This window comes from Lates calcarifer, linkage group LG6 (genome assembly GCF_001640805.2).
Source record: "Lates calcarifer isolate ASB-BC8 linkage group LG6, TLL_Latcal_v3, whole genome shotgun sequence".
In the NCBI taxonomy this organism is placed as follows: Eukaryota; Metazoa; Chordata; class Actinopteri; family Centropomidae; genus Lates; species Lates calcarifer.
The window spans coordinates 19,474,174-19,745,665 of NC_066838.1; the positions used below are offsets into that span (position 1 = coordinate 19,474,174).

At 40.4% G+C, this 271,492-nt stretch overlaps 18 protein-coding genes, 3 long non-coding RNA genes and 2 other non-coding genes across 35 annotated transcripts; 10 read left to right on the forward strand and 13 right to left on the reverse strand.

Annotated features, from left to right (window-relative positions):
• The first annotated feature begins 1,138 nt into the window (after nt 1-1,138).
• rbm38 (RNA binding motif protein 38) lies at nt 1,139-17,481 on the forward strand. The gene is made up of 4 exons (XM_018701173.2): nt 1,139-1,635; nt 3,236-3,359; nt 6,075-6,129; nt 16,952-17,481. Exons 1-4 carry the CDS (start codon nt 1,414-1,416, stop codon nt 17,301-17,303), a joined length of 753 nt encoding a protein of 250 aa, XP_018556689.1. The 5' UTR covers nt 1,139-1,413; the 3' UTR covers nt 17,304-17,481.
• A 335-nt stretch (nt 17,482-17,816) lies between these two features.
• On the reverse strand, nt 17,817-26,351 carry mipb (major intrinsic protein of lens fiber b). Its single transcript, XM_018701172.2, has 6 exons — nt 24,251-26,351; nt 23,866-24,030; nt 23,688-23,768; nt 21,211-23,558; nt 20,517-20,739; nt 17,817-20,141 (listed from the first exon to the last, which is right to left on the reverse strand). Exons 1-4 carry the CDS (start codon nt 24,608-24,610, stop codon nt 23,373-23,375), a joined length of 792 nt encoding a protein of 263 aa, XP_018556688.1. The 5' UTR covers nt 24,611-26,351; the 3' UTR covers nt 17,817-20,141; nt 20,517-20,739; nt 21,211-23,372.
• Nucleotides 26,352-26,382: 31 nt separating this feature from the next.
• On the reverse strand, nt 26,383-31,948 carry LOC108900219 (aquaporin AQPAe.a). The gene is made up of 6 exons (XM_018701171.2): nt 31,695-31,948; nt 30,835-31,026; nt 30,494-30,655; nt 30,199-30,363; nt 29,404-29,484; nt 26,383-28,924 (listed from the first exon to the last, which is right to left on the reverse strand). Exons 1-6 carry the CDS (start codon nt 31,707-31,709, stop codon nt 28,709-28,711), a joined length of 831 nt encoding a protein of 276 aa, XP_018556687.1. The 5' UTR covers nt 31,710-31,948; the 3' UTR covers nt 26,383-28,708.
• Nucleotides 31,949-35,921: 3,973 nt separating this feature from the next.
• baz2a (bromodomain adjacent to zinc finger domain, 2A) lies at nt 35,922-52,285 on the reverse strand. Its single transcript, XM_018701175.2, is given in 31 exon segments — nt 35,922-37,856; nt 38,568-38,711; nt 38,877-39,109; nt 39,239-39,385; nt 39,505-39,640; nt 39,727-40,010; nt 40,144-40,209; nt 40,434-40,594; nt 40,711-40,866; nt 41,114-41,474; nt 41,579-42,198; nt 42,291-42,435; nt 42,521-42,583; nt 42,676-42,850; nt 42,970-43,044; nt 43,150-43,364; nt 43,532-43,786; nt 43,892-44,284; nt 44,393-44,458; nt 44,542-44,603; nt 44,707-44,929; nt 45,027-45,128; nt 45,294-45,402; nt 45,544-45,604; nt 45,729-46,106; nt 46,208-46,483; nt 46,728-48,163; nt 48,165-48,858; nt 49,890-50,771; nt 50,950-51,073; nt 52,034-52,285. Coding segments are annotated over 30 exon segments (8,202 nt in total). The 5' UTR covers nt 52,034-52,285; the 3' UTR covers nt 35,922-37,696.
• Nucleotides 52,286-54,868: 2,583 nt separating this feature from the next.
• ptges3b (prostaglandin E synthase 3b (cytosolic)) lies at nt 54,869-60,121 on the reverse strand. Its single transcript, XM_018701180.2, has 8 exons — nt 59,953-60,121; nt 58,203-58,316; nt 57,514-57,583; nt 57,306-57,404; nt 57,052-57,141; nt 56,247-56,303; nt 56,029-56,056; nt 54,869-55,928 (listed from the first exon to the last, which is right to left on the reverse strand). Coding segments are annotated over exons 1-8 (480 nt in total). The 5' UTR covers nt 59,955-60,121; the 3' UTR covers nt 54,869-55,908.
• On the forward strand, nt 59,118-62,800 carry LOC108900226 (uncharacterized). The gene is made up of 2 exons (XR_001963680.2): nt 59,118-59,582; nt 61,660-62,800. It is a non-coding gene; the product is annotated as an uncharacterized LOC108900226 (long non-coding RNA).
• Nucleotides 62,742-70,857, reverse strand: naca (nascent polypeptide associated complex subunit alpha). 5 transcript variants are annotated; one of them, XM_051071320.1, is made up of 10 exons: nt 70,751-70,857; nt 69,499-69,573; nt 65,631-66,505; nt 64,889-65,513; nt 64,271-64,356; nt 63,950-64,027; nt 63,690-63,836; nt 63,342-63,470; nt 63,120-63,242; nt 62,742-62,862 (listed from the first exon to the last, which is right to left on the reverse strand). In XM_051071320.1, exons 2-10 carry the CDS (start codon nt 69,566-69,568, stop codon nt 62,848-62,850), a joined length of 2,148 nt encoding a protein of 715 aa, XP_050927277.1. In that variant the 5' UTR covers nt 69,569-69,573; nt 70,751-70,857; the 3' UTR covers nt 62,742-62,847. The 5 variants fall into 5 exon arrangements, with proteins under 5 accessions (XP_050927277.1, XP_050927276.1, XP_018556692.1 ...); XM_051071319.1 differs by having other exon boundaries at nt 64,889-65,555; XM_018701176.2 differs by having other exon boundaries at nt 64,889-66,505.
• LOC127142622 (small nucleolar RNA SNORD59) lies at nt 62,934-63,007 on the reverse strand. Its single transcript, XR_007813525.1, has one exon. It is a non-coding gene; the product is annotated as a small nucleolar RNA SNORD59 (small nucleolar RNA).
• Nucleotides 64,116-64,189, reverse strand: LOC127142615 (small nucleolar RNA SNORD59). The gene has a single exon (XR_007813518.1). It is a non-coding gene; the product is annotated as a small nucleolar RNA SNORD59 (small nucleolar RNA).
• Nucleotides 70,858-71,582: 725 nt separating the features above from the next.
• On the reverse strand, nt 71,583-76,183 carry prim1 (DNA primase subunit 1). The gene is made up of 13 exons (XM_051071321.1): nt 75,701-76,183; nt 74,903-75,060; nt 74,681-74,787; nt 74,473-74,546; nt 74,246-74,382; nt 73,502-73,560; nt 73,250-73,361; nt 73,055-73,144; nt 72,833-72,965; nt 72,678-72,747; nt 72,487-72,593; nt 71,858-71,956; nt 71,583-71,768 (listed from the first exon to the last, which is right to left on the reverse strand). Exons 1-13 carry the CDS (start codon nt 75,807-75,809, stop codon nt 71,749-71,751), a joined length of 1,275 nt encoding a protein of 424 aa, XP_050927278.1. The 5' UTR covers nt 75,810-76,183; the 3' UTR covers nt 71,583-71,748.
• Nucleotides 76,184-81,577: 5,394 nt separating this feature from the next.
• LOC108900237 (rho-related GTP-binding protein Rho6) lies at nt 81,578-91,002 on the forward strand. The gene is made up of 5 exons (XM_018701209.2): nt 81,578-81,834; nt 82,425-82,512; nt 86,865-86,974; nt 87,085-87,219; nt 87,346-91,002. The coding sequence occupies exons 1-5, from the start codon at nt 81,715-81,717 to the stop codon at nt 87,589-87,591; spliced, it is 699 nt and encodes a 232-aa protein (XP_018556725.1). The 5' UTR covers nt 81,578-81,714; the 3' UTR covers nt 87,592-91,002.
• Nucleotides 91,003-99,515: 8,513 nt separating this feature from the next.
• On the forward strand, nt 99,516-105,829 carry ddx23 (DEAD (Asp-Glu-Ala-Asp) box polypeptide 23). Its single transcript, XM_018701139.2, has 17 exons — nt 99,516-99,618; nt 100,530-100,687; nt 100,869-100,988; nt 101,162-101,255; nt 101,347-101,412; nt 101,504-101,642; nt 101,737-101,870; nt 102,107-102,219; nt 102,345-102,488; nt 102,615-102,840; nt 103,017-103,162; nt 103,268-103,445; nt 103,751-103,993; nt 104,098-104,249; nt 104,345-104,453; nt 104,607-104,781; nt 104,976-105,829. The coding sequence occupies exons 2-17, from the start codon at nt 100,530-100,532 to the stop codon at nt 105,197-105,199; spliced, it is 2,421 nt and encodes an 806-aa protein (XP_018556655.1). The 5' UTR covers nt 99,516-99,618; the 3' UTR covers nt 105,200-105,829.
• Nucleotides 105,830-106,026: 197 nt separating this feature from the next.
• cacnb3a (calcium channel, voltage-dependent, beta 3a) lies at nt 106,027-125,649 on the reverse strand. Of its 3 annotated transcripts, XM_018701143.2 has the most exons (15): nt 125,289-125,649; nt 123,941-124,033; nt 115,587-115,706; nt 114,182-114,304; nt 113,969-114,084; nt 113,804-113,883; nt 113,683-113,702; nt 113,024-113,101; nt 112,486-112,544; nt 112,299-112,399; nt 112,068-112,219; nt 111,878-111,973; nt 111,021-111,191; nt 110,743-110,788; nt 108,884-108,971 (listed from the first exon to the last, which is right to left on the reverse strand). In XM_018701143.2, the coding sequence occupies exons 1-14, from the start codon at nt 125,367-125,369 to the stop codon at nt 110,759-110,761; spliced, it is 1,320 nt and encodes a 439-aa protein (XP_018556659.1). In that variant the 5' UTR covers nt 125,370-125,649; the 3' UTR covers nt 108,884-108,971; nt 110,743-110,758. The 3 variants fall into 3 exon arrangements, with proteins under 3 accessions (XP_050927280.1, XP_018556658.1, XP_018556659.1); XM_051071323.1 differs by lacking the exon at nt 110,743-110,788 and having other exon boundaries at nt 106,027-108,971; nt 125,289-125,648; XM_018701142.2 differs by lacking the exons at nt 110,743-110,788; nt 123,941-124,033; nt 125,289-125,649 and adding an exon at nt 117,910-118,230 and having other exon boundaries at nt 106,027-108,971.
• Nucleotides 111,107-129,121, forward strand: LOC127138998 (uncharacterized). 3 transcript variants are annotated; one of them, XR_007813430.1, is made up of 7 exons: nt 111,107-111,125; nt 111,880-111,984; nt 115,024-115,183; nt 122,592-122,647; nt 123,091-123,266; nt 126,380-126,519; nt 128,818-129,121. It is a non-coding gene; the product is annotated as an uncharacterized LOC127138998 (long non-coding RNA). The 3 variants fall into 3 exon arrangements; XR_007813429.1 differs by having other exon boundaries at nt 122,592-123,266; XR_007813431.1 differs by lacking the exons at nt 126,380-126,519; nt 128,818-129,121 and adding an exon at nt 123,515-123,934 and having other exon boundaries at nt 122,592-123,266.
• Nucleotides 129,122-131,539: 2,418 nt separating this feature from the next.
• LOC108900204 (adenylate cyclase type 6) lies at nt 131,540-168,047 on the forward strand. 2 transcript variants are annotated; one of them, XM_051071322.1, is made up of 24 exons: nt 131,540-131,833; nt 135,220-135,504; nt 135,630-136,572; nt 154,839-154,988; nt 156,526-156,647; nt 157,982-158,093; nt 158,543-158,670; nt 158,766-158,924; nt 159,235-159,376; nt 159,710-159,838; nt 159,939-159,967; nt 160,073-160,220; nt 160,343-160,440; nt 161,055-161,142; nt 161,247-161,363; nt 161,546-161,704; nt 161,905-162,026; nt 162,429-162,455; nt 162,564-162,593; nt 163,231-163,363; nt 163,551-163,814; nt 163,915-164,119; nt 164,214-164,338; nt 165,029-168,047. In XM_051071322.1, exons 2-24 carry the CDS (start codon nt 135,485-135,487, stop codon nt 165,155-165,157), a joined length of 3,579 nt encoding a protein of 1,192 aa, XP_050927279.1. In that variant the 5' UTR covers nt 131,540-131,833; nt 135,220-135,484; the 3' UTR covers nt 165,158-168,047. The 2 variants fall into 2 exon arrangements, with proteins under 2 accessions (XP_050927279.1, XP_018556654.1); XM_018701138.2 differs by having other exon boundaries at nt 131,541-131,833; nt 161,851-162,026.
• On the reverse strand, nt 167,212-173,321 carry LOC127142573 (testis-expressed protein 49). The gene is made up of 6 exons (XM_051071324.1): nt 173,205-173,321; nt 172,062-172,137; nt 171,474-171,599; nt 170,235-170,411; nt 169,999-170,122; nt 167,212-169,912 (listed from the first exon to the last, which is right to left on the reverse strand). Exons 3-6 carry the CDS (start codon nt 171,562-171,564, stop codon nt 169,864-169,866), a joined length of 441 nt encoding a protein of 146 aa, XP_050927281.1. The 5' UTR covers nt 171,565-171,599; nt 172,062-172,137; nt 173,205-173,321; the 3' UTR covers nt 167,212-169,863.
• LOC108900207 (polypeptide N-acetylgalactosaminyltransferase 6) lies at nt 172,197-178,302 on the forward strand. Its single transcript, XM_018701145.2, has 11 exons — nt 172,197-172,485; nt 173,047-173,457; nt 173,586-173,758; nt 174,012-174,161; nt 174,406-174,640; nt 175,452-175,569; nt 175,650-175,850; nt 175,963-176,094; nt 176,485-176,586; nt 176,974-177,132; nt 177,328-178,302. Exons 2-11 carry the CDS (start codon nt 173,081-173,083, stop codon nt 177,439-177,441), a joined length of 1,761 nt encoding a protein of 586 aa, XP_018556661.1. The 5' UTR covers nt 172,197-172,485; nt 173,047-173,080; the 3' UTR covers nt 177,442-178,302.
• LOC108900208 (glucose-6-phosphate 1-dehydrogenase) lies at nt 177,598-190,087 on the forward strand. Of its 4 annotated transcripts, XM_018701146.2 has the most exons (14): nt 177,598-177,742; nt 179,578-179,671; nt 181,940-182,061; nt 183,921-183,958; nt 184,050-184,158; nt 184,819-185,036; nt 185,220-185,378; nt 186,291-186,416; nt 186,655-186,748; nt 187,699-187,885; nt 188,018-188,253; nt 188,418-188,494; nt 188,747-188,839; nt 188,933-190,087. In XM_018701146.2, exons 2-14 carry the CDS (start codon nt 179,650-179,652, stop codon nt 189,021-189,023), a joined length of 1,572 nt encoding a protein of 523 aa, XP_018556662.1. In that variant the 5' UTR covers nt 177,598-177,742; nt 179,578-179,649; the 3' UTR covers nt 189,024-190,087. The 4 variants fall into 4 exon arrangements, with proteins under 4 accessions (XP_018556662.1, XP_018556663.1, XP_018556664.1 ...); XM_018701147.2 differs by lacking the exons at nt 177,598-177,742; nt 179,578-179,671 and adding an exon at nt 179,681-179,849; XM_018701148.2 differs by lacking the exons at nt 177,598-177,742; nt 179,578-179,671 and adding an exon at nt 179,704-179,853.
• Nucleotides 190,088-191,928: 1,841 nt separating this feature from the next.
• Nucleotides 191,929-198,389, reverse strand: LOC108900215 (glycerol-3-phosphate dehydrogenase [NAD(+)], cytoplasmic). Its single transcript, XM_018701165.2, has 8 exons — nt 198,222-198,389; nt 196,695-196,872; nt 196,274-196,414; nt 195,962-196,100; nt 195,312-195,424; nt 193,512-193,748; nt 193,073-193,179; nt 191,929-192,964 (listed from the first exon to the last, which is right to left on the reverse strand). The coding sequence occupies exons 1-8, from the start codon at nt 198,263-198,265 to the stop codon at nt 192,868-192,870; spliced, it is 1,056 nt and encodes a 351-aa protein (XP_018556681.1). The 5' UTR covers nt 198,266-198,389; the 3' UTR covers nt 191,929-192,867.
• A 74-nt stretch (nt 198,390-198,463) lies between these two features.
• On the forward strand, nt 198,464-207,731 carry LOC127142574 (uncharacterized). The gene is made up of 3 exons (XR_007813432.1): nt 198,464-198,667; nt 207,254-207,456; nt 207,605-207,731. It is a non-coding gene; the product is annotated as an uncharacterized LOC127142574 (long non-coding RNA).
• Nucleotides 201,423-251,679, reverse strand: LOC108900214 (acid-sensing ion channel 1). The gene is made up of 11 exons (XM_018701164.2): nt 251,101-251,679; nt 245,673-246,900; nt 240,848-241,043; nt 207,583-207,733; nt 207,238-207,365; nt 206,320-206,470; nt 206,127-206,183; nt 205,821-205,974; nt 205,419-205,510; nt 205,231-205,310; nt 201,423-204,823 (listed from the first exon to the last, which is right to left on the reverse strand). Exons 2-11 carry the CDS (start codon nt 246,032-246,034, stop codon nt 204,710-204,712), a joined length of 1,485 nt encoding a protein of 494 aa, XP_018556680.1. The 5' UTR covers nt 246,035-246,900; nt 251,101-251,679; the 3' UTR covers nt 201,423-204,709.
• spryd4 (SPRY domain containing 4) lies at nt 249,608-252,677 on the forward strand. Its single transcript, XM_018701168.2, has 2 exons — nt 249,608-249,795; nt 251,686-252,677. Exons 1-2 carry the CDS (start codon nt 249,663-249,665, stop codon nt 252,225-252,227), a joined length of 675 nt encoding a protein of 224 aa, XP_018556684.1. The 5' UTR covers nt 249,608-249,662; the 3' UTR covers nt 252,228-252,677.
• Nucleotide 252,678: 1 nt separating this feature from the next.
• On the reverse strand, nt 252,679-265,030 carry gls2a (glutaminase 2a (liver, mitochondrial)). The gene is given in 19 exon segments (XM_018701158.2): nt 252,679-253,838; nt 253,964-254,027; nt 254,214-254,238; nt 254,240-254,291; nt 254,657-254,718; nt 254,866-254,958; nt 255,074-255,205; nt 255,320-255,496; nt 255,673-255,723; nt 255,829-255,895; nt 255,973-256,031; nt 256,122-256,154; nt 257,649-257,707; nt 258,173-258,336; nt 258,475-258,554; nt 258,636-258,765; nt 260,513-260,634; nt 262,961-263,048; nt 264,694-265,030. Coding segments are annotated over 19 exon segments (1,827 nt in total). The 5' UTR covers nt 264,906-265,030; the 3' UTR covers nt 252,679-253,681.
• Nucleotides 265,031-271,492: the final 6,462 nt, after the last annotated feature.

Below are 271,492 nucleotides of genomic sequence, written 5' to 3' on the forward strand. Positions count from 1 at the left end.
GTCTGACTCACTCAATCAGATAATCCAATACCAAATACAGATAAGGTGCAATTTTTTGTTTCACTTTTGTTTTAATGTTATATAATTTTATGCAGTCTTTGGCTTTTGATAAACATTTCATCATTATTACATGGATTCCCGTGAAATTTTGCACAGATATCAAAACATTTAGCCCATCATCACATCAGAATTTTAATTTATCAGATACTTTTTGGTTTGATGGCAATTTCCTGCCTGCCTTGGTTGAAGATGGTAAAGTTTATATCTGCTAAACATCAACGTTAGCACTGGCACTGTGAGCATGTTAGCATGGTGAAATTAGTATTTAGCTCAAGCAGCCTTGTTTAAAAAAAAAACACAAAAAAACAGTTGTAGTAAAAGTGGTGGTAAACCCCCTATAAACCCCCATGTTTGCCAAACACTGACTCTAACTATCACTTTCATTTTACAGTGTGTCTTCTGTAATGGACTGATCTCCATTATTCTTGACAACCCTTGAAACATTACAGATTGGACAAAAAGTTATATTTAATGTGCTTTATGGTTAAATATACAGTAGCAGACATCTGCAGAGCCACACAGATAAAGGTTTTATTGTTCCTAAGGCAGCAGTTTTAGTAGTTAAAAGGGAGAAATAAATATATAACTAAAAACTAAATAATGCTTTCATGAGATCATAAATTAAAAATGAGACGCCTGGTGTCTAATTTTAACTGGTGAGCTCAGCACAAAAATGCTCGAACTGAGTGTGGGAATTAAAGAAAATTCCAGTGTTTTCTGTGATTTTATTGGCTTGCTATCAGCTGACTGTTTTGATCAGCGGTATCAGCGCCTCCTTCCTTCCCATCCACTGAAACAAACAGTGAACCTCACAAAGCTTTTCAAATAATCCTCACAAACGTGGTTCCTTTCACTTTCACTGAATCTTCCCTGCTCTTCTCTACAGTCAATTTCAAATAATTCATCTGTTTCTCCATTTCACTGGCAGTTAAATATTTTAGCTGCCATGTGGGGGTTTCCTGTGTGTGTGTGTGTGTGTGTGTGTGTGCAGTTGGGTGGAGCAGGAGGCGGGATGCGCCAATGGAAAAGACGCACCGCTCGTCTATTGGACCAGACACGAAGTGGGCGCACGCAAGACTCGCCTACCGAGGCTTAAAGACTTTGCCTTTTTTTTCCGGGGCAGGAGACAAGAGGGTCCGAGACACCTGTCAGGAAGACTATACGTCCAAAAAGCTGTACGTGAGGCATCTGGAGGCTTCGTGTTCTTGGCCATGGACGAGCTGTTATCGTTGTTATAGCCCTCTCGGTGACCGGGGAGCGTAAAGTTATTCTGCTGCTTTCTTTGTGTCATCATCTTCTTCTTCTTCTTTTTTTTTTTTTTTTTTTTAAATCCCCTCTTCCCCCCCGAGCCGCATGAGTTCGCCACTGTTTTTAGGTCAGCTGGTTGGGGTTCCGTTAGAAATAATGCACCCCACCATGGAGAAAGACACAACTTACACCAAGATCTTTGTCGGCGGGCTGCCTTATCACACCAACGACGCTTCACTTCGGAAATATTTCGAGACTTTCGGGGACATCGACGAGGCGGTGGTGATCACGGACAAGCAGACGGGAAAATCCAGAGGATACGGCTTTGTAAGTTCAACAACTGTTTTTTCTGAGTGGAATAAACGAAGAACTGAACACACGAAGAGAGAAATGTGGGTTTTAATTAAGGTTTTATCAGCCTCTCTGACTTAATTGGGACAGTCAGAGGGGGTAAAAAACACACTAGATCATGTCTGTTGCAGCGAGTAATGAGTTTAAAGCCACCTTATCATGATGGTTAATTGTTTTGTTTTTTCATCGCCTGCTTATTATCACAGGATTATTTCTCTTTTCTGGGCCTTGGAGGCTGTACACACTGCCACTTTGTTCCAGCAGCAGCAGCCATGTGCAGTGTGTCTGGTGGTGGCAGTCACATGCTTGGAGCATGAGTAGCAGGTTATTTCTTATAAGTGTGTCATCAATTATCTCTGCAGTCCCAAAGTACCAATCAGCACACAGACAGACACACAGTGTAAGGGCACACTGTGTGGGTTTGTGTGCAGCAACGGACACAGACACACACAAAAACAGAGATACACTTGAGTTGGTTGCTGCAGCTGTGGACAGATGTCTCTCTTTTTGCTGTTTGTGTGACAAAGAGAGAGGGAAGGGGGGGGGGTTCTTTGGTCACAGAGGTGTGACATGTCAGTTGGCTCTGCAAGATAAGGCTGCAGTAGTTTCATTTTGACTTCCTCCCTCACAGCTCTTCCCCACCCCCGCCCCTTGCCAACCAGCCCACCCCCCCACCCCGCTCAGATGGTTTTGGTTGTTTGTATGAGTGATTGTGAGTTTGTGTTTTAAAAAGAGAAAGAGACCAAGCGATGAGAGGAGAGGAGAGGAGAGGAGAGGGGTTTGTGTGTTGTGGCCTGACCTCGAGCAGTTCAAATTATCTCTGCCTCTGCACGGCCAGTGAGCCAATCAGCTGAGGTGACCAGTGTGCGTCGAGTTGTTTTCTCCCGCTTTGGGACGGCGGTGCTCATTTCATCCCTGACTTCCCCCCTCAGTGGTCTTAATTCCCAGCAGCAGCTTCTTGAGCCCCAGCGATTTCAAACCATCCACTCGTCTCTGTTTGCATAAGAGAGTCAAGAGTCTGATGCTGTGAAATGAAAGCAAGCGTGGCAGTTTCATTTCCAGTGGCCCATTTATTGGTGGTGTAGTTGTCTGCAGACTGTGTGTGTGGCTGCGCTCTGTGTGTCTTAACCTTCACTACCCTCTTCCCACTGTTATCTGCCCACTCCTCAACTCACTCCCTTAAGGTAGATTCCAGTATCTCATCCTTGGCAGCCCTGTCTAAAAAAATAAAAAAGGAAAAAAAGAAAATCAGCCTCCTACATATCAGCCCACACCAGACCTTACACAGAGCCGACGCTCCACTGGAAGCATTAAAACACACTGATTGCTCACTTCATGCAGCGGAGTCAATGTCTCCTCACGCATTCAGCTAAAAGATTGAATCATTTGAGGAGAGACAAGGACAGCAGCTCCCTCAGGGCCGCCCCGCTCTGGGTCTTGTTGCTTCATCAGAGTGCTCGTGTTGGGATCACTCCCTCCATGCTGGTTAGAGAAGCTCTCGCATAATGCAATTAATGTCGCCTAAAGTGTCTCACCAGAGTGATGTTAATCAGAAATGCTGTGACATTGTCAACAGGTGACCATGGTGGACAGGGGGGCAGCGGAGCGGGCGTGCAAAGACGCAAATCCCATCATCGATGGCAGGAAGGCCAACGTGAACCTGGCGTACCTGGGAGCAAAGCCTCGCAGCTCGCAAACAAGTAAGTGTGTCAGGTCACTGCTAAACACACAGGATCTACAGGGTCATGACAGAAGGTTTTATGCCATGTTTCTGACTTCTCTACTCTGTCAAGAATATACAGTTTCACTTTTAAAAAAGCTATGGGTTTCAGGAAACCTTACACCAACAGGAGTAAATATTGTCTTTGTCAAGGACTGTTTTGCACATATGTAGGATCAACTATCAAACTGCAGTTCATATAGTCATAGAAATGCAGGGACATGTCGCTCAGTGCAATAGTGACGCTGACTTAATGGCTTTTGGACAAAAATGAAACAAGATAGATCAGCCTACACAGACTATACTCTTTAACTTGTAGTCATAGGGTCAATTCCTTATTGGCATTGGTCTTTTAAAGTGAGTGTTTGATAGGGGACTATAGACCAGGTGCCCATTTCACATGTACTGATTCACGAGCACAGCTCACACACAGATCATAAATGTTACGATGCCTCCCATACCAAGAATTATTGTGACATGCAAGTTGCAGCTTAAGTTTGTGAGTCATACAAACCTCTTGAATCCTCATGCATGGGTAGCAGTTATGGTGTGTGTTTCGATTTCTTAAATGTGTGAGAGGTGAGAGGAAATTAACGGTTGCAAGTGAGACTCGTGACCTGCCATGGTAAATATTTAGTCTTCTGTGTTTGATTCAAAGTTGTGATGCTAACACAGGGTCATGAATTCAAAAAAAGAGACAGTTTAAGATGATTTTTTGGCATTTTTGCCTTCATTGGAGAGTTCATGCTATCGCTGCAGATAGAAAAGACGGAAGGAGACGGGGGGCATGTCATGCAACAATGGTCCCCAGCAGAAAGCAAACCTTGGACACTGAATTTGCATCGTATGTGTCATTAACCATGAGGTCACCAAGACATTTTTTAATACTCCTACTCGACGCTGAGATCTGAAACTTCAGCTCCAGCAATGCACAACATTCACAAACTGCTGCGTGTTCTGGCGAGATTAAACCTCAAGGACAGACAACACAGATGTCATGAAAAAAATTTATTTACATGTCTGTAAAAAGGTTAGTTTCCAGGAGCTGGGATGTTACAGCATCCCACAAATTGCAGGCAGGAACACACCAACAGGGAAATCATAATATTCCTTGCAACAACACTGACTGTGTTTACATTTGCACCAATGTCCTGGTATGATCATGTTTTTTAATGTTCTGCTTTATGGAAAAGATACTGTGGCGTGTAAACACCTCATCCAGGTTTCTGTTCTTTTTCTGCTATGACCGCAGCTGTGTCATTGGCTCAAGTTACATAGTAGTCAGTTAGTCCATCAAAAAATATGATGGTAAATGATGTAAAGATGATCAACACGCTAAAACAAAAGGCAAGGAGAGGTTGAGATGTTGTGGAGTCAATTCACACCTGCAGGTAGACAGTAAAAAATCTGGGTATTGTTACAGTCATTCATACAGGGATATGAGTAATCAGGTTTCCCATGTTCCATGTAAACACCATATCCTGAATACTGTCAAAACAAAGATAAGACTAAAAATCCAGAGCACTAATGTGCATGGAAACATTCATCTTATCATAAGAAGAAAATAAGAAAGGCAGCTAAATGGCCGCTGAGATGGATCTCAGATAGGTTTGAAGTCTCTCCTTGTTGCTTCACTGAGATGAATGGAAACCCACAGCTGCCTTGACGATACGAAATCAATCTAAAAACCAATAAATAAATGCACAAATTTTGAGGTTGGTGGGATAAAACATGCAAAACCACTGGTATGCTCATCACCCGGATAACTGTCTCTGCTCGTTCCCACCATACATTCATTCCTTGTGTTACTCAAGTTAATGCACAGCTTTCACGCCGCCGGGCTTTTTCAGTGCACCACCAGCGCTTGTGTTTTTCATGCTTCCCCCCTCCGACGTTTCAGCGCACACCAGACATTGACAGTAGCTCTCCCTTGCCACTTCATTTAAAGCTCGCTGGCTGAAATACTGTCGAGTGTAGGTGTGATTGACAAACAGTGGCGCCAACAACAACTGACTGTGTGTCCCTATTCCTGGGGCCAGCGCTGCGACGCAACTCCCCAAGCATGCGGCTGATGGGAGATGGCAGCGCTTGGTATTTTGTTATTGTGTTTGAGAGAGCAGCGAGAGAATGGGAGAGGCAGAGAATAAGAAGAGCGAGAGGGAATGGGACTGTTAAGAGCAAGGAATAACAGAGCGTCTGTCTCCTCTTTGTCCTGGCAGAAAAAGAAAATGTGCATTTAGATATACGTTCGAACAAAGGAGGAGGGTTGATGAAGTCATGGCAGTACAGTAAAAGGAGAAATAACAAGAGGAGTGAATTGCTGGAGGAATGAAGAAATGAAGTCAGAGGAGGGGCAGAGAGGAGGAGGATAAGTTTCTCCTTTCTTAGTCAGCCTCAGCTGATTCCTGGTGAACTCTGAAGGCAGCGAGGTCACAGATGTTTGTGAGCAATAGAGTGCATCATTATTTTTGTGAGTCTTTTGAGCATGTGTGCATTCGGAGGGAATAGCAGTCGGTCTCTGATACCCTCGTATACATGCTAACATCTGAGACAAACAAGCAGAGACAGAGAGGGAGTGAATCGGCTCTGTCCTTGTCTGCCCGTCTCTTTTTTGTTGTGTGTGCTGCCGATAGCTAAAATATCCTCATATTCTCTCTCTCTCTCTCTCTCTGTCTCTCTTTGTCTTTGTCTGCAGGTCTCTCTGTTGGAGTTCAGCAAGTCCATCCTACGTGGGCTCAGAGGCAATATGGGTAAGACTGAGAAGAATCAATACCTCTATTTCCACCTCTCTCCCTCACCTGCCTCCTCCTCCTCAACACAATACATTTCACTCCTCCGTCCTTGACATTTGTGAGCACTCGCTCCTGCTCTCCACTCAGGTTGTGGTAGTTAGTGCCACTCTGCAGCGTTGAGAGAAAGGGAAAAAAAAAAAATCCCCAGTGGTTGTCACAGCACAAGTGATGCTTGTTTAAACTCTGCAGTGCTTCAAACGCACATTTCTTTATCTGTATCTGTACATTGTGTTTTGATTTGTCTTCTGTTGTCTCTCTGGTCCATTAAACACATGAGAAGCTCAATTCTGAATTTCACTCACGCATGAATTGGGCTTCACTGAGGCAACGAACCATTTAGTCAAACTTCCTCGCATCCCCTCTCTTTATCCTCTCCACACACACACTCAAAAACACACTGCTGCCATTACCTCTCATATTAGTGCACATAGACACTGTTGCATCAACATTGTGCCCAATAATTTGATGTAAGGTTGTGTGATTTGATAATATAAACCGCGATGTGACATAAATTTGTGTCATAGTTTAAGCTGTAGTTGAAGTGTACCTCCTCAATGTTACTGCACATCAGGGCCACATTAGCTTCAGTGATAGAGCACTGCGTGGGGAACACAAGAATGCTGATAGTGAGACCAAGGTTGAAGAAGTTGAGGAAAGACTTTGCCATCTTGTCCTTTTCAATAACACACATCTAGCAAAGTCATCTCCGCTGTCTGCAAACCTTTTGTTCATTGTGATCACCACTTTCTGTCACAGTGAATGAAGGAACATAAACATGGCGACTGCAGGGCAGTAGTCTCCTGTTCACTAATGAGACAAGAAGCTATGTGGACATAGTGGACATACTCAGTCGACTTAGTGTATACTCAGCCTACCATCACTCTGTGGTATATCACGTAGTATGACGAGAGAATGTAAACAGACTGTGGGCAATTTAATTAAAGTACGACACAGCCTGATCATATTCTATATCAGCCTCAGTTTGTGCCTCTCATATATTAGCATGCATCCAAGTCACAGTAGTAAATTTCCCCATTGTGGGACTGATAAAGGATTATCTTATCTTATCTTAGTAACGCCTCAGTTTCTCTAAAAGATAATGAACTGGCGATATTATGTAGTATTTTCGCTGATTCTGACTTTTTCTCAGGTGTTTTTCACCACTTTCTAACATTGTATAGACAAAACGATTAATGTATAATTTTCCTGTTTTGGTTATTTAATCCAAAATTAGAGTCTTCTCAGAAAACGTCCTACATCAGTATCACAGTATAAAATAGCATCCACAGTGATAAAGGATTTTGAATGGCAGCAGCGGGTGCATCATGAGAGCAGCTGGTTCCTTCTCAGGAACTGGATCTGCTTGGAAACTCACGGTAATCCACATGTGAAGGGCGTTCTTCCTCTTCATCCAGTTTCCCAGAGTTTCAGTGTGAACACAGAAGGAAACCTTAATGACTCAGTTCCTGAGTGCAGCATGAAGGGTGATTCACTCCCAGGGCTGTTAGAGACAGCAGAGAGACACCGCAGGTCGCAGCTTCTTGTTGTGTAAGTCGAGCACGGCTGGCTTCTCTGACAACACTTACTCAGGCTTGACTCAGATATTTTGTGTATCACTGTTGCTTAGGTGATCTTAGACAAGGATATTGTTCAACAGTATCGCTGTTGGTTACATGTATGTGGGTGTGCTGCCGACTTTGCAGGTGACATTTCATATTGAAATATCAGCTATTTTGGGAAGAGAGCGCTTGGTTTCTGTGATGCAAACAGATTCTGTAAGCTTTCAGACTGAATCTTCTGTATTTTAAAGGAACATACAGAATGTAGTGGTTTGGAAAAGAACTGACTTTCTGCAGGATGACAAGTTCTCATCCTTGCGGCTACAGAAAAGTCCATTAAAAACCTCAACTGTTCTGAGTGCTATTAATATTGCAGTCCTCAATTTCTGAATGAGTGATGAGGGAATTGAGGCTGACCCAGATGAGTCTATGAATGAGTGATGATGGGCTGATTGAAAGTCTCCCACAGTGAGGGCAGACATTAGAAGCAGAGGGAGTTGCGCTTTTAATCTCTGCTTCCGGGAAGAATCACGGCTTTGACACCTCACTGAAGTGAAAGAGGTGAAAACATCACCTGGCACACCAGCACAAACTAACACACCTGAAAGGCAAACACGCACACGGGGTGGCACTTTGTTTATTAGTGTATAAACACCTGCATATTTACGCCTTAAGATGGTTCTAACAGTTACATGTTAAGCTGTTTTATCAAGGATCTGCTGCTTTTTGTGCGTGTGTGATTGTAAAGTAAATATCTATGGGTTGTGGACTGTTGTTTGGACAAGACATTTCAAGTTATACAAGTGACATTTTAACAATTAATCAATACATTTAGAAGATAATCTACAGATTAACTGATAAAAATAGAGGAGATACCAAAGACGTGAACTTCTCATTTCTCCAAAGGCTGCTGCTTTCTTACAACACGGCACACAAGTCATTTTATCAGTGGTTCAAAAGTAATTTATTACTGCTTCACTGCAGACCAGTAATAAGCTGTCATGAAGCATAAATAAATAAGTGTTTGGCCTGACAGGTTATGAACTGACTGCAGACTTCATGGCTTTATTTTTACAGTTGAGAGGACATTTTTTTAAACCATAAACCATCAAAGCTACAGATAAAAATTAATTAACATAATTCATTCTCTTTAACTATGGATAAAATCTTTTATTTTAAAGTAATACAGTTGATAACATTCAATGTATCTCTGTGATTAGTTTGGACAAATGCACATCACGGTTTTGCTGCAATGACTACACTGATTATTTTTCACTGTCAGGTAATCTGTTGATTACTATTTGATTAGCTGACAAATTGTTTATCATATATGAAATATCAGAAAACACCCATCATGGATGTTTAAGGTGCCAACCGTGAACCACAACATCCTCAGCTCAAAGGAGACGTTTGCTACACGTTGCTCCGCACCTCCCTCTCCACACAAATCCAGGCGACTCTCTGACAAAGGCCTAAATGGCCAAGAATACCTGTCATGATTTCTCAGAGTAAGAGGTGACATCTTCAGACTGTTTGTTTTGTCAGACCAACAGTCCAAAACACAAACATAATCCATTCATAGCAAGAAAGGGAGCAAATCATCACATTTGAGGAGCTGAAAGTCAGAAATGTTTGGCAATTCTTTTGTTTAATTAACAATATCGTCCATTAACTGTTGATCAGCTAACAGACAGAAAAGACAGCCCACAGATTTTAAGCTGTAATGTCATCTGTGGCTCTGAAGGGAAAAAGCCAGATGTTATCAAGATTATCTCAGATTTTAACGGAAAAAAGAGAGATCCTTTTTTTTTCTTCCAGTGTGTTGTTGAATCCTTACAGCACTGCACACATTTGCTTTCCTTTTCAACAAAACACACTTTGAGGGAGAAATTTAACCAAACAATGATGATGTTAATGATGTAAGTCTGGTTCAGTTTCATCATTTAATGGTGTATTTAGGGAAAACTCTGTTGTAGAAGAAGAAGCGATACTAACAACTTTAACCTCAGGAGATCTCAGTACAGCACAGCTGCAGGAGGTGTTGTACTTTGAGTGAATGGCAGATTCACTTCTTCACAACAGGAAACTCAAACTGCTATCACTGCCACCAACATTATTTGTCTACCCACCTACATGTAAAATGAGCTCATATCTCTGTGGTTTGTTGAAAGTCATTGTAGGAAATCAGTGAAGGCGTTCTGTATTCAGCACAGTGAAACAAGCTGATAAGAGGAGACATGACATAACACTGACTCTTTAAAAGAATCATGATGCCTTTAGATTCATTTACAACTTACGTTTGAACAAGGGATGAATAAACCTACAGCCTGTCAGGCTTTATGTTTTTCAGTTTTAGTACATGCAAAGGGCACATCTGTCCAGATCAGACCTCTCTGCTCCGAGGCTAGATGTGTCTCTGACATGATCAGTATGACTGCAGTCAGTTTAAAACATTTCTTGGCAAAGTAGAGGAGGGTTTTTTTTTTATTTTAGGAAACAACTAAAAGAAATAGCTCAAGGTTTAAACAGGGCTGTACAGTTGATACAGAAGAGGAGCCTTTTCAGTTACAATTCCAATTTTTTGTCTCACCATACTGATACCAGTGCTCTTTCCCTTGTTTAATCTTTATACTAATTTGCGTGGAACATATCGGTATCATTTTTATGAGAAGTATAAACTAATTCTACTGATTATATTAGTATATAATGGTGTATGAACCTAAAAACAATAGTTACACATTTTGGTCTTGCTTATTCCACTCATGTCTTTATGTTAAATATAAAGCTACTGGTTAATCAGCAGCAGGTTAGCTTAGCATACAGACTGGAAGGAATGGGAAACAGTTAGTCTGGTTCTGCACAAAGATAACAAAATCCACCTCACAGCGCCTTTGAAACTCACTAATTAACATATTATATCTTGTGTTTAATCTGTTTGTGTCGTGATTGTCATTTTAAACGAGATACAGTGTGTTAATTAGTGAGCTTTAGAGGTGCTTGGAGGCTGATTTTTTGTCACTTTCAGGCAGAGACATGCTAGCTGTTTTCCCCTTAAATTAAGCTATTCTGTCTTCTCCTCTAACTCACAAAAAGTTGATACTGAAACACGTTTTCTGAAATGTCAAACTATTCCTTTAAACATAAAATCTCTCTAAATGTGTCTGCAAGGTTTTTTTTTCTGTTGCTGTTGTTTCACCTCTGTTTTCACTGCTGTGAGGGTTCCCAGGGGGCCTCTGGCTCTGACACTCACACATGGCGCTGCCTCTCCACACACAGACAGTAAACAGCAAATAACAGAAGATAAACTCAAACAAAGCAGAGCTCTGTCTGCTGCTTTGGCGTATTTGCTTTAAGTTTTAAGATGACAGAGGACAGGCTGATGCCAAATGTAGCTTTGAGATACAGCTGAGTCGGGGTGGGGGTGGGGGTGGGATTCTCATTCGGGGGGGGGCATCTGTCGCTTGTAGCTGCCTGCTGTCTGCCTTTAGCACCCAGCATTGGCGTGGTTGCTTGGCAGAAGTGTGATTCTTTTTTGTTGTTGTTGTTGTTGTTGTTGTGATGTTCTAGTGTTTCTTTTTTGAGAGAAAGAAAGGAGAGGGAGGAGATGGATGTGTGGTGAGACAGTTTAAGGTGGAGGAGCTGCGGCAGGGGTAGCACTTCCTGTTGAGACAGTGGAACATAGACAGAGAGGAGGAGGGAGGGAGGTTATGGTGTATGTGTGTGTGTGTGTGTGTGTGTGTGTGTGTGTGTGTGTGTGTGTGTGTGCGCGCGCGCGCGGGGGAGGAGGGGATAGGGGGTGGAGGGACACACAGACTAACAGCACACCTGTGGCCTTGTGTAGTTGCGGATGGGTTCAGTGGAGCTTTAAGGCCGGTGGTAGATGTGACGCCGGTGCTAGTTTTTTTATTTTTTTTATTTTTTTCATGTGTGAAATGCATTTATGGTCGAGTGAAAAATGTTCCTCAGTGAAACATTAGTGAATCATAAAACAACCTCTGTGGGTGCCAACATGTCGACTCCTATAATACGTTCACATCCTCAACTGTTTTCTCTCTACAGTACGTCTCTAATTTTTTCACTCTTCCTGCGTTTCGTCTTTGTCTCCCTTCCTCCCCCTCTAAATTATTTTTCTCGCTCTTTTCTCCTCTCTCAAAGCCTGTAGTTATTACTCTGTCTGTCGGGGGGTTTAGGTAGATGGCGAACCCTCAGGTGTATATTCCTCTTACCCAGGGACCCAATTAGAAGAGGCACTTCTGTCGCATGAAAAACCTAATTTGAAAAAAAAAAGAAAAAAGATTACGTTAGAAGCTTTTCATAGCACAGAAAGCTGCCATTTTGTTCAGTTGTCTGTTAAAAGATGACACATTTTGATCTGCATTTGCATTTTTCAGTTCTTCAGTTTCTAGCTTTTGTTGTTTTTTTTTTTAATGTGCATTTCAACACTAAACTCAGCTCCTGCTCCTCCATTTTGCAGTGCTTTTTAGGAGCCATTGACTGATGCAGACAAAAAAGTGCATAAAGACTTCCAACTATAGATTGAGACCAACTTTTAACCAGCAGTGACTTGGCATTTTTGGCTATGGTAGAAGTCTTTTACTGTGACGCAGGTGCAGAAGCTTGATGTTTAACAGCTGCTTCCTCAAAACTGAATGAAAGTTGGTCTAAACCCAAGATTAGCAGATTGTTTTGTTTGAACCGATTGACTGGTAAATCACATGTAGGATCAGAGCTGGAGCTAACAGGTTACAATGAGTCACCATACAATCATCATAAAAATTGCAACTATTTTGAAAACTGATAAATTGTTTAAGTCGTTTATCAAGCAAAAATGCCAAATATTACCTGTGTGAGCTTTTCTCTGTCTTAAATCAGTGTGAATTGATTGTTTCTGGGTTGGTCAGACAAAGTAAGACGTGAAGGATGTCTTTCATTATTTTCTGTGATTTTTTTATAGACCAAAATGACAAATGGAGGAAAACCATTACTAATATTGGCCCTAATCAGAGGGGGAGGGGCCAATCAGGGGACAACAATGTCCCATATCATCTGCAGTCTTCATCTACATGTTATTCTGCAAAAATGTGTGCAGTTTTATTTTTCATTGTGTGAAACCCTTAATATCTCCAACAGCAATTAACGTGTAATATTTTATCAGTTGTTCAAATCAAGTGCAAATAGTGCACATGCTCAATGTAACATATTTGTTTACACTAATGTATTATTCATTCAAGAGCAACAAACATGCAACAAGTGAAAGTGAAACAGATATTATTTAGATTTTATTACACTGACAACAAAATCTGCACATTGGCAAGATTTACCCTTTTAAAACAAACATCTAAGACACACTGAAATTATCATGACCTTCACCGCCATGATAATATTCAGTAAAGTTCTTTTTCTCCGTACCACGCAGCCCTATTTGTATTAATCGAATGTAAATGTGTTTCTTGCTTGCTGACATGAGAGCTGAGTGTCCACTGCTGATGTTGGCCTTTCTATCTCTCACCCTCCCTCAAGCTGTGTGTGAGTGTGTGTGTGTGTGTTCATGGAGAGAGGACAGGGGGTGGGGGTGTGGGGGTCATCTGTGTGCATCTCCATGAGTGTGTGTTTGTCTCTTTGACTGACTCACCCTCCTCACATCCCTCATCTGAACTATTAAAAGCGTGGCTGTCCTAAGGCATGAGGGATATGATGGCTGATCCTTCACCTCTCAGCATCTCTCCCTTCTCTTCTCCTCCCTCGCTTACTCCTCGCTCAAGGAGTCCCGACCTCGACCCTTACCAAAAAAATGTGCGGATGTTTTCTTTTTTTCTTTTATTCTTTTTACTCAGTGCATCCTATCTCTTTTATCCTGCTGCCTGGTTCTGAGGAAGGACAGCGAGGGGGAGTGCAGCAGAGGAAGCTGACTGCGAGGGAGTAAACCCGTAGAGGGGAGGGAGAGGGGAGTCAGTGGAGGTTATTCTGCTCTCATGGGTCTGTTAGTGAGTGTACACCCATGCAGCTGCGCCAATTAGCCTTGCCATGCCTGAACCCCCCACTCGCTCTTATCCACATCCTCTTCTAAGCTGCTTAACACAACCTGTTAACTGCATATGTTTATTATACTCCTTTCATTCAGGCTTGCATGTTCATTTTTTCTGCCTGTGCACTTTGTAATTTACGTCGTGTGAGTGTGTTCGCGTGCATGTATGTATGTATGTATATATATATATATATATATATATATATATATATATATATATATATATATGCGTGCGTGCGTGTGTGTGTATATATGTATAAATGTGTGTTTGACAGCCAGCGATGATGCCAGGCATGGGGAGGAGAGAGGCGAGGCGCAGCTCCCTCTCGTACGATGCCACTGTCACATTGCATCAGTCAGGCCGCTGCAGGCAGGCAGCGGCACACAGCCGTGGGAATGACACTGCACTTCTGCTCTGGGAGAGACTAACGGAGTGAGCAAGGAGACACGGGATACGGAGGAGTTGGGGAAGGAGAGGGGGTGTTTTTAGCTTCAGCTTTGTTTTGACTTTGTATGTTGTTGTATGTCATCAGTCTGACGATTTTATCTTCGTCAGGGTGCTGCCTTTCTGCAGGACCTCCTTTAAAGTCCCTGAAAACATATTTTCTCAAAGAACTTTTTACTGTAAGCGATGGAGTCTTACGCAAAAGTGCTGCCACTTTTAGATAAGTTTTAATTATTTGACATGAGAGATTGCAGTTGTGTTTTTGTTGTGTTAAAGGCTCGGTTGAAAAGGTGATTTTGATATATTTCTGTGCTTTAGTCAATAGAGATGGACAGTAACTAGGTGCATTTACTCAATTGCTGCACTTAAGTACAATTTTGAGGTACCTGTACTTTACTCAACTAGAGTTATATAGTTATTTTTACTCCATTACATTTATTTGACAGCCATAGATGCTACTTTATTCAAGTTTCACAGACAAAACAGGTAACAAGCGTATAAACTGCATTATTAGATACTGAACCAGTGGTTTCTCACCTCTTTGGATCGTTCACTCTCACACAAAAGCAGATGTAGGGGCTTGGTAAAGATTAGAAAGAATGTCAAGACCCCTCACACTTATCTCACAACCCTTTGGAGGGGCCCATCCTGTGAGTTGGGAACCACCCTTGAGCAGCTACAAGAGTTAAATGCTGTTTACACATTGATGCACCAGTATTAATAATCTAATAATGTAATACACTTGCTTCTTGAAGTAGTTCATGATTCATTTTGAAGTCTGCCTTGTATCATTGGCCTGTTGTAGAAAGCAGCCATCCAGCCAATGCATTCTTCCCTTGATCTGTTCAGTGTTACTTCAGTGCAACACAGTCCCAAAGTAGTATATTTCCTGCCCCATGCTTAGTAGTTGGCAAATGCAGAAGTTTGAATGGAAAGCTATGGAGATTTGCTCATTCACTTTCTTGACAAGAGTTAGATGAAAAATGGATACTACTGTCATGTATAAATGTATAGCTACAGCCAGCGGCCAGTGAGCTTAGTGCAAAGATGTTACTGGTTTCATACTTAAATACACATAGTATTAAATATGATTCAGTATGGCTTAAATGAAACACAGAGATTGGCGAAATGTTTTCTCCAACTTCAGTCAGTGAAGGTGAAATTTCACAAGAAAATTTGGGACTTTGGGGTTAAACCAACATATGGGCATTGGAATACACTGACAGACAGACTGCTGACATACTGGTGTGTGGCTGTGTGTGTTGTGTATACAGCAGCGTGGGTGTGCACAGGCCCAGTCTCTGTGTTTGTTGTGTATGCACACCTGATCCCTGCCCTCACTCTGTTTAGGGGTAAGCAGCAGCCGCTTCTCGTTACTCTGATCACCTGTTCAGACTCGGTGACAAGGTTACTGTCAGGTTAATGGGTTTGACTGTAGGCGCTGATCATGGGAGTGTAAGTGTTAAGTACTGTCATGTTCTGTTGTTTTTACTTAAGCGCAGCAGTGTAACCTAGTTCCTGTGATATGATCACTGTTGCTGTTGCCAGATGTAACTGAGGCAGTTCAGGTTAAGTGGGCAGCCGCAGGCAAGGGCATGACTGAATACAGGAGGACAGTAGAGCGCTTTTTTCTCTCATTATTGCTGTGGCTCGGAGTACCAACGATCTCCTACACTGCATCTGTTTTGTCAGGTTGTGTGCGTGTGTGTATGTGAGCTCTTGGCCATTCAATTCACAGACTGCTTTTTTTATTTCAAAAACACAACCAATTGTGATGAAAAGTAATCTCTATTTAGTGTTTAATTTTTAACCGTATTGATAATTCATTTGGAACAAAGTGTTTCTTTTTGAACGATTCTAAGGCAGTGTGCTAATTAAGCTTAAACACAAGGGAGAAGGTCTATTTTAAGGCAACAGCAACAGTGCTGCTAATTGCTCTTAAAGGAGGATACCTTTATATTTGGGATATAAAGAAAGGGAGCAGTTGCTGTTTGTTTATGCTAAATGTGCAACATTTACTTACTGTTACTGTTGTTGTATAAATGACACCAAATAATCAGATCACATCTCACCAAGACACACCAAGTGGCAGCTCTGAACACACACAAATCAGATTTTTCTGACATTGCCATCGGATATTCAAACACAGATATGAATGAGGTCAGGCTGTGTGTGTGTGTGTGTGTGTGTCTATGTGCAATTTTTTAAAATGAAACACACTCCTCTATCACTCTTTTTCTTGGGTCTCAGTTAGATTGTCAGCTATCATCATTGATGATTAATCTGCAGAATTGTTTCTTGATTAATTGTTTAATTGTCTGGTCTGTTAATGACAGAAAATTATGAAACACTGTCAGAATTTGCTGTCCAAGCTGACATATATACATTTCCTGTCATGTCTAGCAGATATTCACTTTTGAGAAGCTGTACCATGAAAAATTCAAAATGCTTTCTAATAGAGCTGCAACAATTAGTTGAACTATTTGATAATCCTTCAATAGTTTGAGTCACTCTCCAGGCAAAAATGTCAAACACATTTGGTCTCGGGTTCTCAACTGTGGGAATTTGCTGTTTCCATATCTTGTATTGTGATAAATTGATTTTCTTTGAGTTTTTGATTGCTAGTCAGACAAAAAAAAGACATTTGACTACAACAAATTGATCGATAATGAAAATAAATGTTAGTTGCAGCTCTTTTTTTTACTCGGTTAATGTTCTCTGATCTTAACCCCGGTTCCTCTGTCTGTCCAGGCTCGCCCAGCAGTACGTCTATCCCCAGGCGTTCCTTCAGCCCAGCCTGGTGTTGCAGTCCCAGCTCAGCCCTACAGCAGCAGCACTCACCTCCCCTTACCTGGACTACAGCTCTGCCTACAGTCACTACGCCCCCACAGGACTGGAGCAGTACCCCTACACCCCCTCACCATCGCCCTCTGCTGGCTACCTCAGCTACAGCTTCTCCCCCGGGACGCCGGGGCCGGCTCTCACCGCTTCCCCGACCCCTCCGGCTGCCATCCATCCTCCTCTGGCTGCACTCACCGCCATGTCTGCCGCCCCGCAGGCCTTCCTCCACTACCCTCTGCACCAGCCTGACCGCATGCAGTGAGCATGCCGAAATGATGATTCAAAACAGCGTGACTGTTGAGCTGTGGCATCATCAGGATGAGACTGGTTAAACCAGGAAGAGAGTGTGATGTAATCAAAAGGGCTTTTAGAAAGCACTCTCATTCCTGTTTTTTTTTATATATATTATTGTTGTAATAAATGTTTTATTGCTATTGTCATCAGCATACGATCTGAATGTTTTTCATAAATGGCAGAAGTCAGGGACTGGAAAGAGATGGCTGGTAATTTTCTGGACGTTTCTCTCTTACTGTTGACCCTCAGTGCAGAGGTGCGAGGCAGTCTGACTGCTGAGGGAGTGCATGAGTAAAGAGACTATGAGAAATATGTCTGTTTGACATGATGCTGTGGCTGCAGTTTCCCCAAAGGTACTGAGCTGAATGCTGGATATTAGCCAAGCTGGGAGCCAGTTCCTCTTTCAGAAACGCAGGTCCAATTACCTCCTCGTCAAGGTTACGTTTCTGTCTATGGCCTTAGAGATCTCTCTCTCTCCATACCTGGTTCAGTTTGTCATTTTTATTAGTCTCTCATCTCAAATGAACAAAATGGTTATTGTATTCCCTTTTGTTCCGTTTATCTAGCGCTGTCAAGTTACTACAAGGTGATAATCACAGTTTATCAGAATATGCAATTATGATGATGAGGGATAAGCATGAGTAAGGTAGACAACACTGGTATATTGTTTTTATATTGCTACTGCTAGAACATTACTCAGAGACAGACTTTGTTAACACTTAAAACACAAGTCATCACATAACATTCCTGCAGTTGCTTCATTAGGATTTTTTCACCTGTAACTTTTGGAGCAAGAGTCTGGATTTGGTTTTATGATACTTAAATTACATAGCTGTCGATACATATCAAGTAAATGTATTTGGGTGTAGGTGTCAAGAAGTATATGTTGTTGCTGAATATGTGTGAGTGTATTTGGTGTCTGTTTCTGTGTGTGTGTGAGTGACAGAGAAATAGAGCGATGCAGTATACAGCCAGTGTAAGGACCAAGCTCCTTCTCTAACCCATTGTACTGGTCAGAGTTGTTTCTTTGTTTTCTTCCCCCACCCCACCCCCCGCTGCAGAATAGAGACAGATGCTTTAGCGATAATACTGGAGTCTCTCGGTGCTGTGGTGCCACCTTAGTAGTCATAAACCAAGCCATACATCACATTTAAAAGAAATATGCAAAATAAAATGAATATTTCTAAAAAAAAAAAAAAAAAAAAACAGAAAAAACATGCTATTGTTTTCTGATTGTCTTTGAATCATATATACAGTTTTTAATAATGTTATTCTTCAGTTTAGAGGTTGTGCGTTCACAATTGAATTTTGAAGTCAAAAACTTGGATACAGAGTTAAGGACAAATGCAAACAGTCAAAGCCTTGAAGAAATAGCCAGCAAACATCTGACTAAATAGCTAAGACTGATAAGATGTCTGCTTAGTAGTCTGGAGATTGTGGGTTCAATTCTTGCCTGGTGCAATGATTGTTTTTTAAGTCCTAGAACCAAATGCAACCACTCAAATGCTAGAAGAAAAAGCAACCAAGCATCTGACTGAATAGTTTAGGCTAATAGATGCTTGCTTGGTGATGTGAAGGTTGCAGGTTTGAGTCTTACCAAGTGCAGTAAATTTTGAAGTCCAAGACCAATTACAAACACTCAAAGGCTAGAAGGAAAAGTTATCAAGCATCAGACTGAATAGCTTAGGCTGATAGATGCTTGGTTAGGAATGTGAACGTTGCGGGTTCAAGCCTAACCAGGTGTAGTAAATTTTAATTTCCAAGAGCAATTTCAAACACTCAAAGGCTAGAAGAAAAAGCTAACAAGCATCTGACTGAATAGCTCAGGCTGATAGATGTTTGCCTAGCAATGTGAAGGTTGCAGGTTTGAATCCAACCAGGTGCAGTAATTATTTTGAAGTCAAACACCCAAAGTGAAGACTGAAAAGCACTCTGAAAGTTACTCCAAATGTGAGGTGGACTGGTGGTGCAGTGGGATTGGCAGAGACCGTAAGGTGGCTTACTGTGCAAAGTATAAGGGATCAAATCCTGTTTGTTGCCAGGACCTGGAGCAGTAAAGGGCCTCACAGTGATTGTGGCGGTAGGGGTCTGTCAGAGAGTCAGGAGCAAGGGGTATAATAAAAAAGTGTAATTTAATTAAATCTAATATCCAAATATATTAGACTACTAAAGATGTATCATTTCAGCCTCTCATGAACATAAAAATACAAAAAGTGTGTAATCTTAACAAAAGAGTAAAATATTGAATACTGGATGTTTTTCAGAATTTTTCAAAGCAGTTATGCAAAAATGAAGATACAGTCATGAGTCACAAGTAATATAATGGCTCCTTACCAGACATGTTTCGACTGCCAAGCCGACAGTCTTCAGAGGTGCTGCTGAAGCTTCCTGTCGGCTGATTTATGTGGACATAGTTGTGCTACCTGTTACCACATAAATCAGCTGACAGGAAGCGTCAGCAATATTTCTGATGAAGACTGCAGGCTTGGCTGTTGGAACATATCAGTTAAAAAACAACACCTAATGGAGAAACCAGTGAACAAGTATGCAGGCTTTAAATGCTTTCTGTCTTTAAATTAAAGTGAAATTAAGAATTTATACACTGAGAATATTTTAGCTTGTTTTTAGTGAAGCTTAGGATATGTTTATCTCACACGTCTCGAGTGTCAATCCCATCAGACAAGATTCTTATTTATGGCCACCAGGAATGCAGGCAAGGACCACTTTGCACCCAGGGGAAGTCCTCATGCTCCAGACCCATCAGCTTCAGACTCATTCTCTCTGGCTTGTGCCTCATGTTTGCAAACTGTAAACAGTACACAGACACAATATGCAAAAGATTGAATCATTTTACCTTATAAGCCTAAGATGTTGATTGTGCTAGTCTTACACAAAATTTCACATCTGTCTTTTTTAATGAGTAATATAACAAGCTTTTACATACAACACATTATTAAGGATTAAACCTGGGGTTTTCAACCTTTTCGGTTTCTGACATCTTACAAAAAGCAGCGTGTAGGCAGGGTCACATTTCAGATATCAGATATCATCTTTTTTTTCTCAAAACTTCTCTCACGGTTTCATTTCAATAAATATTAAAATGATCCAGAATCTCAGCAAAAATCGGACATTAGAGAAAAAGTCCAAAAACTGGCTACACGTATTAATACAATTAATTTACCTTATATCACGTAAATTCTCAGTGATGTTCTCTGGCTCTGGGTTCTGGGCTGACTCATGGAGCTCCAGCAAGACCTCTGCACCATCTGTTTGTCTTTGTTGAATATCTCTGGACTTCATCCTCTCCTAGAAACAGTGTATCCGACATGAGCTGACCTCTCTGATAACCAAGGCTAATTGTAGGAGCCCAGTCAACAGACACAATGTTAAAGCACAGTGGCAGCCTAGAGAGAACAACAAATCACAATTAACATGAGTCACACAGGACTCAGGACAGAGAGGGAGGATGGTTTTAATTAGAGAGAACACAGGAACAGAAAAATAATTTGGCTGGTCTTCAGTGGTTTTACTGATACTGGGTGTAAATGCTAAATCAACTGGTTTGAACAAGGTGCAACATATGAGACAAGAACCACACTATTGAATCAAAAAACAAAGTATCACTAACAGTAATCTAAATGTAAATATCTGTTTAGCTATCAGAAGCCAAATAAACCTGAAATCGACAACATATTAGTACTCTATAAGTTCACTAACGATGAAAATGTCCAGTTAATTACCGACGTTACTGTTGTTGCTCAGTTACAGCGGCACAAACCCCAACACCACAAAGAAAAACAATATTTTAACGCTACATAGTGACCTAAGGAAACAGTTAGCGACAGAAACATAGCCACATTGGTTAGCTACATTACCTTTGAGGAGGTCATGACTGCATGGACGAGGCCTAACCGACTCCGCTTCTCACTTTCACCTGCGGTTGGAATCCATGTTTGAACGTCGTTTTTGTCGGTTTCTTGTCTGTCCTCCTTAACAACAACAACAACAACAACAACAACAGCTTTCGGTATTTAACAAAAGCCTCTCGTGATTTCTCGGTTTGATCGAGTTGAGCAATCGTAAACGATGCAAACCGCAGGCATGTTGAGGACCTGTGATTGCCCTCCATGGACGTACATACATGTTACACCGCTTACGTAGAGAATAATTTCCTGGGTCTCCAGCGGCCTTTCCCTAACATCACAGCAAACAATAAGTGTTGTCTTATTGTAACTATAACCTGAAATGTTTTTGTGAATTGTGAGATGATTTTGTATATCAGTTCTGCTGTGTTTATTTAGGCTAAATTGTGGTTTGAATTTCAAGGCCACCGTAGATGAGGTCGAGGTGGAGTCATGCTATAGTTATCAGCTGTGATGTACAAGAAGAGAACACAGTGGAAGATAAATGTATGTGTCAGTTTTAACCACGTTTCTTATCAAAGAGGAGCAATAGTCCTCGGTGGGGTGGACCCTGTCTTACCCAAACAACTCCTCCCTACAAACACCAAACTAATCTATTATAGCACTTTGCTACTGTGAACTACTGCCTTTTATGATTCATTCTTACCCAATAATCACAGAGGTTCCCTCAACTAATTCTAATTTTAGATGTGTCTGTAATGTGCTCTTTTCGCCATCTTCTGGTCAGAAACTATTTATTGCAGCTTACACTTACCTCCATGCCCTTAACAACTCCTCAAAAGTGCAAAGGTTAAAGGAACAAAAATGACCCGAACCTTGTATCAAGTTTTTATGTTTATTATCATTGAAATTTTATTGAAACGCCTTGTGCTCCCAGTAAGGATCAAATAATAAAAGGAGACTCAATGTAAAGCTTGCACAGCTGATCTGCAGTGAACAGACCTACTATCAAAGCCTGGGATACAACATTTCCTTTGGATTGCGCTGGTTCAGAACAAAAAAAAAAGAAGAAAAAAAAGCAGATGGTTTATGTAAAAATGAATATCATAGCAAATACCACAGTGAGGGGAGGAGAAATGATCGTGTCTTAAAAATTGATGACAAAATGAAAACAGTCAATGGTACGAAACAGGAGAGCGGTAATGAAAATAAAACGAAATAAAAAGTACTGTATCTGCAATCTTGATCACGCACATACACACATATACACACTCACTTGCAAACACACTCATACATACGAGCAGGCACACGCACATGCACGCGCTCACTCTCACGCACACACTTGCGCACACACATGTACTGCAGAGGTATCCACACACACACAAACACAAACCCACAGATAAAATGTAGTGATTGAAAGTAGTGAAACCCTGGTAAAATCTAATGGTATCATACATCCACGTCTTGTGTCTGAAGTGCAGAAAACAAAATGAACCTAAAAAAAATTTAAATGGAGATAAATCAGATGAATAATGTAAAGCATGCCCATCTTCACTGGTCTAACCCAACTTGAAACGACCACAAACCCAGAGTGTTGCCCTCTTTACCCTACCCAAACCCCAATCCCCACCCCTCTGCTCCACCCTCACCTGCCCCATGCCCTCTTACCCTTATACCCACATCCCTGCCTCACCCTCATTCTGCCCATGGCCTCCCCCTCTTTCTAGCACCCGCCTCCCCAAACCTCTATGCTTGAATTCATGTTTTCCACGCTCCTTCTTTGTATCGCAGATGAAGGCCTGGCTGGGAGGAGGAAGCAGGCGGGTGAGATGGTGGGAGGGGGAGATGAGGCAGCTGCTGGTTCAGGTTCTGGTCACCACTTATCAAAAACACAATGTCCAGTTCAGAATACAGAGTGAGGACTTGGGATAGAGGAGTCTTGTTGTGTGTTGAGGTTGAAGGTTGTGAACCTGTATGTGTATGTGTGTCGGTTTTTACAGTGGCACTGGGAGAATCATATTATGTGTTAGTCTAGATGTGAGTATTTGGGTTAGTCTTGTGTGATGGTGTGTGGAGACATGGGTGATGGGGGGGCAGTGGAGGTGGGGTTGGCGTAGCTCAGGGCCTTGTCCCTCATCCCTCAGCCCCAATTGGAGAAGGGGGCAGGGGCCGGTTTATAGGGCTTGCGTCTTGAGCTCAATGGGCTCCCCGCGGGTGTCCTGCTGGGTCTCGCTCTCGGGGGGCCGACTGCCCTTCAGTGTGGCCAGGCGCTCAGACAGACCTCTCATGCGTGGGAACAGCATGAAATCATACAGGAGGGCGCCCATGGCACCTCCTATCATAGGCCCAACCCAGTACACCTACCGGCAGCAAACATCAGCGTTAGCATTTATCAGCCCATACAGTGATCAGTCATTTATGACTCCTGCTGAGAGTGAAGTGAAAGCTGAGGGGGTGATTGATCCCCTCAGAGTGATTTGAGGTCTTACCCAGTGGTTGATGAAGTTCCTGAAGAGCACAGCAGGGGCAAAGGACCGAGCGGGGTTCATTCCAGCACCGGTGTAGTACATCTGAAACACAAAGCATTTGTTACTGTATTGTGTTTTAAAAATATTCACACTTAACCATGTGTATCTGTATCTGTCACTGTTTTTCCATGTGTCTCACCCCCATGAGATGTCCAATGGTGACAGAGAAGCCGATAGAGAGGGCAGCAGATCCCAGACGTCCGTTTCTCCTCTCATCGGTCACAGCAAAGATGCACACCACAAGCTGCATGGTGAGGAAAACCTCCACAGTGGTGGCCATTCCCAGGCTGATGCCAGGCTGCAGCTGAAGATAGATGACAGAAAAACATTAAAGAAAATTACTTGAGTTGAGAAAAGAGTTACATGAAATGACTGGCCTGGATGGATGGCCTGGTTGAACCTGAATTGATACCACTGGTGAAATCCTCTTTTACTAAATTCGACAAATTCCTAAACTCTAAAATAAATGCTGTGTCACCCCAAAAACTTCTATTTCTTTTCATCTGAAGCATCCATCTTCTTACCGTGTTCATCGCCATGTTGCCTCTCATGTTACCGGGTGTGACCCCATACAGCACAGCGGCCCCAGCTACAGCACCCAGGCACTGGGCGACCATGTAGAAAATGGCACGGAAAAGAGACATCTGAGAGCCAACAAGGTAGGCAAATGTGACGGCAGGGTTGATGTGGCCGCCACTGATGTGGCCAATGGACTGGATGAGGGTGGCAGCTGCCAGCCCGAAGCACAGGGCCACATGAAGGACATGGTGAGGCCCGGTGGTCCAGCGCAAGGCAGCGCCCATGCCGAAAAATACGAAGAACATGGTCCCAAAGAACTCTGCGAAGACTGCCCGCCAAAAATTCATGGACCGGAACTCCCACATGGTGACTGTTCACTTGAGGCTCTCCACCAGATGAAGAAAATATTAAATCAGGATGAGTCTAGAAAAGGTAAATGTGTACCTTTTCAGTCCTCTTCAAATGCCAAAAATAACAAAAAAAGGATCTTCCTTTTGTTGTCAGCTAACTCAGCTGACCAAAAACACTTAGAGAGTCTGTTCAAAGACAAAACAGAATTTCAGAACGTCAACAGACGAATCCACTCGAGTCTTTACCAAGCCGTGAACTGGGTTGTTAAAGTCAACTCAGCTGCGTTCGCTTGCCACCTCTGTCCACCTGTCGCAAAGACATAGGTGTAAGATAATGTGGGAGTGTTGGTGGAGATCTCAGGTGGGATGAGTTGTCAAGAGGAGGTGGGCATCAATGCTACAGGGGTATTTCTAAAGTAGAGACGGGGATAGACAGAGTGTCCGTTGGACCTTTTAGCCTCTCTGACGGAGGGGAGAGGGCCAGTCAGGGGCTTTATAATACCCCCCCAGGGGCCCCAGGTGACGCCATAATCCCCCTGTAGGGCCAAGGGCGGGGGGTAGCAGTGCGGGACATCCTAAATCAAACAAACTTAACCCCTCTGTCGCCCCCCCATAGCAAACCAAGGCCAAAAGAGGCAGTGTATCTGAGACAGATGAGAGAGAAAGAGTGAAATCCACGAGAGACATTTAACGGGAGGTAAAGAGAAAGAAACCACTGGAAAGGTTTGCATCTTATTTTCGGGGGGGGGGGGGGGGACTAGGAGGAACAGCCACGGCGAAGAGCAGCTGGAGCCGAGAGGAGAACATTTTCTTTGGGGCGTATGTCATCTGTTGACATATCATAACTGTCATAATCAGGGGACACAAATGCTGATGGACAAGGACAGAAAGTACACATGCATGCACAAAGACATGGACACAACACACACACGTACACACACACAGACACACAGACATACAGACACGCCTGCATATACACACATGCAGATAATACAGTTGGGGCCCCGGACGGAAGTGCCTAAAGCTAACAGCGCTGAACTGACCCATACACTGAAATGCCTGACCCTGTGAAACCATTGTCTGTAACAAGCATGTGGGCTATGTATGGACAGAGACAAGACAAAAATACATATTAAACTAAAGCACAGAAGCAACAGCTAGCAGAGAATTGTGTTAAATCTACGGTGTTAAATGCTATGCCTAAAAGCTAAAGCCATGGCTTGAGTTCAGGATCACATTTACTGCCTCTGTTTATTGCTCTGGAGAAAGTTACAACACCAAACACTGTTGATGATAATTAGTTATCTTTAAGAGGAGAAATGTCTATTTGTGGTGGCAGTGGTCATTGCTGAGGCCTGCAATTACAAACACTAAAACCTGAACTTGGCATTGCCTCAGAGCTCAGAGCCTTCACTGCCAACGCCATGTAGTGGGTGCATGAGAAAGGTGAAGAAGAAGAAGTAGTAAATCTGGCTGATGTGAGGAAAGGAGAAAGGCAACAATGCAAGGGGAAAACAATGAAAATGAAAGTGCGGGAAAAAACAGAGATCCACGAGCAGCGAACCAACAGTAATTTACATAATACAGCGGATTGTGTCAGGGGCTTCTAGGAGGTACTTGGCAGAGGTTTGCAATGTGTGAGAGTGTGTGTTTGCCTGTGTGTGTGTGTGTGTGTTGCAGGAGGATGTATACCCGAAGCCCTGAATGTTCCCCATGTGTGGAGAGCTGGATAAAGGCAGAGGTGCAGTAGTGCAGTAGCAGGGATGTGGAGGGTATAGGGGGGAGGGGGGAGGGAGGGGTGGATGATGGGGTTACTGAGGAGCACCAGGGCATCACGCTGACCAGTCGAGAGCCATCACTGTTGAGGGAGGTGAAGGGGGGGGGGTGATGAAAGCAGAGCGCTGAGCTTGCCGTTTTAACTCCCTTTTATACATGTTAGAAAGAACACACACAATGCAAAATGCTGGCGGCACCGTGGCAGTTATAGCTATTGTGTCTGTGTGTGTGTGTGTGTGTGTGTAAACAGTTTATTGCAGATCATTGTGTTCATGTTTGAGTATGTGTGCGCTGTGCATGCAATTATACTGCTACAGTGATACTGATCACTAACATGGTTTTATTTTATGAGTCCAGATAATATAACGTACAGTATTTTTGAACCCAAAATATTAATGTTGATACACAATAAATATAATGTTTAGAATGTTACATGTTGATTTTAAATGGTCAGTTCATCCAAATCACAAAAGAAAAACCAAAATTTTTTTCTCACTTACCACTAGGTGCACAGAGTGTACTGGGATAGAGGCATAATATTGTGAAACCACATCTGTCTGCATGACTGAATACCAGTTGAGCTGAGTGAAGTGACCCTTTAAAATATATTTTAGGACAAGACATGCAGCAATTTATGCCAAAAAAAATCATGAACATATGAATAAAGGTTTCAGGAAAGCAAAAAATATTGTCTCTCACACACCTAAACATGCATGTACACACACACATACACACACACACGAGTACGCTTGTTGTATGCATTTCAAATTACAAAGCTTATTTCCACTGACGGTGTTCTTTCTGCAGAGCCGTTACAGAGATATGAAGGTCCATTTGATTGTGAATAGGCGCCCCCGGAGAAGAGACAGACACTAACAGGCACAAACATGAGAGAGATGTTGGGCTGATTGAGAGCATCATTGAACCTGCAGTGCGGGGCAAGGACCTATTTAGCATTTCAAAGCATTCACAAACATGAGATGAAACTAAAAAATGGTGAACATAAGGGTGTTTTTCAGCAGGATTTCAATGAGCCTCCATTATATATTCTAATGATGTGCAAATGTGAAAGTAACAATACTGAATCTCACAATATTGGCTACACTTTTACATACACTAATGACAGGCAGCTAGGACCTCAAAGGTCACACTCAGCCCCTTTATAATGCAGCTTCACCATTGAGTTCTCTCCACATGGGCAGTAAAGAGCAACAGGGAAACAAACTCATTTGAGCCAGATTTTGTTTTTTGAACATTATGAGCCTGACAGTGTTTCAATGGACAGACACTGAAAGGATAAACAGTAAAACTGAGGCAGAATAAAAATGAGTTGAGACTCACTACAAAACTCTTTAAAGCTGCAGATTAAGGTGATCATTCTCTGCAGGTTTATCACTACATGAGACAAATTTCACATTGTCACATTGTTTTTATATTGTCACTTGATAGCCTACATTATTATCATAAAGAAGATAAAAGGTTAAAATATTAACTGTAGTCATGTTAAATGTCACTTGTGGCAACAATGATTGTGTTCATCTGAAGTTACCAGATTTGTTTTTACTCCCTGAAGTTACAGATCATTGGAGGTGGGAAGTAACAAACAAGTTTTGAAGTACTGGTGCTAAAGTTGATTATTTCCTTTTCTGTGCTACCTTGTATATGTTGTTTACGTTATACTTTTCCCTCAATCACATGTACATAGTTAGCCTACCAGTTACCAAAGGCTGTTTTAGGGTAGAAATCTTGTATTATGGAGCTTTTTCACAGCAGACATTTTGACTAGTCATAGTAGCAAAAGCAAAGGTGTTACTAGTAACATTAATGGTGACTCTGTTACAGTCATGCCAGCATGAACAATACCAGGACCTTGAAACCAAAGCAGCTACACTGAATTCAGCATCATTAATCTAATTATTTACACCTGCGCGTTCCTACTGGTACCACCAGGTCAAAATGTGTGAAGTGAAAAAAGCCTCCGAAACTCATTGGAAATTGGAATGTCAATACATTCATTCATGTTTTGAGTTGCTGGTACATTGATTGATTATCCTCTACTGTGGTTTGCCTACAATTTAAATATTTCTTCATCAAGACCTACAATTTATCAAGTGTTTTAAAATTCCTGTATGATAACCCACCTCATTGGCAGCCACTGTATTACTTTCTATATTGCAAGACATAATCAATCATGTATGGAGTTTTCATATGTCAGAAGTTTAACCTTATAGTATACACAGCTGAACTGTACACTATGCATCTTCATAAAAATCACTGTAGTATTGCAGAATGTGTGTCTGTGTGTGTTTCTATGTGTTTTTTTTAATGCATGTGTCCTCAGTTATTATCCTGTTTGTTGGCCTGTTTGGCTCGCATGGCATTCTGTGTGACCGTGGACAGTGATGATCCAGTCATACTGGCTGTCTCCACGATCTCAATATCCTTACAGGTCAGACAAGCCACCAGCTTCTGGCGAGAGGCACTCCGTGCAAAGAAGAACTCATGGGACACTCCACCCAGTACAGAGCCGAGCACTGGTCCGATCCAGTAAACCTGCAGGAGAGCAAAGGAAAAATAGGTTATGTTTAGATATAAGTTTATGGACGGAGAGACGCTTTTAGTTTATCTGAATGGCCCAAAACCATCCTTTAACTTGATTATCAGTTGGATTTTACATTTGAAGGAATTAAAAGGATAAGTCTGGTGATATTAAATATTTTTATTTCACTGTCAACAAATCCCATGAAGAGAGCAAAACTGACAATAAATTGATCCTTTTATCAGCTGTTACCTATGTAGCCAAAACCTGGTAACCTGCCATAGACCTCCATTGTCCTAAATCTATTTAAAACACATGAATGAACATCACTGTTTCACAGGATTACAAGGTTGTTTTTTCCAGGGCCATTAAGATTCTGGAAATACTGATATCATGAGCCATTCCAACCAAACTGTACAACATTTATAAGACAGTAGCACTAGACAATCAGAGGAGTGTTACTATGGAGACAGGTTTTGGATTTCTCTCTCACCCAGTGATTTTCCCAGAAACCAGTGATGATCGCGGGACCCAGAGCACGTGCAGGATTCATACACGCACCAGAGAACCTTGCCTGACAGAAGAACAACACATACACACATTTATCATGCAATACCATCAGGGAGTCATCAGATCAGCAAGGGATCAACAAAAGCAAGACATGTGTATCTGAAAATGAATTAACTTATAGAATTCACCCTAGAACATCTTGATAATGATCCAGCTAACTGTCAATAAACCCCAGGTTTGGCCTTCAGGACTTGTTGCAATGACAAATGTTAAATCAGCTTTTAAGAACCAAAAATATCTAATAAGATAAATCTCATAACAAATCAAACCATCATACAACGAATGGGGCCAGGAGTAGATTAACATCAGACTGTCAGATCAAAACCTGCCCACAGCCCAACTACTGACCAATCAGATCACGGGAAACACAGTCATCATCAATACAGGATCCTGGCAGGGACATAAGTTCTAACTTTCAAAATGAAGTAACAAGTAAAAAAGGACAATAGATATTTTTTATAGATCAGTGGAAACTGGAACTCAAGGAAAAACTGATTAGGATTTGGTAGTTAAAGGTCAAAGGTCAGGGTTACTGTGACCCCACAGGAAAGCTAATGGGCAGTGTTGGGGCACTGTTGTGCAAGGGGGAAGTGGGAGCAAATAATAAGCCCAACTGGAAATCAACAACTCGCAGCAGCAAAACTAAGCAGGAAATGAATTACTGAGTCAATTACATTTGCATGGAAGTAACATAAATCTGTATGAAAGCTAAGCTTACCCCTATTAACACTCCAGCGGTGTGTGCTAATCCAATGGCTAAGTTTCCTGGTTCTGGGCAGTCCCTCCGTCGCTGGTCCTCCACTGAGAACACAGTGAACACCATCTGGAAGGTGCACAAAACCTCTATGCCCAGAGCCTGAGCTGCATTCAGTTCTATAGGCACCTGAGTGATGTAAAAAAAAAAAAAGGCCCAAGGAGAGAGGAAGAGGAACAGGATAAGTGAGCAGAAATATTCAGTGAAGATGTCATGTCTCTCAAACTTTAAAAGGTGACACAATATTTTGAGAACTGACCCTGTTGACGAAGTGCTCTGCTGTGGTTTTCAGCGGCAGGGCCAGGTAGAGGGCTCCAGTTCCTAAAGAAGCCCCCAAACACTGTGCAGCAATGTAAACAAGGGCCCTGACAACGTCCACCCTCCGAGTGGCCAACAGAGACAGAGTCACTGCTGGGTTCACCTGATCAGAGAGCAGGTGAGAAAAAAAAAAGATTTATACTTAAGTGAGGACTCTTAGTACTTCTTTTACCACTGACAGCTGCTGTGTTACCACCAACAGAGAGTTTCCATCAAGTTCAAGTCAATCAGAAAAAAGAAAAATAACATTTTAAAATCAACATGTGACTGAAGGACGTTCACCTGTGCCCCGCTTATTTCTCCAAAACAGTGTGCCAGTGCAATAATCACCACCCCCACTGCAACAGCTGGGTACAGAGGTCCCCCAAGGGTCTCTCCCGGACCTGGCACAGAGGCACCCAGCACGGTGCTTACTAACACCAGGGTGCCAAGCAGCTCTGCTAACGTGGCTCTCCAGAACTGCCGACTCCGTAGCTCCTCGGAAAAAAGTGGTGTAAACAAAGATGGGCTATATTTAGTCAAGCAAACATTTTAAATGTGAGGTAAATTAAAACAGAAAAACTGGAATCAAAAATCAAATGATTCTTGGTTCCATGATTATAAATTTTAAATTGTGTGACTCAGTCATATACTTTCCTTAGTCACAGAGCCTAATAAAGGCTGTATATAATATGCTGATGATTATGTTTCTCTACCTACTTCCTAAGACAATCTTTCCACTGCCAACAGAGGCTAAAAAAACTTACAAGTGTGTTTATTTTGTAAATGCTGCTTATGTTGAAAATCTAACTTTAAAAAGCTATTTAAAAAAAGGAAAGTTATAAAAACGGTCAAGGGTAATAAAATGGTCTTAAAAACATGAAATGAGGCACAGACAACACTTACTGTATCGCTAACACAAGCGACATCACAAATGCAGTGATTATTACTGATAGGTTTTATATGCTTTTGGTTTTTGTGAAGTGATAACATTTCTAAATCCTCTGACCTAATTACCAACAAAGTGCTGTATTTACTGCAGGAGTTCAACCACCCATAAAATACACAGTACAGAAACACTTTTTTGTTTCAGGATATTTAAGAACTCGTGAGACAAAATCATTAGGGATTTTAACAGCAATACAATAAAATAAGATGCTTACCTCACGCCACGTCATTTCAGACTCAATGAGTATGTTGTCCTCAGTTCCTTTCTTTTTTTCTGTACCGCCGTCTGCCTGCCTGTCCCTCTGCCTGTGTATAGCTGTCAGGGTCTAAGGACTTAAGGGTCTCTGCTACATCCCTCATTAACTTGTAGAGTCTGAGAGGTCCTTTGATGAGAGCAGCCTCCTCCCCCTCTGTCTCTCTCTCCTCGTCCTCTCCTTACCCTACACCTCAGGCCCTATCAAGTCTTCCTGTGCAGAAACTTTGCCCAGTAACCTTGAAAAAATGCCTCCTGAAGCTTGTGCACGCAACACCATACTCTCACAATTTTCCTCCAACAGGTTCTACTGACCTTGAGCAATTTAATACATCTCCAATAAAACTAAATGGATCCTTTCACTTATCCTCAAACTGAAGTGATTGTGGCCACTTCAGAGGGTCACACGATGTCTGGATAAATCAAATACACTGCAGCGAGGACACAAAATAATACAACCACTTAATGGAAAGTGACTGAAATGACTTGATCACAAGTATAAGCACAGGGCCATTTACGGTTACAGTTAAATGCCACACAGTAGCATTTGTCAGCTTCAGATCAGGTAGGGTTTTTTTTTTTTGGGACAAATATGACATAGAAGTCATTGAACAAAAGAGGTGAAATCATCTTTCCAAATTCCAAAAAGGCAATCTAACAACTCAGCCATCAATTCTACCTTAACAAATATGACAATACTCAGTTTTGACTGTATTAAATTATTGTATACTACGTATTACTGTGGAGCTAGTTTGAAGTAGTGCTTAACTGGACTGTGCTATATTTTGTTCATCCCATTTACAGACAGGGGTGGGTAAGAATATTAAATTCAATATAAATACAAAGTCCAGTACAACACCACCACTAACTACAGCCTCTAAACTTTTTTTTTTTTTTTTAAATGCATGGCCTCTTGTTGCTTGTTCCTCTGTGCCACAGAGCTCCATTTGGTGTCCAAATACATTATATATAGATTGTGTTGCAGCTGTTGCCAGTTGTTTAAGGAAATCACTGAGCTTTTTTTTCAAAATGGCACTATGTATTTGTGACCAGTTTTCAGGTGCATCACTCTCTGAAGGCAATGGTCCACCACTTTGGTCCAGACTGAAATATCTCAACAATTATTGAATTGATGCATATGAAATCTGGTACAAACATTCATGTTGCCCTCGCGATTAGTTGGTGATCCCTGACTTTTCCTTTAATCATCAGGACAAAGCTGCTACAATGATTCTCAAGTCTTGTTAAATACATTTCTTCAATAAATATCTAAGGGTTTGGGACTAAGAGCCACGAGTATTGAGAAGCAGAGTAACCTGTTGTTGATTTTGCTCTTTTCATGAGATTTGTTGACAATAAGAATTTCAACTGCCTTAACATTTAAAAATATGAAATATGTACATACAAAAGTATTACATTAACACAACATAGAAATGTTGTGATGAATTGTTCTGTTGTCTCTTGTTGGGCTGAACTGCGTTGGCGTGTCCTGAGCACCTGGCACCCATTACTGCAGCTCAGCCTGATTTTCATATCATTCACAGGAGAGAGGGGCCATCAGTGAGCAGAGACAAGAACAGACCACATCACATTGTCTGCTTTGAAACGATCCAATGGGTCATATATTGTATTTCAGCAGCAGATAAATATGAGATAAACATGGCTTTTCCCTCTCTCCTCTAATGCTTCATCTACAGGAGGTAAATTAGGTCCTCAAAAGGTCCAGGTTTGCTGTGGGATCGACAGGCTTTGTACACTGTGGAACAGACAAGTATGGAGAAAATAGCAAGGTGAAAAGGTACAGTCGAATGTAAGACTTCCCTGCTGTGTTATGTTGACACTCTACCCAAAGAACTGGAATATATTGTCCTCCCACCCTCCACAAACTACTTGTGAGGTATCGCTCTGATCACCATGGGGACAAACTGTTTCATGATGCTGTTGCCATAGAGCCTATTGTGATGCTCCATCTGTTCATGCTTTTCATTTTCACTCTTTGACATCAAACAAGCACACACCTTTGTGAAGATGTTTCGCAAAAAAGGGACAGAATTCCTCTGATTAACGCAAAACTGGGGATATGAATTTGGAAATGTCAGAAGTGTAACAAGTTGGAGCTGCTTTGCATTATGACATTATTTTTTCAATTTACTGCAATATGCACATTTCAGCAGCAGGATGGAGGCAGCTGACATGATGCTCACAGTGATTATGGAGGTGTTTAGAGATCGGACTGATTCTCCTGGGCATCAGGGGCCCTCAGACCAAGTCCAGAATGAACTGGTTGGTTGGGGTGGGGGGAGCGGGATGGAAGGGTGGAGGGGGTAGTGTTGGTGTGCCCCATTATACCGTGGATTACCCCCTCCTCTCCACGGCAACTGTGTAACTGTTATCCCCCCTTTTGTGGGGCTAAGCCCAACTGTGTGGAGCGGGACGGGCGGGGGGCACGCTGGAACCCGCTGGCGTGGGGAGTTTTCAGCCCCCCTCTGCCCAGAGTGCTGACACAGACACAATTTCACTCACACACACACACACAAATATACACATACACTCACACAAAGTGCCAGCTAAGGGATTTGAGAGAGCGATAGAGGACAGAGGGAGAGATGCACTAAGAGACACAGTACGCACATTCTATCATTTTAAATTCTGAGTATATCCACATATTTTTGTGTTTTTTGATGCATGTAGATTTAAGTGTAGATTATAAGTGTGTGTGTGCTGTACTTGAGTCTACCACTGTAGAGCAGCTGGGAGTGATGGCAGGATGTTCCCAGCAGCATGTGCCTCAGACAGGACTCTCCAGGGAGCTGCAGAGCTCCTGCCAAACACTTCACCAGATCTCCATCGTTGCTGAGCTCTTTTTTTGCTCTGAAACGCAAAATACTGCAGCACTGTGGTAGTACATATAAATACATATAGTGTGGTATGGTAGAGGGAGGAGGGAAACAGACTGTATGTAAAAGTGTGTGGAACCAAAACCAATGGTGTCTTTGCAGTGTTACTTTTGTTTCACGTGTGCTGCTCTTTCAAATACTAATGTTTCATATCTGTTAATGGCTTTGAAATGTGACAGAAAAGTGGTTTAATCACTTAATTAAATTGGAGTCCACATCATAAACATACCACAAATTCCTAAAGATGATTTTTTTATTCTGATCACATATAATAAACTACATATATGCAGCTTGTTTAGATGTGTTTAACTGTGTCTGTTAAGTTATTTTCAGTCATTATTTGTTTTATTCAGGATTTTCCTTTGCCAGTTGTGCATCTATGCGTCCTCGCATGCGTATATCACTGGAGTCACTAATGTTCACAATATTGCTCATGATGCAGCAGTGAATATATATCAAATTATTGTGAATTATCTCAACCTTGCATACTCCATTCCAAAATAATGCTTTCAGAACTCATTTATATCCTTTTCCAGTGCTTAAACTAAGGATTAGTACTGACTAATCTACCTATTATTTTGTCAATTAACTGATCAATCTTTTTAATTTGTAAAATGTCAAAAGAAATTGTGAAAAATGCTGAACACCATTTGTCAGAGCCCATGGAGACATCTTCAAATGACTTGTTTTGTCTAACCATTAGTCCAAAGTCAGAGGGTATTTCATTTACAATTATATATGACAAAGAAAAGCTGCAGATTCTCATGTTCTGACAATTTTGCTTGAAAAATGTATGAACCAATTAATCGATGATCAAAACAGCTGCTGATTTAATTCAGACCAATTAATTGTTGCAGCTCTATCCAGATCCATTGCTTAACTGCAATAGTTGTATTCATTTTCTGTAAAAAAAAAAAAAAATGTATTTCACACCCTGTTAACATATACATATAACATACATTTATAAAAAATAATATATTCTTAACTTCTCAATGTCACTGGATTTGTATCTTGTAGCTATATACACTAAAATACATCAATCTACCTCTCCCAGCATGCATTGAGTAAGAGGTTGGACTCACTCTAACTCAAGTCTAACAACCACAGACACATACCTCCACAGGTGAGAGTATTTTTGAATCGCCAAATGCCTTTACAGGTCTTCAAACTGTGGGAGGAAACTGGAGCACCTGAAGAGAAACTCAACATCTGGGATAAAGAGGGAGAGGAAACATATACAGGATTCAGAAAAAACAGAAAGGGTAAAACAAAAGATGCGGCAACAAAACAAATACTCTCTACTAGATGTGGTTTTTATTCAACTCACAGTACATTCTACAGATGCACACGTGTTACATCACCTTAATACAACAGAGTCTTGTAATACCTCCTCTTAAAAATGATGAATTGGTCCTAAAAATATAAAGGAACAAATTTAAAGTCACCAAAACTGTACATTATTAAAAATTCACTTAACACCACATTTGGTTTTAATGTCTTTTTTTTTTCTTTTTTGAAAAAACGTCTTGTCCCTTTAAGTGTAATAAGGAACATCAAAGTTTATTTCTTATCAACGGATTTGAGTTCAGTGTAAGAAACAAGTTTAAATAAAACCCGGACTGTGGAGTCATCCTGTCGCCTTCATAGCACACCAACCATGCCGCGCAACATCGTACATTGGCCCTTGTACAGCGGGAAAAAAAAACAAAAACAAAACAAAATGAACAAACAATAAAAGGAATGTAAGACAGAAAACTAGGCAGCGATGAGCCCAGTGCTTCATTATCAGAACTCTGCATTTCTAGTCTTAAAAATGAGAGGATTTTAGCCTTGTATGTGACCACCTTTAGATATTTTCACCTGGTCAGACAAGCTACAAACATTTCATTCTGAACACAGATCGATTGCTCAGTTGCAGTTTTGAAGCTGCAGCTGAGGCAATTTTTTTAACATAGAAGAGCAAAACGTCAGTGTAAGTTGTGTTCTCTAATCAGACTACTTAGCATCCTCCCAGTTGTGACCGAGATCTGGTGTAACTACGCTGATTATTTACTCTTTAACAGGAGGGACAGTGAAATATTAAAGAGTCTAAGCCCTGACTGACTGACCAACATTAAAAAATCCTCCAGTTTCAGAAACCAGTGTCTTTCACACAGCAGCAGAAGGTGGGTATGTGTGTGAAATCATGTGCATGTTTGTGTGTATGCGTGTTGGTGAAAACTGTGTATGTGTGCGTGCAAGACTTTAAGTGGAGGTTATACAAAGTCTACTTGTGACAGTCCAAGAACAGATTCCTTTTAGTTTAACTGGCCTTTTCATAAATCGTCTAGACATCTCTATAAGGTAATCTGTACACATTCACTACAAGCTATTGCTATTAAATAATCCCAGCTATTGTAATCTTTATATATATTTATATATAGAATATATAATAAAAATATATTGAGCAAAAAAATTACTTCTAGGCATAAGACCACGTTACATTACATTTCCATTGAACAGGTAAGAAATGACCCAAGCTCTGTGAAGAGTTTTGATCCATTTTGTCGTTGAGCGGTGCTAAGCAGGTCCAGTATGCAGCGCTTAGGCTGCGATAGTGTAATCAGTCCCTGACCTTCAGTGTGAGTCTGAGAGCCAAAATACTCAGGGCCTGAGACCGTGTCATCACCCCACAACAGGGCTTGACCGAAGGCCTCGCTACGACATGGGGCTTTGTGAAAGGACATGACAGGGAAACGCAAACAGGAGATGAGGTGCTGAGGTGAAGATGAGGAGACACGAAAGGAGGGAGGAAAAGTGAGGAGAGACATGTTCCCACTCTCTGTGGTGGTGGGGAATGGGTTTAGGTTCAAGCCAGTTCAGCTGTGGGCCTCGAAAAGATTCGGCCAGGAGAGGAAACAATAACAGACAAATAGCCAAAATCTATACATATATACCTATACATGAGAGAATACACATGGCTGGAAGAACCTCCAGACAGTCTTAGCAGTAATGGAGAGAGTGTGACTGGGACGGTGAAAGCACCAACAGTCTACAGCCCCACCATCAGGGGGAACGTCGTAGGCTCCTATTTGTCCTTATCTGAGTAGAACTCCGCCCAGCGGCTCTCAAAGAAATGCCTCATGGAGTGTCCGGCCATTCCCACCTCTGACGTGTCTTCGTTGAACAGCTCACAGTTGTTGAAGACCAGCTGAGCATCTGCCGCAAACTCCTCACAGCTGCAGTACCTGAGGCAAGGAGACAGGACAGAGACAAGGCCGACGTTTAAATGTCTCAGAGAGGGAAAGATTATTCTGCATGGAGCTGGATAATAGAGTTAAGAGAAAACATACAGGATGGAACAGGACAGAAAAATATGCTCTGAAGTGGGTTTATGTTTATTTCTCGTATTAATGTGTAAGTGCAGAACAATCATCCAAATCATAAGGACCAAGTAATAAACAAAGCAAATAAAAAACAAAGGAAATAAAATGAATTATTAAGGTGAATTATAGCCCAAATTTATCCAATAAAACTTAAAAACAATTATCACTGGATAATAGGAAAAAGTGAGACTAACAAGATGCTTAAAAAACACAACTGATATACATTTTTCTTAAACTTGAAACTTTCTTGAAGTATTGACTCCCACATGTAAATATACAAATACATGTGGGAGTAATATTTTTTTCTTTTATTTCTAAGAAAAGCTCTTCATATTTTATACTTCAAACTCTTGTTTCTGCGTTTGGGTGGAGCAAAACGGAGAAGTTCTATTCCAAAATGAGCTGTATCTGTTTTTCTGATTTGTAGTATTGACGTTGTTAAAACTGAAAGTCCTAAAAAAAAAAAAAAAAAAAAAAAAAAAAAAAAAAAACACAAGATTTCCGCTTTTTTCAGGTGTTCCATGAGAGCAGGTAAAAAAAAGTAGTTAAATGCACAATATGATGTGTTCTTACCCTCCCTGTAGCAGTTTCTCTCTCATGGTGAGGAAGTCCATGGGGTTCTTAATGATGCGGCGGTAGCCTGGCACCAGTCGGGGGTTGACAGGTTCAAGGAATGGCCAGGCATCTGCATGAGCCTCCATCTCCATTAGAATGATCCTGGCAGGAAATAAAACAAAGTGATTAACATTAATCCAAATTACAAGATTAAATTAAAGTACTACCACAACAAATGGTGCCCAATAGACTTAATATCATGTTGCTTCATGTTAATAAGACCGTTCTACATGTGATCAGCTCATAGGTGATGAGGGTGGGGCTCACTCGCAGAAGGTGAGGTCAGGCTGGTTGCGGGTTGTCATGCGACGGCGTTTAGTGGTGCCGCCTCCTTCTCCAGAGTAACGCGAGGATGAGGAGGGTGCAGCAGCATCCTTGTTCCGTGTTGCCATGCCAGAACTACGCCGTGTTGTCGTCTCATCTTCAGAGCTGTCATCCTCATATCTTCTCTTCTTCATCCTGGTCCTCGTTTTTGACGCGCGCAGTGATTCACCTTCCTCCTGAGAGAAAAAACGAAGAAGGAAGCAGATTGAGCTAACGAGGGACAAATTTAACACAGAGCAAATTGCTTGGAAGGAAACAATTGCTGGAAAATGTTTTAGGTTCAAAATGACAGGGTTGGTTCTTACCTTAGCAACACAGGTAGGACAAAACCAGTCTCCCTCTGGCACCTGGGTGATTTTGGGCCTCAAGCAATACATGTGGCAGCCACGATCACAGCTGTCACACAGCAACAGGCACTCATCATTGTCTCCCTTCCGGCAAACCTGGCAAGTCTACAAAAAGAGATCACAGGAAAGAAATCCTTACTTTCTGAGTTACTGGGTGCAGTGTGCTCCCAAAAAACTAAGTACAACAGGGTCAAAGAACAACCCAGTGAGATAGAGTTACCCACCACTTTAGTTACAGATCTCTCCCAAGCAATGGCCTTCTCCAGTTGAAGTAAACACAGGCAGAGTTGGGGAGCGCTGCGACATCGATCCAGAGCTTGCCGCCACGTTCGTAGTCGAGAGGTGATTTCACTCTCCAGACTGGAACAGAGTAAAATGATTATACAAAAATATCTATAAATGTGAATGCAAAAGAACACATCCCAAACCCTTGCTGTTCTCCTCACCTAATGACGTCCATGGGATGCTCTTCTCCTGGGGTAGGGGTTAGAGGTGCGAGGCGCATGACTTCAGCTGGGTTCCACAGTGGCTCCTTCAGGTAGCGTCTCTCGATGTTTCGCTCAAGATTAGCCAGTCGCAGCACAGCCAGGTCCAGGGGGTGTGTGGCAATACGAGGCAGGCCGGACCACTCCTTCTTAGTTCTCACGATCCAGTCATCACGCGGGTCAGCGTCATGCTCGTAGTATTGGAGGTCATCCCGTGTGGAGTCTGGATCTGGGATTGTGTAGGGCTTAAAAAGAGGCAGAAAGGGAGAGGTTACGTATCAGTCAAAGCAATAACTATGCAGGAATTATTTATTTTTTTATTTATTATTTAGACTAATTATTGTGAGGAAGAGTTTTATCAAGAGTTTTAATAGCTACCTGAAATTCTGCCATTGGTGTCTCTGTGTTAGATTCAGTGTCATTCACTGCGCTCTGAGGCGGTGCCTGGAAGAAAAACAAATGGGAGAGGAGTTTGTATGATGGTAAATTACATATTGTTGTATACGAATAGTATATAGTATAGTATTAGTATAACAGTAGTATAGGAATAAGGGGAGAGAGATGGGTTATGAGATGCAAAAAAAATCCCCTACTGGCACACAATTTTTTTCAGCAATTTTCCTACTTTTTCTGTGATAACAAGATTTCTAAATGAGGTGCTTTCTCACTTTCAGATGGAGGTCAGCAGAAATGACTCGCTGCTCCAGGTCCTCCACCCACTGCAGGGCACTGATGTCAGTCTCCATGGCCTTTTCCTGCACTTGCCACGGCTGCTGCAAAGCCTCCATTAGCACATCTTTGTCCTCTACCTTCAACTCAAACAACGGGTCTATCCAGAAACAACATAAGAGCAGTTTTAAAAAGAACTCAGGGCAACACGGGAAAAATGCAGAAGGACAAAGTTAAAATCCTCAGTGACAAATTCCACAACACAACACCACTCACCGCTGACAGGCTTGGTGCACATCTCAGCTAAGCTCTCCATATGTTTGGCCAAATGCTTATGGAGCACTCTCTCCCTGATGCCTCTTGGATGGAGGGCCTGCAAGGTGTTATACAGTTCTTCTGGATCCTTGATCCACCACCAGCCACGCACCATTGCTGGAAAAGAAAGATACAAGTTACACATGATGTTAAAAATAATACAAAGACTACGTGTGTTTTGACTGACCATGATATATCTGCTTCCTGTACATTCTGGTAGACTAAAGGTCAGAAGTGGGGATTCATAGTCCCCAGGATCATCTCTGACCTGTTATATAGTTTAGGAATTGTTAAAGTGATGGCCATCAAAAACACCTCTCAGACTGCTTGCCTAATTTTGATGCTCTTTTTAACCACAACTTACATGCTGGAATGGGCTTGACCACCAGCTGTGTGAAGTACTGCTGCTCGAGCTCCTGGAACACAGAGTTGGGAGGGCGTCCGCGGCGTTTAGCTGCAGCCCCTCGTGGTCCTCTGCGGGCAGGACTACTACCTCTGCTGCCTCTCCTCCGCCTGCGAACTGGCCTGGCAGGGGTAGTAGGGGCAGTAGTAGGTGCGGCTAGAGCAGGAGAAATGGGGGCTGGAAGAAGCTGAGGGAGTGGTGGTGGTGGTGGTGGTGAGGCACCAACAGGAACAGCAGAAACAGGGGTTGTAGAGGGAATGTCCTGTGTTGTTGCTGGGGTCACGGGGTCAGCAGGAGCCAAGCCAGGCAGGAGTGGGTCCGGCTGAAGGGTGGGGAGAGATTATTAATTAATATGTTCTACATAACGCTTTAAGTGCATTTCTATAATATAATTAAATGTATTTGTATTGATTGTGGTGGGCAAACCTGCATGAGTGGAGCAGCGAGTGCAGGCAGAGTACTCGGGATCTGAGGGAGGAGTTTGGGGGGTGAGCTGGGTGAGGTGGGCATCTGAGGCTCAGTGAGAGAGTTATCGTCACATGGTTGTTTGGGGAGCAGGTTGAACCACTGCCCCTGCTTCTCTGCCATCTCCTTTACACTCTCCTCCGGTCGATTACCCTCTGGACCTTCCCCTGCTGCTGAGCATGTGCCGTTGGTCATTGCTTCCTGTGACTGGCTTAGCCAGTTCTGGAAAGCAGCCTGCGTGAGGTCTTGCGTGCCGCTGTTCGGTGACCCAGGCAAGTCCTCACTACAAGATCTGACGCTACTTCGACGCCGACGGCGGATCTTTGCTGTGCGGAGGTGAAGCTCCACCTCTGGTTTGATTTTTCGGGGGCGACCGCGTCCTCTTGGCCTGCTCATGAGGGATGCAGTGCCTGGAAGGGGGTCCTCCTCTGGAGACGAGGTCTGGGCCTGGGCAGGGGTGGCAGAGGAAGGAGAGGAAGGTAGAGTAGGAGGGGGAGTGGTAGGCATGGGGGTCTCCTCAACTTTGGGCTCCTTTTTGAGGAAGGTGACAGGCACCTCCGCTACAAGGACATCTCCTGAAGCTGCAAGATAGAAATGCAAAGAAAAAGTAGATAAAGATGGACAGGTCAAGGATGTGTAAAGTCTAAAAATTCAAATTTATTCTCAGACTCACTCAAGAGCTCTTCTGGCCCCTCAACTAGAACTCCTCCGAGGTGAGGCAAAGCCAAGTATCTGCGCCGGTAACGGTCCTGGCCCAGCAACGTGGCCCGCATGGAATGAGACGACTGTAGCAGCTTTTTACGGAAAAACGCTTGGCGCTGCGGAGATCCAAAGACAGAAGAATATTTAATATAAAACAACAAAAATGTACAAAGCTCTGTTTCTGCATAGCACCAGTCTTACCTTGGTTAGCTTATCTATCTGCCTTTCAAGCTCTGGAATGCTGGCATTGGTAGGACTTTCGCTCTGTAGCAGGAAAAAAAAATACATTTACATCAAATGCAGAAATGATCAGATTCTCATTCAAATAAAAACAGATTAGAATAGCAGAACCATACATCACTGAGTTTTGGCTCTTCTTTGCGTACACGACGGTTGCCTCTCTCCAGGACCACACCGCTCTCCTCCAGACTGAGGTTCTCTTCCTCGGCCACTCTGGCACTGCGCCTCCTCTCCTCAAAACACAGCTCTTCCTCTGACCGTCCTGTACGACGCGCTAGTGCCGCCTTCAGTCTAGTAGGCAGAAAACAATCAGGATCAATGTGATATATGGCTCTGTGTTTTAACTAATAAAGGATCTGTGTGATATATTTAATCATTCTGCATTTTAAGAGACAAAACCATGATCTTACTTGCGCAATTTCCCCTCAATGATCCACTTGTTCTTCCTGTAGGTTGCCATGTTCTCCAATGTGTTGTCAATGTCACTGAAATATAAAATGCATACATTAATAAAGCAACAGAAATGTGGAAGTAATACATTTTAAGGTTCACGAGTGGCCTTAGAATAAATGGTAACATCTTGTTCTAACCTTGTCACGATGTTACTGCTGTTAAGCTCTTCCACCAGGAAACCCAGAATGGCTGCCTTGGTGTCAGGAGGCAGGGCATGAAATGTTTTGGTCCTCAGTGTGTTGCACACCTCTGTCTCATAACCATGAGATTCCAAAAAGATGCGAAGTACTTCTGAAACCGTGCTGCGGGACAGCTCCAACTCAACCAGCTTGTCTCCAAGGATTTTTACAGACTGAAGGTTAGAGGAGAAAAATGGAGGAGACTAGATTAAAATCTACATCACACTCAAAACCCAAAGATTTACTATCACACACAGAGAGAAGTTGCAAATATGCAAAAAAAAAAAAAAAAAAGACTTATGCGATTCGTTGACTAATCATTTCAGCTCTAATCCCACACCTGATAATATGATGGCAGGCCTGGATCATGGAGTGCAGCCTCCACCAGCTTAATCAGTAGGTCCTGGATTTCTCCTTGGCTGTCGCCCAGACCTAGGAGGCCCTCCTGCAGGGTAGAAAGGCTGGGGATGTCCTTGGGTATATTGAGACCAATCACCTTTCCATAGCCATGCAGGAACTCAACCACAGCCAGGCAGTGCGCGAAAGCAGTGCCGGAAAGAACCAAACCAGGGATACGTGATAGCTCTGGCAAGGGCTGGTGGAGACAAAGTTTGAAGGCCATGATCACACTGCCAAAAACTCTGCAATCACAATTTTAACAGAGAAGATCTAAGCAGATTGGATTTAAATTAAAACTCACTTTGTGGTCAGTGAGACACATATCCTCTGTCGGCTTCTTCAGCTCCTCTGCGATCAACTGCTGTCTTTTTCGTTCCTCCAGACGTCTCTGGGCCTGCGCTCTTCTCTCTGCTGCCCTCTTGGCTGACAGAGCAGCCTGAGCTGCCGCCTCAGCCTCTGCCTGAGCTTTGGCCAGAGCCTTCGCTTTACTCCGAGCGCCCAGCACCCTCTTACCCTGGGCTATCCTCTCCTCGTCCGTCTGCCGCACCGGTGGAGCAGCCTCAACCTTGACTGACCTTCTGCGGCCGGGCTTCTTGAGCTCCGCGGCAGACTCTGATGCTGGCTGTGTGACCTGTGGGGCTGCCGGGTCAGTTGGTTCACCCTTCATCTCCAAGCCCTTTGCCTCTTGCTCAAGCTGTAACGACAAAGGAAAGAAAGAACAGGTGGAGGTTAAGAAGAGGTGGTGCTGAGGACACTGCTGATAAATTAGTTTATGTTTTTGAGTGTGGAGTTCTGTCTGTACCTTGGCTCTCTTTTTTTCCTCTTTCATCTTCTTGATCTTAGCATCCTCCTTTCTCTTCATTCTTGCCTAAAAAAATGAACAGCAGCAACACAATAAATATGAGATATGAATTTTATGGATCAAAATTACAAACAGCCTGGACTACATACCTTTCTCTTCATTTTCTTTTTGATTTTGGCAAGTTTCTCCTTTTCCTCCTCCGTAAGTGCTTCTATAAAACATGAGTAGAAACAATTACCCACATTACAAATTTATCTTCCAGATCTTCCAGACCATTTCTGAACTATGCCCATAATTCCTCAACATCCTCTTACCCTTGGCCTCAAGTCGCTTCAACAGCTTGGCGTCAACCTTGCTAAGGAGGTCAATCATCTTGGGTTTGGGAGGCCTGCCGGGGCGGCGGGCCTGCCCTCCCTTCACACCACGGACTCTGCGGGGTTTCTCTTTATCAGGGTTGGGAGGTCGACCTCGCCGGCCAGTTATGGCCATTATCATGGAAGGAACTTCCTCATTAGCCAAGAGGACCCACTTCATACCCTGTAACATATTGTGGAGAACAACAAATGAAGTTTGCTGTTATGTATACATAATGCTCAAATGAAGAAATGAGCTGTACTTGGCAAAATACACAGACCTCAGGAGTTTCTCTCTCTTCATAGAAATCTCCTACAGGCATGCGTGGGCTGAAACTGAAGTGTTCTCTGGTGACCACGCTGTCCGTGTGTCTCTTCAAGTACTAAACAAAGCAATTAGAAGATGGTAGGACAGGCAAGAAAGAAAGAAAATAATGGCAATTGTTTTAACAACCCAGACATCATCTGTGGTACATGTCATAAAATGCATAGACTGCCACAACTTAAAGAGATCATTTTGGTTCTGTTTTTTGGGCCACAATACTTACCTTGACTATTTCTGGGAACTGCTTCATTCTTCTTCCACAAGGTGTGTAATACCATGTTTCACCCTTCATGCGGTTCTCAGTTTTCTTCACTCGAATCTCCCTCCTCCACCTACGGTCAAGAGACAGTAGCTTTTTAGACACTTAACTATAGCAAACAAACTAGAGTTTGAATTATGTATAAACACTGCACACATTTGAAAACTAAACTAAAACTAAAGATCTTTGAGATGTCATATTAAGGAATAATTACCCGTGCAACAGAGGGAACTGGACCTGATCCTCCGTTGCAACCCTCCGTCTGTTAGATTCACCTGTTAAGAAAAATACACGCACCCAGACTTAGCAATAGACTGCAATAAACTGTGACATCATGTTTCTGCAAAATGTCATCATAAGATGTGTGACCCCCTCCCCAAAACTCTTAACATTTATTACCTGCAGTAGAGCTGTCGTCATCATTTTCATCAACATCATCAGCAGTTGTTTCGGCATCTTGTTTAGGTGTTTTTGCCACATTTCCTTCTTGGTCTTGCTTCTTGACCCTTTTCGCCTTCTTGGGTTTGTCGACTGCTGTGTTAAGAGATGAGGCATTGGCCAGAACAGCTTCAATTGTGGCTGTGATTGAATCGACCTCTACAGCAGGAGGCCCTGCCTCTCCAGAGGCACCTGATGTTTCTTTGACATCCACTTTGAGGGACTTCTTCCTCTTTCTGCCTGTAGCCAACTCCACTTTATTGCCTCCCTCTTCATCAGTCTTGACTTTCTCCACTTTAGGGGTTCGGACACGAGGCTTGCGCTGGGCCTCCTCAGGAACTTAAAATAAAAAGGGGAAAAAATACAAATATATATATATATATTAAGTAAAATCAAATATTTTTGACATAACATTTTGTTGAAATCATAAGGTTGAATACCTGGGGTTTTAATCCATATTGCCTTTGGAGTTCGAGGTTTGCGTTGTTTCCCTGGGGTTTTTAGATGTCCTCCTTCAGCTAATACGATTGGATCAGTTATTGGTTGAAGTGGATGTACAGCCGGGCTCTCTGCTGGGGTACTGAAGGCAATGAAGTTCTCGTCTCTCATATTGAAGCTCGGCAGAGTCATTGCCTCATTAACAGTGGTCTTAATGCTTATCCGTCCAGCTGAGTCTGGTGTATCATGTCCTTTGGGCTCCCACTCTGCTTCAGGTCCTGATTAAAGATGAAAAAATGACATTAAACTGTGTCAGCATAAATTACAATTATAGGATAATGACATAGAAAGACAGGAAGAGCTGTATAACTCAATATGGTGACAATGAGAGGAGAAAAAAGAAATCTAATTTTTATAGAGGGAAAGAAAGAGAATGTTACGATAAATTGTTCTACATATATTAACTAATATTTACTGCTTGTCAACCCATGCAATAATAGTTTCAATGATCATGAACTGTACCTTGATGAATAGGCTGAGATTGTACAAATGAGTGTGAGTTGGACACATCACTTGAGTCAACAGAGGGTTCTTCCATCTGAGAGGTGTTGTTAAGAGACTCCAGCATGGACTCCCCGGTGATTTGACAACTGCTCTTGGTCTCTTCTGCCTCAGAGGTTTCCCCTTCTCTGGTGGAGTCCAGCGTGTCATCCCTGGATTCTTCTGCAGAGAAGCTGCTGTCTCTAGTGGTGTCAAACACAATAGAAGATTCCCCTTCAGCATGGGAGGTGCTGTCAAACTGAGACGTGTCCTTCCTCAGGTGAAAGCTGTTATCAAAGTGAGTGGAGTCGTCTATGCATGAGCTGTCACAGTCTAAAAGAGAGCTCTTTCCAAAGACAGAGCTGACTTCCATCCTAGAGGGGGTGTCGCAGGTTGAATTGCCATCAAATTGAGAAGCAGCACGTGAAGAGTTGTCAAAACTTTCTTCATCAGTCAGATGTTCTACCCTCGTGCTGTGACGCTGTGGGGACTTTCTGATTGGACTTTGCTCCACCATGGAGTCATCTGCCTCACAGGTGTCACTGACAAAGTCCGTCTGTTTATTCTTGGCCTTTTGATCAGAAGCAACTGTGGTCTGCAAAGGTTTCCCAGGAAGATCAGTGAATGATTTATGAGTCTCAGTCACTTCCACCTTCTGTGGTGTCCTTACTGTGCCTGAAACAAGCTGAGGGGGGTGTTCCTCTTGGTTACCATTTCTTGTATTACTGAATGCTTTCATATCCTCGCTACGGCCATGGTGCTCTGGCTTGGGAGACGACTGCTTTAGTGCAGGAGCAGGAGTGGTGTTAGGTGGATGCTGCTCAGAGTCAGAACTTTGGACCACTCCAGAAGGCGTACCCATTGCAGGAGGCACAGACACCAAGGCAGGAGGGGTGGACACAGGTGCAGTCCTGGAGGCTTGAGTGGTTAAAAGAGGTAGGGTAGACAGAGGTTGGACTGTAGGACTTTCATGGGCTGCTAGAGAGGGTAAATTCAACCCTCCTGGTGATGATGATGCTGCAGAGGCAGATGAAAGACCAGTGTCAACAGCTGAGGGAGTGTGTGTCTGGTGCTGGGGCGTGGGTGCTGGTTCACAGGACTTACTGCCGACTGAAGGAGTAACTGACACAGACATGGGTGACACAGATGTTGATAAACAAGAGCCAGGTGGTGTTGAGGTCGGAGGTCCTGATATTGACATGAGAGACGGAACCAGACCAGCTGATGAGGAATTTGCACCCACAGGTGAAGTGGCAGACATTGGTTTTGGGGGTCCAGGCTTTTCAAGCTGAACTCCAGATGTATTGGGAAAGCAAGATCCCTTGGACCCTTGAACCATCTGCTGAAGAAATGCAATGGGTGCAGACACTGAGTTAGAAGATGTGGACACTATGGCAGGGGGGGGGGACAGTTGTATGAGGTCCAGAAGCTGTGGGAGGCAGTGCTGACTGATAAGCCACAGACTCCAATGAAGAAGAGACTGGAGGGACCAAAGAAGCTGCGGCCGGTCTAGACTCACTATTAGTTGAAGCTAGAGATGTAGACAACTTTAGAGGTGATGCTGGCAGGGAGGAGGGAGAAGACCCTGCTGGCAGATGCTTGGCTCCAACAGAGGATATCTCAGTTGCAGCAGAAGATGGAGGTCTGAGGCCATGCACCAGTAGGGGAGGTGAGGAAAGCCTGGAAGGAGCAGCTGGAGATGGAGTAGAGGACACACTGGAAGGTGTTGAGATTTGTGATGGAGTAGATTCTGCATCAGGGGCTGAAACAATTGGGGGCACAGGGGCAGATATGGGAGATCCAGACACAGCGGAAGCTGCAGAGGCCTTGGTTAGAGACGCTGACACTGGTGCAGATGATGGAGACGCAGAGAGCTGAGATGACACAAACGGGGGAGGTGGATTAACGGCTGCATCTCTGACAGGAGAAGCCATCTCTGGGCACTGAGCTGCTGGCTGGTCAGAGTGCTGTCGATAATCACTGGTAGATCCCACATGGGCCGCAGAGGGTTTGGTTTGGTAACTGTCAGCTTTGGGTAGCCTCTGGGCAACAGGTGCCCTTTCACTGCCATTATAGCTTGTGTCTACCTCCTTGACAGCTTCCCTTGTATGCCCTGAAAGACAATCAACAATATAGTCAATATTATGATAAATTGAGAGTCAGGGTGTTGTATACTGAAGCGCATGCTCGTCACTCTGATAACAAAAGAAATAATGATGTTTTATAGATAAAAATCTACAGTAGGCACTAGCTATCCCTGGCAAACAATGCCACTGACAGTTTATTTCCAAAGGTTTCACACACTGTAACACATAGTCAACAGTGGCATCTGCTGGTTAAATCTTGGCACTACCCCACTATTAAGCAGTGGATGTGAGGCTGACCCAGTACCACATACCCATGTGCAAGAGTGGTAGGGATGCAAATAGAGATTATTTTCTATAATAAATCCTCTGTCAATTATTTTCTTGATGTAACGTTTAATCAATAAAATGTCATAAAATAGTGAAGAGTGCCAATCGCAATTCCCAAAGACAAGAAGAGCCAAAACCAACACTTTCAAATATCTTGTTTTGCCTCACCGAAAGTGCAAAATGAAATCATATTCCGATGACTGTCAGGTTAGACAAAAACAGCAAATCTCTACATTAGAGAAGCTGGAACTAGCAAATGTGTATGAATACCAGTCAATTCACTGTCAATCAACTACTTGATAAATCAACTAACTAGCAGAGATGACCAACCTCTGAGCAAGAAAATATGCCCTGACATTGATTGTAATCACGTAGCTGTTTTTAGCTAAATAATACCTGTATTTCAACAATGTAATTTTCTACAAATGTCACATGAAACTGCAATGCAACCACAGAAAGCCCTGGTTGTTTAGCTATGTCAAGTATGGCCAAAGAGGAAGAAGACAGTTTGGATATTTGCCATTCAGCCGCAAGATTAAAACCAGTTATAAAACCAGTTATAAAACTGCTTTTAATGCCACTTAACTGGTGGCATTAGGGGAAAGAGCAAATGTAAGTATCAAAGACACAATCTGATTTAAGAGGAAATTAAAAGTAAGTAGACAGCCAACAGAAATGCAGTTCTGTCAAAATCATATAAGCCAAAAATATGTAAGCGTAAGGTGGTTACCTTGCATGACAGAGGACATTCCCACGCTGCTGTCCCTGTTGTGGCTCTTGGGTGATGCACTATCCTGCACTGTTGATGGTGACATCATTGATGCAGAGGTCATCCCCACAGGGAGAGGGCTGCCAGTGCTCCCTCTGCCTAAACTGTGGTGCTGTGGGCTGCCACGTGGAGGAGTAAAATTCTGGGCAGTGGGAGGCATCATCTGAGCCTGGGCTTGAGGCTGCGACTGCTGTGGCTGTGGCTGTGGCTGCTGCGAAGATGGCAGGGTTGGGTGCTGGGGCTGATGCTGGTAGTAGGGCATCCCATTAGGCATCATGCCATAATGTTGTGGTTGCTGGTGCTGCTGGTGGTGTTGGTGGTGAGGGTGGCGGTGGGATTGGAGGTGCTGCTGTGACGGTTGATGCGGGGGAGGCTGTAAGGACTGCTGCTGGTGATGTTGTGATGGTGAAATCCCAGGATGTGCCTGACTCTGGTAGGTCCCATACATACTGTGGGAATTATAACCTATCTGCTGTGGGCCAGGGTTACTCCTGTTCCAGTACTGACTCCCAGTAATAGGCATGTTTGGTGGGCCTGCCACAGGGGGCTGGTGGGAGCTTTCAATACTCCCATTCAGTTGGTACTGTCCATGACCCTGGAAGTGGTGCTGTGACTGAGGCTGCACCATCCCAGGTGTAGGCTGCTTCTGGTGCATCCCGTGCCCAGGAGAGGCGCCCATGGCTGGACCATACTGAGGGTGGCTGCCCCACAAGTAGTCATAGCCCATGTTGCTCTGGTGATGGTTGCTCATGTGAGGGTAAGGAGCTGTTGGTGGGTGGGAACCAGGCACACCGGACCCAAGTACAGTAGTGGCGCCATTCACATTCATTTCGCCATTCATATCTGTGAAACAAGATTAAGTTACAGCTTGCATTAGTAAAATTTTGTGTTTGTTTACTTTAATACAGAGCTAGGTTGAACTATCAAATCAAAGAATTAAGGAGTCAGGAGGAGAGAGTGTCTTTTCACAATAACATTCATTTTATTTTGTGTACTGATAGTGTGCTGTGAAAATACTTACTCTTCCCCTGCTGAGGAAAACTCATGGAGGACCCGTTAGTATAAAGAGAATCCCCTGAGGAGAGTTTCAGTCCTGAGTTTGCTGAGGAGTGGGTGCCATAGTTGAAATGATTATTTGACTCCATCTGAAAAACAACAGAACAGAAATAAATAAATAAACAAATCTACACTAATATTCAAAGACCTCCTCCTGCAAACATATAGGTTATGTGATTGCTTAAAATGGGTAAGAAGCATGTGAACGATATCGTCACTATATGAATCGCAAATGTATTATTTAATTCATTTTCGTTTATTTTCATGCAGTTTTGAAGACAGTCGACGCTACGCAATACGTACAATTTCCCCCGTGAAATGTCTATCTTAAATATTTTTGCCAACTGCAGCTTGTGACAGCACCATTTCGCTCCAACAACAACCGTCAAAATGTCGCAGCCAGCAACAGCAGATGCCAGGCCCTAGCGAGCCTTAATGGACAACCGGAATATTACGATAGAAGCTCATCATTACCGCTGATGAGGCGCTGCTAAAACATGAGCTCAGCCTCCTCAAATCTACCATGATAAACGTACGGCCCAGGCAAGACCCGGCGGCCTAACAATGGAGGGATTAGCGAGAATATTTTACAGCCACTCCGAGGCCTGAGGAACTGTTACCACACCGCTCGCTGTGTAACACTTCCATACCCTCCGTAACGCAAAGTAGCCATCTATGGATACTTGATTTCCTAATTCAACCAGGAAGGCCGTTGCAAAAAGCAGGCGCCTCGTTAGCTAAGTCGCGCTAGCTGTGCTCTCAAACAAACAATTCACTTTAAATCGCTGCTAGCTCGCTGTGCTAACAACCGATGTTGTTAACGTTAGATATATATCATTTAGAAGCTGAACGGTCGGTTTACTTTAACGTGAAACACCAGACATTAAATATTCCCCGCTTCAGTTCCAAGGTTATTTAGCTAAAGCATCACAATAGAACCTAGCTAACACACGCTAGCTAGATAGCTAACTGGTAGCATCCTTTACGTTTACCCGGAGTAAGTACGGTAGTTAAGCTGCGATGTTAGCTGATAGCCAGGCAGCAGGTACCGCAACCACGCTGGTCTGGATCCATGATGCCCATCAGCTATGGAGAGCGCCGCGGGTGAAAATAAATACCAGCCGGTTCAGACGAGAGTGACTTAACGTTAACTCAGACAGACTCGCTTGTTAACAGATGGAGGCGTGCTCCCCTTTTGTTCACGGGCTAACGTTAGCTAGCAGCCAGATGAAGTTACATTGTTTACGCTGCACGCACACAAGACAATTTTTTTGCAGAGCATCATCCTCCCACACTGCCACCATCAAAAGTTTTCGCTGATATTTCACTCAAAGCTATCCAACCTTTCAGTCCTTGGATTTCGAAGGCGCAGATGCTTCTAAACCTTCGTCTTAAACGGATATGCGGGTGAAGATGGCACAGCGATAAATAATAAACAACTATTCCCTAACCTTTGGGTTTTAAATTAGCAAACATGGCTGGTGTGGTCCAGTGCAGCCATGATCACAGAACAGAGCGAGGTGTGTAAACAGCCCAACAATAACTACAGACACATCCGGTCTTATTTCTTCAGAACACTTCACAAGAAAACACCCATTAATAATCATATTCATAATAATGGCGATAATCACAAACTTTTACTATTATTACTTTATGTTTAACGAAAAATGGCTCTACAGTACTTACTAGTACTTACTAGTATAAGTACTTCTTAAGTATCAAAAGTAAAATTATTAAGCAGGAAGAATGACCCGTCAGATGTGTATTATTATATTATTATATTGTTGTGTGCAAAAGCTTGGGCACCCCTCAACAAATTACATATTTTCTTGATTGAAGTGAAAGGACGTAAGTAATCCCCGCAGTAAACGTTAAATCACTGTTACTTTTTACTTTATAAACTATAATAAAATAAAATAAAAATATATTAAGAAACAGCAATTGTGGCATGTGTATAAGTTGATGTTCCCCATTAAGCCAGCTCTTAGTAAACCCTCCTTTGGCAGGAGTTATCCATGCTTATTCTTATTAGATTTTTTACATCTTAATCTGCAAATGAAGTAATTGTAGGTATGAAATTAAAACACTTAAGTTGGCTACAGTACCTCAGAACTGTACTGAAATACTTAGGTTGCACAGCAGGGGTGGAAAGTAAAATTTTGACATGCTTGTTCTTTACTTGAGAATTTCTATTTCATGCTACTTTATACTTCTACCCCATTACAATTGAGAGGGAAATACTGTAGTTTTTACTTCACTACATTGATTTGACAAATAGATTTGCTAGTAAATATCAAATTATTTATCTACAATATAACATATTAATAATACAAAATATAATCAACAAATAAATAATTGTGTCGTTACAACCTATATTAAGTAGTTAAAGTGGCCCCACCTTTACAAGCTGCAGTATTTGATTTAATGCATCAGTAATTACTATCTAATAATTAAAATGGATATCCCAAAATTGACTATTCTGCATAATTAGTTTTGGTTAAGTGTATTTTGATACTAATCATAGACAGTCTATGATACTAACAATAAAATATTTTTACCTGAGAAAAATATTGAATGCAACATTTTTACATTTAGCAGTTTACTTCTACACTGTGCAGAACTACTTTACAGGAGTGAAAACTTTTTCCACCACTGTTAAACTGTAATTAAACATAGCATTTCATATGCTGATTTTATAAATCAGGTGTGAGGGACTTTCCTCGTTGAATTCATTTCAAAATGAGTCAGTGTGACTAAGTTAGACAGTCGATAATGAAGCGGGTTTTAATAAAAGCTATCAGATTAATCCGAGCCAGAGTCACCCTCTTATAGATACATAACGACTGTCATCTCTACGCTTTTATTTTAATGTGCTTCAAGGTGACAACAGGAAACTGATGTTGCTGGTTACAGTCCCCTTCTCGGAAATGACAGTGAGGAAATCAGGCCTGAAGAGGAAGTATGCTAATATTCTGGGCCGCGGAGCCTGTAGGCTTCTGGGTCCTAACGCCGACAGATGCAGGATTGAAAGTTACATTACTACAAAATCTTACTCAAGTATAAATACTGCATTATTAGTATGATTACTTCTAGTAAATACAACACATTTTACTGTTTTACTTGCTCTCGAGCTTAGACAACACGAACTGGCTAATACTGGATCCTGAGAACCATTTCATTATGAAAGCAAACACACCAATATGATATCAATTCCTCTACAGCGCAGTGATGATCTCTGAAGGTCCTTGGGCTTAAGGGTTTCTTGAATATTACAAGAGAATGAAGTTCAAACTTACCATAAGTATAACACAAAACACACTTAACAGCCACTTTAATAGATACACCTGTGCAATCCGATGAAATCCAAAGCAGCTATTTACCATTGAGTCTTTTATGACATGGACAATGGGCCCTGTGTGCTTCACTGAAAGAGATGCTACACAACTTCAGAGAAACACAAAATGACCACAGAGACACTAAACAACCAGACAGCTGCAAAATGACAAGAAGAAGACACAATCTGGCCACAGAGAAATGCAAAATGACCACAGGGGAATGCAAAACAATTACAAGATGTAAAACCACACAAGAAGCAAAGCAACCACAGACACAAAAAATGAATCTAAAAAGATGCAAAAACAAATAGAAAAAAAATCCAGATGCTGGGATGGGGACCTGTATATTGACTTAAGTGCAAAATATGTTACTTCTCATCTGTCAGCAGGCACAAAGCAAAGTTAAGGGTGCAAGCCAAACTTGCTCCCTCAACTCCCTGAGTGATTTTGCATTCTGTCCCAAATTATCTTTTCCAATGATACTGGGGGTTAAACCTTACAAGAATAAAACACAAGTCAAATGCCATTTACAAAAAAAGGCATTTAAAATGATTCTTAAACAGTTTATTAGAAAGATGTAGACAATAAAAAAAGAATTTCCACTGTAATTCAACATTACTTGTCTCCCCTTACATTTTATTGACAGTGCAAATAGAATTTGGTCATTACATGTCACCATATCGTTCCTGACACTCCCTCGCCAACAGGGAAGGGTATATTCCGGATGAACAAACAGAAAGAACCTGGAGGATAGTAACAAACCACATGATGCTGAGGCCCAACCAAGCTTCAAGCCTCTGTATCAGCTGCAAAACATTTCACCTTGCTTCTGCAGTCTAACATGGGTGTACATGTTAGGTGGGTATGGAGAGAAGAACTGTTAAAGATACTTAATATGTGGAATTCATTCAGATTACCAAAGTAGGTGATCACTGGGAAGATGCAAATATTTCTGCAAAGATGTCAGAATATTCCAATTTTACAAACATTAAACAAGAAGTAAAGGGAAACATGTAAGCTGGAAGGTTAAGCTACGGAAACAAAGACTGGCTTCCTGGATATCTAATTCACGGCACATGGAAGGCTTTAGAGGAACCCAATCAATAAATGCATCTAATTCTTCTGATGTACATAGCTAGTGTTTTCATCAAATCATGAGATAAACTACACTGGTCAACTAACTTAAAACCACAACATTGGGAATGGGTGGGCCTAATCATTTTAAACCACAATTCATTTGAAAACAAATTTTAAATCTCTTAACACGTATTGCTCAGTTGAGGACAACTATACAGCTTTTTCCGACAAATAATGTGTGCTTAGTTGTAATATTTAACAGTAAAACAAGATACCCAAAAGGTGCAGTACAGCAAATGGAAGTGGAGATAGCTGCTCTGTACAATACCATGCATATCAACCTTCAGTGGACTGATCGGTCAAGAGTTTGGAGCTGAGGCTATGGATTTAAATATGACTACTGACTCATATGTACAGTTGTTTGTCACTGCCTTCAATTTTCAAGATATACATTTGTTAAGATTCCTCTTGCCCTCTGTTCTTCCATTTTCTTTCCAGAGTCTTACAGTCTTCTACTCCAAATCTGGCATTTCTGAAAGTAAAACAGAAGTAACATTTAGCCTTCCATCCAAACAAGCGTATACATGTACGGTTGTAATTTGTGTTTGTTCTAAAGGCTCATCAACACTTACTCTCATCATCGCTATCTGCAGACTCATCCTGCAAAGACAAAAAGTTACAAGATAAGGTTGAAAAATGTTACACAAGAGCATCTGGTGCAATGTTTCAACAAGAGTTCACTACAAGATTACGGACAATGACATATCAACTGCTTTATGGTTCGTTTTTATTCACAAATATAATTTTAATGCTTAGAAGTCCAAGAGGGAAAAAAGAAAAGGATTCTTACGTCATCTGCACCATCTAGATCGGGTAGGTCATCCTCTCCTCCCATGTTGTTCATCATCTGTCATACAACACCAACAGTGTTAAAGCCATGTTATCGCTTTTAATCTTTTACATCTTTCTCAGTTTAAGGTTCATGAGTCAATAGTCTCATTTGTCAAGCTGGTACTCAGTTACAGGCGGAATGACAGGACAGGTGTCTGCATTTGAGAAGCTGGCTGGTAGACAAACTTTGCAGAACTGTATAATTGAATTTTCCACATCACCTTAGTAGTAGATCTAGGCAATACTAGAGTGTAGGGACGCACTAATCTTATTTCCTGTTAGTGATTATTGGCCAATATCAAGTACCAACTCAATACCAGCTGCCATTTTTTTTACTCTGTCTTGGTAAAGTGATTATTTTGGAGGCATTTTTGACAGGAAATGAAGCGAGATGAGGAGCGACAATAGTTCCCGGTCTGATGCAAAATGATGCAAATAGATGCTGCCATTCATAGTCAACTGTGTTCTCCTTTTTTCATTCTCAGTATCTCAGTTGAACACAGATTAGGACTATTTCATGCCAAGTGTGCAATGATCAGTAATACTGGAAAATATACATATAAAATTAAGATTGGTATCATCAGGTTACATTAAAATGCAATGTTAAAAAACAGTCAAAAATGCTAATTTTACCATCTTCTTGGCCACATGCCAATTGTGGGTTTTTAGTGTGTGTAATTTTTACTGACTGTATTAAAGCTGATAAAACAATTCAGAAAAAGCTCTCAGTCATGTTTATAACTCATGTTAATCATAGCGCTTACATCTGAGAATTGATCGAAGTTGCCCATCTCCTCTTCTGAGTCATCCTCCCAGTCTTTCCAGTTGTTGAAGTCGACACTGAGCCAACTCAGCTATGAAAACACAAAATCAATGTCTCTTATTTGATGGATTTGATGCAATTAATCTAATTTTAATTATTCTAATGTTGTGCATCATCTTACCTTTAACTGTTAGTATTTCAAATGACACAATGTCCTTTAAATTTAATGATCGTGTTTGTCTGTGTATGACTGACCTTAGCCTTCTCTTTTGTTAGCCTTGGCCACGCCTTCCCCGGCTGTGCTTTTCGTAAATAGCACAACACTGAGCGATCTGTGCGTTTGTGTTTGGATTCCTGTGAACAGAAAACACAGCAGTGTATGATCAATTTCCAGCTACATTTTGTACAATCCCATCTGCAGTATTATATGAAAGCAATGACTCAGACAGCCAGTGTAGCTTACATTTTCGTCAATAGCTTCAAAAAGGTCTATTTCGTTCTCATGTTTGACATTGTCAGTTCCTCCAAGACAACTGTGAAGGGAAAAAAAACAAAAACAAAAACATATATGCCATATGTTAAGCCAAGTGCAGATTCAAACTCTGAAAATCTCAGAATTACCATGTTACTCAAGCCATAATTTTACTCCACCTGAAGAAATATACAAGAAAACTACAGAAAACACTTGGAGTGAAATAAAGCCATAACTGCACCTGCTCTTTTATTTCAATTTACATTGTGTTAAAGCATTTTTGCAGCAATTTCCTACTATGTCATCAATCCCCTTTTAATTAAGCCTGTTCCAAGCTTCCTGTATTATTATTAAAATAATTACGGGCTGTGACATGCCCTCTTTTTACTTGGATGTGTGTGTGTTTCTGCTGCCTTCCTCCCTCCCGGCATCCAGTTTCCTGTTACACTCCCAATTGGACACTACTTTTGTCCTTGTCTCAGACACATCCAAGGTGTTCCAACTTCAAACATATCCATATTTTGGCTATAATAAAATCAAACATGTTTGACAACAGTTTGAAGAACATCTCATGACAGGGTGAAGACAGATCTCAGAGTCACTTGAGCTAAAGGACCTGTTGTGATGGACAGGAGTGCAGTCTACTTTAAACTGTTTCAAAAGCCATGAGGCAAACATACCTGAAACCACACTTTGTTTTATCAAAATTGACTTTAACATCTTTGCTGTCTGCTACACAGAACTCTATAAAAACAGAGTCCCTCCTGTCGTACCACTTGGCAGTTGCTGGATGCCTGTGAAAAGACAGAAGACACAAAAACATGAACACATGTAATCAGTAATGGTTTTCAATGTAGAACTGATTTTTAAAAAAAGACAGCAGTGACATTAGAAACCTCTCTTTCCCACTTGCTGTAAAACAGTAGAGCTCATCAGATCTGCTATTTACGTAAAAAAAAATACATAATACATCAGTTCTGTTGCGAGGTGGGCAAGTCCTCAGGCGCAACAGCCTGCCATCAAAAAGCCCATGTATCAGGTTGCAACAGAGCATCCAGTTTCAGAGTGCTCCTGTATCAAGAAGCCTTGAAAGTGAAACATCTCTGCATACTAAAACGTGACAAGTCGAATTAACAATACGTTTTGGATGAGTTCAAGCTTTCCTATACATTACACATATTACTGAGTCAGAGACAATAAGTGGATTAATCAAATAGTCAACAGACAGTAAAATAAATAAATACACATATTGTACAAAAATACATGCATATTTATATAAAATTAATTAGAACTTTTTTACAATAATTGGTTAATGATTTAAATTCAGTTTTGCTTGCAATTACAAGCAAAAATGCAAAATATTCCTTGGGGAAAAGGAGCAGCTGGATGACATCACCTTAGACTACGCAATTAACTGACTGATGATCAACACTGACACTAATCATTTGTTACAGCCCTACTTTGCAACTGCAAATATTTGGCATTTTTGCTTTGAAGATGACTATTCGGTCAAAGTAGTTTCTTATTTATTTCATGTTGATCTGTTAATGGATGAACTGTAGCAGCTCTACCCACTGATATGGTAAGTTCAGTGATCAATCTTAACTTGACAGGTGCAGCAGCAACACATGACAGAAGAACAGGGAAGAATTTGTCTTTTTTACCCCACTAAAACCAAAGAAAACGTATTAAATGCTAATGTGATTGTTACACAAACTTACTGTTAACTCTATCACTGAGCAGTTAGACCTCCAGTAAACTAATCAATACCGACTCACTGATCTCTGCGAAGAGTTTGGATTTTTTTGGATGTAGTTAAGAGTGATTTAATCAACTGCATGTTTACGAATACTACACTCCTGTAAGTATTAAACTGATAGCCTCATTGGACAAATCCTCTTAATGATCGTGGACCAATATAAAGCTAGCGTTTAACACACGTTTGTTTCTCACTCTCTTCACAACTTTGTGATCAAGCTACTAATTACTGATAGTTCCAGCTTTGATGTTGACATTCCCTTTTCTCCTATTTAATGGGAATATCGTGACTTCTGACACAGGTATGATGTTAACCTAATGATCAATGAACACTCTGCTAGCGAAGCTAACAACGCTGACGTTAGCCGCTACGTTAGTTTTGCCATGCGGTGCACCTGACTCAATCCACAGGCAAAAGTAGCTGCCTTTTCAGCTAATGTGGGGTATCCGTGTCTGCAATAACACCTGCCGTGGTTAACGTGTTATTTATCCCTCTTAACTAGGTAGCGAGTTACCGCTAGCTTACAGTTCCCCTCGGCAAGGCCAACCTCCCGCCTTTGCGAAAGCATGTTGTCAGGCGGCTAACGTTAGCTAGCTACCTAGCTAGCTATGCATGTTGTACTATCGCACTTTCCCTCCGTTGTACGCTCTCGTTAATTTCCCACAACTTACATGTCTAGGCGTGAAGTGAGCCTCTTTTTCGCAGATAAAACAGTCTTGTGAGAAGAATGGTAATGCCTGCAAAAAAAGAAGGAATGCTGCCCACACACACTCACACACAACCAATGCAAACGCCTTTATCCTGTGGAGTGATTCCGGATCTTCTTGCGTATCTCGGGATAAGAATTTCAGTCTTGACGCAGCACGAGCGTACTAGACGTTTCTAGAGCTTTCAGCCACAGCTGCGGGTGATGTAAAGAAGGCAGCCACAAATTTAATGAGATTCTCCACGGTCCCCGGGCCACCCAGGATGAGCACCTCAAATAGCCTAATCCATCCATCGAATTGATGACAATACAATAAAATTCTATTAATTTTTAATGATTTTATTAAATTTTTGTTTGCTTTTAGAACTCTTGTCAGTATAGGTGCTTTTACCAAGTGTACCACAAACAGGTAAACATCTGAAATATATGACAGTAATCAAGATATATTCTGATAAGGCACCATTTATTAAGGGTGTAAAAACTGTCTTTATTACTGGCTAATAAGCCATTTACTCATGATTTATGAATCACTTAAAAGCCATAAGCACAACTTTTGGGTTGCCAGATTGGGGTAAATCCTCCTCCAACTTTTGTTTTTCTAGCAAGCTGTTTAATTTTCTAGGAAAGCAGTTTGATCACTCACCCTCTGGAGAAGAGCTGTAGAACATATGGCCCAACCTATTAACATTTTTAACTACAGACTTGTTGGACTATAGAACCCTTTATTAATAATTTATTGACATTTAAAGGCAACAGCCTGACTTCTGCTGAGGCTTGTTACGTTTACCATTACCCATTACGTTTGATTAATGCCGTACTAACATTTATATAACATACATGATAACTTAATAATTGATGGCATGGAGGGCTCTCCTCAATGTATTTAAGAGCTAACAAGGTGTCATGGTGAAGGAGGACTTTCGTTGTCATTATGTATGAAATTTATCTGATCTGTAAAGCATTAACAATATACTAACCATTAATAAAGCCATTAATTAAACCTCATCAAGTGTTTATCAGAGGGTGGTACCAATAATCATACTGGTCAAATTTTAAATGCACTGTTTAGTGTTTTCCACTTGTAAGGCTGCAAGACGATCAAGAAGTAGTTGCTGATTATTTTTCTGTCTGTTTGCTAAGTGGTTAAATAACTAATCATTTCAACTCTATCAACCTATACAGAAGTAATCATTAAAGGTTTCAGGTTGTAAAGTAATGTAATCTGAGTGATTCAATCATCAATGATGAATCATTTTTCTTTTTTTCCCACATGCTTCTAAGTATATGCTTTTAACTGTGATCTAAGGGGAGCACAAATAAACTTTCCTCCTTCAGCAGATGAATGTGAAAACAGCCTTCTAAAGTCAAACCGCACATAAATGATCCTGCACAGTCAAGGTCAAACATCCAGCTCAGGCAACAATAAGCAGTTTATACCTCCCACTCTGTCTCCAATCAACTGCAGGCCTTCACATTTTTGTCTGTTTCTCTTTACAAAGTTTCTGCTTCAATTCCATTATCAGTCTAAAACCACAAAGATGGCCACAATAATTTGACCTTGTTTCACTGGGGATATTATATTAAAAATGAAGCTGCATTTTTTTGGCTTCACTCCCCTGCCAACATTCATCTAATGAATCCAGGCTTACATACTTGTGCCATCTCCAAATAGGGCAGGTCTGCGGGGGTGTAGCATGGAGCAGTCACAGCTGGGTAGAAGGTGGGTGCAGCCATGCTGGAAGTTTGGGGGAGTTACCAGACTTCATATGAAGGTAATGAAACCTGATGTTATTAGTCTAAATATATATAATCTGTGTGGCTGTAGGATGGGTGTGTCGAGGTTCCTAAGTGTCTTTAACGGGTCCCTGCCAATTTTACACATCAAAGTCATTTTACCAGTCACAGCTGTGTGTTTATTGCAACTCAGAGAGGAAGTCTATCAAATAGCAGGAAATATTTGAAGTGTCACTCAGGTGTCTCAGTTTGGACTCTGGGACTGCAAATGTTAACAAATTAGCCTGTGTCACAAACTTACTAAACAGACATTAGCAGTAGTATAGCATCCTTTTCAGGTGAGAAAATGCAGTCTCCAGTTTGGGTTCCTTGTTGTTCTACCAGGTCAAACCTCACCCCTCAAAACTTACTATGTGACTCAACTTATCCAATATTTCACATAAAAAAAAAATTAAAAAGAGGATAAGAATTGACAAGTCACAGGCAAGTCAGTCTACCTACAGTAGCCTGCAGTAATATACTTTGGTATATGTAAATTCAGTTATATTTTTAATGTTTTAATTTTATTGTCTTTTAAAAGGCAATTTTAATGTTTTCTTCATGTCTTAATTTTCAGTGTATTTCTACTTCACTGTAAAGCACCTCGAATTTCCTTGTGTCTGAATGGAGCCATATAAATAAACTTGCCTTCTAAATTAATTATCCCAGCTGATTAAGACAAGTCTATTCTGCTCTGTTCAGCAATGTGTTGATGATCAAGTCATGTCTCTATCCTCATGCAGATGAACTGATTGTGGGTGACAGGGCAGATAATTCATAGTTTAAAACATATGTAGTTTTGACTGCAAAACAACAACAGGGTACATACATACATAGCATATACAAGAAGGAAGGAAAAATCCAAACTAGCATGTAGTCCCCCATCTAGTAATACCTGCCCAATCCCTGCCGACCAGGCCAAGCCAATAATCGCTCCACAACAAAAATTTTCACCACATTTCCCAATGAAAACTCAAAATCTAATTTCGTCAAGCCACAACTTTATTTCCATCTTGGGTATAAATTGTATAAACGAGCTTAGATTAAATCAGCAACCTTTCTTCAACTCCCCGTTGATAGGGTCCCATTACATTGTCAACTCCTGAAAAGGGAACAAGAAAAATTTGTTAGTGTACACTTTAATAAATATTTTTCCAGTTTGGAGAGTTTCTCTCTTCTCAGAACAGAAATGTTGGCTTCAGTAAACTCAGAAGAACGAAAGTCACTGTATTAATCATCACTGAAGAGTCCCCCATGCACATGTATCACTAGAGATCTGAATAAACCACTTAAAATGGCTTGTTGAGAATAATGACTCCAACATCTTTTCTAACATTAGGAAAGGTTTTAAAGTCTTACCATAATAGCATTGACAATGTCGTTGTTGTTGTTTTTCAGGGCGCGTACAGCCTTCGCCCGCGACACGTTGGCTTGTGACATGACGAGTTCAATGTCCTTGACCTCAACTCCGGTCTCATCAACCTATATAAATATGGGCAGAAATTTGTAACACCTCGTATCGTGAAACAAGAATACATAATCATTTGTGTCGGTCTTGACTTGAATAAAATGGTTTCTTACCTCTTCTTCTTCGCTCTCCTCCTGTACTGTTGGCGTCTGTGTGTTTTCCTGGATGTTTGATACAGCTTCTCCCTGTACCTTGAATTTTTCTGCGGCTGCCAGCTGGGCTTGCTGAGAAAGATCTTCAATCTGGGGTGCAAAAGAGACCGCAAAATGAGACACTAAATCATTTGGCAGTAACATTTCAGCATAGGACATTCTCTAACATTTTGACAGAATCTCTCAGTGATTCTGTTCTGCTGCCTTACAAAAGGCTAAGAACAGAATCACGGTAGGAAAAGTGTAATCACTGGACACCTCAAGAAGGGACACAGACTAATGTGGCTTGTATTGTTACTGACTACATACCTTAGCCTCACCAAAGACAATGTATGTATCTGATGCAGGGCTCTTGTAGACGTCTGGTTTGGTGATGACAAACAGGATGTTCTTTGACTTGCGAATCGTGACCCTGGTGACCCCTGTTACCTGCCTGAGACCAAGCTTTGACATTGCCTGCAAGAAAATAGAAATCATTTTACAAATGTGACCAATTTTGACCATTACAAAGAAATAAGAAAAAACATTTACATTAAAATAAACCATTGTGATTAAGTTAAGATTGTTACCTTCCGTGCCTTCTTTTCACTGCGGCTCTGTTTGGCTTTGCTGACAGGTTCCTCATCTATCTCTGCAGCGGCAGCAAGCTATAAGAGATTAATCCATATACAATGTTAATAAGCAAATGTAGACCTGATAAAAGTTGTGGTGCTGGTCACTGGTTTTAACAGTTTCTCTTCTCAGGACAGAAAGGCTGGCTTCAGTAGGCTCAGAAGAACGAAAGTCACTGTGCAAATCATCAAAGAAGAGTCACAGACCAAAAAAATTGGCTCAAAACCTTTGACTTTAACCAGTAGATGGTGTGATGGTCTTGTCTGTTTGTCTCTCACCTGAGCTTGCTGTGTCTGTGTCTGTGCAGAGTCCTGTTCCTCCAGGTCGGGGACTGAGTCATCGCTGTCTGACTCAGTGCCGGATCCTATAGAAACCACCAGCAAGAACCAAAATTTAGTCACAACATGGTGCCTTTTGCACAGGTGTACACTTGAAAATTATCCTGCAAACAAGCTGCATCATTCCTGGGGAATAAAAATTAATATATCAATGCATTGCCTAAACTTATAAATACTGGCAGAGTCACAGAGATTTTTAAACTCAAATCCAAACTACTGTGTGTGTTGAGAACATACCCTCAAATCCAATACCATTTATCAGACCAACACGAAAATTTCACTAATTAAATAAAAACTGTCATCAGAGATCATGTGTTCACATAAATGAAACTATACAAAATTATGACAGTATGCAACAACAGGACTGGCTTGTTTCCAAAAACAGGAGCATCTGTGTTGACAACCAGGTAGCATCTCAGTTTAAGATTTAAAACAAAGCTAATTTATAGTGCATGAGTAGGATGGAGAATGGTATATCTAAGCACCCGGGCAGTTCCCAGATTGCAGTGACAGTTGGAAAAACAGATGGCACAAAAGAGGAGAGAAAGGAGGAAATACCCTTGTCGTTCTTGATCACAGGCTCCACCTTGGCTGGTGTTTTAGCAGGTGTGGGGGCAGGTTTGGGTGTTGAGACAGGTTCAGAAGGAGTTGTGCTGAGTACCTCAACCTCAGGTTTAACAGGGGCAGGTTTTGCAACTGCCTCAGCAAATGTGAGTTTACGGGGAGCTGGGGCAGGCTCAACTGGGTTGGGTTTTAAGGGAACGGATGAAGGTTCAGCTGCTGGTTTGGCAGGCTTGGCAACCTCAACAGGTGCTGGCTTGGTAACCTCAGCAGCTGCTGGTTTAGGTTCAGCAGCTGGCTTGACAACCTCTGCATCTGGTTTTGCAATCTTAGAGGGAGCAGCTTTAGTTTCTTCAACTTGTTTGGGTGCCTTATCAGGGACAGATTTGGCCTCAACAGCCGGCTTAGCAGCCTCAACAGGGGCAGGTTTGGCCACAACAGCTGGCTTAGCAGCCTCAACAGGGGCAGGTTTGGCCACAACAGCCGGCTTAGCAGCCTCGACAGGGGCAGGTTTGGCCACAACAGCCGGCTTAGCAGCCTCGACAGGGGCAGGTTTGGCCACAACAGCTGGCTTAGCAGCCTCGACAGGGGCAGGTTTGGCCACAACAGCTGGCTTAGCAGCCTCGACAGGGGCAGGTTTGGCCACAACAGCTGGCTTAGCAGCCTCAACAGGGGCAGGTTTGGCCACAACAGCTGGCTTAGTAGCCTCAACAGGAGCCACAACAGCTGGCTTAGCAGCCACAACAGCTGGCTTAGCAGCCACAACAGCTGGCTTAGCAGCCTCAACAGGGGCAGGTTTGGCCTTTGCAATTGGCTTAGCAGCTTCAGCAGGAACAGGTTTAGCCTTGACAGCTGGCTTAGCAGCTTCAGCAGGAGCCAGTTTGTCCTGGGCTGGTGGTTTGGCAGCTTCAACAGGGGCAGGTTTTACACCCTCTTTCTCAACAGGGGGTACAATTACAGGCATTTTAATTGGCTTCTCAGGTGGGATAAGTGGAGGGAGATCATCATCAGCAGCAGAAATAACAGGGACAGCTTTTACTGGAGCTGCCTTACATTCAAATGATTTGGGAGGGCTAGAAGCAAGAGTATCTGAAAATGAAACTGGTGCTGCTACAGCAGGCTTTGAGGTAACTTTAAAAGCAGCTGGTGCTGCTACAGGCTTTGCAGCAGCTGGTGAGGGTTTATTTGTCTCAGCTGGGGCAGGTTTAGCTTCAACTACAGTTTGCTTGGGGATAGCCTCTACTGGTTTTTCTTTTGCTGCTGTGACCTTGCTCTCAGGGGCAGGAGCAGGAGTAAATGCCTCTCCTTTCTTAGGTTTTCCTTGTTTGCCTGCCTTGACAACTTTTGGGGCAGAGCGGTTAGCCTGATTAGCAGATGCACTAGCAGGCGAAGAGGCTAAGGGAGATGGCACAGGTGACAGAGGAGTAGAAGTGGGGGTAGATTTTGGTGAGGTAGGAGAGGAGGAAGAGGCAGACAAAGAGGAGCGTTTTCTTCTGCCAGGGACAGCCTTTGGGGCAGAGGAACCCTGTGCACTCTTGGCATCTTTGCCTTTAGGCTTAGCAGGGCCAGAAGCTGCCTGAGGTTGCTGGGAGGAAGCTGGGGCAGGAGGTGCAGCTGAATAGAAGAAGATTCTTTAAATATTTTTGATAGGAATGTGTAAGTCTTACTCATGCAGGTTAAATGATCACAAACCAAGACACAACCATCTTTCTTAGGGTTAGGAAAAGGACCTGCCCAACTTCAAAATCTGATGCAAACTGCCACGCAAAATGCACAGTACATACTACCCGCTCCCACACAGAAGACCACATTCTGTATTTGGTCAGGTTGCACTTAGGATGCAAAGGAAAATGCGTATTACACCACAACTCATGATGAAACATTTCATTTTATGAAACCCTGACAAAAACTGTAACAGAGGCAGAGGAAACACCACTGGCAGTATATGCTAGGTGGAAAACAAAATGAACTGGTACCAATTATGTTACTGCTGACAAAAAATATGCCCAGCTAGATCAAAAAGATGCATTCAGGTACAAGAGATGGCACAAAAAGTGGGGGAGGAAGTAAAGCCTACAGAAACCAACCTGACAGGTGGCGAGTGGAAACAGGTGGGCCTTCACATTTAGAGGTCCCCTTTGACTGAATGGCCTTGGAGAGAAGTATAACAGGCTCTTTCTTGTTAAGATTTTCATTTTGAGTAGCCACATTGATGTTCACTTCACTGGGCAGTACTTCATCTGTACCCTCTACTGTTATCTTCCCATCTTCACTATTTGCACTGATATCTTCAGGAGCAGATGGTTTTGGATCATCAAGAACTTTTTCTGCCGCTGTTCCCAGCTCTTCTCCAGAGGCCTTTGATTCCACAGAAATCTGCTTCACCTCTTTGCCAGTCATGTCTTCAGCAGCAACGACTGGCTCGTCACTTTGTACCTCTTTAGTTGGAACCTCGGCAGGAGGCACAGACTCTTCAGGAACCGGCAAACCAGCTGAAGCCCCTGCTGGGTCAGCAGTCACCCCTGGTGAAACAGGTGGTGCTTCCAACCTACCCTCTTCTGTTTGCTTGGTCATTTCTTGAGTTGCAGCAACACCATTTGGCTGATCAGAACTAGTCTGAATGCTAGTTTCTTCTGGGGAGCTGATCTCTTGAGCAGGAAGAGAGGTTTCTGGAGGAATCTCCAGTGGATTGCTTTGTTCACTGTGGGAACAGCCATCTCAGGAGGAGAAGAAGAATTCAATACTCCTGAAGCTGATGAAAGAGTCACAGGAGTAACAGGGGCTCGAATTGCACATTTTAAGAGCGTCATGAATACAATGACGTGAAAAAGAAATTGTGCTCCACACGTGAACAAAACAATGAGTTTGTGAGAATGTTCAGCGATGTGCAACTGGCTCTTGATTTGCCAGCATAAGAAAAGGCAGTGCAGGGTGCACTCAAAAAAAAAAAGAAAAAGTGCCCGTGTCCCAAACTCCATGCAGTGTCCAAATGTGAGGTCAACACTGCAAAACCTTCTATAGTCCAAAACAGCAGCCTGTGCATGAAAATAAGCTATGAATCCATGTTTTCTTTTTTTTTTTTTTTTTAAATCAATATTGGACTCTCTGAATTAGCTATGCAGCTCACTATATATTGTACCACTTCTTGGCAATGTCTAGGTGGAGTAATTACTTTAAAGTAATATCCAAAATAACCTTTACTCAAAGATGAAAGGATTGTGGTCAGAGTGCTTGCCGACATGGCAAGCAAATGCATCCCTGTGAAATAATGAAACCCTTGCCCTTATTTGTGTGCATCAGTATTAACCCCAACCACTTTCAACAATGGAATCAAAAAAACACTTCCAGTGAAATGAGATGACTTTCCCTCTTGAAAGTCATCTGAAACATTGTTGGTAACTGATGATGGCCATATGACAGGATCAGCCATCACTGTGAGGATCTGCTCCACAGTCTTGCAGTACCTTAAGTTTGTACTTCCACAGATAATGTAAAGCCAAACTAAGTGCATACAGTTACCACTGGTAGGATAATTCTTTTACCCAAGCCCTCACATGTGGCCATGTAAAATATTGGCCTGTGCATATTTTACCTGGTTTACAAGCATAACAAACATCTATGACTGTGCACAAAATCAGACCACTATTGAAAATGTGGATTTCACAGTGGTTTTAAACTGTAGTTTTGCTATAAATACCAGTTCACTATGAACAATGACAGGAAGAAAAAAAAAATCACACTTTAAGAATTCACAATTAAAACCAAGGACTACATATCAAGACAAATATGAGAAATTGGCCAAGATATTGGGAAAAGGGCTAATGAAGGTGTTAAAATGGCGGTATAGATTTTACTCTTCCCCACCCAGCTAGATATTCAGTTTGATTTAAACTTAACCAGTGACACTCCTGAGATCACAAGCTCAACTAAAATGTATATGGGTATTAGTTAAAATTAATGCTCTTCAGCACCAGCATAACAACACTTGTGTTACCTCATTCATTACTCTATAAACAACAAAAATTGGAGGCTAAAGAGAAACAACCAAAGTTTGTATCAATATAGCTAGTGGTTTAAAAACTGCTACAAAAGTATTTTAAGATTAGACTAGCATAAATATGCAACACAGAAATGATCTGTACCATTACCAACAAGGCTACTTCCAATCTATGCAAAGTGGGTTTTCAAGGCAGGAAAAACCACACTGAACACCATGCATTGTGTGCTAAATCCAGTTGTCAGTGCAAGTCACCACACTCCATTGTGAGTTTGTGTAAATAAAAAGAGGGGTCCTGAATTACTCTTTTCAAGGCAAGCCAAGCAATATTGCCATTGCAAATTCCTCAGTGAGCAAAACTACTGTTACAAATGTGCTAACGCGTGGTTGGTGACAGTCAAAATAACTGACACCTGTCACATCAACTCAGTGTCGAGCCAGCTGAGTCAACTCCATGAACCAAATAATGTTCCAATATTGATCCTTTACTCAACAAATAATCTTCCACATAGGGTTATTTGTTGACCAGTTCACAAGTTCTGTGAGTTCAAGGACCCCTCTATTTGTAAAGTATTGCATGCTTGTTCAAGAGTAGTTAAAATATACGAACCAGTCTCCACTTGAGGCTGCTGCATCTCCTGCTCAGTAACTGGGACCGTTTCTGTGGCTTCACCAGGCATGGTTGCTGGTGAGAAAAAAAGCATAGGAAAAAAAAGACAACTTATAAGCTCAACCAAACTTCAAGTTGTGATTTCTTGTTTTGTCCTTGTTGCCCCCCCCCCAAACTATACGTTTCATTATTACCCCTGACACTCTGAAAGCAACCTACAGCTATTGATTGTGTCATTTATAAGTAAATATGCCAGAGAAAGATTCTGGTAACAACTTTGCAAATGTATATATTTGCAGGTTTCCTGTAATAGTAGACTTAACATCTTGAATTTTTTCACTGTTGATCAGACAACAATACGTTCACATGGACTTCAGAGCATAATGGTAGCAGCCGTACAATACTTTTCTGATGAATTACTACCTTGATCAAAGTTGTCTGTGTACATACAGAACTCAAGTTTCAGATTTGTCTAAATAAAATCATGCTAAGAATTAAAAGGGTGATTTCACCGTCCTCCCCTGCTCATTTAAACCATGAGACCAGGTCTAGCTCGAAATCCACCATGCTTACCCTTGTCAAATCCCGACCACATTATTAACCCCCTCAAAAAGTTGCGGACGGTTAAAAACACAGGTTCTGTTAAGTGAAGTCCGCGTATCGGAAGCTAACTTCAGTGTCGTTGTAGATAAAGTAAATTGGTCTAGCTTTTTTGGCACAGAACGGAACACTACGGGACTGGTTAACCAACTCTGACCAACTGAGCTGCATTTGTCAGAACCGGTTGAACAGGTGACGGAGCCCATGCTTTAGCTTGTGAGCTCCGTCTGTAACATTACTCTCAATTGAAGCAACGGTTGGCTAACGTTAGCTCGGGTGAGCTAACTGAGCTCTGTCAGCCTCAACAGCTTAACGACAAATAATTACGACAGCCAACACGTTCTCCTCCGGTTTAACGTCTTTAAAGTGATCAGCTCGTTGTCGCACCACTAAACCTTACATCTCCTGCCACACACTTCACTGCGGCCCTGACAGGCTGCTAGTGTAAACTGGTAGACATCATGTTCCCCCATTTTGAGCCGGTAATCGGTGACACAACGACACATATATTACGGAACAGAAGCATGGTAACGGAGCAATAGCTGTACCGGCATGTTAAGAGAACTTTAATCAAACATCTGAAACCTTTAAACCAGACGATGATGTGTTAAAAACGGCTGGATGATGTTGGATTAGCAGCGGAGACACTTACCGACTCGGGACGCTATATCCAAGATGGCTGTGAGAGAGAACTTCTGACCCCCGCTTCACGGTAATATCCGCTTTACAGGCGTGTTTTCTTCTTCCGGGTTATTTAAAGACATAGTCGGTGTCCCCCCCCCCCCCCCCAATTATAGAGCGAGTCTGCTCCGTGAATTATCAGAATACTGTTTCTCAGCCATTTTACAAGCACTAATATAAAATACAAGTTTAAGTCATAAAACTAGATTTTGACACACCTGTTTGAGATTAAAAATAAATGCACTTTCAGGTGGAGAATACAATGTACTGTATAATGTTCTATCTTTTCTTTGTCACAGATGCCTGGGTTGGCCATTAATAATGTAATAATACTTAAAATAACACATTCAGGAAATTTGCAAAAGTGATTTCTAAAAAAAGACTTAATGAAATGCTACAAACAGGGGAGCTGGTAAAAGTGGGTCCACATGTATATTTGTAAATGAAAAATGTGGGCAAATTTTTAAAAACTAGTTCTGACAGTTAGGACTAGTTAAAGGGACACTGTTGTTCAAAATAAGTATCAGTTGAAATCTTATATTTCTTGTTAAAAAACTTTATTGTCTCTAAGTTATGTAGCCCTTTACTGCTACATCAAACTACTTGCTCCTCAGATAACTAGACTTGACTGTTAAAACTAAATCTGTAAAACCTCTTTTGCATTAAAAGTGGAACAAGAATACAAGATTTTGAAAGTAGGAATACCAAATTTATTTTCACAAATGACTGTACAGTATCAAAATATAAGAAACATTGTATTAGGAAAATCCTACACTAAGCAGAGGATTATCTAAATTATCAAATCTAAAAGTATAATAAAACAGATTTGGATTTAATAATTGGTCATCAGAAAAATAGTAATATTCAACCACAACATGAAGCCCCCAAAACAGGACAGTTATAGACAGAGAGGTATTAACAGTGCCACTTCAGTGTGTCTGTGTCTGACTTTCTGATCGTGGATCCAGTTCAGAATTCTTTCTGAAGATCTACAAGAAAAAAGGATAAAAGAAAATTAAGGTAGACAAAGCTGAAAAGTTGCTGTGTCATCATTGAATCTACCAAAACTACAACGTACCACTCTTTCTGAGAAGTTCTCCTTTCCATGAGCGAGCCATTCCATCCAGAAACCGATCAAAGCATTTCACGTACTTTGCCAGACTAGTTCTTTTGAAATCTGTGAAGAAAGGTCATCAGTGAGATAAAATGTTCAGTTGTACTGGACCTAAATTTATCAAACTATTGAAAGTGACATTTTGGACTTAAAAGTAAAAGCACTATACTTTTATTCTTACTTGCAAACTTAACAATAAATATGGCAGATGTTTTCTGATTGGCTATTCCTGCTGCGCTCATACATGTAATTAATCACATAATCCCTTGAGAACCGATCTTACACTACGCTGTAGGTAAGAGTAGGTTTCTTGATAAATGTGTCTTGTTGTTCACAAGAAAACTTATTCAGCAAAAACTAAAAAACTCATAGGTTCACAGCGATTCAGCAATTCCTATGATTTCTTATTATAGGAGGAATAAGCAGATAAGGCCCTCTGCATCTACTCAGTACCTGCAATACGTTTTGGGGATATTTTCATATCAAAGAAAAACAAATTTATGCAGGAGGAATGTACCAGATTACCTTGTATCAGCCTGCTTATAACTTTGACACAAGGACAGAGAAATCTAAAGCTTGCTTCAGAATTTCACCTCTGATCTTCCGTCTCTCTGCTGCATCCATCTCGTTTTCCTTCTCCTTCGTGTCCTCTAACTCCTCTTCTCCTGTTCTGGGCCGGTCCAGCTCCTCGCAGATCAGACTGGAAGAAAAAGTTACAACATCAGCTCTAACAAGCATCAAACACTGCACGCAAAAGAGCATGAGACATGAAATTATCACTTACCTGATTGTGGGCACAGCAAAAGGATCAAACGTGTCTAATTCTGTGAGGTCAATGGGAACAGAAATGCGTCCTGGCCAGAGTTAAAAGAGAGAGATCACAGTCAGTGCCATATTCATCATGTGGCCTTGATCAGATCTCATTAGATCTATGCTCACCTGTTTTGGGGTGGACACTGAAGGGGCTCTTCAGCAAATGGTTCACTCCTTTACTGACATTCACATCGAGCCGTGGGTAACAATACTGCAGCATGATTTCTTTCTCAAAGTGTTGGCCCTTCTTTGCAGTAGACTGGAAGAAGAAAGACGCATCACTGCCTCTGTCTTGATCATAAGCCCTCTTGTTGGAATGTGTAGAAAAACAATTAGAGAATTACCAACCTGCTTCCTGCTCGCTTCATCCAAGACGTGTTTCCATCGGCTCTCAGGTTTCTTCTCATTTTGGAAGCGCTGCTGCAATTCTTTTCTAACATGTAAGAACTGAGTTAAGGTCAAGAAAGAAAATGCAGTTTTTTCCATTAAACAACAGCTCTACTGCAGTTGTTCTTGAGATACATATGAAATTCTAGAAAGGATATCTTCAGGCACAAGTGCCAGCACTTTGTCTACAGACTCCTTGCGACTGAGTATCTCCTGTCCCTGTAGAGCGTACTGGGAAAAGTAATTCTCCACCACTGTCAGAGACTCTCTGTTGAAATACAGGCACAGACTCTTTAAACAGTCTATATCCAACAGAAGCAACAACCTCAAGAACAATCAGTGAAATTAGACACAAACGCAGTAACAGATTCAAACTAACCGTCACACAGAAAATGATCTCACTCTTACCTGATAAAAGGATGAATTGGATCAGTAAGCACTACTTTCTTCACTGTCTCCTCACCACCCTGTCAATCAGCAATGACACAGTACATCACATCTCAAAAAAAAAAAACCTTACTGATTCTTACATACAAGTACTTAACTGACTGACAGTCAAAGTCAGTTTTGAAATTCCAAGCTATACCCATTGATTAATTGAATAGTTATATATATGTATATAACATAATGCAAACTGATTACCTTGGATCAGGCACAGTAACACTAACAAAACATAACAGACCAAATAAGTTTTTTTTTGCAGGAGACTAAATGCTGCACAAAAAAAAGGAATCAATGGACGAGATAGGAAGGATTCCCGTGTTTACAGCTCACAGACATTTGTGATGCCAAAGTTGTTGTGATGCCATCAACTTTGGCTGATGTGAGGCATCCATGTTTGGTTTGCAGGCAATTACAGATTATTCAGCTTTTAGAAAAAAACAGTTTTTCCATTGTAATTATGACTTTGATGCTGATATTAATGTGATTTACAAGTCAAAAAATGTACTTGTGATAACTCCAATACGACACAAATGCAGCAAAAGTAATCTGTGGCATTGCAGATCCAAAATATTGTTACCCTGTTCCTAACGGCTTTGAAAAAATGACTCTCCTTCAATATGCTAAACTAAATATAACACATTTGATATACACAGTTATGAAGACGAAAGCCCAAGTCTGTCATAATCATCTAATAAAAGCTAAAATTACCTTCACCAGGCTCAGGTATTCTGCAACAGCAGAGCGAGCAGCTACAGAGAGCTTCCTGGCAGCTTCATCACACACCCAGCAATGCACTCCTCTTCTGCCAGAATAAACCCACAGCAGGTGCTGGAAGCCAAAGTCCTCTGGAATATCACATAAAACAAAAACAAGTTGTGCCAAAAATCAAGGATAACACGAACAGATGGCTTACACAGAATCTATGATAAACAAACCTCGCAGAGCTCTATCCAGGATACGAATAGCGATGGTCATCAGGGTCCAGCACTTGGAGCAAATGTCTGCAGCACTAAAATTAGAGTTTGTGTTATCTCAGTGATGTGGCTATCAGGATATGCGGAATTATGTGGCTGTTTACAGTCACTCCTCAGTGTACAATAAGACACTGACACATCAGCAAAATGAACCACATAATCCATTTACCTGCAGCAGCTTCTGACATCATCATAATCTGTCATATCAATATCAAACACCAGCTCCTTCTCCAGCGCCTGGAAGGTTCCTGACTTCACTGTGTTGTGTTGGTTCGGCTGTGGGTGACAAACAGAGAAAAACTTTCTCCGTATTTCTGCTCAAACAGCAAAGCAGCTGCAGTGACACAGTCAATCCTGTAAGAGTGCAACTAATAAGAGGATGCAGCCTTACCCTGTGACTGTATATCGCTCCAATGTCGATCTTGTAAGGGTTCATCTTCTGCATTTCCTTCTCCAGCTCGATCTGTGTGCTGAACGACTGGTAGCGGACGTAGATGTCATCTTTGAGCGTGAAGGAGAACTCTCGATTCTGGAAGTAGTTCTTCTGCACTGAGGTTGTAGAGGAAACAACACATTAGACTGCAATAGCATTAACTGCCTTTCAAACTCGTTCAGAGACAGACCAAATTCAGTTACCATCTTATTAGGTGCTAATACAACAGCCCTGTAATAAATCCCCTTAATGAAGGTTACAGTGCTAATTATGTAGACTACTCTCTGTTATGCAATAGTTAATCTCTTAGGGGGGGCCCGGGGTAAGGATTTGTTGCCAGGCACCTACTGACTTCGATAAAACAATAACCATTTTCATAAACTTTACATCAGCCAAAATAATAGAAACACCTGCCACCACAACGCATTACAATATCTACAGCACAACAAACTACACTCTCTACATAGAGTTGCATCAACGCCTCTCTTACAAAAATGATAACCTTCATGAAGGGGGGATTTATTACAGAACTGCTGTATTAGATTGCATTAGTTTTAGCTAGGTGTACCTAATAAACTGACAATTTAGTGCAATATGTCGCCAGCATGAAAACACAACAACCACGGTTGACACTGTGGAGATGGAGCATGCAACTGAGTCGCAAAACACTCAAGACTGTGCAAGAGCTCCAGTCAGTTAGCTTCCTAACATTATTTTTTGCTCTTCTTGCTAGCTTGTCTACCCACTGATACTCACCTCCTCCATAGTTTAGCCAGCGATAGTACTGGGAGAAGGGGAACAGCCGCCGGTAGTACAGCGGCAGTAAATCCGGCAGACAAGCCGGGTCATAATCTGAGGACGGCATCACCTGGTAATAAAGTAACGACTACCGGTACCGGTGTGAATCGATATTAAAGCTAGACACAACTTCAAGCTGACAGTTCCAATGTGTTGTTTTACAGCGCGGGAAAACTCTCAAGGAGAGAACAGAAGCAATGGCACAAGGTTCAGACAATGACGTCGCTGACACGGGTGGGAACTTCCTTTGCAAGAAGATATTTTCCGAAAATCATCTCTCTGGTAGACTGACCACGAAGGAAATATGAAGCAAAAATACCACAATTTAACTGAACTCGAAATACTTTCAAGATTATGAGATTATAAGGAGTCGGATTGTCTGTCTTTTCTTGACTCGAAGCTTGACTGAACCTTGTAATATTCGTCCTACAACGAGTGAAACGGCGGAAGTGTCGCCAGGCGAGGAGTGGCTCATGGGACGTGTAGTACTTTGACTCTGCTGTAAGTTTCCTTTTTAATTAATAAATTAAATAAATACAACAAATTAATATGAATGAGTTTTATGAGAATTATTGAATGAGTATTAACAGATGATGTAAATATGACCATAATAATAATAGCACGAAAAGAGAGAAAGAAAAATAATGATTTCATTCACATTATTGCATAAATAGATTACCATAACGACATAATCATACTGAAAATAAAGCTTTATATTCTTCTCCAGATGATCTGATGACATCAGGGGTGTAAAATAGCTGTCTTCCTTACGATATGTACATTTAATAGCTTTCCATTCATTCCACAGTGTAAATCATAGTGAATGCAGATTTTTGCTTTTCTAAAACTGAGAGTGAATAGTAACTAATAAATAATACAAATAATTAACGTAATAAATATAATAATAAATATGCATGATAAATATATTACAATGAAAGTATTTTTTCAAAGATGCAAGTTTCTTTGCAATGGTAAAATGCACTGAGTACATTTTGTGTTGTAAAAGAAATTTCATATATAATTTAGAAATCATTAAGATGTGCTATAAATTCAGGGGGATACTATCAAGACGCTTTATGTTGTAAATACTGGCAATACCATGAATCTTTGCCATAGATATCTGTTGCTTCGGTGTATTCAACTCCACCGAGAAAACAGGAGGAAAACGTAGCTGGACCCCTCATGTTCATTGTGTTCTGATTTTATGGCTCATTTGTGCTGCACTTTCTGTGACCACATCTTTAGGGGGCAGTACAGTACCATGACAATACTTACTGGTTGCCACATTGAACCCCATTTCAGTATCAATTGAAGATAACTGGTGCTGAAACGCTCACTGGTTGTCTAGTTTCTTAAGGCTGCAAAAAGACCATGAAACATTCAGCATTGAGATGTAATTCATATATCATATATATATGACAGGGATCATGATGTAGGATCCAGAGGACGACACAAGCACCCTCTTTTGTTTCTTTTTGCATACACAACTCTATATATACTCATTTTGATTTGGCTTATATCCAAAGCAACTTACATGTGAGTGACAACATTCAAGCTTCAATACAGTGGGAGACCATGAAGTAAGCACCAAGTACTAAATCTGTTCAGTAAGACAAAGTGCAAGTAGATCAGGTCAATTGGTTTAATTTATGCCAATTCTCCTTTTTGTCAGATGCAGTTGCAGGTACATACAGCGCACATGGACAACGCCTACTTTGACATTTGAAAAGGGCACTTTTGCTTTCAAGAAAAAAATTCAACCAATACTCTGGGCAGTTCACAAAGTCTAGTGGCAACATGGGTTGCTTAAAAATAATGATGTGGCTTTATTGTTGTATTTTCATGCAGCCGGTCTGAAACTCCATCTCACTGAAGTGGCACTGTTCACACTGAAGGTTGAGAGCTGTGCAGCATTAAGAGCTCTTGTCAGTTATTGTACTTTTGATATAAAATAACACTCACCCTTTGCACTGAGCATTAGATATGATTAGCTCTATAATTTTATTCATTCTGTCTCATCTCCTGACTTGTTCACTGTTGTCAATAGAACCACTCTCTATAATTTCCTTCTCTGCCTCTCTCATTTTGCCTGTATTTTGCAGTTCAGTGAAAATTTGACAGAATGCAAATGTCAAGACATTTTTCATACAAACCTTTTTAACTACACTGCTGCTGCTAGCAGATGTATTAAATCAAATGTAACCTTCCTTCACTGAGGGCACGCTCAACTTGTCGCTGGTGAAAGGTACATGTGAGGCTTTTAAGGGAAAAATAATCTTGTCAGCATATCAGTATTTTTTGTGCACAACTGACTAACCAAGGCACCTCCACTCATATGCACTCCATTTAATCCATTATTTTTTTTTCATAACTGTCAGACAGGTAGATGTTGAGACTGAGGAAAACCCTCCACTATTGCAATTACCCAGCTATTAGCATACCAGGCTACAGTATATGAAATACCTGCACACTAAATTAATGGTAATGAACTAGTTTCTTCTTTACAGCATCGGTGAACTGTGCCATGTTCAACAGCAATTAAGAGACAGGTATTACCAATACATTTCCACTTCATGATTGCACTTGTGTTTATGGTAATATTCTTTAATCATACCCTGATTTACATAATGCAAAAGCTCTCAACCACATCATACTTGAATTATGCAAATGATTTCGCTCCAAGGCAAAGGGGATGTGATGGGCTTTTCTTTTTTGGGTCCTTTCTTAGAAATGATTTGGAATGGACTTGGGATTAATCCCGACTGTCGACTCTGCTGATTCCGTACTAACATTCCCACTGTGTGTTAATATTTGTGGTGCATATTAATGCACATTACATACAGTAGCTCCTGACCTAAAGCATTGCTAGCCATTTTTAAACTGTTATACTTGAGCTTGATCCAGACATGTAAACAGATACCACTTTAACAGATATTTACTGCTTGCAAACATCCACACGCACACATTCCGCCCACTTCTGTCTTTGTTAGGACATCCAATGCATTTCCAAGCCTTTTACCATAACCTCAACCATCACAACTGAATGCCTAACCCCAACCCTAACCCAAACCTAATTCTAACCTGAACCCTAAAACCAAGTCTTAATCCTCAAACATCAATTTGTATTTGTGAGGACCAGAGGCTAAAATGTCCTCACTCCATAAAGTCTACAACTCAAGCTGGTCCTTACAAAGATAGAGGTACACACATGGCAGAAGTCCAGTCAGGCTAAAGTCCTCACCGGGATATAAGAACAAGGTACACACACACACACACACACACACACACACACACACCCATACACACAGCACTAAATGTCAGTGGGGCAACTTAGGTAAACAGAAGCACGGGGTGAAAATGTAACTTCCAGCCCTGTGTATGATAAATCTAGGTCAGACAGTCACCAGGTGCCCATGGAGCACGTCAGCCAGCGCTATAGGTCAACATGTTAGCTGTACAGGAAGAGTCATGCTTTGGGGATTATATAAAAGTCACTGCATCTTCAGGTGACCAAAGTGTGCCCCATCTCAGAGTGCTGTTGCCTCTCATCAGAAAAACACTGGCGACACACTCAGTAGAAAACCTCTCAAACATGTTCTGCAGTAGCGCTGAACACATTACCAAATACCATATATCACATTATGTGATGGTGTTGATGTTGATTCAAAAGCCCCAAAAATGGAAACCTTTCTAGACTCTAGTAATTCTATGCATTAACAAGGTCCAGTAATAGAGCCTGGAGGTGATTAGCTTAGCTTAGCATAAAGAGCGGAAGCAAGGGGAAACAGGAGCCTGGCTGAAAACTGCACCTACTAGTGTCCCTTGAGCTCACTTCTTGACATGTTACAGTATATTTTGTTTGTTTAATCTATACACAGAGTAAACAGGACAAACTGTTTTACAGTGCTGTAACTACTTCTTGGCAAACAGCGGCTGGGTGTGGTGACTGCCTGGAATCTCTGTTTTCCATGTATATATCATCGCCAGAGAGAGTGGTCACCTCTTTAATTCTCCCATTGTGTCACAGTTGAAATGTATCATTGTTAAAACCAAAAGAAAGATAAGGATTTCTCCACAGTGGAGCAAAGGAAAACAGGGATTCACTGAGACAGATTGAGTTATCAACTGAATGTAACTCAGTGTTTGGAAAGTCAAAGATACAGTATGTCAACAAAGAAGGAGAAATTGAGGGAATGAAGCATCAAGTGGAAGTAAGTAACTGTTTGCATTAGTGTACGTGTATCTTGCTTTCAGTGAAGCAAGACAGAGGGGCACAGTTTACCTTGCTTCTTTTTGCACTAGGCAGCAGGTGCAATTGACATCCCCATCCAGAGTTGCACATTATACATTAATGGCATCAAAGAGCCGTCTGTGACAGTTGAGCGGTTGTTTCCATTTACACGTGGCACAACACGCCATGCTCCACTTCCTCTCCAAATGGCTGACACTCTCGAATTCTCTGTTATACTTCAGATTGATGAAGCCATCTGTCATGTATTGGGGGGGTTGGCAGGCAGCATTTGGCCCTGTACGCTGCACGCTACTTATTGTATAAACATATGTAAAGTCACTCATATGTTTCATGTAAAAATAATTGCATGAATCCTCACGTGGCTGTACCGCACAGTTGGTTGGAAGGATAAACACATTAAAGCACATGAGAGAAACATTTAGAGCAAATTCTGATTAGCTGGATATTTGTGTAATGTCCTGCTTTGAACCTTTTCATGTCATTTTCAGCCAGTTCATTGTTTGACCTTTGAACTGAGATATTACAAGGCTTTGAGGTCATAAAACTCCCAAAACATGCAAAATAATACTACCACCACTAGTGGTGCCAGATGATTGATGAGGTTAACTTTCTGATTACTTAAGTTTTCACACAAAAAGCAATGCTAATAGCATGTACATTAATCAGATTTTCCTGTGAGGCTGTTGAAATATATTTGAGTATTTCTTTCTGTTTCAGCTGTGAATAAAATTAGATTTATGACTTCTTGCCAAAGACACATCATGTTTTCCATGAAGAGGATATGAGACAACAAAACCCCCCTGAAACTTTACCACATTCACACCATCTCTCAGTGTTTAGTTAAAGTAGTAGTTCAAAATTTTTGGAATAGCTATTGAAGATGAGAGTAGATGAAAAAATCAATATTCGCTCTCATACTTGTTCATTATATTGTGTTTGATGGGGACAATGGCATAAATTTTCAGCCTCTCTCTCTTGGAAAGCATTAGTGTTGAGGTTATAGAGCTCATGGGCTACTTTTTATACCTTAGGCCAGAGCCAGACTAGCTGTTCCACCCTGCTTCCAGTCTTTGTACTAAGCAAAGGTGTTGGCTGTAGTTTAATATTTAGTGCACAGATATCAGAGAACAATATTGAACTTCTAACACCTAACTTCTGACAAGAAAATGAATCATTTCCAAATTTCCCAAGAGGTCGAACTAAAGCCATGATCAAACTCCAGCACAGACTCACGTGCACCCTGGCATCTAATGTGTGTTTGAGGTCAGGTGTTTGTATGTGGATTTTGAGTTTATATTATTCAATTAAAAACCTTCACATTCTAGGAATCTCATGATCCCTACTACATCCCTACTTTTGACTGGAAAGTATAAACGATCCAAATGATACAAAAAAATAATCCCCCTATGTGTTTTCTGGACGCAAATTTACGGTTGATGTGTGAGGGTGGTGTAGGTGATACGTTGAGGGGACTCGGGATTTTAATTATTTGTAAAAAACCTGTCTACAGCCCTGCAGTGCTGCCCCTCCTCCTCCGGCTCGCTCATTGGTTGGCGCGACAATATAAAGTTCCGCAGTGACTCCCTCATTGACTGCTGCTCTGCCTGCCTCCCTCACTCACTGACTGACTGACTGTCTGCCCGAGCAGGAGGGACATACCTTGTTATTTCCACTCTTTTCCCTTTTCTGAAAGTCTCCCTGGTTTATTCATCCCCACACCATGAAGGAAAGAAGACTCACGCAGCCTTTTGTAGCGCGGTGTAAACTAGTGCTGGTTGGAGATGTCCAATGCGGGAAAACAGCGATGTTACAAGTGTTGGCCAAGGACTGCTATCCGGAGGTATGAGGTTTATCTACACATTTAACGTTTGCAGTTGTTGTAGCAACATTTTTATTTTATTTTATTTTATTTTATTTATTTATTTATTTGGTTAATTCTCGTACGTGAGAAAGAATAATTCCTTTAATACTTTTAATGGACCTAGATTATATTATACTTAATGGGATTTCCGACACTGTATAGGTCTGTGCTACTTAATCTGAATTTATTGATAATTTATTAATTATATATACTTTTCCCCTGTATATTTATATTACCAATAAATACTCCCGTGGTACCATTAATATTATGCAACGTATTGGAATGACATATGCTACATGTGTAGTTGAGATTATTTGACTGTTCAGCTTTGTGAACTAAAACTATTAAAAAATACCGTTGTGAAGTAGGTGATATACTGTAGGTCAAAATGTGTCAGCACTGCTGAATCTATGAATTGATTTAGTTATTGATTTATTGTGTCAGTGACTAAAATAACAATGCTTCATAAATTGTCTCTTATTTTCTATAATTGTTTATCATACTTTTTGCTGTTGGTCAGTCTCAGTAAATCCATCTCTTTCCTCTTTTCTTTAATTGTTCATTTCTAGACTTACGTTCCCACTGTGTTTGAGAACTACACAGCCTGTTTGGAGCTCGAAGACCAGCGTGTGGAGCTCAGCCTCTGGGACACATCAGGTGAGGATTGCTCTCTTTTTTTCTCTCTCTCTACTTGCCCGCTGTTTGATAAAACTGAATGTTTCACTCACGGACAGTTTAAAAGCCACGCAGCGTGTCATGGTTCAATGCTTTGCACTTGAGCAGTTAGTTAAGTAGTGAGTTTCAGTGCTGTATTCATAGGTTGATTTGTGGAACCTGTTTACCCTCCCAACAACACAGTCATCCTGGAGTAGGGTAACAACTCTAAATGCCCCCCTGTCCATTGTTTTGCTTAGTGTTGTTGCTGTTTACCCAGGCGGCACTATCTGTCAGGCCTGTTTTGATGCCGTTAAGCAGCTTTTCACTAGTGTGAAATCTGGTGAGAGATCTTCCCTGAAAACATGATGCAGACATTGAATGACAGGCCTGAGGAACAAACCCTGCCTGGATGAGTCAAAATACACAGTTTTATATGTGGGCTCCTCATAACCAAGCTATTATCAGGAATAACCTCTGTGGAAATAAATTACACACATACAAAGTACTAGTGCAAAACTTAATACAAAGTTTCATGTCCCCCCAGTATTATACTGGGGCCATGAGGTATGCAATAAGTTCTGTAAAATGTTGTAAAACTGGGGGCCTTTTTCAGTACATGGTAGTTTCTTTTTCTTTGTCTTGACTTGTTAATTTTGTTGCAGACAGATCAGGGAGCTCTTCTATTGAATGGGTCAACTGTTTTTTACAGTACAGATGATGTTGGCCTGATGCAGGTGACCTCTGACTTCTACATGGAAGACTGCAAATTAAAAATCACAATAGAGTCACGTACTATATTCAGGAAAGTTTTTTTTTTTTTTTTTTTTTTTTTACTGTACAAACAATCTCTACAACAAAGATGTAAACAAAAGTGGGTGAATAATTTGGGATTCTCAAAATCAGACACATTTCTCTGCCAGCTTTATGATAAATACATACTATAGACACTACTATACTTACTAGAGCTAAAACGATTAATTGATTAATGATTTAATTTACCCTCCAGGCAGAAATGCCATGAATTTAATGGTTACAGCTTCTTCAGTGTGAGGTTTTAATGCTTTTCAATGTTCATCTTTTCACAATTCACAAGCTGATTAATCAAGAAAATAATATGCAGGTTAATCTATAAGTAAAATAACCATTACCTACATACAGATCACAGAGCCAGTGTCTCTCCTACTTTTGGATTTTGGATCCAAAATGTCTAAAACGCTTGCAGCAGTTTTGAGTCTTGAAAATATGTTGCGAGCTGCGTGGAGAGGTTAATAGCAGTGGCCTACTGCCATAATGACCTCAAACATACAGTAAATTAATGTAAATAGGATCAATATGAAAAGCCGCCCGCAGTATAGATTTCTTTCATAACAGTACTGGCTGAGGCATTCTGCTCAGAGGAAGTTGAGCCGTGCCAGTTGGCCTGCAGAGGGGTTGTTTCACAGGGGAGAGGGGGATGCCTCGTCCAAGCAGGGGGTGGAAGTCTGTGGGCAAGCATGTGTGTTTGTGTGTGTCCTGCCTCACTATGTGTACAACTGTGTGTGTGAGTGTGTGTATGTTGCCCATACAGTCGCTGTGAACAGAAGGCACAAGTGAGGGATACTGAGAGAAAAGATATGCATGACCTCCCCACTGCCTTATGGTGTTTGCTGCCTAAAAAAAGGTCTTATGTAACTGAGACCAGCACTGAACTAATGTAGGTTTGTCTGTTTATCTCCCACGGAGTAAAAACTTTCTGGACAGTCACCCTTTCCAGAGGAAACATTGCATAAGACCTATTTACATCTGCAATGCACATAAACACACAGTTCCTGTCACTCTTTATTTTTCTTTTTCATTCTCTTTCATTATCTTTATTTATAACATTGCTCCAGGTGTCCTGCTCTGTTAGAGGATGATCTTGGGCTGCAATTCATGATTATTTTCATAATTTATTAATTTGTTAATCTATCTTCTTGTTGTATCAAACCTAAAGATATTTAATTTATAATTTAGAAAAAAAAAAAAAAAAAAAACCCTCACACTTGAAAAGCTGATCACAGAGAATGTCTGGCATTTTTGTTTGAAAAATTACTGAAATTATTAATCAATCATCAAAATAGTGGCTGATTTGTTTTCTTTTGAGCAACTAATCTTTAACATAAGATCAGAAGAGAAAAGGCTTAAAGTTTTAACATTTCATGTCAATTCTGAAGCTGAAGCGATGAGGCATTTGACAGAAAATTAACCAACGACTGTTTGACAATGAATAAATGAGTGAAATAATAATAGAATTACCACGTTCTGGCTTCTCAAATGAAACTCAAACTTTTTGCCATACGTAATGTTAAGTTGAACAATACAAACAATTTTTTACATTTTTTAGACCAAACAATTGATTGATAATAGTTGATTAATCGAAAATAATAGTTAGTTGCAGCCTAATCAGTTTGTGCCATCACAAGATTTTTCACAGTAAAAGACTCAGATGCATGTGTCTCAGTTATATCTGTCTTTCGGTTTATGAATAGGAGTCCAACTCCTTCCATTCGCTTTCTTTGTTTGACAGAAGAGAACATCAGCTAATGTTTGCTCAATTGAAAGGGCTGTGTGTGTGTGTGTGTGTGTGGTGTGTGTGTGTGTGTGTGTGTGTGTGTGTCCTGGCAGGGGGCTGCTAATGTGTGGGAGTTGCTAGGTGCTAGAAGTTGTCTCCTCTTTAAATCTCTCTGCCTCCTCTTTCTCAAGCCTTACATCACCCTGGATAGTTATGTGACCAGCACTTTGATTCCTACTATTAGAAATGTTATTGATAGATTGTAGTTGTGTAAGTTGTCCTACTTTGCAGAGTCAAGTCAAAGATTCAGAAAGACTCAATAAACCACAGGAGCTTTTTTTGAATGGTCATGCTTTTTGATGGTATTATTACAGGAAAAAAAAATCATAAATGTCTCAAGAGACCTCAAATTCATCAAGACAACACGGTTGTTAGTTAGTTCCGGTTAAAGCTTATTAGAAGTATCTATTCCTGGTATAATTATATCCTCTTATATTTGCAAGGAAAGCTTCTGGTGCACATTTGGCCCCCGAGGACAGGAGTAGGAAATTAAATCTTAGTGTTGGTGTGTGGGGAGTGATTAGGTGGCAGAGCGAGGACAATAGAGAGCGGACATCCTGCCAGTTTGTTTTTAGCACAGGAGCCTTCCTGAGATTCTACATATCCTACATATAGATGTGCTGTTTATGGAAATGGAAGCAAAGTATGTTTCCTTCACACCATAATTCACATTCTCATACCTAAGGTGTCATATTTATGTGACAACAATCAGGGTAGACTGCCTGAGTGAAGTGATGTGCAATGTCATCATGCAGAGGACTGGTTCAATAGTGCCTCTGTAGTAAAAGTGGTTGTTGAGAATGATGAAAAAGGAAAGTTACTACTGGTTATTAAGGGCATTGTCTGCAGTATCAGACTGCAGACAAGCTACTGGTTTTAATGTCAGAAACACAGTTTGCACATTGATCAGAAATCTGTAATCAGCCGATAAGCATCAATTTGGCAAGTTTAGATATTCTGTGCATAAGTGCAAAAGTTTGAGGTTATGTGTAACTGTGCAGCTTAGGATATGGTATAATCGTGTCTGGTCAAGTGACTGTCAGTATAAATAGCACATAGTAAAATGGTAAATTGTCATTGCAGACTATGTTATGTTTGGACGGAGAAGGCTAGCTGTTTCCACTGTGTCCAGCCTCTGTACTAAGCTAAGCTAACTGGCTGCCAATCTTTCCTCAAACTGTCACCAGAGTGAAGAAGCACATTCCCAAATGTAAACTTTTACTTCAAGAGAATGCTTCTCATTATATAATTTTACTGATACTGAGACTAATTAACAGACATGGATAAAGATTCTAATTCATCATCATGGAAAGAGTATCCTGTGATGATATTGTACTTCTCAGACATCTGTAGTTGTTTTACTCATTCAAAGTTGTAAATAAAGTTTAATATTGACTAATAATGGAAAGATGTGATAGGTACAGAGTTACACTGCCTGTGACTCAGTGAGTTAGTTTACTTTCCTGGAAAAAATCCTGTCAGTGGGAAGGCATCAAGCTTGGTTAAATTATTTGCTCTCATATCAGTTTGGCATGGGTGTATGTGTCTGTTTGTGTTTGTACTGTGTGAATTTGAGGAGGATGATTGTGAAAGAACATTATAATAGTGTCAGCTGGACTCAGACCATAGAAAGAGACACTTTGTTTCTATTTCTGCTTGCTGACAATAGGAAACTAAAGGTTTTCATTTTCAAAGTTGAGCGTCCACCTTCCTAAACTACATGTTCCTAAAATCCAAACTTAACTGTGTCTCTGTTCTGTAGGTTCTCCATACTACGATAACGTCAGGCCTCTCTGCTACAGTGACTCAGATGCAGTGCTCTTGTGCTTTGACATCAGCCGACCAGACACGGTAGACAGTGCACTGAAGAAGGTATGGACAGCTGCAATGTAAACATGGCAGGATGACAACACTGCAGTGTTACAGGCTTAATTTTAGACAAGTGACAGTCTGGTGACACCATTTTATTTTATTTTTTGTAGTGGAAAGCAGAGATCCAGGACTTCTGCCCCAGCACACGTATGCTGCTAATAGGCTGTAAGACAGACCTGCGCACTGATGTATGCACACGCATGGAGCTGTCCAATCAGAAACAGAGTCCCATCTCCTATGAACAGGTTTGTGACTACTCTTGTGACTGCTCTATATGACTACATGACTACTCTCTCCTCATTTGTGTGTATTTAATCTATTCTCGCTCACACTCAGTTTTACATTCATGTGTTTTTCCCCTCACGCTGTAGGGTTCATCCATGGCCAAGCAGGTTGGAGCAGAGGCTTACCTGGAGTGCTCAGCCTTCACATCAGAGAAGAGCATCCACAGTGTTTTCCGTACCGCAGCTCTGGCCTGCATGAACAAACTCCAGCCTGCCAACAAACCCAGCCCTGTCCGCCGCCTCTCCAAGAGACTCCTCCACCTGCCCAGCAAGACAGAGCTCCTCTCCTCCACCTTCAGCAAGGACAAGTCCAAGAGCTGCTCCATCATGTGAATACCGCTGGGATCATGCTGGAAAAAACACAACACAGAAAGCAAGGACAAATTAACTGTACTGTAGCTGGCTCAGCAGGGGTGCGGGTTTTGTGCAGGGGAGAGAGAGCTCCGATGTGGATTTCTACAAAGCCTCTCTCTCTCCTTTGCATCCCAAACTCCCTTAGCCCCTTCAAAAAGATCACTACACTCTCTATATTCGACTCTGACACTGAACGTTTGATCATGACTTGTCACCAGCACTCAGTGCAGAGACAGAGTGAAAAATGTTTGATGTTGATAATATTTCTGATCACTTAAATAATCCCGTACAAAGAGAGCATAACAGGCACTTTAAGGTGCAGACCTGTTTTCTGCTCACATAAAGGTTGCTGTGATAGCTTAAATAAGGTCAGTGCCTCCTCTCTTATATGAGGGAAGTGGTTGTAAACACTGCATTTGACTGCATTACTCTGATGAGACCTATTTGAAATTCTGATAGCGGTGCCCTTTTCCATCCATCTCTTGATTTGATCGTCCCTTTAAGGTCACAGTATGGGCTGAGTGACTAGATGAAATGTAAAATCTGAGCATGTACAGCTTGGGGAATTTTTTGAAACAGCGGCCCTTGAGGAAATTATTCCCCCAGCCGACCCCCTCACAGTATTTCGTTTGGGAATTAAAGCTGACAGTGGAGAAAAGGAGGGGAGAGAGGAAAGGGAGGGATTTGGCGAGCGGAGTTGTTCATTTGCAGAGGCAGTGGGAGGACGAGCTGAGAGCACATCTGAAGGAGCGCAATGTGACTCAGCACTCACATGAGCTGCAAAACGGTCTAGGGTGGACATGCTGTGACAAAAACAAACACAGAATCTGGGCCATGTAAACACCGTCCGAACATGTTTTTGTCAGGTCCCCTTTCATTACCCATCACCACAGCAGTCTTAATTGTTCAGTGTTATTAACCATAAGCCTTGATTTTTGTTGTGTTACGTTAATGATGCATCATCTAACTATTCCCTGCTACCTTAAGAGCTGCTTAATGGATGCCAGTTTTTAATACACATTTTGCCAAAAATAAGTTTTTTTTAGCCTTTAACTTATTTGTTTTTATACAAGCCAAACTAGATGGGGAGATGGATTTATTTTAATGTACCAGAAAAGGTCTTTGTTTTTGAAGCCTCTGCCTCATTGATATTTGAAAAGTATTTGTCCTCAACTGTGAACTCAGTGTCTCACGTGGGCCTGTTCACCATGCCACTGATTTAGCATTGCACTCCTACAAAATTGTCAAACTCATGATGGACAACAAAAAAAAAGGATAAAAATCAATGCAGCATGAGCAGAGGTATTGTCTTTTTTTATTCCACTCATTCATCCTTGTCAAAACTTGTGCATATATTACCCACAATTCAACTCAACAACTAAGAGTTCAGTGTGCTATGCCAGTAGTGGCTAATGGGCTGAAAGGTGATCAAAGGTGGCTACAGAGGTCTGGTAGACTCAATTTATAAAATTTTCTACCCAAAACTGTAAACAGATTTTGACGTGTAAAATTGTTGGAGTTCACTTTTAAGCAAAATTTTTCATTTTTAACATTTTTTCAAAATTGCTCCTCCTGCCACTTTATGCCTGGATATCTGCATGGTTGGTATTAGATTTCAAGGCTTGCAGACAATGCAGACTGGAGCACTCGTGATTGAGATCAGAAACCGAGCAAGGATGAATATAAGCATAAAATATTGTTTCAGAAATATCTTTCTAATGCTGGTGTTGTGTCAAAGACTGTTTCCCTATTGATATGTGTTTCCTTCCTTACCTACATCTGAACCAAACCTTATTTCTAACCCCAACCTGTTGTCTTATGAGATGTTTAACCGGACCCCAACCTTACTCTAACCTAAGCCATAAGCCCAACCACAGAAGGGGCTGCTGTGCTACAGGAAATCATATTTTAATGGGAGGGAAAGATTATCTGAAGGGGGAACAGACTTTTACACAAGTATGACTCTGCCATCGCTCCACAAGCACATAGAGTCCTGGGTACAACCAACCCTCTCCTGAGGTTTGGAATCTAAAACCAACCATATCTGCAACCAACAGGGGGTGGGGGGGTGGATGAACTGAATCACAGGCTGGTCCTGTCTGGAGAAAGAGCTTCTTTTTTTCATTTGATGCTCTAAAAATATTTTTATTTTATTTTTAAACTTCCCTGCAAAGTATTCTTGACATTTTCCACTTCTAAAATAGATCCCACCCCCCTGGATGTTTCTACTTGCTTGTGGCTGTCTCTGGTGTTTTTGTAGCTGTTGATATCGTTCCTGTATTCACTTGAGTCTTCTGGCATTAGCGGCTGTTGACAGCTCGGCTAATGGAGGACTTGATGATTTGTAGGTCTGCACCGAGAAGCCCCTGACTTCTCTGGATGTACAGAACACTGGAATTTAACGTGTTGCCTAGCAACAGTGTGAGCAGGACTCCTGTCTCCCAGAGAGAGGGAGGGATGGTTCTCAGAGAGGGCGCCTCACCTTTTATTTGTAGCATTAGATAGAAGCCACAACGAAGGTGATGGCTGGACATTTCAGGGAGCAGTGGACTGTTAAAGATCTCTCTGTGGGTTTTAAAGACTCCACGCCGGTAGCAACTACAAGTGGGTTGTTTGGAAACAGCATGCCATCTAAAACGTGTCTCTGCGGCTCTGCTGCAGTCATTATTTCACATGTCCTGTCTGGAGCATTGTGCTATCCTAAACAAAAGCTAAGTTTAGCTCAGTATACATTTCAGGGTTTCTGCAGGGTTCTGACTTTTTTTAATGCCACATAGACTTTAATGTAAAACAAAAATATGGAGGTATGATGGAAATGAAGACATGGACTAGAATTATTATAATTTAATACACTTCACATAAATATATATAATATATAACAGTAATTCATAATGATAGAATTAATAAAATAAATTTGACCTGGTAAGCAACTGAAAATTAAATGATGGATCCGTCAATGAGTTTGTCCAAGTTCACTAAAGTTTTTGTCAAAATGAAACAGTTTCTGCTACAGGTGTGATGGTGCTGACTGAAACTCTACAAAAAGGGACTGAGCACTTTCCTGCAGCTCAATCCATTATTATAACAATCCAATTTTTAGTTGAGATATTAAATTAAATGCTTTTCAAGGCTTTTTAAGACCTGCAGATACCTTGCATCTCACAGCTCTCTCTTGCTCGTTTTTGACAGACAGATTTGTTTTGTTGTACATATCCTTCCTCTTAAAATTGTTTATAAGAAATCCCCCAAAAGAATGTTACTGAAGCAAAACAAAATGTTTGTGTCAAGTTGCCGATTATGGCTTAAATTATTGACTGAATTCTGTATTTGTTATTGTCATATGCTATTTTCATCTTTAAATCTTTATTTAAATAAATATGTCTGAAGCTCTGTTACAAGTCAGTGTTTTTTTGTATGTGAAAGCCACTACAATGATTCTGAAAAAATGAACACTACTAAACTTTAAACACAAATATTATAAATGTATATAAATATACATATTAAACATACAGGCATTAAACATTTGGGAGTCCATTTAATTTTTTTCCCTTTATTTTAATTTCTGTATCTCTTCAGTCATGTCAAAGAGCACCAGATTGTACTTCTCAGTTTCAGGAGCCATATCAAATATGAACAAATGATTATTTGGGTGCTTTGAATCAAATTCAAGGCTCCTCGAGATAAACAAAGACTTGCAGTGCCTGGTCTATTTTGTCTCCAGAAAGAATGATAATATGTGCTTGTTCTCAGGCCATGGGCACAGTAGTTCACTACATTCTCTCACTAATAAAGCCAAGATACAGATAACATATTATTCCACTGTATGTCTGACTGAAAGGCCAAATGATTTACCCTGAACTCCTGAGGGTTCAAAATAAAACAGTTTTGGTTCAGTGTTATAATGAAGTGCAGTCATTTGTGTTAATTTGTATTTCTGGACATGAAGCTGGACTTTTTTTGTCTTCAGTCCCTAAGGACTGTGTGGCCTGCAATTAGATGATGGCAGGAGTTTTACAGTACACACAACCACATGTCCAATGCCACATTCACACACTGTGTTATATACATAATGATAAAACTTTCATACCATTCTTAACAGGCTATTTGTGAACATGTTTTAAATGCCACCAAATAATTAGCTTTTTACATTATCTGTTAATTATTAAATCACATACATGGTCAAAGGTTAAACTGGTGCTAATTATGAGGAAATTAGAGAGTCGTTTAAGAGCAGATGTTGATTTCCAGAGCATAATTTCTTGAAATAACTCCATTTAAATAAAAAAAATGAGAAAATATAAACAACCTCCTATAACCCAATGAATGAAATATAAAAAATCCAATTAATGAAAATAAAAATGGGCAATCTCTTCTTGGTGTCATGGGGAGGATATTTACCAGAGGCCCAGTATTTCTAAAATTGTGACTACAACCCTGGTTATAACAAAGTGTTTATGTTGCCTTTTTGGCCAACTTTTGCCTTGTACATTTAAAAGATTGCACAAGTGGATTCTCTATGTTTTAGAGATACTTAATGAGCAATTTCAGGTACTGTCTTTTTCACTGAAATAGACTTGTACAATTTTGGAATCAAACTTTAAAAATAAAAATAAATAAAGCTTTGCCGTTTCAGAAAATGCAGTGTCAAGCAAGGTCAGACTCACAAACACAGACAAAATATTTCTCTGAGCTAACACCTCATCACTGCACACATGCACTCAACACAGCAGAGATAGAAAATACTGCAGCAATAAGAAGATGCTCAGGATGTGATCTAATGTGTAGGATCTCTTTTGGTATTGATCCTACTTGGTGGTAGTGATACTTTAGGGATCAATCTACCCATCCATAGTTATACTAACCAGTAAGGGCTCATATTTGGTCAAGGCCATAACAGATTCAGTTGAGTAATTTCACAAAGAACAAAATATTCCATTGAGAATATTAAAAACTTGAGCATCTGTGTCAAAAGGTCATTCTACTGTTACTACAGTTTTTCTCTTTCCCTTTTCTTTCCTTTTCCCTTTTACTTTTTCCTTATGTAACTAACCATCCTCCCTGACCTTCATTATTATATTTGCTTAGTCTTTCACTTGACTGATAAAGGCTCTTATCGGGATCTCCCTGGCTACGTCCTGCTGTCACACTCTGCCCACTGATGATATGACCTGGATGAAATGGCTGAATATTTGTCATTCCTGAACTATCACATACAGGATGCAGCAGCAACTCCTGACCCCCTTTATCCATTACCTTTGTACAATAGAAGCAGAGGAAACTGTGAGAATATGCTCTGCATCACCGGTCTCAGATAAATTTAATCTCTCGTCGACTCCAACATTGATTTTCCGCAGCTGGAAATGGAAAAGTGGTTTGATTGTCTTTTGGATAAACTGTGCTGCCAGCCTCTACGTCTACAACTCTCCTCCCTCTTATCTTCTCTTACAGTTTCTCTGTCTCCATGTCTCTCTCACACAGATAGATGCACACATACACACATTTATCAAAAAAAATTGGCCCATGTACATTACATGTCTCTGCAAATCAGATAAACCTCTGATGAAGGCACATTGAGTCTGTCATCCACAGTGGGTTGCTCCAAGGCATGATTATACTGCACAACCACAGTGGATGTAGAATTCATGCTCTGCAGTCAATCTCCGACAAAGACTGCACCTTTTTCAGACTATTTGTGCTGGTATTTCTGCAGACTATGTTTAAAGGGACAGTTCAACATGTTCAGAGTTCACTACTTAACTTTCAGATACTGTAGATGTCTATATGGTAAACATGAATCTACAGTCAGCAGCCTCTTAACTTAGCTTAGCTTAGCGTAAAGAAAATATGATAATGCTGCCAATAATCCCTCAAATACTCAAAGCAGCGAAGATGGCAGTACAAACATGAGACCTTCCATAACTTGCTGCAGTGTTGGCAGTTTTGGGAAAGTTCTGGAGCACCACAATGGTCAAAGTACTGTTGGATGGGTAAATGAATGATGGGCTGGTGCCGGATAATTTGGGGTAACAGTTGTGTTGTTATGGGGGTGGCTGAAGACATGCTGACCTAACAGATAAGAGAGTGAAATCGATCCTATCATTTGTTTCCCAAAATGTCCAAATATTCCTTTAACTCAGCTCTACTATTTTATAGGGATGAGAGATATCTGTAGACTGATTTAGTTTTCCTTTCATCAGATGTTTATTTTATTGTTTTTGTACATAATTGTATTTTTTTACTTGGGGATGCATACAGAGGATAAAAAAATGGACTAAAAAAATAAATAAATAAATACACAGAAAAAAGAAGCAGGCAGCTGCACTGCTGATTTATTGGTAAAATTACCTCCATGTCCACGATAGTTTCTGAAAATCAATTTATGCTTGAAAATAGACGTACAGGCCAACAATGACACATGTATGGCACTGACATATTGGATGTAAACTAATGAACAGGTCAGCAGCAAGTGATCTATGCAGTCTAGACATTTGTCCCTTCCTCGGTGGATGGATGGTGCCTGCAGCAGAGACAGTGCGACTGTTGAGGATCAGGATCAGGAACCGGAGGAGGGATGATTTAGGGAAGAGAGCTGCCATCCGAAACCCTCTCGGGGAGTCAGGGAAAATGGTTGCAGTGCAGCGTGGCTCATTACCACATAAGCACATCATCTATCAGATGTGGTAGCACGCACACACACACATAAAAACATGCACACCATGTAGTCTCACACACACACACACACACATACACACATTTGTATGATCAACCTATCAGACCTCTCCACCATCGCAGCAGCAGCAGCAGCAGCAGAGACGGAGTCAAAGGGTTGATGAGAGGATGAAGCTACAGTATGCTGCCTGGTTACTGATGAGCTATCTGCAGATTGACATATAGGTTACATTCCCTCATATGCCTGGCTGCGCACACACACACACACACACACACACACACACACACACACACACACAAACACTATAACTGTGAGCTTTGCCACAGCTGCACTGACAGTGTGATAACTCTTGTCTATGGATGGAAAATGGGGTTGTATGTCAAAGGCTCAGCTGGGTGAGGAGTGTCCCATATGGCCATCTGCCTCTCTGTGGTTCCCTCCATCAGACATTGTCACTATGATGTTTTTCCACTTTATATATACTGTATATATCTTTCCCATCTACTGTATGTCTACATAAGCCATGTACTGTAAAGTCATTGTTTGACATTTTGGGAAACTGTCTTAATTGCTTATTTTCTTATTTCTTGCTGAGAGTCAGATGAGAAGATAAACACCACCCAAGGAAACAAAATCCACCAATCAGCACCTCCCTAATTAACACAGTGTATGGTTGCTACCTCCACCTAGGAGGTAATGTGTTGACCCTTGTCTGTTTTTTGTTTTTTTGTTTATTTGTCAGTAGGAAGTACTGAACTGACTTGCACCATACTTGGTGGAGGGATGGGGCATGGGTCAGGGAAGAACCCATTAGATTTTTGTGTGGATCCTGAATGATTTTTTGTTTGTTTTTACTTTCTTTAAGACAGACATAGTTATGGTGTATGTATTGTGTATTATACAAACTCTGTGAGTTTGTATAATTTGGTGTAGATCCAGATACATAATAATAATAATAATAATAATAATAATAATAATAATAATCCAGATCTGGTGGGGGGGGGGGGGGGGGGTATCACACTGTCGTCCCTCCTCTAAAGAAAGGATCAGATTAGCAGCCAACACTGGCTCAAATATAACAAAAAAATCAAAGCTGAATTTCTCTGATTGTACCGGACTTATCGCAGTGAAGTTTTGTTCAATCAGTCCGTCTCTCTCTGTCTGATTGCTCAGTCCAAAGTTGCACTGATGTGACAGGTTCAGGCAGCAGGGCAGCTCTCAGCCTGTGAACGTCTGTGTGCTTTGGGCTACTCAATGAGGCACACAAACATCACCAGACAGCACACACCACAGCCTTTCTATAGTGAACCCTGAGGACTGACTCACATTAATATTAACCACATTAAACTGTATTAGCATACTGTGCATAATGTGCCACAAACAAACAACAATAAAATTATCATTTTTTTCTAATTACATTTGCTGCTGTAAACACTGCGATTCAGCCAAGTTTCTTTGTCAGCTGTGCCAGTGCTGTCCCATTATCTCTACATGCGTGTGTCTGTGAGTACTGTATTTGCAGCTAACAGCATCCATGCGTGATGATGTACATGCGAATTGGTGTATGAATGTGTGCCATTGTGTGCTGTGTATACTAAGCAGTTTATCTCGTCTGCTCCGCATATTTTCTTGCTCCCAAGTGCAGCGAGGTGAGCCAGGTTCACACACCCTGGCGCTTGCTCAGCTCCAAGCTCAGGTCTGCCGGAATGATAAGACCCCTTGTGCCCCTTGCCAGAGGTAAATAGACTCCCTTGGTGCGACTAGCCTGTCGCCCCCTTTCCCCTCATTTGCCATATTATGGCACACCACTAGAAAACCCCTGTTTATGCACACTGTTCACCTTCACCAGATCTAACCCCCCCAACTTCATGCCCATGCGCCCCATTTGGCACACCCTGAGGGCATGTCAAGAGTGAGCGCTCTTCTAGCGGTTTAATTAGACAACCACGCCTGACATGGGGTGAATATGCAGGGAGGGGAGCCAAGGCTTGGGATGGGGGTCGACCAGAGTTGGGGGAGAGGGGTTATTGTTGTAGATGTAGTGTGTACATCTGGAGAACAACTAAACACAGTGATATCTGTGCCATCCAATCATGTGGCTCCAACAAAAACCTGTTTCTGGGGCTTTTTAAGTGGTAAATATTTGCTGATCAGTGGAGTCTTTTCCATGTTATATCTTAAAACCAGTCAGACCATAAGAATTGACTCTAAACAACATGACTTGTCAACCCCTAAATATTGATCTCTTTGCTTACACAAAGGCTAACTTTAACTGTTATCAATAGTCAGCTGTTTCCAAATTAGGTAATAGTCAACATTACACAATGGTGGCTTTTAATACTACATTTTCACCTCAAATGTGCTGAATTCACCTATGGATGAATAACAAGTAACTGAATGGACCTCTGTGGAGAGACATCTCCAGTTAATTGCGCCTGTGTGTTTATCTCATGTCATCCCATGTCTCTCCTCATCTTTCTGCCTCTTGTCACTGCCCCTTTGCTGTGTCTTCACTGTGGAAACACCAAAGATAAGGCAGCAGCACATAAAGATCATATCAGTGCAATGATAATAAGCACAATTCTGAGATTCAGCTGTTGTACTACGCATTACTCACTGGGGGCAAACTGTAGACATATTGTATAAGACAAGCTCCTAATGGCAAACGTAGGGTAGTCATGGCAACGGTGAAGCGCCAATGTATAAAGACAGTGTGTTTTTGTGTGTGAGTGATGTATGTCAGCACTTTGCAGAGGCACAAAATGTCACCAACGCTGAAAAGAAACAACACCCTGAGATGTTCATGGCATGAAGTGCAAATGTTTTCACCTAAAACTGGTGCCAGCAACATTCATACATCATACACATGAGTCAGTCTTTAATTATAATGAAGCATAACGTGTAGCTGTGAGAATAAAAGTATAACTCACTATGGATAGAAATTGTAGTGTGATAATATCTACACTGTATTTCTGAAGAATGTTTCTTTGTTATGCCGACACAATTACTGCTATTGTCACACATTATGTGACTTAAGCATTGCTGTATAAGCTGGTTATAACCATATATTTACTTAGCTTGTGACAACAGGAGTATAAGTGGCATTCACAACATATGATTGAAACCGCATTTACACATTATAATATCTCCCTCTCTCAGTGAAAAGTATAGACATGTGGTGCAGTTTCATTAAATAAAATCCAATATGAAAACTAACTCAATCAATTCAGCTAATCTTATGAGCAACATATTTTTTAAAATCTGGTTTCATGTGATAACAAATGGCTACAAATACATTTTAAAAATACTACAAGATTAGCACTATAGCTGACCACCTTGGAATAATGTGTGAACACCTCCAAGTTTGAATAAAGGGTGTTTTCCTGTTCTTCCCACACATTGCATGAATGCAGCAATGGTCAGAGCATAAAGATTAGTTAAGTAGTCCAGATCAGTGTTTCTCAAACCCTGGTCAGACACATCAGTGCTTTTCTATCTTGTTGTTAGGTAGTCCCTGGCTTATTGCCTGGTGTTATTAGGCCCTGAAAATAATCTAATTAAATATATCAGTCCCTTAAACAATAGAATACAATAGACCTTGTGTCAAACCAAGAAAAACACAGATTTAATTAATAACACTCATCATGTTTGCATGACATTTGGGTACTTAAGTTTCAGGGCTGTGGTATTATGCATGCTGGCTGACTGTCACGGCTTACTGGGACACCTAAATGGAACAACACTGTTGATGCTATTATTAACACCTGTGCTTTTACTGCTATCTGCTGTGAAAAAGGCCAATGAGACAAACTCTTTAGAACACACAGTCCTTAGCAGATTAGTAGTTACAGTGTGAGATAGAGGGAATTCATAATTAATTTCATGACCAGCTTTCATCCTTTTTATCCTTTCATTCAACCTTGTTTAGATTAGACAAAGAAAAAACAAATGATCACAGTCCAGTATATAAAATGCAACTCTGACATTTACTGTCTAACCAGTCCATTCTTCCCACTATCCTTCTTCTTTGTGTGTGTGGTTATTTATTTATTTTTTTAGATCAACTTTGATCTGTTCCTACTGAAACTGTTTCACCTTCAGAAGGGCTCCATAAATCTCTCTTGATCTTACTGTGGATGAGAGGGCAGGTCCAGAATACGAACCAGCACTGAGCCAATCTGGACTGTAGTTTCTTAGACTGTAGTCAAGCAGAGCAGCATCTAAAATGTCTTTTATCTGTCTGCAGAAGCATGTACACTCACATACACACCAGAGGATGATTTAGATTACAGGAAAAACATAGTCTGGTCTCTGCACTAACAGCACTTCTTGAATGTTAATATGCTTCAGATGTGTTCTTAAGTGGTACTGAGCAAACAGACCTATTTCATCACAGTTACAGTATATAGTCTGGGGTCAACAATAGACTGATAAGTCTGGCTCCTTCTACAGACCTTTTTGTCTTCTTTCCAGTAAACAGCAGACTAATAAGAGACAGCCCCACTGGATTAGATAGATACAGGAATTGGTCTTTCAGTTCCATCAATATGAAATGTCCTGGCAAATGGACTTAGACCGGCAGTTTCTCTGTGGTGATATCTCCTAAAAACTGTTTATTTTTAATTTTGACACCTTCTTGTTTATATAACTTCTTATCATTTTTTAAACGAATGTGTTTCACAAATTACACTGCATTAAACTTTTTGTTGTTTCTTAAAGCTTCCACACAAGTGCTATTAATCAAGGCCAGATTGCCAACCAGGAAAAAATTGATCACTGCTCTGGACCCCCCAGAAGCCAGATTTACTCTGTAATGTTAAGGTATACATAATTCTATTAATTGCGAATTTATATCACTGAAAGACAATGTCAGCTGGCAGGGACCCTGTGTAAGAATTTGTGGTCAAAATCTAGTTTTAAGACTTTAATTACTTCAGTTTATCTTTTCTATTTAAAATTGTAATGATAATAATAATAATAATAAAAAAACAATCAAACAGCTGTTAACGCAGAACCCGGAGCAGATCTATCTGATACCTACACCGTGCTAACTTGTAACACGGTTGCCACCTTGTGTTCGAGATGGAAAATGTTTCGAATTAGAATATTATTTTTGGTCAGGCATTTAGGTGTTCATGAGCCAAACAACTGTGGCCCTGAGAAAATTCACCTGCATTTCTGGGAAATGTAGTTTAAAAGCCGTTACCTCCACTCTGCATAGACCGCTAACTACTACCATTCCCACAATCCCGTGCGTGGTTCAGCTCGTGTGGGGCGACATGGCGTCTTCTTGAAGCGTAGCGAAATCGCAAGTGTTTTGTTGACAAGTGAGAAAGGTAAGTTTTAAATGTTGTAATCGACACAGTGCACTGCTGAGGTTTATTCCCCGCAAACGTCTGACTTAAGTGAGGTTTTAAATGTTGCAGGTTTTCGCAGTTTATTGAGGACGCTTAACCTTTTTGCTAAGTTGTTAGCTAACGGTAGGGGCTAGCTTGTTCACATTATCCACTGCATTCATTCCGCTGAGTTACTTCATTTGTTTTGTGAAGTTAATTACATCTTGTATGATTAGATTATTTTTCACAGAATAGACGGTGAGCCAACCTGAAAGTGCAATTATAAACATTAAAGTTAATCCTGCTTTTTCTTCTTGAAATAGCAAAGGAAAATACGGAGTAAAAGCTGATATGTATATGTACGAAACTGATTACCCAATCACTTTAAATGTTGTTTTCAGGATAGGTTATTGTTTTGTGTGTTGTAAAAAGCAGCATTAGATAATATTAAACCATAAACAGCATCTAACAAACATGGACATTTAGTTGTTGTAGAGCATTTATTTGCAACCTTTTACGCACACTTAAATCTTCTGCTCACATTGTGATTATTATTGCACTGATGGTCTGCTTTTTCAGCGGGATCAGGTCAATAAAGGTTGACAATTCAATAAGTTTTATGTCGCATTTTGGGAAACTTATAATGAACAATAGCGAATTTGATTAGTTTGCAACAAGTACTACAAAACATGATCACTAACCAAACAAAAACTGTCATCAGACATTATGCATGACCTGAATAGAGTCTGGTAACTACAGAAGAAAGTCTCAAATATTGTAGACTGTTCATTAATTAATGACATAGAAAAATACAGTGCAGTATTTTATCAAAAGTAAATTGACTGATTTTAAAACTATACCAAAAACTAAAAATTCAACAAAACCATCATCCATGTCATTTATGTTCTCAGATGGCAGCCGACTCCACAGACAAAAAGGATGCAGAATCCTCAGGGACCAAAGACAGAGAGAGGAGACGCAGCCGTTCACGAGACAGGGATCGCAAAGTTTCACCTTCACGCAAACGTCATCGGTCTCGTGAGAGAAATCGCTCCAAATCTGCAGAAAGGTAGCTGAAACACAAAGGCACAAACCCATCTTGTACACCAATTTAAAGTCTGAATTGTAACTTTTTCTGAATCCTTACTGACTTTACCTGCGTTTTTGTTTGTTTGTTTGTGTTGTGTTGTAGTTGCCTGTTGTTGAACCAAAGAACTAAATATTGTATCTGATATGTTGTGTAATCACAGAGACCGTCGCATGAAAGACAAGGACAGAGACAAGGACCGTGACAGAGATAAGGACAGAGAGAGAAGCCGCAAGGACAGAGATGGCCATCGACGTGATAAAGATCGCAGCAAGAGGTCCAGGTATGTGAATACTGAAATATGCAGCTTTGTGAGATGGAGACAGATCAGATGACATAGAAATACTGATCCACTTTTTTTGAACAAAGCAAAAAGAACTTCCTACAGCTTTAGTTTGTAATGTTTTGCCCAAACTCTGAAGACCTTTAAATACCTTCTGCCTCTCTCCCTTAAAGGAGTCTGTCACCGAAGTCGAAGGATGCCAAATTAAAGAGAGAGAAGGATATAAAAACAGAAGAGGAGGAAGATGAGAAAAAGAAGAAAGAGAAGGTATGAATCTGTTTTGGCTGAATTTTTCACGATGTTGCCTTTTTTCTTAGGTTGTTATTTTGTGTTTTTAACCTGTGTTACTTCTGTTCAGGTCCAGCCCCTATCTTTAGAAGAGCTTCTTGCCAAAAAAAAGGCAGAAGAGGAGGCAGAGGCAAAGGTGAGGAGATCCACACCATGTATATTTTCTTTTCCTTTCTAGACACAAGATTATTTTTTTCCTCCCTTAATTTTTAATTTGTCCTTTTCAGCCCAAGTTCTTGTCCAAAGAAGAGCGAGAAGCTGAGGCTCTGAAACGGAGGGCGCAGCAGACAGAGGAGAGGAGGCGGTTGTTGGAAGATGAGAGGAAGAAGAGAAGGATGTTCCAGGACATAGGGAGAAAAATGCTGGGTGTGTATCAGCCTCTGCTCTGTCCAGTTGTAGACAATCTGCATTTTGTTATACTCTTAAATGTATTGATAGTAACTGAAGTCATTTGTTACAGAGGATCCTCAGGAAAGGGAGCGACGAGAGCGCAGAGAACGAATGGAGCGAGAGAACAATGGGAATGAAGAAGATGATGGACGACAAAAGCTCAGGGAGGAGAAAGATAAAAGCAAAGAGCTCCAGGCTATCAAGGTTTGTTCAAGGAGAAAAAGTTTAGTTTGTATTTAATTTGTATATATGATCCAAGAAAAATAATCTTGGCAGATGGCACTTGAAAACACTAAATGTAATGTGTAACTGACCTGTCAACTTTTGTTATTCAAGCATTACAAACCTCAACTATTAAAATGTTGACCATCTGTGGTTAGAAAACATGATCTAACTGGATGGATGGATTATTTTCTTACATAAATATCAAATTTTCACAGGAGCGTTACCTGGGTGGGCTCAAGAAACGTCGGAGAACTCGTCACTTGAATGACAGGAAGTTTGTGTTTGAATGGGATGCTTCTGAAGACACATCAGTCGACTACAACCCAATGTGAGTCAGCATTAATGTAGTGTGTGATACATTAGTGTATCATTCGCACATGTATCTCTTGAATTGATGCAAGTTTTTCTTTGCTATAATCTGTGTCGGTCTAAACAATATGATCTGCCCCCCAGTTACAAAGAAAAGCATCAGGTGCAGCTGTATGGACGAGGCTTCATCGCAGGCATCGACTTGAAGCAGCAGAAAAGAGAGCAATCACGTTTCTATGGTGACCTGATGGAGAAACGGCGTACGCTGGAAGAGAAGGAGCAGGAAGAGTGAGTAGAACAACAAAGTGATCAGTTCTGTCTAAAGAATACACAGTTTGCACTGACTCCACAGCCTCACCCTCTGCCTCACCTCGACCCCCAAACTAACAAATTTTCATTCTCTACTCCTTCCAGGACGAGACTGAAGAAGATGCGGAAAAAGGAGGCCAAGCAGCGCTGGGATGATAGACACTGGTCCCAGAAGAAACTGGACGAGATGACTGACAGAGACTGGCGAATCTTCAGAGAGGACTACAGCATCACCACCAAGGGAGGAAAGATCCCGAACCCCATCAGGAACTGGAAGGAGTACCCACTGCCCGCACACATCCTGGAAGTCATTGACAAATGTGGCTACAAGGTCAGAACACTGCGTCATAGTGTTGTAGTTTTCATAAGAGGAATACAGTCACTGCTTTATGACATTTTTTCTTAAATCAGCTTGTTGGAAAAAGCAGATTGTAACTTGGTTGCTTAATGTCTGGGTGAAATTGAATGTAATTGCTAATGATCCCTTTTTCCTCTCTTCAAATCCAGGATCCAACACCAATTCAGAGGCAGGCCATTCCTATTGGCTTACAGAACCGTGACATCATTGGTGTGGCCGAGACAGGTAGCGGTAAAACGGCTGCTTTCCTGATTCCACTGCTTGTCTGGATTACCACCCTGCCAAAAATTGATAGGTAAAACCACCTGTTTTGATTCTAAGATTTTCCATTTTACTGGCCTGTATGTCTCTTTACTTGAATAACCACCTACTACATTCTTCTGCTTGGCTGTTGCTGCAGGATTGAGGACTCAGACCAGGGTCCTTATGCTGTCATCCTGGCTCCAACTCGTGAGTTGGCGCAGCAGATTGAAGAGGAGACCATAAAGTTCGGTAAACCGCTTGGAATCCGTACAGTGGCTGTGATTGGAGGAATCTCCAGAGAGGACCAGGGCTTCCGCCTCAGGATGGGCTGTGAGGTGAAACATTCAGCAATTATTCTGTGTTTGTTGGAAGAGTAGAAAAACCACAGAAACAGCAATTAGATAATTAAACTAAGATTGGCTAGGGGGAATGGAAATTAAGCAAAAATTGGCTTATTTTGATTTTTAAAAGTAAGTCTTATATCTGTGTCTTTAGCTTAGAGGCCATGGGAATGTAAAAAGAACATAAGTTCAGACACCATATACACAGATGTTTTTGTAATCTTGTACTTCACATTCATAAGGTAATAATGCTTTGTACATTAAAACATACCTGTACGTTTGTTTTCTTCATCTAACAGATTGTGATCGCCACCCCTGGTCGTCTGATTGATGTGCTGGAGAACCGCTACCTGGTCCTGGGCCGCTGTACCTATGTGGTACTTGACGAGGCCGATCGTATGATTGACATGGGTTTCGAGCCTGACGTCCAGAAAATTCTGGAGTACATCCCAGTGACCAATCAGAAACCAGACACAGATGAAGCCGAGGACCCTGAGAAAATGATGATGAACTTTGAATCAGGAAAACATAAATACAGACAAGTACGTTTATCTGTCAAATGTTTGCAAACATCTGTATGAATAAGACACTTTTGTAGGTGCCATCCAAGTTTTTTTCTTACTGTGTATTTGATTGCACCTTGCAGACGGTCATGTTCACAGCTACTATGCCTCCAGCTGTGGAGCGACTGGCCAGGAGCTACTTGAGACGTCCTGCTGTGGTGTACATTGGGTCTGCTGGCAAACCTCACGAGAGAGTCGAACAGAAGGTCCTGCTCATGTCAGAGGGAGAGAAGAGGTGAGACGAACACAAACACAAACTGTAAATGCCAAACATTCCACTTATTTCTTTTCTAAGTGTCATGGAGTGTTTTTGGATTTTGTGTGGTGCAGGAAGAAGCTGCTGGAGGTGTTGGCGCATGGCTTCGAGCCTCCTATCATCATCTTTGTCAACCAGAAGAAGGGTTGCGACGTGCTGGCCAAGTCTCTGGAGAAGATGGGGGTAAGTCACTGTAGACTAGAACACAACTTTCCCAAACCCAGCACTTAACTATATTCTCCGAAGTGCCTGTCAGTGAAATCAATTTGCTAAAACACTTTACAACACTATACAACAAAATATAACCTGACCTGTCTCTTTTTCTTCTTGCTACAGTACAATGCCTGCACGCTGCACGGTGGCAAAGGCCAGGAGCAGAGAGAGTTTGCCCTCTCCAATCTCAAAGCAGGAGCCAAAGATATCCTGGTGGCCACAGACGTTGCTGGTCGAGGTATTGATATCCAGGACGTGTCGATGGTCATTAACTACGACATGGCTAAGAACATTGAAGGTAAGAGGCCTCATTCATTGCACAGTCATTCCTCTGTATTTTTCTTTCACCTTAAATTGATTTTTATTTGTTGAGAACAGTCTTACACAGATGTATAACATACATTTCATATATTCTAAATAGAATTCTAAATAAAAATAATCCATCCTTGTGTTATTATCTCACTCTTCTTCTACTCTCCTCTTCTTCTGCAGACTATATCCATCGTATTGGTCGTACGGGTCGTGCCGGTAAGAGTGGTGTTGCCATGACTTTCCTCACCAAAGAGGACTCAGCGGTGTTCTACGACCTGAAGCAGGCCATCCTCGAGAGCCCTGTCTCCACCTGCCCTCCAGAGCTGGCCAACCACCCAGACGCTCAGCACAAACCTGGAACCATCCTGACCAAGAAGAGACGCGAGGAGACCATCTTTGCCTGATTTACTCCGGCTGTTTCAGACTGTTTTGTCATCTTGTATCTCTACATCTGTTCCTCTGTATCTGTTCCTCTGTTGAACATTCAAGATTTTATCTCCATGTCAATTATGCTCATTTCGTCAGTTGTTTTTCACCTTGTCTCCCATTCTGTCAGTTCATCTCTTTGTCCAGTCTGCAGGTAGAATCAGCCATATTAACTGGTGCAGAAATCATCACAGCATTGGTTTTGAGATGGTAAGGCTCAAATGTGGGCAGCTGTCATCAGTGTCTGTGAATTTGAGTATGTTTTCTCAGTTTAAGGATGTGTAAACATGGACTCAGAAGTAGATATTTGTTATGCTTCAGTGAAAAAGATGTCTGATGATATGCACTGTAAAGATGCTGCCCTTCAGTAATTATCATATGTGATAAATACCAGCCAGGATGTGAGTGTAGCTGAGTAGTAAATGATAGGTTTGCATTTTTAACAACCGTAACCATTCACAATAATTTTGAGTTTCCTGACTGTTTAAAAGACCAATGCCAGAAGTAATGGCCACTGTTTTCACTTCAAATGGGTCAGCTGGCTAAAATGCAGTTCATTGTTTTAAATATAAACATTTGTATGAAGTGAATACAGTAAATTTGAGTGATATGTGTTTCATAAGTGTCTAAATATTTTCACAGTAGTTTTTGGTAGTCCAAAAAGAAAGCGGTGTTATCACTGGGTAAATCTATGGATGTAGAAATAGGGTCAACATCTTTCGACCTATCAGTTACATTGCTTGTTTGTGAAATGGTGTACGGTGATGTACATTTAAGTGAATTAACATAATAACATCCCAGACAGTTAAAAGTACATAAAATGTCATGTTTATTTTTGTTTTAAGTCATATTTTACTCAGCATTGTAAATCTATTTTCAAATAGAAAGCATTCTATACAGCATCAGGCAGGAAATGTCTCACTTTTTACACATTTGCTGTCTCTTCTGATAAATAGAGGGAAGAGGCGTGTTGGGTCACGCTAGCACGCTGTGGTAGTCTGGTGGATACATTTGTTATATTTAGTGCAGTTATTGCATTACAAAGCAACCATCCCCCAAAAAAAGAAAAGTAGTGCAATTTTATCTTTTTTTTTCTCTACTCACACAAAAGAGGAAGTCCAGATGGTCTAAGGCGTTTAAAGTTTTTCAATGTTAGGCTTAGTATTGCATACAGAATAAGACAGAGGAAACTAAATTATAACCCTTGTAAAAATTGTGCTTCATAAATTGAAAAACCTCAACTGCTGTATCAGTTGCTAAATTGGTCCACTTTGAAAAACATACTCTGCCAAAATATAATGAAAATAGCTAATTGGTGAACTAAGACATGCAGGGCTTTAATAATTCACTCATTCCTTTTTTCTTTTTTTCAAATCACAAATTTAAAAAATCATAGGCCTGATCTGGGGTAAATTTTTAGTGAGTGACTTTTAAAAGTGCGTCAAACAGTTTCCATCCAATATTGTGGGAAAAATTTCCCCAATATTAAGGTTTGTGGAAAAATAAAACTGCTGTGTTCTGATTTTTTTTTTTTTAAGTAATCGTGTTGTTAGTGGTGTGAGGAGTGAGTAGCCCCAAAGACAAGACTATCACTACAAGACAACAAGGAGAATCAGAATCAATGCATTACTAAAATACTTAACTGTAAAAAGAAACAATCAGATTTCATGCAACACTTGCATAGATTTTTTTTCTTTTTTTTTTTCAAATCATGCTGATTTTTTTTCTCTTCAAAATATACAGAACACTAGATAGAGATACCTGTGAGACATGGAAGCAGTAAACCAGTAATTCCCTAAAGCCGGCGCTGACTTGTATCGACCCTGTTATGTGAACAGAAGCAGGTCGCTGCTCGTCAGCATCACATCCAAACTCAACGTCATCGGCTCATGGACTAAAAATGGTGCAGGAACAGAAATGACATTGTGTCACGGGGTGCTACGAGTCCTTCAGGAGCACGACACATTCGTTACGTTAAGTTGAGGAAGATGAGTGGTGTAGGACTTACAACCTGAGGATCTGCCTTGGTTTTGAAAAACCTAGCGGGAGAACTGCAGTACACAAAACATTAACGCAATGTTTGGCAGAGACGTAAAAGGATGGGTGGGTGGGCTGAGATTAAGTGTAGAAACAGTGGATGCTACAATCAATAACGTGCTACAATCGAATTACAGGGCAATCGGTTGGGAGTGGTGGGGGAGGGGGTCGGAGACACCAGGTGGTGGTGGAGGTGCAAAAGGCATGCAAGCTTACATTCTCTGAAGCCTGGATCTTGAAGAGGAGCTGCAGCTGCGCAGCGTGTGCTTGGAATATGTGAATGATTTGATGTAAACAAGCAGTTTGGCAAATAATTCATCCTTTAAAAGACTAAAATTCCCTTTTCTTAGTTGTGTTTACATTCTCTGTGCCCGTTTTTTAGAATTTTTTTTTTATACAAGTGTTAAGAGAGTGATTGTGCAACAGCAAAGACAAAGTGATGCCCAGAATGTACTGTACTGTAAGTGACACTGACACTGTACTGCAGCTTCATACTCAACACTGTGACCGTTTACAGAATGATAAACCGTGTGTGTGTCTCCCAAAACGCCAGTCACCTTCTTCAGAGTAAAAACTTGACAACACATGGATGGCAACATTTCTCTGAAACAAACAGCGAACAAGTCCGTATTAACAAAACCAAACAAATCAATAAATAAAGTAGCAATGAAACAAAACCAGGTGCCCATTCAGTATATACTATGTAATCAAATGCATTACTATTCCCCATAAATTGATTCAACAGTAGACATTCCTACATTAGTTTATCTGTAAAGATCATTCAGTTCCTGTTCTGACGTTAATGTGCAAATAGTCTTAAAATAATTATACTCAGACATGCAATAGTAAAGATAGTTAAAAGTCTTAGGAATTTTTAAGGCCAGTATATGAGACATCCTACAATAGAGAAACCTTAGGCAAAGCAGCTAAAGTTTGAGTTTGCGTACAGCTGGTAGCCTGAAACCTTTCCATTGCAGAGGAGAATAGCCCTGTTGACTTTAATCTGAATGAGTTGACCCTGGAGAGGTCATTACATCCCCTCACTTTAGATAAATTAAAACTGGGAATCTGGAAGAGAGAGATCGTAAATACTAAATGCCTACAGCTCTCTGCTTTATAAACTGGGCATCTGTGTCTATTTCTGATAGATGTTAAAGTTTGGAGCTGATTTTGGGAACTTTTTTTTTTTGTCTCTAAATGTTGTGTTTGGGACAGTTGGAGGGCTCAGGGTGATCTTGATGCTGATCTTGATGCTGAGGGGACAGGTGGGCGGGAGGGGGGCCTTGTTCCTCAGTAGGTGTCTCGGGGCCAGGGGCGGCTGCGCTGGCGGTTGTTCCTCTGGTTGTGACCTTGCTGAGCTTCACGTTGGAGCAGCCTGTCCTGTGACTCGTGCCCGTTGGCACTGTGGGCACTGCCTGTGTGCCCACGGTGAGGGGGGTACATGTCCCTGTATGTGTGAGCATGGCACGGGGAGGCATACTCATCCTCCTCCTCTTCCTCCTCCTCTTCTTCCTCTTCCTCCTCCTCCTCATCCTCCTCGCCCCCCCTGTGGCATGGGCTCCCCCTCCGGCCACGAGACAGGGAGTCGCTGGCCTCGTCGGACGGCATAAGACTGTCCTGCTCCAAGGGAGAGTGGGCCTCCTCGCCCGCCTCCTCCTCGTCACCCTCCAAACCCACCGCCTCACGAGGCTGTGGCTGGTTCTTGTTCTGGTTCTAGAGGATTTGAGTCACCATGGAGGAAAAAAAAAAAAAAACGAGTCAAAAGAAAACTCTGAAACCAGGACAACATCTCAAAGTAGCTTCACACTTTCTGCAAACGTTTTTTTCTCAGAGCACAGACAGTGTTTCTGCCACAGACACACCGGGTGGACAAAACAAAGCAAACACGACATCAAGAAGGATTTTGAAGGAAAGGTCCAAATCTATTTTAGAACAACACACATCCCCCTGACTATGCAGTGAAAAAGTTATTAGATGCTAAAATTGTTCCTCCTGTCAACCCTGGCCACAATGACACCCCTTTCTAACATATGTCCAATGTAAGGTACACTGTAGACAAAATGTACAATCTTTATTCTGTAGAAAAAGGCATTCAAACGTTTGTGTGAAGCTGATAATATATAAAGCCACAGCAGTCTGAAGTGGTAAAATCAATGGTTAGAATTTCTCTTTTTGTGTTTTGACAGACTTTCTGAGCTGCAGTGGAAGGATAGTTATACAAATATTTCATTTGTAATCAATTTCATGAATTTTTATATAGAACGAGGACTGTTGATTATGTCCATCATCTCTTACATCTGAATCACCACAGGAGGAACAATTACAGAAACCAGTAACTGTTTCAACCCACAGCAGATATGGGCATGTTGATATTAATTTTTAAAAATGTAAATACCTTTAACTCTTAAATAGCAGTGATAATTAAACACCAAAATGTCAGGTAAGTCAGGTCTGACAATCACCACTTGCTAATTAATCTGGTAATATCTGAAAGCAACTATGATAAAATTAAAGAAAGCTGTGATTCCACTGTGCGGATACTCCTTGTATTGCAATTTCAATGATTATTCTTATTTTAGTTTTTAAAATAGATATATTAGATAATTATTATATCTATTAATAGATTGATTATTTTACATATGTACAGATCTTATTTAACATTTACAAATCTCAGAACACATTTACAGATTCTTGCTCACGTTCACAAATCAGCACAGATTGAGATACAGTTTCACAATAATAATACACCCCATAGCTGACGGTGTTAATAACCGGCATGCAGCAGTACAGCAGTGTTTGCAGTGTTGTTCAAGCCTCTTCAAAGTCCTTTTTGGTGTTTACAGTGTTTTATCTGTGTGAACAGATTCATACTACAGACACTGAACAAAAGAAATGCAAGTGAAACACTTGAATGGATGGTCAGGGGGTTAGTCTTGGACATTAAATGTTACTGTACAGTTGTTATGGTCTCAGCTCATTATTGTGTAACTTTGCTGTTATTTCTGATGAATATATTATTTAAGCACTGATCATGTGCCTTTAATTAGCACTGTCATTCAAGATGCATTATGTTCCACTGTGAGTGGGACTGCCATTCACAAAGCATGCTAGGAAAAGGAAATAGAAAGAAAATAGAGAATTGTAAGACTTATTTATACATATTTCACACAAATATTTTAAAATTCCAAACTCTGTGTTCTCAATTGTGGTATTAAATTGAAGCCTGAACTAAACTGCTTTGTGAATTTTCTCCCAGAAAGCTTGTGGAGTAGCGTTGATTCACCTGAGACCATCAACTAAAAGGAAAGGAGGCAGGATGCAATAAAGAAACACACGCCATCTTTTCTAATGGTGAGATCTGAATGAATAAAATGCTGTTCATTCACTGTCTCAGCCGCTGAATCGCGTTCAGGTGCGTAAGAGGGGACTGTTGGGGTTGAGGGTGCAAATATAAATATATATGTATATAAACCCTACTACTCACCCCATTTTGTAAGCGATCATTCAATTAATTCCTGTGTTTCAGAAAACTGCAAAAATGTTAAGCATGGATGAGTGAGAGGACAGACAAGACAACCGGAGACAATCGAATAATAACACAGGAATGAGAATCTGAGATGTGAAGAGCTGGTAAGGACAGTGACAACATACAACATGTTCAAAACAACACTCCTACTTAGTCTTAAAACAGTATTAACACAGTATTAAAACATGCTCTCTTGCTTTAAAAAAAAAAAAAAAAATAGGTGAGGACAAACTCACCTGTAGGCTAGAGATGGCAGAAGGCGGGGTCATAAGACTCTGCTCCAATAAGGGATTAAGAGGGGTGTTTCCTGGCAGGTGAGTGGCACGCCAGTAAATCTCCAGGTACTCGGCCAGATGCTCGCAAGCATCCTCAAGCTGGTTCTCATCCAAAATGACATCAAACATATCCTGCAAGCGAACAAGAAGACACAAATAAACGAGACTGAGAGTCTACAGTCGTGCTAGCTTCTCTGCGAGACCGCACTTAAATGCTAAATGCTACCATTAGCATGCTGAAGTACTCGCAAACACGAGCTAAATGCTAACGTTAGCATGCTACCGTATTCGCAAACACGAGTTTGTGTTGATGTTAGCATGCTAGCACGCTGAGGAATGACAATGCCTACACGGTGACGGTGTAGAGCTGAAACGATCAAATAATTAACCAGATAGTTGTTCAACAGGCAAATTAATCTGTAACTATTTTGGTAAATAATTGATCATTTTAGTCATTTTTTGTACAAGTACATTTTTCATAGCCCTTTCGTACAAGAAGTACGTCTCCGTAGGTTGTGCTAAATTCTGACGGATTTTGTGACAATTTATAGCCCAAATGTTTAATTAAAGAAAATGTTCAGTATATTAACAAATTACTGACATTTCCAGGCCTGGTTTAATATTTACCCTGTTAATTTAGCATGTTAGCCTGCTAATATTGGCTAATTAGCTTAAGAGGTGAGGTTGATGGGTATGCCGTTAGTTTTGCAGGTTTGGTCATAAACCAAAGTACTGACAAATTAAAATTTTGACCTGATGATGATAATGTTTTGTGCTTTGTAACTGTGGAAAGAAATCAACCCGCTCTCTCCACTCACAGGGGGACACTGAGAGAGTTTGTCTGCAGCCATCATCTGCACATTCAGGTGCTTGCTCTGAGACTTCCCCCTGGATTTGATCAGCCTCTGGAGCACCTGAGAGAAAGGTAAAGAGATTGTGTTATAGATCAAGGATGGATGAGGCTACCTGACTGAGTCTGGTGTTCATGAGTGAGATAACCTGCTGTACCTTTGGTGAGGAAACTTTAACGTAGACAATGATGGGTGCGAGGGAGGTTTTGGCGAGCTGTGCAGGATGGTTGATGGTGTCTGCGTCCAGAACCACCAGCTGCAGGGTTTTGGCGAGCTCGAATATCCTCTCGATCTCACTCTGAACCTCCGCTGCACAGAGATGACATATTTCCTGAGTTCAAATTCATGTTCATGTTAACATTTAAGCTATTGATATTAGCACAGTTACCTAGGCTGGAGCGAGTGTTGGATCTCTCCATTATGGGTCTTTTGTTGAGGACAGATCTCTTGGCTAAGGATAGGTCGGCAGTTACACGGGTGATTGAGATTCTGCGAACAAAAATTGATCAGATTAATTAAAGGCCTGATTTCACAGAACTATAGAGGTTATTCTGTAAACTCTTCATTTTACTGACCTTCCCTCAAATCTGTGTTTCAGGAAGTCAAAAAGAGCTTTCTGCATCATATCCGTCACCTAGGTGGGAGAGTAAGAGAAAGATTGTTTTAAAATGACAGAACACCATTTAAATATACAGAACAAGAACAGTTTTTTTCTGCACTCATTTACTGTAAAATGTCCATAATATGTGTCAAAGGTCAATATAATGTATTACTATACACATGTACAGAGGTGGATAGAGTAGCCAAAATGTAAAGCAAAAGTATTGTTATTTCACAAAATCAAGTACTCAAGTAGTGAGTTTCTTGCATCTAATTGAAACGCTCATATCATCCTGGTTTCATGCAGATATTGCAGAAATATGATTCTAAGTGGAGGTCCCTGTAAACATACAGTAGTTTTCCAACAGAGCTGATTCTGATTCAAAGGATAAATTCAGGTGGGCGGCTGACAATGAATGCAGCAGTGCAGGGACAGTTTTAACAGAGAGGAGAGCGCAGTGTGAGGCAGTCATTCTCTGTTCTCTGCTAGAGGTGAAATAGCGAGAGGCTGACCTCATAGCCCTTCAACGATGGTCCCACGAGGACCACCGGCCTCATAGAGGGCACCACGTCGTAGGGAGGGACGTGTTCCTGCCGAAAATAGGGGAGGACGACATGAGAGGGATGAAGAACAGAGAGAACGGGTGTAAGAAATGATGGGGTTTAGGTTTGTTTGTTGTGAAAAGCCAAAAAAAAAAGGTTTCTGCAGAGTTCATCAAACAAATATCACAGGTACTTCCCAGCTGTATTTAACAAAACACTCTTAGTAGTAGAATTAGTCATTTAATAACTGAGATAAGTGGCAGAAAATTGATGGATGCAGGTAATTTAAGTTTTTGCTAAAACTGACACATGCCCATTACAAGGCAGTGACCTTCCTTGCTGCTGCAGCTTTAATTTTAACAATCTCCTACATGCACAATCTCTTGTTGCAATAGTCTAACTTGTAGTTTAAAGATGTTCGATGTATCCTTGTAAAAGTAATGACTTATGTTACTGTCTATAGCAGGCAAGAAGAAATATTCAGGAACTCCCTGATATTTTTTAAGTCCCTTTTCTCAAGGGAACTCAGTTCACTGGTAAGACTTTTCCTGCAGATACCCTGATAATGTCCCCTAAAGTCAAAGTCAAAATCTATGCATTATGAACAAATGCTGTGTCCAAAAACCTACCTGTTTTTGCTTCTGTTTGGCTTGTGAAAACAAGAAAATAACAATCAACGAAGAGAAAAAGATAGACGACAATAGAAGTAGGTTTCTGTTCTAGCGCAAAAGGCAGGTTTGTAATACTTACATTCGCCTGCAGATGGCGGTGTGGTCCTCCAGCTCCCAGTCACCATGTCCCCTAAACTAGAGGAATTACCCCCTGTTTTCCTGCAACAACACAACACAAATTTATCAAACTTATATCATGGAAACAAACCCTCTGAGAAGCTTGTGGTTAACTGTATTAACTGACCTCTGTTTCTGCTCCTGCTTGAGCCTCATGGCCTCCAGTCGCAGAGGGCTGGGGATGAAGGTGATGTCCGCTCCCTCCTTTACTAGCCGACCGATCCACCAGTCATTGTTGTACTTCTGTGGAGTTCAGTACAGCAACAGCACCATGTCACATAAAACTGTTTTGTTTTAATATAAGGGGCATTATCCTCATCAACAACAGATAATCGCTCACTTCTTTGATGTGCAGGAAGTCTTTGGCATCAAAATTGACTGCAGCTCCTTGGACAGGACAGTCCTCATCGAGAGCTCCACAGTAACTCACATTCGTCTTTACTGCAAATGCTACAGGTTTGGACTGTGGAAGCAGTAAACAAGAACCAAAAAAACACTTATTAATGATGGAAACAGTACAAACATAGAAGACACCAGAGTTGTGGACTCAATTAATCTGACTTTGACTTGTGTCTTTACTTGGACTTAAGCCTTTTGAGTTCTTCATTTTCCTGATAATGGAAACTCCAAATCATCTGACTTGAGCAGGAGGGAAAAGTGTGTTTGGCTGCAGCAGACTAGCGGACAGATGATTCCTCGTATTATCGCATTTGCATATAAAGACAATTCTGTGGACACCAACGTGAAGTCCCACAGGGAGAAACAACACCTTCCAACTTTGTTAAACATTTGAGGCCACACCAAGACTGTTAAGTTGAGGTTAGCATGAATCTTCTTCGGCTAGATGTGTTTAGACTGACATTAGATGATAGCTAACATTAATAACTTGAAATCAATGACCCCTTGACACAACTAGTGTAGTAACAAAACATTTGCATCCAAGATTTGGTGACCTGAATCTGCAATGTTTAACTCCAGCTATCTATCAAGTTAGCCTGCTGTTAAGGACTCAAAATACAAAGTTTAGGACTTGAACTTGACTTGGGACCTGCTGGTCTGAAGTTGGGACCAGGCTTTATAGCCATAACATGAGATTTATGCTCTCAGTCTTCATTAATGTTTACAAACTATATCATCCTGATTGTACAGAAATCTATTACACTGTTTGTGCTACTACTTCAGGGCAGTCTGGATGCTACAGTGAATTGCTCTTCAAAAGTGATGAGACGAGAAGGGACTGCCAGGCCAGGGCTAGCTGTAAGTGATTTGACTGAGGGAGGCAGCTCTTGGCGAGTCAAGGAATGAAGCTTGATGCTGTGAAGTCACAACATCTCTTCTACTGGTAAGTAAACAGCTATTAATGCTAATGTTGGCTCTGTAGATAGCCCCCTTAATGTATTCCTTATTTATTGATTATATTTTGTATTATTAAGCTGATCTGATCTTGATTATCTGCAAAGTAACTTGTAACTATGCCTAAAAGTTCCAGCTGTCATATGAATGTAGTGGAGTAAAAACTAGTTTATATTTGCTGCAGTATTGTAGTAGGGTGGAAGTATAAAGAAACAGAAAATGGAAATACTCAAGTAAAGTACATATACCTCAAAATTGTAGTACAATGCTTGAGTACATGTACTTAATTACTTTCCACCTAAACTTCTCCTGGATAAACACATGTGGCTCCAGATTCATGAGACGGTTGAAACTCCACAGTATGTAGCAGTGAGAGTCAGTGTATGACTTACCTTAGCTCTGTCGAGCTGCAGTTGTGCCTGGCGCTCGGCTTCACGCCGATACGCCTCGCGGTCCTCCTCCGCTGACAGGTCTGAATCCGACGGTCTACTGGTGTACGAATCAGCCGACCCCTGTCAGGAGAGAGCCGAGGGTGGATGTGGTTGGATTATTATTTGTTATATATGAATTGATAATGTCATTTCTTGCTCGATGTTATCACTGTGAGTTTAGGAACATAGATGTGCTGTTTCCCTTTATACTTCTGCTTGCATCTGCTTTTTCCTCTGCAGTCTGGTTGTGTGCAGGTGTGCATGCGAATATGTGTCTGTATTCATGAGCACATTCATGTGTGAGCCTGTGTGTATCTACAACACAATGCGCTTCTCTCCCACACCAGCCATCTTCTGGTAGACCAAATATAGCACAAAGGAGGCAACTGCTTCCTCTTCTCTCCTGTTTGGCCCCAATCCATTCCATCATCCCCCACAGTGCAGCACATATACATCCTTTCTTTCCCTGTTTATTCTCCAAGGACATCTCCTCATTAGCAAAATATATGCTGGCTATCATTTTTCATTGTAAGCGGTTTAAGGACATATCCTGGGGATGGCTAGCACATTATGCTGAAAGCGACAGATAAAGCAAACAAAGACTGAAGCGTTTTACACAAGGCAAAATGCTGAAAATCACTTGATAGGTGCTCCTGCTGGCCTTTATTCAGAACATGCAAGAAGACTCCTGTGATTATTTTCTTAAATGTCTGTGTTACATACTGTGTAACTGAAATGATTAGTCGAGTAATCAATTTGTCGACTGACCAAAAATTAATCAGCAACTATTTTTCTAAACATTTATATATTTCCAAAGCAAAAAAATCACTGGTTACAACTCTCAAATGCGAAGTGTTTCTGCTTCTCTTTGTCTTACATGAGAGTAAACTTTAAATCTTTGTGTTTTTAGACAGTTGGTTTCAAAATGACACCATGGACCCTGGAAAAATTTATAGCTGAACTTAATAATCAGTTGAGTTTAACCAATAATGAAAATAACTGATGCAGTTGCAGCCCCATCACACTATATGTTATGGTCACTGAAGCAGGAACCATGATGCTGATTTCCACAGAGAAAAACATGAAATGGAGAAGAAAATGTAGTGTTCTAGATGCAGTTTGGGCTCTGTGTATGTGTGTGTGTGTGTGTGTGGTGTGTGTGTGTGTGTGTGTGTGTTTGTGTGTGTGTAAGAGAGAGAGAGAGAGTGTGATTTCCTATATTTGGTATCTATTTGGCTTTGCTGAAGGAACTTAGCCCTGAATCTGTCAGTGAAGAGAACTGCTGCAGCAAAAACAAATCCAAGTCAGGCAGGAGAGAAAAGGCTAGACAGGAGACATAAATGAAATAAAAAGAAAAAGAAAGAAGTGACGAATGACAGACAAGAAAGCACTGAGATAAACTTCTCACAGGTAACTACAGTATTCATAATTACAGCAATATATACTGAGACGATCAAGCATATACTTGCAAATACAGCAAGCAACTAAAAAACAGCACATAATACAGTTTTCACTTTGGTTTTCCTCTCCTCCTAGAGTGCAGTGACTTAGTCCTGGTCATCCATCTTGCCAACATATACAAACAGATCCTCTGGAGGACCAATTAGCAGCAGCACAACAAAAGGAAATTCAGGCTCAAAATACAAAGAAAAAAGTGCCCAGACATGAAAAAACAACCACCACCTTTGCTTTCTCTGCACTTCAGAATGCATATGTATAATCCAAAATAAATTTTTATCTACAGTACCACTTCAAGCCCCAGAGAAGCAGCAAGCGAACAGCTCTTCTTGTTTCTTTTTGTGTGTGTATGTGTGTGTGTGTGTGTCTATGTTAGATAACTAGATCTGATTTTTTAGCAGCTCTGCAAAGCAACACTGCACCAGTGCCAGAGCAGCACGGAGAGAAAAAAGGGGGGTGAGGAGGAACAGGATAGATAGAGAGAGAGAGAGAGAGGGAGAGAAGAGGGGGTGAATATCGTTGACAAGATATCCAGAAAAGAGAAGGATGTTTACGAGGACAGAGAGTGACTGACGGATGGTTGGAGAGACGAGAGAGGTATAAACGATTTATATGACGAGATAAAGTGCGGCTATCTCAAGGGGAAGATGAGATTAGAACATAATAAAATGCTATGAAGGAGTGAAGTGAGACCCAGATATCTATCCACATCGTAGATAGAAGAAAAGAGGGGGAAACACAGCAGGGAGAGGGGGAGGTAGGGGGAAGGAAAAGGACCATGACCACGAGAGACAGAGACACAAAGATAGCAGAGAGAGTTGCATACCTGGCTGATTAGGAGGACAGCGCTAGAGCCTGATAAAGACATGAATCTGAATTTTCTCACTGCTCTGTCTTCACTGGGAACACACTCAAACACACACAGACATAAAAGTGGAATAAATATGGTGGTGGGCGCAGGGGAAAGGCGTTATGTCAGAGAGCTGTTTAATGATGTTAGAACACGGAGAGCTGCCTGGGCTGTGATTGTCATTCATTATTAATGTTTGGACACGAGGCTGTGGACCTCTGCTGCACACACTCTGCCCTGGCTACCTGTCAAATCCTTCAAAAAAACAAAACAAAACACTGATACCACCACAAAATAGCGTATTTTGCTGGTTCTGCAGTGCAGAGAGTAACAATCTCAGTACATCTTTATTGTCTGGTCTGGGGATATCTCGTTTTTTATTTATTTATTTATTGTTTTTTACAGCTAATGTCCCTGTCTCAGGGCTAAATTTAACTCTGTTCCTTCCTATTCTGCTTCTGTGATTATTCTTCACACACTGCAACACTGATGGCCTCAACTCCACAGGGAGGGGCTGACAGGGAAGTGTGTCATCCAGCTAGTCGATTCCTCAAGAGGGCCAAATCATCCCACAGTCTAGGGACAGAACAGCAGGGGATTTCTTCACTAATTTTACCATGATTTTACTGATATGTTGTTCAGTGGTTTAATAATTTAGATTCAAATGTTCTAATTTTCCTTTGGCAAGACATGTAGAGATTGTCTCCACCATTGACTCTGTTCTTAAATTGTAGGTTAATTAACTGATTAGCTATGGTAGAGTGTGCCAAAGAGCAACTTTAAAGCACTGATCCAAGAGTTGGCAAAAACCCTCACTGCTCTAAAATCTAAATGCAAGATTAGAATATGCCACTCTCAAATCAATTGACTGGTCTTTGAGCACTGGAATAACACTGGACAACAAATAAACACACACACACACATATATATATATATATATATATATATATAACCTTTTAAAGTTGATATGAGGTGCTTATTTAAGCATCCAGAAGATACAGAACGATATTAACATTCACTTAGGGTTGTGTTTGTGTCCGCCTGACAAATCCGAGTCAAGAAGTTTGAAAGCTGGATGTCAGAGAGGGGGCGATATGTAATTGTTTAAATACAGAAATAATAGTGCACATTTCTAGACTCTCTCAACCTGAAGACATTCATAGTGTGGCACTTGTTTATACACGAGGAACAGAAAATAGCTGTGTGAAGAATGAAAACAGGGAGCTTGAGAGAGAGGGTCGCATCCTGTTTACTTTCACACTTCCACACAACTGTCCAGCCACTGTGTGAAGTAGGCTGGAAAACAAACAACTGTCAGACCGGGGAGGGTATTTCTGAAGATGTTCGACCATCTGACAGGCACTTCTGTAGAGGCATACTGGCCCCTTTAGGCACAGCAGTGCTTTGAGTTAAATGCATATATGGTGTGGATGCTAACATGCTGATGTTTAGCAGGTGTAATGTTTACCATGTTCATCTTCTGAGTTTAGCTTGATAGCATGCTAACATTTGCACTAAATTAGCGCTAAATATAATGTGCAGCTAAGGCTAATGGGCATGTCATTAGTACTGCAGAGACTGATCGTAAAGTACTAGATGATGGCACTAAATAAACAATTACAGAATCACCAGTTTCTAAGATTCATCCTTTGAAAACGATGAAAGTCTGTACAAAATTTCATGGCAGTAGTTGTAGTAGTTGTTGAGAAATTTCAGTCTGAACCAAAGCAGTGACCAACCAACAAACTAACATTGCCATCCCTAAAGCCATGCTGCTAGCATGACCGAAAGCAGTGGGTGCCTAGACAGCAGAAAAAATACAACTCAAAAGTGCCTTAGTAATGGATTAAAAATGTAAAACACTCTACATTCCATTCAAGTGCAAGCTGATGGAAAAAGTCTAATTTCTCTGGCTTTATTTGCAGGAAGGAAATTCTGCACAACAGCAGAATGTATTATTCAGGAGGTTGAAACACCTTTCCCTCAGAGCAATAAAAAAAGAAACCCCAAAAAACTGCAAGCTCCAGCAATTTGAAAATCCAGTTGCCAAATATCCAATTTCAAAAAGTGTTTGATTAACTGTGCGGTCATAATTTAATGTCAGCAAGTTACACATACACAGAGCCCTCTCATACACACGATGCGATAAATCACTCACTAACAGCGTGGTTACATCAATATCAAAGTCAAGATCGGGCATACTGTATGTCAAATTGATCAATCACAAGACTAGGCGGGGAGGTGCGAAGAGCGCACACAGGATGACGCCAATCAGAAAGTAAAGCTGGTGAAGGAATGAGAGAAACAAAAGCATTGTTAGAGAGGGGTAGGAGAAGTGAGGGAGGAAGACAAAGGAAAACACGGAGAGGAGCGGCAATGATGAGACAGAACAAAGCGAGACAGGAGGAGAGGAATTTCAGACAGGGAGAAGGAGAAGCAGACCGTGGTTGGGAGTCATTTGTACTTACTCATTTAATGTGGTGATGCTGCTGCTGCCAGTCCCTCCCTCTCTATATGCTACATGCTGTAAAATGCAGACAAACTGTACCGTGTCCCATCCCCTAACCAGGGACGACCTGCACTGGAGCAGACAGCAGCAACACCTTCTTTTCTATTCTTAACCCCACCTCATTCCTTCACAACACACACACACACATAAACAACAACAACCAACGCCGCTTTTGCGTCACACTTGATCAAACCACCTTCCTGAATTTACATCACATTCTTTCATTCAAGTCTGATTCAACATGCACAGTTGGAGAAGAAACAGAGGAGGCTGCTGTATCTGTTATCATCACACACACACAGCTCAAGATTTCTCCTCGTGTTTCAAAGCCTCATGTCCTACATATAACACATACATCCACACTTATGGCAGCATACTGCTTATTGTATCCTGCTGCAGAAATGAGTCATACTCCACTGCTCCTCCATAGACACCCCACCCCTATCACAGACAAGAAACTATCTGCTCTGTTGGTGAAATTTACTGATTTTGCACAAAGCACTTTGTCATATCACCTATGGGGCGGGGGTGGGAGGTGGGGGATGCCTGTTGTTGCATGCAGAGAGAAGGTAATGACTGAAATGAAACTAAAGGTGCTCGTGTGAACAGTGAACCCACACATACCACATCGCTCGAGGCCTTCAAAATGAGCATCATGAATATTTTAAGCCATGCAATATTCTCAGGGAATCTGGAGATTGTCATTAAGCCCCCCGATCAGGATAACTAATGTCCCCTCCTGAAGAAGATGTCTGCTCAGCCCTTTTTTTTCTTCTCACCAACGCCTCTCACACTGCTCCACATTCCCTCACACTAATGGTGCTATGCACGAAACCGAGGTATTTTTCATGGTGTTTGAAAATTCATGTTTGCAGGTGTCAAACAAATGACTTATGACTAAGAAAGGAATATCATACAAATAGTCCTTAAAACCTTGTAAGTGAATTTAATGTGGAATTTAAGTTTGTTTTTCAGTGTTTCATCTACTTTCTTTTTAACTATGTAGTGCTGCAACGATTAGTTAATCAAAAGAACATTTTGATAGTTAATAGGTTGAGCTGTATCACATGATTTAAGATAATTGCAGATAAATTGGTATCGAAGACTGTGACTGATAAAATTTAGGTAAAGCCAACGATAAGTGTGAGCTATTTTATTAGTGTGTCAAGTAGTTTGTCCACCAGAGAGTGCTGTGACCCCACTGTTAGCGAAACAAAACCACTGTCGAGCAGACCACAGTCATCAAATTACTTAAATGCAAATAAGTCATGCCCTCTTTTGTTTAACGTAAATAAGCCTGAAAGCAGTCAGTCAGCTGCTGTAGCCAGTTGACAAACTTGATTTTATATTAATTTGTACAGCAGTCGGTAAAAGGAGCAGACCTATAATTTTCTCCCTTGTCAGTATAATGCTGACAGCTGCATTAGACCACAGACCTCCAGATTTTGCTACGTCAGTTAGCTGTGATGCTAGCTACTGCCATGGTTTGTTTGTGGAAGGCAGCTAATGAGCATATAGCATCATACTCAGTCTGCCCAAATGATGTAATGGTAAATACATCTGCGACAGCTACATTTTTAGAGTTTAGAATTTAGTTGAAGACAAAAGCTGATTTAAACACATTAGTTTAACAATTATTTTCATTATAGATTAATCTGCTGATCACTTTCTGTAATGTAGATTAATTGTTAGGTCCACAAAAATATCCATCAGAGTTTCCTAATGTCCATGGAAACATCTTTAAATTGCTTGTTTTGTCAGACCAACAGTACGTGCTTTGCTTAGGCTTGTGTTTGCTTGTTTCCATTTTCTGCTGCTTTATACTTCTGCTCCACTACAATTCAGAGGAAAATATTTTATTTTTTACTCCACTATTTTTAGTTGATAATTTTAGTTACTACTTATTTTGCAGATTCATAAAAATAGCACAAAGATAATTAATAAATAAATTGAGATGTATTGTTGTATATGACTTTATTGATCCCTTTATTGATTTACAAGCCACCCGGGAGAATGTAAAATAATTTATCAACTGCAAACAGGCCATTGTGCATTAAAGGTCGGTTTACTTTTGGTACTTTAAGTATATAATCTTTTGATGGAATTATTTATGTAAATTTTTGAATGCATTATTGTGTACTTTATACAGAGTATTTCTACGCTGTAGTGATTCACCCAACACTGTCTGCAACCCAAAGGTGTTCAGTGAGTTTACAATCATTTATCACAAAGAAAAGCTGCATTTGAGACATTTGGGAAGCTCAGGTACTTTTTACTTTTTTTTTTAACTTGGAAAATGACTTGAAAATGTAATAGTTTTCTGTCTCTAATCGTTAATCAGCTACTTCATGTTGTCAGTGTTGTGATGTGTGTGTGTTTGTGTATGTTTTTAATGTTTGAGCCAAAGACAATTTTCCACCTTGTTAAATGAAGTTGAATACTATTATGTCCATTCTGTCCTGTTCTACTCTGATTGTTTCAGCTCTAGATTAATAAGTCAGGATTGATACTGTTCTTCAAAAGGTGTTTAAGCCAGCAGGAATGTAGAGAGGGCCTAGTAGTTTCTGTCATTAGTACATGAGGCTTCTTTTTAGAGCGGATCTCTGATTCCTTCCCAACTCCTGACTTTCCCTCTTTGATGTATCGAGGCTCGTGAACCTCAGGGATCTGGTGGTTTGGGATGAGCTCGGTGAAACTTCACGACTCCTCACAACCTGATTCCAACCGGGATCAAGTTCTCCACCTGTGCTGGACTCTCCGAAACCACCTTTTGCTTTTGCACTGGCACCAGAATCAAATACATCTTAAGAAACAACACATGAAGGTAAGTTGAAATTGTCTTGATTATTAAACACCATCAGATTTAGATGAGAGGGTGTGATTCACAACGTCCACGTAGTGACAGCATGAGGGAAATCTCCTCTGCCTTTTTTCCATTTTTTCAGTCGCACAGATCGTCTTAAATAACACCAAGTCTCCATTTGAGTCTTTTGCACGTGCATGACCTAAAAACATTAATTAAAAAAACTGGGCTGTGTTGGGATTTTGATGTAACACACCTCTGCTTTCAAGCATTTTGCTGCCCTCTACTGTGCAAAGCACCAACTGCAGCTGAGAACACAGCTCTGTGGATGAAGATGTAGAGCAGAAATATTTTGAAGTGGATGCCAGGATAATAAAGAACTGCAAATGTATTTTTGAGCCCAAAAGAAGAACATGGATTCAAAAACTGATTGTGTATATCTGGAAAGAAAAGCTAGAGGTTTTGTACTGACGCCAAAGAACAATGCAGATGCCTCTTCTGATGAAAAAGCAACTTCAAACCACTACAGCTTCATTTAGACCTTAGAGCACAGTGTGGCCTACATTTTCCTCCCAATTCAAGTCAGTGAGATAACCTGCCTGTGACTGTGATGTACCAAAACATAATGCAGCCAACAATGCATGCATAAATAAGAAGAACGAGAAGGCAGAGACATGGCTCAGGGAGCTTTTTACCTGCCGTTTGATGAAGCTGGATGTTGTGTCAGAAGACGTGCTGCCATCTGAGCGTTTGAAGCGGCTCTTCCGTTTAGGCAACTTCCTGGGCAGCTGTGATAAAAGAGAAGCGCACCAGTCAGAGAAAAAATGAAGAGGAGGAAGATAGATGGATAGATGGATACGATCAGCTTTGATGGGTCCTCAGTCCTCAATTTCCTTGCAACCAACACTTATTTCCAATATTAATACATCTGACAAGTAATTTTCTTTTATGTATAGTGCATAAAATGTCTTAAACCAATTAAAATGGCCATCATTATTCCTAAGAATTACCATATTTATATTTCTTGCTTTTCACCTAAACAACCCAAAAGCTCCCAAAATTTTGAGTTTACAGTCACAGAAACCTGAGAAATGAGAAAATATTCACATTTGAGAGGCTGGAACAAGTGGTCATTTGGCAATTTGCTTAAAAATGACTTAATAATGATAAATCAGTCATAAAAACTCTTGCTGTTCATTTTCTGCAGTTGAGTAATGGATTAATTAAGTCATTTTACCATTTAGAGTACTGATTAGTTGTGCGAGGAATAATGAAACTGTCATATATAGTGGAGTTCAGATAGATAGATAGATAGTGCCTCATCCATAAAGACTTTGCTTTATAATTTTAACAAAATAAAAGCCTGAATTTAGGGAGAATGTGTGTAAAAGAGCTGCTGTGCGCCAGAGCAGCAAATACAATCAGCTGCAACTTTGCCAAAATCACAAATTATCTCCGAAATTCATCTAGCTGCACACACTGGTCAGAGTAACGCAGGAGACAGATTTCCTCAGGCCTCCTTTAACACCAGCCCGTTAATAAGAAAAGCTTGAATGTTGCGGTGTGAGAGCTGACAGGCCCTGTGGATTCAGGCTACAGGTGAGTTAGAGTCAAGCACCCATACAGTAATAAAAAAAACCAGCTCACAAGTCCCTTGAGGTTACTGGTTTGTGCTGGTTTCCTTGCATTAATGTGGATTCAGAGTTGCAGGAAATGCATTAGAAATAAATAATAATGCACAAAAGGCCTGATCTCAAACAGCAAATGTATCAAGACCTATGGAGGCTTTAACCTGTTTCTATGTGTGTGGGTTAAAGGCATAATAACCACTTTATACTGGCACTCAGTGCATTTTATTCACCGATTAAGCATCAATCTGCAGTTTCAGTGAGAGCGGATGCATTAAGATAATAATAAAAAGTAGCTTGCTGCCAAAACGCGACGCCTCAATTTTAAAACAACAAGTAGCAAACACCATTTTCCCCCACCACACTCTTCTCGGTGATAGATGTGTGAATAATGGGGTAATGTGAGCGGATTTACCTGGAAATAGTGCGACTGGGAGCCGGTTTCCACAGCAGACAGAGGGTCTACGGGCGATTTGGACATTTTGACTTGCACCATCTATTGAGAGCGCAGGGAGGCGGGATGCACACAGACATGGGTTACTGGAGGAAACAAGGGATACAAAATACATCTATATGCAGTGGAAAAGAAGAGACAGCGAGAGAAGCGGCATGCGAGCGCGAAAATACACAGAAAAGGTGATTAATATCCACATTCAGGCTGTAGCTTGTAAACAAAAAATGTGTGTTACATCGAGGTTGGAGAGGGAGGGGGGGATGTAAAAAGCGAGCAGGAAAAATACCGGAGCTAAAATAAAACCGTTAAGACTGAAGCGTCATCGCTCGAGCAACCGTACAGGTCCGTACTAACTGTGTGTCTGTGCCGGGGGTGTCAAGGTTGGATTAACCGGCACAAAAATCAATTCACACCAGTATACAGACAGTCAGTTAGCCTTTTTTTTAAAATAGGAAGTGCGTTGTTTTATGTACAAACGCTGTTTCTCCTCCGTGTTTGTTTTTATTTTTGAAGGAGGATTCAAACACTTGAAGCCACAGTCAAATTATACATGGATCTTTGAATTCATAATATACAGTAGGGGAGTTACTGATACTAAACATGGCCGGATAAATCTCCTAGAGGGCTCCGGGGCAAAAATTTGTTGGTGGGCCCCTATGGACCCCCACTCTACAAAAGTCAAGATTCAATTTAATTTTTATTTTCCAACGCAAGATTGTATGATGAAAATACAGATGCTGTCCCTTTATTGAATTAATAAAAAACAAACCCACATTAATAAATTAATAAATAATCAAATAATTAATAATCTGTACATTGCAGTTTTACATTTTTAATATTTTCCAATGTAACCGGAAGGCTCAAGAGCTGAAATCACTGCATAAAACTTCCCCTGTCAATATTTCCATTTCATTTTAACAATACTGGACTTCACAGTGTAAGAATTCAGAGATAGATTGACACAGTATTTTAATTTAAAGTTGGAACATGTGAATTTTACCTTTAAATGAATGCCCATTACACCAAGCCACATTCATCTTTGTGTTTTGCAGTTTTAAGTTTATGGTTTGCCAGAGCTGAAGAGGGGACGACCATACGATGGAGATGGAGTAGACCACAGCAACCAGGAATATGGTGGAGCCTATGGCAGAGAAAACCTTGGAGTGTCCAAGAAAAGTTTCTTACCCTTCAGGTAAAAAAGAAACTCTGCTTTCATAGGAAGGATTACAGTTTAAAGAGAAAGTGATTGACAAATGTGGATTGTAATAAGTCTCACTGCCAGAAGGCGGAGACAAAAGCTCCACACTGTAGATTTAATTTTTCTGAGACACTGCTGAAACTGCTGTGTTTTGATGCACAGAAGACTCACAGTATTTTTTGAGAATTTAAATTTTAAATGTATGGAAAGCTTGACTAACAGGTAGTGTGAGGACAATGTGGCAACTGAAAGGTGGATAGGCTAGGCTACATATACACAGAGGTCCAGGTGAACACGATAAAGTGGTGGAGGAAAAAACACAAAGGCAGGAAGGAAGTAAAACAACCTTGGACACATGAGGTAAGCTGCCAGCTTCTCTCTGTTTTTCTGCCTGCACCTCTCAACAAATCAGTGATGTGGGTGATGATTCAGAGGTTTGCAACCAGGCTACCTTTGTGCCTTCTTCCTGAGTAATCCCACCTGTTGCTTCAGGATCTGGGCAGACCCCCAAATAGTCCAGCCTCTCTGTCATTTCCCCCAAGCTGCCACTCCAGTTTTTAGTCTGCCCTTCCAGGCAGATAGTATCACCTCTCCAGTGCCATTGCAGGCTTCTCACCTCATCATCTTGTTACTTTTTTGGCAACAGGTTTGCCAGATGTTTATTTTGCCTTACTACCAAAGGAATGACAGTGTCGGTGTCTGTGTAGCAGGGCTACATTTGAGACTTATTTCAATTCTGATTGTATCTAGATTTGCCTCTGCGGTTTCCAAAACAGTAGACCTGCTTTATTCCTCTGACACAGGGCAGCTTGCTATTCAGACACAGAAAACCAAATACTGCAGTGAAAACCTTAATTGTCTCCAAAAGTCAAACCTTTTTTCCATATAAACAGCATATGAAAGGTTGTTATATGTAAGTTTTTACTGTCTGTTTTTACATGGCAAACATTATAAAAAATGTAACCTTACTGTTATGCACTAAAAAAAGTAGTGGTACACCTTTTTCCAATTGTAGCAGTGAAAAGACAATTAGGAAAGCAAGATCAATCAATCAATCAAACTTTATTTGTGTAGCACCTTTCATACAGGCTAGTGCATTTCAAAGTGTTTTATAGACTGACAAGCAAATAATAAAAACACTTACAAATGTAAATACTGAAACAATCTGAGACTAATGCTCACACAATACTGATATGATAAATCAAACAATAAAACCAATAAAAGAGATGATAAAAACAACTGTGAAATATGTCGTGTCAGCTTCATGCCTAAAGACCCAGAGACCAATCTGTGTCATCTGTGCTAGAACAGCACGTGTGTCAATCTGTGCCAGTTCCAACTGAAATTACTTTATGTAGGAACATGTGCCATGTAAGCACAATTTGAACTAAGATAGACTTAAACACGGTTTTGACATGGGTGATTTTACAGGACAGAATCACAAGATTGGGTAAAATGCAAAACCTGCTTCTGTTTACTTTATATTAAAGCAGTGCACATTCTCAAACAAAATCTTAATCAAATTTTCAAATCAAAATAATTCAATTAGAACAGCTGACATGCAGTGAGCCTCTGGATTGTGGGGCCCCGACAGGGCAGATTGCCTTTAGCTTTAGTAATCCAGCATTTTTAACAGAACCCTCTCTGATTTCACTGTGGCATTTGTACAGTATGAAGAGAGGAGAGAGGAGCTAGATGCTAAATGTGACCCAGTAACTTTAAAAAAAATGATTGTGTGCTTTACATCGTTTGAGTCATTATTCTACAGCTTAGAGCCTGTAGACTATTATCTATTTTTTAAAGTTGTGCTTGTCCACTGTAACCTGTTCATTTCTGTTTGTTTAACACTTACAGTTTTTGACACGGCCCTTATCACCTGTCACACTTTGTGAACAAGGCTTTATCATGTCTGATTTAGTGGACGGTGACAATAAATCAGTAGGTATTTCTTAGAAACCCAATCCTGTAATGAGTCTCGTTCATTTCCAAGAATTCAGTTATATAGTTTACCAGTGCTGATGGATTTATCACTACTGTATTTGAGACTTATAGCCCAGTAAATTGTAGAGGATGGGAATACAGTGATGTAGTTTACTATATATACAGACAAGGGCCATTTTTACAGTTTCAATTTGATTTGCTCGCTAAAATCTCGATTGTGAGCTTATAGCAATAAGGTCTACAAGCAGTAACAGGTGGTTTAACAGGTGGAGACTCTGTACTGCAGAAATACTGTGACATCCTGTGCACCTTTTTAGGGTTTTGTTAATCTATCTTTATATTTTTTTACAGCGTATATTCTAAGAAGATCCTTTTGAACACCAATTAAAAGCAGTGCAGTGAAGGACCTTGCCAGAGGTGAGTAGAGTGGCCAAAAAGTGTCCTCAAGTAAATGTATTGTTAGTTTATAAAAATTAGAAAAAATTATAAACTTGAGTAGTGGTAAAAGTAGTGATTGAATAAGAGGACTACAGTTTCTACTGGAAACATCTTGAGTGGTGTACAAATTCATGAGTAAGAGAAAAAAAGGAAAGAAAATGTTAAGAGATAAACATACACCTGTACTTGTAGTCATTGTAAATGTCCTATCCTCATTTTCTAATTAGGTAATTATATATTCTGCAGAACAGGATTTCTAACCTTCATCTCTGATGTGTGATCACAATTTTAGTCCACATTAATATCATGAATATGCATAATTCATAAAGAAATGCAGCAAATAAATGTAACAGAGTAGAGGTATTGAAACGTCTCCCAAAATGTCTTGAAGTAAGAGTAAGAAGTATGCTATATTAAAACTACTCCAACAAGTACAATTTACTCCAAAAAGATGCTTAAGTACAAAAACCTCAGGTGTAATCCATATAATTTTGGTCTACATAATTTGATTAATTGCAGATTAGATTTGCACCACTGTAGAAAGACCTTGTGTCAAACTCTCATTTTAACACCTGAACTCTTTATTTTTGTTTCTCATTTGTTGGAAAGTCTTTTATTAAACTGCTTCCATTTTTTGTGTGTGTCAAGTAATTAACACACAGAAAACCTCAGGAAAGGTGGTAAGAAGTGCTGTAATAATAATAATTTAATAATGATTGATTGTCCAGTAAAATGTATGTTATTGTTTTCTGAAGCTCAAGTGAATGTAATTTGAGAAGCTGAGAATTTTTGATACTTTTGCTTAAAAAATGAAACGATTCATCAGTTATCAAAACTTTCTATCATCCAATTAATCTATCAATCAACCGATAATTCCAGCTCTGAAGTACTGGCTGGTGTCTGAGTGTCATGTACAGTAGAGGTCAGTAAAGGGCCCCACAAGGATTTTTTGCTCCAGAGGTCCTCAGTAGATTAATGCAGCCATGCTTCAAAAAGGTTGATAAAACAAACAAACAAAAAAAGGATTTAAAACAATAGTACAGGTTGGCTTCACCTTCCACTACATCAGTGTTTTTACCTCGTGGGTTTTGTGCTAGGGATCACAGCTGGTGGTGTTTGACCGGCCCGGGCTAACTGCAGACACCGCTTCACCTCTAGAGGGAGTGCCGAGTTACTAAAAGTGGGAATGGGATAGAGTGGTGTGAGCAACGGCGCGCCTGGGCTGAGGAGAGCTGCGTCAACCCAGCTAAAGTTAGACGGCGTAACACCGGAACTGCGTGGAATTCCATTTCAAAGTAAAAGCTTAAAAAGTCAGCATAAAGGAGCCACACACTGTGCAACAAATTAGATTTACTTAGAGTTAGAAACAAGTTAGTTTTATTTATATAGAAATTCTAAACTTTGGGCTGTACAATCTGTACAGTATGCAACACCCTTTATCCTGAGACCCATGAATTGGATGTGGAAAAAACTCCTTGTAGAAAATGTTTTTATGAGAAATTTGGAAGAAACCTCAGACAGAGAAATAGGAGGGACCCCTCTGCTAGGATGGATAGCCATGCATATGTCATGTGAACAGAATAAATGAGCATAGTTAATTTCTAAAATAACAGAAATATAAAGGAGAGGAAGTTTTATCAAGTCATATGGAAAGTAAACTGAATGCTTAATTTAGTCTCATTTTAATCTGTGACATAGTGATGAAGACTAAAATACTTCTAATGTGAATCAGAGTTGTTTTAAGAAAATAAATGCATAAACTAATTTCTTGGTTTCTGAAAACAAAATTATCTTTCTATTTGACTGCAATCACTGGCTGCACATTTACAGGTAAGAGACTGAATCACATCTGTCAATACCTTCAATATTCAAAGTTAGATAAAACATTATTAAATAAATAATTCTATGAATAAAAGCAGACAGATACACTGTATAACCAATACATTTTAAAAGGATCCTATATATTTTAAAGGTGGCAGAATAATGATAAAGAGAGTATTAGTTGGCCACAGCTTTACAGTACTTCTGCAGTAGAATAACACTTGTCTTTCCGAGGTTTTCTGTGTGTTAATTAGAAGATACAGAAAAAAATAAAGCAAATTGTCAAAACAGAACTTTACAAATGGCCACAATATAAACTACTCAAGGATTTAAGACTAGAATTTAACACAAAGTTATCTATAAGACTGAATCAAATTATTCAGACAGAACTTATATGTAGTAAGCTTTTGGGACCCCTGGGCAGTTTTCCAGCATTGTTAATAATGTAATGTTGTAATTTACTGTTCAGTAGCCAAGTATAACAGGGGCATTTTTTACTGCATTAAATATTTTTACTTTTAATACTGTCAGTACATTTTCCTGATTATGCTTACTCACTGTACTGTCTCAAATAACATTCTCAACACACACTTTTACTCATATTTTTTACAGTATTAGTATTTTTACCTAAGCAAAGGACTTGAATACTGATGTAAAATGTTTATGGTGCTGATCTTTTCCTCTAACCTCTCCTTTAAGTACCATGATAAATGCATGATCTTACTTATAATGTCTTACGTTTATATGGAGGCATCACTGCTTTTACTCACCTATAATATTTCCCCACCACCACAGTTTGTTGGTTGCAGGGGTTTTAATTTGAAAGCAGCAACCGGAAGTGAGGCGTTTGTCTTTCCCTCACGTCTTGATAGTGGTGCTCGGAGCCGAGAGGGTCAGGGGGAGGAGAGGCAAGGGAGTGGAGCGAGAAGACGACAGGAGGAGATCCACCACAGGGGTGACCAATTTTAACCGGGACCATCCTCACGGAACAGCGAGGCTACAAATGGTCCTCCACCCTGGCCGACCAGTCCCTACGCCGAATCGGATTGTCCGCTGCGGTCCTGTCGGAGGAGGAGGGGGGAAGGAACAGAAACAGAAGATGATCACGGTGAGTCCGTCTTTTCTCACTGTTAACTGCTGCTCTAATACACACACACAGGCACACACACACACACGCACACGCACACCGCAGGGCCGACATGTAATGTATGCTCTCCTGTCACACAAACGTCTCAAACGCTGTTGCATTGAAGCGCCTCTGCCACTTGTCTGTCAATTCACCATTTCTGCCGCCGGAGTGAATGACATAGCTGGCGACAGTTGCTGTTAAGGCCTCCGCTTCACACTGGTGGTGGTGGTGGTGGCAAAAGGATACACGGTCAGTAAATGTTTTCCCACCAATAACAACATAACGTGTGTGTGAGGGGTCAGAAAAATAAAGCGATGAGCTGCATCCGAGTGCGTTTATGTTTATTATAACAGCTGACAGTCCTGAAGGGTGTTAATAATATGAGGCTACGTTCAGAGGCTTGCAGGTCGCATCAGCTGCTCATAATGATTCACATCAGCCGCAGATATGTTTTTCTAATAACAGAACTTTAAACGCCCCCCCCCCCCCCCCCTTTATACGCTGCTTACCATTATACATGCACACATAGGGGCTGTAAATGATGGGGTTTGGAGGCAGGCTATTATTCACCGCTAGTCCTCCATCCACTGACTGATGCTGAGGAATGTGCAGCAGCAGTAACATGTTTATATCTGTTTTAATATCCGTGTTTATCAGTGCACTAATCCTGCGCGCTGCCGCTTTGCTGCAGACTCAAGTACATTAGCTAATATATATATGTGTATATATATATATATATATACCTATCGATATAAATAAATAAAATGGATCGCTGACAGAGGCGTGTTTGTGTCTCAAGTTGAGCCACCGGACGAATGGTTTTTATGGTCCCCGCTATGGTTGTCACACAGGCCATGGTGTTATGTAACAAGAAGCCTACGCTGTTTGAATGCGGGCCCTCAACACACGGCCTGCCTGCCTGCCTGCCTGCCTGCCTGTGCATGGCATTTGCAGGCTTTACACCGGATCGCAAACATATCATCCGCACATGATGAGAACAGGGCGGCGGAAAATGCAAAACAGGGAAAATAAATAAATGCCTGTTCAATGCGCGTTGCATGCCTTTGATTCCCCCCCTAATTGCTTGATCTATTTTCGCATCTGTATCATCTGGATGAGCCACAGAGAGGGAGGGAGAGATAGAAAGATAGCCTCGGACATGTCTGACTGGAACAAGCCCACAATGAATGACTTTATGCTCGCTGTTTGTGGCTGTAACGCGGTTGTCCGGTTGAAAATCCCCTCCGCCCCCGAGGAATAGTCAGTCACCACCGCCTTCCCTTCTCGAGCTAACCCCGCTTCCCCTCCCCTCCGCGCTAGTGGGGGGGGGGGCGACCAGAGAGTGCAGCCAAGCACCATGCAAACACGCACCGAGGCGACTGCTGGCAACACCGCGACGTTTGCAAATGGGTACAAGCTGGTCGACCTTGTGCAGGGGAGTGAGGGACGCAGCCGGGGAGGTGGGAGGAGAGAGGAGGGGAGGTGTGTGAGAGAGGAGTGTATGTGTGGAGTGGTGGTGGTGGTGGGGTTCTCCTTAAATCTTGTCGATCCGCTGCCAACTGGGAGGAGGAGGAGGAGGGATACGGACGGATACGTGCCTGAGAAGGCGCATGCATGCAGGCAAGATATAGCGAGGAAATGCTATTTTTGCTTCAACAACACAGCATGCCTCTCCGGTGAAAATGCCGGGTCGAGGAGGCGGCGGCAGCAGCAGAAGAAGCAGCGTCTGCGTTGCGTTTGCGTGTCTCTCTGCACTGTGTGGAGCTCAGGGCGTCTGGAGGCCTGGTAAGATCAGCTGGTAGCAGTTACCCAGGCATATGTGGACGTTTTATAATTCAATCAGGACGAAAATGAACAGCACTTAGAATGAATGATCACTCTACCACACTATTATTATATTTGCTGTTATAAAAGTGCTGTAGGGATGTTACAGTGATATCACAGAAAATATAAATACCATAAAATGTGACCAGGTCAGCATAAACCCACAACCGAATATCACAGAAAGCCCCACTTTAAGACTCTAGGGACCATTAGGGTCATATTATAGATATTTTATGTCAAGACAGTAACCATATCTACAGTGTAGCCTCTTAATAGAGCTGCATCCATGTGACTTTTTCTCTGCCGATACCAATCACAGAGGCCTCTGCCTCCAAAATTTTAAATTGTCATACCTCTCTTCTTAGACTTAATTGTAATCATCTTGTGATATAGCATGAAGGCACTATAATGACTGACAGCAGCAAAAACAGGATATAACAACGCCACTCTGGTCCATACACAACACCCAAATTTTCCCAGCACACATGGGCGTCAAGACGCCACGACATGCAGCAGTGAGTAAAACACATCTATTCTGTCTGTGGTAAAACATCAGATGTGGAACATGACAAAGTTCAGTCGTTTTTTAGGAAAAGCTGAGCTTAAAAATTATGACAAAATGGGCAGAAAAATGTAAAATTGATTTCATCCACAGATGATATTTTCTGTCGTATCTTTAAATTTCATCCAGCAAGATGAGACACACACGTCTGTGAAACATGTGGTGTATAAAGCTAAAAGGGAAGTATTGGCAGCTTGATTTCTCTGTAACTTCTAAACAGCTTTTGGTTTAATCTAATGCTGCAAGGGCCACAGATCCTGTCATGCTGTATATATCGCTGCTTTCTCGATATTTGTCTTGACAGTATCCTGTTGTCCGGCGACATTTATTTGTATTTATTGCTCGTCTTTTATCATTGATTGAGATAATAAACAGAGCTACAGTACAGTAGAAGGGGTCCTTTATCTTCAGCCCAGCTGACTCCAAAATGCTGTTGTGTGTTTATACCAGAGGGTGTGTTTTTGCATGGGGGTCAAATTGAGCATGTTCTGGTTCACCTTAAAAAACCCAGACCTGCGAGCTATTTTGGTTCCTGTCCTCCCCCTTCCTCCCTTCCAACCCCCATAGATTTTGGAAGTAGCTCACTCCCCTCCTCAGATTCCGTGTGTTTTCATACAGTACATGAGACAAAATCTCGAGTGCGTCTGGTTGTCCAGGAAATTAGATTTGTGTGCATTTAGTAGAAAATTTGATGCCTTTTATTTCCCGTCAGATTTGGGATAAAGGAGCTCTTTGCTAACAAGTTATTGAAAGAGCTAAATGTGAGACAGCCCTGTTCGTTAAAATGAGTATTAGCATCATCGACAGACAGCACAAGACATCCACGTTATTGTCACGATTTGATGTGTCTCGTCTGATCTAAATCTGTGCCGTTTATTGCCATGACACCATCACAGATCTAATTGTGCATCGGCTTTTCTTGGTTTTCACTTGGCAATCTATCATGTGTGTTTGATTTTCCTTTTTTTTCTTCCTCAAGACCCAGCAGAAGCCGTGGAGATAGGCCTGGCAAGCAGAGACTGGTCTTCTCATTAACCTTGGTCTCTGATCACTGACTTTGGCACAAACATCTGGAGCTTTTTGAAGCGACTGGTGTGCCTTTTGACCCCTCCACTCCACCCTCCATCTAGTCACTCCCACCCTGCAGCCCTGCAGCGTGGCCTCTACAAACCCCTCCTTGCTTCTTCAAAATTTCGTCCACGGGGATAAATGAGTGAACCGGCTGCAAGGGAAAGGGCTGGGACATGTACCAGAACCCCAACAGGTAAAATGAACTCCCACGGGTGGATAGAGGAGGAAATGGTGTTTGGTCCTCCCACATGGTATCAGTAGCTGTTATCTGTCTTTGACCTGCTCCTGTATTGAACGTTCCTCTGTCTGCTCACACAGAATGTCCTGGTTCAGTGGTTTCCTAGTCGCCAGAGTGGACGACCGCAAGACTGCGTGGGGGGAGCGCAATGGCAAGAAGTCCAAACGGAAGGGAGGCTCATCTCTCTGCAACCCGCGTTACATGAGCTGTCTGCGGGACCCAGATGCTATGGAGCCCCCCTCTGGAGCCCCCCTCCATCAGCACCACCACCGCGGAGGGGTGGCGGGGGCTGTGGGCGGCGGGGGCAACTTCGGCGTCCGTTGCGGATGGCAGGAGGACCACTACGGCAAAAGGGGAGGGGCTCCCGGGGAAGGGGTGGGGCTGAAATCGGTCGACTTGGGCTTCGAGGACGGGGAGCTGAAAGGGAGGAAAGGCGGGTGTAACGGAGGAAGTGGGGACATGGGCGACGAGGGTCCCAACGGCGCAGCGGGGGTGGTGACGGCTGCGGACTGCTGGCTCAGAGTGGTGCGGGTGTTCCAGTCGAAAAAATTCCAGTCCCGCAAACTGGAGCGCCTGTACCAGCGTTACTTCTTTAGGCTGAACCAGAGCTCCCTGACCATGCTCATGGGGGTGCTTGTGATCGTGTGCGGCATCATGCTGACCTTCCACTGTGTCCACGCCGCCCCTCACGTGGCCTATTCGTCGGCACTGTCGGTGGCGATGGCGCTCTTCATGGCTCTTATGGTAGTTTGCAACCGCAACGGCTTCCACCAGGACTACATGTGGATGGTCAGTTACCTGGTGATCGGAGTCTTGGTGTCGGTGCAGGTGTTCGGGGTGCTCATGGTGGCACCCAGGAGCGCTTCAGAAGGCATCTGGTGGTCCGTGTTCTTCATCTACATCATCTACACTCTGCTGCCTGTGAGGATGAGAGCGGCGGTGCTGAGTGGAGCAGTGCTGTCTGTCATACACGTGGTCACCACCTGGCAGATCAACCAGGAAGACAAGTTCCTCTGGAAACAGGTGAGACTCTTGATGCCTGGCTGTTTGACTCTTTGTCATGGTTGACCTGAACTGACATTGATAGTGAGCAGGACAGAAACTACTCCGGCAGCTTTACTTTTGTTTTCTGTTCTATTATATCTCAGACGGTATTTGGGCATTTTTTCCTGCAGTTTTATGATTAATTAAGTTCAGTATAGTCTGATCATGTTGTATATTTCCTCACTTTAAACTCGCAGACCCTTTCGGTGGGTGGAACTGAGCATTGTTCAGGCCCACATAACTTAATTTGAAGGACCTGTAGTGATGAGGTCTAGAGCAGACAGTTATACTTGGAGCTTTAAGGTGCAGAAGCTAATGTTCCAACATGTCTTCATCAGGGCAAGAAGATACAGCGACAGCAGAGACTTTTAAATTACCTGTGTCCAGCTAATAGTCGTGTCTTAGACAGGGCAAGTTGTGGGCTCGGTTACATTCAGCCAACGCCATTTTGCCACAGCATATGTACATCATAGAGTTCATCTCTCTGTTTACTCCATGAGAATCAGTTATATTAAGTGGATGAACTTCAATGTATAAACCGGATTTATAGACTTTTGGCTGCTTTCACAGCCATGCAACAAGCTGTAAACACAACATTCACACATTTACACCTTGTAAATTGATATGGGGAACATTTTAGCAAATGGGTGCCTATTCGCAGATACAGGAGGAACATTATCATGTTTCTGGTCACCAGATATCTAGCTTTTTAGCTGCTTAATGTTCCACTATGTTTGCCAGCCAGTTTCTACCTGTCTGGTGCTGGTTAGTGCCATACAGTCTGGTATTTTAGAGCTGAAAACGGCCACCTGCTGCTGCTGCAGCTGGAAATGGGGTCGATTGTCGATGTTAACCACAAAACCAAGACAATGGTCTGAACAATGCTAAATGGTCACTAGGAGAGACACCTTTTACGTACATGTAGCAATTTAATATCTGCACTCCAGTTAGGATTTAGCTTCACTTTCCTACCAACCAAGATTCAAAGTTTTTTAAGATACAATACGTCATGAAAGAAATTATGCACAGGATGGCAAAACATGATGATAAGTTATCACCATAATTTGGCTTAACTTGACACATTATTAGGTCTCATGGTGTCTGGCTGCATTTACAACGTCTACTTTGGCGTGATATTTATGACTCTGTGATACCATGTGAACTGGCATCACACAGCTGATGCAGTGTACACTCTCTCACTGCTCTACTGTGTTTTGTCACCATGTTGTATCTGCGTATTTACATTTACTTTGAAGCGTATGCGTCTTGCTGTACAGTGTGTTGTTTGTGCGTCATGCCAAGGACCAAGGGGCTCGCTGAAGGTCAGTGGGCTGAATGAACCGCCCCGGCTGGACGGCTCTGACTGTGTCTATGTGTGTGTTGTTGTGTGACAGTGGGAGAATACCATGATATAAAGCAGTATCACTCAGGTCTCTGTGCTCTCACACAAGGGACGCTTTGTACTTTTCTCCAAGGGTGGGGTGATGGGGGTGAGGCCGAGAGGAGGGGGGGGGTGCACAGTATGGTGGCTGCTTTCTGTACTGCCATAGCGGTTTTACAACTGTTAGTCTCTTATGGGAAAAGTTATAATGGGAAGACCATTACATGAAAACAATAGAGGGATATAGAACTTAATGATGAATCGCTGATTGTCTGTCACCGTAATGTCTTTGTCACTGCCATAAGCATTCAGCGAGATATCCTCTCACGTGTCAGCTGGATTTCTTATTATGTTATGATTGTTTATTATGAATTAATTACGGAAGTACAGGACAAGGTTGGGGATTCGTGGGAACTCAGTAACATCACACATTATATACCAGAATATAATCCATCACAGGCTCCAACATTGTTTGCCATCGTTAAGTGAATGAATGTCATGAGATAGCTGCAGCCCAGCAATGCTGTTTATTCTTAAGGTCGTCTGTGTGCTGTGTGACACAGTAATACAGTCTCATCAATCATTGCTTCACGCTTATGTTCAAGTGTTTCCTCTTTCTGAAGTAACTTATTAACCTTACTGGGTTTCTGTTGATGGGTACAGATAATGATAAAGTTGTGGATGTGCACTGATTTCGATGCAGATCCATCTTTTCATTGTGGTCTGCTGGTGCTGCAGATTTAAACGGGGAATAGTGAAGGACCCTGTGCAGCTGAGTTGAGGTTACTGTTCACTGGGACAGTAACTAGATTCAGGATGTCTGATTTCTCTATCATGAGTGCAAGTGTATTGGTTTCTGAAATTGTAAAAGAAGCTGATTGATCTCCATCCATGTAGAGTAAATGTTGTTTTTGTTAAAAATGCTATATGTAAGTCACTACATAGCTAACGTTAGCATTAACAGCTGTTTACTTGGTGTCTAGAGGAAATGTTGTGAGTTAATCACTTCATTCCTTTACTCACCATGAGATGGAAAGCAGTGTCTATTCTTGTTTTGCTTCTGTTTCTATCACTTCTATCACAAGTCTTCTACTGAAGTTAGCATGCTAACCAGCTAACTGTAATATCACTTTGCAACAGTTAGTCACTGTAGCATCCAGTTTGCCCTCAGTCCAACATTGTATTATTCTTTTTAGTTTAAAACCCATTGTTATGAGACAGTAAGAGTATAAATGACCTAGAAATGAGGATCACACACAAAACACATTGACAGTCAAGGTGCTTCTTTACCAAACTTACCTGCCTCAGAAACGTGGGGCGGAGCATCAGGGGTCAATGTCAGTGTTGCAACGATCTCAGAACCACTGGAAATCAAAATTTGTTACAAGTATTCAGGTCCTTTTACATGAAATATTTTCTGTATTTAATGTTCTGTCTGAGATCTTCCACTGATTTTAAATGGACATGGCTCAGATTGAAAAAGGCCTGTGTCTGTGCACCAGTCAGGATTGAGCAACGTTCGAATCAAAATGTGATGACAGTTGTGGGGACAGTTGTTCTCGGGAATTATTGATCCTTGCGATTAAGGATTCAAAAGAGGCAATGTCTGTCATTTATTTTAATCGGCAAAAAACAGGCTTTGTCTGACTCAGATTTTTGTTTGGATGTACCTGATGGTTGGAGAGACCTGTCACTCAGTGAGCACAGCAGAAAGCAAGAACAAAACCACATTACATGAAGAAAAGTAGCTGCTCTCTTTTGACACCTCCAGCAGTAATTGTCATCCATGATTCTTTTTTTGTAAGTTTAACTGGTGTATAACAACACTTGTGTATAATTTTGTAGTGTGAAATTTGCCCACTGCATCTGTAAGTGACCACCCAGCATCAACATCAGCAATTATCAGATACTATGTTTCTACATAAATCTATGTTTGAATTAAGCTCTCCCTCACAGATTTTTCTTAAATATTCACAGTTATCATACAGTGTCATAAAAAATAGCACTTTAAAATATAATCCTGAAACTCTGATGTAGCTCCTAATTACAAGCCATGATAGGGGGGCTGGTATTGTTTTCACCTTGTGAGTCTGTGTGTGTTTGTGAGACACCAACTGGAGACTACCACTGAGGGAATTTTGAGTACTTTGGCAGGTCTTTATATGTCAGTTTATGGACAGGTTTAGTCAGCGTGATAGAGTCATAACTTGTAAGACGCAGTCATGAAACTTTACAGATGTGTAGATGATGGGGTGTGGTCCAAGCAAAGGAACCAGAAGAAAGAGGAGTTGGAAGTGAGAAAGGGGCCATTGTCCCACCCCCTCCACAACAGGTGTTATAGCTGGTGTGATCCGATCACAAGATGGTCTCTAGTTTGTAGATATCGCCAAAAATCCCTCTTTTCTGTTAAGCTAAAATCATCTTTACGCTCTTTGAAGGATTGAATACTTACCATGTACACTGACCATGTACATGACATTTTTATGTGCATGCTGTCCTCTTGAAGGTATAATACTAAACTAGATTTTCAGTGACTTACAGCATCCAGTCCAAAACAAATGTTCCAAATCAGAGACCTGAAAGACCACAGTAAACGTCTAGACACAGGCCATTTGTCTTATTCAAAACTCAAAAGAAAAGACAACCACAAGCTGAAAACAGAACAGTAGGAAAAAATGTGTTTACTTTAGCACCTTTAAAAATAAGATTTTCATCATTTGTTAAGACTGCTGTACGGCTGAGTACAAGTTTATTCTGTCCAGGATTATCGTTTTTATTTCCTGAATTTAGCAGAATTTGTCTTGTAAGGAGCAGGCCGAGGCTCTCGCAGAAATCTTGATGGTGTCTGTTCAATATATGAGGAGTATTTTCATGTTCAGCTCTTGAATTTTACGGCCCCTAATCCCTTCAGACCTTTCAAAACACATGCAGTCCATCTGGTTGTTTCTTAAGCTGTGTTGCTCTTGGCGTTGGTTGGTGTGTGTGTTTTTACAGCTGCATACAGCAGAATCAAGTGTCTGTTCTTAGCTTCACCCTGAGTGTTGTGTTGTACGTTGTCATGCTATATACTACAGTATTTATGGGTTTGAACTGCCTTCTTATATGTTATATATATGCTGTTCTATTATAGTTTAAAAAAGTAACAGTGGTTTTTAATGTTCTTGTGTCCTGTGTGTGCTCCACTCCACTGTTGCGCCTCATTTTTGTGTCTGCCATGTCTCTGATCTTCAAACTCCTCAGCTGAAATCAATTAGCCACAGCAGTACAGTACATACACATGTGCATGTCCCACCCAGTCACACTTCAGCACGCACACACACATGTGCACACACACACCCACATACATACACACACCATCACATGCTTTGTTGTGGTTGACGCCTTCTCTTGTTGAATGTTTGTCAAAATTGCTGCTGTTTGTTTTTCTTCGGGAAATAACATCACAGATCTATTGTCCTGCCTCTTATACGTGGGTGTCTATTTGAGTGTGAATACAGGCACGTACTGTACATGCTTCTGTCCACGATTAAATTAGAAAAAGAAGGCTCCAAGCACGCTTCATACATGACACCCTGTCAGGCCATACTTCATTTTGCACGCAGATTGATCACCGCCAACATGTTTTGTCAGCGACATTTTTTGATTTTGTTACTGAAGACATCTTAAAATTGTACATTCTTCAACCCGGCGTTATTTGCTTTACGGCCCCCGACAATGGCTAGCATTGTTGTGTGGATGTTGTTGACACAAGTGCTGCGAGAGGTCAAAGACTGGTTCCTAAAAATACCCAGCCCTTGGCGTTTCTGCTAACTGTTGCGTCACATGGAACAGTCTTATCAGAGCCTGCGTCAGAACAACCGGCAGGTCACTCTACCCCCCTTTTCTCTGCATACACATGGGCCTGCGTTTTTACAAACCCTCACAAATGCAAACTCACAGGTGTAGAGGCTGGTAATGTCGTGTATTCACACGCATGCTACAGTGATTTCTTCATCTTTTTCTGTTAATTAAGTGTGACCTAATGCATTTTCTGATGGATCTCTGATCTTTGACCACAGCAGAGTTGGTGGATTAAGCCCCTAAAAGCCCATTAAACAGCATAGAGGGCAAATCAGGCCACGACGTGGACTCTGGGTGAGGGGACAGACAATATGTTTCACTGGTCTCCTTGTCAAGCTCCCACTAAGTGTTTAAAGTATTTTGTACTCATAAGATAAGATAAGGGAATAGAGTTTAAATAAATATGTGCTGCTTATGTAGTAAAGCTCTTAGTTTATATGCAAGTCCACTATGGTTTCACGTCAAACTTTCCAAAGACTGTTTACTCTTTTTTTTTTTTTTTTTTTTTTTCCAGGATGTTATACGGAGAATAGATGTATTTTAATCAGAGTAAATCTCACACCATATCAGGTGTTTCAGCTGTTCACAGTTTCACAGCAGCTCCTGGTGCTGGAATAACCTTGTATGCATCATGCTTCAAGATGGGAGCCTCGGATCCCAGTAGAGGAAGTGTCAGCGTGCGATGATCACCTGTGTGAAAGGCTGTGGCTATAGAATAAGACACTCCATATAAGACGGTGAGGAGGAGGCGGAGGAGGCATCGAGAATCCGATATTCTCCCCACGCAGTCCTTCCACAGCCTCCTTGATAAATAATTTGTGGTTTTAACGCGGCAGTAGCATTTTAACGAGGATACCTGTCACATGTACACTTTGCTCCCGACTGGGATGGGTGCTGAGTGATGGGATCACACACACATGCACACACAGAATACACACCACAGCTTTACTCAAAGGCTCCAGAGAGGTTGAAGTCTATCAAAATTTAAACACTGATACATCTGAATGTAATGTGGTCCCTCAATGCCTAATTGTTTCTTTGTGTAAAAATTTCACCTGTTTGTAATTGTAAATACTGTTAGATAAGATAAGACTTCATTGATCCCTAGAGGGGAAACTCAGCAGCACGGGACAGAAATAAATACAGATAACTAGATAAAAGTGAAATGAATACTTAGAAGTATACAAAATAAAAATAAGAATAAAAACAGAACAATTGAATTAAAAGGCAAGCAATATGTAAACAGCACCTATGTGCAGTGTTCTAAAATAAAGCCCCCTCCCCTTCTGTGGGAACAAGCGGCATTCACTCCTGGGTCAAATGACTCTGCAGTCGTCACGGGCATTATATCAGCTCCAGCTTTGATCGGCAGTGGTGGAAACATGGCACCTGATTTTCGCTCCTTTTCCGGTGCGTCGACTGGTCGGGGGCCCCCCACGATCAACAGTAGCTATCATTGTGGCAACAAGGGTAACTTTTGCAGCTCTTCGCCACCTCAGCCACAAATTTCACCCATCTCCGTCCAAGCAGCGATCGAACATTGTTCAGTCGGTGTTAACAAAGATTGGGATTGTTTTTTGCCTAGTCCAAGTTCAGCATATAAGTTATAGTTACATAGCACATAGAGTATAGTGCAGCAGTTTCTGGTAGTAAGTAATATGAAAGACTAGGATGACATAAATACACACACATACGAAGTCAATCTGTGGACCAATGAGAGCACTGGAAAAGGAGTTATCAGTTTCGCATCACTTCTGAGAATGATGGGGAATAAACAGCATTGCTAAGTGTCTCACTCAGTGCCTGTGTTCAGTTGGTCCAGCGGTTGCCATGGAAACAACTACGACTCAAGCAGCTGCGAGACCCAGTTCAGCCTGCTGGTGTACAGTTTGGTAATGGTTGCTTCAAGTAAAGATAAAAAATATTTAAAAAAAACAACGAGAAAAAAAAATCAGGTCAAAATTGATTTCTTCCGTTTACTTCTAATTCTGAGAATCTGAAAGCTTGAGAGCGTTGGAGGGGGTCCGAGCTTTCTAGACACGCTGCTGGGATGGATTTGTGCTTTGTTTTCCTCTCCCCTGCTGTCGAAATGAGACAGTTCATAATTAAACATGGCGATGACAGAGGAGAGGAGGTCATATGAGTGGAGGTGGTGGGGAGTAGAGAGGGGAGAGATGCACAGGATGTTGTTTGCCAGTTGTCTGGTTCAGGGAAGCTTATCTCTGGTCAGCTCGCTATGACTGTGCATGTTTGTCACCCCAGTGCTGTGGAGACAGTGCAGGATGTCTTTTTTTTTTTTAGGCCTCAAAGATAAACGCTTTTTTAAAGAAAGCTCACTTGGTTGAATAATTGACCTTGTATGCCTCTGTTATTCAGATGAGTTTCTTTTTCTGGCTCAGATAATTGGTTTTATTGCTAATTACAACCCCTTTACATTCCTCTAATGTTGACATAGCTCCTCTAAGAGGCTTTTTGTTTAATCACAGTAGTTATCCCTGAACCTGTTGTCTGTCCGCAGCATGTGAAGCCCAGCAGCCTTGCAGGGGTCCCATGCGTTCTAGAAAAACTTGATAATATTGTGCAAAATAGTTATAATTTCCTCAAGCTCCCTTCCCCTTATGCAGATTTTGTTGTTCTTTAAATAAAAACTCTTTTGCAACTCTGATGCCAGAAAGCTTTAATAGTCGCACTCTCTCAACAGAAGTCACACCCGCCTGGTTGCCAACAGAAATGAGAGTGGTGTGTGTTTTTTTTTTTTTTTTTTTTTTTTTTTAGCGTTAGGGCCCCCAGCGAGGCCCTCTCTGTGTTTACAGAAACGTAACAGAGGAATAAGGCCCGTATCGTCAGGATAACTGGCTTTACTTTACACGTAACTATTCACCACCTGGCTTTACATTATTGATGTAACGTGTATGGTCTTGTGTTTCAGCGCACAGCTTCTGAAACACTCCAAGATGTCTGAAACCACTGAAGGAAACGCAGAAAAATGGGATTATTAATAGAAATACATGTGTCATCAGTCATTCTTTTATGTTCGCTGATAAGAAATAAGTAGTTCCTACACTCATCCCAAAACAAAAACCAGTGGTGAGAGATGAAAAGAGTTGGAGTGTCAGTTTATTCAGTGTGTTTTAGCTTAAAAAACAAATGTTTGTTGTAATAAAATATGTTGTGACTGGCTCTCTGAATAAATGATACTTTGGAGACCAGAAACAGGTGCCACATATTTAAACCATTTCCTCCTCTTTTGTGATTTATCATATGCATCGAATGTTGGTTTAGACTCATATATTTTTCTTAAATATACACAAAAAATACACCACTTCCTTCACAGATTGCAAGACCTCAACTGCTAATGGAGTCTGGAGTAAACTGAGTCTGTTACATGACTGAATTAGTAGATTACAAAAATCTAGATGTTTTATTGTCCACTGCTGGAACAAAGCTCTCGCTGTAAATTATGCCTGTATCCACAAAAAATGAAGTGGTGCTTATTCATCAGTGTCCAAAATCTAAATTTACTGCTCATCATGGAATAAACTATTGAGTTTTTCTTATAATAGTGAGAATAGTGTGTGAACAAAGGAGTGATTTTGGACACAGCACGATACAATCAGATGTCTTTGTCTTCTTCGTTTCTTTTTCTAGAAATAGATAAAAACATTGTTTTGTGGAATGGACTTTGTCCCGGCCTTTTTATGTGAAAGGATATTTTCTCATCCATGTATTCATGATATTTACACAAGTCAACATTTCCTGCAGTGTTATGTGCATATAAAAAACTGTGAGGGGAATCCACAGACTATATAAATCATGCTTTTTTTTGTCTGTGTGGCAGAGAGGCTCAATCAAAAGAGACGGAGGAAAATGTGAAAAATATAACTGAAACTTAAGAACATTACATTTTGTGCACCCACATCACAGTGGTGCAAGTTTTGTTTTGTTTAAATGACACTGCTTCTTGTCAGCTGCAATGATGACAGATTTAGGAAACCAAAAATACCTTTAAACAGTTTGATTGATGTTGTTCTGGAAAATGTCCTGGAAAATGATTTCCTGAGAAAGGACAAAACCCTGCCCTGTTGTTCATCACAAATTTACTGAATCTCATTTTCAGAAATGACAAGACCATGCAGGTTATTGTGTTCTCTACAGCTTAAAAGATTATTATTTTTAGGTGAAGTTTTTTTTTTTTCCTTGGGTTAGACACAAATGTCTGCCTGTAGTGCGTCTCACCTCCAGACATTGTATAGCATAGATCAACTGACCGACCGACTGACTGAGTGAGGGAACAGAGTGAGCAGGCGGGGCTTGACTCTTTATCTGTTGATGTGGTTCTGGTCATTTCAGATAAGGGCAGTGCGAGCTGTGTGTAGACATGAGGCTCAGGCTGAGTACACAAACCCAGCAGCTGCCTGGCACCGCACACATACACAGACTCTGTAACAAAGGCTGAAAGTGACAGCGAGCGCGAGTAGGAGCGTGAGGAGGCAGGAGAAAATAAATGAAAGAATATGGAAATAAATAACCTAACGCTTTCAGGGAAAGATAAGGGAGGGAACCTACAGGAGAGACTCTTGTGTTCTGTCACAAGTAAATGCACTGTCATTGTGTTTTGGGTGCTGGTAGTGTGTTTTACGGAGCCTGATCTAACACAGATGTTCTAAGGGGTTCCAGATGTTCCTCAAAGGCAGAGGAGCTCTGGCTTGCACTCTCGTTGGCCCCGTTTCAACAACAATATCTCATCAGTCAATGCTCCCTCTGGAGAGAAGGTCTTATAAATTCAGCGTCTTGTTCTCTGCAAGGTTTACCAGGCAGTTCTGTCCAGCTAAATGATTTATTCCATGTCAGCATGAAATATTGTTCTCAGTGTATTTAAGTGACCTCCCTAACCTGCAACAGCTCCAGGCTATTTGAAATTAAGCAGTGCTGAAAGGATTAGTCAGTTAATTGACAGTTTGATTAACCCTTCCCACAGACAGTGGTTGTCTAATCTGGTTGCAACTAACCATCAACCATTATGCTATCAATTAATCTGTTGATTATTTTGGATTAATCAATTAGTTGTGTGGTCAGACAGTTGTGAAAAATGTCCATCCAAATTTCCCAAAGGCTAAGATGACGTCTTCAGATGTTTTATTTGGCCTAATAAACAGCACAAACCCAAGAATACAGTTTACTATCAGAGAAGACTGTACAAACCAGAACATATTCACATTTGAGAAGAGAACAAGAAAACACTGGCTTATTTTCTTTAAGAAAATGACTAAGAATGATTAATCAGTAATCAAAGTAATTGCCGATCATTTTTCTGTCCATCACCTAATCGGTCAGTTGACTGATCACTGCAGCTTTAGTTCAATCAACAATAATTAGGCACAGTTGGCCTGCAAAGCTTTGGATTTACCCACAGGCTAAAGCAATGCATGCAGGGCTTTGCTATTAGAAAGGAGCAATGAGTGGCGAAGTCAACAATCGGACACTTTGTTAGCATGCATGTCGCACCAACATCAGTGATAAAAGGATATCTTAGCAGTTGCAAACCATCTCAGCTGTTGCTTGCAGTTTTCAGGTGTTGTACATGTGTGATATACTAGTTTACTTTGGTATATCTGGCTTGACTTTTTAGGGATCATCTTCTCAAAAGTGGAGGTTATTCCAGACGCCTCACCTTTTCCACATTCCATTGTCAGTGCTGATAATGTAACTGCATAACATGACACCCAAAACTATCATAACTAATAAAAATTAATTAGATGCGTGATGAATAATGTTGGATTACAATTTGTTGCTTGTTTTTGTGGTAATGCATGTATGATAATTTTAAAAAGACAAAAAAATGAATCTTAACACTGATTTGGACGTTGATTACCATAGCAACCGGCGAAGCTTCAAGGCTTCACAGCTCTAGGGTCAGCCCTAGTTGTTACTGCTGTTGTTTTTTTTTTCGCCCTCCCCTAAAACTCACTCTCAGCTGTAATGCTACAGTATGTTCTGACTGTGGTATGTCAGTGTAATGAGCTTGTAAGACAAAGTCATGAGCCCACCCTTAAACTCCCTTCCTCAGCAGGTCCCCCATGCTGCACCCTCCCTGAACCTGGGTGGGGAGGAGGAGGGTGAGGTGGTAGGACTGCAGGTCTTTGGAGGGAGGCTGTGGAATGTGGGTGATAGTTGCTAAGTGAAAGCTGCGCTGCCATCTCTGATAATTCGCAGTCTCCGTGGGTGTGAGTCTCAGGCCAACACTAAGCAGAACCTTTCACAAGACTGAGAAAGAAGCACACGCAGAGAGAGAGAGAGACTCTTCATCAGCACGGAGTTATATATAAAATCACCATCATCATCACATCTCCATCTTCCATGCATAATGACTGCTGGCCTCAAAATGAGCTCTCTTACACGACTATTAAGTCTAGAAAGTGAACATAACACCTGCATACACATTATAGATGTGTTAATAATGATGATGATGATTAATTTTTTCTTACTAACAAATGTAACTAAAGGGATTTAAAATGTAAATTACACTGTGTAAAGCATTCCAGTGTTTGCGTGCACATTGCCTGTCCTGAAAGGAACTTCTGCATTTATTTCAGTCATTTCATTTTGCCGCCTCCTGAACTTTTCATTCTGTCAGCTGACCCCCGCTCACACAGGGTCTGATGTTAAGATCCTCCCTGACCTGCTAGTTTCGTGCATCTGCACGGCTCGCACACTCACAACATGCTCACCTTCCTGTGATCAGTGTGTCGGTGCTGGGTGTTGGCTGAGTATTGTTAAGTGGGATGGAGAGCAGGATGGGGGGATTAAAGGAGGGGGCAAGTCACCCACTGCTGTGCTGTGTGAACAAGCTGAGAAAGAAGAAAACAGACACTGGGACTTTGCGTTATACAGAAACCATGACCAGTTTGATTAATATTGTGTGGTTTGAAATGGAATCAGCTTTGAGTGCTGACATTAGTCACATCCTACTGTCTGTCTTAGAGAGGATTGTTATAAGTTATTTCTTGGCACAGGAAGTCTACGTTCGTTTTTCTGTTGATCGGTTTTCCTTTACATTAAACCTGCCATAACAGATTTCTTGGCCACTTGGGGGTAGCACAAATAACCTTTGAAAACAAAACATACATATCATCACCTTTTAATGCAACATTATGTTTATTTTACATTTATTTAACATCTTCAAAAATGTTTTGCTGGGATACTGACTTGTAATTGGGAGAACTGCGCTGCTTTCATTCCTGCTCCGAGCCAGAAATGGCTGTTCTTGCTCAACTCAGGTTGAGCAGGTACGATCTCTTGCAAGACGTGTAATACTTTACAGCACTGCGTCACACACCTATGGGCTTTTCAGCTAGCTATAAGAAGAAGCTAGCTCTGTGATTCTGCTTTCCTCAGCAACTGCTAGGCTTTGTTTTCTGTACATGAGCTGTTCTAGGGGCACTCTGCTTCTAGTACCTCAAGTCCAACATTTAATGTACCAGTGTCCTGTAATTACCACTTGTGGCTTCAGAGGTCGCTGGTGCTGCTGCTCTGCAAAAGCGTGGTGTTGCTTTAAGTTGATGTGGCAGACCTGTGGCCAAACAGGCAAAACTCTCAGCTCTGTTTTCGGTCTTCACCAACTCCAGAGGGAAATATCTGTCTTTTTAGCTGAATATAGAGGGTTTTTCAAGCTGAAAACAGCTGCCTGTTGTTGCCATAAAATAATGCTGAGAGCAGTGTGAATGAACCAAAACACTAAAGTTGAAAGTGGACAGCTAATACAATGAGCTAAAAGACACTATAAAGCTCCAGAAATCCAAGTGGAGTGATAATTTTCTGTGGATTCGTCACAATGAGTGACCTCTTCACCGTAGGATCCTTTGTTAATGTCAAATATTAGTTAGTTAATTTTCCCATAATACATTAGATTTGTGTCTGTCTTCTAAGATACTGTTAAATGTTCCATTTGTCCACACTGCTCTCACCTCTTTAAACTCTTTCCCAGACTGAAAAGGGGCCTGATGGCCTTAAAAGTCAATGTTTATAGACTCACTGTCAGGACCACAGACTTCCTGCTAAAGTAAATAGCTGCTGTGCTAAATCCATCATAAAGGAAAAATTATAAATAAAGTTTCTGAATATTCCATTAGCTCCCCCCCACACCTATCCTTGTCTGCTGGTCCCGCTCAGAGACCGTAGCTTTAGATGGTTTCCATTAGTTTTCATTAGATGTAGAGTGATGATGAGTGTTTGGGTGCAGAGGGAAGGTACAGTGTCGCTGCTGAGGCACTACCAAAGACCGGCAGGTAGATATCACTGTTACATTTGAAATGAAACATTAATGTATAAATAATGTCTCCAACTATGGCATAGTATTGCATATATGTCTATATCAGCTTTTTCTAGCTTTTCATTGAAACTATATGATCTTTACAAAATACTCGAACTCAAGATTTTTACAGCTGCAACACCCACAAAAGAAATTAAATGAAGTTTAAAATACTTAACTTTACTACAGATGGTTCTTTACAGTTCATTGTGGAGGCATTTCAGATGAGCAGCAGAGTTGCTTATTAAGCACAGAGTTGTTGATTTATTCAGCAATGCATCCATAGAGCCATGTTGATCATTTATTGATTAAGTCTGCATATCCTCCCTAAGCTGCTGGGGGCTTTTTGTGGTAAAATACATTTTAATCTATGTTGTGCTGAATAGCCAGTATTACTGTTGTTTTGCCTGTCCTGTCTAGATCAGAGCAGCTCTTACATAATGCCATTTTGATATCCAGGGATTAGACCGAGTTCCTCTCCACAGACTGGCCGGCTGGCTGCTTCCATCATGTCGGCCCCGGGGAAATGATGACTGCTTTCATGGCAAAAAAAAACAAACAAACTATGTGATGTCCCAGTGACGTGATGTTCAATTCCTGGTTTATTTTGGTCTTCACAAACTGAACATAACCTTTTTAGTAGGCCATAATCATATTGGTAACTCAGTCATGAACCCCACCTGTCGGGGAGTGAGCAGTGACGATCATAATGCGTAGTGGTACGATTATAATGGTGCTGGACCGAGCTACCAAAGGAAAGGCAGGATAAGGTAATAAGTGATGAGTTTAGATAAATGAGTGTGTTGTTGAGCACAGAGGACATGAGCAGGTGCGGTGGCAGCGTGCACAGGTAGCAGGTAAACGCTGCCAAGCAGAGCTCCTAAAGAGGTGGAGTGCTGTTGCGTAAACACAGGACCTTACTGTGTACTCTGTAAACCCACTAGCCCTTGCCCTCTTGAGAAAAGCAAGCAATTAGTTTGAGCCTGTGAGCTCAGACACATGGAGTGTGATACGCATGTCGAGTGAATCTCAACAGATAAAACACTTACAGTAGCTGCAGCTCATTGCATACGGGACAGAAAACACATATCCGCACATGAAAAGTATCGACTGTGCACACATACGGGCCGACAGGAGGTATTCACCTGCAAACACACATCGTGCTGCAGGTTTCACTTTTGTCTCATGGCTGTTTTTGCTTGAACAGTGAGAGTAATGTAAACAGAGCTGAGCGCCCAGAGCCATCTGCCTAATGTCACTGTGGCCCATATCTGTCCTGCTCTCTGTCTGTCTGTCTCTCTCTCTCTGCAGATCTCACTCTCTCCAGTACTCTTCTTTACCTCGTTGTCCTCACATTGTCTCTTTATTTCTCCATCCTGCTCCTTAACACTAATTTCCTTCCTACCCTCAACATCTGTCATTCTTCTATTTTATCTGTATCGTCCATTATGCTGCTGATCTCTTTTTTTGCCCCACCCCTTGTTTGCTTTCTTTTCAAACTCATCTGTCCATTACCACCTGTCTCTATTCTTGTCTCTGAGCTACTCTGTAAACTATGCCACTTTGGGTCACCTTTATCCTCTATTGCTATTCTTAGAATTCCTTTGTAGCCACGGTATATATTTTTCATTCATCCACGCTCTTCTGTTTATGCGCAAACAAGTTTCTTTTGACCAATATTACAATGGTAGGCAATTGCAAGATTGCACAGTGTTTATTTTTAGCAAGCATTCAAAGCACTATCTTAACAGTAAGACTGATTGAAATGCAACAAAGTTAATGTGGCACAATGTAGTATAAAAGTATGTTAAGATACACAGACTTTTCACTTGCTCAGATCATTTCTGAACTGCAGGCTCACCGTTCTTAAACACAACATTTTGACTATTTTTACACGTGTTTGGATAGCCTTTCCAGGGAAGCTCCAGAAGAAAAGGAAGCATGGTGATCTACAGACAAAACACTTGAGGTTTAACAGTGACGAACTTCTGAGGAAGAACAGTGGATCTTAAAAGTGAAAGGTACTTAACAAGTAACCCAAAACGACCTGGAATGTGCTGGAAAAAGTTTTAACACTACCAAAAAAGGACTGAACTTTATATTCATCATGAGCTACCCAGATGCCTTAACGTTTCTCTAAACCAGCCTTTTGAGATGCAAAAAGAACAAGTTTCTCTACAAACACAACCTTCCAGATCTATTCCTGATGTTTCTCCATTTCACTGTTTTCCATTTTTTATATCTCAATTATTACGCACCCTTCAGCTCTCACCTGTAGAGTTGTAGAAGTTTTACCAGAATGTATTATAGGTTTAAAGGTGATATCATGAAAAAAATGTATCTTTCAGATAATAAACATTTATAATTACATATATGAGATAGCTGTTTATTTAAAGAGTTGCATAATTATATGGGGGAAGTCAAATAAACGTGAGTGAAATAGATCTAAAGTACACAACAACACAATAACCACAAAACATAATTAGAAAATAGTTGGTAGCAGCTGACATTTCATATGTAAATAAAAATAAATAATGTAAAGCAAAATCATCAGGCTATCTTCTGCCACAAAAAGGCTCCTTCATTATATGAAGTCTGCACTTAAAAGTTCAAATACAAAGAGATTGGGACTTTCTCTTTAATGTTTTAAATGAATGTAACATGGACTTGAACTGAATCAAAACAGTTTGCCAACGCATCAGTTATTCAGGTTTCTTTATAGGCTGAGGAGGCACAAGAAAATGTATACCTCTCGTCCCCATTTTTTTTGCACTGTGATTAAACCCTTTGCTTCATGTGTGAGAGAAAGGGTTAAGAATTTATTGCTAGAGAATGTACAGTAATAGGAGCTGTCCTTTTTCTGTTTGTGGTGTGTATGTTTAAAATGTGAACTGTAGGTGCAGTATTATAGAATATTAACACAACCCCTTGACCTTTGTGTATTTCCATTTCTACCCAGGAGATGTCAGTGTGTAATAAATTCTGGCTTCATACCCAAACACTGTATGTGAGTATTGATCGTAAAGATAGTAAAAGGAAAAGAAGGAGACAGTTTAAAAGGAGATTTGCTTTGGAAATTAATCACATCCAATGACTACAGCATTAAACCCTGTTTGAATTGAGGCCTCACAACAGTTCATTTCTCCTCTTGGCGTCTAATACAGGATGTATCATCTCTGAGCTTTCCTCTACTCCACACTCAACCTTTGTTAGTGTCCAAATGTAGCCTCTGGAGTGAAGAGCGTCACATCCAGGCTGTAAACAAGAGCCCATCTTTTAAGGAAGTGGCCCTATAACGGGTCAACAGCATTTCCCACGATGCAGTTGGGGACTGTTTGTGGACACTGGAGGTTATCCCAGCGCAGCAACGCGTTGAACCACTGACGTAGCTCAACAGAAAGCAGGCAGACTAGCACGCTGTAAAAATTATTAGGTGGTCAGTGGACTGTGAGGAGCAAAGGGGACGACTGATTCCACAAACAGGACCATTTCCTGTCAGAGGAAATGTTTTGTGTGTGTGTTCATGTCTTTGTGTGTGTGAGCCATTTGAAAGTATAGATTAGCGACAAACACTGGACAGCTACAAGTAAATACAATTGGAAAGGACAGAAATTATTGTATGAAGAAGCAAAATTAGGATAAATGTGTTTATTTCATGTCACACTGTGGAAGAACGGTTTCTTAAAATCTTGGTCAGCCTGTGGCCATAGCACTAACTACCACTAACACTCCCTTTATTATTTAAGGCACTTTACGTACTTTACATACTGTAATAGTGTCTGAATTCAGAGTGTGTAAATTTATCCAATATATAATTATCTCAAAAATTCCACGATGGAACAAAAAAGTAGTTTGTCGATTGATCAATTCAGTTGATCAACAGAAAGTTAATCTGCAACTATTTTGATAACCATACAATCATTTTATAGGCAAAAATGTCTTTGTCATACATGACATGAGTATCTTTGGGCTAAAGGGAAATTTTTGGCAAAACATTTTATTGACAAAACTGTTGATTGATTAATTAAGTAAATAACCAGGTCTGAAGGGTTTGATTTAAATCAGCCTGGTAACTAAACTTCACTCATTCAGTTTCACACAGAAAAACTTCATGTTACGGAAGATAAAGGCGCTTTAATGCACACAGAGTCTTCTGAGAGAGATAAAGAGGAAAGCAGGGGAATGAAATTCACGCCTCTGGTATCATAATTTGACCCTTACAAAGAGTGCAATAAAAGCATGTCACCAGTTATTGTTTTTATTTTATCAATTTTATTTTTTGTGTAAGGATTTCCGGTAAAGGACTTGAGATGTACTGTAACCCTATCTCTATCTCTATCTCCATTTCTGTCACTATCATTGTCAATGAAATCAGTCAAACACACAGACAAAAACATTTGAGCTTGTTTCAAAGATAAAATAATTTATTTTAAATCTATCCTGTGTCCAATTCTGAGGTTTTGATGCATGAAATCATTTTGTCCAGGAAGCAATAACAACTACACACATACATAAGAAATAAATCCCTTGTACAGTTTGATGAGAACACACTATCAGTGATCTGTTTTATACCTGCGCATTTTTATGAGAGTCTCCCTCTGTTATCTCACAGGATTAGCAGCATCCTCCTTCCTTCCTCTCGACTTATGCTTAACTACTTCTTTCTCCTTCCTCTCTCCTCCTTCTCCTCTTCTTCCTCCTCTTCCTCCTCCTCAGGTGAGCGCTAATGTCCTGATTTTCCTCTGCACTAACATCATTGGAATCTGCACCCACTACCCTGCTGAGGTTTCCCAGAGACAAGCCTTCCAGGAGACCAGAGGATACATCCAGGCCAGACTACATCTGCAGAGGGAGAATCAGCAACAGGTAGGCCCACACACACACATATATCCACATTTGTCTGTTGTCTGTATGTTTATATAGGGCTGGGTAATATACATTGATTACTACAAAAAAACTGATCCTGATCTATGATCAATTAGATTAAATTAACTTTATTGTCTACCTAGTAGAAATTTGTCTTTGGCTTCTCATCCAACACAATAAAAATGACAAAGTTACATATGCCATACATACGCCCACACCCCCAAGAAATGTCATACACACATACAAACATACAGACAATCAATAGTGCAACAAGTGTATCTGTTCTGCTTTTGAATCAGCAGCTAAGACATAAAACATAAAAAAATAAAACATAAAAATGGGCAACTGTGAGTAGAGTCCAACTAGGAAGTTGTGGTGAGAGGTCACATAACATAGGTAATTTGTAAATGGTTCAGCTGCAGAACGACTGAGCAATATCCATGGTAAGATATGTGTGCCACATGTGCAGTTCAAATCCCAGCAGTAGTCGATCGTGTCTGAGTCTTTGATAGGAACCTTGCCAGCAGGTGTTTATTTATTATTATTAGTATTATTATTATTTATCATTATGTGGCACATGAAAGTAAAGTAAATGCAACTATATGTATAGTATATATTATACATACAGTATATATTTTGTGTCCTAGACGGAATACATCCCTTTATACCTGTGGAGTTTTCTTGAAAACAAACATACAATACGTTTACATTCAGTTTTACTCACCAAAACACTGTGTATGTATCTTTGAGGTCTAACAAACATAACGATGAACATAATGTGTTTCCTTCCTTATTCACAGTGTTAAATGTATATTGTAATCATTACCACTAGAGACCAATATGAAAGAAATATATACTGTGATAATAGTTTTGGCCATATTGTTCAGCTCTATATGTTTTTTCAAAAAGTGTTTCTTGTTTTCACATCTGTGTAAATTGTCCAAGTATGTTTTCAAGTGCAGCTGATTCTTCAGCCTGTTTATCAGTCTCATACTCTTCTGTCAGGCTCTTGAAAGCAGTTAGTTATTCTTTTTTTCTGGCAGTTAGCATGTTTCAGTTTGAGCTGTTTGAACTCTTCACCCTGACATTGAGTGATATTTTTGGCTGTTGGACAGATGACTCAGTCGCTGATTCAAACGTTTCACTAGTCTTGGATTTATTTTAGTCATGGAAGCAGACAATATTATACAAGCTGTAATTCACAATATAGTCTTTACATTTATTTTTTTGTTTTTGTTGTCAAAGAACTGTGATATAATGGTTTAATTATGGCTGATAAACACTATATATTAACCATCACTGTCTCCAACAAAAAAAGGCAAAAAAATAAATCACTGGAAGTGTTTAGGATCCCGAACAGAGAGCTGAAACAGACAGAAAAAGATGTGTTTACATATTTAACCAACTTAATGTGGAAATAATCTTAAGTCCAAAACTCAAAAATCTTGTTCTCAAGAAGTTAACTCAACTCATTTCACATTTACAATATTGTGAATGACACAATCTGCATTCTGTTTCTTTTTCGTGTGTTTTTCAGGAACGTCTGTTGCTGTCAGTGTTGCCAAGGCACGTTGCCATGGAGATGAAGGCTGACATCAATGCCAAGAAGGAAGACATGATGTTTCATAAGATCTATATCCAGAAACATGACAATGTCAGGTCAGCTGGGACATTTGGCTTCAATGTTTTATTTCATGTTTTACCCATGAATTAAGATTTCAGTCACTTGATCATCTTTGTTTTCTGTATTACGGCTCTACAAAAGCAAACACAGTAATTATATTTGGTCAAAATTTAGTTATAACTAGTATCTGACCTGTATCTGTGTAGGTAAAGCTTTGTTGTACGGGTCTGTTTTTTTCCAGCTGATTTCCTCATAATTTGCTCAAAACCCGCTGGTATCTATTTGTTAATTACAAGGATATTTCCAAAAAAGGCAGATACAATCTGGATCTAATTATAAAAACTATGAACTGTAGTATACTGTGTCATGTGATGCCATCCTCAAAACATAAAAGTAAATGTAAGGATGTGTTGCTTAATCCTGTAAATCTGAACCCAAAACATTTTACATAATACTTCCTGAGAGCAATTCACACACATTCATGCACACACACACACACACACACACACACACACACACACACACACCCACACACACAGATATACACACACATACACACTCACACAGTCAGAAGAGGGTAGAGTGGTTTGGCAGAGTGGAGGCTAATTAACATTAGTGAGGGAATACTTAATCACCAGCAGCCAAGATAAGATAATCCCTAAAGATGGAGAGCTTCAGCACACATTCAATTACAGCACCAAGCAAACACACTACACATGGTCCCTCTCTCCCTCACACACACACACACACACACACACACACACACACACACACACACACACACACACACACACACTACACTAGCACATATCTCGTTCAGAAGACTTTAAGGTCAAACTTCCTGCCTCTCTCAAGGTCAGCAGCCCTGATAGTAACAGAATGCAACAGAGATACTGAAACTTTGATACTAAATTTCTCAAGATATTTGAGAAATCAGAGTATTTAGACTGGATTTGTTTCTCCAGAGGAGGTGTGGGGATGATTTCAGTATCACCCGTGCAGCTGCCTGGTCAGTGATTTCAATGAGAGTCTCCTTTCTCCAAGTTGTAAGTTGTGACAGGGCTCTTTCACACGAGGAGGGGCTACACATTTAGTGCTGTCCACCACCTAAAACATTTATACATTTTTCTCAGCCATTAACAAACAATAATTATATTGCGTACATCTGTTGTAGCTGGATAGCCTAATTTGTCTGTGGCTAAAATGCCATCCAGAACAAAGAAAGGAAAGAGGGAAAATATTTTGTTGCCCACTTCCCCCTGTAATGTTTATCCTGCTCAAATGAAGCTATAGTTGGGGATTAATAGAATTGTTTTTTTCCCTGTGTGTCGTTTCTCTCTGTCTTTCCCCCTCTTTATCTCGTCCACAGTATTCTGTTTGCAGACATCGAGGGTTTTACCAGCCTGGCCTCTCAGTGCACAGCTCAGGAGCTGGTCATGACACTCAATGAACTCTTTGCCCGTTTCGACAAGCTGGCGTCGGTTAGTAGAAGCAGTCTCCTTTCTCCTGTGTCGGCATCTTCAACATGTTGTGTCATGTTTCCTTAAAGGAATAGTTTTTACATTTCAGGAAATTGCTTTAGAGGTGATGATAGACTGATTTTTTTTTTTTTTTTTTTTGCTTTGGACAGAGCAAGGTTAGCTGTTTCCCCTTGCCTTCAGTCTTTGTGCTAAGTTAACAAAGAAGTGCTAAGGAAAGTGTGTGATTATGGTTGCAGTGTTAATTTCGGTACCCGACTGTCATTGTAAGCGAGACTTTTGGGAAAATTTGGGAACTTATCCTTCAACTGACTTGTGTGAGAGTGAACTTCTCAAGCAAAAATCAACATGTTCCTTTAATCTTTTGTTAATCTCAGACACATTTTGGACACGACAGTCTAATTTTCTGTCCTCCCTTTTCTCTCTCTGTGCTCTGTGTCTCCCTCTATCAGGAGAACCACTGTCTACGTATTAAAATTCTGGGTGATTGTTACTATTGTGTGTCCGGGCTGCCTGAACCCCGGGCTGACCACGCCCACTGCTGTGTGGAGATGGGTGTTGACATGATAGAGGCCATCTCGTGAGTAGAAAATAGTGTTTACATCTTGCAAAGTTTTGCCCTCCTCCTGCTGAAGAAGAGACACTGATCCTCTGGGTTGTTCGTTTTGTCTGCAGGTTGGTGCGCGAGGTGACGGGGGTCAACGTTAACATGCGTGTTGGCATTCACAGCGGGCGTGTCCACTGCGGCGTGCTGGGACTCAGGAAGTGGCAGTTTGACGTGTGGTCAAATGATGTCACGCTGGCCAATCACATGGAAGCGGGAGGCAAGGCAGGGTGAGAGAAATAAGTGCAGGTTCACACATGTTTGCAGAAGTCCCACAACTAACGGATTACTTCCATTATTGATTAATCTAACGGCTATTTTATGTATAAGTCGATTAATCATTTTGTCTACATCAAAAACAGCTACTTTCTGGAAGACGTGAAGGATTTGATGTTTATTAACTCATAAAATAGAATTAATACATATTCATACATACATTGATAAAATAATTTTAAAAAGTCACACATACATTTCCACTGTCAAACATGGACAAATGTAAGCAGGTTCTGTTTGTAATTGCTGGTCTTTTTGTCTCTGTAGGCGGATCCACATCACTAAGGCCACATTGCAGTATCTAAATGGAGACTATGAGGTGGAGCCAGGCTTCGGGGGTGAGAGGAATGCATATTTGAAGGAGAACAGCATCGAGACCTTCCTGGTCCTCGGCTGCAGCCAGAAACGGGTCAGCGCACAAAAACACTGATTGAAGTGTTTCAGTTGAAGCCAAAAGAACCTTATGTATACCCCTGCACTGAGTAATATTATGAGAAAGGAAGCCTCTGTTGACACCCACGCTACAGATCCCACTGAAATGAATGAGGGGGCTGCATTATTTCACACAGGGCAGAGTTGGTCTGAACACAACCTAGTGCTTGTGGTGGTGATGTGCAGGTCATCAGTGACTGTGATATTAAGAAGCAGCTGATCAGAGAGTTCTGTTTAGTGGCCTCATTCACTGTGTGTTGTGTTGTATGAGGACAGTTGGTCAAACCTTCATGTTCTTCCCTCTGAGCAGAAGGAGGAGAAGGCGATGATGGCCAAGATGCAGCGGACGAGAGCCAACTCTAACGAGGGGCTGATGCCGCGCTGGGTTCCTGACAGGACCTTCTCCAGGACCAAAGACTCTAAAGTCTTCAGACAAATGGTGAGACTCAACGTCTACACACTCCTTTGTGGTGACAGAGCCAGGCTGCAGCTTGTCCATATGCGTCTTAATTTTTTTGCTTGTTTGCTTTTTTCTTCAGGGGATTGATGAGACGTCCAGTAAAGACAAGTGAGTGCAGACTCTTAATGCTAACACATGTATGATCATGTGTGAAGGGAAACTGCTTTTTCCCTTTACCTCCTGCCTGATCTGTTTCTTCTCCTCTGTCTGCAGCCGTGGTGTTCAGGAGGCCATGAACCCGGAGGATGAGGTTGATGAATTTCTTGGGCGAGCCATCGACGCTCGCAGCATCGACCAGCTAAGAAAAGACCATGTTAAGAAGTTCCTCCTCACCTTCCAGACCTCCAGCCTGGAGAAAAAGGTTCAAACTAAGACTCCTGTTTATTTTCTGTGCTTCTTCAACTTAAATATAATTCACATATGGAGGAGGGAACTGACTGCTGCTTATTTCTGACACTCCCCTTCTTCTTTTATCTGTCGTAGTATTCCAAGAAGGTGGACGATCGATTTGGAGGCTATGTTGCTTGTACTCTACTAGTATTCTGCTTCATATCCTTCACACAGATTGTTATCTTTCCACAGTAAGTACTTTGCACATTCACATAACACTTGTTACCTTTTAGTTTTGGTCCAGATATGTTTATAAGTGTTCTCCAGAGGAGAGGTGATCTAACAGTCTACTGGAAGGTCTTACCAATGAATTTAATTCAGTTCAATTCAGTTTTATTTATATAGTGCCAAATCACAACAGAAATTACCTCAAGGCACTTTTTATATAGAGCACGTCTATTCCAACAATTCCCACCATGAGCAAGCATTAGGCGACAGTGGCTAAGGAAAAAACAAGACAGCGTATCGGCAATAACAATAATAGTAATGATAATTAAAGTGGTAATAACAATAGTAGCAGGAATACTAGAAGTATTATTAATAATTTTGAAGTATAACAGCAGGGGTTGAGCAGGTCTGTAGGAGCAGCAGGAGTCATCACAGATCAGACTCTACAGCTCCAGAGGCAGAAATACCTGCAGAAAGTGACAGAAGAGGAGCTATTGATTGGATTGATTGACAGCTTTCACACCAGCCCAAATGAACCAAACTGAACAGACAAACACGCCAGAAACAGCCAACAGGTTAGTTGTGAAACGACACAAAACATTTTGTTATAACTGTGTTTCCACATTCTTTCCTGCAGCACACCGGTCATGCTGGGAATCTACATCAGTATCTTCGTCATACTCGCCAACATCCTTTTCATCTGTGCCATATACTCTTGCATCAAGGTAGTGGAGCTTATCAAGACGCGTGAACAAAATCTTTTGTTTTTGTGGGGTCACTGTATATTTAATACGTAAATCATTTATCTTTGCTGTACTCCCACTTGTAGCTCTTTCCAGCTGCAATGCAGACTGTTTCAAAGAAGATTGTCCAGTCTCGCACCAACAGCACCCTGGTTGGAGTATTTACCATTATCCTCGTCTTCATCTCTGCCTTTGTTAATATGGTAAGGTCAAACTCATTTCTACCCAAACACATAGACGTCATCTATATTAAGCTACACATTTAATAAGCTTAATGTAGACAGACAGCATATCCATACAGTATACCAGTCATACATGTTGAAAATTGTGTTGAAAACTTGTGTGTGTGTGTGTGTGTGTGTGTGTGTGTTTGACTTCACTGCAGTTTGCTTGTGACACTACAAGCTTGGCAGCATGCGTTGCAGAGAAGCTGAACACCTCTGCAGCCCTGGTGACGCCCTGTCTGATCCGCAGCTTGAATGTGTCTGTCGAGGGGGGTCTAGAGATCTGTCCCAGCGAAGGCCCCTCCTGCCCCTTTCCTGAGGTGAGTTCACTGTATGTCACCGTTTGACTGTCTGTGTCCCCCCTGCACAACTGGACGAACCATTTTAAGAAGAAAATGTCACGTTTGCATTTGATCTGTTGTTGATAATACCTCTTTGTGATGCTGCTGCCTCCTGTTTGTGCCAGTATTTCAGCTACAGTGTGCTGCTGACGCTGCTGGCCTGCTCGGTGTTCCTGCAGATCAGCAGCATAGGGAAGCTGGCCCTCATGCTGCTCATCCAGCTCACCTTCCTGCTGCTGGTGGAGTGGCCACAAGTAGCACTGTTCGACAACGCAGACCTCTTTGTCACCTCCAATGCCATGTAAGTGCCACAGGCCGGATGCTTATGAGTTTGTGACGCTCGATCACCAGAAAGTGTTGGAAGTATCGAAAGTTTGCATCAGATTCTTGGTCAGATTCTTAAATCACACATTTCCTATTCTAGATCATGAAACTTTTCAAATTTGTCATATATTTTATTTAGGTTAAGCTCTTTATTGAGTAGTGGTTTGTTTATATACACACTCAAATTTAGGGATAAAAAGAATTGTTTCATATCATTATAAATCTCAGATATTGTTTTGACATTGGCATTAAAAAGAATCAATCAATAGACAGTCCCTATTTATGTATGAATTATACATCGTGCATTATTTTATGTTATATCTCAGAATTTTGTATATTTCACTATATGTTCTAATTATGGTGTTTGTCTTTGTTGTAGTGATTTAAATGAAACTAGTGCTCAATGGTAAGATCTTAAATTTGTATTTAGATTCTTTCAATAAAATGATATTATAATGATTATTAGGTTTTGTTTGTATTCACCGGAATAATCCTTTAATGTTTGTACTTTCAGGTCCAGTTTCAATGAAACTACAAACCAGTGGTAAGATTACATTCAGTATTACTTTTGAAGGTTTTTATCTCCTGTTGAATTATTTCACAGCCTTTAGTGAACTCTTTCACAGTCAGTGATAGAAAGTAGTTAAGCACATTTATTCAAGTACTATACAGTTTTGAGGTTCTTGTACTTTTTTGTCCATTGTCTGATGTTTTATTTCCACTGCACGACAATTCAGAGACAAATGTTGTATTATTTATTCCACTATACTTATTTGACAGCTGTAGTCACTAGTTACTTTGCAGATTCAGATAGATCATGAAAAATATAATAAAATAAATTATGATGCATTATTATAGATTAAGATAAGATTCTGTTGATCCCTGGGCAGGAATTCACAAGCTATCCAGGAGTATAAAGTGGTGAACATTACAGTGACATACATACATAATCCAGTAGTATAATATTTATTGAGCCATTCTACATAATGAATACTTCTTTTGATGCTAATACTTATGTAAGTAAAATTTGGAAGGTCTGTTTTTTTTAATTGTACCAGAGTATTATACACTGTGGTATTACTACTTTTACTTGAATAAAATATCTGAGTACTTCCTCCTGTTGTTCCCAGTTCACAGAATCTGCCTTCCATTACTCTGATCATTAATCTGTCTCTTTGCAGCCCATTTGTTGTGACCAAAGTGTCCCTGAGAGTCATGACTCCAGTCATCCTCACAGTCTTTGTCCTGGCACTGTACCTGCACGCCCAGCAGGTCGAATCTACTGCACGCCTCGACTTCCTGTGGAAACTACAGGTATGTACAGTGCTGCACCGCTAGAGGGCGTCATCAGACCGTGTTAACTTCAAACAGAATCTATTCACGCTGCTGCAGTTGTCCATCAATAAACACACTGATAGAGCTGTCTCACTCAGCTGTGGTTTACTAATGTCACATGTTATTAAGGTTGAACATATCTAATAAAAAAAACCTTCACTCACAGGCCACAGAGGAGAAGGAGGAGATGGAGGAACTGCAAGCCTACAATCGCCGCCTCCTCCATAATATTCTGCCTAAAGACGTGGCTGCTCACTTCTTGGCGCGTGAGCGGCGTAACGACGAGCTGTACTACCAGTCCTGTGAGTGCGTGGCCGTCATGTTCGCCTCCATCAGCAACTTCTCCGAGTTCTACGTGGAGTTGGAGGCCAACAACGAGGGAGTGGAGTGTCTCCGGCTGCTCAATGAAATCATCGCCGACTTCGACGAGGTAAAGTTTGTTGTAAAGTCAGATTTGACCTTCGCTTGTAGCTAAATTTATATATATATTGCCCCAGTGTAATCACTGTATATTTTTTTTCATGTCTTAGATCATCAGTGAAGAGAAGTACAGGCAGCTAGAGAAGATCAAGACCATTGGTTCCACCTATATGGCAGCCTCCGGTCTCAATGACTCCACCTATGACAAGGAGGGCCGTACCCATATCACTGCACTGGCTGACTATGCCATGAGACTGAGGGAGCAGATGAAGTACATCAATGAACATTCTTTCAACAACTTCCAGATGAAGATAGGTATGGCAAAATTACTGCTTTACAAAAATTAGAAGTAATTGTGGTAAGTAGATACAGTGTGATGCTTGGTTTTGGTTTTGGTTTTAATTCCCAGGTCTGAACATTGGACCTGTGGTAGCAGGGGTTATTGGGGCACGGAAGCCTCAGTATGACATCTGGGGAAACACAGTCAACGTGGCCAGTCGTATGGACAGCACAGGTGTACCTGATCGCATACAGGTGAGGCTTTTATGTAACCACTGTTGAAATTAAGCTGAAACAGACTCTTGGAGTCAAGCTATTGATTTGTCTCAGTATTTATTTTGAATACATTTCAGAGTTAAAAAAAAAAAAAGAAGTTGTGTTTGAGAATTAATTTGGCATAGAAATGTCAAACCTTGCCCATAATCTAAAGCAGTGCACTTATACGATATAAATATAATTTATACAATATAAAATACAGTGATTGATTTTGGCCACTTGGGGGCAGCGCAGCACAACATTGACATCACCTTAAAAAAGTTGACACTATGAACATTTTAGCAACAAGACAACATTGGCATCCATTTAAAGTTGTGTTTCTGGACACATGGTGAATATAAGTCCAATTTAATATAAGTCCTGAGAAAAATATCTGACTCTTTAGTTGCTAAAAGCTCCAATATGTTCATCAGATAGTTGCTGACTCGACCTTCATCCTTGGAATAAAAGTTACTTTACCACCCCAGCCCACAGGAGAAGCTGTAGCCTCATAAGAGCTGAAATGATCAGCCTTTCACTTATAGATTTAAAAGCAGATGAAGCTGCCAGAAAATGAAGCTTATGAACAGTCTCTGGTTCAATCAGAATTACTTATCTGAAAAAAAAAGAAAAAAAGAACACAGTGTATCCAGCCTCCTATAAATTTGCACTCTCCTGTCCTGCTCTCAGGTGACCACAGACCTCTACCAGGTGCTTGCAAGCAAAGGGTATGTGCTGGAGTGTCGCGGGGTTGTTAAGGTCAAAGGTAAAGGGGAAATGACAACCTATTTCCTGAACGATGGACCACCCAATAGTTAGCAGCCATGGCAGCAGCAGCAGCAGCAGCAGATGCTGGGATGATCCCCCCACTGCAAGGACACAGCACCACTGAGCGAGGACTCACAGTGTGAGCGAATGGCTAAAAAACTAGAGACGCCATCAGTTGAGTCCCAAGAAAAGAGGAAAAAAAAACAACTTTTAAGACTTCTAAAGGAAAGTGTTCTTGATGAGAGGAAAATGTTCTCGTTTGGCAGCCATTTTGGCCCACATACATGTTGAAGGACAAGTGTTTTTCTCATGTCTAGCCTCTCTCTCAGGCTTCTTGAAAGATGCAAAGTCTGTTTATTTAAAACAACGCCTTTTAGCCTGTGTCAAAAGAAGATTAACGCTGTACATAAGGCTACTTTTTATTTTACTTTGTGTTTCTTTGTTTTGTTTTGTTCAGTAATTTTTTTTTCACATGAATTATGAACAGGTACTCATATTTTGTTTCTGGATTAATTATTTATTTCTCAATCTCGATGTTTTGTGCAAAAGGTCCTTTATGAAAAAGTGTGAATACATACGTGCACAAATATCCAGTTTATTACACGTTTATAAGTGTGTATGTACATGCATATTTGTGTGTGTATGACTATATGTATAAACTGAGGAGGAAAATATTGACCAAAGACTAAAGTATTTACTAAAAGCAAGGCAAGACATGTTTGATATGTTCTCGCTAAAGTCAGCAATGACCACCACCTCTGTTTTTTAGGCAGCAGGCCTGAACCCTTTGTCTTTTTTGCCCGACTGCTGTCAGCAAAGGTTGCTTCATTATTTTCATGAAATATGTACAATTAATTTATTTATCATTCAGGCAGCAAAGAGCTGATCACATTAACTCTAAATTACGATATTGCCCTCAACCTTTAGACAAAACTACTAAAGACGGCTAAGGATGTTATTGGAAGATGTTATATCTGAAATCTATATTTTTATCTCCGCGCTCTCTCTCTCTCATTCTCTCTCTCTCTCTCTCTCTCTCTCTCTGAGGAGTAGAAGTAGCTCCAGCTAGGATTAGGATCCTCATCGTCATCATTTCATGTTCAGATTGGTTCCTCAGAGCTTGAGCAGCCAGTGCACAGCTGGTTTTCAGTCGTAACAGTATGTTGTCAGCGACTGCTCCTTCCCTTTCAGAGAAGTATTTTTTGGTGCAAATGGAAATGAAGGAACTTCGGATCAGAGAGTTGTTCCAGAGCCATCGGGGGGAGGGATGGAGGGGGTCAGGGTTGGGAGGGGTGGGGGTGGGGGCCTTGGATTTCAACGCAGTGGTACCACACAGCCAGATTCTTCTATGAAGAAGAAATAGATGAAGGAAAAAATATATATATTGATTTTGACTGAATACTGTGCTTTGTAATCCTGAAGGGGCATAACTATTTTCACTGTGAGGTTTTTATGATACAACAAAACTGCTTTCTTGCCAAACATAACTGCTTTGAAGCATGTCTGATTGTGGTATCTTGTTTTCATTTTTATTTTATTTTTTGTTTGTTTGTTTTAACGTAGGGTATTTTGTATCACTTCTGTATCCTTCATTTGTATATTCTTAATGTTGTTATTATTATTATGATGATTCTGATTAATTATTATGCTTATTATGATGATTTCATTCCAATGATAAGGATCAAAGACCAGCACGCTTTCTTGTAAAATTGCCAGTTGTAAAGCTCAAGCTCACTGGTACCAACTGATCAACTGCAGCCAATGAATTCTGCTGTTCAATCCTAATGTACATTACAGTATTTCAACTGGCGATAGGTGTGATCATGTATAGTAAAGTAATAACCATTAGCTGCCTTTGCAGCAGAACCCGAGTGGTGTATGCTCACATAAGCATAGCAGTAAACACACACATATACAGATGATTCACTGTGCTTTTTTTTTATGTATACCACTACTGCAGTATTGTAAATCTCAGTCAGGCTTTAAGGTGACCTCTCCCTTCCACACACTAAACTTCTAAGCAGTAACAAATGACATCCCTGATATAACAGTATGTGAAGAGGACAGGCAGAATTAGTAGGCCGACACACATATTTCTTTTATTAAACCCCCCCACACACACACACACACACTCAGTCTTTCAGCGAAAAAGTGAAAATGCTAATAGCTGCGTTCAATTGCCTTAAGTTAATATAAAACAAATCCTACAATAATACTGAACAGGAACTGTGCCTGCTTACCCTGTCTGGACTGCTGATGATTGGATGGAGAGAAAGGGATAAGGGCTTGTCGAGAATAATTTTCCAGTGAACATTGTCATCATTGCAATGATCTCGGTTTTCTCTGGCTTCAGCTTTTGTAAAAATTGGGAGAATCGGCCCTGACTTAGCTCTTCCACCAACACTCAACAATGGCAACCAACAGTTGATCATGTTTGTACCAAAGCCAGCTCACGCAGCCTTGTGCTTATCGGTCGGTCCCTCCTGTGCAATGATTTTTGGCCTCGGCCAATGGTGGGTGCACCAGAGGACAGTAATGTTAAGGGAGATCACCAACTATAACGTGAACTGTGACCAATGAAGAGTGATTCATATAAGCAGAGAGTTTATAGAATGGACATGAGTTTCTAAAAATGTGCATTGTATGTATTCTATTTCTATTGGCTGTCCATAGAGTTGTGTTGATTGTTAACTCTTGGGATGTTTTTGGGGGGAACAGGAGAGGGGAGGAAGGTTGTCCCCATACTACTGAAACAGTGTTTTGCTCAGGCCTGATGAATCCTTCCGTATTCGTTTTTGTTTTATTTGTATTTTCCCTGAGTTGGAGGAGTTGAGAGGGGAGTGTTTTTTGCAAAGCTGAAGGACAAGAAGAGTTGAGGACTATGACAAAGAGAAAAATAACATTTCCCCTTGAAGAAAAAAATAAAAAAAAATCAATGGCTGTTTTGTGTGGTCATATAATTTACTAATCTTGTTAAATGTACCACAAATATATATTACATGTGCCTTATAGGAACAGAGGCCAAATGCAATTATTTAATCATTTTGCAATTGTAGAAAGTGTGTCTCATACTTACTAGTCACAGCTAGAGACTTTTAATTTTTAAAAGATTGTGTGTGTGCTGACTGTTTTATTATGATACTGTATTCAATATCCCTGCCTTAGATGTGTTAAGAGTTACCCACACAGGCCATGCAGCACCATTATAACATGTATGAGACAACAAAAGGCTGCGAACAAAGATATTCTCAAAGGTAAGTGATTGTAATTGTATGAAACATAAAAAAGAGACACCTTGTTATTCATCTCTCACTATTTTTACTGTGAAATTAACAGACTGTTGAAGACTACGCCATTGACTGTGGTGGACTAGGGTGGACCTATTGAAGCAAATCACCATGAGAACAGTGACACTGCCACTAATGGAGAGCACCTCAGACTTAAGTCAATATTATACAGCAGAGCAGAGCTGCAGGCTCAGTCCAGCCTGTACCAATCAACACATGAACACGTGCTGCTTTGCACCATCTACAGGCAAGTTAAGGTAAGCAACAGCCTGTGGAAAAATCTGCCACCTGTGGATAATTGGTGCACCTTCCCACCAGTGAAGTCCGTGCTTGTACCTGTTGTACCTGTTGTACCTGCTTGTACGTGTAGTTACAGGAATATCAGGCTGTGGTTAAAGAAGTATTTTCAAATTCTTTACTTACAGTAAGTAAACATAGTAATATCACACAGTAAAAATACTCTACCATGAAATGTTTGTCATCCTTGCATGAAAAATGTCTTAATCTGTTGTCAAAATAGTGGCCAGTTCTTTTTCTCAATTGATTACAGCACAGGGCAAAACTCACCTACTAGGTTCCATCAAGCTGTGATTCAGTCTAGACACCTAAAACCAGTGTCCTCCTCTTGCCCTATATTTCTGTTTCAACCAGAAAGACAATCTGGATCTATCAGTTTCCTGTACTGTTACACCTCACCTGTAAAGGTGACCAGGTATTCTCCCTGTGATGAGTGTGCTGAGATAGTGAGGTTCATTCATAGTCATCTGACAGAACTGACCATGAATTCCAGCCAGATGATCACTGACTCCAACTGATGTCCTTCACAAATTTTGCTGAACAACTGAGCATTTCTTGGAAATTGAGAAAATACTTTCAAACACAGTTACACTTCCTGATTTTAGACTCCCAGGACCCCTGCTGTCAATCAGGTAAAGAAAATTGCATTGTCAATCAGCTAATCTCAACCCAAACCCAAAAAACCCCTCAGTAGTCCATTATTTTCTAAAATCAGGGCAGTACAATCTCACTCTTTCTACAGACCACTCCTGCAATGCCTTTGAACCCACAGGTCTGGGACCCTTGAAAGGAAGAAAGTTGACTTCTTATTTCTTATGTCAGATAGACTTGTAACATGCACCTATCAGCCACAACATTGAAAACAGCTGTCGGTTTCAGTGTTTTGCTTTTCAAATAATGAATTTGTTCAAACTTTTATTTATCTCCTCAATAAGCAACCTGTAAATTTTAGTACCCACCAGAACTTATTGTGAATATTCATACCGCTAGGCTTCCAAAAGTGATAAATAAGTTCTTACTTTAGGGTACTTTGTCACAGTTCAATTAATTCCTTCAGTGTGAAAAATAAATTGATCATTAATCATTAATGAAGGAATCAACAAAATAAAGCATGAAAAAATCTCTACAAATATATCTATCATCAGTTTAATTTCAGTGAAGAAGAAGAAATCTTCAGAAAAGGCTGAACTCTCGGTCTGTCACTGACATTTCTTTAACAAATCTGTAAAAATAACAAGTGGAGATTACTCTCAGATCTGGAAAATATGGTTTTAAAAATCCAGTATTATATTTAGGAATGTTACCCACTTGGTCATCTCACTGTTCTTTCGGGGAAACCGACTGACTTGCATCCATGGTTCAGGACTCTTGGACATCATCCATCCATACTGCTGGCTGTCTGTCAGGGGCATAATGTAGAGCTGGTTGGGAGCTGGGGAAGAGAGGAGACCAAGACTTTCACCATGCACTTGCCTTGTCACTAGGAACACAGCTGTGATCTGTCAGACCCTTAAATTATGTCTCACTTCTTTACATCTGCTTACATCTGGGTGTTTGAACCCGCTTGACCATCTCTTTGTATCGCTCGTGGCTCCCGTGGTGTATGTCAGTGCTGTAGGGAAGAGGCTGGCGGGAAATGTTGCATATGTCTGCACACCTGAGGGGTCCCTGTTGTTTTTGAAGGGATGGGGGCAGTCCTGCTTTGACGTTAGTCCTTCCATCTGTAAAGAAATATGTTACTACAGTGTATATCAGTCATTACTTGGATTACATTAATAAACCAGTGGCTGTTACAAAAGACACAAGAAATGAAGAAGTTCAACTTGAGTACTTATTTACATATTTTACCATGAGTGTATTCCAGGAGATTTCATAAAAATGTATATTATATAAGATTCTGCAGAAGGATGATAAAACTAAATTTTAAAGGATACAGCTACAGTCCTTGCTCACTTTAAACCTTTGATAACTCGTGTCCTTTGTGACTTTTGTTAAATAGGGTCTAGAGCTGAAACAATGAATCGACAGAGAAATAATCTGCAACTTTCTGATGATAGATTGATAGTTTCAGTTTCATTTTTTTAAAAAGTAAATCTGCCAAATGTTCCCCAATTCAAGCTTCTTAAATGTGGGGTTTTTGTCTTGTGTGATTGTATGCTGAATAGCTTTGTGTTTTGAATTCTTAGTCAAATGAAACAAGCAATTTGATGACATTTGCCTCTGGGAAATTGTGGTGCACATTTTTACAACTGTTTCTGACATTTTATAGACCAGTTAAACAATTTATCGAGAAAAAGACTGGTTATGAAATGAATGATTAATTGATCATTGGCATTAGTTGCAGGCCAAATAGCGACACAACATGAGTCAAAGTGACCATAAAGACACACAAAATGAATACAACATTTGCAGCAAAAGAACCTCAGAGACACATAATCACAACAAAGAGATGCAAACCTTTGTGGTCAAACAGAACAGAAACTGAAACCTTTTGAGTCTCCACAGAGACTGAAAACAATCACAAAGAGATTACAACACTGAGGAATGGGGACATTCAAACACGTCTGTGCCCAGGGGCCTTGAGTTTTATAATCCGTACTTGTCAAAGATACTCCAGGGCAACAAACAGCAACATGCACGCTCATATTAGCAAACATATCCAATCACTTGTTAACGTTAACGCCACATGTAGCTTTCTGTTTCTGAAAGACTTTATGAAGAATTAAATAAGTATTATTATCATCTACGAGCGAGCTAAAGGTTGCAGCTCCAGCATCTCTTACCCTGATGATGAGACGCTCCTGCAGAATTCACTATCATTTTATCGCCTATTGGGTTTTGATAACCCAGGTGCGTTAAACCGAAGAAGGCCATAGCGTGGCACCGTTCGTGTTTACCCGGTAACAAACCTGTTTGAAACCGAGACACGCAGAGAAACAGACAGTGTAAATAAATCACAACTTTTGGTTTAGGTGTAACCATGGCAACAAGTCCAGCCTACCCGAGGGACTTTTGCTCTCTGTAATAAAAAAAACAAAAACAAAGCAAATTTTACACATTTGTTTGACTTTCTTCTATTTTATTTGGTTTAATTGTTCAACTTAAGTAGAGATGATGCTTCTCACAGGTACTACAAATTTGTATCAATAAAGAGAAGTACACAATAATACAAATTAAAACAAATACTTAGGGTAGTACTACTACTACTATAAACAACAACAGCAATACTACTACCACTACTTCTACTACTACTACTACTACTACTACTAATAATAATAATAAATAAAGAGGAAGGAGACAATAAAACAACAACAATAAAACATTTATTTTATACAGTTACAAATGTTAGGGAGTCATTGTAAAAGTGTCACAGTTTCCAGATGCCCTGCAGCGATTGTGGAGTGGCTGAACATTTGAGGGTGCCTTCCTGATGAAATGAAGACGCAGCTACAAAGACAAGGAGAGTGTGTGAAGAAATTATTCATTAATGTTGATAAATCTCTTAATTAATGCTTGAAACCCGCTTATAAAAACTGACTTATCAAGGTTGCAAATATCATCCCTGTCTCAGCTTCTGTTTCAGGTGAGAAATGTGAATAATGAATGTGATGTGTGACGTGATGTAGCCTGGCAGGTTTGTTACAGCTGTGAACTGAGCTCACAAGTATTTCTATGAAGCATTAGACTGGTTTGAGCTTGGAAGAAGTGGTTCATTCTCTGTGGCCAAGTACTGATTCAGTATCATGAGGAAGGAGAACACAAGTGGAGGACTTTGTTCCCTGCAGCTAAAGTATAGTAAGTACAGATTCAATAGACTTAAAAAAAAAAAAACATTTTGTGACAAGTTTATACTTTAATGTCTAGTTCAGAACTAATACAGTTGGCTTGTCATGGCAATAAGTATTTTTTCTTATGTGTTTATTAGGTATTTCTATTAGGACAGATTTCATACACAGAAGTTATGAATTGTTCATTTAACAACATTTTTAATTGCTGTGATTTTAATACACTGTGCAGTAGACCTATGGTACACAGACATAAAATGATATGTGTACAGTTTAAGCTAGTAAATTCATACAAAAAGTCTCTTAATTTGTATATTATTATTATTATTATGGATACTATATGTATGTATATAAGTTGAGAAGTTCTCTGCAAACATTCTGTCTTTGCTAAAATGTTGTACTGTGCAGCATGATTTCCAGGTGTCTTAATTCGAAAATGGATTGAATTTATGTTAAATACATTCAAGTCACAAGGACAAATAACACTCACTGGAAGAATGAGGATCACTTGCTTTTTAATAAAGATGTTCATGTTTTCTATAATGATTTATTTTATGTTATCTCTTTTCAGTTTTGTTTTAGGTCGATCCTTCCCTGTGCATACCATGAATATTTTTTTCCCTCGACGCACCTTTCTGAAAAGGGTTGCAATTTCCTGCTTCTTGGTTTTACTTGTTGTTATTTACTACAACATTAACTACACAGCATTACCACAACCATCGTCCCTACCTGTGGCAGGCGTGGCAGGTCCCAGTTGTCCACTCGGCTTTTACACCAAAGAGGAGCTCGAGCCTCACCTTCAGAGGCCTCCCCAAGATCCCAGGGCACCGGGTGCAAATGGCAAACCCTTTGTGTCACATGGAATGACACTCAAGGAGCACTATGAGAAATTACATGGCTTTAATAAAAACCAGTTCAACCAGTTTGCCAGTGATCATATATCTCTGCACCGTGATCTGGGCAAAGATACCCGGCATCCAGAGTGAGTTTACCTGTTCCTCCTTATCTTTGAAGGTGGTTAATAACCACTGACACTGATGTCTAATTCTGGAAAAAAAAAAAGTGCAGCTTGCTAAAAATACCTGTTAACTTTGAGTTTGGCTCTGACAGCTGTTTGGAACAGAAGTTTTGGCACTGTCCTGGCCTTCCTACCACCAGTGTGATCATAGTGTTTCATAATGAGGCCTGGTCTGCTCTGCTCAGGACAGTCTACAGCATCTTACACACTGCTCCTGCTGCCCTGCTCACAGAGATCTTACTGGTGGATGATGCCAGCACAGATGGTGAGTGTCGTCAAGATGCTGCATCAGTAATTCATAAAACATCCTTAACATTTTATTCTGTACATGTACATGTACACACTTGTATGTCATCAGTGGAGTATATTTAAAGTATCAAAAATAAACATATTACATACTACAAGCTGCAAAATGGCTCCTGTGATAATATAATATAATGTAATAGATGACACACTAACAATACTGCTGTTTGGATTTGTCCCTCCCCAAATTTACTTGTTGATTCCTCTTTCTTTAGATCACCTGAAGACTCGTCTGGACGAATATGTGAAGCAGCTGAAGATAGTGCGTGTTTTACGACAGAGTGAGAGAAAAGGCTTGGTTGCAGCCAGACTATTGGGGGCACGGTCTGCACAAGGACAGGTCCTCACCTTCCTGGATTCCCACTGTATGTATCCCATAATATTTTCATGCAGGGCTTAGATGGAAGTCTGCAATAATTATTAGTTTTTTTTCTAAAGGCTAGGCACTTAGTAGACGTAAATGGCAGAAAGGGAGTGAAAGCTGATGGAGGCCCTATAGTGTCTACATTCAACCAATAACCTCTCAGCTCCACCTCTGATTGTGACGACTATTTTTACTGACTGACAAATAAATACTGCACCTACTGTATCTTCTATATTCCTTAATAGGTGAATGCTTCCCTGGATGGCTGGAGCCTCTTCTAGCTCGGATAGCAGAGCAGCCTACCACTGTGGTCAGCCCAAAAATTGCCATAATTGACAAAGATAACCTAAAGTTCAGGAAGCCAGTCCCTAAACCGCAACATTACATGCGAGGGAATTTTAAGTGGAAGCTCACGTTTGGATGGGAGGCCGTCCCCAATGAGGAGAAGAAGCGAAGGAAGAATGAGACATATCCCATCAGGTATTCAAGTATACACATACACAAACTAGAAAAGCAAACTTCATTGGATCCTCTAAATCTACTGCTTTTATCATAGGACGTTTGATGTGAGTCTTGATTCAGATCTGCCTCAGATACACATTGTGATTGAAAGTCACACCAGCTGGCTGATGGCCAGCATGATATTCAGACAATATCATTATTGTGATAAGGAATGAATTGTGCAAAGTAAGACTTGTGACCCCGGCCATACAAAATCCCATCAAATTTAGCAGGAGTTGGATATAAGGACATCCAAATATCTTATGCATCCAATTAAGTGGGGTGAATGAGAAGGAGTGGTCAAAAAAACTATAGAAATAGTAAAACATCTGCTTGGACAGAAAAGAGCAGGGTGATGATAGATTTCTCTTGGGGCAATTTATTCAAGAAGGAAAAGGTCTTGGTAACATATTGTGCTTCATACTGTGTCTTCCTGAGAGTTAGATAAGGAAAGAGATACCACTCATATGTTGTTATGAAGTTAATTAATATGAAGATGGATTAAACAACCAGTTAACTTAGCTTAACTTGAACAGGCAGCAGTAGACAGCTAGCCTAGTTCTGTCACCTTTTGTTTAATCTGAACAAAATCTGAAGTCTAACAATTCACAGTTTTAAGGAATGAACAAATATCATTTGTTACTGAACTTTAGAGCAGCTGGTAAGCAGATTTTGTTTTACCTTTGTTCAGAGCCAGGTTAACTGATTCCCTCTTGTCTTCACCTACACGCAGACATGAGTGGTGTCGACTTGGTCGTTGAATGTGACCGATTTTTTTTGGATTTTGTAGAACGCCTACCTTTGCTGGTGGCCTGTTCTCTGTATCTAAATCATACTTTGAGCATATTGGGACATATGATGACCAGATGGAGTTCTGGGGAGGCGAGAATTTGGAGATGTCCTTCAGGGTAAGAGGTTTTCAGTGTTTTTCAAAATATGTGTATGGTAACAGCTTCTTACCTTGTGCTGTGTGTCCTCTCCATTGCAGGTCTGGCAGTGTGGAGGTCAGCTGGAGATTATTCCATGCTCTGTTGTAGGGCATATTTTTCGCAAACAGAGCCCCCACACTTTCCCCAATGGATCCTCTATTGTCACCCGCAACCTGGTCCGCCTGGCTGAGGTCTGGCTGGATGACTACAAATGGGTCTTCTATCGTGCAAACAGAAAGGCTGCTTCCATTTTTAATGAGGTTAGTACAAATACACAGCATCTTTGCAACCTAGGAAGTCACATCATATATATAATGTTAAAATGCATACTACTCCACCATGATGTGTTTCTTTTGTCATTTTTCCCTTCAGAATTCATTTGGAGATGTTTCTGAGCGCCGTACACTCAGGGAGAGATTAAAGTGCAGGAGCTTCTCTTGGTACCTGGGGAACATTTATCCAGAGGCCTACGTCCCCGACATCAGGCCTGTCATGCATGGACAGGTGAGTTACTTCATCAGCATTTAATTATCTCTCATTGGTCAATCATCTCTCTATAGTTTGCATTTCTAAAACATACAAGTATAATCAAGAGGAGACCTAATAATAGACTGCATAGGAGTCCTTTGATTAGTAAAAGAGAAGAATGATTTGTTTACTTGTCAAATGTTATTTACTTTAAGAAATGTAGTTTATTTCAACCTAATGATAGATTTCCATTACATGATTTGAGTGAAGTGAATCGCAAGTGATTGAGTTATTTCAGATATTTTCTTACCTAAACCTTAAATTTAAAATTACATATACATTATCGATGGAGATCCAGTCTGTGGTATAAAAAAGGCATCTGGAACACTGTTGGCTGTTCAGTTAATGTGTTTTTTTTTTCTGCAGTTGGAAAACATTGGTTGGAGGTGCTGTCTAGATGTGAAGAAGACAAATAAGCGATGGGAGCCTGACAAAAAAGTCAAATGTAACAATAGATGTGGAGCACAGGTACGCTAACTTCTGTTAGGTCAGTGGTTTCCAACCTGGGGTTTAGAACTGAGAGGTCACTGTTTGAATAAAGGAATGAGAAACTGTGTTCTGTCACACAAAAAAAATAGTTTATGTTTTTTTTTTTCCATCAAATTTTTACTCTTGTAAAAATACTGGATACTCTCTGCTCTTACGGACTTAAAATCCTCCAGAGTAGGCACTTCAACTCTTAACTTGTGTCCACACAGTGGTAACAAGTAGAGTTTTCATTCTGAGCACTCACAGGTTTGAAGGGTTGGGAACCTGTTTCAGATCAACAAATCAAGCTACTGTACGGTTTAAAATGAATTTATGGCAATGAGATTACCCCAACTTAAAAACAGTGTTTGTCTGTGTTACTTGTAGTATTTTGAGTACACCTCCCATCGAGAGGTACGACTCAGCGCTGACGTTGACTGGTGTTTACATGCAAACCCTGGAGAAGCTATGGTATCTCTGAAACAGTGTCGATTGAAAGGGGAAGTAACCACAGCAGCATCTGAGCAAGTGTGGACCTTCACACAGGTACAACCTGTATTTCTGCAGCAACTCGTGTTACAACACTGTTCCTGGTTGCACAGGGAAATAATGAAATTTACATTTCCTCATTCTTGTCACTCTATCTCTAAACTTTTTTTTAAAAAAATCTCTAAGTGTAAATGCAACCACCGTAATCACGCCAGAAGATCTCACACGGCTTCCATTGTTTTTTTTTTTCAGACAAAGCATCTGAAGAATCTCTCGTCAGGGAAGTGTTTGGCAGTGAAAGGACAATACTTGATTGTGACTAAATGCAAGTCCACCAGACTTAGTCAAAACTGGAACTTCATCTGACTTCATCTGACAGTGTTTTGTACAAAAGTTGTTCAGCCTTAGCTAATATGAGGCTTAAGCAGACTGAGTCAAACATTCACAAAGAGGGGATTTTTTTTAATGAGAATTAGCCTCTTGTTTAGATAAATTCAGGCTTCCGCAGGCTCATATTAGCTTCGGCTTAACTTTAAAAGGCATTTTGCACAGAGTGAAGACCGTGGATTATCAGTTTCACAAGGAAGTCATCACTTTATGGCCGTTATGAACAAGAGGGATCATCAGAGTGACCAGTATCTCTTGCTTTCAAAGTACATCTGAGCATGTGAGTATTCATTTAAAAGGATAAGTTTCGTGATATTGCATTTTTTTCTTATGGTCAGCAACTCCCATGAAAAGACCTAAACCAACAATAAACTGATCCTGTCACTATGTTTGTAGCTAAAGCTCATTCATGTATGCCATAGAGCACCATTGTTGTCCACACACACACACAGTGTTTGTCCAAACAGCCACAGTGTTATACTGAAAGACATGTTCCTTCATTACTATGAACACAAGCAGTGTTTTTTATGTTGAGTCAATCATGCATACACTGTTCTGCTGCTGAAAATACTCCAAATGAGTTTTAATCCACAACTGGAAGTACTGCTCAACAAATGCACTATTTTCTTTTAATAGCAACATCAAGGTGCTCCAGAACCTGGTCTGATCATCAACTCCATAATAAGTTTGACATTTCTACTATTTATCATTCTTGAGTTATTGTGTACACAAGACACACAAGACTGTGTCTGCAGACAGCAGCGTTATGACATAATGTCCGGCATACTATGTAAGCTACCATGTTGGCAGTAAATAAAAATGTGTAAAAAAAAAAAAAAAAGAAGAGAAAGAAAGAAAAAAAGTTATTTTTAAAATGTTTCTTGATAAAGGGTCTTTTTTTCCTTTCCATATTTTGTTTTGTTTCCTAATACTCATCCACATTGTTGTAAAGAAAGAACTGCACAATTTTCATAATGGACAGTGTGTGAGCATGTAGGGACATAGATCTATTTACACACATTATGGGCAAAAAGCAAGTCTCCATTATGTAAATTATTCATGGTTATGGTTACAGCATTGAGGGATATCTGAGTAGGCTGAACAGCCCCAGGCCCAAAGCCCAAGAGGTCAGGGGGTCTGCGATTCTAGTGTCAGTGGGATCAATACTGGGGAAAAAAAAAAAAATCCAACACATGTTGCTGCTGTTGTTTGCATGTGTACAGTGTTTACTGAATTCACATAATGATAATTTGCCACTGATAACTGCATTGAGTTCCAACTTCAACAGATAGTAAAAAGATAGTAGTAATTATTAAAAAGAAATTCCGCCTGCTTGGCAGATTATTTGGTGGTAATTAAAATACATTCAGAGGCAGTGCTTTGATAATACATTCACCTCATTAATCATAACACATTGCCACTCCCTTACATGATAGTACATGAGCTGCCTTAAATAATAATACATATTGTTATCAGTGTTGTTTTCTGTGAGCCTGGTATCAGACTGAAACCAGATTTTGTGGTATCACCTGCCCCTAATTCATATTCACTCAAGTTGCCTTGCCTGCATAGCCAGATTAACCAGCTGAGGGGAATTGGGACAAAAACTTGTTATTGGGCCTCAATTGATCCCCACCACATATGTCACTGTTCCCCAAGACAACCAGAACACAAGAAGTACTCTAAAGCTGAAATGATTAATAAGTCAATTTGTTGATCAACAGAAAGTGAATGGCAACAGTTCATTGATTTGGTGGTCAAGTCATTTTAAGCAAAAATGGCAAAAATTAGACCTCTCCAATTTGAATATTTTGTAGTTTATCATTGTTTTATGATAGTAAGCTAAACATTTTTGGGCTTTTGTCTTTGGGTGAGACAAAATGAAGCAATTCTAATGTGTTCGCTTGGGCTTCAGGGAATTACAATGGTCCTTTTTCACTATTTTCTTATATTTTATTAAAGAAAATAACTGACAGGCCCATTGATGATGAAAATACTTGTTGTTTGCAGCCTTACAGTACTCTTAGAATGGAATAATACCACTTTACCACCATTTTTTTTAAATCATAATCTGTGCATGGAGAAAGTTTCTAAAAAATGAATGTAAATCTGTAGGTTTGTCGGGGGTGGAGCATTTCGAGGCCACGCCCCCTGCAAGCGTCGCTGACGTCACTGGATTCGACAGTGATGGGAACTCGAGCGAGCGCTGGTGAGTTTCTCCCAAACCAATAAAATCTCTCAATTCTGCTTTGTCATTTGAACAGGGAAGTAGGCAGGACCCATACAAGATACGCACCACCAGCTTCGAGTTCGAGTAAAGTCTGTATTCAGTCGTCCGGGCTTGGTTAGGGTTTATCTTCCAGGTTTATCATCTCGTTAACGGACCTGTGAGTAAGCAGTACTTGTCGCTTTACCTCCGTAACTTAACCGTTTGTTTTATTCGTTTGCATGGTGTAGCTTGCCATTTGTAAGCTAGCAGTTTGTTGCTTGTCAAGTCATGTTGTCATAACAGCATGTGGCTCATGACAGGGCGTTTTGGTAATAGCCCAGCACACGTACAGTATCGAGGAAAAAGCTGTGGAGCTCAGTTTGATAGCAGCTCTTTCCTCCTGGATGTTAGTAGCTAACTATGCACGGAAGGACACTTCATGAGCAACAAAATGTCAGCCCGTGTTATCTTGATATGGTAGCCTGTGGTATCCAGCCTCACCCCGGTGTTCTGCAGTAAGGTTTAGCCCTCTAAATAGGGGATTTGGTGGAGGATTTGACTAATATCATTATAGTTTGTTGTGTGTGTGTTTCAGGCTATTTCTGGGCGCTGTAGTGACCAGCTTGACAGAGGTCCACGTGCCATGATGTCATGATAATATGCATGTACTGTATTAGTCAGTTAATTGATTAGTAGTCTGAAGAATATTGACCAGCAGCTATTTTATTATAATCGGTTAATCGCTGAAGCCATATTTTAAAAAACAAAAATTTGAATGTCCGAGGCTCTCAAATATGAGAATTTGCAGCTTTTTTGTGTGATAATATTTTCTGCTAGGCATTTCCCACCGTTTTCTGATGTTTTACAGACCAAATGATTACTCAGTTAATCAAGAACATGTGTAATTGCATAGTATGTTGTGTGCAGTGGATGGTTTTTCTCTATTTTGTACCAAAAAGAAAGTCAACTGTCTCTGGTCGTGTCGTTAGGTGACATGAGAACAAGATACATCAATTATGAAAATAATCATTAGTTGCAGCCCCATATGCATGACTGTTGGTGTTGAATTATCATAGAGCTTTGCAGAGATTTGCATTGCAGATTTTCAGTCATCAGTACAGCCTGTAGACTCTGTTAATGGTGAACATAACCCAGTGATGCAATTACTGAATTTAAAAAAAAAAAAAAAGAAAAACTTCCTGATTTGGCTGACTCAATGACTCAGGCAATCTAAACTTGTTCACTCTCTCAAATATGCTCCTCCTTTTCTTTGAATGTTTGATAGTGAAGGAGGAAGTAACGAGGGAAGAGCTTTTGCCTATTTTTGTCCATTTACAAATCATATACATTTTACATAAATTACTATACAAATTATTGAATATATATATATATATATATATTATTCATTAATTTCCTTTCTTGAAATGTCAGAAAATGATGAATACTGTCCACCCCAGTTTTCCAGAGCCTTATACATTACACAGTGAACACAGTGAACATCAAGGCAGCGTAAGTGTTGTCAGTGTCGGTGCAAACATAGATAGAAATTAAGCTTCAGTGGGCAGCTTATGCAAAACAGAGGGAAAACTTGCTGGCTTTATATTTAGCCTATTTAAATTTCTCTTAAAATAATTCAGGGTACTACCTACCTGGAGCAAAAACCCTTAGAAGTCACATATTGGAGAGGCACTCAAATTTCTTCTGACATTTTCTTTTAATAAATCACTAGCAGTTCAAATTAAGCATGAATTATAGTTAAGAGAATAAAACATGCCAGCACATTGCTTATTGTTTGTTTGTTGTATGCAAGACAGTATCTCATCATCGCCAGCCAAATGTTGGGGAATTTTCTGAACACTGTTGTTTTACATAATTGTCAGAGGTACCCACCAGAAGGTCACCTGACCACACCTCAGACAGAAGAGGAGCAACACAAGCAGGTGTAATCACTTTACCTTAACAAGAGGTTATGTGTGCTACCTCCCTCCCTTTGTTCTTTGTTTGACCTTAGCTGTGCTGTGTGTGCTGTGATCCTAGCGTAAACCATACACTGACACATAGAGGAATCTACATAGAAATGAGAAAAATAAAACTGCTCCTTCCTCACCTGTGGATCTCTCAAACACCTCAGTGTTTCCATTATGTTTAGAACATAACACACCTGTTAGGTAAGGTAGTAGTCTGTGTTTGTGTTTCTTGAAAGGTGGTGTAACATGTAACAGAACAATGAGGATTTTTTTCAAACCAGATTGTCTTTTCTCTCTATAGAGAAAATGAGCAGCATCCCCCTCTCTCGCTCCGAAGTGTTTGGGGAGCTGAGGAAGGAATTGCATGACGATGAAGAGTTCCATCAGTCTGACGTTCACATCTTCATCATCATGGGAGCATCGGTGAGAGCAGGAAAAGTCTACTTAGTGGTTGATTATGTAAGGTGTAAAAATGAGAACTGATAAGGCAATGCATGGTTGTGAAATGAAAAGGCTAATCATTTGGAGCAATCTTCATCAAACAAAAGTTACTGATTGAAGGAACATAATGAAGCTTTTAGGACAAACCATGGGCAAGACACCTTTCTCTCTATGTTCCTTTTATTATTATTTTTGGCACATTTACAGTGTAGTCAATTTAGGCAAGAATCTTTGGCCACAATTTCAAAGAAAGTGTGTTGAAATCCTTAAAAATACTGCAATAATTGCACATGATCTGATTAAGGAAATGTTGAAACTGATTTCACTGAGCTTCTGCAAATAAGCAGAACAAGTAATGTGAGCTTTCAAAAGCCTGGAATTGAGACACTGAATACCTCAAGGTTCCTCTTTGCTTATGTCTGATATCTGACTAGCACAGTCATAATCAGGGCAGGATATCATTAAAACTCATTTAAAACCTGTGCTATTGTGACTAGTAGTCACACAGTCCTTCCTTTGCAGACCATAAGCTTGTTTCATACAGAATTGATCAGGATTTTATTAGGCAATAAGTTGATGCATCCCAGGAATCTAAGAATGTGAATGTCCCTTTCACTGGTTTCCACTTCCTCCTCCATACTACTCCAGGAACTAAAACCATTCTGGGTATTCTTAAAGTCTTTTTCTTGTGTCACATTTCTGCTGTGAGCAGTTTTGTTCTCACTGCCCAAACCATATTTTTCTGCAAAATCATTTTTCAAAAGAGCTATTTTCATTTTTAAAGATGCAGTTTCAATGACTGATGCTGTGGTCTTTTTCAAATTCAGCCATGCTACAGTAATTCATATAGTAACTCATTTGCTGTGCCTTTCTTTCCCTTGCACTGTTTGCTCTTGGGTGCAGAGAGTGGCGCTGCTGCTGGTTTTTGCAGTGTCACTGACTGTCAGCGTTTTTCTTTCAGTGTGATACACAAGCTGGGTTGGGCTGTGTGTAGCTGTTGGTTGTGCTTGTTTTATGCACGTCTGTCTTGCTGCAGCTGTTTAAATGAGTGAACTGCAAGCTACTCCTTCATTTCAATAGCCCTTTCACGAATATTACCAAGTGAATACACATAGTCACTTTGTATAGGATATTATGCAAACCAGAGCAGTTCCAGTGAATGGCCAGAGAGACGTGTTGAGTTCCTCTCATCTACAATTATTATTTTAAACCCGTAATCTTAAACAACGTATCAGGGTTACAAGTTCAGGAATTCCCAGCTGAGGAATAGTGTTTTAAAGGGAGGTGTCGGTATGTGATTTAGGCCAGCAGTACACTGTTATGGGAATTCATTTTAATTAAATTGACTTGATGAAATTCTTGACTTTTATTGATGGATTTATTAGTGCCTCCTCTCAGTGTCTAATACTGGCATACACAGGCTATATATGGTATACAGTACTGCAAATTATTTTGTCTTGTTAAACTTGTCAGTATTAAAAGATTATTGTGTTACATTTACTGTTGCATTAAAGCAACACGTTCTTCAGCATGAGGACTGTCTTTGTCTCCAGACTGTGGGTTGGTGGTTGGCACTTGTTTCCAGTTGGATTACTAAGGTTGCGCAATTCCTCAATAAGCCAAAGCAGTCTACTTACCTGTTGCCACATGGTGTGGCCTGCAGCACTGCAGCATCTTGAATCTCTTGTGTGTAGTGGAGAATAATCACCACTCTGGCATAGAGCACTGGGTAAAAAAGAGCACAGTAACTCCAAACCACTGCATCAACCATAAATGATTATGTGCATAACCTGTATTTTTAAGGTGAGATCATATTTCTGACTGTGTGTTTCGACCTGTAGGGGGATCTGGCTAAGAAGAAAATCTACCCAACTCTCTGGTGAGTGAACCTCTGACCCCACTGAAAGGCTTTTACATGAATAGCACAGCAGAGGGTGTAATGAACCATATTTTCCCATGTTCTCTCCCAGGTGGTTGTACAGAGACGGCCTCCTCCCTGAGCAGACACATTTTGTGGGCTATGCTCGCTCTGACTTGACAGTGGATGCGATCCGGACTGCTTGCTTGCCATACCTGAAGGTAAAACTGTACATGTGAGATACATCTTTTTAAAAATCTCTAACAGATCCTATATCTATTGGGATTTACAGCAGATAGTGGCAAATAATACAAAAAGACTGTTAATAAAAAGCCTTTCAAAACAAGAAAATAAATATTGAAATAAATTAAAGGAAAGACACCAATCATGTCCAGCTGAACTCAGTTTCAAGGTATTTTCTGTTCCTTCCTCCCATCCCATTTTCTCCTCTTACTCCTTCTTACACCATAACAGCGTGAAAACAAAGTGGCAGAGTGAACCTTTCCTCTGGAGTTGGTAGAGACCAAAAACGGGGGTAAAAGTAGAGTGAATTTGAATTACATTCATCGGGTGGTCAGAAACATGACTTCAAGTGAATGATAATGTTGCCCTCATAACTCCTGGATGTGTAGATAAGCAACTGTTTGCTAACAAGTTTGCCATTTCAACTTATGTCAGCATTGTACAGCTTGTTTCTGCTGCCCCCCAGTGGCTGTAAAAAGTTATTGCAGGTTTACGGCTACTACTTCACAATCAGTCCATTTAACCACAAGCCTACATGTTTTGTTTTTTTTTTTAGAGACAAAATAAATCCTGCCATTTTTTCACAGTTTTTTTTGTATCTGTCATGCATGCATAAATGCTCTCATCCTCTGGCCCAGGTGACGGATACAGAAGCAGAGCGGCTGTCGGCCTTCTTCAGCAGGAACACGTATATCAGTGGGAAATATGCTGATGAGGCTTCCTTCGCCAAACTCAACACACACATCCTGTCGTTGCCTGGAGGAACCGAGGCAAACCGTCTCTTCTATCTGGCCCTGCCGCCCACCGTCTACCACGATGTTACCAAGAACATCAAGCAACACTGCATGAGCACAAAGTCAGTGCACACACTTCTCTTATTAACCGTTGCAAAAGGGCCTGCACCTACAGTATATCCCGAATTAAGTGGAATTTAAACCTAGCTATTTCCCATTAAAGTGTCATTGTGGTGATGAGTCAGGAAAGAAGACTTGATCTGTTCATTCTCTTCTCTCTGTGGTTGTGCATGTATGTTGTGTAGAGGCTGGAACAGGGTGATTGTAGAGAAGCCGTTTGGACGTGACCTCCAGAGCTCAGAGGAGCTTTCCGCTCACCTCTCCTCCCTCTTCACTGAAGAGCAGATCTACCGTATAGATCACTATCTGGGCAAAGAAATGGTGCAGAACCTCATGGTGCTCAGGTAAGAAAATCATCTTTGGATAAAGTTTCTGTTCTTTTTCTTGCGCTTATTTATTATATAAGCCTTGTAACGATTATTATTGATTATGATTATTTTTAATAATTTTTTTATAATTATTACCATATATAATAACGACATCCAATAGAGTGAAATACAAAAAATAAAGTGGGTCATCATATATCAGATTGTGGAAGAGAGATGTAATAGTCAGAAAATCACAGCAATTACCAAAGCTATATTTAACAATACCACCAAAAATATGGAGGAAGATAAGCTGTATTACATGGAAAACAAGTTACTTGGAGTAAGTAGTCTTACAGAAAAATACAGCCGTCTTTTTTTTTAAACACCTGTCATTGTTTGTATTCAAATGAAGTTACAAATTATTTGCAAAGATCATGCAGCAAAATTGGACTGAAGTCAGTAAAAGCATGGACACCATGGTTATGTCAGAGCAGCCTTTGTTTAACAAAATTATTATGTAATATAATATAGAAGTTGTTCAGTAAACACGTAGATTTTATACTGTATGTAAGGATATTCTTTTACTTTTTAAGAATTTCTGGGGTGCAGATGGATATAGTTACTGTGGTATTGTTTGATTTATTGGGAAGTAAAAGCATTTCTCCCTGTGATTCTTTTGTGGACAAATAAGAGCTGCTTCTTTTTTAATTTCACCCTAAAACAAAGATCTGCTGTTGAGTTAAGGTCATTTTAATTATGCAACACTTCAGTTTCAGCTGGTTTATGGTTTAGAAAAAGCCCCTGTGAATATTACACAAAGTAAATAGAGACTGGCCTCTAATGAAGGACAAAACAGAAGATAAATGTTTATGCATGTTGTCATGAACAGCTGTCCCTTGCTCTGTGTGTGCTGCTGAGCGGAGAACAATCATGTGATGTTCGTTGCAGATTTGGGAACCGAATCTTTGGGCCGATCTGGAACAGGGACAGTGTGGCCTGTGTTGTCCTCACCTTTAAAGAACCATTTGGCACTCAGGGACGAGGAGGCTACTTTGATGATTTTGGCATCATAAGGTGAGAGGAAATAAAGTTTTGTAAAAGAAAAGCTTTATCTATGAAAGGTAAATCATTAGCAGTTTACTGCTTACTGATAAATTAATGATGTGTATGTTTGACAGTGTTGTATTAACAGTACACACAGAAAATCAGCACCAACACATGATCAGTAATAATTTCTAATCATCATGATTGCAGCTGTCACATTCTCCTTTCTGTCTTTTGTGTGGCCACCTGTTGCTCTTGTCATGATCAGAGATGTCATGCAGAACCACTTGCTCCAGATGCTCTCCCTGGTTGCCATGGAGAAGCCAGCCTCCACCAGCTCTGATGACGTCAGGGATGAAAAGGTACAAAATCATCTCCCAGAGACCAAAAACACTCATCACCTCCTCTAACACGACAGAAACGGAGACATATGTTATGTTAGGTTTCACTGTAAGTTCTCGAAAAGTAGTTGAGGCTGGGATTTAACCTTAGTGTCAGAGAGAAGCACGTTGTTATTATTTCTTCAGTTTGCCTGTTAATGCAAACTCAGAACGTCCTCCATCTTTACCTGTTGTCTGTACAAATTTAGTATAATATCCATTTTCACTGCACTAATTCCATCAGTGTTGCAAGAGGTCATGCCAGATGCTCAACTTTTTACCTCAACAGTGTTAAGCCACCATGAACAAAACACTTCCTTCTTCATATAGAGCAGGTCTAGATGGTACTCTTTGAAATTATAATATTTACGAAATTGAGAGACAACAATTCCTGCCATAAGCAAGCAGTAGGCAACAGTGTCAAGGAAAAACTTCCTTTTAAGAGGCAGAAACCTTGAGCAAAACCAGACTCAGGATCAACCGCCATCTGCCTCGACTAGTTGGGTTAAGACAGGGGCTGTAACAACAGCCATTGAGCAGGATCGTAGGGACAGCAGGAGGCATGCCATCAGAGATCAGACTCCACAGCTCTGGATGCAGAAATACCTGCAGAGAGCATCAGGAGATGAGGAGAGAGACGAGCATGAAACTCCAGGAGAGGATGATATTTTTTTTTTATTCTGGTAAAAATTTAGAGTGTGAAAACATTTCTGTTAGAAAAGAGCAGAACAGTGAGGATAACATGACTCCCTTGTTGATGGAAGTAGTTCTGTGGATGTACTCTGTATTATACTAAATATACTATGTGGGCTGTTGTAGTAGGCTACAGGTATCTCCACCTCCCTCTATGTATTTTTGTTGCTTTTCTTGCTATCATTTGACTGCTATATGTAAAAAATGGACAGTATCTTACTACATGTTCTCCATTGTAGGTGAAGGTGCTGAAGTGCATCACTCCAGTGTCCATGTCCGATGTGGTGCTGGGTCAGTATGTTGGGGATCCAGAGGGTGAGGGAGATGCCAAACTGGGTTACCTTGACGACCCCACAGTTCCTAAAGGATCAACTCAGGCCACCTTCGCCACTGCTGTGCTCTATGTGCACAACGAACGCTGGGATGGTAAAAATACTCTGCCCTTTAAAAAAAAAAAAAAAAAAAAAAAAAAAACTGTTCACAAAACAAATATTACTAATGTGACATTTTCATGGGTTCTTTCATAACGCATTCACATAAAATCTCCCTCCTCCTCAGGTGTTCCTTTCATCCTGCGCTGTGGTAAAGCTCTGAATGAGAGGAAAGCTGAGGTGCGGCTGCAGTTCACAGATGTCCCGGGAGACATTTTTGGAAATCAGTGTCGCAGGAATGAGCTAGTGGTGCGCGTGCAGCCCAACGAGGCCGTCTACGCCAAGATGATGAGCAAGAAACCTGGTGTCTACTTCAGCCCTGAGGAAACTGAGCTGGACCTCACCTACAAGAGCAGATACAAGGCAGGTTCTAGTTGATTTATTTCTGCATTTCTTGTTTGATGTATTTAAATCGCTGATTTTATCCACCCTTGAAAAAAAGACTTAAATTATTAAAATGAATCATCTGTATTAATCAACTCATCATTTCAAAAAGTTTTCAATTAAAACCAATGTCTTGTTTTCAGGATGTGAAGCTTCCAGACGCTTACGAGCGTCTCATCCTGGATGTCTTCTGCGGAAGTCAGATGCACTTTGTACGCAGGTCTGTGCTTGATTTCCCACCAATGTTGTCCCATCTTAACACTTGGAAACTAAACCTGTGTTCATGTGACAGCGTGTTGCGAGTGCTTCATGTGAGCTAAAAGTTCTGAACACTAGATGGTGCCACAGTGCATATTTTTGCTGTCTTGGCATGGCAGAGTTATGAGTTGTAAAGACCTTGCATGGTTTATATTTTTGTTGTATGACAGCTCTGTTTTTATGACCTCCACTAAATGTTGACTTGTCTCTGCAGCGATGAACTACGGGAAGCGTGGAGGATCTTCACGCCTCTCCTTCATCAGATTGACAAAGAGAAGCCAAAGCCTATTCCATACACATATGGAAGGTAGGACATGTTGTTTAACTATGCCTTTAACTGGAAGAGAAATTCAGTACAGAGCATCAAATGTGATTATTTCTGGTTTTTTTTTTCTTTCAGCCGTGGCCCAGCAGAAGCGGATGACCTTTCAAAGAGAGTTGGATTTCGTTATGAAGGCACATACAAATGGGTCAACCCTCACAGACTGTGAATTGTGATGAGATGAGGGAGGGAGTAGAGGTAGGGATAGTAGGAGGGGTGAAGCGGGGTGTCATGTTCCAATACTGGAGTGTTTTTGAGGAAGGTGTTTCCACTGTGTGGATCCATCAGAGTAGCAGCAGAAAGAAGATATTTGAAGAAAAACAAACAAACAAACAAACAAAAGAATATTTCTCAGGTATAGAAATTATTCAATGGACCCAGTTCATCAGACATTCAAAAGAGAATTATGAATTTAGGCAGTCATCATAGACTTATACCACAGTTTTGGTGGTAGTTTTTTTCATGCACTCACAGCACATTTCTTTATTTTAATCTAGAGTTGGAACCATGTCAGATGGAGTGGGAACAAACAAAATAACTGTCCGATGAACTGTTTCTGCGTCCATGTCTCCATGAATTAAGTCTTAAATTGTCAGGATGGTAAATGGAATAACTGTAACAAGAACAAGAGCAGAGCAACAAAAAAATCACTCAGCCTGAGTCATGCTCACCCAGAGTAAGTACTGTACTGTACCAAAGATGGTAGCTGAACACAGCAGAGACGAGGAGCAACAGGAACGATTGTCCACCAGCTCGACCATAACCATTGTGATTGTAATACATTTAAGCTTTGACTGTGTTTGTTAAGCACGCTTAGTGGAATTTACTTCTGCAGCTTGCATACTCTTATTTTTGCCTCCTCTGCCTGGGACCAAGGACATCATGGCTGCTCAAGATAAAATAGACTGGTTTTTAAAGGTCAATGCGGGCAGTTACACTTCAAAACATTCATACTGGAATAGTCTTAAGTGTCCTTTTGGACGAACAAAGTGAATTCTTGTTTAGTAGCCTCCATCTGAGCTTCATTTCCTTTTGTTTACATTTTTTCCAGAGTTATTTAAGTTGCTGATTTTCATTCCATATTTCACTAATATTGAGACAGCAGCGGTGTCTGCCAGAGGTCAACAGTGAATGTCTTTGTAATGATGTGCTGTATACTGCTGTTAACTGCACACTCATGTAAAGCTAGCTACATTTCCACAACTTGTAATAAACTAGTTTTGCTTCTGTTAATGTGTTTCATGTTCTGTGGCACTGGTGGTTCTACACTTTGGGAATATTTAGATTTACTTTCTTGCCCAGAGTTAATGAGAAGATTGATCCCACTCTCTTGTCTGTGTGTGAAATATAAAGCTAGAGTTAGCATGTATCTTAGCTTAGCATAAAGACCTGAAACATGAGGAGACAGCTGATCTAGTTTAAAAAAATCTGCAACACCTCTGAAGCACAATACTACTTAACTATTCTATTACTACTCCATTACAACACTACTACTTTATATACTATTCTATTACTAAACTACTCTGATAGTTTACTAATAGAGTATCACATTACTGAAGTAATTTAAGTACTAAACTATTCTATTGGTAAAGTACTCAGTTATTTTAGTACTAGAGTATAAAATTACTTAAGTAACCTATTACTAAAATACTGTGTTACTTTAGTAATGGAGTATTCAATTACAAAGTAGTATTCAATTACTCAACTACTCAATTACAAAACTACTCAGTTACTTCAGTAATAGAGTATATGTTAATAAATTAATATTCAGTTACTAGAGTAATCTATTATAATAATACTTTGTTACTTTAGTAATGGAGTTGTCCAATTAATAAAGTAATCTTAATTACTCAAGTACTCTATTACAAAACTACTCTGTTACTTCAGTAATAGAGTATATGTTTATAAATGAATATTCAGTTACTAGAGTAATCTATTACAATATTACTTTGTTACTTTAGTAATGGAGTATCCAATTAATAAAGTAATCTTAATTACTCAAGTACTCTATTACAAAACTACTCTGTTACTTCAGTAATAGAGTATATGTTTATAAATGAATATTCAGTTACTAGAGTAATCTATTACAATACTACTTTGTTACTTTAGTAATGGAGTATCCAATTAATAAAGTAATCTTAAATTACTCAAGTACTCCATTACAAAACTACTCTGTTACTTCAGTAATAGAGTACATGTTTATAAATGAATATTCAGTTACTAGAGTAATCTATTACAATATTACTTTGTTACTTTAGTAATGGAGTATCCAATTAATAAAGTAATCTTAATTACTCAAGTACTCTATTACAAAACTACTCTGTTACTTCAGTAATAGAGTATATGTTTATAAATGAATATTCAGTTACTAGAGTAATCTATTACAATATTACTTTGTTACCTTAGTAATGGAGTATCCAATTAATAAAGTAATCTTAATTACTCAAGTACTCTATTACAAAACTACTCTGTTACTTCAGTAATAGAGTATATGTTTATAAATGAATATTCAGTTACTAGAGTAATCTATTACAATATTACTTTGTTACTTTAGTAATGGAGTATCCAATTAATAAAGTAATCTTAATTACTCAAGTACTCTATTACAAAACTACTCTGTTACTTCAGTAATAGAGTATATGTTTATAAATGAATATTCAGTTACTAGAGTAATCTATTACAATACTACTCTGTTACTTTGGTAATAGAGTATCAAGTTACTATAATATTCAATTTTGACACCACAAAACTACTGCATTAGTTTAGTAAGAGTATCCAATTACCAAACTATTATTCAGTTACTTCGGTAATCTATCTCTAAACTACTCTGTTATTTAAGTAATTGAGTATCCAGTTACTAAATTATTCTGCACTTACTGAAGTAATCTACTCCATTACTAACTATTCTGTTCAATAAAAAATGTTAAAAACATTGCGTTATAATTGTCAGCATCAATTTGATTTACTGTTTAAAAACAGAACGTTCTGAAAGGTGCTGTGGTGCTGCAGAGTTAAAATAACGAAGATAAATATCTTTTTAATGTGAGTGAGTGAAAAATTATTCCAGCAACGACTTGAGAGAATTCATTTATTCACAGACAAATGTTGACATTATTTCTGACACACATTAAATGCAACTGAGTGAAAACAAATGGCAAAGTGGAAGGACGTTAAATCTTTGGTTTGACCAAAAAACAAACAAACAAAAAAGAGACAATGGCCAGGATTTAGCAACAGTGCAATCTAAGGCACTTGCATCTTTATGTTAAAAACAATTGTGCGATCGACAGTATGTTAATAATACAGTACAGGAAAGGAAAGACCACGGTGAATTAAGTAAGACACGAAGAATATACAAAGACATGATGAGGTATTACATCTATGACTAAATAAACTGTGGTGATGGACGTGGTATTCACTGGACGGCAACATAAATGTTAGATGAGCATGAATCCCTCTATAGAAGGCTGTCAATAGGTCTTTGCCCTGAGTGGTTGGCCCCGTGAAAATCTGAACACATGATGAAGCGCCACATCAACATTGTGCAAATATATTATGGCATTTAAGGGTGGTTGACAAAGACATGATTTACCCATCATGTTCTTTCTGTATTAGTGTTGGCTGTTGTCTAAAAACTGACACCATGTATTCTGATTTCCTGGCTGTAAAAAATATACATCTCAGGTGAACAAAAAGAGCTATTGGACCATCACACACACTTCCAACGAGCATCCTTCAAGTTTCAGTATATGTCAGGAAACGAAGGAAAGCACTAAAAGGATGTTAAAAACTGAACGTTAAGGACAAAGTGGTGGAACTACAGCTGAACACACACAAATGCTATGCAACCGTCCACTCACTGGCTGGAGACGTTTAGTTGCACAACAGCTGTGGAGTGACGGGTCATCCCCCGTTTATCTCTGACAGGGGACAGATGAAAAGTGGTAATGTTCTCCGTTTAGAAGGCACTTGGTCAGTTTGGTTTTTGTTTTTGTTTTTTTGTTTTTTTTTTTTTACATGTGCTCCGGATGGTTCTGCAAACAGCTTATGAACTCTGTGACTGGATGGCCCTGGTAGCAGATCTGATACACTGCATTGAACAGTGGGAACCTGGAGGAAAGGAGGAGGAGGTATTGTGTGAGTGCCAAAATTACACTGGACTGATGTCTTTTCTATCTGGTGCTCTGAGTCTGTGTTTTGTGTTGCCACTCAACTCACTTGTCAATTAGGTTTTTGTGCTTGAGGATGAGATAGACCTCAGCTGCTGTCGCTGGTCCCTGCAGCTTCTGACCATTTAGCATCTCTTTCTCCAGCTCCTCGATGGACTGAGCAAGAGAAGACATAAAAGAAGAGACAGGATACAAACTCTTGTTAAACAGAATATGGTGGACTATAAATTACCTTTGGTAATTTGTTTGTCTATTACATTTAATTAATTAAAGTATTTGTCTTAAGGGTTTTATCCTGTTATGATATAAAGGTTGAAGCTTTTATTTTGAAAGACTAACGCCAGTAGGAGGCAAAAATCACTTCAAAAAGTGAAGTATAAGGTGCAGCAAAGCCAAAATTAATGTCCCCATATGAAGACGCAGGGTCTCAGGAGGTTAAGGGTTGCAGGAGATGAAATCTACATTAAAAAAAAATTTAAAAAACTCACCTTCCCTGTCTTCACAAAAGCCTCAGCTACTTTGCGGTTGCGGCCGCCATAGCAGGTGGTGATGAGGTCAGCCACGCCGCAGCTCTCCAGGAAGGTTGCAGAGGACACGGGTCCAGCGGTGCAGAAAATGCGGGCGAAGGCAATCATCTCCATCAGGCCCAGTCTGATCACTGCTGCCTTGGTGTTGTCCCCAAAGCCCAGACCGTCACAGAAACCTGCCCCGACTGCAACAATGTTCTGAAGGACAGAGGAGGAGGAAAAACATGAGCAAAGATTGCAGATACAAGAGCTACAAGACACACACAGAGACTTTGGGCAAAGTGTCGATTACGTGGTTTGTTTCAAATCAATAAATGAACATGGGTGACACTAAATGAATTATTGAGCTTCCACATTCAATTTCAGTTTAGAGCATTAATCTTAGTGCTTCACATCAAGGCTTTTGGAGAATATCCTGATCTTACTTCAAGCTTGACTGAGGTGACAGTTGGTATAGGCAGTCTCCAGGTATGCTCTACACTTTTTCTTTTCTCCCTATCTACACCTAGTTTTATACGTATCCAAAAAAAATTTGACTTGACTTGACTTGAACTGTGTATATTAGTAAACTGGACAGATATTATTGAAGCACATAGAGGTAATTAATCAGTTAATTGAAAGAAAATTAATCAGAAACTAATTTTATGATCCATTAATCCAAAAATCCCAAACATTTGAGGGTTTCACGTTCTCAAATGGGAGAATCTGGGAGGTACTTTTCAGCTTTCTGACGTTTTATGGACCAAACGATTAATCAGGAAAACAATTTGCGGATTGATCGATAATGATAAAAGACAAAAAGAGACTAAGCCCCCAAACAGCACCATCCTTCTCACCAACCATTTGTCTGTTCACCAAGTTATTGCATAAGTTGAGTCAGGTTCATGAAGCATCTATGCAGAGTATCACTCAGTGGTGTGCTGCATTCAGCATGGGGCTGCAACTAACAATTACTGACTAATCAGTGGATTTCAAATGTCATTACAATCTCCAACAGCTCAAAGTGACATTCGAATAGCTTGTTTTGTTTGAAAGACAGTCCAACTTTAAAATATTCACTTTGCAATGACATGAAAACAGAGAAAAAACAGCAAATCCTCTTGTTTCAGAAGCTGGAATCAGAGTGTGTTTGGGAATTTTTGCTTAAGAAAATGATTGATCAATTATCAGAATTATTTCTGATTATTTGATCAGCTGATTGATTGATCCACACATGTTAAATTAAATCTGTAATGTGTAAATACTGGGCTGGCTAAATAGCAAACTTGACACCCTTCAAAACAGAAAAAAAAGAAATAGTGTGCCTTTAAATAATTTAGCACACGTGGTTTATGTTTTATTAAACATTTGGAGTTGGGCGTGTTTCCCTGAGGCAGATTTACTCAGTCAGTATCGTTGCTTAGAAGCAAAACTACATGTCAACTTCTGAGATGTGTCAGCACTCTTCTAAAAGGCAGCAAAACCCTGTGTTAAAACCAAAGAGTTTTACCTTCACAAGGATAAATTATACTTGTCAGGACTGCAGTGGTGGAATGTAACAAAGTACATTCAATTTGCTTAATGCACACAGACAGAGCTGCAGATAGTTTGTCGGCTGCCATGTTTTCTAGGTGGACACTTGTAGGAAACTAGCAAAGAGTCCATTTTCCCTCCACAGTGAACTTAAGCTCACAGCATGATTGGTTTTGGTATTTTAAAACAAACATGACAGAGAAATGCAACTTGTATAGAAATTCTAAACATTACAGGTTGAAAACTCACCTTCAGGGCTCCGCAGATTTCCACCACATCGTACTCCTCCACTACAGTAACTCGGAAGTTGTTGGTCTGCATGAGTTCCTTCAGGAGAGCACCGTGGTTTTTATTCTTACATCCTGGAAGCAGAAAAAAGAACCTGGTTATCTTTCAGCATCTCCACAAGACAACTTGTTTTGTTAGGAACATTCATTCAGATATGTATAGATTTACTCCAAAGCCTCTAACCAGTTACATTTGCCAGCTGTGATCCAATAAATACTAATCCTGTCAAAACAGGTTAGTGCTCTCCTTTTATACATGGATAGTAAATCCCATGAAACATGCTCTTTATGGAGTGCGTGCAAAGATGTGAAGAAAGCGAATGTCAAACTGAACCAGCCCACTCTGTCATTTACAGTACACAGCAGCTACAAAGCCGATTAAACCTGCAGGCCCATGCTGACGACGCAGAAAGCCTGAGAAAACAGAAATGCCTCGTGTTTCAAGGCTAAAACCTTCATATTGCAACTTTAAATCTTGATCCTAGTGCAACTTTGTCCCCATTAAACAATAATCCTTTTGTTCAAAACAACAATCCCGTGTTAAACAATAAAAAATTATGTCAAGAGAAGAAATAAAAAAATAAAACCATGCAACACAGTAATGAGACTTACCAATGGTTGTCTCACAAAACTTCTCATCAGCAACCTCATTGGCAATGTTAGCCCCCATCAGCACACTCATGGTGATACCGAGCTTCTCCTGGATCACGTCAGAGATGAGTTTAAGTCCATCAGGCCCCTCGTCTACACCCTGACGGAACAAAAACACAAACACAAGCAGCGTATTTACATTACGCCATACCAGGCTGGTATTTGGGTCAAAGATCACACTGTTCTGACTGGTTTACAGCTGCTTGCACCAGAGTCTGAAGTACAACATGAAATAGCAAAGGTAAAAAAAAGAAAATTATAGCAGAGTTAAACCTTGATGAGGGAAATCCCCAGGGCATCACTCTTTATCTTCCCCTTAATGGTGTCGCACACTTTCCCAACAAACTGGTGTGGGATCACAAACACCAAGATGTCTGCATCGCTGGAGGCCTCCACTAGGTCTGGGACGGCCAGCTGAGGGAAGGGGCAGAGGGAGGGTGAGGATGATGTTGTAAGAGATATTACATAATATGACAGTGGTTAAATTCACTATTAAATAAGATTAATATGAGGCTGTGATAGGAGAAAGCTACTTAAGGTGACAAGGACAAATGCAGGTAGAAAGCAAACATGTGTATAATGCAATGCAGCAGAGAATGTCCAAAACAAAAGAGGGGACCATAGAACATATGTGCACTATTACTGGCAGAATACTGAATTAGTGTTAAATGATGAGAAACCAACAGGTTCTTACCACATTTGCTGGTAGCTTGTGGCCAGGCAGGTACTTCACATTCTCGTGGTCAGTGTTGATTATTTCAGTCAGTTTGCGTCCGTTCACCGTCTCCTCAAACACCCACATTTTTACAGTGTTGTCGAATTTTGAATTCTGAGCAGCATTGGCACCCACTATCTTGGCAATGGCAGAACCCCTGCATTGTTAATAGTTAAATTGTTAGTATTTTGTTTATATGTTTTTTTTTATTAATCATGTTAAATTCACACTGCATTTCAATTTTGTGAAAACAGTAACGTGAGAAAAAAAAGATCCACTTATGATAAGCTGAGGTGATTTCGCCTTTTAAGTCTTTCATTTCACTGAGTGGTTACTATTACGTGTCTGCTGATGTGATCACCAGGTCATAAATTAATTCATGGCTCCTCTTGTGTTTTCTACTGCTCTTTGATCACTGACTGCTGTTTTCTGGGCAGGATGACCCTGCAGACTGCGTACATACACTCAGATAAGCTGATAAGTCAATTTTCTATGTGTCTGATCACAGTTAAACTGTTTATTCTTTTGCAAAGGGCTCTCTTGAAAAGGAGATCATGATCTCAAAGAGACTACCTGTTTAAATAAAGGATTAAGCACATAAGTAAATATGTATCTATCCACTCTCTATACTCTTTGTAAACAACACAGTGTCAACCTCCAATAAGAACTCTGGTTCTGTTAAATTAAACATAACTGTGAGACTTTTTCATAGTAATTCCAGCCAGCACATCAACTTGAAATAAAAACAATAACTTTAAATTTAACTTATTTCCAACATTTACTATAATCTTGAATTATGTGAATAAAAACAGACATTTTAACAAATAGGATATGTTCTCTTTAGCTGATAAACTAAAGCTATATGCCGACTTTCCTTGAGGACCTTAAAGGTTTCTTTAAGACTTAAAATAATGTTTTTCCTCTGAGGGATTTTGAAGTCGACTGGGTAACTTTAAAACTGTCCCACTGTTGAATGAAGTTTGGAATTTGGTCTCATGCAGAGAAAGCTCCCCCATCGAGAGCTGCTGTTGGCAACAATGTAAAGCTACTGCAGGTGGTCAGTGGGTTAATGGCTGTAAAATAACACTCACGTATTTCTACGGTAGAGGCGTTAATGAGAGTAAGCTAACGTGTTGTATATTTATTGCTGACACATTACGGCAACATGAACGCAAAAAACCCCAGTAAGCGTGACTGACATATGGCCAGTTTTCTGTGTGCTCAGCCAGTTTCTTAGCATGTGACTCTTATCGAGGCTAAAACCGGTTTCTGTTCTGGCTAATCACCCGATAATAGTAGCAAATCAAACTTCTCTATCATTACTGTGGGCTATGCGGCTAGTTAACGTTAGCTGGCTGTTTGCCCACTGATGCTAAGTTGGCTAGCAACGGTTCACCGGGTTGACAAGCAGTCTGAAAAACACACAGGCGGAAAGCTACTCCAAAGTTAGCCGTGTTTAAACACCGCCGTCAGCTCACAGTTCAACACATTAACACCCCAACTCACCAGTTTCCAGAGCCGACGATGCAGACTTTCCTCGGAGCTGCCATTGTGAAGAGGTAAACCGATGAGTGGAGATGAACCTGCACTGGTTGCCGCTGAGGACCTGCAGTGTGGTTATGCAACGCGCAAACCGGCCTGCAATCTGATTTTATTGGCCGGTCTGAGGGGAGACACGGGCCCGCCCCCGTCCGAGCAGAGGGCCAAGTGTGGTCACTCATTCATGGAGCTGGTACGAGGTCAGTAAGATCAAAGTAAATGGGACAAAAGTCAGTGAGTGAACCCTAGATACTTGATGTACTTTACGTTTTGTCCTGTAAACGCATTAGCTTCATAGTCTGAAAACGACAATCATGAGACAACGGACCCCTGGGTGCAGACACGTGAAGGGCCCCTCAATCCTCTTTACATAGGTGCAAGACACCAACAAAACTACTACAAACAATGCAGCAGTGAGTTAAATTGTTTTCCCCCTCTTTGCACTCATATTATCTCTTTTTGTTGTCATTTCTTTTCTCTTTGTGATCATAATGTCTCTCCTTATTTTTGTTTTTTCTCTCTTTGCTGTTATTTTGTGTCTAATTAGAGTCATTTTGTGTCTCTTTGGAGTCATTTTGTGTCTAAGTTGAGTCATTTTGTGTCTCTTTTGAGTCATTTTGTGCCTAAGTTGAGTCATTTTGTGTCTCTTTGAGTGGTGTACTCTATGTGTTATATGCTATACACACACTAGGATAGCTTATACCCACTTAAAAATACACAAGGATACCAGCCAACCACACCAGTCACACCTTGACCTTTCCTTCACTGTCTTTCCATTTATGTCTCTGGGATGTGCTGGCAGAGAAGGTTATTGCAACAAGGCTCCCAAGGTACAAACAACTTTGTAATTTCAATGAACAGTAAGACATTGCTAGATCCCAGGACCTATGAAAGAATAAAATAATCATAAATAATTAATGTACTGAAGTTTTTGCTTGTCCCCACAAACTTTAGTCCCCAAGATTACCAAGACATTCCATTTGAAAAAACATAAAGGCCACAGGGGAAAATGATTATTTACCCAATAACTTTTTGAAGAAGTTGTACTATTCAGTTGTGATGCTACTAAATACTTCTAGTCCATTACATGTCAGAGACAAATATTACCCTTTTAACTCTATTTCATTTATTTTGACAGCTATAGTTATACTCAGATTACATTTTTCATTACATTTTTAGAGAGATGGAGTTATCTAAGTGTCATTCTGAGTTAAAAAATGATCCAAATCTGGCAGTGTTTGTTCTTTCATCTGTTCCCTTGATGAAAGAAAAGATGATTTAGATCCAAATCTACATTTGCTCTCAGATCTGAGATCTGGATATAGACAGTCAAAAACTGACTGCAGCTTCTCTCATTCCTCTTTCCATCCTACAAGTAGAATCTAGATTTTTGCTGATTTAGTTTGAACAATTTTTCACTCATACAAGAACATTCAAAGAACAGAGATATACAGTAATGTCTGACATTATGAGGACTAATAATATTATGTAATATTACGTAATTTCCCCGAGGGAGTCATCCCAAAGGGATCAATAAAGTCTGTCTAAGTCTATTGTCCAGAGGGAGTACGTTTAAAGAAATAGAATAGGACACAAAAATGCTTCCTTGAGGAACACCGTAATCAGTATGTAATGTTTCTGACTCAAAATCACCTAAATGATCTGACAAAAAACAAACAAACAAACAAGAAACATTTTTCAAATAATAAGGATAAAGTAAATAAATAAAGTACAAATAAAGTCAGTCAAGCATCAGCAGTTTCTTGAATCTATTGATACCTCTCAGGATAGCACACCAGTTGACTGGAAACATCATATAATATGATGCATTTCCAAACATTAATAGCATATAAAATAATTAAAAGCTCCAGCTCAACCTGATACAATATTAAACAGCTACTTTTACATTGCTATACATTTTGTTGATGATGTTTCTGTACTACAACATTTTCATCAGGACTTTTACTTGTAATGGAGTATTACTATTATTTGGTGTTGCTACTATAACTTAAATAAAGGACCAGACTATGCCTTCCATCATAAAACACTATGTATTTGTGGACTCATGCCCTACACAAACCTTTCTGTTAAATGTCTTAAATGCGCTGCTTCCCCCCACAGTGCACTCACAGGATGTATGGTGTGTTTAATTTTCACTGTGCACAATATAGCCACTTAGCCAGCACATTAAAAGTCACAAGAGCAACCGCAGAGAGATCAGTGTGGGAGAAATTATTTGGTCAGAAGAACTCAAACAAAAGGGGACCTTGTTATGCAAGAGCTGGACAGCAAACAGAAGAGGGGACGTAGGAAGGAAGTAAACTACAGATTCAGCAGTTTGGTTTTTATGAGCAGGCAAAAACAGAAAATCCAGCACATTTTGCTGAAAAGTGTCCCACCACAAAATGCTGTGATAAGTTATTATTTTTTTAAATGCTGATTTTTTTTCACACATGCTTTTTGAGTTCAAAACTTCTTAATACCCCCAAAACAGCCATGTTTTTTTTTTTTTACTACCACATCTTTGCTTTAAATCAAACCTCAGCAACAGATTATTATTATATGGAAATTACATTAATTTTGTAGGTATTTGGTCCTAAATCAAAGTGTTGGACAAACTGAAATTTTGATCCAATAATGGCACTAAATGAATAGGAAACATTTAAATTATTACAGTTCATCCTAAACTGAACATGAATGTCTTTACAAAATTTAATGCCAATCCATCCCATGGTTGTTAAGACTCTTCCTTTAAAACCTTAAAACTACAAATGTCAACCTCATGGTGATGCTAGAGGGAATGTCAGCTGGCTCATCAGTCAGTATTTTTTATCCTGTGGGGATTATCAATGTCTGTACAAAATTCATCCTTGCAACTGATCCAAAAGTTGTTGAGATATTTCAGTCTGGACCAACGTTGTGGAGCAACTGACAGAGCCATCCCTAAAGAGCCATGCTGGCAGCACAGTTAAGTGATAGTGGTAAACAAGTGAAAATGTATGATAATGATATACAGTGGAAAAGAAAGCTCCAACTGTGGATTCATCACATTTGTATTTTGCATCAAAAGACGGCTCAGAGTGGAAACTGGCCTACAAAACTCTGGCTTTTGGTTACGAGTTGCCCCTTTATTCCATAACATAAGTTTAAATGAAGACACAAAACACCTTCAAGTGAATAAAAGCTGCGTAAAGTTAGCATTTAATCTTTCATATTACAACTGCTTCAAGTTCATTATTTATCTACACATCACCAGACTAAAACAGCGATCCTTTCATATCTGAAACAAAAATGGAAAATTGAAAATGGAGGCATAAATATAACAAAACTTGAAAGCATGGCAGAGGACTTGTTTTGAGATGCATGACCTCATGCAGTGGAGGCTGGCAAACAACAATCCTGCTGTTAATTTACTGATGGATACGATATAATTAGTCGTGACTGTATCAATACAAACAAAAAATAAGTAGCCTCATACTTGAATACTGTGTTTGATAAATACACTTTTGAGAAATAAACCATCTAGAATCATATGTACAGAAAAACTGAATTGAGACACACAGCTAGTCTATATTAAATAAATACAAGTACAACATTAGACAGATCAGACTATGCTAATACATTAAGCTTATTTTCCATAGTCATTGCAATATATACATTAAATTACAGCTCATGGTATGATTGTGCTTGATAATAACACTACACAGCTACACGCTATACAACTCCCATTTCCTGCTAAGAATAACATAGAGCTCAAAGTTAATGAAAGCAAGTAGATTAACTCCAAAAGAATATGTTAAGATGGTTTATTGACTGAACTGAATAGTGTTTTTGAATGAGGGCAGGAGTTCAAATTTTCCTTTATCGAGTTTCTGAATTTGGCACAGATATCAGGTAACATTGAAAACACACACACACACAAACAAACATGCTCACAAAATACGACCAAACATACAGACAGATGATAACACAAACTGCAGTCAGACGTGCAGATTATCTGTTCATCAATGGACCACATTTAAGACACCTACTGTACAGTGCTACATGCAAGTTAAAGCCCTAGATGATGGAAAAACACATTCATCATATTTGTTCTCATTAATTTTTATCTTGACATGTTAACACGCCCGGAGGTAAATTCCCTTAAATGTGATGAACAGCATCTAGGTACATGTAAAGATGTAAGACATTCCCATGAAGTCTGTTTTGTACTCTTGCCAGGAAACATTTCTTTATAATGCTTAATTTCTTCTGAGATTATTATACAGTATACAGTGATTGTCATTGACAGGGAATTTGAAGGCAAACTATAGAGTATGTAGCACCTGGTTGGTATGGATAAGAGCTTTTAAATATTTGTTCATAATCTGGTTTGAGTACATTAAATTGAATCAGTCTCTGGCATGGTAAAAAAACATCTGTTTTAGCTTTAGTCAGTTCAGTATTTTGGGAAATGAACTTCTAATAGAGAATTAGATGAGGAGATTGATTCGACTCTCATGTCTAAATATAAGGCTACAGCTAGTAGCAGCTAGCTTAGCTTTGCAGAGAGACTGGAAATGGGAAAACAAATTTGAGTGTGAGAACAAACAGAAATCACCAGTAGAACAGTTTTTTTCAGTGAGTTTTAGAGATGTTGCCAATTGGGTTTTGTTAAACAATTAAGAGCTGCTTTTCCCTGTTTCCTGTGTTTATGCTAAGCTAAGTTAGCTGCTGGCTGTGGCTACTGTCACTGAAATCTCTTTGGTGTGTTTCCCAAAATGTCAAACTATTATCAGTTCAATTCAATACATTCAGGGATCTCGGTGCTACAGCCTTACTTGCTGTGGGTTGACCAGTAGCTTTTGGAGACTAATGTCAGCCAATATTAGCAAACTTTAGTTAAATATTGCTGTATAAAGGACATTACTGAGTCACTTTTCTGGCTTAATAACCCTACTAATTGTGGTTCTGTTATTCTGCAATTGTGTCATGATTGTTCTCATAATTGTTCACAGCAAACATTTTTAACATATCATAGTAGGAAAAGCATAGGTTTAACTAATAACATTACCTGCTATTAGTGTTCTATTAGAGTAAGCCATGAAAGTGTGGCAGTGAGCCAGCATGAACAATAACATAAATAAATGGAATCAAGCCAACATTAATTTTATTATTTACACCTGAGCTTTTTCTACTATAACATGCCCATTACTGCTGCTCAGCAAATGTTGCGTAGGCTTGTTTTAATGATACTTTTTTTCAGCCTGTTGAATACATGAAAATTACCTTTTTGTTATCAATTTGCTTGACTTGCTAAATCTTCATGGCGCTGTCACCCTGCAAGATGAGGTAGTAGAGTATATTGGCAAAATGCACAGGGTTTAACAAGGGAAGACTTAAATGACTTAAATGTCTTAAATGACATGAATATAAAAATGGAAATCTGGCGAAAAAAAGAGAAGTATTTAAAATAATAGAAAGCGATGAAAACAAATGAGTTGCACTTGATTTTACAGGTCTTTTATTTTCTAATAATTTCTTGAAAGCTAGTTGGAGTTTGGTACTAATCACAGGAAAGGTAGAGGCAAAGATGTTAGACTGTTATGTTAGTTAGTCAAGTAGTTCATTATTGGCCTCTAGATTAATTTCAATGAACAAAATTGCTCCATTTAAATCCCAGTGAATATTCATTACTCACTTATTTACTATTGGAAACTTCATTCTTCATTTATGCTGACCTGCATGTTTGTCTGTAGACATATTTCACATTTTGCATGTTCAGCTCACCTGCTATCCTCTGAGTAATAACATTAAGACTATGCTAGCTTAGCATTTAAAAATAACTGGAAGTAAACCAAATGATCACTCCCTATTTGACCTCACCTTAGTGCCCTATTATGTGCTTATTTCCAGAAGACTTCTTAGGACATCATTTGGAAATAAACTAGAATATACGGACCTGTAAAATAAAGCCTCACGTTGAAAGATATTAGTGAAAAAAATATACAGTGCTGATATTTGACATTTTGAGAGTGAAAACAAATCCATCACATCAATTATTTTACAAAAAACTCCTTCAAATTGACAGATGACAAAACACCACTGCACAGCTGGGATTTCTAATGCTGTTTAACTGAACACATATGAACCTTTGTTTAGTTCATGCCCCCATTTACTGTATCTGTTACTATGTCTTTAAAAGCTGTTTACAGATGACCATGCAGTTATTCTAACGTTTTTGAATTCATCACAACATGTTGATCACTGGTTTCTGCTGTCCTGCTGTCTGTGTGGCTGTCTCCCCTACTTAAGCCACATGATTATATTCACCTCATTGCTCACAAACCTTCACCAGGCACAGTTCAGACACTTCCCCCGTTGCTCAAGATGTCTGCACCAGCAAACTGCAGTGAACAAAGTTCATGAAACCGTTCAGAGACAAGGGAGTGCCTCCTCCTCACGGCTTCAGAAGCCTAGTGAAAGTTACTGACGTGGCACTTGACATCATCTAAGCTCAGGACCGTTCCCTGGTCGTTATTGTTGTTGTGCTTCTTATCGGAGCAGCGACACAGCTTGTACTTTATCACCTAAGAGGATAACAGAGCAGGTTACCATGATTAACAACCTGCCTGTCTTGGCTCAACAAGGACTGGAGGTAAAGAAAGACAGCATGTATGAGTTTGTATCAAGAATTTTAGAAACACTGTGGACAAGTTTCCCAGATGCAGTTTGATCTCTATATTCACTTATTCAGTCTTCAATCATATTTTCTGTAAGTGTTATTTCCCAACATGAGGGTGTAAATGTTTTAAAGTTTTTGGCCTAACTCTAGTAAAATTTTCATATGTAAAATGTACTTTAACTCGCTCCAGGTTGTTAAAATTCCCAGAAAAATTAAAGATGATATGACCTCAGTGTCATCAGTGGTAGTTACAGCTCTGTACACGCAGCAGAATTATTCTTCAATCTAAACACTGTCTTGTAGAAATCTCACCTCATAAAGGTAGTCAAATAACTCCAGAATAGTGAGTATGCTTGCCCCAATAAAAAGTCCCATCTGACCACCGATATCACCTGGAATAAAAAATTTTAATGTTACAGAGAAATCAGAATCATCTACTATAAATCAATAAGACAACCCATCCACTGTATATAACAGATAATTAATCAATAAAACAGTACCTAAAAGTCCAGCCACTTCATAAGCCTTCTTCTGTTCAATAGTCTCATAGTTGAGCGCCTCAAAGAAGATGTCTAAAACCAGGATGTTCTCCCTGTGCGGACAAAATAAGTTCCCATTTTGGGTGACACTTTAAGTTCCCTTTATTTAACATTAATAAGCAGTACAGAAAATGTTTAAGAAATAAACACACTATGGTGTAGTTGTTTGCAGATATAAGGATAAGTCTTAATGTACAATACTAACTTTTTTATATTATTACAACTGTTTTTGACTATATTATAGTACGTAGATCTGAGTGTTAAAAAAAATATAACTGGGGGCCTGGGATCTCAACATCATGGAGTGAGTCTGGGATTACATAAAGAGACTGAAGACATTAAGGCAGTGTAGTTGATACTTACTTAATGTACTGCTCAGATTTGTTGTATTTCTTTGCAAGATATTTAGCAGAGGCCTTGCTGGGGATCTTGACAAAGGACAGCTCTTTGCTGTATCTGGTCATGTTGCACGGTGTCTCACAAACACAGAAATCATTGTCTCTCTCCACCAGGAAATCTAGAGGAAAGAAAACCAGAGCTCAACTTGACCTTTGGAGCAGAACAGCATGGCTGTGAAGATGTCATGGTGTGACGTGTGTGTGTGTGTGTCTGGTTTGAATCTGTTCCTCAAAGATCCAGAACCAGACATGGATGGAGACTTTGTCTTACCGAGAGCTGGGTCAGCACATTCTTTGTACAGCTCGGGGGTGCAGTACGGTGCATCGCCTGCAGCCAAAGCAACACGCACTCATATCAATGATTTTTTCCTGCATTCCTTCTTTTTGAAGCGCCTACAGTTATCTGTCTCTGCAGCATCATTGACGTAACTCTGACTCAACATACAGTAAGAGTGGTTTCCTACCAGGCATGTGCACCATGCGGCAGTTGCAGTTGTCCACCAGGTACCGTGTTTCACAGTCAATGCGACAGGCGGTGATGCTGTAACTGTCAAAGAAGTCTGAATCCATGGGCGTCACCTTACAGTCTCCCCAGGGTGGAGGAAGATATATCAGCTGCAACGACCACACATCATATATCATATTACTCATTATACAACAGCTATTGTTTTTCTACAGTATTAGCACACTTACAAATGTTTGTCTGTTATCCATTTAAAAATGAAAATGGCAAACTATAACACAACAATGAAGAAAACTAAATAAAGAACAAATCAGAAGCAGGATTTTAGTTAGAGAGGAATAAATCATGCAAATACTTAGACGGGTACATATTTTGCATTTTTGCTTGCAAAACTGGCTCAATATTGATTATCAATTTGTTTCAGCTCTAGTACAACACAGTTGTTGGCAAATATTGTGCAAAGAGGGATTATTACCAATATTTTGGAGGGGCACATTGGTTTGTTTGTTTGTTTTTAATTACAACTGAAGTCTGATCTAGAGTTGAACTATTCTGATTACTTATTAATCGTTAAACATTCTCCAGTTGCAGCTCCTCAAATCTGAGGACTTGCTTTTCATTGTTATGAATGATAATAAGCCGAATGTGCTTGGCTTTTTGAACAGTTGGTTGGACAAAATGGGCAATTTGATCACATCACAACATTTGGCAGACTAATCAATGGTGAAATTAACTGTTAGTTGCAGACCTGGCCACTTGTGTTTTTGACTGACTGACCCTGACTTTGTATAGATGTCTGGTAGTGATTACTTTGATGTGTATAACCAAAAACATTGGTGTACATAAGCACAAAAATAAGACCCAAATTGTAATAAAACAGAATTATCCTTTAATAAATACCACATGCAAAAGTTTGTACCCTTTGTTCTTGGCAGGAAACAAATGTCTGGAACCCGGGTGCCACTCCAAACCCAAGCTGGTCAATGAAGGACGGCTCGTCCTGACTGTGGATCTGAACTTTGACCCCAGCTTCAAATGATGTCTCATCTGCAGGAAAACAAAGTGTGTAACACACTGTGAAAAAAGGCATTTCTCTAGACACTTGAAGGAGGTTTCTGTCAGAGTTTCACACTCTGAGGTATTAACACCCACACACACCAGCACACAAACCAAGCTGACACTTGCCCACACACACTGTGTGTTAGAGTGTGACAGATCTTCAGATCTGCCAACCACTAAGTGGAGTAAATGATATTCCCCTCACCTGTTTCTCCCCACACTGGCAGGTACTCATCCTGCTGAATGTCCAGCATAAGCTCAAGTCCATTACCCATGCCTCCCTTGGTGGTGATGAGGGGAGTGCGTCCTTCACCGCCTGCATTAAAGGTGTAACACTTCCCATACCGAGTGAAGACCTGAGACACATGAGAGAGATTTAAAAAAAAATTTTTGCATGCACAGTGATGGAAGAAGAACGCATATTTCATTTAAGTAAAAGTGCTAAAAGCACAATATAAAAATACTCCATTACAAGCCAGTCCTGCACTTAAAATCTTGTAAGCAGCATTTTACTGTTGCAGGTGCTCGTGGTGGAGCTAATTTTAACTACTTTATATACAGTCCTATGGTTCACAACCTAGGGGTTGGGTTCCTCCAAACAATCACACGATAAACATGAGGGATCATGAGATGATTAATAAAAGAGGAAAGACACATTTGTTTTCTTGTTTCTTTGCTGTTTTAGTGAAGCCGTGGCTAATTTTTCCTCTTTGAGACTCAAATAGTTATGATACAATACAATAAATACAATATTTCCCTCTGAAATGCAGTGAAATATATAAGTGTAATATAAGTGTAAAATCGCATAAAATGGAAACGCTAGTAATTCTACAGTACATACCTCTGCAAAAATGCAAAAGGTTAAGAGCTTTCTCATCATGTTAGAGATCTTGACAATGAGTTTCCACTGGGGGTCAGTGTTTGTCTCAGTTTCTGATATGTGTGTGTGTGTGTGTGTGTGTGTGTAAATGTGTGTACATGACAGAAAGAGTAAAAGAGAAAAGGAGCATGTGTGACAGAAAGAAAAAGAGGAAAGACAAGTAGAGTGGAAGAGGAAAAAGAGAGAAGAGTGAAAGGAGGTATTCCCATGGGTTTATGAGTTACACAATCAACCTAGTGAGATGATGGATACTGGCAGACTGGTGATTTAACATTCCCTCGCATGCTCTTTATGGCACTTATAATGGGCCTGATGTTACCATGGAGACCAAGCATCCCAGCCAGGAAGAATGTAGCCTTAATTTTTAAGGAAAGCCAAGATGTTAGATTGAAGCTGTGCAAGATATCAGCAAAAGCCCATATGACATGTTTAAGCAGGCATGAGTGCATGATTGTAAATAGACTGAAATGTCAATGTCAATGTGGAGCTTTCTTTAGCAAAGAGTTAATCTTGCATTAGAGCGTTTAGTGTTGTATGAGTCGCATAACCCATGCAGAGAGAATGGGTGAGAGAGTGGGAGAGCAAGGAGCAATGGGGAGCAAGGATGCAAAGTGAAAGAGACAGACAGAGGAAGAGGGGGGGAGAGCGAGAGAGGGAGTTTAGCGGCTAACGCTTGGAGCAGGCTATTGTTCAGCGTTATGGCACAGAATGACATATCTATGATTAGAAAGAACAAACCAACCAAGTAATTGTTGAGAAAGAGTTTGGGTCCTGCCAAGGGCAGTTTAAACATTTCGGCCATCTATCATGCAAAGTCAGCAAGGGGCTGCTGGTTGCCGAGGCACACATCAATCTGAGCGGGAAAAAACACATTCTGCGCTATCAAGGAAGGCAAATGAAAGGCGCAGCAAGCCACAAATAATAGGAGGAATAATAGGGAAATGTTTCTTCGAGAAGTAATGTTTGTTACAAGTGAACAAGATGAAGAGTCTACAGCCCTGCCAGCAGTTCTGTGATGCTTTTTTAGGTGCCAGGGTACTTCATCAGAACTGTTTGTCAGGTGGTCGAATAGCTTCACAAACCACTTCCTCCCACACCTTACTGACGTCAGAATTATGAGGGTGAAACATTCACACCCACTCCCTGCCATGATTGATCAGCTGTCTGGAGGTGAGAAAGAAGACAGGATTTTAACTCTTTTTTTTCCCATTCTTGAATCAATAGTTTCTGTCTCTTTTCATGTGAATAACTGACAACAGCACTATGAATGTCTCCCAGGAGAGACTGAAAATGTGTTCTGGTAACCTACTAATTAAACAATTTCATGTCTCCCCACTATGTGGGCTTCCTCCCATGGTCCAAAGACATGCACATTAGGTTAAATGGTGACTCTTCTGTGATGGCCGGCTTTTTTCGGACACCAAGTCAGAGAAAAAATCCTACTTTCCCAGATGGTAACTGATATGATGTAAATGCAGCATAAACTCAGATGGTGAATATAGTTGTCCAAACATTAAACCTGCTGAACAACAGCATGTTAGCATTGTTAGTGTGAGCATGTTGCATTAGTGACATTAGCATTAACATAAAGTACATGAATGTAGCTTTAAGATTAAGTTAGTTTTGCATGTTTACATGCTAACATTTGCTATTTAGCACTAAACACAAAATACAGAATTGAATGTCAGTGGTTTTGCAGATTCATCATAAACCAAAATATTAAATTTTGACCTGATGCAAGATGAAAGGTTAAGATAGAGATATTTCATAGAATAAGTGAAAATGTTGACCTGCTGGTGGTGCTAGATGAAAAGTCAAGGAATCCCCAAAGTCAGTAGGCTTCATCCTCTGGGGACCATGAATGCCTTCACAAAATTTCAAAACATATCATATTTGTCACCATATTTCAGTCTGGACCAAAGTGGTGGATGGACCGACTTTGCCATCCCTTCAATCACACTAACATGGCTAAAAATCATCCAGTAAAGAAAACCTTGGTCAAACCACCCAGTCTTCCAATTCCTATCTAATCTAATGTCATCAACCCGCTGCAAGGTTCCTTCACTGCAGATTATTGATCACTGTATTATTGATGACTGTATGAACCCTGGAGACTAACTGAACACCTGTAAGAAAAAATCCAGTTGTCAGAAAGGCTCTGGCCTCTCTCCACAAATGAAAGCAGAAATGTGTCAGAACATGCACTAACTGTACCCCATGAATAAATCAGTCCTTACATAAACATTGTATGTATCATGTGTATGATGAAAGCATGATGTTCACCAGCATCTGATCGATACACAGATGTCAGGTGATGTCAGATGGCACTTGTTCTCTGCCTTTTGTTGAATAGTTGATGTTGTGATAGAGGTGATGAGAATAAGAAACATCAAACATGTATGACACACAAAGGCTGCACAGCATGCATACTGTGCCTGCTTGTTCTGCTTGTTATGATGATGAATAAATTATTGTGCACATATGAAAAAGGGTTTCCTGCAGCAGAAATCATATGGAACATGAAGACAAGTGTTAGAACAGTGACAGAGAAATACTGACTTCTGAAAATGAAACTTCAGTTTAACTGTGAAATGAGACACGTGTATATTTTTCACACTCTTTTGCCAATATTTAGAGGTACTTCAAAAAAAAAGAAAAAAGAAACAATCCTCCTTTTCCACAGAATTTAATACATTACTCACCAACTGCAGTTTACACAGGCTATAATCTTCAGAGCTCCGCGACCAATAAAGCTGTCACTCACACACAATTTCCTGTGTATTGAAAAGCACTCAACAGAGCGCCGCTGTAATTAATCATTATGCACATAGTTATGCATTTCTGTTTTTAGAGCAACATCAGATTTTTTCAAAGAATATCTAAATCACAAATCCATGCACTTTGCCATCCATTTACCGAGGTCTTAATACAGTCTTGCAATCTGTGAGCTGCTAAAAGATGTCTCAGCAGGGTAAGTTCAATCCATTAGTGCTCTGTTGTTTTATGGGGATGTTTTCAAAGACTTTAAGGCCGTCTCTGTAAATTGCAAACACTTTCACTGTTATTATGTTGTATGCTTAAACAGCTACCACTGGGAAAATGCCATTAAAATGCAACAGTGAGCAGACAGAAGCCCACAGTGACCAGCACTAAAATATATCCACATTTGTTGCATCCTGTCATGCACTTTGTATAATTTGAGTCTGTAATCCAACAAGGATTTCAGATGATCTGGAAAAACTGGAAAATTTCACACTTTACTGGGTACCTTCATATGTGAGTAAACTTTCTGAAAATAAATATAGGAATTAATATTAATAAGAGAATGGGAGTCTGCAGTCATGCTAGTGGGCCCGGTTCTGTGAGGCTGTACTCAGGCACCAAGCATCATGCTCACAATGACAATACTAAAATGCTGATGTTGAGCAGGTATAATATTTATCATGTTTACCACCTTAGCTTAGCGTGCCGGCATGCTTAGTTAAACAAAGTGCAATTCAAGCTGAACGTGTATTTTTAATGACATTTTGAATTAAGGGCTGTTACTGTATATAGGACCCTTATCCTGCTCCTCCTGATCAACCAACGTGGATAAAGGAGGTGTGGGTGGAGTTGAACAGTCCTCCACAGCTCTACATCTCACTATATTTTCTAAATCACACCCACTTTTGCATGTTATTACAAAATGACATGGCAATGCATCCACCAGTTTTTAAATTTCAGTCTGGATCAAAGTGGTGGACTGACACCACCCGTAAAGCCATGTCACAAGCATGACTGAAAACCCACCTGAGTAATTCTTCAGACAGCCTACAGTGTGTGGTAAAAGGAAAGCAAATCTAAAGGCCAATAAAGCCAGCATAGACTGATGTGTCCTGTGAAGGTGAGTGATTACAGTTTACACTCTTGGCGAAGGGTGATCTTGGAGTCTGATCACTCGTATTTTCAGCACAAAGGTTAAAATAATTTATGAACAAAAGCTTCAGAGCCAAATCATCCCCCTCCTCTGTTTGCTTCTGAATGAATAGCTGACTCACCACACTAATAACCAGTCTTGGGTGAAACAGAGATCCACTCAAAAGAGAAAATAAACTATAGGCAGGGGATTGAAAGCCAGAGGCATAGTGTGTGTGTGTGTGTGTGTGTGTGTGTGTAATAATGATGCCCAGAATGTGGACTCAGACCCTGAGTCACTGTTTGTCAAAATAAAGAAGTCAAGACGAGAGTAAGGTAGAGAAGAACCACAGGGCTCCTCAGGGAGTATGGATAACTAAAAGGCTTCATGCAGAAACTCTTTTTCTTAATTAGAGACAGAAGACCAAAGACCATCATCCACTGAAAAAACACCACTTTGGTCCAGACTGAAACTACAACGATTAGATGAATTGCAATGAAAGTTTGTGCAGATACTTAAGGTTCCCTGCAGACATTTGCTCTGGAGGTGGTACTAGTTTTAAAAGAAATATCTCGACTACGGGATGGATTTTCAAGAAATGTTGGTACACACATTTACAACCCCCTCAGGACAAATTCTAACTTTGGTGACCTTTTCTTCATCAGGTCATAATTGTGATTTATGGCCAAATGCACACAAACATAATGATATTCCCATAAGCCTCTGCTATATTTTGTGCAAATGTTAGCATGCTATGTCGTTGGACAACTCAAGATGGCAGCTGTCAGTTTTCTTGTGCTACTGCTTCTCACACTCACACTACTCTCACACTTAATGCAGATTCCATCCATCTAAATCAATAATCACTGACAATACAAGCAAAGCTAGAAACACTACAAACTTACAGAGTGTAAAAACACTGGATGATGGTTATACTGCAGTGGGACGGATTGAAAACAACGTGCTTGTTCAATGTAGCTCTGTATCTATTAAATTTCAGTGTTTAATTACCTTTAACAACAGACTTTGGCAGCATGTTTGTCCTTTTACTGCCAAGTCACATTTATCAGAGCTTTCAGAAAAATTTTACTTTCCCAGTCAACTTGGATGCGGACATGAACGTATTAACTTAAAGTGTCACTGCTCCTGCTCTCTGTGCTGGACTCTTAGATCTTGTTGATTTATTTTATGTTCTTAAAGTTTAAGGCTGGGAATTATTCTACATTTTTGTGATTGTTGACAAGCCCCATGAAAAACTAAGAATCAATCATCTATTAGTCTGTCCTCAAACATACTGGTTCCTCCTTAAGACCCATCTTCAGCAGGAAAACACTCACACAAATAAGTTTTTTTCCCCTTGGTTTGCTTTTTAAAGGCAGAATAATTAAGTTCTCTCTATTTATTAGTAAACTTTACTCAAGCAGGAATAAATAATGAATTTTCTTAAACCTGTTTTAAGTAATAAGCTACATTCGACCAGTATTCTGCAGAACTGTAAAGTGGTTGGACCATTGTTGTTTTTTCTGGAGGTCAAAGTCAGAATAGTGAGTGAGAATTGATCATGCAAATCAAGACCATCATGTCCAGTGCATTGACTGTTGGATGACACCTTGGGGCGGTGCAGGCTGCAGGGCAGGGCTGCGTAATGATCACCTAATTGGTTTGGACGGCAGGTCCTTGTGATGTTATTGACCACAGAGGAGAAAACAGGGAACAGGAGCAATTAGCAAAACTTTTCCAAAGCTGATGTTTATCTGAAATCAGTTCAGAATTCAATATTTCCAGGAAAAACCATCATCAGTCTCTCCTACCTTGCCTGCTGTTTCATGATGAATATCATAAAACCTCCTCCAGTGTTGTGAGGGGAATTTTTATCTATCATATTTGGGATTTTAACCACCAGCTCCCACACGATAAAAATATTTCTTCCCCTCCTACATTTCCTTCCTTCTTGGTTCCCTTGTGTCTCCTGAACTATGATGTTCTTTCCCCCGTGGACTCCTCTCCATCTCCTACCGCACTTCCCCACCCACCCCTGCTTCATTTGATGAATATTTCACAGGCCAGTAGAGACAGTCCTCCTCCTCTCTCATCCTATTCCCAGACACCGTCCGGGCTCTCAGTACCTATCACCTTCAGAGACGATAGCATCATAACGCCGGGTAAGGGGCACCTCAGGAGATGGGAGGAAAGTGGGGAGCATATCATATGAAGAAAAATGGAAGTATGTATTCACTTAAGTTATATATGCCTCAGAGTGCTGCCTCTATCTAAAAATCAGAAGGGTGCTTACCTTAATACTATCACAGCATAACAGAGTGAATTTGAGATACGAGTTAAATCAGGCAGGTGTTATAATACATCCAGCAGGTGAAAAGAGGTGAAGAGGCTCTTTACAATCTGTATTGATTCACACCTTATGTTACTGTACAGTGGTAGAAGAAGAAACACTCTGATTCTTTACTCAAACAAAAGTACCAATATCACCATGTAAAAATACTGCAATACAAGTAAACGTCCTGCTTTTAAAATACTAAAAGTAACACTAATATCAGCAAGGTGTCAAAAATGAAAGAACTCATTCTGCAGAAAAATGGCCCCTTGGACAGATTTATTATCACAGGTATATATATATATATATATATATATATATATATATATATTACATTATTAGATTGTTAATATTGATGTAGCTGTGTTAGAGCTTATACGGTTAGTAAATTGATCATTTAGCCACCTGTCACAACATCAATCAGCAAATATTTTGGCAATCGATTAATAATTTACATCACTTATTAACCCAAATATTCTCAGGATGCAGCTTCTCCAAAAGTGTGTGTTGTCTCATATTAAACTGAATATCTTCGGGTTTTAGGCTGTTGATCAGGAACACGATTTAAAACGTCACCTAGGAAAATGTCATGGATATTTTTCTCCATTTTGTGGTATTTTATAGATGATTAAGCAATAAAATGATCAGCAGATTCATCGATATTAATCGTTAGTCGCAGTCTTTAGGGCAATACAGCCCTTAATACATAAACAACATTTTACTGTTGTAGCTGGTCAAAGGGGTCACAAGATAAATCTGAGGAGTTGTGATCTACTTTTATCTCTTTGAGCCTCAAACAATGATGATCAGTGAAATTATCTGAAAAGCTCAGGGGGAAATTTCCCTTTGGTGAAATTGTTAACAACTCAGACATTTGAAATATGACAAGGAGCTCAAACTAGATCACTTGTTTTAAAGTAAAATAACATCAAAAGTAACTTTCTTTTTGACAGATGTAGTTATCTGTAATAAAAATATCATGGATCATAAAGTAGAAACTAGAATTACTGCCCTGCTGTGCCTCAGCCAACCAGTCAAGTTACACAAATGATACAAAGTTAGATGAGAGGTTTGAAGTTTGTGCCTAAAATGTAATGTCTGCATTTTATCTTCTGCAACAGTAAATTGTGTATCTTTGGGGGTTTTGTCGGACAAAACAAGACATTTGAAGATGTCACCTTGCACTTTGGCAGGCTATCTATTTTATTTTATTTTTTACATACCAAATCAATTAGACTAGAAAACAATTAGCAGGAGAGCCAACGATGAAAATAATCATTAGTTGCAGCCCTAAACCTCTTATTAAAGGGTACAGTATTTGAAAGTGATACCAACTTTTCATATCATTTAGATAAATGAGGCACAGTGGGATCCAAATAAGTGGAGAACTAAAGAGACATTTTCTGAGCAAAAACAGAGGAGATTCACACCAAAACAACATAACTGATTTAGTAGAGGCAGAGGAGCCTGGGGGCCACTATCTGTCTCTTAGGACAACTAATTGTTGGTTTAATGCAATCCTTGCTCTCCTTGGTGGTTGGACTTGCAGTGGCACCACACACAGAGGAGGAAATAACGCCCTGGGGGAAGGTTCCCTGTAATTCCTCCCTCCTCTGTCTGCTATTCACTGAAATGAAGAGAGGGGGAGAGTTTTTGTTGAAGGGCTACTTCAAATAACTACTGAAAAATGATACTTTCAAATTCCTCCAGTGCAGAATCTTCCTGGTGAATAATGGAAATGGTCGTGTGAATTTGTATGGGAGACATAAATGTCTTAGAATTGCCGCTTCACATTCATTCAGGGATGTTCAATTTTCTGTAGAGGCTCTTGCAGTGAGTAGGTGCCCTCTCATTCTCCCCCAAGTGAGCAAAAGTAGAGGAGAGTGAGATGGTAAATAGCTGCTTGAAGGACTAAGACATTCACTATCAGCAGTTATACAGTTCATTTTTATTATGTAATTATATTAAATAAAATAGGTATAAAGAAGCTTAAAAGTACTTGCACTGCTTGCAAATTGTGACATGCAATATTAATTTCAGTACTGTCACTCCCCTCCCCTTTTTCTCTCACCATCCCTTGTGATAAACCTCGATATCCAGCATATGGGATGTTAAAACCTCCTCTGCCTTCCTTTTCCCTCCATGTTTCACACCTCACGGTCGCCTACAAATCTCCAGCCTGCCTGCTTGTGCCAGCCATGTGCAGAACCCACGCTAGCTCTTCTCCTGTGAGAGAAAAGCCAGGCAGGCAGGCAGAGAGGCCATCGTGGCAGCAGCAGCAGCAGCAGCAGCTAGCTGTGCTGTAACTCCAGCATGCGCCGCCCTCTCGTCACGCACAGCTGAGTAAACATCGAGGGATAAACAACCGTGGGCCCAGTCAGAAGGGCAGAGGCCTTACTACAGCTGAAGGCGTTTTAAGTGGCAGACAGCCAAGGTTAACTAGGATTAAATCGTCATGTGTCAAGTGTGGCTGCAACGTTTTAGAATGTACAGCCTTTCTATATTTGCCACATACATCGTTATACGATTAATGTGTAGATAAATTCTACATTACCACGCCTCAAGACTGTGGAAGAGCAATTATGTACCCTCCAAAAGGTCGCCAGATAAATCTGAGGGGTCGTGAGATGATTAATGGGAGAGGATAGAAGGAATAAATAAACTTCTACTACACAAATTTATACTCATTTATCTGTTTTTTTTCTCTAATCTTTGCTTTGTTGTAAAGTATTTGATAATTTGACCTCTTTGGGCCTGAAACAGTTATTTAAAGTGGCGATAGACAACTTTCACCGCAGCATTTCTAAGTGGTATTAATGTTGAAAAGAAGAAGTTTCACCACTGCTTTTCACCAAAGGTCTCCGCCAGGATACGCGTCATTTATTTAGATCAAACTGACAGTGAATCATCTTATGCGGACTGGCTGTAGCGACAACCAGGACAAATTCCTGTGGGCTGGTGGACCTCAAAAAGAATCCATAAGTCCAAGGCCTATTCCAGTCTGAACAAGGTTCTCTACATCCAGTGAATGCCCGTCTGAGGTTCACTCCCATTTTACTACCATTTCTATCACTCTCCCTCTTCACCCTTTTTGCCTCTACTCGATGAACATTGAATTTTATATTGTAAATTGCTTGAAAATAGAGTAAAAATATGAGATATCATTTGAGTCTATGAGTGTACAGTGCACATGAGTTGGGTGATAGTGGACAAGTGATTTGACTGTGAAATGGAGGGGGTGCAGGATTTACAGTGAGCAGTGTAAAAACAGTGACTGCTGACTGAGGGTGTGAAATACGAGATTCTAATAAACCAGACCTGATATTGTGGCTGAGCATAGAGTGTCTGAGGAGGGTCCATGACAGCCTGAGGAAAGAAACTTCTCCTCAGCTTCTCTGAGCTTTCCTTCAGGCTGCAGCGATGCCTCCCTGACGACAGCTGAGAGAAGAGGCTATTGTTGGGGTGGCTGGTATCCCTAACAATTTTCGTTGCCTTCGTCCTGCAGTACTTGTGTCTTCAAGTTTGAGTTATGTAGTGCGGATGGTGCGCTTTATTGCGACCACACCATCGAGCACTCAGCTGTTAAATACACTGAAATAATCATTAAAGCCAGTCGGCAGAGTGTTACTGAAATAAAGTATGCGATATATGCTGCTATATTTGCAGGAGCAAACGAACTATACTGTGCTGTACCACAGCCCTGAATGGGTCTGTATGAATTGTACCTGAGTGGAGCCTAATGATGACGTGTCATTTCAGTGGAGTTTAAATTAGTCTCCAGAGTCTGATGATTACACGTCCGTCTGGCTGCAGAGACCAGGACAAAAGGTTAGCTGATTAGATGTAATAGCTGGTGATATACTTCTAGCTTATAATGGGTATTTGTTTATTGGCAGGTATAGCTTGTGTGTGTGTGTGTGTGTGTGTGTGTGTGTGTGTACGTGCCAGTCTGTTTTTATATGTGTGCGTGTGTTCAACTGAATGTTTAAATGTGTACGGCGGACTCTTCAGTGCATGTCTAATAATATGCAATGTATAATAATGAGCTGTAATCACCTTCCAGCAGGACGGTGGAAATTTCATTTAGGAGAGCCAAAAGGCTGTCACTGTGCATTTCACCTGACACCTGACTTGAACTCGGTAATGGCCCCAGAAGGCTCTCGAAATTGCATGTTTCACTTTGCACATTCATCCTGGACTTTCTCATAATTTACACCAGACTTAAATCGATACCGTCTTCACCTGTTTAATGAAATTTGGTATCATGCTTTAGTTAGTCTTAATCACTTTTTCTATGTCACCTGAAGTAGACAAAATAAACGAAATCAAATCTGATTTATCCACAACCACTTCTTTCACTGCAGTGATGCCATTGTGTTTGTGTGTGCCTCACAAAATGGACACCTTTGAGGAAATGCTGTAGAGACTGTGCAACAGTCAGACAGCTTCTGAGGAAAAAAGCCACATTAATAAGTCAAATACAGTATGTTCTGTGGTGAGAGGAAGACTGTAAGTACGTATAGGCAGAAAGTAATATGTCAGAGGCCAACAGAACACATACATGCACAGATGTACAATGGAGATATGATGATGGATGATGCGTGACACACATGCCTCTCCACTCCCTGTGGACACTGCTCGTAAAACACACACATAGTCTTGTTGCACAATAGAGTACTCATAGATTTATTTTAGGAACAGCACTATGATTCAACATCTGAGTGGCTGTAATGAAGCAGTTCAGCTCCTCTGGGGGATGAGTTGGGACCAGCTCGTACAGTAGATCTGCTTCAGGCTGGAAGCTGGGCAGCGGGAAGAGTCATTGCACCCAGCCCCGAGCTTTTGTTTACCGGCCAATTTGATCTCCAGGGACTGAATCCCAACAGAGGAGAAGGAGGGAGCCATCACCCTCATTAATAAGAAAACATCAAAAGACAGATAGAGGCGCTGCTGGAGGACACTTTCCTGCTGGGGAAGATCACCTTTCTGCTTCTGTGCAGCTAACAAACCCCTTTTTCATCAACTGTCTTTCATTTTGCTATTCCCAAAATACCACCCGGCAAAGGTGGGACGAACCTCAATTAATGAATGCATTCATTACAGGGACTCCTGTCACTTCTTGGTGCAGTTTAGAGGGCGGGAAAACTGTCAGGAGGGGAAAAAAGGCCCCGCAGCTCTTCCCCTGGAGTGAACCTCCTCCGTGTGACAAATTTCACACTCTGCTGAGAGAAATCCGCTGAGGCTTTAGATTTCCCAGCCTGTCACATGCTGTTGCCGAATACCGGGAGATTAATTCATTTTGCAGATAGTGCGTGTAAGCAACTCCCAACTCCCAAACATGCAGCATTCACACCGTCGCTACCTGCACAATCGCAAAGCAACAACAAGGGGAGATTCAAGCTGGGAGGCGAGATAACAGACACACACAAAGGTCAACATGTAAAAAAAAATATCCTGTTTGTTGGATGAATCAAGTGTAATATACTGTAAATGTAGAACATCTCGGTCAAACAAATTTAACCTTAGGGTTTAATTAAACAGCTGAATGAATTAATTCTACTATTCTAATACTTTACCGCAGTTACAGCAATCATTAAACAGCAACGTAACGACATGCTCTGTCTCTCAAGAGTCCTCCATCAATTGAGCAGCAGAGCCATGGGGAGTTTTATTAAAGACATCATCATGCTTTTCACAGAAGCAGAGCTCAGGTGGTGGTCAAACTACATCAGAGGATAAATTTTAAAAGCCTCTGGATGAATGCTTCTTCTTTTTTTAAAGACACATCAGTAGACAACACATCCACATGCTCTGGATGATTTTTTGCTAATTCTACTTCAGAGAAAGTGAAAGAAAATACATTTGACTGTAGGACCTTCAAAAGGAAAGAGCCATTGTTCAGTCATTCTTGTTGGTGTTGTGCGCAGTGATTCAGAGAATCAATCCTTTCTTATTTGCCTCACACTGCGTGTGTTTCTTTGGTTCATTGGATAGATGTGAGAGTGTACATGTCGAGGCGGGTGCGGTGTGTGGAGGGCAGGGGGGCTGATGTGTTTACTGTGAGGACTGTGAGGAAATAAACACTCGGAGCGGTGGACTCGGCCACCCTGCTGTGTCCTGTCAGAGAGAAAAGGACAGCAGGCAATGACACAAACACCGCAGCAAACATACAATGGGTAACACACACACACACACACACACACACACACACACACACACACACACACACACTTTTAAAGTCCAGCTGAAATTGTTGCAGTCTAAAGTCAATGTGTATGATGTGTTTCAAATGTATTATTTTTATCATTATTAATAAAAGGAAGATAAAAGGGCTTTGGGGAAATTTCTGTGTCTGTGTTTGACTGACCGAGGCCGAGCTCTGGCACCAGTGGCAGGGGAATGAGAAACAAAGTGACCAGACTTGTGCTGTATCTTACAAGGCGTAGGCAGACGTAGCCCCATGCAGAGCTGTCTCATCCACTGTATGGGAGAAAGTCCTGGAAGGTCCTGGAAGGCTGTGTGCTGCTCTTTATCCACACCTACACTCACAACACTAACCAATTAGTAGTCATCCTTTGAGTTGAAAACAATCCTGATAAAGCACACATCTCACCTCTGTGTTGCTTCTCTGAGTAAATTTTCTAGTGTAGTGTGGTGCACCACACTGAGATGGCCTCATTAGAGCCTCCTGAGACAGGAGGATGGAAAACACCCATTGGTCCTCAGCAGTTGGTGAGAACCACAGATATAGTGGGTGTTTTAGCCCCAAAGCCACAAGGGAGCTCATTCCTCACTCAAAAATAAACAAAACCCCACAGCCATTAAAGAGCAGCACACAGCTGCTCCCTGGAAGTTTTCTGCAGAACCCTGTCCCACACAGTGGTTTGTTGTTTAACATGGCAGAACCGGGAGCCTGCAAACTGACACTCAACAAGTCTGACACTCTCCTGTCATGGTTCCAATAATAAACATAAGGTTGCTTAAGGTTGTGGAACGGTCATGGTTTGGTTAAGTTTAGGCCCAAGAACTACTTGGTTAGGTTTGGGAAAAGATCATGGTTTGGGTTAAAATACATTCCTCTCTAAGGTTAGATGACCACTGTCGTCATGGTTACAATAACAAACACACAATTAGACATATGGAACAGGTATGGGTGGGAAACAACAACAACAAAACAATGCTGACTATTGGTTTCACACGGGAAAGAAACAGTGATCTCCTGTGTTTTGTGGACCCAACCATGCATCCACCTAATGCGGACTTTGTCACTCTTTATACTGTTACCCTAACCTGACTCCTCCTTTCTTCCTATCATAATTACTAAAGCAGCTAGAGGTCACTAACAATACAACTATGGGTCTATAATAATAATAAGCTGCTCACACATGAGTGGACCTGTTGATCTCCTGATATCAGCAGCGCACTTTTCTCCCTTGAATGTTTGTTTGGTTGCTTGTTTAGGAGGCGAAGGTGCTCTGCCAGTGAAACAACACTGACATTACTGCTTTATGCAAATATTTGATTTATATGTAAATGGTGAACTAATGGTATTCTGATGAGTTAATGCAAAACAACGGGATGCCATCAAGAAACCGAAAAAATATAAAATTGTGATTGATAGAATAGATATGTATGCTGCAAAAAAAAGCTGTTTAATTTCAGTGACTTTAAACTTGACTGACTTTAAAGAAGCACAAGTTTCATAAAAACAGAAAGTCATGCATTCAGGCTAACAATCACATCTGCACTGTCAAATCTGTCATGCAGAAAGTCAAAGCAGTTGTGACGGTTGGTGGCTTAAAGCTGGAAACTGCCCCAATGTGCATTCACACTGACAAGACAGAAGGTAAGAATGAATAAATAAATAAATAAATAAACACTCCGCGTGAAACACTGACTGCAATTTGAAATGGCAGAACTATCTGGGCCCATTTGCAAAACATTCAAAAATAATTGCATGCTGCTGAAAATAAGGAAAAGCATTTCAAACAATATTTCACTCTACCAGTAAATGATAGAGGGGAACAATTATAAACAGAGGCACACCAATCTGTGACAAATGGATATGAAATTGATTTGCATCTGTAAACGATTGGCTCTTATAAATTATTTCTCCAGATTCTTCTCTGTTGAAGGGCTGTTATGGATTTCAGTTCTTTTCTTATCAGTTAGAGATGGTGGAGAAAAAAAAAGCTTTCAGCTGTGGCGCTTTTCTTTTTTAAGTTTTTTACTGGGAACTAGTTCGTTTTAGAAATCCCACTGAGCTTACAGCGAGTGAGTAGTGTCAGTGAAAGTTGAGGGTCAGGTCTGTACAACCTCTTAACGGGCTGAGGTTGCCATGGTGACCTAAAAATGGGATAGCGGGAGGCTAACAGCTCGTTTAGACAGATACTCCCTGTAATCCTAAACACAGATCCTACTACAGGTGTCTTTTTCTTTTACGGGCTTTTAAAGGTACGTCTCTGTTTATTTGTGCATTTTACTGTGACTAAAGACATTTTCAAGGTAACCTACAAGGACAGAAACGAAAAGAAAAATAAAGACTGCAGTCATCTGCCTTGTATGGAGGAGCAGCCCAGGTTGGAGGCGCAGCTAATGAGAGGCATCATTCAAGGCGATGGCATCTTTTTATCGAAATACACAGTGCAATCAAATGATGACTTGATGAGTGCCTTGCTGCTGTGCAAATCAAGAGGGAAAGCCGAAGCCAGAAAACACACAGCACTCTCCCTGGAATGGCATCTGCATATTGACATTTTGCATGTGAGACTGGCTCAATTTAACTGAGGCACGTCTGAAATACAGGGTGAGGCTTCAATTTAACTTTCACTGATAGTGCCAATAGTGATAGTAAACGCCAGTGGTGTGAAAACTGGCTCGATGCTGCTGAGGACTGGATGCGCTGTCTTCCAGAGTAAAGGAATAAGAAAGCAGAGAGATTTTGGAAACATGTTAGTTGTTGTGTACCAGTGATTTTTCGGTAAATTACTTGCCTTGAGTTATAAGTATATCCTGAACTATTGGTCACTTTTACCACCATCAACATTCACTGAGCATTCAGGCGTTTCAGCAGTGCACATTAATGATACACACAACATGATGGCTGATGGCATGAAGGTGCTGAGGGTATCCCAAAGCATCCTTGGACATACAGTAAGTCCTGTTCCTTTTGTTTCCCTGAATAAAAACAGGCTGGTTCAGGTATTAACCCTCACTATAATCTTCTGTTTTATTTCAATTTAAATGCTCTGCACACCTACACAGGTGTTTTCACTCATTCTGGCTGATTAGACCTCTGCTCTGGCTGCAGCTGTGTTGAAAAATTACATAAGGACACCAGACTTTGTGTACTAATGGAGCTGCAAAGTGGGAGAAGCTATTTTGGGAGCTTTTGGTTCTAGAAGCAAAAAAATCCTCTTCGTTTTTTGTATAGACAGTTAGGTGACTCGCAGTGGGAGCGTTTCTGTGACTCGGATGGCTATTAAACTCTCCCAGTACAGAAGATGAACAACTGCATTAGAAAATATCTGGTTCTGTGTGCCTAAAAATGAAAGTGAGAAGTTAAGCGTGACTGCTGAGACTGCTTCTTTTGTTAAGAAGCATATACTCCTAAAAGCTTCCTCTACACACACACTATTTCCTTTCTCTCATGCTTTATGCAACATCAAAGGAGTAAATTTTGCCTGGTGAATCCCGATCTGACTGCACCTTTAGACCTTTGTCTCAGGTAGTTCTATTGAGCTCAAGATCTCTTTTGCAAAGGAGACCTGAGTACAGCAGAGAGATGAAGAATTACTGCCTCGGGGGTTGTATGCCTCCACCAGGAAATCATTTTTGCAGATCATCATGATGTCACAGAGAAGCTGACCTTTAATCTTTTGGATATAAAATGGCATCACCTCATCATTTTATCCTATCAGACATTTGTGTGAAACAGCATATGAATTCTTGAGTTATGGCCAAACAATATGTTTAGTGAGATCACAGTGACCTTGACCTTTGACCCTTAACCCCCAAATTCTAATCCATTCAAATTTAAAGAAATTCCCTCTTGGCCTTCGTGAGGATGGGACGGACAGGTGTACAGTGAGGTGAGACATTTGGGTTTTAAAATCCTCTGTAATTTGAAAATGTTTTATAAATTTATCAATTACATTTATAAAATGTAAACTAGTGGAAGGTAGACTTCCTAAATTCAGTATTTACCTGAGGCTGGTTTGGTGAACAGTGACTTTAAATATGACAGGTGATCAACTGAGACATTTATACATAAAATGATAGTGTGTGCATGCCTCTCCACAGCACTTTCAGCCTGATCAGTTGTTTAATCAGCGAACACGTGTGGTTGTGTGCAGGGTCTTGTCATGTCTCCTGACATGTTATAGCTAGGAAAAGCAATCACTCTCACTTCACCATGCCAATGTGACCGAGCCTGGACCCTGAAACAGACGCAGCTGATTGGAATTCAGTCATCATTAGTTTTGTTATTTACACCTGCTCTTTTCCTGCTGTGCCATGTCAAAATTCCTGCTGTGAAGAAAGGTCGACTGACCTCTAAATTCACCACTGCGTCCTTGTTTAAATCCAAGAATCTGAGAGTTTTAATTATATAAACATTATCTCACGGAAGGATTTTACACCATCTGACTTTCTTGTCCCCTGTCACCTCTCTCTCTTTCCCCCCCTCTTTCTCTCTGTGTGTCTAAGTCTGCTTCTATTTATTATGCATCCCTCCTCCATTTTCCGTATCTGAACCTGTGCAGCCCACTTTCACAAAGTGGAACTCATTTGTCTGTCTTCAAATGCTAATAGAACACATAATGAATGCCACTCAAAATTATCTCTTTTCACTGATATCAGTGTATAATTAAAACAACACTGTCCTTAATAAGGTGTCAGAGGTGATAACGCAGGGCACCGATAACTCTTTAAAAAAGCACACATACACATACATGCGCCCAATCACCCCCTTGTTACTAAGCAACAATAGACTTATAATGAGTAGGACCATCAGGCCAAAACTAATTTCCAAGTGTAAGGACTAATGCTCTGATTGCTCAGTGGCCTTCCATAAGTAGGTTATTGTCTTTAGTTATTTACTATTTTAATTAACCTTTTTTCCTCCTCGCATAATTTATCTTTAGCATACTCTTAAATATACATTAGCCATAGCTAATTTCATTATGATCATTTTGAATCAATAATTATATTTTTCAGCTATTTTAATGTGACTGCAATAATATTTTTATATTAAGAAATTGTCACATGCAATTTGAATATAAAGAATGTAAAGCCCACAGAGAATAATCATCTGCCTCTGCAGTTTCCTTCACTCTTAGGGAGCTTTTTAGTGTCTTTTGGCTCAGTTTTGGTTTTATAGCCCACAGTTTTATTATTTTGGTACTTACTGTGTTGCTGCTACAGCAGGCAGATGTTTTCAGCAAAAAGCTCTAAAGAGCAGACAGACAGAGTTAGTGACTTGCTAGAGAGTGGAGCCAGAACCTATTTTCCCCCAGGAATTAGTTGAACACAAAAGAGAGCTAAATGAAGCGTCAGTATATTTACCATCTGACTGTAAACATGACTCCTAAGGAATGATAATGTTGCTCTGTAACTGCCGCATGTGCAAATATGCCAGTGGGTTCTCAGTCCCCCCCCCAAAAGAAAAAAAAATGCAGGTTGCAGCTATAGAGAGTTGCAGAACATCTAGATTCTGCTCACAACCTTGCACATTCAGCTTTCAAAAACTCCTCTCTGACAGTTAGCAACACTTAGGACTAAAAGTTCAGGCTTGGGACAGAACAGTATGTGATGTGGCTAACTCCATATGTTTAGACAGGGACAGCAAATAGAAAAATAAAGCAATCGAATATTGCTGCTTATTCAATACATCTATATGTAGCTGCTTTTAATGAACAGTAATTACAACTAGAACTATCCCTGTTGAGTCTTATAGCACGACCAAACCAAGTTCCAATGACAAAAGTACCTGCGCTGCCCCACTGATCAATTTATATGGGGGCTATAGATTTCTTTTACAAGTAATCATTGGGAAACCTGAGGCGGCCATGGCTCAGGAAGCAGAGCAGGTTGTCCCCTAATCACAGGGTTTAGCAGTTAAATCACCAGCTCCTCCTGTCCATTCGTCAAAATGTCTTTGAGCGGGACATTAAACCCCAAATTGCTCCCAATGGTAAGGCCAATACCTTGCATGGTAGCTCACTGCCACCTGTGTATATGTGAATGGGAGTCACTGTGGGGTTAATTGTAAAGCTGTTTGTATAAATGCTTCTCTCACCACTGCTGGAATGGATGCTGATCTGTCTAAGAATATGAAAAGTAAACTCCAGGAGCACACACATTTTTTTCAAAAAGGTCAGTGCTGAATGAAAGACTGAATTGAGTTAAAGAAGCTAGTGGAACCAGGTCATCTTGGGAAGTGTGTGACTTTTCCTGCGTAACTCTTGCTGTGCTGTGAAGTAAAAGGCTGCCTGCAGGATTTAAAGGCAGAAGCTCTGAGTCATGGGAGGGGTTGAAGCCAAACTTACAACCTGAGGCTATCCAAGAATTGTGACGCACTGTTCCATCAACCTTGTTTTCTGCTGCTCTGACTGAAAACATATTGCCTATTCCTTTAATTGAGCACTGAAGTGTTATTGAGGTGTAGAGGTGGGAGAGGAGCTGGACCAGCGGGGTCCTGTGGGGCAGACAGCAGCATCTGCAGGCTGATGACAGGAGGAGCATAATAAGTTGCTGCTGCTACTTTAAACAGGTGTGTCCCTGTCAGCCTGGAGGACACACAGAGAGAGGGAGAGAGGGAGAAAGACAGCCCACCTGACAACACTGCCATGGCTTCAACTTCAGCTCCGCTCCACTTATCAGAGCAGCAGAGAAACAATGACCAACAGAGAGTAAACAACGCATGCGAAGCCAATTTACTTTCTCAGATATACCTGTCATTCTCTGCCGTGGCCACACACTGCTGTGACTGATGTCCTCTATTCTGGGTGGTTGTCCGAACATCGCTCACTAAGTGGTAATGCCTGTTTTACCTAAAGTCGGTGCTGAAGCGGGCATGAGTGATGGGTTTAATTTCATTTCAATATACAAAGGGAGGAGTTGCATCATATTTACTGAGTGTGTGGGAGGCAAACAGAGAAAAATGTTCATTCTTTCGTTCTCCACTTGCTTTGTTTGTAGCTCACCTTGATAAAAGAAGTGATTTCACTTTTCAGTTTACATCTGATGAGCCCACTCATCAGGCTTGAATCAGACTCTGACAAATATTTGTCTTCAGCTCCAGAGCCATTTCAGCTCTTCACATCTGACATTAGTAATTTAATAATGAGGAACAGTTTATTAAAATGTGGTCGTACAGACTGAGGTTAAGTGGACTAAATTGTGCTGTAAGCTTTTTGTTGTAGTCTGCGTTGTAATGTGCAAAGCCACACACATACACACATACGTCATGTTCATTAATCAGTAGATTCTGTTGTTTAACACCCCCATCCCCTCCCCCTAACTGTCTTTTCATTGTTGTGGTTCTGGTACATTTTTATGGCCGTGGTTGTCCATCTGTCTGTTTCATACTAGTGTACACAATATCTCGAGAATGCCTTGAGAGAATTTCTTCAAATTTGGCACAACCTTTCACTTGGACTTAAGGATGAACTGATCAGAATTTGATGTTTAAAGGTCTTGTATCCACAAGGTGGTCATTCTAGTTATCCATTAGAACACTTAACTGCTTTCAATGAAACAAGGCACATCCTTACATTTTGATTCGTTGTACTTTAGAATTTACGCAAGAGCACTATTACTCAGACTGTCATTTATCATTTCCTCCTTTTACAACGCTTTGAGAAATACATGATGATTTTCAGCAGAGGAGTCAGGAGCACATGCAGGGCCAGTTAGCACCTGCCAAAAGCCTAAAGTCAGTAAAATCTGGCAGATGCAGTAAAACTAGAGATGGGTCCTCACAGCATTTTTTGACATTTTGGATCCAGTTGGTACCAAGTTGGTAAAATATGCAAATTTGCAAAGCTCCATGCCCAAAAAGTCCCTTGTTTAAATATTTATATACTGTCCGTGGGTCTTCAAAGAGAAGCTGAAATAGAGCGCATTATTCTGTAGCCTGTTAGATTCTGTGACCTGTAGCAGTACAACAGTGATTTCTCCTTGTTAACTGTGTCATGAGTGCAGAAAATCCAGCTATTTACTTCTTTGATATTTGAATGATAAAGTAGAATTAATATTATTTTCACTGTGATGTTTTTACTTAAGCTTCTACAGCTCCTGCAGCTGCAGCACAGTCCTGCAGCGAGGAGCAAACACAATTTTCCTCTGCAGCTAAAAGGAAAAATGAGACAGGACAGGGTTAATGAATGTCACAGAGCAGTGATAGAATATGTGGTGAAAGCTGCGTAAGTGTTAGTATGATACTGAGTGAAATAAAAACAGTGCTTTTTTTTTTTTTTTTACTAAACGATGAATTAATTTAACTGAATAAACTACCCTAGAGTTTGATGAGGTTTTCAAAAGGATTCAGTAAATGTATTTTGGAAGTGTTATCAAAGAGGATAAAATGCTATTGAACGCCATCCAAAGTTAAAGCTCAGTCACTACACTTATACTCCTCTAGTGGATACAGTTTGAATTCTGGGTGGACTTAATGAATAAGAAACTCAATTCAACCCCAATTTTTTTTGGCAGATAATTTTTTAATTGAGCCAATAATTGAATTTCAGACGTTATTTATAGTTATTGAACAGTCTCCCAAGCCATTTTGTCCTTTCTCCGTCCCTTTCCTCCTCCCTGTCAGCCCCTAAATGTCTTTCTATCTGTCTCCCGGCTCTCGCCTCAGTCTGCATTGTATTCTGTGCAGTAAACACAAAATGTCATAATGATAATCTTTCAAGAAAGTGCAGCATCCCGAGGAGCCAAGGTCTCAACAAATCAACAATATGCCACACACACACACACGCACACTCACTCACACACACACACAAACAAGTCCACACATTACACACATCAGCCGGTGAACTGTGGCTCCTGCCACTTATTTCCGCAGACGTGCCACTATTTCCCACAGACACATTAAAAAGGAAGAACAACAGAAAGAAATGTTGCCTAAACTCAGGCTGCAGGCCAAGCCGGAGCCATCGCTGTTTAACTGATTAGCTCAGTAATTGCGGTGGAAATGCTAGCCTGAGGTTGATATAAAAGTGCAAAGGCACATCCAGGAAATACTAATCAGTCGCCCCGGCTGTTCTCCCGGGAGGCTGCTGTTGTTGTGAATGCCAGTGCCTCCTGCAACACCACTTTATCTGTGTGTAGGCCTGTTTAAGTATATGTGTGCGCTGCATGTGTGCACCTGTGCCTGATCTTACTGGTGAGAAATTAATATCTAATACTTTCTCAATAGTTTTCCCTCAGACAAATCCTTTAATATGAGCAGAGTAAATTTGAGCAGGATCTTCCTGCACATTAAAATAAATGACTCATTATAGCCGTGTCAGGGAAAGACATAAGAGAGAGCTTTTCTTGTTCCCTACTTGTTCCTATCTCCCACCGCTTTCTCCTTCCATTCAAAACTACCTCATTATAACCCTCATTTTTGCTCTAAATAACATGCCTCCAGCTCATTTTCTTTTGTTCTCTGTGCTATCTTTCACCCATTTGTCCTTGCCTCGTTCAGAGCGTGTTTTACACCTACAGTCACTACAGTCCTCACCTGTCACTACAACTGCTCCCATCTGTCTCTTCTCACTTAGTTCTGCCCTGCGTCCATTTCTCTGTCCTCGTCACATACAGGGCGTCCGTCTGTCTGCACACAGTTTTTGTACAGTTTACACACACGCACACACACACACACACACACACACACACACAAAGAAGGTTCCTCTGAAAGACAGTTTGAGATGAGTGAAGACCCAGCAGCTGCCTCTCTCTTCTTCTGTGTGTTTGTGTCTCTGTGAGCACTGTTTGTACTGTGGCAGGATTATTTGATTGTTTACAGGTTTAGTGCGTGTCTGCTATCATTCAGCTATGTTTACAGTGCATGTTCCCTGACAATGCAGGATTATTGGGAATTGCTGTTTGTGTGTGTGTGTGTGTGTGTGTTTGTGCATTTCTGTGCATCTCACTGGATAACCCAGTTTAACCAGCAAATCATTCCTAATATCCCTCTAAAAATCCTGTGATGTAGCTTAAATTTTTTCCACTCTGTTGAACAATATCGCTTAAATTCTGCATCTGCATGTTACTGTGCTCCATTAAAGCAATATCACATTCATACTGAGTGAGATATTCGAAACCATGTTTTCATCAGCTGCACCATCACATCAAATGAAAAAGTCTTGTGATGGTGATTCAGTCTGACATGATAACCTTGGAAATGTTTGCCTTTTGACTAAAATTTAACATAAACCTCAGCAGGCTTAAACAATAACTGCCTACACCTCGCTCAGCCACGCCAAAGATTTTAACTGCCTGCAGTGGGGGAGCGCTCGACTCTTCAAGTAAAAGAACCAATACACCAGTCTAAAAATACTACATTATATGTAAAAGCATCCAAAATCCCATATAAAAAGAAAGGATCAACAGCAACGTATATATTTTTTAAATATCACAAGTAAAAAGATTGCCCTTTTGACTGATATACAAGGTGTGATCAAAACGTTCTGAGACTGTTCCTGTTATCAACAAACAGAGTAATGTCAGTATTCAGTCAGTCAGTATTCAGTATTCAGCATTGCGTCATAGTCTGCAAGGATCTCTGTCAACAGGCCTGCAATGACCCCACCTCCACCAATGATGAGAGTTAGGTCTATAGCTATGACCCAGAGACCCAACAGGGGTCTTCACAGCGGAAGAGCCTCAGAAAGCCGAAGAAGGTGTGACGTGTCAGGAACAAGAGCACACTTGTCATTTGCTTCTGCATTCAGACCATTGTGAGGCGTCTGAGGAGGGACATTTAGCACAAAGAACTTGAACTGCAATGCAATGGCAATTTGACGTGCCATCATGACAATGTGTGTTTAAGTAACATAAAATGGAAATGCCTCAAAATTATGCTCAAGTATAGTACGTGACCAACTGTACTTAGTTACTTCCCACTGCTGATTACCTGGTCTCTCTGTTACATCAAACAGAGGCCTATGTGTCTCCCAGCCGACTGCTGGAAACACACAATTATCCTGATTTGGGGTCAGGTGAGTACAGAGGAGCTGGGCTTGACTTGAACTGCGGCATCATTCCTCCTCAGTCTCCTCCTCCTAAACTACATCCAGCAGTCTGAGTCACAGCTAGCCCTTTGCCAGCCTCGCTGCAACCCACACAGAGCCCAGCCCAGCCCTCAAGTCACCTGCACTAATCCTCAGGATAAATAAACCATGTGCAGAGCAGTGCAGCCAGCTCAGGCTATTTTCAGCCCCGCTGCGCTTTTTTTCCCCCCTCCTCCTTCCCTGGTCCGAAATGTCTTCATAAAAAGCGTTTCCCCCTCTCAGGCCTGGGCAAATAGAGCGTGTTTGAGCAGTATTACTGATCCGTCTAGAAACCAGCTGGAGTCATGGAGATGCTGTGTGGCTGTCCTGCCCTTTAACAAGATATCTTGGGGCTTTAAGATGAGCAAATTTGTTTGGGGTCACTGGAGTGGATCTTATAGTTAAAGGAGGACATTGAAAATAATGATTAGTCTATTAGTATGCTAAAACAAGCAGACGTGTTTTGAAGCTCAGTGATCACAGATAAAGATGAGTTTTGCTTTTCGCTCCCTTGTGGGAAAGCTGCACCCCTCCTTCCTTCTTCCATCTTTCCTTCTCTTTTACCTGCACTTAATGATGCTCTAAACTTCCCCTTACCTGTCCTAAAAACTCGCCGTGGGTCAGTTTCCACAGGCCCTAAGGGATTGTACCCTCTAATGGCATGAAACAAAGAGTTTTTCCTGAAATGGGGCGATTGAAAGACAGAAACGGAGAAGGGGAGATAGAAAAAAAGATCCTGTTTTTATGCACATTAAAAAAAACCGTGAGTGAAAAAAGTCAAAATGTCACAGTTTTTGGGTTTGCCTGATGTGGAAACGTTGGCTGTATCAATCAAAACAAAATGCAACAAAGTGCAATGGAAACAGCATCAGCAAATGACTCAAGATACATGAAGCACTCAAATTTCCATCACGCTTTCCACGCAGTTTTGACTTAATTCAATTGGACTCTCCTTTTAATTAATACATTTTGTCATTTCCTGGAAATGGGGTTTTGTTGCTACATTCAGATAGAAACTCTCCTCTGAGTTTCAGGTTTCACATAATAACTGAAAAGGCACAAGAGCGACTGGCAGACTTGTAATTTAACATGGTTTTAAAGTCTCTATGCGTGATGATATATAAGGGTTTAATCTGCAGGGATGTAAGAGAGGTGAATGTTTATTAAAGTTCTGTTTTAAAATACGCTCGATAAATTTGCGCTAGTGCCCTCCTGCTGTGTTTGGCAGTCTCGCTGCTGACAGATGGCTTTCGTGCACAGGATTAGTCTCCATTATGAGCCCTGAGTATTCACCTGCTGATCTAGGTAATGTGGTTATGCTGCCCCTCAGTCAGTCTTTGATGGTGGTCAGCACTAAATACCCCTCGTTCAGCACTGTGGGGCAAATATTAATTTAATCCTCTCTAAGTGAGTTCATGTGTTCATCACAGTGGTGTTGTGGGATGTGGGAATACATTTAAGAGGCTGTTTAAGTGAATCCCTGTACCCTTAATGCCTCCATCTATGCTCTCATCATCAAGATGTTTTCTTTTGTTTTTTAAAACCCAAGGCTCCTGAATCAGGGAGTGAAAAGGGGGATGTCATGGGAGCAAAGAGCACAAAGGGCATAAGAATGAAGGAGGAAAAGAGATATAAAGAAGAGGAGAGAGCATGACATGAAAACATAATGAGGATTGTCATGCCCATGGGGGTTGATGTGAAGAATGCACTGCGCAGGGGTTGAGACGAAGGAGGAATGCAGAAAATTGCCTTGGAAGGGAGGGAGAGAGGAAAGAACGAGGATAAACACTGTGACCGGGAGGTGACATAACTTTGCTAACTCAGCGCAGGAGAATGTGACGGGCTCAGGAGCCAGGATGTGGAGTGCAGCTGTGCTGACCCACAAGCCGCTGGGCGGTGTGGGTGGTGGCTGTGCCTCACATCTGTCGCCTCAGGCCACAAAACCCAGAGGAAATGCAAGCCTAAGTATATTCCTTGCCAAGGGAAAGATGGGCTGTTATCCCCACAAGAGTCTGGTTCTTTTCCAGCTCCCAGCACGGCTGGAGTTGTCAGAGAAATCTGAGCTCATTGTCACCCTCTGGGTTGCTTTTAGAGAGTTCAGGTTAGGGCTAAAGACCATTACTGCATGAGCTTAACGGCAGTCAAACTGGAAATTAGACACGAAAGCGCATTGGGCACATTTGTAGCTGCAATCCTGCTCTCCAATGAAAACATCACAGCGCAGAAATGAAACTGTATTTGGGATTTCAAGGGAGAACAGTCGTATATATATATTTTAGATCTTCCAGACAGCCATTGGCTTCAGTTTATGGCAGCACAGTTTGAAAATAGACTTGCTTAAATCTGGTTTGGAAAAGCAGTCCATCACTGCAAACATTAAGTCTCCTTTATGTATTTACATATTGTCAGCATTACTTTATCTCTGCTGCATTATGCAACTGTGAACAGCAACGCTTTGGGAAATGGTTGTTAGTATAAGATAGAGGATTTACAGTGAACAGGCTAAAACATGTAGAAATGGTCCTTTAAGGGTTACATAACTGGCTTTCTTCAGCAGACCATTTTAATACATTCACAGCTACACAGCTTGCGAATGATAAAATGATAGAAAATGCAGTGATTCTCGTACCACCGAGCTGTGTCTTTTCTTCTTCGAAGGCATAGCATACATTTTGTCTACAAAATCTACAAATGCATGTTGCCTTCTTGAGACATGACAGCAACGATCAGAGTACAAAAATTATAACACAACTGTCACAACAGCAGCGTGCTGGGAGCTCCGCAAACACGCATCTATTCCCCAGGTGGAGCTGTCAAAGCCTGAGTTTGACAAACAAAAAAGGGCCAAGCATCAGACCAAGAGAAACCGCTCATCAGAGAGGGACTCTTGCTCTGTTCTCCTTTGCTGGAGTTCACTGGTGAGTGGGTTTTTAAATAAGCACAGTTTGCTGTCTACTACAGAGATACCTCCGAGTCCAATTAGCAGTGATGATTCTCTTCAACTGTTGAGGAGCAGAGGGGGAGCGCTGGGTGCTTTCGATAACTCAGTAATAACTGCCTGAGCCATTTATCCATTTCTCTGAGTGAAGGAACATAATAACTTTCCACATGAGTCTTATTGGTCCTCCTTTCTGCTGTCTTATAAAATTATCAATTAACCAGGCAATATCATGCAGAAAAACACTCCATCAGCAATTCTCTTGCTTTGAAGCTGTAATGGGGATAATGTGTTTGACATTGTGGGAATTTTGCCTACTGGCAGAGACTTAAATGGAAAGATCAACACCACTCTGTTTAATCTGTACAAAAACCAAAAAGTAAAAACAACAATTTGCAAATTTACAGGGGTTGTGTGTCTGACTATTTCTTGGCCAGGAAACCAGCTGGGACTAAGAGAAGTTACTGGTTGCAGCCAGGAAATAGGCAAATTGTTAGTTGTCAAATAATGAGTTTTTGCTGATTTCCCCCCATTTCTCACAAGGAAAATGTCAATTCAGTTTTGAATTAAAGTCAGATTGTAGATCTCAGAAGAGAGTCATTCTTGTTTTAAATTGGATACAGTCAGGTTTAAAACTTTTTTTATCATAAGGTATAAAACTTTTTTTTTATTCAATTCCCTTTTTGGGTGACTGTTCATCACGCTGACATATCACTGAACACTACCTCAGCTGAAGAGGAAATATTAGCTGAGAAGATGCAGAGAAATGAACTGGTACATTTATAATTCTGTGACAGGAGATGACAAGGTATTGTCAGCTCTATGCTCGAGGCATTGTACAGATGCCGAATGACTCTTTTGTTTTCCACATTATACGGTAAGAATTTTTTCTCTCAAAAAAAGAAGTGATCCTGTCAATTCAGTTGAGCACTGAATCTGTATTCTTATCTCAAACAGCCTGAAATAGTTTCTTATCTGCCTCTTCTTTTTTTCTCCTTTTGATCTTTTCACAAAGAACAGTCAGTTGGGATATACCTCTTTCCTTATTCATCAAGCACTTTGCAATGAAACAATGAAAAGATTAACAATGCAATGCATCAAAGACAGTCTTCAAAGGAAGTGCATTTTGCAGTTTTCTGGAGCTGTGCGGTGATGTAGATAACAAAGGGAAGTTGAGAGGAGAGAAATAAAGGCCTTAAACCTCTCCAGGGGAAACACCTCTCTGCTGCCACTATGTTCTGGCCAAATGCAATTTCCTGAGCACCACACTTCTCTTCAAAGAGAAGAGAAATTGCTCTATCACAGTAGACACAGTAGACAGCAGTGAGGAGGAGGAAATGGGATGGGGTGGGTGGTGGGTGGGGGGAGTTTGAGAAACTGTCTTGGACTTGTGAGCCACATAAATTAACTACTACATAAATTATCCATCCTCCTCAAATTAGAAGTAAACACGGAAAGGTCAATAAGATGCTTGAGTGGGTGTTAGGACTACAGACCACACTCACCCACACACACATGCACGCGCACCAAACAACTATTTACATGCTTAATATGTGTACATTTCATATTCCACTGCTGAAATGAATTATTAAAGCAGCACTAACCAAATGTTTGGGAACACAACCAGAAGGCTGTCTGGAATCCTATCAGGGAAAAGTCGTGATGCAATGTTTGGGTTTAGGAGAAGGGCACTCGGCTTGGCCAACAGCTGCTGCATCATTAAAGCGCCACAGAACCACAGTCTTTACCTCTCAGTTCAAGGGACTGTTTGTTTGAGGGGGATTTAATAATTCCTCTTCTCTCTCTGAGGAGAACAAACCAATTAAAGGCTCTGTTATGTTTCAGTGTGCAGCGTGGAGGTAAGCTGACAGGCAGTCTTGGCCTATGTCATCTTTATATGTCTTTTTCACAGCAAACATCTTGACTTGTCACAGTAGGAAAAGCACAGGTGTCACTAATAACAACAATGGCTCCAGACTAGTCAAGTGTCCCAGTAAGAGCATCTGGCGCAACGAGGGTGCAGTTTAAGTTTTATGTACCCTTAAGAAAAATAACAAAAATGACAAACATATTGGCAGAGATACAAGTGTCAAAAAGACGACAGTGATGAAACACCTTCTTCTGAAGTTTTCCCCCATAAAATATTTGAAGCTTGTTATCTGTTCTGGTCTCTTTTCCCATTGCACAAGCACAGAAACACATGAGACAGTGCTGTTATTTCAGAACCATGGACAGTGCTGTTATAACTTGACCTGCATGTCTTTGGACTCTGAATACTCGGAAGGAAACCCAATGCAGGCACAAAGGAGCCACAGTCAGCTGGCGGGTTCAAAACACAAACTTTATTGCTGTGAGACAACAGTGTTAACCAGTAACCACTGCACCACAGTGCTGCCCCCATTCATCATTTATGTTTTTTATATTTGGGCAGGAAAATTTGGAAGAACCTGAAACCAGGTTACAACCAACAAGCCTTCTGAACGGTTTGTCAAACCCTCCTCATTTTCCAGTCTGCCGATTTGGAACAACCAGAAATACATTTGATTTCCAACTAGGCTGGACAGCACAGTTTAAGAACCATTTCTGAGAGACCATACAGCAGCTCTTAGATCAATGGTCAGACCTCAACAGAAAATCTAAAATCACGCAGAGCCATCTACTTATGAAGGACTAATTTGCCATTATCTATCATTAAAGTAAGACTTTTGTCAACAAAAAAGCTTTGGCAGCATCTGAAATCACACCCTCTTTACTATGTTGTGCACTCTATTTACTGTTTGTTATTTAATTTAAGCATCTGAATGAATATGAGTGTGTAAATCTATTAACTATATACTGCCCTCTAAAATTCCACAATGTAATGAAAAAAATACTTTCTGCTAGCAGTCCCTCAGTGCAATGTGCAGCATTTGATAGATGTCACAATGACTGCCTCTGTTCTGTGTATTTTGCCCATTCTGCATCTGTCCCTGCCTTCTGCCACGCTCTCTCTCCTCCAGGCCCCTGCATTTCTATGGATATTTCCAGTCCTTTCCATTCACCACCTGACCACCAGATGCCCTCAGACTTTCCCACCTGACTCCCACAACCAACTGCTCGCATTTCCCAGTCACCCCCTCAGTACTTATACCGGCCCATTTCCACCTGCTCCATGCCACACTGTCAATGTTACTGTGTGCCTTTTCATTCCAGCCACCTGTCTCTGAACCAGGATCTGATATCTGAACCTGCAGGCTTCACATCCCTAGCTGTCTGCATTTGTGTTCATTTTCTTACGGCCTAATATCTACCCTGTGACAAGATGTGAAGACTCGACAGCTGTGAGTGATGACACAAAATAATGATGATTAGTAAGTCACCGAAATCTCAATTTACTGCTCATTATTGAGTAAACTATCGTATAGAGACAAGTGAATGACTAAGCAACCACATCAAACCTCTCTGCTCCCTTTACTCCAGCAGAAAATGTTTGCCTTCTGTAGTAATTCAATTGTTACAAGGACTTTTTACAGGGGGAAAAAGTGTAACAATAAAAAAAACTTCCAGCTGTATAAAATGTCAGCTGAGCTGAGATGCTGTGGCCTCTAATGTGGCAGGGCTCAGTACCTCTGCTAAGTCTCCAGCCAGGATCAGGATAGTTTTTATACAAAGAAAAAACACTGACAGTGTCCTCACTGATATATTATATATATTTCCATGGGGTTACTGCAGGCTTAAAATATGTTAAAATATTACAAAACTGAGAACTTTATTGTCAACCCATCCCCATACACGTACACAGTAGGGAAGTAGTTTAGTTTGTCTGTGGCCAGTGGTGCTACAATGAACATTTAAGCAGTGAAAAACAAATCAAATAGGGTGCAGGAGGAGAGACAGAAACAAAAAATGTAGAATGTGAATATTGACTATTTCTGAACATTGACCTTTGAGGCAGAGTGGTTGAGAGCAGTCCTGATCATAGGAGTTGGAGACTGACAGGAGATACAGTGCTCCAGTGAGTCTCTGATGTAAGCAGGTGTCCGACCATGCAGGGCTTAAAAAGGGACCACAAGAGTTTGACTCTAAATTTGAAAAGGAGCTATTGTAAAGAAATCTAAACAGATCAGAGTTGCTGCTTGCTGCTGGCCACATCAGAAAAATGAGGCACTCCACATTAATCTTTGTGCTTCAAACAGCATGAGACATAAAAAAAGGCATCCAGTCACTTTGGTTTCTCTGGGTTCAAAGGAAAAAATGGTAAAATTGCCTGTGAACAGAAATTTCACCTCATAGCTGCTTCAGTGCAGCTGCTACATGAAGAGCTTCTCTTCAGGGTCATTGTGTATGAATGTGTGTGTTAATATTCCCTGCCGAAAATAAATCTCTTAAAGCCAACACATACAGGCTTCTTAGCCACCAGCTCTCAGAAATATGCGATGCTACGCAGTTCACATACACGACACAACATGTTACGATCACTTTATGGACAACTTCCTCCACACCACCGCAGACGTCCACTGAAGATAAATGGGAATCTTCTTGGGGGGGAAAAAAAGAACTACCATAAAACTTAATCCAATCTATTCAGTGAGGCTGCTGCGTGGAATGATCAATGTTCAGCTCCAAATTAAAAACCACGTCAGATGCCAGTGACTATTGGCAACTGTGTCTGGGTGCGCCAGCAGCAACAGCAGGGCTTTATTTTATTACAGCCAAGGAGCACTACTTTGTGCTGCAGGGAAAACTTACTTGTGCATCAGTCAGTCACACATATATGTCAGTGGGAGGGTTAAATATATTTCCTCTGACCAGCTCCACTGCATTATTTCGTATCTATTCTCCACGAGGGTTTAACTTGGATCGACATTGCTGTACAATGCCACCCTTCCCTTGTTTTGAAGGAGAAAATTGCAACAATACAGAGATGAAAAGGTAGATGTAAACATTTACACAGAGCCACAGGGATTCAACTAAATAAATAAAAAGCTCAAAACAGTGTTTGATCATAAATTTTAACAAGGACTTGTTGGCACAGATTCAAAACATTTTGATAAACACACCCCGACGTGATCATCACTAAACAAGAGAAAGAAGTCTGTACTTCTGGGAATAAAAGACGCACATGACCACATGACTACCGCCGACTGTGACAATTTTTCAACAGAGAAGGTTTCGATCCAAAACCAGCAGCATCCACAGGAAGAACACAGCAGGCATCCTCGGGTCAGAAAACCACATAGTTTTCCTTCAGTTCACTCAGAGGTTTTCTCTTTGTTTGCTGCGGGGGGTTCATCATTCTTTAACCCACTATAAATAGATAATCCTATGGTTTTACAGTGTGTCTGTGCTCTACTGCTGAGACATCAAATCAAAAGCACTGTGTGTTGTAAAAATGACCTTAATTTTAAACTATGTGTGGTGATATTTACAGTATCTTTGTTACTGTCTGTCTTACTTTCTTAAAAACTTTCCATTTCCCTTATAGCTGGTGCCAAAGTGTATCAGCCTGTCTCAGAAATATTCTAGTAATTCACAATTAAATACCAAGATAAGTTTTATAAAATTATGAGGGAAAGTTTCCAGATAATTAGATGGAAAATATGTGACCCGTAAAAGTACAGCGTTAGCACCATTTTACTGGTCCTGAGTTAAATAGGCTAAATTTGAAAGACATCTCAACCCACACACTGCTGCACACGACTTGGACATTTCCTAAATTATCCAACTTCTGGAGTCTGGTCTTTGAAACCCTCCCTAAAATTTCTGGAAAATAAATTGTTCCATCACTTTGCAATGTTGAAGCTGCCCCTCAAGGGGTTAATATGAACAGATGTCAAGCTGATGTGGTTGCCTTTTGCACACTTCTCGCCAGAAGGCATAATTTATCTAAATGGAAAGACTCTTCGCCTCCAACATATGGACACTGGCTTAGAGAAATTATTTATTATGTACAGTTTGAGAGGATCTTCTATGAAGGGATAGAGCTGCTATTATTCTTCACATATGGTAAATCACATTCATTGTTTTCTGTCTGTAATCCTTGTTTTACATCTTTAGCTTCACAGGGCAGAATTCACTGATGGTTTTGGTCATTTCTAATCAGATTTGTTGACAATGAGGAATACATCATCACACATATCTTTTAATCATGAACAAATCTTCCTTAGGAGATGACTTACCACTTTGAAGTCTTCTGCTCTGCACTCGGTGCCATGGAAGTGGCAGGAGAGCAGCATGTCGTTGATGTCGTGACCGGTGCGGTCGTAAAACTCCCGCATGTTGAAGGGTCGCGGCTTGAAATTGTGGAAGTCAGCTTTGACTTTCAGGCTCTCCAGGACGCTCTCTTCCACCAGGTGAATGTCCCTGATCTCATACCTGCACAGACAAACCGAAAGAAAAAGAGTTTATGCTAATATTTTATGCATTTCTAAATTTGATACATTTCTAAATGCAAGCTTTATGTCCTGTAGTTTGGTATGGTTTGACGGATTTCCTTGAAAAGAATATCTTCACGGTGAATAATCACCACCTGACGATAAAACAGACTTCATAAAAAGTGAGTTTCAGGCCTTAAACATTTTTGCACACTTCATGAAGGTTTATGAGTCTTTATTAGTGAACTTTTACTCCACTCAACCAGAGCTAAAAAATGCAGTCCAGAATGAATCAAAAAAGGGACAGAAAACAGACATAAAAAATGTACAGGATGGTTTCTCTGTGGCGTTTTCTGGTTCTGAAGCGATAACACTGCCAGAGTGTGACACTTTATTGTACAGTGTATAATAAAGTTCAGACAAGAGCTGTACGTGCCCATAAACCCAGTCGTCCATTTACTGTCGATGCAGCAGCTTCGGGCTACGCAGTACTTCAGCTTGAGTCACACTTGTTTGGATCAGACTCTGGGAAAAATGTGTTTGTGTTTATGTTGATTGGATTGTTTTGGCCATCAGGACACTTTGTTAAACTTTCACATGAGCTTGTAAACTGACTGATAGCTCCCTTTAAAAGAAAGTCTAACTACAACATTAAAGGCAAATGCATAGCAAAGGTACGGCAAGAAGAAAGAGCTATTTCAAGAGTTTTTTTTCTTTTTTTTTAGAGGAATCATATTACTTTGATTTTGAGTGAGTTGACTCATTACAAGTATATCTGCTCATTATTTTTGTCGAAGTCAGTGAATTCTTCCTCTCACTTCTTCCAATACATAATAAACGCCACGCATTACTTTGATCTAAATCCCACATAAAAAGTAAACAAACCCTTGCAGAATTAGACGTCCTCTTTCGTTTTGTTATTTATTAATTTATTTCCTTATTTATTATTAGATATTTTTGCGGTGGGTCCAAGGATGGATCAGTCCACTACTTTGGTCCAGTCAGAAATATCTCAACAACAACTCAACTACTTTGGTGCTTTTTATTCCCAGATTATGTTTTCTATTAATTTTAATTATGCTCTGACACTGCCATGACGTTGAGGTCTTAAATGTCTTGACAACTACTGGATATATCGTCAAGAAATTTGGTTCAGACATTCATGTTCCCCTGAGGATGAACTGCAATAACTGTTGGTGATCCCTTCGCTTTTCAACTTGTGCAATCATCAGTTTATGACCAAACACCTTCAAAACTAACAAGTTTCTGACCACCTGACGGGTGGAAGTTCAATATTCACACTCTTTTAGCACCTGTTTTTGGTCTCCACAGAAATATATCTAACTCTTTATCTGCTGAATGTGCCACTGTGTTCACCAGCTAGTTGCAAACTATGTGTGTTTCCGGTTTGCTGGGTAATACGCAAACAGTACACCAATGAATGAGCTCCTGCCATACTCTCTGCAACTGACCTCATACCTCACTAAGAAGGCACACATGGTGTATTACACATGCTACAAATCAGCATGTTAGTATATATATTATTAGAGATCCTCTACAAGCAATTATATGTTTGCATTGAGATATATAAGGTTGTCTTTTTTTCTGGCCTAACTGTAAATCCTGGATTACAGTGAGGTGATACAATGTTTTAAATGTATTAGATTGTTTAATGAAATGAACAATTAATTTCTCCTCAAGTTTAATCAAATCCTCATAAGTTCTCAGTGATGTTCTTGCTAATATCTTGTGTAACAGTCATGCCCCAGATATCACCACATCATTGATAGTTTGGTATTCTGCTACTTTTTTGTGATATTTCATTTTGTCTTTCAACCATTGTCTTTTTATGCGGAGAATAAAGGCCTGTGAGTAACTAAGTGGGAAGCTGGTCAACCCACATCACATGCAGCATTATCAGCAGTACTGAAAAATTTCCTTTTATTTAATGGAGCTCACAAAAATCGGACCATGCTGTCTTGTATTAAAAAGAGAGCAGAATAGCTGTGAATGTGCCCGCTCTCTACCCTCACTGTGATCTCCCACTGTGCTATTATTAAAAATGTCACCATTTTAATGGACTCACCAAGGAGCAGATTGCTTGGAGTTTTTTTTTTTTCCTGAACACTGCCTCGAATGAAAGGCCTTTTAGAAATTTCTCATATGAATGTAGCCACTGTTATATGAATATGGTCTTTTATTGATCTTTTGTGTAACATAGTATTAATATGCACTGTGTGTTTTATGCATTAGATAAATAAGAATGAAATTCAGTGGTTCATTTCATTTAAACAAAAGTTGGTAATGTATGATGTACAATTACAGCACAATAGTTACATATTATGCTATTAAATTTCTTATAAAACTTAGAACGTGGTGCAGTAATGCTTTTATTTTTCATTTTCATGAGGGCAAAGGGCCATTTAACAGTCTGACTGAAATCTTCCAAACATTAAATCAATAATAACTAGCCTCATTCAGGTTTAAAAATGAGTTCATAGATTTTTTTTCGTGACATTAAGATTGGGCTAAGACCCATTAGGGCAGAGGCGGAGAGTGTTTTTGTTTGATTGAAAGAGAACTTAATTGAGGAGAGGCATTCGCTCCCCACTGTTTGTGTAGTGGACAAACCTGCCAAGAAGGCACTTATGAAATAAAATCCCACGAGTACGAGCTGACGGGATCGACGAAGGCTGACACTTCAGCATGTGTGCAGCTTAAATATCACGCCACAAGACATTTCCCAGACCAGTGACTCCAAACATGGGAAGTGGGCGGAGAATAGTCTTAAATGGATTTCATGCCACAAGCACTTTCATTTCTGGCCGGGGGTATAACGGCTAAGTGTGCCGTTTCATCGCCTCTCTACCTTGCCAAGGGAGGCAGGATAATGAGCACTAAACCTACTTCAGAGTGTTAAGAGTTGAGATGAGTACATGGAGAGGGAAACTTAGAAGGAACAGGATCAGTCCCGTTTATGCTCCGACTTTGAAAAAGGCTTCCTTGTGAACCTCTGCCTGGAAATGTGACTTTAGGAGACGTGTTTGTGTAAAAAGAAATCCAGATGGCAAGTGTTGATTGTCAGTCACACGACTGTCACAGGGTAAAACATGCTAATTTTAGTATTCAGTCTGGGATATTCATTAAACATTTAGTAGGGAGAAGTTGGCTGTGTACCCACATAAAAGTAAAACCACCAGAGGCCTTTAGCACTGTACGCTGAGTCCTGTCCTCGATCTCTTTAACTGACAGCCTGTCAGGGGTTCACATCATTTGGGCTCTGAGCTTTTACTTTTTTTCATGTTTTTCCATCACTCAGATGACACACACACACACACACACACACACACACACACACACACACACACACACACACACTGGTCAACACTCTCCTCTCCTCCAGTGTCCAGATTGACAAATGTGGTGGAAGACACCAGCTTGCTGATTGTTCCATTATTGCTGCCTCTGTTGACATTTGGACAATATTACAACGCCAGAGGGATGGTGACATGTTTCTCAAACTGCTTCCAAAGCCAACATTAGTCACAGTCTTTCTTTTTCTTGCTCTGAGATTTTCTTCTTGGACAGTCCTGTGCATGATCCTAATCACTGAAAATGTATTATTCATTCAAAACTGGGTTTTTTCTTCAACTATCAAGAGAAGCAAAATCTTTTACAGATCAGACACAAGTGGATTTAATGCGCAGGACTGTTTTTTTTTTTCAAAAGACATGAGGATTTAAATGTATAAATGACAAAATACCCAGAGCACATGCCATTTCACTTGTAATCAAAGGAAGCAGGCTCTCCACATCTCTCCCTCCTGTGCATACAGTACATGCTGTTGCCAGCTCCAGTATCCAGAGCCTTCAGCTGCACCGACAAGACAGCTGGAGTTTTCTGATTATAAAGCCTCAGTTAAGTCAAGCCTGACAAGCCTGCTCTCCAAGCACTGAGTGACTCAACAAGATAGAAACTATTAGAGCTTGCTGGACGAGTGAGACACAATTACTAGATCCTTTACTTAAGTAAGACTGTAGAAATACTCCATTACATGTACTCAGGTTGTCAAAAAGCTGAAACTTGGCCCCATGAGTGTTTTAGCACTATTATTCCTGAAGTGTTTGTGTGTCAGCAGCATTTTACTTTTGTAGAATGTCAGAGAACAGCCAATTTTATGTATTAGATATGTTTTAATCTATAATAATGTATCATATTTTATAAAATCATGGTGGATTTTGTATCTAAAATCTTTTATCTATTAACAGTGGCTGCCAAGTATGTGTGATAGTGGAGTCAGAAGTACAATATTTCCCTCTGAAACATGGCGGAGTACAAGTGTAAGTTTTTTTGTTTGTTTGTTTGTTTTTTAAGAAATACTCAAATAAAGTACCTCAAGACCAGTGAGGAAATGCAAGTAGTTACATTTCACCAAGTTTCAACAACTGCAATATTTATTCATAGACTGAAAAAAGGAAAAGGTGGAGCGTTTCAATGAGGAAATGACTTGATATTAAAAAGACAAATAAAAGCCACATGTAGTTAAAAAAGGTTTCAACAGCTATGCAACATTTTACACTTTACACAATCTGGTGTGTGTGTGTGTGTGTGTGTGTGTGTGTGTGTATACCTCTGGTTGAGCAGGGCCAGCAGCTCCCCTGCGTGGTACAGGTCGTTGCGCGTCACACGACTGAACCGAAACGCGTTCAGGTTGCAAAAAGTGACCGCGGGGAACGTCATGACCGGGGTCGTGACCTCGTCCAATTTGGTGACGTGCGGGTACTCGAGGTAGAAGTGGATCCGGTCCACGCACACGTACAACAAGAAGGTCAAGGAGCCCAGGAAAAACACGACCCACAAGCAGCGTTTGATGCAGAACCGTTCGTACGTGAAGATGTGGGAGATTCCGTGCAGGGTCGAGCTGTGCGCAAAAACTTCTATGGGTGGAGGTTGATTCGAGTCCATTTCTTCGGTCTCGACTTTGAGATCCATTGTCACTGTGCAACAAGCTCGAAAGCAGATTCAAAAACACTCTTTGTTGAGGGAAACTGAGCCAATGTTTATTCACCTGTGGCATAAACTGTCATTATCCACCCGAACAGGTGCAAACGTGCAGAAAACCACTGTTGGACTTGGTGCGGTTTGGTCGCCATCTCTCATGCACGCGGATGGAAAAACATTTCGAGCATCTTTCGCTCTTTTAAAAAGTCAGACGAGAGGGAATCACGAGCAAAAGTAGCGCATTTCACATAGGCAGGCGTGCAAAAGCAGGATGACTCTTCAAAGGCACGCATCACCAAGATGTCAAAACGAAGGTCCATCACCACTGCGCTACAGTGATGTTTTGCAGGTTTCTCTCTGGGTTGCAGGAAAGCAAAGAAAAAGAAGGATTGTCAAAGTGTTTCATCAGCCTGCGCGATTCCGCTGGTCGATTATAAGTCCGGTGAAGCACGCATCATTCCTGCACGTCAACAAGAGGAAACCCGGAGACCGAAAAGAGAAAGAAATCCTTCTGACACTTGAGCTCATTTATTGAGAGTTCTTCTGTAGCTTCGCTGCACGCACGTCCCCCTTCAGTCACTCAGTAGATTTTCAGGTCAGATCAGGAGGGGTTTTTCTTTACTCAGGAATCTGTAAACGTGTATGGGAGTCAGACGGTTGGTTAGTCTGGTCGGTGGCGAGTCGTGAGCTTTTCCTCCGCTCTAGTTTTTTTTTTTATGTCTGTCTGGCAGCAGCAGCAGCAGCAGCAGCAGCAGCAGCGGTGGACGAGAGAGGAGAAGAGAGGAGAGTGGACTGACGCTCTGCTCTTCACCTGTGAGTTACTGTAGTTTCAAATATTCACTTCACAAGACCGCAGCCTGAGTAAAGAGAGAGAGAGAGAGAGAGAGAAAGACAGAGACTTCCTTTGAGACTTTCAGTGTAGGATGTGGCTAAATGTGATTTAAAATGTGCAGCTTGGTAAGCATCCTTCTGCGTTATTTGTCTCATTAGCGAGAGAAAGAGATGAATAGAGGATAAGAATCTTCACAATCACCCATTATAGTCAAAGAAAAAGAAAATAACACCACTGCACAAAGTAAAAGTAAACTTCGATGTTATTTGGATCTAAACCAAGAGGCAGAAAATTGAGACAAGACATTAAAGGGGCACTCCAGCAATTCAGTGTTATACTTCCATAAAGTTTGGAGTCTCAGAAGAGGCAGATTTTAAAAGAGAAAAGTCAAAATCGAAGCAGCAGAGGCCAAGATATGCAGACCTTTAGTTCCTAGTACATGAGCCAAGCTCTGAAAGCACTGGATCCTACATTTCCCATAATGCAACATGATAATATCTGTCAGCCAAAACCATGATGATACATCTGGGCTATAGTGTCATTCAGCATTGTTTTCATCAGCATAAAGTGTTCTGTGCTGTGAGGTATACACTACCGCACCTGCTGTTAGACATGGAAATTATTTTAACAAAGTTAAACAAGAGTTACCTTACAAACTTACAAAAACTGACAGTTCCCATTTACATTTACCAGAGCGGGTTCTTTTGATTAATCAACTACTTGTTTCAGCTCTAATTTATTACAACAAGTAGTTTTCCTTCAATACTGTGGATGTACTTGTATGGTGTAGAATAATAAATAAAATAAATAATTCAAACTTGAATTTTAAAGAGATGACAAGGATTTCACTCACTAAACTTTATGAACCCTATATGTCTGCGTAGCTGAGTGAGACAGTGAGTGTCTCTGAACTGTAGCTCTCAAAACAAAGTAATTACTAGGCACAAAAAAAAAAAAAAAAAAAAAAAAAAGCAAGCAACAAAAGAAAGAAAAATAATGATACTGTCTGTGCCATGTTTAGATTGGACCATGAATAAACAATGACATTTAGTCCCCAGTTGGATACTGCCATGAAAAATGGATCTGGCTGTGCAACACGGCTGAATCAAGCTTTGTTAATATGACAAAATATTTATTACATGTCATAAAAGATGCATTACCCACCTTGAATGCATCAGCACGAAGAAAAAAAAAATCCTAATCTGTGACATTAAAAGTCCTAGTACATTTGCTACTGTGCCCAGAGGCTGTTCTCTCAAATCCAGCATAAACAGCCATAACTAATGCAGAAGTGTGCGTTCAATTTTGAATATTTATGAAGCTTAAGAAAACTTTTCCCAAAGGTGAATGGTTTCAAAATGTGTGACTGTGTGATATTGTGTTGTCTGATGCCTCTTTTACCTGTACAGGGTTTTAATGCAATTTAACCCGAGTCATCTACTCAAGTTCTCAACTACTTAAGTAAATGATCTGAATACCTTCCTCCACCGGGGCTATAGAGTAACAAACATTTATAATGATATTGCCATGGATGGATTATAAAGTGACACAAAACAACTATAAAGAGACATAAACCAACTCCAAAGAGACACAGAATAACTACAGAGAGACTTAAATGACCACAAAAAGGCACAAAATGACCAAAAATTATCACAAATAGCCCTTTTTCACCAGTACCTAATCTAGAACCAGTTTCAAGCAATTCCACTGAAAAAAGTCTGGCTCCACAAAATTGCTGGTCCAAAAGCTGGAGCCACTGATGCAATGACTTTAAAAGTAAATCTATAAAACACAAACAAAGCTGTCTCTGTAATAGAGACTACAAAGAGACTTAAAATGGTTACAAAACAATGAAGCAACAAAATAGAAAGGGTGTTGAGCCTTTTACATGTCTGTTTCCTGGACTCCATTGTTTTCATAATCCACCTGTACACATAGTGAGTTTGTTATCAGATTATGGAGTTTGGATTAAATGACCATCAACTCTGTGATTTTGGATTTATAAAATGAAGTTCTTGAGAAAGTATGCAGCTTATTTGTATTATAGGCTTTTTAGAATAAATAATAATTTTACGCCAACAAAATAAAGAAATTTATAAATGATTCAATATTGCTTCACCAAAGCTCTTGGCAGTGTGGAGAAAGCTTTGAGACATGACTCAGACCTTTATGTTGAGAAATAAAATGCTATATATGCTATATATCATAATTTACTAACAATTACCTGGAAAGAACCATGCAATCTGGTACTCTTGAAAGGGAAAATAATAATTTTTGATAATAGTTGAGTTAGCAGTGTTTACTGATTGCCAGAGGACTTTCCTTGAGAAAAAAAATGGATCAGTTCAACCCCTCAACATCTAATTTCCCCTTTTTTTTCCCATGAAGTAGCTCTAAAGTTATTAAAAATCACATTATTCTACACTGTCTGATACCTGTCATGTTTGTTCTAGCTCTTTATGGAAGTTATATGACGACAATCACTATTTTGATCAGCAGATAATCAGAAGGTTTGGTTGCACTTGGAGACGACACGGTGCTTATTTAGAGAGAGGCAGGTACGGGATAAGTTGGATGTTTGGACCAGTGGCCCCGTAACAGATTTATCCAGCCACGGTCTTGACAGTTGTGACAGGCTGGCTGCTGTCCGTGGTGCTGATATACCCCGGTGGGCAAGCAGGTCTTGGTGTTGTTCCTCTCCAGACCTGCGGGGGGCGGCAGAGCGCGCTGCAGCTACATGTTGATACGCAGAAAGAACTGAAGCACGTGAGCAGCAGCAGAGAAAACATGGCGGTGCCTCGGAGTGCTGCTCGTCTCTGTCGCCTGGCAGGACGGACTGTCCTCTCCCTGTCAGCTAGAAACAGGCGAGCTGTCTGCCTGCCGGCGAGGAGATGCTACGTATCCACCTCGACGGGGAGCAGTGAGTTAATGTTTTAATAAAAGTTGAAAGAATAAAACGAGAGAGAGAGGGGGAGATGCTAGCAGGGTCTGCAGCTCAGAGGTCATTGTCCCATCAGGAGCAGCCGAGCGAAACAGCACAGGATGAACGTTTCACTATATTTCTGGGCTTTTCCCGTTAAAACCCGCCTTTCCTGGCACAACAGTAAAGTCAGTATGGCTGTAGTGCAGTTAGCAGTCAACATTTCTTCAGGCCAGAACTAAAAAAAAAAGAAAAAACGGAAACCTGAGAAGTCGAGGAAAAAAAGCCAGTCGGTGGAGTGGATATGTCTCTCTTGACTGTTGTAAACAGACCTGTAGCAGGATCTGTAGTCCGAAATCATGTACTCAAGCACTGTACTTAATTACACATTTCATATACACACTTGAGTATTTCCATTTGAGACTACTTTATGCTTGTACTGTAGTACATTTCAGAGAGAAGCACAGTAATTTTTACTCCACTAGTTATCTGACCACTTTAGTTACTTTCCAGCAATAAAAACAACAATCACTTGCTTATAGATTATATATCACTGTAGTAGATCAATTCCCAACATTCTTTCCTTGTTAGTGAGAGATTTAAACTCTAAACATGTCAGTTATCTTCATTTAAATAACTGCTAATGGCTAAAAGTTTCCTATAATTTATCAAATTAAAAAAAAAAAAAAAAAATCAGAACATGTTTTCTTTCCTATTAATGTCCCAGTGAACCTGCAGTTGGGAACTACTGGGCTAAACTAGCTGTAAATGCACAGCAGTGAAATGCTGTTTATATATTGCTGCATCGAATCTAATAAATTCAGATTAATTATCAGTCACAGGAGACATTTTACTGCAGAACATGTACTTTTACTTTAACGGTTTAAGTACATTTTACTGATAAAACTTAAAAAACAATAATTAATGCAACTTTTTACACATTACTGCCTGAATCAGCGTTTGGGTTTTGTCTTTATCTGAAATGTGGTTTGTCCAATAATAGATTGACAGTAAATTTCCTTCGATGTTCAAATATCTTTGCACATACTGCATTTTCTGCAGTTAATGAAAATGATAATTACCACTGTGCCAACAAACTTATTAACAGGAAACTGGACAAATTATCACAAATGCTTCATTGCTTCCCAGTGATTAGAAACCACTGTTACTGTCTACATTTTCAATTACAGCTATGAAAACGTGACATTGATAAAACAAAATTTACAGTGGGAATAAGGGTGAAATTAGGTCACAGAATTCAGTGCAACATGGTCAGCAGTGTTAAAGCTCTTCTGCTATACTCACTGTGAACTCGAGAGGAAGAGCTTTCTTCATATCTCGTGTCTGGCAGATGCGTTTCTTTTCTTCCCTCTCTAAAGTCTGGGTCCATCTTTAAACTGACAGGTCTTTTTTGCTTTCCGAATAAATATTAATGAGCTGAGATTTGATAGCTTTGTCAGTGTCAGAGCACTGTTTTTTTCTTTATCATTCCTAAATTAATTTGATTCACAAACCCTTTTCACAGCGGAACTTTTGACACACAGGTGTAAGTAATGACAGTAACGATGACTCTTTTCCAGCAGTGCAGCAATCAGTGTCATCAGTCACACCTGTGTTTGACAAGTTAAAATGTCGACTATGAAAAAGGGTTATACAACTTTTCCATGACCAGTTTGAGACCCCTGGTTTACACAGTTTTATGAGAGACCTGATCTGCTGTAAGCACAGAGCATGAATAATACATTTACATATTTTGTAGACTCTGACAGCACAAGTCAGCCATGATTTGGGTACTAATGCAGACTCCAGCGAGGCTTTCATTATTAAATATCAGACTCATCAAATGAAAAGTCATCATACATTCCCCTTTTTGTTTGTTATTCTCTGCAGATCTGCAGTTCAGGCTTGATGAGAGAACAGCCCACAGCAGTCTGGACCTCTTCAAGAAAGACACAGGCATCATTTACCGCATGCTGGGCCTGGACCCCAGCCAGGTGCAAGACAACCCGGAGCGTTTCAGAGACTGGGCCGTCGTGTTTGGAGATGAGAAGATAAACAGCGGACGACACTACTGGGAGGTGACGGTGAAAAAGTCTCAAGAGTTTCGTCTGGGTGTGGCTGAGGCGTCAATGTCCCGAGACGACTGTGTGGGCACTAACAGCTCTTCCTGGGTGTTTGGCTACGCTCAGCGCAAGTGGTTCGCCATGACCAGCAATAAGATAGTTCCCGTGACACTGGTAGGCAAGCCGGACCGTGTGGGCATCCTGCTCGACTATGAAGTGGGGCTCCTGGCGCTGGTGGATGTCGAGAAGCCCAGGATCATCCACAGTATCAGGGCACAGTTCAAGGCTCCTCTCTGCCCCGCGTTTGGACTTTGGGATGGAGAGCTGCTCACACACTCTGGTCTGGAGGAGCCCGAAGGTCTAAAGTGAGGCAGGATAAACCTTGATGGCTGTGATCATGATGGTTGTGACAGGAAGTGTGCTGGGTTTAGTACCATGGCAACACTTACCACAACATTATTTTAAATGCAGAAAGCAATATCTTCCATTGGAATCATTTACAGCTTAACTGCAGTTGATGGTTAATTTTCTGAGGGCCAGCTGGTTCATAATCATGACTCTTAACAATGCAAGTTCATACTTTGTGTATGTCATCCAGCCTCAGGCAATCATATCAGATAAGCTGTTTTTGTGTACCTCATGTATTACCTCTCAGACTAACTGACGTGACAAGGATGAATGGTTGTTTTTGAGAGGAACATTAACTGCCAAGTTGCTCTTTTTACGCTTTGTGTTCTGGCATTACCCACAGCACAAAACCTTTTTCAGTCTCGTGTTCATATTGTATATTGTTTTAATAAAATAACATCACTGAAACCACTTTCACGTTCCTCTTTTATTTACAGCAGGAAGCTACATATTTACAGTGACAGACTAAGAGCTAAAGTCATGCTGTGGAATAATTTCTTTGCCAGAGTTTAAATTAAATAAAACGGTGAATAGACCACATTCATTTGAGATGATTCAACTGTGTAATTTATAGTTTTTATCACATGATTTAGTTGTGCATACGCTTTAATTTTCCTTAGGTCAAAAAGCATCACTTCAAACATGACTCAGCGTTTACTTCGCAACACTATAATTTCATTATATATTTTGTGCTAGAGTAACCCAAATGTGCATTGTTCCCAGCACCTGAGACATGCAGATGTTGCTGTGACACACAAGTAACCAATAAAAAGAGGTCACGCTAATGAAGCAAGTGTAATTCCTCCTGAAAAGAAAAAAAAAAAAAACTACAACTCTATTGCACGACTACAATAGAGGTATGAGTGGTGAATAAACTGGCCTGAATGAACTTGTATCAACTACAATGAATGAGACCCTCCAGTGTTAAAGCACAAATGCAACTGAATCACCTACCCCTTGAGGTAGAATAATTAACAAAGCAGCTCTGGGAATATTTATACAGTTATTACAGGGGGCATGATATCCCTTGATTAAATAACAATGATGAAGTCAAAATATATTTCCAAAAATAAATAAACAAAATATATTTGATATTTACATCTCTAGTGTTATTTTTGTTAGAAAAAATTATTAATGTTGCAAGATCCTAATCATGGAGAAAATTACTATAATTTCTTCTGCAACACATTGCCTGTTTATGTGCTGCTTTATTGATATATTATGTTGTTGACCAAACCTCCAGTCTGCAGAGATGCACTAAAAAGGAAATTAATCCTGCACTCTACAGCTTATCAACAGTCCGATAAACTCACTCATTCATCACTTCTCTCAATCACCCTGTGTCCTTTCAGTAATCTGAGGTACATAATATAATTAATTGATTTCCATTACAAACCCTTATGATCCCTTGTGGTTTAAACAATGCTCTTCAACGTATCCAGTGTGGTCTTCTGCTCCTCTGTGTCGCATTGTAAGTTGTTGTCAGTGTATTCACATTGGTACTGTTGCAGGACTGAAACAACAACATCATGGCCAAACTGCATGGCATCATCTAAGGGTGTGTTACCCCATCTGATAGATAACACAATGAAATATGGAGATGGATAGATTTATAGTTAGTAATATGGAGATGAACTTACTTTTCTATCATTTCAAATCTAATATGAGATGAAAGAGTTTATATTTGAAATCACTACCTGTCTTTCATGTGGGGATTCACTTTGCATATTTCAGTCAGAAAGATTGCAGCTTCCAAATGACCTGAAAGAAAAAAACAGGGAGCAATCCCACATAAAGACAAGAACAGGCAAGTCAGTCTTATCCATGTGATCATACTTCCAAACCAGACTGAGACATTGTAATGTAAATTCCATACTTCATTTGTTCTTGTTTGAATATCAAAGCCGAGATTATTGAGGAATGAATGAACTAATAACGAAGCGTCACCTTCAGCTGCAGCGATGTGGAGCGCCTGTGCGAGAGTCATAGTCTGTCTGCTCCATGTTCAAAGCTGAAAGGGCAAACCTGGAGGGATAACAAAAGACCAGAGGAGAGCAGAGGGAGCATGCATGGAAAGGTTAACGCGAGTGACGGCAAACTGTCAGAAACTGTGCGAAGAAAGAGCTGAGTATCCCTACAACTACATGAGTGCAGAACATCTCCTTCAAAGCAGTGACTGAGCTCTTTTGGGTTTTACAAGAAAAGTTTTGGAGGAATAGTTAAGACATTTTGGAAAAATACACTTATTTGCTTTGTTGCCTTGAGTTAGACAAGAAGATAGATCCAACTTTCATATGTCTGTAAATCATAAAGCTAAAGCCAGGAAGCCAACTGTTGTCTACTGGTCTGGTGATGAAGAAAGAAAGGCCATGTTTCTGTTTATTACTCACCTCCTCAGAGCAGAGACATCACCACTGTATGCTGCAAACATCAGGTTCACCACCGACTTGTTCTAACGGATCAAAATGCAAACACTGCTGCATGAAAGTGGATTTTTAAAACACTAACATAAAAAATCTTTCTGCATTATTTCAAAGTCAGGCCAAGAAGCCGCTGTGTTTCTTAATCCAAGAACCTACACTTACGGCACTGAACTTACTGGATCATCATCTGATCTTCTTCTGGGGTCATGTTTCTTAGTGAAGTGTCTCAGGTTGTCATAATTGTGGAAGTTGAAGTGTGACACCAGTTCCTGGTAAATTGAATAAGATGTTGAATAAGATGGAATTTTTAAAACATGCAGAAAGAGACAGATAAAGACAGACAGATAAAGACAAATTAATAACACTGTGATGGCGACTGCGTACCTGACAGAAGTGAATGCCACGAACACTGTTTCCGAGCCGATCTAATGGTGGGGACCAACACATCATACCCATGACGTTGGGGACCACCAGCAGTACAGCACCTGAGATGCCTGATTTGGCAGGCAAACCCACCTAACAGAAGGAACAAGCAAAATGACTGATTTAAAACAACAATCACAGAAAACAAGAGGGCTTCCACAGCTAATGACAAAAGGCTAACAGATCACTGAATTCCCAGTGACTCACATGGAATGCAAACTGTCCTGAGAAGTCATACATGCCACAGGAATGCATGAGACTCAGGGTGTTGCGAACTGCTTCAGCGCTCAGCACACGCTCCCCTGTGATTGGACAGATACCGCCATTGGCCAGTGTGGCAGCCATGACGCTTCCTGACTCACAGGTCACCTCAATGGAGCACAACTGTGACAGAAAAATAAAGAAAATGTAAACTTTTTGAACTGCAGAAGCATTTAGAACAGTTTTGAAACAACAGTTTGACATTTTATCATTTTATTAATTGTTTGCTTTATTACTGAGAGTTAAATGGGAAGGTCAATACCACTCTGATGTCTGTAAAATGTTAAAAATGGTCTCACCTGAAAGTAGAAGTCAAGGGCCGCAATCATATCTGCATTGTCAGGAAAGCACTGGAAGGACAACAGCCCAGAGTCAGTGTATACTGAGGCTACTACATTTGAACTTTGCACTGAACAAGCACTTAATATCAAATAGAAACCACAAGAAAAACTCACCTTTTTCTCCTTGAGATAATAACCAATTGCATAATTCCTATCACCAGTCTCTCTCTCTGACTGGAAACTGCAAGAACATAACAGGTATGAGAAAACTGCATTTCCCAAAGCATTATGTTGCAGTTACTGAGGCATGGTACTCACGTTGCATTGCTGAAGCCCACATACTCTGTACCAGCCATGCTTTTCAAGAACTCCATCACCTATAATAACATCGTATTTTCAGACAGTTCAGTAGGGACACCAAGCCAATAAGTAGCAAGAAAGTGTGAAAATGAAAAGCATTTACTTACATGGTCAAACCTCTCAGCTTTATTTGAATGAGGCTGTCAAGAGAGGGGGAAAAACATTTTCTGATGTCAGTTTTAAGTACACGAAAGAGACATTAAGCCCCTACAGATGGCAGTGTTTGAGTACAGTGAAGCATAGAGTCCAATCTTGGGTGGGCATGGAAGTATAACATGATGTCTTGGTGCCTGTTAGTCCATGAGGCAATGTGCTCACTCTGGCCTGGGGGCTGTTTATGGCTGTGCTTGAATTTCACAGACCAGTAAGGGATCATTACCAAGCTGCAAAGCTACCAAACAGGGAGGGTAGTCACATTCATATTTAATGACTCTACCTAAAAAGGGTAAAGATTATATCAAATATTAGTGTGAGTGGAAGGAATGACCTGAGGCTAAACCTGATGACCAATAAAGGAGCTGATTTTATGTCCTTCCACTTAGTTTCACACTTGTGCTCTTCCTGATCTGTCAACTAGATTATGAACATAACATATAAATTTGTTCCCATATATATATATATATATATATATATATATATATATATATATATATATATATATATATATATATTCATACAATATTGCCCCCCAATCAAACCCAAGGAAGGGTGGCAAACACACCTTCTTTTCAGAGGGCTGTAATTGGTCAGAGGCACACACAACGCCCCTGCTGTCTGGCCCAAACACAGAGGCCCCCCCCCACCCCTTGCCGCTGAATCTGCCCTACATATGATAAGAGGCCCAGGATATCTCATCAGTCAGCTGTGAGACCTCAGGAAAACTCCACAGAGGAAACACAAACAACTATATATGGGTGAAATCCACCCCCATGTCTTACAATAAGGCCAAAGCTCACAAATAAGTTTGAGGGTGAGTCAGTCTGATGGTGATGACCATAGTCCAGCTGCCTTAGGCCTCAAGTGACCAGCTAATAGATGAGCGATTAGATACATGATAGCTGTTGTTGACATCATACCTCAGTGACTTCAAGTGAGTTTGCTTGCTGATTCTCAAACATCAGCAACAGATAACACCATTTTCAGATGTGTCTTTATATTACCCTAACAACTAACAAAAGTGATTTGCAACACACAGATTGCAAATAGCTGCACTTTCATGTGTCACAATCACGTTCTCAGACAAATTTCAGATAAACATGGGTTGCATGAGTTACACAGTATGACATGACATGTTTTGATGGGTGAAATGTGTCAAAATTAATGCAGGAGACAGTGATCTCATGAAGGCCTAGATGATTACCCTTTTGAACTGTATTTAAGTCTAGCCAGACACTGCAGCGTTAGATTAGTAATTGATCAGGGAAAGCATTTAATAAGCTCTGGGTTTAAAAACAGAGTCCATTTTCAGCCATGCTGCTTCCTGAGATGCCACTCTTTGTTTAACCCTGATACCCTGATTGATGACAATCAACTACATATTATGTTTTGTGTGCATATTCTAAAATAGAAGCCTGTTTAGCAAGCATCTACAATCATATCAGTGAAGTCAATGCTGACGAGACTGATGATTTTACCTTAATTAAGGAACTGATGACGATGGCTCCAGCATTCACCATCGGGTTGTGAGGTTTATCTACACAGGAAATGAGAACATGCTATCATTGATTTGTCCCTAACCACAAGAGAAATAAACTGTTGAGATTAGAAAGTATATTTCATGAGGGGGGCTTAGAGTAACATCAGCTAATAAATTGAAGACATACACTACACTTCTGTTTGCTTCAGAGGGGAGTATGTAATAGAAAATGGCTACAAAGGTGAGGTGATAAAATTGTACACAGTCTAGCTTGATGTCCATCTGGACTACTTTTTTTCTAGTGAAACGATGTGTTGCCATTGCACTATTTGCTCTGTTGTCAACAACTAGAATCTGTTGAAATCACAGAAGAGCTTCCAAGATTTCTCAATAACAGACTGGGAAAGAAGGTGTTTTTTGTGTAGTTTCATTTAGGATTTATCTTATGTACACTCAGCATTACTGTTATCGCTTGTTCTTGTGTAGAAAAGACAACTGGTGTCGATTACACTAATCACTTACCATCCTCATTTAGGGACAGTTTGTTGAACTTGCATCCACTGGGCTCTTTGCCCACAAAGTGATGAACGCGCTCACTGCCGAGCTCATGCACAGCAATGGCGTACTCCAGGGGCTTCACACATGACTGCAGACAGAAGGGAACCTTGGTGTCACCCACAGAGTGTCTGTGTCACATGGGGATGAAATGGAGAAGCATGGAAACAAAATAAAAAAAACAAAAATGGAGGTTTGTTAGTGAGGTGGTACACGCAGTGGAGGATATCAGAATGGAAACAAACACTGAAGTTAAGTTGTTACTGTACCTCTGACCGTCAATTGTGCACAGAGACACACCCCAGAGATCAGGGCTGAACTTAGCCAGCTGAGGAATGTAATCAGCTACCTGAAAAAAGAAAAGGAAATGTGACTGAAAGTGTGCTACAATGAATAAGCACATGCAGACTCAATATGTGTGGTTACTCACTTGTCCTCCCTCCTGCTGTTGTGCACTGTCATACATCTTATCAATTTGCTGGGTGAATTCTTCAAAGTTGGGGATAATAAACTTTTTTCTAAAAGCCTTAGTGAGCAGCATGATGTTGTTGCCCACACACCTACAAAAGGACACATGGTTGAACTGATGTCACGGGGTGAGGTATAAAACACTTCAAAGGCAGATGCATAAAAGAGGCTTGTTTCTACAACAGGACAGTGATCGAAAGCAGAACTCAAAATCGATCGTGAACCACTTCAAGAAACACAAGCTAGAGTTTCTGGAACAGCCCTCACAGTCCTCCGATGTGAATATCACATATCATATATCAATGTATGGGTGTAAATCTTAGAGACAGCCTAAAAATATCTCAAAATTGAAGTGATCTGCAGGAAGAGTGGGTGAAAATAATAATATAATAATAATAAGACTCTTAGCTGACTACAAAATACGTTTGCAGGCTGTGATATCTGCCAAAGGAGGGATTTAAGTACTGACTTAGTATGGTGCTCAAGCCTTTGCACATGTCCCAATTACTGTTCAATTTATTTCTGTTTTTTTAAGCTCATGAAATAAAAAGTAACAGTATTAACATCTGAAGAAGGCTAATTTTCAATGTCTGTTTGTTTCAAGGGTTGTATTTACAGCTTTTTACTTAAAAAAAAAAAAAGCAATCAACAAAATGTGTAATTTGCCCAAACATTTGCAGTTTGAATTAGCAATTCAATCCAATAATTTGTCAAAACACTTAAGCTTCTCTGACTCACTGAGACTGGTACTGCCTAAGAAATATTTTTAATTCACTGAAATTCTAATTAGTTTCTATTTAATTGAAATGTTCAACTCTTTAATGGGCTTTCATATTTTTTTCATCACCTTCAACGTGAGCAGCATCATGCCAATAAACACCTAGCTAAAAGGGAACACAAACACACCTGCCTATATCAGCAGATTCTTATACTTCTTATACAGTCCCATTGCTGTAATTGATCAGCAGTGCTGTAGATTCTCAAGGAGAGGTATGTACATTCTGTCACAGTGAGTCTGAACTAAAATATCTGGCCTGCAACCCCTCACTAATCCAAGGCAATGCTAGCGTGAGGTTTTGGGACACCAGGAGGAGAGAGTGGAGAGAGCCTGCATTATTCATATGGGTCATTTTCTAAAAAAAAAAAAATGAAGATAGCTCCCTCTATTTCTAGTAGTATATTTATAGTGAGCTCTTGAGTGTTCTTCAGGAATGGATAACCTCACAAATGTCAGAAAACAAGCAAAGGAAGACAGATACAGCCAATTGGGCCTGACGAAAAGGACCAGACTGTTTACTGTTCCAGGCCAAAGGGTCTGAGTGAATTACACTTGTCAGTTTGGAAATGATACTGTTTGGATAGCAGTCTGCATGGAGCTTATAGATCTGCTGAGTCCACTAATGTACTTGCCTCATCTGGAGTTCAACCACACTGATGCCCTTTCATTAACAGCCCCAGAGAGCTCCCTTGTCTTCCCACACCCTACTGCTTTGGCTGGCAGCATGTGTGCATGTGAATTTGGTTAGTAGCAGCTGTCATCCATAAAACGCCTGTCTCTGTCAGTCTCCTGGACTCAAATAGCTGACCAAAGATAACCTCCTTTACATAACCATTAAAAAAAGCTATGAAAGACCCTTAACCTAACCTTCTGCCTTGCACCTGCCTTTCTTCCCGGTAAGAAAACTCTAGTAGAAAATACGAATTAACACTAGATAACACTGGTTGTGCAGCAGTGATGTTAACAGTGTTTATTAAAGGGAAAAAACAAAGTTGTTCTGCCTACGTTTTACATGTAGGCAAGTTGAAGTTGTCTCCATAAATAAACAAAACTTTTCTCACCTTCTGAAGAGCTTCTTGTCCATCATGACTGGCCCAGTAGAGTCACGCGTGGACTGTCGCATCTGATAGACACAGTCACGCAGCCGAGGGTCAGACGTCAACAGACCCGTTTTTCTTAAGGCCTAGAGAGGATGGGATTGAGGTGAGTTAGAGAAAATGAATACACATGCACAGTAGTGTTTATATGATGTCAATTAGGAGGATATCAAACATGTGTAGGTGGAATATATAGTTAGGGGACTTCAAAGGCTCTTGGGCGCCCACATAGCACTGAGGAAGAAACACAGGTGTAAACTCACTGGAATCCCTCTCCCCAGTCACATGTCAGGCTGACAGTACGTATGTATGAACCATGTGCATCTATTTTGGGGACAACGTGGGCACGACCTTCCTGACCACAGAGGCTCCGATGAGTTTTTTGAGTCATCTCATTTGGTAATTCATTCAGTGAGTAAACAGACCAAGCACATGGCTGCATGCTCGCAGTTGCTGTTGAATGTCTGTGAGTGGTTCTTAGCTTCAGGCCAGGAAATGCCGAAGTTGGGGCTGCGCTCATCGTACCTCTGTGCTTATTTTAGAGTCTTATCCTTAGACTGACTGTGTGAGTAGGTTTTCTGTTTAGTCTTGCCATCACAAACGGAATAACAAACCAAAACAGACACAGACAGGACTTGTGAATGGGAGCTTGGCTAGCCAAATATATTGTTTGAGACAAGCTAATATCTTTCCTGAGGAAATAATCTAGTACCTGAATCTGCATCTTAAAAACACATGTCAATATAATTAATCTAAACTGTTAATTAATACACATTGTAATGAAGAGACTGAAGCTTATTTGATTAATTGATTTGTTTGTTGTTGTTGAATCATCATTAATCAACAACAATTTTGATAATTGATTAATTGTTAAAGTCATGTTACCAACTAAAATGCCAAAAATTCACTGGTTATAGGTTTACAGAGGTGAATATTTCAGATTTTACTCATTCCACTATTCTACTATGATAAGTAAACCGAATATCTTTCAGTTCTTGACTGTTTTTCAGAAAATACAACAAATTTAATTGAGTAAACATGGAATTTGGGAAGTTGGATGATGTTGGATTTTCTTTAATTTTAAAGACTAGACAATTAATTTTTAAATAATTATTTTTTTTTAAGTTTTTTGGCTGTTTTCTGTCTTGTCTATCTAAGCTGAAGTGAAAGTAATGGCTCCATAACTCCATCTTAACTGGGCATTATAATTGGGAAAAAGTATATTTTCTTAAATGAAAAACCAAATGAATGAGAATGAGAAATGAAAATGTGTCAATGGGGTAAATGTTTTTTAGTTATTTCCAATGCAAATCAGCTTGTTTCCAAAACTCTTTGAAATTTAATTTTCTTAATATTAGTACAGTGATTTGAAACTGAAATTAATGAACCCTAGCTCTGGCTTACTCTGGCTATTAGAACAATTACTACTTCTTTTTTTTTTTACCAAGAAATATTCTTCTAGACTGACTATACATCTATGTGACAGCATTTACTGCTGTAACCGATATGCAGGAACACTTTCACTCTCTATGTCCTGCTCCAGTCACCTCTACACAAACACATCTAGTCATGCATGGCGTAACAACAGGACACCTGTGTTGACACACGTCTCTTCTCCTAAATGTGTGCTTCTTTTGAAAATCACTGCGTTGCCATAGACACTGAGGTCACCAGATGTCCATGTCCATTTTTTATGAGCCCTACCTAAAAGGTTGAGCCTAAATGAGGGCTGCAGTGGTTTGCAGTAGCTTGTTAGTTTACAGAGAACACAAAAACACCACACAGTCTATGTACTTTTCATCTTCTGAGTAGCTATGTAGGAGTAGCTCCTTGAAAGACTTTGAAAATATAAATAACTGTGGCACAGGTTCACATAAAGAAGACATTTCTTCAGTAATGCGTGTGTGTGTTTGGGTCCATGTAGGGAGGTCTGTACTTTACAATCTACCATTGTCACTAAGTGAGCCCTTAGGTTCTGTTGTTTAAATGAAATGTCTTTAATCTAATGAGGTTGTCATCACATCTGCTGCTACCACCTAAAAATACTTTAAGATATTGTAATTACAGCCCCAAAATAATTAAAACTTCAATGTGAAAAATGAATGTTGTTCCCCAGTGGTGATTACCTTGGTCCCCAGTGTCACACCTACAGTGCTATATTTAATCCTATTACATAAGAAGGTTTCTAAACACCTTTTAAACTTGACCCTTCAGCCAGCTGGAGACGCTCTGTATTCCTGTTGTGGGTTCCTATTTCACTCCCCAAGGTCGATTTAACTTAAGTCAAAGGTGCTTTTAGGAAACACAACAGTGTTAAGAAACACAACAGTGCTGAAGGAGAGAGTGTATGCCAGAGAGAGTCAAAACAATCCTTGGCGTGACAGAGGAAGTGTGACAGTGCTGTTGACTCACAGAGATGAACTGGGAGAGGGGGATCATCTCTTTGCCTTCAGTGATGGTGTAGAAAAGTAGGTCCTCCATACTGGACATTAACCGACTTCTGCCAAAACAAGCATAATACACAATATACTGTGATCCTTAGATTTGGGCTGGTTCCAGGATCAAGCCAAAATCATGAGCAGTGTGCCAGCGTTTATGTCAACAACACAGCCAGTAAAAAAATATATAAACATTGGTAAACATCCAGCTATTGACCTAGACGTGTGTACACAAGTGAAGCAATGACCTCTATGCCATGACTGTGTGTGCATAAGACAATATAAATACAGGGTTCTGGAGACAGTAGGTTTTCTCAGGTACCTTTACAACTTGGTTCTAGCATACTTTGAATCCAGTGTACAAACCTGAATTTTGAATTACTAACCTTGTTGAGTTTTATTTTAATAAAACATATTTCTTTTTCTGGACAAGAGATGAAAAATGTTTAAAAAAAATAGGTTAAAAATAGGTAGGTATGAACTGCAATTTTTCACTCTAGTCCTTGTAACTGTGTTACTCCATGCGGATCATAAAATGTTTGTCTAATAGTTTTTTTTTTTTTTTTTTTTAATTTTTTAAATTGAATTCTTGGAGGGGAAATGCTTGTTCACTTTGTTAACAAGAGTAAATGAGATCAATGCATTGTGACTTAGTTAACCCACTAAATATGAATGTATATTGATCCCCAAAATATCAGTACTAATAGTGCATTTAAAAAAATTTTTTTTTTTGAGTATCTGTACTAGCCTCAGTAGGACAGAAACCAAACAATGAGTCCATCCTTCTTGGTGCTGCAATACTGACAACCATCACATTTTTACGTTTTCTTCGGTATCAACAGTTGTCAAGACACCAAACGGTACATATTAAACAGGAACTCAGCGTACTTCATTTTCCAAAATATTATCAAAAAATGGGGCACGTTACCACAGCTACTGTTCAATCAGGGGAAGACTTCTAACGTTTAATGAAGCATTATCCAAAAGACTTAACAGAGAAGAGAACCTATTTTTTTCTCTATGTAAAAATAAAGAAAAAAAACTCTCCTCGATGAAAATGAACAATTTAGCTACCTCTATGTCACCTGGGCAACACTGGTTGCTAGGTAACCAGAGGAGATTCCTGTGCTAGGCTGGTAACCTCTCTCACATAATCCCTTAAATCCGCAATTTATTTTAACACTTAATTTGTTTGTGGGGTGAGCAAACGATAAATAAAGTGTCACTTGGTAAACCTTAGGTGCTAGTAGGCATATTGTTAAACTTAACCGTGCCAGGTTAGCTGTTTTTTCCGGTGTTTCATGTCGTTGTGCTAAAAAAGCTTAGCTAAATCTCTTCTGGCTGTAGTCTCACATATTAACAGACAAGAATGAGATCGTCTAAATGCGAATAACGGTGGGTAAGAGTATTTACCTAAAAATGTCAAGTTGAACACATAATTGGTGCTGTTTTTCGTAGATGTTATAGGCCAAAAATATAGATATTTTACTGCACAACAACTTCTGATGTATAGTACTGATAATATAACATTAGCATGAATTATAACAACCTGTTCACCAAGCTAAAACTCCCAGTAGGAATTTTGTAGGAATGTGCTGATGATTGGTTTTGCCTTGGGAATATTGTTGAGAAATTATGAAGAGCCACGTGAATAATATTTTGGGTAATTAGTGTTGATGTATTCGTTTACAGCCTACTGTGACCTACTTGGAGTGTCCTTGGTCCACACCAGGGCCCGTCTGGTGATGAAAGGCTCTGTTGGTGTGGGGTGATGCTGCGACCCAGCAGGGTAGAGAAACAGGTTGCTGTGTCCTGGACAAAACAATGTTGTCAGCTCCAACTCTGGCGGAGATCCCTGCATTTTTAAAGAGTTGAAAGATTCCCGGGTTAGCTGTTCTCAGACTTTTCAGGCAATGCATTGTGATAAGTAGGACTTAATGTTTAATAATTCAAAAGTGCTTTTTCCCCCCTTGTAGCTGATTTAGAGAGATTTTTGTGACCAGTGCCCCTTGGTCCTCGGAGCCTTAATAGCTGTTGCTGTCTTGCAGACTAGATCAAGTACAGGCTGTTGCCGGGGGGCGTGGCTGTGACACAGACGGTGGGGTGAAGCCGGTATGTGACTCAGCCAACCAGGTATGACTTTCTACTGCAGCTGCTGGTTAACAAAGCGGTAAAAACCATAATAATCCCTAAATTATAGTCTTTGGACTTAGTCTAGTCTTAGATCAGGGTACTCAGCTTTTTTTCACCTAATAGGATAAAACATGCTTTATCCTTCAAAGTCACATAATTTCACATAAACTGGCCTTGGACAAGTGGACATATGCCAACAAGCATGTTGATTTAACTGTTACCCTAGATATTAGACCATTCCCGGAATTATGATTCTTACAATTAATGTTGTGTACATTCATATATTTTCTTATGTTTTACTGATAAAGATTTTTTTGTTTTCTGCAACTTTTTGTGCTGTTAATTATTTATATTACTTAACAAAGCTTTTGCTACTACTAATAACAACAACAAAACAATATTATTATTATCATGCTGTTGTTTTCATTTTTACTCTCAAAAATGACAATGGTGGCAATAGTAAAACTAATAATGTTTACAAGTTGCTCTGGTGAAGAAACTATATATTTCAAGATTTCCATCTCAAATACCAGTGGTCTATTGTGGCATTCTGTTGTTGGTATCATTTATTCTGTCATTAGTGGTTTAATATAAACATGGACAAATAAATGCATTTAATGTTTAGTCTGGTAAATAATTTACCCATAGGTGATTCAGGGTGACACCCTGAATGATCACAAGAGTCATTTCTACGGTTGTGGAATGGCGACACCCCATGGTGAGTTTCTCACACTGACTCACTGAAACCTTACTGTGTTGTCCTCTAGGTGGCGTACTCACTCCAGGACCCTCTGGTTGAGTCAGTCTCTGTTCTCTGACTCTGTTGTTGTGTTGAGAGGACACATCACAGTCATGTGTCTGAGATCCTTCCTCTCTAGAGAGATTTTTTTGGGGGTCAGGTTTCCTGGTGCTTCAAAGACACTTTATTGTATAATTTGTGATTTTTTGAGTTTGAGGCCCAGCTTCCTGTCATTGATGCTGTGTGAGATGCTGCATGTAGAGTGCCATAACACCTTTTACTCCTCAGTAAGACAATGGCTGACTGTGATGGAGTATTGCAGAATATATTAGGAAATCAAGTGTAAATCTGAATCTTTTGCTGATTATTTACTTTTTGAGCTAACATTCATATCCCTCCTGCTCTCTTCAAGGCAGTTTCTTATGAAAGCAATTTAAATAGTTCAGGACATGATCAAATATCCAGATGATAAGCCACCACACCCATGTTCAGTTTCACAGCACACGTTCGAAACATTCACATTCTACTTTTCTCATGCTTGCAGACTGTGTAGTGTCACTTTCCAAACAGACTCTAGATGGTGACATGATATTATCTCCATTACCAAATAAACAAGGCCTCACTAGGTTCTGGTGGTCTTCTCTGCATTTCTAGGCATGTGACTTCTCCAAAGGGGTGCATGCTAACCCATGGCCTCTCTGCACTACCTCTGCTGGTTGTAGCTTCTCTGTTTTCAGGAGAAAATGTTTTCCATTCCTGGGCCAATGAATGCCACCTTTGTCCCTTCATCCTCCATCTTGTGTGAGAAAGCCCCCCTCACTGCACTCACCAAGCCTGCACAAACTTAACCTCTTCCCCCCTCCACCTCACACAGGAAAAGAAACATACCGGGTCTGGTGCTTTGATTCAGGCTCAGTAATCTGGAGGTCTGGATAAAGCCCTGGCTTAGAGGCCACTTTGGACTGCCAGTTTTAGGGACTTCAGGAGGGCGAGGGGGTAGATGGCTGCTGAAATGTAATGAGATAGTGTGTTAATTAGATCAAGTTTTATAGACTGGGATCATAAAACAAATCTAAGATATCGACTGGTTAACAGCATCTGATAATTTGAAGTGAAATGGCCAAAGATTAAGGATGATTTTAATATCACTCTTCATTCAAAATTAATTCAGTGCCATTGCTTTTTTATTGGAAACTGTGTTGTAATGAACATGGTAAGAGATATTTATTAGTTCTAAAGCAATTTAAAGCACTGGAGCACATTACTTATCCTCGTTATCTGTCTGTTATCCGTCTGTCCTGGCCACATTACACCAATTACACTACCACCAGGAATTGATGCATGCTTATTTTTCTAAATCACCTGGAGCCCCTCTGGGCCTTGAAGCACATTCTACTCAAACTACCACAGACTGCTCATGTTGGACTGATGTGCCTAAAACACTTTCCCATTTCCAGTTTCAGTTAAGTCTAAACTGTCCCTGTACATTGTCAAATGTAAGACTGCCTGCATGGTTATAGTTAGCTAACATAGCTAACAAAGCTCCTAATTAGAAACTGTTAAATGCTTTTAGGGATTTAATGCATCATTAAATGCATCTCTCAAATTAAAGGATAAGACCCACTATCCCCTTGCCACCCAGAGTGAAAGGAATTCCATTTTGTCCCTAAATTGACTCTCACCCACACAGTGACACACACTGAAAGTGAGAGAGAAAATGTCTATCTATATATGTATCTTCTATCTTTCTGACAGATAGTGGTTCCCAGAGTAGTTGCTGTGGCTACCCTGGTTGGCTTAACGAAAGACCAAGTGTGCTGCATAATTTGTTGTTTATTCTTAATTCTTAACTTTTCACCACATATAATCAAACATATCAAAACATAAGAAGTAAAAGGTAAACATCAAAATGTATTAAAACCCTTTGAAAGGTTAGTTTGGAACTGAGTTTTTGGTCACTGTAATCACTCCTCTTGTTTATACTAGCCCTGAAATGATCCCTCTCTAATGTAAGATAGGGGACAAAATCCACAGACAGTCCTCCATCTGTGTAAAAACGCATTCCTATATTTAACTGAAGCTGATATCAATATGAAATTCAATTTTTGTGTCTTCTCTGGAGTGTATTTCTTTACTGAGCTGCATTGGAGGAATGATAGTACAAAGAAAGAATGCTGTGTTTTCTCATCTTCATGTTAGCCTCAGCTAAACTTAAGAACACATTTTGTCCCCCATCAATAACTTTGTAGTCACACGGCCAGTATGAATAGGGAAATGATTACAGCAACCAAGAACCCTTTGAGTGACTCAGAGTAGGCCTGTATTATTTCACTAAAGTTTAAGTTAAACATGTAATCATTTAAATCATATATTATATGTTTATGTTATTTTTTTCCTACTTATCTGCACTGCCTACCTGCCTATAAATTAACCATGTCGTATGCTATCAGTCCAACACTTTGGTCCAGAGTGAAATATCTTGTCAACTATTCAATGAACTGCCATGAAATTCAGCACAGGGTGTATTCATGGTCCCCAGAAGATGGGTTTCTTAGCTACACCTGTAAACTTTAATACATGTGCTACACATCAGCATCTAATTGTTGGCACATGAGCATGCTAATGATCCACTAAAAGCACAGCTGAGAGTAAGTACAGATCAGGCTGACGTAGTCTGCAAGAAGTTGCCAAAGAACGGCTTGAACTGGTGAAAGCTGAGCCAAGTCTGAGGCTTAGGAGACAACTTGAGTCTGAGATGTCCTAAAATGGCCACTGTACAGAGGATAAACTCTTTTGATTTAGTTAATAACATGGCTCTTCCCTTAGCACAGCCCTACAGGTCAAACTTGACATTTTCTGCCCAGGCAAAAATAGCAAAGTTGTCTCTACGTTTTTTCATCCAACAATCAAGATTGTTTTTCAGGTGTGCAATGAGCATTACATCCTCGTGGGGCTGCTAGCGTGGCTATTTAGTCTTGTTGCATTAGAAATTTTGAATATTTTCTGTATCTGGCCTCATTTCTTAAAGTTAGCGCTTTTTCTTTTGTCTCAACAACAGTGATTTTTTTAACAATGCACTGTTGTAGCCACTCGCATCTGTCCTCTTAGATTCCCTCTTGGATAATTACAACTGAAACATCTACACCATCTACACCGGGTTTTCATGAGGGACAGAATACATTGTGAAACCCTCAGTCAGACCTCAGGGCTTGTCTGTCCTCTCCTCTTCCCCAGGTGGGTGCTGTTGACCACCCTCCTGTCACTAGTTTGTGTGTACACAGAAGACCACAGCCACCCCTCTGCTGCGGTCACTGTGCCGAAACCTAGACACCCTCTAGACCCCTGGAGCCTCTGTGCACCCGTTACAGTCATGAAAGATCAGCCCCCCCATCACCACCCTCCTTCCGTCACTGCCATCTCTTTCCCTTCCTACCTTCCTACCCTCAAACCAACACCCCCCACCCCCCTCCTTCATCCTCCGAGCTTCCACACCCTTCCTCACCCACCAACCCCCATCCTCACCATGCAGCTATCCCACTGCCCTGCCATCTCGCAGCATTCCGCAGGCCGTGCACACAGAGGCCTATTGTGTGTGCTGGGAGACGGCAGAAGGCAGTATACAGTTAGAGCACCAGAAAAAGAGGATGTGTAGAGCTGAAATGGTCTCAGTATTCCTGCTGTAGTTGAAGTTGCACTGGTATTCAGTCACACTACTGCAACATCATTTAAAAAAGAGCTATGGCAGATGAATGTTGGATGATTGCTCCACAGCTCTCAGCTGTGTTTGTGTTTGGAGATTATACATCCTCAGCACTTGTAGGATGCTATAAATGGTGGCAGTAATTTCGTCTAGATTCATCTTGATGTCTGTTTTCCCTCTGCATTGCTTCCTCTGACGAGGTATAATCACCTGTAGCCTTTGTAGTCTCATCATTTGACTTTCCTGCATATATTTGTGAGTTCTCGGTGCATTAATTTGGTGTTTATAGGCCATAATAGACATCTCTGTTTTACTGTATTGAGATCTGTTTTCAAACTGATGTAACGACAGCTGGAATAACAGTTATCGACTGTAATATAATAGTTGTATGTTGTTATAAGTATAATATGACAAACTAAGATGTCATTTTTTGAGTTAAAGCCCCTTCCAACAGCACTGCCACTTCATCTTTCTTTATGTGACACAGCAATAATGACTTGACCTGACACAGCAAACTGCACAGTGTTAGCACAGAATGGCACTGTGTACTCCTCCTATTGTAAGAACACAGGTTATTGATTCAGCTGGGAAACTGGCTGTTTAAATTCCTGAAATGTTTTTGTGGCTGGACTCATCTGCATCATCAGTGCTGGGGGTGTCCTGTTAATCTTGAGATTATTCAAACCAGGAGGTCCTGCTAAACCAGGATCTATTTTCCTTCTGAACAACTGTGCTGTCCTGAGGTATGATGGTCAGACTTTATAGTCACATAGGATGGGGACAGCAAAAGAGGAGATGCTTCTGGGTTCATCTTCTGGGGTCACCTGATCTGAGCTAACATGGGATCATTTTTTGTCTAACTTATGCCTTAAACAGTTTTAGTCTTAACTTCTGCCTGGTAGTTGAGAGCTAAGATGGCGGTTTCAAATCTTTCTTTCCTGTATGTGGAATGAGGGGGGCTGTCTAGAAGGTCATGACCCTGAAATTACTGTGCCTCTCCTCATGACAAAGACCCCCTTTCAAGCTCACTCACCTGGCCCTATCTACTGGAGAGGTACATGATAAAGATCACACAGACGTTTCACCACCCTTCTGGCTCAGCTTCACAATAGATTATTCTGGCATATATGTGCTATTTTGTCAGGAATGTTGCTGTGAAGTTAAATAATTCCTGTCCTCAGGCTTACTGAGCAATTAAACTGCACATGGGCAAGTAATATACAGACATAAAGTAATATTTAACTGTTGATTGTAGAAAATTTTATTGTGCCTCAAGGGAAATTTCCTTTTACACAAGCCACAGGACAATTGTTCTTTTAACTGGATCTCACAGCCTCATGTTAATGGTATTTGTCCAAACAGACAAGCCTCTCAGAAAGTTTGACTGTAATGCGAACACGACATAACTGCACAGTTGATTGGTCAGCTCAACACTTTAGGGTTGTCCAAGGTCTGCAGATTAATTCATAATCCAAGAGACTAGACCGAAACAAACAACCCCACTGACCCAGAGTTCCCATAACTTAAGTGTTTAACTGAAAGTGGCCCTTTTGTTAATCTAGAAACTTTAGCATTTATTTAGTCTTCTTGCAAAGTTTTTTTCTTCTCGCATCTAAAGAATACTTTTCATATGCATCACTTAGGTAAAGCCTCCATGTTTAATTAGTTCACAAGGCTTCCTGTAAACAGCAATTAGAGGAAAACTGTGATTTGTCTGCTTAACTCAACTGGATAAGTAAATAACTCAAAAATTTGACTTAGATTTTACAACTGAAAAACTGTATTTTCTAAAATTGTAGGTTAGCAATGAACATTTTTCTGAACGTTTAGACTTTAGTTTGTATAGTTTTAGCCTGTAGTGTGACCTATGACTGGAAAAACACAGGTTTAAGCCAGGTCTAAAAATCATCTATGGATTACAAGGAGTTGATTTT

What these genes read in the sequence shown, in the direction of transcription:
- LOC108900204 (XM_018701138.2), top strand. Translation starts at nt 135,485, where the DNA reads ATGTACCAGAACCCCAACAG. An exon ending in GACATGATAGAGGCCATCTC is followed by an intron (nt 158,671 to 158,765) that starts GTGAGTAGAAAA and finishes TTTTGTCTGCAG; the next exon opens with GTTGGTGCGCGAGGTGACGG. An exon ending in TCGGCTGCAGCCAGAAACGG is followed by an intron (nt 159,377 to 159,709) that starts GTCAGCGCACAA and finishes CCCTCTGAGCAG; the next exon opens with AAGGAGGAGAAGGCGATGAT.
- rbm38 (XM_018701173.2), top strand. Translation starts at nt 1,414, where the DNA reads ATGAGTTCGCCACTGTTTTTAGGTCAGCTGGTTGGGGTTCCGTTAGAA. An exon ending in AATCCAGAGGATACGGCTTT is followed by an intron (nt 1,636 to 3,235) that starts GTAAGTTCAACA and finishes CATTGTCAACAG; the next exon opens with GTGACCATGGTGGACAGGGG. An exon ending in GCCTCGCAGCTCGCAAACAA is followed by an intron (nt 3,360 to 6,074) that starts GTAAGTGTGTCA and finishes CTTTGTCTGCAG; the next exon opens with GTCTCTCTGTTGGAGTTCAG.
- LOC108900207 (XM_018701145.2), top strand. Translation starts at nt 173,081, where the DNA reads ATGAATATTTTTTTCCCTCGACGCACCTTTCTGAAAAGGGTTGCAATT. An exon ending in GGATGATGCCAGCACAGATG is followed by an intron (nt 173,759 to 174,011) that starts GTGAGTGTCGTC and finishes CTCTTTCTTTAG; the next exon opens with ATCACCTGAAGACTCGTCTG. An exon ending in AATGAGACATATCCCATCAG is followed by an intron (nt 174,641 to 175,451) that starts GTATTCAAGTAT and finishes TGGATTTTGTAG; the next exon opens with AACGCCTACCTTTGCTGGTG.
- LOC108900208 (XM_018701146.2), top strand. Translation starts at nt 179,650, where the DNA reads ATGGGAACTCGAGCGAGCGCTG. An exon ending in GGGAACTCGAGCGAGCGCTG is followed by an intron (nt 179,672 to 181,939) that starts GTGAGTTTCTCC and finishes TTCTCTCTATAG; the next exon opens with AGAAAATGAGCAGCATCCCC. An exon ending in AAAATCTACCCAACTCTCTG is followed by an intron (nt 183,959 to 184,049) that starts GTGAGTGAACCT and finishes GTTCTCTCCCAG; the next exon opens with GTGGTTGTACAGAGACGGCC.
- LOC108900215 (XM_018701165.2), bottom strand. Translation starts at nt 198,265, where the DNA reads ATGGCAGCTCCGAGGAAAGTCTGCATCGTCGGCTCTGGAAACTG. An exon ending in TGGGGATTTCCCTCATCAAG is followed by an intron (nt 196,101 to 196,273) that starts GTTTAACTCTGC and finishes TTGTTCCGTCAG; the next exon opens with GGTGTAGACGAGGGGCCTGA. An exon ending in CTTTTGTGAAGACAGGGAAG is followed by an intron (nt 193,180 to 193,511) that starts GTGAGTTTTTTA and finishes TCTCTTGCTCAG; the next exon opens with TCCATCGAGGAGCTGGAGAA.
- LOC108900214 (XM_018701164.2), bottom strand. Translation starts at nt 246,034, where the DNA reads ATGGATCTCAAAGTCGAGACCGAAGAAATGGACTCGAATCAACCTCCA. An exon ending in GCCAGTGTGGGGAGAAACAG is followed by an intron (nt 207,366 to 207,582) that starts GTGAGGGGAATA and finishes GTTTTCCTGCAG; the next exon opens with ATGAGACATCATTTGAAGCT. An exon ending in TGAAGTGGCTGGACTTTTAG is followed by an intron (nt 205,311 to 205,418) that starts GTACTGTTTTAT and finishes TTTTTATTCCAG; the next exon opens with GTGATATCGGTGGTCAGATG.
- mipb (XM_018701172.2), bottom strand. Translation starts at nt 24,610, where the DNA reads ATGTGGGAGTTCCGGTCCATGAATTTTTGGCGGGCAGTCTTCGCAGAG. An exon ending in CCATTGGACATCTCATGGGG is followed by an intron (nt 23,769 to 23,865) that starts GTGAGACACATG and finishes TTTGTGTTTCAG; the next exon opens with ATGTACTACACCGGTGCTGG. An exon ending in GGAACTTCATCAACCACTGG is followed by an intron (nt 23,559 to 23,687) that starts GTAAGACCTCAA and finishes TGCTGCCGGTAG; the next exon opens with GTGTACTGGGTTGGGCCTAT.
- LOC108900237 (XM_018701209.2), top strand. Translation starts at nt 81,715, where the DNA reads ATGAAGGAAAGAAGACTCACGCAGCCTTTTGTAGCGCGGTGTAAACTA. An exon ending in CCAAGGACTGCTATCCGGAG is followed by an intron (nt 81,835 to 82,424) that starts GTATGAGGTTTA and finishes GTTCATTTCTAG; the next exon opens with ACTTACGTTCCCACTGTGTT. An exon ending in TAGACAGTGCACTGAAGAAG is followed by an intron (nt 86,975 to 87,084) that starts GTATGGACAGCT and finishes TATTTTTTGTAG; the next exon opens with TGGAAAGCAGAGATCCAGGA.
- prim1 (XM_051071321.1), bottom strand. Translation starts at nt 75,809, where the DNA reads ATGCCGTCCTCAGATTATGACCCGGCTTGTCTGCCGGATTTACTGCCG. An exon ending in CCTGGATAGAGCTCTGCGAG is followed by an intron (nt 74,383 to 74,472) that starts GTTTGTTTATCA and finishes GTGATATTCCAG; the next exon opens with AGGACTTTGGCTTCCAGCAC. An exon ending in CCAATTCATCCTTTTATCAG is followed by an intron (nt 73,362 to 73,501) that starts GTAAGAGTGAGA and finishes GTATTTCAACAG; the next exon opens with AGAGTCTCTGACAGTGGTGG.
- LOC108900219 (XM_018701171.2), bottom strand. An exon ending in GAGAAATAAGCGGGGCACAG is followed by an intron (nt 30,656 to 30,834) that starts GTGAACGTCCTT and finishes CTCTCTGATCAG; the next exon opens with GTGAACCCAGCAGTGACTCT. An exon ending in GTTTCTGGGAAAATCACTGG is followed by an intron (nt 28,925 to 29,403) that starts GTGAGAGAGAAA and finishes GCTCTCCTGCAG; the next exon opens with GTTTACTGGATCGGACCAGT.
- ddx23 (XM_018701139.2), top strand. Translation starts at nt 100,530, where the DNA reads ATGGCAGCCGACTCCACAGACAAAAAGGATGCAGAATCCTCAGGGACC. An exon ending in AAGAGGAGGCAGAGGCAAAG is followed by an intron (nt 101,413 to 101,503) that starts GTGAGGAGATCC and finishes TGTCCTTTTCAG; the next exon opens with CCCAAGTTCTTGTCCAAAGA. An exon ending in TCAGTCGACTACAACCCAAT is followed by an intron (nt 102,220 to 102,344) that starts GTGAGTCAGCAT and finishes TCTGCCCCCCAG; the next exon opens with TTACAAAGAAAAGCATCAGG.
- ptges3b (XM_018701180.2), bottom strand. An exon ending in AAAACAAAGTGTGGTTTCAG is followed by an intron (nt 57,584 to 58,202) that starts GTATGTTTGCCT and finishes TTCCCTTCACAG; the next exon opens with TTGTCTTGGAGGAACTGACA. An exon ending in ACTTCGATCAATTCTCAGAT is followed by an intron (nt 56,304 to 57,051) that starts GTAAGCGCTATG and finishes GTTGTATGACAG; the next exon opens with ATGATGAACAACATGGGAGG.
- LOC127142573 (XM_051071324.1), bottom strand. Translation starts at nt 171,564, where the DNA reads ATGGCCTTCTTCGGTTTAACGCACCTGGGTTATCAAAACCCAATAGGC. An exon ending in AGGAGCGTCTCATCATCAGG is followed by an intron (nt 170,412 to 171,473) that starts GTAAGAGATGCT and finishes ATTTCTTTACAG; the next exon opens with ATGGAAGGACTAACGTCAAA. An exon ending in AAGAACAGTGAGATGACCAA is followed by an intron (nt 169,913 to 169,998) that starts GTGGGTAACATT and finishes TTATTTTTACAG; the next exon opens with ATTTGTTAAAGAAATGTCAG.
- cacnb3a (XM_051071323.1), bottom strand. Translation starts at nt 125,369, where the DNA reads ATGGTGCAAGTCAAAATGTCCAAATCGCCCGTAGACCCTCTGTCTGCT. An exon ending in CATCGTTGAAGGGCTATGAG is followed by an intron (nt 112,545 to 113,023) that starts GTCAGCCTCTCG and finishes TCTCCCACCTAG; the next exon opens with GTGACGGATATGATGCAGAA. An exon ending in AAACACAGATTTGAGGGAAG is followed by an intron (nt 112,400 to 112,485) that starts GTCAGTAAAATG and finishes TTTTGTTCGCAG; the next exon opens with AATCTCAATCACCCGTGTAA.
- naca (XM_018701176.2), bottom strand. Translation starts at nt 69,568, where the DNA reads ATGCCTGGTGAAGCCACAGAAACGGTCCCAGTTACTGAGCAGGAGATG. An exon ending in CACAGACACAGCAAGCTCAG is followed by an intron (nt 64,028 to 64,270) that starts GTGAGAGACAAA and finishes AATCTCTTATAG; the next exon opens with CTTGCTGCCGCTGCAGAGAT. An exon ending in TTGTCTTTGGTGAGGCTAAG is followed by an intron (nt 63,471 to 63,689) that starts GTATGTAGTCAG and finishes TTTGCACCCCAG; the next exon opens with ATTGAAGATCTTTCTCAGCA.
- spryd4 (XM_018701168.2), top strand. Translation starts at nt 249,663, where the DNA reads ATGGCGGTGCCTCGGAGTGCTGCTCGTCTCTGTCGCCTGGCAGGACGG. An exon ending in ATCCACCTCGACGGGGAGCA is followed by an intron (nt 249,796 to 251,685) that starts GTGAGTTAATGT and finishes TATTCTCTGCAG; the next exon opens with ATCTGCAGTTCAGGCTTGAT.